Source organism: Pseudomyrmex gracilis, unplaced genomic scaffold (assembly GCF_002006095.1).
Source record: "Pseudomyrmex gracilis isolate BER0280 unplaced genomic scaffold, ASM200609v1 scaffold_58, whole genome shotgun sequence".
NCBI lineage: Eukaryota > Metazoa > Arthropoda > Insecta > Hymenoptera > Formicidae > Pseudomyrmex > Pseudomyrmex gracilis.
The window spans coordinates 1-202,069 of record NW_018020642.1 but is presented as its reverse complement, the minus strand read 5'-3'; the positions used below and the strand labels follow the sequence as shown (position 1 = coordinate 202,069).

The following is a 202,069-nucleotide window of genomic DNA, read 5'->3' as shown; positions in this document are numbered from 1 at the left end:
GTCGCGTGACTGCGGCGGGGTCACTGACCTCAGTCGCGTGACTGCGGCGGGGTCACTGACCTCGGCCGCGCGACCTTGGCGGGGTTATTGATCTCGGCCGTGCGATCTTGGCGGGGTCACGTGATTACGGTATATATATGTATATATGTGTGTGTGTATTATATAAATATAGAATATTATATATATATAATATATATAATATTTTCTTTTTTACTCTTTTACCTGTCACGACTTTAGTCACGTGTTGTTTTTCCATTCTCCCTTTTTTCTTTTATTTTTTGAGTTCGATTTTCATGCGTTATTTCTGACATCTCTTATATGTACATCATGTGTATTATATTGTTGGTAAGACGTATATATTAGCTGTCACTGCGGTGACAGATTAAGTTCACTGACACTACGCGTTAAAATAAAAGTAAGAATAGCGTGCGTGTAGCGCGCGCCTGTGTTGTGCTAGTTAAAAAAAAAACAAATGCAACTACATTCATCAAGTTTAATTCATCTTTTCGGTTTAAGGATTAAGGTAATATTCAATAATGTGCAGTCGTGGAATCAGCGATTCGCCTCTAGACATTAATGCAAAATAAATACACAGCCGCGTGGTTAAAACTCTTTTGCGCCAAAGCTCCGTATCTCGTACGGCAAATACGCATCGCACATTATTTTAATTACCTTTCGCTTTAAGTCTGTGTGGGAAGTAGATGATTTTTAGTGTCTGTACGAAATGAAAAGAGAGAGAGAGATGTTTTTAGAGATCTTACCGTTTCGGTAATATAATATTTAATAAATGAAATGAATGTTTCATGAGATCATTGCGTTGATTGTTTTTTCTTTTTTTTTTTTTTTTTCAAGTGATTGCTTCAGCGTGTTCGTGACAACTCTGGTGCAAGAACACACGAATGCAAGTGCACTTTTGCAAACTCAAATCTTCAAAACTGCTCTATCATTTTTCTATCTCTTGTGTTTAGAAAGAGAAAGAGAGAGAACGGGAAGGATTTTGTTGTTTTTTTTAATTCTCTTTGCAAATCGAAAATCATTTTTCCAATTTAGTTTTTTGTCGAACATTCGCGAAGAGACGATATGTCGAAAAAAAGCGCAACAATCCTGAGAATTTCCCGTTTCCTCTCTTCGCGTGTTTCATCTACAATTTTATTTCTTCACAAGAGTGTGTTTTCTATATGCGATTAGCTATTTACCGCGATGAGGAATGATCTCTATGAACCAATCGTCGTGCAAACAACGATGTTTTACTATAGCAAGCAACTATAGTCGCGAAGTTTCTCAACTATATTCGCATAAGAGACTCTGTTCTAAGAACGAACTTGTACAGATTACGCTAAGTCGAATGAGTATTACGACGCTATTCTTAAGAGGGCGACCAACGCTTTTTTATTACCGCGGCAATTCAATTATTTATACGTACGTTTTTCTTAGAAAAACACATAAAAGTGTTATCGTTGGAAAATCCATAATTTGCCCTTTTAAAAAATCGTGTCGCAAAGAAAAACTTTTTACAATCGAAGAGCGCCTCGAAGTGATAATCATCTTTGAGAACAAAACTACTTCATAAATCGACTGCGAGGACAAATTCGTTAAGAAAAAAACAAACTCAAAACAGTACTTGTATTTTTCTCTCTCTGATTCTGGACACATCGCTGTGCTGATGACGCGCCGCGATGTACAAATTGCGGCGCGCAATTGCGAGATTAACGCGACCGCGTGTGGTCTCAAAAACCACATTTTCTGGATTTCAATTAAAATAATTAAAGCCAACGTGTATTGTTCGATGATTCAGCGATGCGTCGTATGCGGGCGGGAGAGATAACGCGCGTCTCGATTTGATTAAACGGCACAACACTACCCTCTTTGGCAGGCGACAGTACATGCGTTAAAAGTTTGAAAGGATTTTGCATCAAGGACCGTAAAGAGAAAGAGAGAGAGAAAGAGATAAAGAGAGAGAGCTCTTCTATAAAATAGAATGTAGGTAAATAATCGCCCTTGCATATATATAGGATACAGTCGTGTATGTAACGTATGTACGTACAATACATACGCGAGCCCTTTGAAAATCGATGCACTTCAGGCCTGGTCTTTCAAACAAAATCCCAGTAGATGGAGTATGATGGATGCTCGTTACGATCTAATCAACTTACGCGACCACACGCGAGCATATTGCCGATAAGTGCGTTCAAAAAAAAACTTGCAATCTCTCAGTCTCCGATATTATAAGTCCATAAAAAATAACGACACGCAAATTGCTTGCGTGTTTTCACGGTATATGCGCCGCGACGACTAATTTGCAAAAAAACAAAAAAAAAACAACTAATCAAAGCACAAAATTTTATAGAACCGCAACATGTGATTTTTACGTAAACAATCTCACTGTTACGTAATATATCTAATTGTAACGTTGACAATTAAATATATTAATTAAATATATTAAATATATTAAATATATAAATTGGATACGTTTTAGATTGGAATTTACTCTTCGCAAATATTGCACAATATTTTGTAACAAAACCACATGTGGCGTGCTAAGATAAAGGGGTTACAACGAGTGCGAGCTCTCCAATGTAATCCTACGTACCGCGAGAGCGGCGTAATATGGGGATTAAATTCACACGGATCGGGCAAAAGCTCTGGGAGGTTCATCGATTTTCGCGTGACCGTTATCGGAAGTAAGTACATACGAGCAATTCGAAAACAGAAGATACAGAAGATACTCGCTTGCTGCTCTATTTGAGAACGGGACTTTAATAAACAAGTTGCTTGCTTAGTAAGTGAATGAAAAAAACCCGTACGGCTCACTCTGTGTTGTGAGTGGTGAGAGTGTTTCGCACCTTGCGAGGCGTTCGGCGAGTGGGCCCTCAAGGACGCCATCGAGGGCTGCCTCGACGGCACGCGTACGCTCGCCCTCGAGCCGCGTCTCTCCTGCGCGTGCAGCAGCTTGTTCTCCCTCAAAAGTGAGACGTTCATCAGCCTGGCGTTGGGCGTGTTAAAGATGGTGCGATTCTCCCGCCAGCGTGCCCTGCAAATTTCGACGCGCGTTCGCGCCGGATGAAAATGGATCCCGGGGGTTTAATTTTCCGCGAGTGCTCTCTTCTTTGCGCGAGTGCTCTTTCGTCGCGCCGATATTACTCGCAACAGTTCTACTTTGGCGACACGCGTGAGCTTTCACGGTGCGCGTAACTCTTACGGTTCTCGCGGTTGCAGCGCTTCTTTTTTTAGAATTTTACGAGGGGACGCACTCTTTAAAAAAAAAAAAAAAAAAAAAACATTTCCCGGGATTAAAAACTCCCTCGTGCACGGACAAATTCTCTATGTGTTGCGTGCGATTATATAAAACGTGAGACAATACATGTTGTCTCTCGATCTCATGAAATAATTTATACGTGCAATGTATTATTTTACTAGTACACGCGTTGTCAAACACAATTTACAACACGGATATCGAAAATTTGTTCGTACACGCGGGGAATTTGTTTTCTCCAATTTTGTGCGCATGAAACCATGATTGTGATTTTTTCACGTACATATTTGGGGAAAAAAAACCCGAGTGCAAGGGATTTTCCCCGAGAAAATACGATAGCGGCAGGATCCAGACAACAGTCGCGGTCATGCGTTTTTCGCGAAATCGAGGTCGAGCTGCAAATGCAGTCCGCGCGTAAAATCCGGTTTTGATAAATTGTCCGCGCCGCGAAATATAATAATAACACCGCGGAATATTTCCAGAGTAGAGATATTATATACGCGTATCGAACATGATAATAATAATCGCGATATTTTCAAAATTGTGTAACATCAAGCGATATACATTTTCGGTAAATAACAACAAGCGGTATATTGTGACGAAATATTATTTTGTCAATTTTGTTCTCTTTTGCACGACGACAGAACAAGTGAATTTCTCATCTATTTATGCGCGTTTGAATCCGTAATTATTGTATTCGAGTCCGTAATTGTTTATAATTTCCGAATAGTAAAAACAAAATTCGCTGAAATTCAACATGTCACACACACGCGTGTGTTTTTAAAATAAAAACTCGTTGATCTAACGCTAGGAACAACCGTGACGAAAATGACGGAAGATGCAATTTCCGTCTTTGCGAGAAAAAATGTCTTGTTGTTAATTAATTATTTATAAATATTGAAGAAATCAAAAATATAAAACAACGTTAAAACACGATAACACAATTTTTTCAAAACACATCAAATTGACAGACGCGATGAAATCAGATGTACGTTCACCTCTGGTTGTTCCAGCGTTAAATAAAATTAATTTTATTAGACTGATGTTCGCTCACTTGCTGAAGAGCCTGAGAACGACGCAGATGATGATGAACATCAGCGCCATGCCAACGAGAACGCCGATCATCGCCGGATCGATGTACTGGAGGCTGGGTTCCTCTTTCACCTCGGCTAGAAGCAAATTTGTTGGTTTGTGCACGAGAGACCGCGGGGCCGGAAGCTCATAAATTAAATCCCACACGCGGTATCCCAAAGGGGATTAAAAGCCAGCGCAAACAACGTTACCACACACTGGTGTACAAAGAAAACCAAAAAAAGAAAAAAAAATAAAGAAAAAAGCGAGCGTGTAAAATTAAAGAAAGAGGTTGCATTTGGATGAAAGCGGAATTCAGCGATTAACCGGAGCGGAATAATTAGCAAAGAAATGTAATAATCGCGAAAGAACATAAATGCGTGGCACGTTTGCACTTGAAATTAATGAATGGACGGTACACGTCCTCGATCATCTATCGATCAGTTCTATTCTAATGAACGAACAGACGAGCGTAAACAGCATTCTTTCACATTCTTATCCCCCGTTCTGATCTCTTTATGCTTTTCATGCAAGGAAAGATATTCTTGGCATGCAAATCATCGTCGGAATCGAACAAGTGGGAGCTTTTATTAATTCTCGTCGCTTTTCGAGATCACGTTCACGAGAATCGTGTCGAACGCATGAAGGCACGGACAGAATTTTCATTAAAAGCTCAAACCACGTGTGTCTGGTTCCGTTTTCTTGAAAATGTCCCTTACCGACGCAGATTATTACGCCGTCCGGCTGCGTCACCGGTATTTTCTCGAACAGACAGATGCATCGGCCGTCGCGACATTCCGTTTGTATCACCCGCGCCTCGCACTGCTCGTGAAAGAAGCAGGACTCGTTCACGTTCGCCGCTGAAAAAAAACAAAATTATCTCACATCTATCTCTGTTGTTTCGCAAACAATATAAATTTTCAAACACGTGCAAATATATTTTCGATTCTCCTCCGAAATAAATTTTCAGATATGATTTTTGAGAAAAACAAATGTCAATTTTATTTGTTTTTAAAATACAAAAACGTATATAGAAAATATACGGCATGTCCCTGATGTATAAAATATCAGGGCCTGTGTCTGTCTTCTCTTAAGTTAAGTGTCAATCTCGGTTTCTTGTTAATTTGCGCGTACGGTGAAATTAATTCCAATGTGTGTATATGCACACACGTTATTGCGTTCCAACACTTTGTAAATCCTTGATAACAGAGAAATCAGCGTAATCAGGGGGGAGGGGGTGACAACAGTAATCGGGTCAGTTACCGTGTGTGTTCGATCGTGAGAGATTATTCGCACGGTTTGCCACGGGAAGATATCATGGTACGAAATCGCGAGTTGGATACGGCCAGAAGTCGGCCAAGAAGGAAATGGAATTATTCTCGATCGAGATAGCATCGCCGGCCGCTTAGTCAATGAGGGCATTTGCGCGCATGTAAATTAATGGCGTTACAACCGCGCGCGCGTATATGCATGAGAGATCTCTCTCTCTCTCTCTCTCTCTCTCTTCTTCGCATGAAATTGCGATCTCGTTGCGCGAAATCGTTTGTTATGCTGTATATATATTGCGAAACCGGATTCTGGGTTGACTCGCGGAATATTGTGTAAATATTAATACCGACAAACAATGTTTCGCGCAACGCCGTCGGCGCATAAAACTTTCATGAAGGAGAAAAGGCCACTTAGATTTTTCCTCGCGCGGCGCGCGCGATTCCCTCGGGATCGTTGTATTATTACACGCGTACGATCGTAAGAAATATATACGATCTTTGAAACGCCAGACAGAATATCAAACTTACCGTGTCCGCATTTGTCGAGATGGTTCGTAGCCTCGTATTCCTCCTTGCAGTTGCACTTGTTCTTTTTCGGCTCGCAATAGGAGCCCCCGAAGCCGCAATCATTGTCCGTCTCGCAGGGATCGCCGAACTTCTGATCGCCCCTCCCGGATAGATCTGGAAGAGAAAACATTTATTTTTATTTTAGAATCGCGCGTCAACACACCGAAACAACCGGAGAGTTGTGAGATCCAGTGACGCTAAAATCGTCAATTTGATTTCGAAAAACGTTTTATTGTTTTTATTAATTTCGTTGATAATCAACTTGAGTGTAATTTAAACTAAAAAATCCGTCATTTTTGCGAAATTTTGATCGTTCGAGTGTTGAATTTTCGATGAAAAGTCAAACTGGCTTGCTGTCGAAACGACAGAAAATAAATATTTTTATTGCACTTACATTTCAGTGCCGACACAGAGATGTGTGTGTGTGTGTGTGTGTGTGTTTGCATGAAAGAGATGCGATAAATTTGGTAATATGACCGTAGAATGTCGGCGATACTTTGCGAAAAAGCTCTGAATGTCCTCTCTTTTTCGAGAGACGACAGAAAGAGAGACGTCTGATTGCCGCATTGTCGGCGGAATAATGGGCCGCCCACTTTCATCCTTTCGTGTTCAAAGAGACGCGGCCGAAGGATGCTTCTCTCGCTTCTCCGTGGATAATAATGCGCTCCGATTCGAAAAGACATCCACCCTTCTCTTCGCTCTATAATCATCGCGCGCGTCCGTTAAAAGGAAACAATTTATTATACGTTTCGCTGGAAGGCAAAAGCCTCTTCATTCCTCCCCTGAATAAGTCTCTCGGACTATAAATTTTCGCGATTGCTAAATTTGTTTTGCGTTTATCCCCCTCCTTCCCCATAAATGAATGCACAAATTAAACAAAGAGAAAGTAAAACTCGGGGATTGTCGGATCAAAATTGAGGAAACTTCGAAAAACTCGTCGCAACTTTTTAATTATTTTTCCAAGCGGCAGTTTCTGTGAAACAAAAAAAAAGGGTCTCGTTTAATTCTCTTCTGTTCTACAGATATTATCCCTCCCCCATTCCCTTTTACTTGCACGCGTGTTGGAAATTATCAGGAAAATACCTGCCGGGGTTAAACAGTTGCTCGCGGCGACCTGGAAAGACGGGAGAGATCAAGGGTGGCGACTATTTGACGGGCCGAAGTTAAAATGGCGCCAGGCGGGTCAATCTACGCGTCAAAAGTGGGTCAGTTCGCGCTGTGGCATGCTGCCAATGCTCTCACGTGCGAAACCTCCCACGTTTACCACCGTCGTCACCACCTACCCCATCGCGTCATCGACTACCCGTCGCTTTTTTTTTTCTCTCTCTTAAATTACTTTTTGATCCGCGCGTGTTATGTTCTACCCGAAAGCGTGCACACGTGCGTTTTATGTAATAAGTAAGTAGATCGAAAGGCGAAGAACACAGAAAGAACTGAGAAAAGTGTTTAAAAATGGCGGCCCAATTTTTCTTCCGAGCTTGAAGCGTATTCGAAAGGTTTCTCTCGTTAATTATTTTTTCGACGGGTAGGTTCTAACTAGATTTTTCTCTTCTCTCTCTCTCTCTCTCTCTCTCTCTTCCTCTTCTTTTCTGTCGGATGCACCGCTTAGTTTTGTTGCCGCAATCTCGCCCTCTTTATAGCACATTTGTGTAGATACTTTTTTTTCATTACTGCTGTATATAAATAGTTTTTTTTTCGTACGCGGGCTTGGAAAGAGATTAATTATGAGGATAATTAATTAATCCGCAGAACCCCACATAATTAATCTTGCTTCGTGCCGCTCTTACAACACTCATACATTTGACCGCGCACCGAAGTGTTATTTTTTTTCTCTTGAAAAAATAACTAATCAATTTATGTTGCAATTTTAAAAATACGAATAGTTTGTACCGAAATATTTGAAACACGGTGCTGTTTTTTTAACTTAACTAATACAACGCGTTATGAACTGTGATGAAACATTCACAGTCGAGCGCAGATAAGACGGCTGTCACTCTCAGGAAGAACTTCTTCTTTTCGAATAAAGTCACGTCTTTCCCTAAAAAAGAAAATTATGACAAGGCAACAATAAACTCCAAACAAAGTGAAATTTGAATATATCGCGGGTGGATATTATTCCGTCAAGACAAGATATGAAGAAGAGAATAACGTAACGAAAATGGAGGAACAGAGTTATCTTATTAGCGGGAGTTGAAGGTGTCGCATATCTTTTTTATTTGTATATTTTCTTTCATAAAAAAAATAAAAATAAAAACAGATTCTTTCTTCTTCAAAGAATAAAAATTGTTATTTGTCGTCGGTACGTCGACGAATAACAATATTGTTTTTCTCAATTTGATACCAAGTGTTCTGTAGACGGTGTCGGACACGATCAAACGGTAATTCCACTGACGCAACGGTCATTACACGAGCCTTCGTCACGTTACCGTTTGCAACCTGAGAAGGTCAATCGTCACAAGACGCGATTGAAGTAGTCCCGGAATATTGGATTCCGCGACAAGGGATGATGAAACACGTTCCGACGCTACGTGTACGAAATTCTCGTGAGAAACTGCGGAACGCGACGAGTATCGCCACTGCGCTTTGCACCTTCGTCGAGTTTTCCTGGAAGAAAATACGCGCAAAATTTGCAACACATTGCAGGAAGGCAATTAATATAACATTTCTCTCTCCGCTTCGCGTGATACATATGCGCTTTGTTTCGCGCGCGGCAACGAGAAGGAGGTTTTCGCGCACACTCGCAAACGGCGGAAAATATTTTTTTTCCGACGAGATTCGAAGATAGGGAGTGTGTCGAGTTTTTTATCTCGACGGACGACTCTCTCGTTACGATGAATCGGCACGCGAGCAGATATCGCATTGCTTTCGTTAGAATATCGATTTGTTTTCACGATAAACCATCAGGTTTGATTTCTACGTCTCTCGTGTAGGATTTCTTTTTTTTCTTTTTTTTCATCATCAAGACAGATTACGCTACGTTACACTTTATTCCGTACACACGGCGTCGTCTCCGGATGTTAGTTGTTAGTTTTAACGACGTGAAGTAACGTCGCTCTTTACTCGTCGCGTTAAGAGGTCACCGCGAAGTTTTTATTTTTCCGCGAACAATTTTCTAACTCCGTCGCAAGTCGCGTTTGTGCATCAACGTAATAAAAAATAAAAATTTTACAGGTATAATATATATGTGTAGATAATTTTTCTTTTTTCCTATTGCTCTCTATTTTCTCACTCTTTTGAGACTTTTCAGAGCAAACAAAACCGAGGTGAAAGTTTGGCGAAGTTTTTTCTCAACGCGCATTTTGCCAACCGGTTTCGCCCGCGAGTTACGATTCTCTGGAGATCGGAAGTTCCGCATAGACCGTTCGCGGTCGCTTGTATTTACGCGCGTTTCGTCTGATATACACGTATTAAGTCTACCGGCAAATAACCTACTAAAACGTCTCCCCAAAGACGGATTCTGTCGTCTTTGCAACGAGTTTCCGACCCCTTGCGCACAAAACATTCTTGACATCGTTTTACATATAATATCTCTCAATATTCACTCTCCCTTAGGGAACAAGAATATCACCCGCGAATAATTAAAACGAAGTAATTCTCTGATGAGAAAAGTTCAAATAATTATTTAACGCTTTACGAGTAAACTAAGATAATATTTCATATATATTTTATTAAAAATAATATATATACATTGTTATAAAAAATTAATTACATTCAATTATATGTTCGACTCGTATATTTCTCACATTGAGAACCTATTAAATATTACATGCAGAACATATGGAAATGCGGCGCATGCCGGTATGAGAGAAGGTGCAGTTATCCGAGAAAACGCCGGTCAATATTTAATACACGAACAGTGGCGCGATAGGAGCGTTTGTGTGTGGCCATAAAGAGAAAAGAGAGATCGATCGCGCGCGAATGAAAATAACGGGTGCTTGATTTAGCGACGTTGGTTTCTTAATCGCGCGAGTCGCGTAGGGTAGTCAAAGTAATATAATATCGCGTCCCTTCCGCGAGCGCGCGAAAACGTGATTTTTTTCAACGGACAAATTTCGCGTATCGCGCGTTTTATCCGTGTCGTCGCATCGGAATCGACACATTTTTTTCTCCCTTCCTCCTCCCCCTCCCTCCGCCCTTCCGGAAAGGCCGCATAATAACGTTAATTGCAAAGAGTGTGCAAGAGCGGGGCTCTGTGAACTTGCGTGCGCGCGCGTTAATATCGCGACATCGTCATCGCGTCACGACACGCAACTCTCTTCGGACTTTATAGATTACAACGTTTCTTTGCGCCACGTGAAAAGGTTTTGTAATAACGCGAAAATCTGAAATCTGCAAGAGGGAAACAGATTTTTTTCGCGTTCACCCAATTTTTTTTCCGAGTGCACAATTATTCGCATGTAAATAAACAGCGGTGTTCGCGAAACTGCAAAAACGTTGCGACTGACAACGTATATACTCGCGCGAGTTTTCTCTCTGTGTCGCACAGATTTGCGCTCCGAATTTAATTTTTTTTTTTAAGAGAAGCTGAGCAACGACACGGTCTCATGGATAAATTCATGCAATTCCCGTCCTTTCTTCCTTTTTTCATCTCTGGGCGGTTGATTGCGAGGCGAATTTTGAGAGAGTTGAGTGAAAAATGGGAGGAAAAAAAAAAAATTTCCCTCCGTTTCTCCCGGGATAGGGTATCGGTGGAATTGGGACACTCGGTTAATTGCTGGACGCGCATCGCGTACGTTTATTAATTGGACCGTTTTGCGAGTCATTTCAAAACTTCTGCCCTCGATAACGGTGTACATCACAATTTCCCTTCCAGGCTGATTACGGGCTTAAAGACGAGATAAAGCATGATGAGCTCGTGCGGAGGGTTTTAACGAGCTGGCACTTGGTCTCAGAAGGCATCTCGGATATCTTAATCCCCGCGTGGAGGGACACGCTTCTACCGTCGTCGATGGTAAAACCAGAAGCGTGTTTATCTTGTTATCGAAGATAGAACGCAAACAAATTGAATTCGCCTTAATTGCTCTGCAATTCTCTCAACTACAAGACAGTTGCATTTGAGTAAATTACACTCTGTGTTTGCTCTCACTCGCCATATTTTTCGAATCAATTTGAAAGTGCAATCAAGCCAATTATTTAAAACAAACGGATATACAGATACGCGAGATTAACAATGACCACATTAATTAATATGTATATTTAATATATATTATACGTATTATTGTATATATTATTTTATTCTGTTCCTCTCATTTGGATTACAATTTGTTTCATCGTATTTATTATTTTCATATTATTTCGAAAAATATTTTTATCTTTTATTTTAGACATCGAAAAAACTCAGAAATTAAATTTCAGATGTAATAAATTTGTTTTAATTTTTTTTTTTTTTTTATTGACGTCGCGTACATCCACGCTTGGTTCTAATTGGCTTGATGATATTTTTGAGATTGATTCAATATATCTGAGAATCTTTCTACACTATTCAGATTTTTACACTTTTCAATCGCCTTACTTTTTTCTGTTCGCGATGAAGTCTATAACGCGAAAAGCCGATACGCGTACTTCTCATCTCGCGTCGAAAAAGTTACGATATAATTCGAGAAAGTATTGCCCGCGCAACAGATAGCCAGATCTCGAATGGGTGGCGCGATATACTCGCAAGCATTCAAGTTTCTTCGAAATGTAGACGGCTTGATCGATCTTCTTCTCCTCGTGTAAACCCCCTCCCAATCCCCGGAGAATGCGGTTTTGCCGTGACATTCACGACGTTAGCGCAATGCTTAACTAACGTTTGACACGAAGAATTGAAACAATATTGTACAAGGTTCCAACGTCAACATCTTCCCGTTGTTTCGTTATTATTCCGCCTAATGAGAAGACTTTCCCGTGAGGGATTAATTACAGAATGTTATTCTCTCTCTTTCTCTCTCTCTTTATCTCAGATATGTCATTCATTTCTGTTTTCATCATGTCTACGTAGATAATTACGTTTGCGTGATGATCCGTTACGGGAACGTGTCGATGCTGAAAACACACTCATCCACAAGAAATGATGACTGAAATAATCCGCTGTTACGCTCGCCGATAACGCGAAAAAAAAAACAATACGATCGAGATACGTTCTTCGATCGTAGAAACGCCGTTCTTTTCTCGCGTGTTTTTTTTTGTAGTTAAAAAGACTTTAGCTTGACGAATAATTAGATCGAACTCGTCGATACGCGCGCGTGTATCGGAATAATTTGGAGATTAGACCGTTTTATATCTGAAATTGCTGTTTTTACACATTACCTGAAACAACCCGAGTTAAATATACAACTTTTGGTTTTATCGCATTCGTCAGACTGACGGGTGTTCAAAACAACGTTTTATTCACGTTATTATAATATTTTTATCTGCTTTAATATATATTAAATTTACATATGTGAATAATTAATGGACAAAAAAGCTCTTTTAGCCACAAAAAATTTATAACGACAATAATAATTAAAATTAAAAACTAATTTCTATAATTTGAAACAAATCATTTAGTCGTTACGAGTCTAATTGGTTTAGTGTCGAAGACGCGATCATATTCGAACGCGCAATAAAATCCAATCAATACGAACGCGCACTTAATTACCGCACGTGTCTAGTTGCGGAAACGCGCTAATTAACCAAAATCCTGCGGCAATTACTCGTCGTTACATTCCAGCAACAACGTTTCCATTATGATGTAAACACACTGGCGAGATAAGAGAATCGACGAATAAACGAAAAATAAAAGAAAATGACGTGTTCCATATTTGAACACGCGGCAACGATATGTTGAATGAATGATTCGCGCCTGCAATCCAATTTTCCAAACGTGCGCAATTGTGCATGTTATTATCGAAGAAAGTTGGGTGTGCACGTGAATCCGCAGTGCAGACTGCAGTAACCTTACGTTTGTTACAACTCGAAGGGTTCGTTCAACTCGTTGTTATGCGGAAAGATGAAGGGACGAAGATAATGCCGGAAAGTCAAATCGCAAACGACATCACGACACTTTAAAAATGCAATCTAAATTGCATTTTTGTTTCGCTCGGTTAATAAAATGCGCTTTATCGCGCGTCGTGGTGTTCCGCTTCCTCAATTAACACCGGAACAAGAACGTCAAAATGATTTCAGATTTCTTGTTTCAAATTACAGAAATTAAAGCGCTTTTGTCTAAACGTATGTTGAAAACAAAAATTGTCACAATCTTTGTTTTGATTATTTGTGTTTAAATATTAAAAGAAACAAAAAAATGTACGTTTCTTCGCAAATATCCGCCCGCATCCTTGACAAACGCGAACATGTTCAACTCCGTTTGTTCTCCCTCTTTCTTTCTCGTGTTAAAAGTTACGTTCGGTAAACCCACGTGTCACATCGTTAAGCGGGCGTGTAAGTAACCAGCGCCCACACCGAAGAATTGAAGTTTCTGCGCCGCAAAAAAACCTGCGATGTAAGAAAAATGACATGAGTATTTCGGAGGGAGCGGCAGCGCGCGTATTACCCTGAGGCGCGCGTGTGTTCTAATTACGTTGTAACCCCGGATAAAGAAGCAAAGAGAAAGAGTGAAAAAGAGAGAGAGAGAGAGAAAGAAAGACGGCACGTGTAGAACTCTCGGAAGTGGTACGCCCGTCGCGTAATTAAGTGCCGCGAAGCGCTGGTTGTACACGTAGCTGTGTGTATATATTATCTATCTCTTGCGCCGGCATCGGTCGACCGCGCCGCCGCGCTGCAAAAATAGACCTCTAGAAAATAGAAAAGCGCGAGAAACACGTTGGTACACATTGGCGATAACATCGGGGAGTTTTGTTTTTTTTTTTTTTTTTTGTATTTTTATTCGCACACATCCGCCTCCGCGGATCGAAAGAAGCGATTGAAAGAAGAGACGCCTCGCGAGGGAGGCGAAGACACGTGCTCGCTTAACTTCCGTGATCGCTAGCATTAGAAAGGAAGCGAAAGACTTCGATATATGTCTTTCGAGCGAAGTCGCGTGATGCTTGCGGAATATTGAGCGAGAGTAAAAATATCGACACTTCGTTAAATCTCTCCCCGCGCTTAAGCGCAACGTGATACAAAAAAACAGCAACCTACGCCTACGTTAGACGAAAGAAGACGCGTCGCTGTCTGTGTCGGGAGGGAAAAAAAAATAGAAGAAGAGAAGCGTTTCAACGATGCGATCGATGCTTGACAGTGATTAAAACTTGCGCCGGCGTTGTTTAAAATTTTTATGTCCTCTCCCCTCTTCACCCGGGAGTCGGAAAGAAAAGCCGCGGAGACTGGTTTGCTCGGTGAATAAAGCGTTGCATAATTTAGCAAGAAATAACACCGACCGGCATAAACCGCTCCGCGAATACGGATCATTATTTTTCATAAGACGAAGAGAACGAGAACCATTACGCGAACTAGCAACAATAATAATCAAACACGAAGGTACGTTTACGAGAAACACATATTGGATCAGGGAAAGCTCGCGAAGATAGTCGCTGCATTTTTTTAATATTAAAAGTGCATCTCTCGAAACAATACATAACAAGCGAGAAACTCTCGCGATAACGCAGTCGTAGCAAACAGAACAACTGATAACGTACGCAACACATACGCGAGCTACTGTTGCGAACAATTCCATATATCACAGTAGTTTCCATTTTGCGTTTTTTAATATACATCGAAAAAAGAGAGACGTTGCGAGAGATAAAGCACAATTTTTATCTCTTACAACCTTGAACAAAAAAAAGAAAAAAATAATAAATACCAAAAAATAAAATGAAAAAATAATATCAATTAAAACATTTATTCTTAATTTTATATTTTTCGTATTTATTTTTTTATTTAATTTCAGATCTAATCAAAACTCACCGGGAGAGTCGACCAAAAAACTAAATGCAATTTAGCTGATACGCAATAATACGTGTACGTTTTCCTTAAATGCGAACAAAATAACACATTTTAACTTCTCTCGACAGAGGTTTCTTTTACAAAGGTTTTTAAACTTTTAATTTCTTCCGGTCGATTCTTGATGTTATTGTGTCACGCATATGGTATCAAGTCGTCCCGGCGTTACAACTGTGACTTTAAACCAGTTAACATCGAAACCTTTTCAAATCAAAAGTGTAACAGCTATACATATTCGTCGCGAACAAGTGGGGCATATTTTACCCAATTATCTACGTGGCCTGTAATTTCAACGTAAAAAGTAAGTTTCTACGATTGAGCGACTGTTATATCAATTATCCAGAAATACATATGCTGTTTCTGGTTAGTTTCATTTTACTTGTGTAAGCACGAAGACTCGCCGCGCTAGATATTCTTTTCGAAAGAGAACACGATTGACTTTTCTCCACGTCTTCGGGCTCTCGCGACGAGAGAAAAAAAAACGGTTTTCTCTTTTAAAACGTTTCTTACGTAAAATCCACAAGCCGTACAGTTAGACCATTGTCTTTTTTTCTGGTTCGAGAGAGTTTTACAATTTATTCAAAATTTGCTCTCCCCCTGTCCTGCGTTACAATGCGATTTTCAACACAACGGAAGATACGACAAAAGAAGCTTGCGCGTTGCACCATTTCGCCTTTCCCGCCCTCCCCCCCTTTCCTATTGCGCATTGTAAAATGTTTGGATTAATTGCAGTTTAATAAAATAACGCGCGAGATAAAGTGAGACCGACAACAATAACTTGTAAATGTCCAAACGCAATGTAAATTTACAAACGTGAAAACGTAAACAACGTAACAAAACGTGTTCTAACGTTATAAATTCATGCGACACACGCGCGTGCTGTTATTTATATAAATTTTCAACGACTGCAAACGTATATTTACACGTTATAAAGTAAGAAGAGATAATATTTATTTTTTGTGTAGAAATTTATACACACTTTTATTTTACAGCGCACGCGAGATTATTCCGAGTCTGTCCGTGTGTGTTTGTCAACCGCGAGCGTTATATATATACGTCGCATAAGTGCGATGGTGCGACTACTGCAGTGCTTCGAGACTCGTAATATCTCTGATATCGATCATACCATTGCGTCTTGACCGCGCGAGCGGTCTTTCTTCGCTATACAAACGCGCGTCTTGACACACACGCACACACACAATAGCCGTTTATTTCCGATTAACTTTTTTCGTCCGACACGTTTCTCTTCTTAAGCTTATTATCAAGCTGTCCGACCGCTTGTAACGTCGCCGTGCAAATTTATGACGAAATGCAATTTTGTTGCACAAACTCGCGACACACAAGACTTTCAAGAGAGCCACGTGAATAAGAAAAAAAAAAATATAAAAAACGAGTCCTCTTAACGAACAAAATTTAACGAGAGCGTTTCAACGCCGGATAAGATGATTAGCCTACTCTCCTCGCGCTATTCGGTCTGAATAATATTTCATAATTATCTCTCGCTCGCTCATTACGTTCATTAGGTCACGCTCCTGGGATTAAAATTTTCCGGGCGCTTTGCGGAAAAGCGTCTTTTATATTGTTCTTCTTACGCGAAAGAGAACAGATTTCTCATCCGTCTTGAAGAAAGAACGCGACTACGTGCTTTCATGAATACACCAAAGGAATTTCCGCTCCGCTTGGATAAAATGTGAGCCAAACACGCGTTTCGAATATGCAAAATAAACGTCTCTCTCTCTCTCTCTCTCTCTTTCTCTCGTAAAAGAGGGGAAGGATGACTTCTTTGAAGATTTATTGTACGGACATCACAGTCGGCAGATTGACTGATGTAATAAAAATGTTTTAGACTGTTTACACAAACACACACAGTGCCGTGTAACAAACTGCGCGCGACGGAAAAGTTTGCATGACGTAAATAAATAACAGCTATATATACAGAGCCGCTATTATGCCGCTTATTGATCTATTTAACGTGCTTTTATACTTAAGCGCTCCGGCGCATCAGCTGCTTATATTAAAAAAAAAAAAAAAAAAGTCCGAACTATATCGCGAGCGAACTGATCAAAGCTCTGCTCCGGTCGCATTCTGCGGAAAGAAGTTTGAATATATCCCCAAGCGGTCACCTCGCGGTCGTTAAATACGTTATATAATCGAGTTCCAAGTCAATTAAGAATCTCGTTGCCCAGTGCTCGCGTTGTTTTTGTTATTTCAGTTCATTGGCTTTTGTTTAGAGTTGGACAATGAGCTCGCGGAGTTGGCTAACTAGTTTCGGCGCGACACAAACGTAACTTCGGCTCCACGACGCGAACAGTGAATTGATAACATATATATACACACACCGTGAAATATAACAGAATAAATACTCGAGTAGTATCTTGCCTCTTCCTTTGTAATAAACGTGACGTTAGCAAAATAAATTATTATGTTCAGTAGTTGAACAGACAATCGGAGCAAGCCGCCAATAATTTTTAATTTACAACTTCTCAGACCGAAGATGATCAAAGAAAAACGATCGAAAGGTGGAAAAAATTGTCGAGTCCTATTTGTTACTTTTTTTTTTTTTTACATCAGTGATTCGCTCCCCGATTGTCCATTTAGCTACAGTCTGTTTCAAATCTAAAAAGCATCTCTCGCAAAAAAAATTGAATTATATATATGTATTATGTACACGAGAAAAGATAGGAATCTCTTATTCATCTGTTTTATTTCCCCATATTGCTCGCGCGATTAATCGCGCGGGTAAGTCCGACTCGTCAGAATTTATATCCCTGCGTCACGCCTCGCGTAATTGTGAGTAACCGAGACGATAAATTGAGCGTGTAGGCAATACCTGCGAGTTAATCGCATTAAACGCTATGTTTTCCATGCATATGCAAGAAGACCCGAGTCTCGAGACTTGGCAAAATCGACCAACTCATCCATCCCCACCTCGCGCGGCCCTCTTCTCATCGCGCGATTATCTCGCGGGATATTGCGACTGCATACACACACACACACGCTACCTGATGCGCCGCGTGGGAAAGCAGTCGATACGAGCTTGTTTAAGATTGGCTTGGCACGATGCCATTGTTGAGGTCGACGCGATCCGATCGGGTACATAAGATATGCCGCATGAAGCTCCACCGACGACGTAAGAAAGTTCCACACAGCGCGAAGCAAAATTGCTTTTCTAAATCTTCTCCCCCTCCCCTCACGTAATTGCTATACTCTTGCGCGGATGACGATTTTTCGGATTACAAGGTTTGTGGTATTCATATAGCGCGATTTTATACTCGAGTTCGTTTTAAGTTCGGGTCTCGCGCGATTGTCTCATTGGCTACTGATCCGAGAAGACTGTGAGAGAGAACACCGGCATTAAAGGACTAAACCGAAAGTACACAAGCTTGTTTTTACAGAACACACTGTCCGTAATAGTATATTTATACACATAAAAAAAAAATATAATATAAAAAATATATATACTATGTATATAATATAAAAAATATATACAACATATATATTGTATTAATATAATACCACGTAAAATATTTTTTGCAACGAAAATACATTTTTCAATTTCAAAATGTGTGTAACGTTCAAAGTTGACGGACAGTTTTGTGACAAAAAAAAAATTTTTAGACCAAACGAACTATGAAGTATAAAATACACGTGCGAACGCACGGTCAATAAAGTAAACTACTGAATAAACGTCACGTGGTTATACAAGATTTTTTTTCAAAAAAAAAAAAAAAAAATCGTTCCATCTGCGTTGCTTCTCGGTAAAAAATTCCACGTGTATCTCGCACGCGAGATATATTTTACCGTCTTGATATTTATGTTGTAAGCGTTTTATGAACTAGGTACGGCTCGAGATCGAAATCGATAGTTCTGTAAAACCCTAGTGCGTCGTTATCGCCGTTGCATAGTGATTCGCGCGCAATTTGTGATTGTACGGTGCAAGCTCGGGGGGTTATAACCCGGCTACGTTCTCCGTACGTACACGGACGCTGACACACACGTTATGTCAGTTTCGCGCTCGTAAAACGCTATATACGATCGTTTGATTAAAAACTACTCCGGCGTTTATTAACTCGATCGCGAGAAAACCAATCTCTTTTCGCGCGTATCGACGCATAAGTAATCCTCCGAAATTTGTTCTCGGACGTTAAATTATAACTCGCGCGGACTCGCCGAGATCGCAACATTCGCTCGCGGCGCAAGCGGAAGAAAATAACGGTTCGCTCACATCAATAACGGAATTGACTGGAATAAGCTTCAATTTATTTTCCCCGAGTGCTGTTTATCACCAATTGCAATGACGTTTCTGCTTTATTACGGGAAAATAACCGGCGGAATAAAATGACGACGACGACGACGACATATTTTTGAGATTTGAGAAACGAGAATCGTTTTAGAAAGAATCGGGCTTTTGTATTCAACCGACCGAAAGTAAATAATTTATTCTTCTCGCGGGCATGCTGCGTTTTATGTTTTGCATGCTTCAGATTCTTGCTATTTGCATATTTGTTTCGGACAAGACGCTCTTATTCATGCGGACGAATGTATTTCCGCGATGTCACGCTGACTTGGCAACTAATTCGAGATAACGCGAGACGTGGTATAATATAAAGTACTAAGTAATCTTACGTAAAGTACATAATCTTACGTCGCAACTCTCGCTTAATTTCCCATTCCGAAATTTTTAACGAGAAAACTCGTCACAACGACCAATTTCCTTATTTAATCCTCTGAGTCAGGCGAAAACGCGCGCGCGATGATGTCAGTAAGCTCAAGGTTAAAAAGCCGCGCGTCACAAGCGTAACAAGCATCGAATCTTATAAGTTTAAGAATAAACTTCAAACAAGAGCGCCAAGTTCAAGACGGGAACTTTTGCAAAAGCAGTCGATTTAAATTTGGCTACGTCGCACAACAGATGTGAATAAAATCAAGACCGATGATATCTATGTGATGGGAATATTGTTTTCACACAAAAAACTATTTTCAAAAGTTCAGGTATGAAACACTTCACTTTTGAGACATTTTCGCAAATAGATCCGATGTTATTCTTTTTGTGCGCTTTGCACAAAACCATCGAAGGATCTTACGGAGGTATCGTATTTCTTCGGAAAAAAAGCGTCCCAATGACAAATGTATCATTGGCCGGACATTTAAAGAAAAATAATTATATGAATACAAATTATATTAAAAAAACTAATAATTTTGAGTATATCTTAAAAATATTCAAAACATTGTAAAGTGTTTACATATCTAATAATTATAAATAAATGTCCACTGATACCAATCGTCGAAGGATATTGTTTTTATTTGATTTTTTTTTTTTACAAAAGTTGAAGTTTTTTCTTATTTAGTTTTTTCCTTTTTTTTTTTTTATCTCAAACTCTTCCTCGCAATTGTTGTTGTTCACGAATGTCCATAACTCGGACATTTAACAGAGTGCTCTTCTCAATTAGCAGACACGGGACAAAGTTGATTTCGCTAATTAAGCTAGAAGTAGAAATGCAGATCGTTAGGTTTAATTTCATCAAGGCCATTAAAGATAGTGTGTAATCACACTTTCGCGACACGTAGGAATGAGCGATCACACATAAGCTCGCTTAACTCCAGATTAACGCTAATCCAACAAATCCATTGCGACACGAACGCGAGGATCGAACGCATTTCCTTGATTGATCCGGGCGCGACACGGCACGATGCGCGCGTCCAAATGAACCGGGAGTCAATCAGGGGCAATTAGAAGAGAGAGCGAGAGAGTATGTAACATACATACAATATATACGTGTCGCAATAAAACGTTTTATCATTACAACCCGATCTCGCTCGACACACATGTTGTGACTCAACTCGAGGATATTAAAAAAAGACACGTCTAAGTCTCAGGAGGATTGTGTGAGGACAATTTTTCAATTTTTCTTCTCACCGCAACAGGTTCTTTTTGCATCGTAAATATTTTTTACTTGTTGCACCGTGTTTTTTTTTTTTTACGATCATAGTCGTACAGGTGAGTGTCGGTTTTTTGTGTTTTATAAAAAAAAAGTTCCGTTCTCGTGAGAAAGAGAAAGAGAGACTTCGGTTTTATACTTTCCGGGCCGGCTATTTAACTTGAGCGAACTCGATATTGGGGTCTTTGATAAGTTGCCCGAAGTTTTATGAAAAAATTGAATATAATAAAATCGAGAAAAGTGCTCTCGAAATTGGCATCCGCGATATTAATGAAATGTCCTGTATTGTTTAATATACTTTTTACTAGCAAATATTCTCGCGCTTTTATTTTTATAATATTGAATATATAACAATTTAAAAACACTAACGAAGTTAACGTTCGTCCCGAGAGAACGTTCCGAGGAACTGATGTCACGCGCGACGTGAAGTCGCTTTAAATTTGAATAAAAGACCAATTTTTCCCATTGACATTTTCAATTTCTGAACGATCTCGATTGTCGCCGCGCCGCGGTATCGAGAAGAAACGCATTAGCGCGAATGAATAAGCGAATAAAGATTGAAACGACTTGAATGAGCGATGAAGACGGATCGTTAGCGAAGCGCTGAGCCAACAGATTTTTGAAGAAAGCGAGCACGTGTTCGTTCGCCTTCCTCGCGGAAGCTTTGCTGATCAAGATGAATAAAAGATGAAGAACTTCCGAAAAGCCGGAATAGGAATCTCGCAAAAGTGGCTCGTCTGCTGTTTAAAACAGTGTCGACGGCGGTGACTCTAAAATCATCAGCGTGCGGTTGTCTCTCGCGACGAACGATCCAAATGGCTTCGGGGGATGGAAAGCGAGCGAAAAAAATTATGGGTCACGGGGGATAAGCCGCGGAACGTAACTTTTCATACGCGAGCGAGGATCTTCACAAGTTCTCAAAAGAAAGATTATGCTAATTTCTTCTCGGAATCTTTCTTAAAACGCGTTTCCCTCGAGTTGAGACATCGTCGCGTGAAATATGCGTGTCTTGACCGCACAAAAAATTGTTTTATATATTCGCCTTCGATTTATGTACAAATAAACGAGTTTTTCTTTCCTTCGAGAGCAGGTGTAACTTCCCGCGGTTGCGAAGACGCGCAACCCCGCTTTTCGAAAATAATGAGATCATTTTTATTCTCACTGGGGAGACCTTTACGGGGGAGACGTCGATACAAGGGTGAAGAAGCACGCGAACATTCGAACCGGATAAATCGATAAGGGATGATTTTTGTATTTTTACGCGGCCGCAATCAATATCTGTTCATTTTGGCTGGCAAAAAAATAACTAAAAAAACAAACAAACCAATAAATGACGAGGTGTTTGGAAGTTTCATCAGATCGAATTCCCCCGTCTCCTTTCATCGATTCGCATCTATCCAGCGAGAAAACCGCAGCACACGACCGATGTAATATTTACCGCGACGTCAAAATAACAGTCAACAAACGCAGCGCGCGCGTGCATCTCCGTCGAGCGATTTGTGCGGTCTTTTGTGTTTTAATATCGCATCTTGTCAACCAGGCGCTCGTGTTTCGTACGCGAACTATGTTTACTCGCTACAGTAAATGTCCTTCGCGCAGCGCACGCGTTGTGCACAACGATTGCACGAAACCAGATAAGGAAAAACGGTGTGCGCCTCAATTCTCTCACGAATATCGTGACGAGAGAGAGAGAGAGAGACAGAGAGAGAGCAATTCGATTCTGTAAAAACAAAATGCAATTTTGCACGGAGCATTAATTTTAATTACACACGCGGAATTATATCGGATCGCCGTTAATTATCGGGTTTTTACCGAGCGCCAGCAAAACCTTGAATAATTTATTTCGTATATATATATATATTTTTCCGTATATTACATACAATTAATACACGGATAAATGTTTTTATAAATATTTCGTTTCTTTCTTTTCTAAAATACACAAGACGTGGTGTTTGTTTCCTTAATGAATTATTTGCGCTTACGTACCGTGTAACTTTGCGCAAAAATCCGGTATAAATAAAGATTCACACTCTAATGCGAACGATAAACATCGCCGATGAAACACAGACAGTTGATTTCGATTAAAAGTATCCGAAAACGTTTGTAGTGATATTTCCACAGGGGTTACAAGAGAAATGTCAAATATCTCGAAATAGTTACACACACACACACACACATACACACACACAGGCACACACGCCTCGCTCCCACGAGATACATCCGCGCATCATGCAAACGATGATGATTGATGATAACTTACCTTCAACAGTCGTCAGCTCCGAGGGATCCGGAAAAGCTGAGACCGGTTGCTCGAAGAGGAACCAGCAGGTGACGACGACGACGCAGAGCAGCCGCGCGGCGGTGCTGCTGCACCAGGGGGTGCAGGTTCCCGAGCACGTCGGCGACGGACAGGCCGTCGCGGCGACGCGCATCTCGACGACTGCTGGCCCCTGATTCCACGCGACACACCTGCGGCCCGCGGCCTACCACACACGCACCTAACTCACGCACGCACGCACGCACGCACGCACGCACGCAGCCACCCACCCGCGCGGCCGTAACACCGTACCTGCCGCACTCTCTCCCACGCAGGTCAACCCTGCCTGGCCTACTTCCGGTATCACATCTCCGGCCGATCGCGGTGGTGCGCGCGATCGATCACGCGCATAGTCGCCGCCGCGGATTCCGCGGAGACGCCGTAGAGCTCCTCTCCTTGCCGGCCCCTCTCTTGCTGCTCGCGTGGATCCCCCGCGCGTCCCTCACGATCTAGCGGTTGATCCCTCTTGTCGTTCGTTCGACACGACACGCCGCTGCGGCGTGCCGAAAACGATTACGTATGTGTATATATGTATGTATGTAAATATTTCTCTCTCTCTCTCTCTCTTCTTCGCTGCCGATCGCGAAGAAGAGCGAAGCGCACGCGATGCAATGCGACGTCGCGATGTGCGTGCGCGACCTTCCCGATCAAACGCGATTCGCAAAGTGCAGAAGCTAAGATAAAAAGGACGGCTGCGATCTCGCACGCGCGCGCGCGCGCGCTTGTTCTCGTCTCGGCGATAATACGGTACGTTCGCGCCGTCGCACGTACTCCGCGCGATTGTGCCGCGTAGCGCAGCGGAAAGGCGCGGGCACCACCAAGCAACGACCGGCCCGACTCGCCCCTCTCGCGCGGGGTCGTCGCGACGCCAGGGCGCCGGCGTTCTGCGCAATACGACCGAGTCACGTTTCCACCCCCTTTTGTGACCGATGTGTATATTGGTGGCGGTGTGTTGCTCCGATATTCATGCATCCATCCCTTCCCTCCGCGGAAACGCCGTGCGAGAACGCAGTGCCTCTGAGTCATTTCCTCGGACAAGACCCCGTCGTCGTCGTCGTCGTTGTCGCCGCCGCCGCGTAAATATGCACGAATGCCGCGGCGTCGTCGTCGTCGATGCGCGCCCCGCCGCAGTGTGGTGGTAATGGCGCAACGTGGGTCACGATCGCGTTGCTGCACACACCGGCGGCGCCGTTCTAAGGGATGCGCGCGACCGTCGGCACCGCGCCAACGTGTGCATGTGCCACTCTCACACGCTCCTGTTTTTCTCTCTCTTGAAATATTAACAACAAGCTCAGTACAATGCACGACGAGTCCCCTTGAATTATCCCCCGACGTTATTTACCCTCGATAAGAGAGAGAAAGAGAGGAGACTTCTTTGTTCGAAACAATCGATGTCTCACTATTTCGGGAGGTTTCTATCTTGAAAATTTTCTTACGTATGCACTTTTCGCGTTGTCGAGTGCGCTCTCGAAATATTGTTTCCCTAAAACAGCAAGTTCGCTTCATGTGCGCGACGAAGTTTCTCGAGGAATTGCCCCGAGAGACTTCTTTGTTCGAAACGATCGATCTTCATAATTCGAGAGGGTTTTCCTGTTTCTCTGAATTGTTTTTTTTTCTTGTCGCTTGTTCATCATAATTCGCTTTTTTCCTGATCGATTCGATTGACGAAACGAAACATCTCGCGCGGCAATGTTTATCGCACATTCGTTGATTGATATTTTACAAAAACGTGAGCGATTCAGGTTAATGCAATATTGTTACATTGGCGTGAGAAAAAAATACCTACGCGAGCGGTGAATAAAATATGCCGCAATATCGATTTGTGTGTTACAACGTACGTTAAAATTATTAAAATTGCGTATATATACTTCGCGCAAGCCGAGGATAAAAATAAAAAAAAGTAATCGATGTGATAAGTAATTTATGTGTTCGGATTTAATAGGAGAGGCTTTTTTTTTAGTAGTCCATCAGGAATCGTGCACACGAGGCAATTAATTGTTGGCGATAATTATCAGCGCACTGAATTACACAGTCATATGGGACGCGCGAGCGTGTGCGTGTGCGCGCGCTTATCTATATATACATATATAATTATATTATTAATAAAGTTATAAGTGTCGAGTCGCCTTTGATATTAAGTACGCATGCCATTGTAACGTCACTCGTATATATAGAAATTTTTTTTCTCGAAATACGCGCTCTCGCGCCCCACATTATAAATATAATCATTATATTAAGTTTTTATATATATACGTTCTCTCAAGATGTTTTAATGTGATTTTATATTACAGTTTATCGCGCGTGCGCGGTCTCTTTATATTTATTTACTAAATCTATTTTTACTTTAATTGAAATTTTATTTTCTCTCTTGCTCTTTCCTCTCTCTCTTTCTCTCTCTCTCTCTCTCTCTCTCTTACTCGCACATTAATCATCCGAGTAAAATTGAAATGTTCCGCACATAACGAGTTGACGAGCGATTGGACATTCGTGTCAACGTCTCGAGAATCCGCCCCGAGAGCAATATAAAACGTCCGGGCTCAATTTCTTCCGGCAGAGTCAAGAGAAAGAAAAAACCAAGATCTGTCGCGGATCTGCGCGATGCTAGTGTAGTGTGTCCCACTTTTACCCGACAGGTCGACTTACGTAACGCACTCTCCGATCCTTCTGCTCACGTAAAAAGCACGCTGAGTTCCATCCATTAATGGAATCCGATGAGGAAATGACCGAATCCTTGGGGAGGATGTGAGCGAGACGTGTGTGATCCAAGTGTGTATGAGGCTACCAATACATCGAGGAGGAGCTTTACTTACGAGAGCGAACTCTCAGATGCGCTCCGCTGAATGCCTAAATAAATGTCACAGTCGAGAAAGTCGGAGAAAAAAAAGTTGTCCCCTTTACGGATAAATTCTGTATCTCGATTTTGTAAATGTACACGCAATAATCGTGTATGTGAGATCGTGTTTCAGTTTCGTAATAACATAGAAATGATATACGTATCACGTGTAATTATTTATAACGAGATATCGAATTTGCTGCACATATATGCGGGACTTTTTTTCCTCCCCGAAGAGAAATGCCACAGAACTTAAATGCGAACAAATTTTAATAAATTGAAATTTTACATCTCAATTTTTTCACGTTACGCGGTTTTTTGTGACCCGAGCATTTCATTAAAAAAAAAGCGGCATTCTGTATAATGTGAAGATCTTTTTTTTGTTGACAGCGCTATTGCGTGTGTTTTGCCAATTGACTTCGCGCGCGAGCACACTCTTTTAAAAAGGCACTTCGAAGCGAAACGAGGTCTTCTAGTACGCCGCAAGAAATCAATTCGCATTCGATCGACCGATCGATCGACCGTTGCGCAAGTGCGTCTCCGACAGGTCGAGAACCTCTTTCACTCGAAACGCTTCTCACCGTTGTCAATTTTTTTTTTTTTTTTTTTCATTTCAAGGAACAAACAAACCGGTTGCGCGAGAGAAAACGAAATAAATGTCACCGCCGGCCGTCCCTGAATTATTATTTTCCGAGAAAGGAAGTAAAAATAACAATAGAAACATACTGCTAACAAGTAATGTGTTCATTCTTGCGATATTTTATTTTATTACCTGAAGCACTCGATCGTGCTCGTCTCTACGACAATGAAAAAATATAAAAACCTATAGATAAGACGTTGCGCATCACATTGCATATATATCAAGGTACGACTTTTGAATCTCTGCGTATATAAGATAAAAAAAAAACAAAATCTATCCTTTGGCGAAAGCGCTTCGTCGACGTCTAAGAACGCTGAGTAGCCTACGTTGCTGAAACTATTGTTGTTCCTGCGAAACAAGGTCCGACCAGTACGTCGCGTAGTCCTTCAGTATGGATCCTCTGCAAAAATATATCAAATACAACAAATAAATCAATTTATAAATATATAAAGTCACGTGACAGGGAAGAGAAAAAAATACACGTGCTGACTATAGTCACGTGACTAAATATATACATATATTACATATAAAATATATATTATATGTATATATATAATATATAATATAATATATATACTAATATTATATATAAAATATTATATAATATATATTATATATTTAATTATACCTTATATTGTATTATATGTATTTATACTACGGTAAGGTCACTGTCCTTGATCACGTGATTACGGTATATATATATATATATATATACCGGTATAATATATATAATATTATATGTAATATATATAATATTCTCTTTTTTACTTTTTTCCCTGTCACGTGACTTTACTTTCATCACGTTTTTAAAGACACGTTTTTTTCTGACATCTCCCATATGTGTGTTATATGATTTTTAAAGACGTATATAATAGCTGTCATCGCGGTGACAGATTTTCAACGTGTTATGTACACTGACAAAACACGTTAAAATAAAAATAACAATAACGTACGCGTAGCGCGCGCCTGTGTTGTGCTGGTAATATATAATTATTGTATTTGTCAAAATTTGAGAAAAATAAATATTTTCCAACGTATTGCCTCTCTCTCTTTCTGAAACTTTGCGGACTATAAAAGACGAGCTCCTGCCAAGCCACCGACTCGCAGCTAAATTTTCTGATCGTAAATCGCAAATTGAGATTCGCCGGATCGTGCGATTGCGGACGGCCGAGTGGCAAAAGCAATTATTTCCCATTGACCGATGTCACACAATTAGCCCCCTGGTCACATCGCAAACCGACCGCGCGCAAATTATCACACTGCGCAATTCCATTTTGCCGTTATTGCATTTGTCTATTCGTTCGAAATCGCAAAACACGCATCTCTGAATCCTTAATTCTCTCACTCCCATAATTAAAGAAATTGCCAAGCGCATGATATATACCTTTTTTTCCTCACTTCTCGACTGCAAGTCGACGCGAACTTGCGATGTAATAACGTCGCGTGTGCATTATCATCGGAAAAGTATCATTACCGTGTGCGCAAAAGGAATAGTTCGTAATTACATAGAAAACTATAGAGATTGCGACACGGTCTCGTCGTCCTTGGCGCGCGCGATCGCGCGGATTTCCTTCGCGAAATTGCCTCGCAAAGAAAAGTATTCGGGAAAAAAAAGTTCGTCTTGTGCGAACAAATTCTACATTTTATGTTCTTCGTTTACAACTTGGTGTTTGTTTGTTAACAAGATAACTAGCGTCGAAGAACAAAAACAAAATATGGCAATTAGAAAAAAATAATAATAACTTAAGAAAAACTTTTTTTTTCTCAGGAGAAAAGAAAGATCGCACACTCACGTGAAGTAAACGCGACCGCGCGAATTCGGCGGCGCGTTCCATATAAAAGTGGCCTGTTCTTTGTCGCGCGGATCCGCGTGTGTCACGGCACTGCACTCGGGATGCGTGTTCGTGTTTGGCGTTTGCGCCCAGGATCCGATCCACTCGTTCGTCCCGGCATCGCGCGCCTGCAGGAAAAATCCTTTGAACGGAACGTTGCCGCCTATGGTGACTGAAAAAAAACAATAAATAGAAGCGAGTTTTAATGAAAGACGGCCCGCGGGAGTAAAATTCGATTTCTCTTCCAATCTTTTCATGTGCAACACGCATATCCCGCGTTGTCGTGACACGTGCGAATTTCACGTGTCCGAAGCAATCGCGCGAGTCCGTCGATATGTATCCGGGTATAGAAGCGCGTATCAAAGTGATTTTTTTTTTACGTAAAAAGAATGGGGAGAATAACACCCGTAATGGAGGAAATTTTTACATTTCTGTCGCGTAGAATTGTCATGTAAAATGACACGTATGAAAAAAGTATACAAACGGCGCGGGATATACAAATAACACAGCGGATGTAAATAACGAGCAGAAGCGATTACGGAAGATAAATTTACCGAATGAAAACGAATGAACGCGCGGACGGGCATCATATTGTTCAAATCCGCTGCAAAACTCCATTTACATTTCGATAAATATTTAAACATATTTTATATGTGTTATGACATAATAAAAGAGTATGATGGAAAAATAAATTCACATCCCAATTAAAAGTGTATCTAGAAGTTATTTTTGAAATTCATGTTGTATTTTAAATTTATATTAAATTACAAGTATTATATATTTTTTATTTTAAATTTATATTTCATTTATCGCGAGAGCAAATAACATTCGAGACAACGCTTGCTTGCAAATCTATTCCAGGCGTTTGAGAACAAACAGAAGCACGGCGTCCACTTGTCAACCTAATTCGCTATTGTTCCATGAATCGACGAGACCAACGGCGGTTGTTGTTGACACGTTCGGTGCATTTTCACAATTGCATCTGATTGATCCGATTGTTCGGAAACGCGAGCTCTTTCTTGAGAAAAATGCGCATATTTGCGACGGAATAATGTTTTCGATATGAAAACATATTTTCGCAACAATGACGAACTTCGATTATTTCGTTGTTGCACAAAATTCTATTGAATAAAAAAAAAAAACATACGGATGTTAAAATCCACGAATGGATTTAAACATTCCGTGTCTCACCTACCTGTAATTTGAGAATTCGGTCCGTACTGCGACGACGAGGCAAGTATTTTGTAAGGACTCGTGTTCAAGGGCTGCGATCGCGCTTGGCCGTGATAGGGCTGATTCGGTCGTGGTTTCACGCAAGCGTCCACCGGTCCGCCGTCCGGAAATCCGCGAACGGAACAACAGAAGACGAGCGCGAACAAGATCGTAACGTAGGCAAAATGCATCTCTACTTCACTTCTTTCGGCAGGCAATTTTCGTACATGCAATAAAACGAAAAAATTTGATTAACATCGCGATTAACACTCGAACCAACTTGTTGAAATAATAAATTTAAAATTTTTTAATTTAATTATTGAACTTTAAAGCGCTTTTGTTCAATGTACGTGTTGAAAAAAAAAAAAAACAAATGTTGGTCAAATCTTTGTGAAATAATTTTTCAAATAATTGTCCATTGACGAATATAAAAACTATTCAACTCTGGTTGTTAAAGAGAACGAAGAGATACAAACGAGAAACAAACTTACTCGAGAAACAGATCCGCAAAACGAAAATCGCGCGAAAAAAAAAACAGCTCTTGAGAAGTTCGCACAATAGATCCGCACGTAAGTAACTAAGCGACCACCCGAGGTCTGCGTTGCCGGGATCCCGCTATAGAATCGCAAAGCTGTGCCGAGTTCGTTAATTGATCACTTTCACTCGATTCCTTCGTCGATCCTGCAACCGGTTCTTGTCTTGTGTGTGTTTAGGAGAATATCTACGAGTTTTATGTAATTTAAAAAAAAAAACCAGCAATTACATATTATATTACAACATAATGTAATACGTATCATTAAGTAATCTGTATCGTTAAACAAAACCTATTTTAAAAACGAGATATTTCTTCAAGCGTGAACATGTTAAGTAACAAAATATTATGTTCGTTAGAAATAACGCGTTCTCGAGTCTTTTTTTAAGTAAACTTTATCATGTTTACCTGCTGTCAAACGATTGTTTTTATCGGTGTTTTACGTTCTGCAATACGCATCTGTGAAAAACTGTGTTTTGTTTTTCACAAGAAAATGAATATCGAACACAAACATTTCGAGAATTTGGATAAGAAGGAAAAATCAAACATTTACATTTTTTTACTTTCTTCTCTCTGTAGTTCACCACATAAAAACGATATTACATACAAATATTTGTTTTAACGTGTGAGATAACGCCACGTGGTTCACAAAGCGCGCAACTCTTCGAGAGACGTTCGGTTTTTGCACAACATAAATCTTTGACATTTTGCGTTTTTTATCGATTCGTCGAATGGGTGAGCACATTCGCAACGAATCGAGTTTATTGCATATCGTACGCGCGATTACGCTCATTTCGCGAGTTTGTCTCACGCGCCTTTCACCGCACTGGATATTATATTGTAATGTCACACGTTACAAACCGCAATGACTTTTGCATGTCACACATGCGTATCGTTAACATTGACCTTTACCATAATGCTTTCTTTTGTTTTAATTATATTGTGCTATGACATTACATGTATATTTGGTCGAGGAGAAATACAATGAAGCATTGAAACGCTCGCGCAGCGAGCCCGATCACAATGCGCGCTCCGACACCTTGAGCGAGCGCGCATAATGCAGAAGCGTGCGCGTTGTTGCATATTCATACACGCGCGTATACATGCATATACATACATATGTGTATATATATATATATATTCTTTGACACGAATGTGAGTTCACTCGGCAATGTGATTTTTCATATTGTATTATCGATTCTCCGCTGCCCGTTTAAAGGCCGTGGAAATATTTCTTTTGAACACTCATATTTCCCGTAAAACAAACAAATGCTCTATTTGCTCCCACGCTTGTTTTCTTTTTTTTTTTTTTTCTTTGGTTTTAATTCGAGCAACGTTAAAAAAGGTACGTTTAAATTGGCACGTGTAATCGAGTTTCGTTTTACACCAAACGGAAAAATTTGTTGTGTTCTTCGTGTGTATAAATACACTTGGTTACATCGTGGAATATTTCGTTCAATTAAAAAAATGCACGTTTATATTCTATTTTGTGTGTTTTTTGTGCGCGCACATGTATAAAAAATTCTTACGTTAAACTGAAATATCATAACGGGAAGTGAATACATTAGACACACATTATACACGATATATGCATACTTCCTTATAATGCGTAATATATATAGATATGTGTATTTACATATGTACAGTGTCCCGAGTTTGTTTTTTTTTTTTTTTTTTTTTTTTTTTTTNTTTTTTTTTTTTTTTTTTTTTTTTTTGTTTTTACTTTCGCTATAACTTTTGAGTAAAGGTTCTCTCTAGACATCTGTTTATAGAATATGTTTTTCTTTTGTTTTCTGTTTTTACAGAACATACTGCACACACAGGATGTTTGTTTATTTAACCTGGAATAATGTCTGCGTGTCCGTGTAAGAAAACGTATAAAATATTAAAATATTTCTCGATCGTATAAATTGGACACACACACGCACACACATTTGTTGGATACTAAAAAAAAAGTATTCTAAATATCTTATCTGTAAATCGAGCGCAATGATCGTTAAAAAAAAATCATATATCGTATTCTGTGAAAAGAGAAAAAAAACCGAGTCGAAAAAAGTTCTTCGAAATCCGCGACAACCGGATATCGCGCTCTCGACGTTAAGCGATGAAGTTTCTCTCACTTTCCGTCACTTCTTATTTCTTCTTATCGTTCGCCGCGAAGGTTTTACGGAAGGATTACAATCTATGCGGCTGGCTAATCTATTTGTGTGATCTAAAAAAAACAAAAAGATTTGCCATTTGATTAATGTTGATTCACGTTTTTCATATCGAGTAAAGGTTATCAGGAAGCAAGCGTGAATACTTTAGATCGCCTTCGATCACTTCGATCGCGCAAGGTCGCGGAAACCATCCTCTTACGCGCTTCGATTGCGCGTTACCTTTCTGATCTTTCTCACCGAACAGCCAGTATCTGCGAAACAAATCAAAAGAGGTAAAAGCAACAATTTCTGAAAAAAAAACAACGCAATGCGAAAAACAATGTGTGATCGATCAACGTACTGCTTCCAACGCGTTACGGTCACGATGTCTCCCACGTCCAGCTTGATGTGAGGTTCGTCGGAGCAACGTGGATGACAAAACACGCCGAAACCGTGACCGATCGGACATCTCGCTCCCGACGCGGATTTGATGATTCTATAATTGCGCGCTCGTTTCCGTTTGTCCAATTTTTGTGCGAGCTGTTCCCTCTGCGAAGCGGAGCAATCAAGCGTTTCTATGTCTTTTTTTCGATACCGCGCGCATTTCTCAGTTTTTTTTCCCGATAACATTAAATTTACCGTTAACGTGTATTGATCGCATCCGTCGATAACGGGCCACGTAATTCCATCGCCTACGGGGGTGCAGTCCAGCGTAATAACTTGTTTGACATTGAAGAGCCATCCTTTCGAATACGGATGCACGTATTTGTTGTCTGTGTTTCCACGTCGATACCGGGCCTTCTCCAAAATCCAACCTTCAATTTCTGTTCGATTTCTTACAATGGCTAGTATCTATAAACAATAAAGAACAAAAAACGTAATAGAAGTAAAATTGACTCGTGCGATGCAGAGAATTGAAAATTATTGGACGTGTAATTGTTTCTACACGATCATTTTCACCTGGAAATACAGCAACATTCCCAGCGCGAGTTGAACGCCGATCGCCAGACCGATGCTAAACATCACTAGTATCAACGTAATGAGCGACGGCGGTGGGAACGGTAACGGCTTCACCGACAACACGGTCGCCGTCCAGGAGATCAATATAACACTGGAGAACCAGGAACCGGCAACCGCGGTGGCTAAGAACGTCGCGAAGTGACCGTGATTGCGATGTCCGACGCACGTGTTAATCCACGGACAGTGATGATCCATTTTCAACACGCAACGATTGCCTAAACCCGAATAAAGAAGTTAGAAACATAAAAGATTGAATCTACAAACCTGGTAGTCTGCAGCATGAAAAAAAAAAAAAAAACGTATATATATAAATCTCTTACATCTTCTGCAATGATGCGACCTTGGCGCTTTGTATCCCTGACAGACGATGCAATACTGCAGATATTGCACATCTATGGCCTTTTCCTAAAAATACACAATTGTTTCTATGCACCAAAGTGTTCCGTTGTTGAAAACAAAGAAAACAACAAAAACACACAACACAGTTAAATAAATAAACGAATATATTACTGGCATCCACTTCGGATCGAGATATCCGGGCCCTTCGATAATCGCGTTGAGGAAGTAATAAAGAGTGGTCAGACACAAGACAAAAAAGGACGTGGATATGGCGGTATCCAGATAAGACTCTCTCGGCAACTGTCTGCTGCAGTGTATCGTCATTATCGTGATGGTGTGTATGATACCTGAAAAACGCACATTAAAATAAATCATCACGATGAGACGACGTGACGAAGAAATTTCGCCATTTTTTTCTCTTTCATCGTCGAACGAGATTTGTATTTCGCGCCGATCCAAGCGACCGGCCGGGTCGCTTCGGATACGAACGACGCGCGTGGTAACTCCAAAGCCGGACTCCAATACGGATCGATAAATATGCATCGTCGAACAAAATGGGCGCAGACACGAATACATTTTTCATTAAAACGTAAAAAATTACGCAACGAACTCGAACGCAAATCGCGCGAGCGAGCGCTTTTGACATTCAAAAGCGCTACGCCGATATCAACAAAGTATAAAAAACGCGCACACGATTTTGCGCGAGTTTCCATTTTCGCGCGCTAACGAAAAACAAAACAATCGCGCGAGAGAAATTGTACTTTAACACTCGTTTAATAATTTGCATTTCTCCGTCGCAGTTTTTTTTCAACAACAATTTCGCTGAATCGCGGCGCAACACTCTGTGATTTTTTTTTTCTAATGGTCTCGTACTCTGTCACGTACCCAGAGCAGTAAGCGGTCCCCAGTGACATAACTTTTTCAGCCAACCAATGCACATGTTGTCACCATAAATCTGGTCCTCGTCCGCCGTGCGAATCTCATACGATCGGCCGATGCCGACCGCGTTTCTAATCTAGACTGCGATTTCTGGCAACAAAAAAAGGGAGCATATCTTCATCACGCTGTCACGCGGCCCAGGTGACAGCGACGCTTTCCCGAACAGCTGTGAGTTGGCACTAGTGAGCCGGTCGACACGTACGGGCGTTTTCACATGGAACGCCGCTTGAAAACAGCGGCTGATATATTGCGGCCCTCTTGTGGGACGGAGCCTGGGCTCTGCCGTCAGCTGTTGTCAATCTACACCTGCACCGAGTTAAAGGGCGTCCGAAGGCACCAGAAAGAAAAAGGTTTTTAAATACAGTTGATGAATACAAACACATAAACACATACCTCGGCGGCGAAGGTCGATCGGGTGACTTGGAATGAAATGAAAAGCAAAAGTGCGCGAAAATTTACTAGGTTTTTGACGTATGAGATCGTAGATATCCTAGTAAATTTGCTCACTTGTTTGTCTAATTTTTTTTTATCTTTCGTTTCAAGATGCACGTAATTAACCTTCACAGGGCACACGTGAAAAACGAACAAGGTATCGTTTCGTTCCGAGATGAGCTTTTGCTCCGCTGGCAAATCGTTGCGCGGCTTCGCGCGTCTCGAAACGACGAGTAGTTGTAATTTTTCTCCGAAAATTATGACGCACCCATAACCTCTATACCGAGCTTGTCATCATCACCTCTACGCGTAACAAACTGTATCAAAACAACCGTAACCTTTTGCGATCTCTTGCGTATTTATTTCTTCAAAAATTTCAAAAGATTGTTTATTTATTTACACACGCGCACGCGTTATCACTGAGAACTCATGCTACAATTCCGCACAACCAGTCTATATTACAGATACAGTGCAATCAGTTTAAAATGTACAAACCCGTTTCCCGTCCACCACTTGAATCTTACAAAAAACGTTCGTACTTGACGTTTAAATACAAAAACTGTTCAACCAAGGTGTATATATATATATGTATATATATTTATTGATATTCAACTAATATTAACAAGATTTATATAACTTTTGTTCTACACTGGAAGAAGTAACGTGTATGTAATTTGTTTTGCAGATGTATGAAGTTTCATCACAGACGTCTGACTACTTGCATACAAAAAACAAATCCTTGGACAAAAATTACAAATTTGGGCCAAGACAGAGAATAAATTTAAGGTTATCAGAAGACAAATCGTTATCCGGGAGTAATAGATTTCACACTTCTGATAGAAGCGCATCGTCAAGCGATAGTTGTAGTGAAATAGATGAAGATGATCAATCGTCCGATTTGCAAAAATATGGCAGAGCCACCTCTCCAGAAAGAACAGATAATTCTGTCAAAAAAAAGAAAAGTTCTAAGAACAAGGAGAAGGAAGAGAAGAAATCTTTCATAACGTTGCAAAGTAGTGTGATAATTGTTCTTCTTTTACTTGGTTTGTCTATTTATTGTATAAATAGAAATAAACAGAATAACAGATACTTAAATACAAATGAAAAACAATCGCAGAATGTATTTAAGATACTGGAAGCTATGGAAAAGGTTAAAAACAAATTTCGCAATCAAGAAACGGATATTTGGAATGAGATTTCGTCCGCGATAAATGAAATAATGTCGAGAACGCCCAAAGTGCCGTCCATTATTCTGCTGTTTGCAAACGAAACAACGACAATGAATTGTTTAGCCACCGAACTGGCAGATGTGAGCACTAGTCTCTTAAGTACGGACAAATCTCTGTACTTGAATCCGGAAGATTTTGGAGACGATGCTGGTAAGATTATAGTCAGATTGAATGACTTGGCTCCGAAGGTTGTGGTGAGTACAGGACATATAAAGTTACACGAATTTTTGTACTTCACGCGCGCTCAGTTACCCCCAAGCAAATCAAACTGTTGCAGGTAATTCATGACATTTTGAAAATTAACGCGCAAGCGATCAAAGCGTTGCATAATATTTGCGATAGAATAAATCCTCTAATTAACGAAGTTATTTACATTCTCACTATGCACACCAACAATTATCAGTTGTCACAAAAGAAGATGGCTTTTGTGGAAGAGCAAATTACGAGGAAACTGTCGAAAAACATCGACGAAGACATATTGAGCGCGCTCAGAACGCGAATCACAGACGGAGCAATTATACTGGTTAAACCTGAATTACATTTGGACAATTGCTAATGTGAAAAATATGCCGTCTTTCGAGCACGTATTTTGTGGAGGGATGTAATATAGTTTTGTAAGTGGTAAAGAATTAATGTTATTTAAAAAAAATATAAAATATATCGACAAAAGTTTTGACAGAGCGTTTGACAGATCTACTAAGTTTTTATTGTTGATCTAATGTTTTTCGATCTGGCGTGTCATTTGTTTTCAACAGATTTTGTTATTTAGAGTATATAGCAAGAAAAATCAATGTGATCTTTGTTTTGTCATAATTTTTCTTAACAACTCAAATAACATTATTTTGACCGGACGATAAACATTTGTACACACGTTAAAATATTTTGAATCAGATGCAAACATGATGGATTGCGTTTTTGCACTTTCTATTATTATATTTGCATATAATAATAAACGTATATATTTTTGTATTTATTTTTTTTTTCATATATACTTTATGTATATTTGCATATGATAATAAAAAACATATACACACACAAAATAAATAACTTTTGGCATGTATTATTTATTATACACAAATAGTTTCAGTAGTTTATTTCGAAAATATCTTTGTTTAAAAGAGAATACACAATGTGGATCTGTTAAATGTCATTTGTTTGTCACGTGATTTTTTTTCTCTTTAAGTGATGAGTCAATCACAATTTCATATTTCTCTATGTGTTCGAAAAATATAATCATATACCGATGTATCTAGCGATTTTTCAGGCGTATTTATACTTGTAGGAGATATACAACATCTTTTATTGCGACTCGTTTAGATAAAATAATTTGAGACAATTGTTTTTTTTTTTTTTTGTATATAATATACACAGCTTAATTCTATGATGTGATTTTGTGTGAATCGCGTGTGATTGTGTGTGACATGAAACAACATAATTCTTCAAAAAACCAAATATATTCGTTCAAAAGTTTCTTATTAACTCGCATCATATTTTTGTTGAAGTGTGGGGGAAATTGGAGATATTAAATTATCTAAATACCAAAAACTATATATTATGCGCATATAAAAAACTTAGTTGCATATATATATATATATATATATACTGTATAATATACTTTATAAAGTTTCTGCATGATTTGCGAGATTCGTGTGTTGGGAAATTTCCTATGTACAAGTTTCATTTACTTACACATATAAAGTTTATAAATATCAAGAGTTGAATTATTTACATTATTTACAGCGAAATACGAAGAACGCTTGGTCCTAGGCGTAGCGTTCGCAAGAGTTTTTTTTCACAATCTCGTCAATCGTTGTTTGTTAAAAAAATATTATCGATCAAAGGTAGTTTAGTTTAGTTCTTCCGTTTTTTTTTTTTTTGACGGACGCGAATCCATGAACTGTATAGAGACGTTTGGCTTAACGGCGCTTTGCACTTAGGGGACAGTTTTGAAGTGGCCATTACCATGTATTACGTGTCACTTGCTCTCGAAATTACGATCGTAGTCAGCTAATGCGACCGGACAGAAATGACACAGATCGATCGCCGCGACGCAAATATTTGAACAAGTAGAAACACATACTCCGGCACCGCCACAGGCAACTAATCGGATTTGAAAGTCCAGTACATAACGTTTGGATTTGCCAAACAAACGGTAGTAGTATGCAGAGTTCGCAGCTACGTTGTATATTTTTGGCCCCGTCGTCTCGATCGTGCCGCATCCACGTTACTTCGTCGTCTTTGGATGGGAGAGAGGACAAGCCTATGAGGTGAAATCCGTGTTGCTGTGCATTAACGTAAAGGGCAGCTTCAGAGAAACGTCACCGCCCATCGCTGAGATGAACAGTTTGACCTTTTGAGAAAAGTCAAAAGAAAATTAACATTTTAGTTTCTGACGCACGCGCACACTCTCTTTAGTCGCTTTTGTTTAAGTGAATCATTACGTAACGCAAGTATTTGGTTCAATTTTCGTTAAGCTTCTTTTTTTTTTTTTTTTTACGTACTCAGCATACCTTCACGTAATAAGATACGTAAATTGCGAAAACGTTTCTCTCCTCGGGATTGTTCTCGGAACAAACAACCGTCGACGCCAACGTCGCTCCGGTTGTCATGTAGCTGTCCTCCAGAGCGATCCAATTCTTCGTCGATCCCTTGGCGGGCGTCAGAGTGTAATTTTTCTGCATAGAACAGCCCGGACTCACAGGACAGCCTTCCCGCGACGCCACTAGTGCCACGACGTTCTTAAACGTACCGTTGCTGAACATACACACGTCTACGTGTTGCACGACGAACACCTGAGGGAGAACGTCACGTCACATCGTTATCGAATTTTTCTTCCCGCGTTTGCAAAATCTAGATTTTCAATATTTATACATTATGCAATCGTTTTATTTTCCTTAAATTTTTATTTCATTAGACTCTATTTTTTAACTACTCGTAATTCATATGAATACGTCCGCTTTTTTTTTACGTCTGTACGTATGTCACTCTTCTTGACTTTTCGGCTTCTGAAGGTTTAATGAAAAAAATAAATAGAAACAAAAATTTTATACATATATACACATATATAAAATGACTATAAAAAAAATAAAAAAAAAAATATATATATATACTATAAAAAATATATATAAAAAAATATATATATAAAATGACTATAAAAAATATATATGTATATATAAACTGTTGGATTGCATACTTTTATTTTTCTCACAGACTTGCTGCTGTTGTTGACAATACTGACGCTGACGGTGATCGCGTCCCCGTGAGCGTAAATCGCGCGATTGAGCCTCGCTTCTAATCCAATGCGTCCGTCGCTCAGCAAAAATTGCTTTTCCACGGCCGCGTGCGGTCCCACGTTATCTGCAAAAATTTCTACGTTTTACTTCTCGCGTTCGAAATCAGAATCAGTCAAGTTAGCGGATTCTCGCCGCTATTAGTTTACGAGATATATCATATAACGCTGATCGCAACCAACCGTCGTTCTGGATAATCTCGTTTTCGAACACTATCCTCGTTTTGCATGACTTAATTCTCGAGCCGATGAACGACATTTGCGACGGTAGCAGGCTGTACGTGTTGGTCGTTGCGGGTAACGAAGACGGTTTTGTATTACGCTGAATCACCCGGATGCCCATTCTGACGCAGGACTTGTAGCACAGCTTCTCGTCCGGCAGTTCCGCTGCAAAATTCGTCGCGCACACACGTAACACGTGACATTAACAATGCACGCGAAAATGCAATAAAGATGAAACACTTCGCTGTTAATCGGTCTGTTTGCGAATTCACATCTTTTTGTGGATAATTGAGCGAGTCTCTTCCGGAAGAGAAAGAGAGAGAGAGAGAGAGAGAGAGACTCGCGTCGTCGAGTTTGCGCTGAAAGGAGATGTCGCTGGGTTTTTTGATTCCTCTTAAAAAATTCAAGATATTTTCTTTTTGACTCTAACGCCGGAAAATCTAATGTAAAATTGAAATGAACAAAATTCAATTGCACTTTTTTAATGTACTCTCTCTCTCTCTCTCTTTCTCTCTCTTAAAACACATGTTACCGAAAACGCGCGAAATTGTTGTCAGATAAAAAATGTTCTTATTCTTTCTCTTGACTCTTCGAACTTTTCGCAAAAGACACAAGCGGGAAAATACGAGCTATAAAAGCTCGAGCGGATTCGATCGAATGACGTCTCGAGCTATCGACTCGTCATCAATTATTCAATAGGGGAATGTCAAGTTTAACTATAATCTGAAGTTTTTCCCAATTTCCTGTTCGTGAAACTTTCTCTGATACCTTCTATCGTGCGCTATTTTATTTCGTTCGATCAAATTGCGTTTAAGCGGAGTCGTAATAAAGTTGAAAAGGACACGTCCACTCACCGACGTAAACTCGAACGTCGTAGATGATTCCTATAGGTGCGCCAACGTATTCCTTCGCGGGTACGAGTTGCACGGACGGGGGGGCCAGCGGGGTAATCTTCAATGTGAATGCATGCGCATTGGGTCCTAATTTCTCGACAAGCGTTCTCTGAAAAAAAACAGAAAAAAGAGACCGCTCAAGTCTCAACACAATGCGAGTCACGAACGGGACGTATCTTCGGGAGAGAAAGAATGGTTCAATCACTCTTAATTCACTTGTAGCGCCGGTTCGTCTCGTCTCCATTTTTTTCGCTCTTTTCGCTAAATGACCAATTGTCCGTTAGTTGTCCTTGTAATAATTCTCGTGGCTCTTGTTCGACAAAAAAAACTGTTTCGACGATCGAAAGACAGAAGAGACTCTTTGATGATCAAATTGTTGTGTGTGTCTTTTATATAAAAATATATAGAATTAATATTTTTTTAATTAAAAATAAAAAACTTTCCGAAATTTATGTCAAATATTTATTGAGAAAAAAGATCGATTTATATCGAAACGAATTAAAGGGCGATCGTGAGGGAATTTACTTTGCCGAATGCAAATTTCAAAACTCGTCCTCTATGTTGCGCACGTACGCTCGTTCTCGCGTTAACCCTCTCTCGTTACGTTCCCTCATTGTGTGTGTATATGTAGAACATCTATATATATATATGCACGTTCAGAAATAATTCCGAGTGTTGCGTGCGGCCGTTATCTTTCGTCCCATCGGCTCAAGGATTTAAGACAGTGGGGTGTGTACGACGTGTGCGCAAACGCCCGTGAAAATGAAGGATGCTGCCTCCGCAGGGGGATGATTGCGGGCCAAGGTTATTTCCTGGAGGCGAGGTCGAATCAAGTTACGTCTCACTTCGTCTTGGTTTGCATCGAGGCGGAATCCTTTGTCGGAGGTAAAAAGGGTGCGCCTTGTGTGGCCGGTGAGAAAAAAAAAAAGAGTACGCAAAGGGAAGAAAAATTATGAATTTCGAACAATAAGCAAACAAAACGTAACACGACACGCAAAACGTACTAACGAGGGAGATGGGGAGGAGGGAAGAATAGAAGGGGTGAAAACTTTTACACGGTTTTATGCGACAGCTTCGTGTAATTAAAAAATATACAAAGAAGATAATAAAAAAAAAAAAAAAGGGATACACGCGGAAGAAAGGGGACAATGCGATAACAACCTATGTGCGTATATTTCTGTTGTTAGAATTAAAAAGAGCAGAAAAAAGAGAAAGAGACGGAAAATACGAATAATACACCGCTGCGCCAAGGGAATTCGCGGACTGCTAATGGCACATAATTGACGCGAGTTTTTTTCGGACGACAAAAAAAGACGTAATTGGCTACATCCTCACGTACGAGTTCCTCCGAGAGAGAACTCCTCCCGTTCGAAAGCCAATGTATACACACCTCAGCGCGCTCAAAACTCCCTTTTTTTGCCGGACGACAAAAAACGCAAACGTAATAGCTATCTACCTTCGCGTAGAATACCCTTGGCGCGGTGTGCACGATGTCGCGCGTTTTTGCAATAAAAAAAATGAATAAAAAACAAAAAGAAGAAGACACACGGAAAAGGACGATATACGGCCCGCGCGTGCGGAACGGCTTCAGCGATCCGAAAATTGTGAGCAACGTATGTTCGCGAGGGCAATTAAATGCGACATTGTCATTTTTTTTTTTTTTTTTTTTTATACACCGCCGGTCGCGCAAAGATTAGCATAGATATCTGTGTAGAATGCGAATAATTTGTGTAGAATGCGAATAAGCGTCGTAGGGCCCGTATGTACGTTTACGATATGTTGAATCTCTCTCTCGCTGCTTGGAGAAGGAGCGGAATTCGAGCCGCGCCTTATTGACAACGAGTATTGTACTTGATCGCGCATTTTCCAGTGATATCCGAAATTCCAGAGATCCTTTTACGTAACGACCCGCACTTCAGAACAGAATCTCTCTTGCGAGAGGAAGCGCGTATACGTGCAACGAGCGCGCACAATGCGTATCGATTCGAAGAAGACGCACGTTTTTCTTCGGCCTATATATAATCGCGAAACGTTTCCTCTCTCTCTTGCGAGAACCTTGAAAAAATTTTTTTTTTTTTCGCATAACGTTGTAATTTGAATAAAATACGATTACGAACTTCGGTAACGTTATTACAATTTTATGCGACGTCTCTTACACGCGGCGTCTTTTCTGGATGGATTATCTCCTGAGAAATAAATTGAAATTGTGTGCGCGCGTGACATAAAGCGCGTGTTTATATTTTTAGTCAAATATAGAAATAAATCGTATTATAATTTATATTTCGCATCGCGTCTCTCTTTCTCTTGTTTTCGGTGAGAAATAAATATTCATTATTTCGCGCCGCGCGGAGTTTCAAAAATGTATTCGTTAATGTTTTATCGTTATCTCGCGGTTAATTTGTAAAAACTTTTACCGCAGCGTTTCGCGAACCGAACAATAAGGACAAACACAACAAAAAATTCGTGTAAAACGGAGAGAAGAACATCGACGATATTTTGAAAATTTTTCGCACCGCGGACTATATAGGTATGTACATGCCGAGCGTGCAATTTATTCCCTTTAGTCAGGCCGCGACTGTCCGATGCGCATGCAATCATTATGGACTCCGATGTGCGACGTATAAACTGCCGCGAAACGTTGTTCGTTAAAATTCAATAATGAAATTGCCATTTACACGCGTCGACACGTCGATCGACGCATCGCGTCGAAATATTTCTCGCAACGCCGCGAATTCAATCCCGATAATCCTCCTACGGAGCGCGCGTCGGGGTTTTAAAATTCCGATCGAAAAACAAAAAAACCCTCATCCTCCGATATGCATGCAATATATTTACAGTTTTTGGTTTTTTTTTTGTTTTTTATCTGTTTGCAAAATATTTGCTCGTGGGCTCATCTCGCAAGCGCGGCCGCGAACATTTTCCACGCGCGCTGCGTTTATCCTCGGAAATCGACTTCGACGAGAGAATCCCGAGCTTACGTAATTCGCGTTTAATAGACACGTATACAGGCGCGGCGTGCACCGCTTGTTAAAATCGCGTTCGCTTTCAAACCGCGGACGGGAGGTTGGGAAGGACGTATCCAGGGGTTGACACGCGGGTAAAGAATTTTTCTAACAACCTGTGCAAGGTCTTTTGCCGAAGAGGAGGAGGTCACGGCCGCAAATTCTACGAAAACGCGTGCTCGAGGCTTCAATGAGGGTTTTGGATCTTCCCTGGTCACGACTTTGCCGAGGATTTCCGAGAGTTCCCTCCCGAGTGGATACGCGCGTTTCGTATATCTCTTCGAGAGTCCTTCACCGAATTGACATTGTATCGATATTATCGATCGCCGCGAACAAATGGTCACTTTGTCCCGAATTCACATTTTGTCGTCAATATATAACCGCGCGAATTTTTGCGAGGAAATATTTTCTGTAAAGATACATATAAATGTCTGTAACAAGCAAATATTTATGATTCACTATTTATTTCGAAAATATATTTAGTAAGCAAAGTATATATAATTTACACAGGTGATTTAACTATTAATAAAAAAAATTAAAAAATAATTTAAAATTAAAATAACGGCTCGACGAAATATCAAAAAGAAAGTAAAAAACAAAGTAAAAAAACCACAGAGCCACCACAGAGGAAGGAGGTGGACGTTCAGATTGACGTCAAAAAACGTGTAGTGTATTCAAGACGTTTTTCGATCATTTATTGTTGATCATCTTCAGCATTGTTTAATACAATAATAATAATATATAAATTAAAAACTCAAACCAAGTAAAATATATCCGTTAAAGAGGATGAACAAATATAAAATAAGTACATACGTACGCACCCCTAGTTCGACTACTAGTCAACACAAATTAAAACATCTTAATCTTATAAAACTACGTATATTAATTGTTTTTTTTCTAAAGACCATTGTTTCGACTAACATTCTGCAACATAACCCCATTGCTTATTCTATTTCTTTCTTTTTTTCTGCGTTAATTATTAGCAAACTGTACAAATCTAAACCACGTGTTTGCGCTTTATTCTCATTTTTTGATGGGTAGAAAACTTGTCTGCTCTTATATTCGCGTTTGAAACTATTTTCGAATTCTTCCTTCTCGTCTGCCGTCATTTCAGTTATTGGCGAGAATAAGGATATTATCGCATCTACAATTGATGAAAAATAAATTAGAAACAAATTTCTCGCAATATGAGCGAGATGAGTAAATTTGTATAAATTTCGCTCGAGTTTTCGCACACTTTTATACAAACACTTACTTATAAATTCGTCCGTAGAGAAGCCATACCTCTGCCGTACACTACAATGGCGAATCTCGAATCCTATATCTTTCAGCAAGAGTTTCGCCTTTTTCTGAGGATGTTCTACGTTATTGTAAGGAAACGTGTGTATCAGATGTTTCTGTGGAAAAATCACACGCTGGTTGGTTCGAAATTTTGTGATTTTTTGGAAGAGGCGTAAAAAATTTTACTTGCGCGAAGCGATTACTTTCAGATACGGTGCGAAGCGATTGTCCTTAGCTAATGTTTTAAAAATATCTATTACGGTATGAGACGCTACTAGAATTGTTAGCATAATGCCGCCAGGTCGAAGCATCCGATAAATATTTGTGAACGCTTGTCTGTCGATAAAGAAATATGTTTAAACTCTATCACATACATGTATATATATATATATATATAAAGACGTTCGAAAAGACGTGTCTACTTTAAAATAACTCTTGCCCCGCGATATCTTACATGTGTACTTACTCAATGTTAGTGCACCACTGTAACGCGTGAAACGAGAAGATGTAATCAAATTCGGAAACGTATTTTTCAGGCAAATCATTAGTTTGCACGTCCAGTACTTCGAATTTGAGCCTTTTTCCGTCGCCGTATTGTTTATTCGCAAAATCGACCATGGACTCGGAAATATCAGTACCTGGTATGCACAATATGCAGATTGAGATGCGATAACTATTTACACCACTTTGAATATTTCTCACAAACTAAGCGAAGACTAACGAGATTTCCGTTTTTCTTAGAAGTTGCAAAGGGGAACGCGTTTGAATGGAAAATACAATGTAACGCCCGAGTATGGGGGCGTGTGAAAAAGTGAAATAAAGGTCACTTGTGCAACTCGAGTCGCGAGACTTTTTGATTATTCCTCCTACTTACCAATCATTGCAGCGTTTGGATGAAGAGCCGGCAGGATTAAATTTCTCGTTGTGTATCCGGTACCGCAACCAACGTCCATGCATTTTCCAGACGCAACTTTCAAATTGTCCTCGTATTCTTCAAGTATTCGCAATATATTTTGTTCTACTCGATCGTCGCGTGAATGCATTAAATCGTAGACCGGCGGATTCATTTTGGATCTCTGTAGAATATGCTTCCAAAGGGGCAACGTGATTCTGTAAGATTCCGACTATTTTTTTCCCAAACGTCGCCTTTTATGCGCTAGCCAACTCACTCGTGATTGGCTGAACAAAAACATGCGACAGTCCATTCCAATTATTGTATCTTTATGGGCGGATTTTCCAATATTTGTTATCAGCATTCTTGGAACGCGCTATAATCTATCTCATAATATCTCAAAGATAATACTTAACCCATTTGCATCATAAGAGCATATATGTGCGCATCTTACTTAGGCATTTATCACCAAAGCGAATATTGTTTATACCAGGCCTGTCCAGCGGTGGGGCCCCTCACGCACTTTATTTCCCTTCTACGCTCTTAGACAGCTCTCTCTCTCTCCCCCCTTGTCTTATCTGTGTTGTTTTGGCGCTTGACGTGAGCTGACCTTTAAATACAGTAAAAAAAAATTTTGGTGAGAGAGATAAGAACGAATTTTTGACTTTTCTTTGTGATGCAAATGGGTTAAAAGGATTATCGTGATACAATACATCTCAAAACTGTAATACCGCGAGCTGCGCGCGCCTGGATTCATTACGTACTTTTTTCATTTTTCTTTCGAAGCCTAATTTTTGTAAGTGATGTTGAACACTGTCCACACAGTGTTTTGTATTGTGTATACACGCACCATAGATGTGATAACCTCCCTTAACACTATCTTTGATACAACATCACATGTATTTTGATTTAATTTGAAAATAATATGATGAAGTGCTTCTTCAGGTTCCAATGTGATAATTTCAATAATTAATAACTAATGTACTTCTAACTCTCTTTTGTAATAGTATCCACTGAAGAAGATTGAAAATATAACCGAAACGTTTGGGATCATTCAAAGTTTAATATTTCTTGCAAAACACCCCGCAACACGTTCTAACACGCCAGTACGTTAGTTATTAATTTAAAGATTTTGTGTGCATTATCTTGGAAAATAACACTTTGAATTAAAATATATTATCGTGATTATGATGTGTTTCTGCGCAATTCTACTCAAAGCGAATTTTGTTTCGCGTAATCGGCAAGCGTACGCTTACGACAGTTGTGATAACAATTTTCTGATAAGCAGATCTGGTGAATTTTGACGGTAGCTATCAATGTCCGGTTGTCACCGTCACACGCTTCTATCAGCGAGTGTATATGTGTATAAATAAATAAATGTGTATATATAATGTATACACAAATAAAATAAGTACATTTTTTTATCTTATTTAACAGACAAGCGTTTGGAAATACTTTTTGGATGCCTTGTGGAACTGTGCTAATACGCGGATGTTTCCATAACGTATAACTTCTTCTAAAAACAAAATCAAACTCTTTCTGAAAGTTATAGGATTTGAGATTTGCTATCGTAGTCTTCAGGCAGATGTGTTTCTTATTTTTTAATTTACTGTTTTTTCGATATTACACAAATGTGAAAAAACGTTTTGTTTATTTTCATCAGGCATTGTAAAACTATATGAAAAGCGACACACAGCGAAACCGCTCTGTTATCTTTTGCAAACAAAAAAGTATTAAAATGTCGTGCCAACTTCACTGACACATCCACAGTGACGAAATAGAAGAGCGAGTTTAAAACAATTGATTTAAAAAAACGCGCGCGCGTTTTGGTTATACATTTTCGGCCTTTGAGTGATGTTTCATTATTTCACCGAGACTGAGAAACGGCTAAAAATATATTAGTCAAAAACGTTTTTTAAAATATTGTTCTATTTTTTAACCTGCTCTTTCAATCTGATTCGCGCTTGTTTAAATTGAATTAGTTTTACTTTTCATACAATTCTATCTACAAAATGTAAAATGTGATCTCGTTTGACAAAGTTTTATTATTACTTCTCTTTTTTGTTCCGCGTTTTATTTCTCTTCACAGTCGGAAACGACCGAAAATCTTATTTCGATTGAAAGATTTTTGTCGATGTATTTATCAGAAAATACCAAACCCCGGGCAAAAATCTCGGAAATTGCCACCGATTCGAGCAAAGGAGGAAGAGAGGGTGAGAGTTGGGGAGACTTTTAAAATATGAGAATCGCAAAGAAGAGCGCAAAATAATTCCTTTGGGAATTCAGAAAAGAGAGGGTAGTTCGTCGTTTCCGGGCAACGCTTTAGCGTTGAAACGACATTCAAAGAGTCGGCAACGGCCCACAACGGAGACATAATTGGATCAGCGGTGAGGAATTCAGTCATTCTCATTTCAGGTCTCTCATCCGTCCTTTCTTGCGAATTATCGTCGGAGGATTATCGATATCTCACCGAGACATTCCTAGAGTCAATTACATTTTCTCCCGTCGTCGTTTCGTCGTTCGCAATACGAAGGGAGTCGTCGATTCTCGTAGATTTCGAAATCACGCGCTTTATTTTCTTAGCAAGAAACGGGAGGAGAGAACACTCCCGCTTCTCTGGCAGCATCGTAATGTCGTTAAGCCGAGATTCGCAACTAAAAGATATTAAGTTGCACAACCTCGCGCGCGATTCCCCGCGCGCGATGCACGGTTTAATCAAGGAAGACATAAATTCCACTTATATACAACCCAACCCAAATCCTTGAGGCGCACTATCGACTATTTTCACGCTATGAATATACGCACTCGAGTTTTAGCGTTCTCGCGTATGAATAGCACACGCTCCAAATCGCGTCGCAGCGCGCGCTGCGACTTTGCGAAATCGTTCTCTTCTCTAATCGTCGTCGTCGTCGTCGTCGTCGTTTTCGAAATTCGACTCTCGTAAACATTTTGCTCGCGTGTATAGTTTATGTCGAAAAGTCAAAGTTTTTGCAACAGTTTTTCACAGCAAATTAACAAGCAAACGCAATTAATTGTTAATTATTATTAATTATTATCGTTGTCGAAACGCGAATTAATTCGTTGGGAATAAATTGATACGCTCCAATTGCGATTCTATTGAAATGCATTCGTCGCGCGTACCTGCAACGGAATAATATCGTGATCAGCTTCTCGGTGAGGCGGATAAAGTTGGGACAGGCACAGAACCGCTTCGTTGCAAAATTTCAGACCCATCACCTCCTCGTCTTCTCGCCCGTAGCGGAAGGTCAGCGTCACCTGACCGTACACCTGCGCGCACAGTTACGAAATGCAATCTTTCATCAAATTTTTTTTTGTTTACAAGAAGCACAAACATCAATTTGCAATCTCATATTGCTCCTTACTTTTTTCTCCTTGTATTCGGGATGGACCAGAATAACACCCTGAAGTTTGTCAATTTGGCCTGGATCACAGACGACAAGGTCTCTGTTAACGAGATAAAGTGTCATCTTGTTGTTTGGCGAAGATTTCTTGTACACCCTGCTGAGCGAACAATATTTCATATTAGAAACTTTTTTTTTCTCAAGCACATTAGATCCGCGATCGCGCAAATCCGATAATACTCTTTTTTTTTTTTTTTTTTTTTTTTTTTTTTTTTTTTTTTTATCATCATCAAGTTGTCCGCAGATAAAGGTGCATCTGGTATAAATCAGGTCATGGATTTCTCTCTCGCGTGGGGAGTTTAATTATTTAGAGGTTTTTCTCCCTCCCCACCTTTTCTCTCACGCGTTGACCGTGATAATTTGCGTCGAACACAGTTTAAGTTTGCGCGGCGGTAAATTTTCTTCTATAAGTTTAAACTAAACTTTATTTTACACACAACAATAAACCGGAACGAAAATGATCGCGGTCTTAATGAAATTGTACGCTCGATGAAGCTTTGATCCAGTTTGCGTTTTCTCTTTTCCTCATTCAAAAACGAGGACTTGAGAATAAAAGTCGTTTGTTATCTTCTTTAACTTGCTTAACGATGAAAATAATATTATTTAGATAAATATTACCTCTGCTCTTTAAACGGAGATTCCGAAACGCGAACCGAGCTCGTGCTGTCCGCTTGTCTGAGAAAAAAAAGAGCAAGCAGAATTATTTATAATAATAAACAGATATCTCGTATACACAAACCGTTGAGCTGTTTCTTTATAAAGAGATACGTTTCAGAATGTAATCGGGTCAAGGATTTCTCAAACGAATTTTCATTCATTCATTCAGGTTTTTCATTTGCTTGATGATCGTAAACATAATGACTCGGTAATAACCGTTTTAAATTTTCGTCGCGCGTTAAACTTTTCCTCGTTAACTCGCTAATTTCGTTGAAGCTATCAACGGCGCAAATTGTCACAACGTGCTCTAATGAAATTTTACGCCATACATCTGGTCAGCTCGCGCAATTCTTCACATTTAAAATCAATACTTTGACTTTGAAATAAAAAAAAAATGTAGTTTATATCTTCTTAAACGCGTTTAACAGTTGAAGATTATAAGATTAATTTGATAAAAATATTTTTTTTTTTATTTTAAACATTACCTCTGATCTTTGCAAGGAGATTCCGACATGTGAATTGAACTTGTACTAGGTTGTCTGAAATACAAAAAATAATAGAACGGATTTTTTTAATGCAGGTTTTGATACATTATTTCTGTATTTTTTTTCATAAAAATGTTTCCCGTAAATAAATAAATTATAACTATAAACGCACACATAGTGGAATTGGATGAAATGTTGTTTAAGCTAAGTTAAAAAATTTTAACATGTATTAATTAATTAATTAATTAAAGTTACAAATGTTTTAATATATATATTAATATGTTTGTAAAGTAATTATTTACTTAATTAACGAGTATATATTAGAACTTTTTAACCCATATTAGAATTTTTTAACTCAAATCTTATTTTATTCTAGTATACGTTTGTTATAATATGTGCTGCAAATATTATTATTGCACGTACAATTACAAAAATCCTCAGCAATATATAATTACAAGATATACAGATAATATACTCTCGCGCGGTTTTAAGTTAATATTTCGCAAATTTCGAATCGGAATACCATATATACGCACGGCACAATTGCGTTCGCGCCCGTGTGCGTAATTGAGTTACCCGGTTGAGTTTCAACTTTCTCAATCGCACTTTCCGAAACTGAATGCAACTGGAACAATATCAACAATCGCGCGAAACGCAATCGTTCTCGCGTTTCTCTCGAATTTCCAGGTTTCGCAAATCGAGATTATTAGGAAGCGTCAGGTTCGCACTTTCCGACCTTTATCGGTCGACGTTTTGCGTGCGCGAGAGAGTTTCGCGAGATGAAATGCACAAACGCGAACACTTCGCGTGTGTCCGATACCGTACCACCTTTCGAAATCAAAGCGGACGGCGTCGCAAGTTTTTTAATTTTTTGTTTTTTTTTTTTATCGCCGTTGACGAAAACACGCGGTGCTCGTAATGCGCGCAGCAACCGTGCCAAGAAAGACCGGATGTGGCGGGCGATAACGCGACGCGATCGAATTCAACGCGAAAATAAATGTACCTTGGCCTTCGATCTTTTTCTGCCAGGAGAGTTTTCTTCGCGCGCGCGTGCATGTAAAGAAATAAAAATAAAATCCTCATTAACCTTTGCTTCTCGTCCCCCTCCCCCTCCCCGATAAGTTAATTGGATTCAATTCTACGGAGAGCTTCATTCGATTTCAAAGAGTATCTGCGTTAAAATATGTAATAATTAAGAGTGAAGTGTTATCCGTACAGCGTAGATAAAAATTCGAGCGAAATTTACGACAACTTTGCGACGAGAACACACACACATTGAAAAACGGGAGGGATTGAAACCGAGAGAGAGAGAGAGAGAGAGAGAGAGAGAGAGAGAAAGAGTCGACGGAATTAGAATTACAGTCGCACGCTCGGTGACCTTTCGATTTTTATCGGCGGATATAAACAATGCGGATAAAAATTCCGCCGCACACAAATGATACCTCGGCCGCATATATTTCTGATTTACGTACGTACCTACGACAAACAAGTACACGTTTAATATACCGTCACGTTAAAAAAATAAAAAATAAAAATACAGCAGCGGAGAACCGCATCGCCATTCGTGGAACGTTTTAGAAAGAGAGTACCGCTTTTTCATCACGCGAATTTCCAGAAATCTTTCGCAATTTACTGATCTCGCAAAAAAAAAAACAACAACTCACCGACGAACGAGCGCAAAAACCAACGACGGCGAGGCGCGAGAAACGTTGGCGGAGGCCAAGGTCCAAAAGCCGTGTTGCGAACTGTGTCGCGACCTGCGTGTGTGCAAATCGGGAAATAAAAAATGCATTTTGCACGCGGCCGAAAGTTCAAACGGAAAGAGTCAGTCGTTCGTTTCTCGCGATTCTGATATATCGAATAACGCAATCGAGCGACCGATGTTTTAACTTGTTATCGCATTTACTGCTGTACTCTTTGATGTATTTTGTTGATGCTCGACTGACTCTGGTATGTGTGTGTGTGTGTGTGTGCGTTCATTCAAACGACGATGAAATAACCGCGTTATATCGCGTCGCATTCAAGCTTCGAAACGAATAAAGTTTCCGGTTCAAGTGCCGCTCGTGATCCTCGGTCGTCGCCGATGCGAATCTTCAGACCCGAGACGCCGCTCTTGTGTGCTTTGTCACACCCCCGTGTAATGATAACGACTTCCCATCTCCCGTATCTCCCTTTGCTTATCACATTGAAAACATAATTTTCCGTTTTCATCCCGGGGATTTCCATTTCACGATCTTTTTAACAAATCTACTGTAACATTTCGTTATTTCGCGAACGACAGTTCTCGCGCGCAAACGCTCGCGAGAAGTTGCAATTCCGGGTGGCTATTATTGTAATTTTTTTTTTTTCAGAATCGATTCGAACAATTGAAATAATATCGCGTTTCAATTGTTCTTCCTATTGTGTGTGCGACAGCAAAGAACAGATGAGAAATTTTTGATCAAAAAAACGCGTAATAGCTACTCAGATTTTGTGAAACGCACACGAGCGGACGAGTTGGTTTTAATTTGTCGAATATAATCAATTAACGCACGTGAATAAACAAAATAAATAAAAGAGCTAATTAAAGTCCGAATCTCAGACGTTTCGTGAAAATTTCTTCTTTGGACTTTACTTTTCTTTGAAGAGAAAGACGTTTCGATCCTTCTAGAATCTTTTTCTTAACAAACATACACACACACGATATGCCTTAAATACAAACGTACAAACATGCAAAATCAATAAAATATTGTAGGTCAGATAATGTCGAGTCGATAAAATCGTGTCTTGAGGCGTCAAGAAGAATAAAGTTCACAATAACTCGCTACAAGACACGATGCAATTGTCAAGACATCGACACCGTCGTACTACTTGAGGAAATGGTCTTCCGCATTATATTGTCGACGTCTTTAGAATCTTATTGTTATTTCTTGACAATTGACGCCCTCGGGTTTACGATGAGTTCTTACGTGATTTTTACTTCTCCCGACGCCTATAAAGACATGGTTTTATCGACTCGGCATTATCCGACCTACAGATTTCTTTTTTTTTTTTTTATTGATTTTATATGTTTGATTATTGCATTTGTGATAAGGGAGATCATACGATTGCAAGATTGAAACGTCCATCTCTCCCTTTGTGAAAAATAAAGTTTAGAGAAAAAATAAAAAATAAAACTTGTCGCACAAGATTCAATAACGGTGGCTCGTGTGTTTAATTTATTTATTTTACTTATATTGAATAAAATATATTTACATAAAATAAAATATATACAATTATATACGATTTGAGTATATATATGTGTTTTTTACTTTTTTGTGTTTCACCTAAACAAGAAGATTTTCGAATTAAAGAAAGTGTGGGACGCGTTCGCGCGAGCGTTTGTGCGATCGTTAAAGCTCGATCGCTCCGCTGAGCTTTTCCTTCTTCTGTTTGATAGACTCAACGAACGCATAAAGTTATACGCGTCACATTTGTACAGTCACGTATAAGTTAACATTGTCGATACGCCGTCGCGCGGTGAGAATTCAACGTTCCACGTCGTCGAAATGACGTGCAATCGTAACGGGCGAATCGATAAACTCGGCGATGGGAACGCAACGGGAAGCTCTCTTTCTCGTTCCGTGAATCGAGAGTAATGCACGTTTTAAAATCGTCGAGATATATATGTATATATATATACATATATATATAGATAGATAGATACACACACACACACACGTATATATGTATGTGTCATCGATAATCTTGCTGCACACATTACGCACGGCGATATCACGGTGATATTTGTTCAGCTGACCGCACAATGATTTTCTGCCGTTTGCGAGCGTGTGTTATCTAATTTTCATTTCCTCTTCCGAACGAATCTCGGCTAATTGATCGATTTTCCGTCCTGATAAAAAAAAGCGTGCATCAAAGAGTTAATTTTTTTTTTTTTTTTTTTTTTAATTAATTTTTTCCAAACACTTAGCCGTAAGAAGATTTCGTTCAAAAACTCATTTGCACAAAAGATATTTTTACGACAGATGTAAAAACGTTATTATTATTACATTTCCGTAAACGAGAGAGATCCTGTTCTACAAAGCATAAGCGAACAAAAAAAAACAAAGGTGACATCTGTACAGTGGAATTCTTTAAAAAATAAAAAATAAAATAAAAACAATGGAAAATAAACTTGAGATTTATTTAAGAAAATAATAAAATAGTTTTATATCACCGTGCGACAGACGTTTTTACTTTCATCTTCTCTCGCTTTTCATTATGATAAAAATCAAACGATTGTTTACGGAATGTGTAAATAGTAATTTTGTTGTTTGATTTTAACTCGAATCGTTATCCTCGCGCGAATTATCGAATTACGGTTTGCCACGTGAAGCTCTCGGTCGCGATATAAATGTTCGAGACCTTAGACTACGATATTCTAACTGTAAATCACTTTACACACATATTATTCTCAAGGGATTTGCTCTTATCGAATCCTCTCTGCTTTATTAAAGTCTTTTTTCCGCGTAACAACAACGCGTTCTCTCCAGTAAAACACTAACTTGAAAGCACACCTGCTTTCATCAGTCTTTACCTCCCGGTTGATCCTTTAATCAGTTTAATCATGAGATCCTCTTTACATTCAAAGTCATAAAAGAGAGAAGAGAACCTCGATAAAATAATTAAAAAAAAACAGCTTCTCCAATTACGAGACTAATCATCGCGACTGTCTTTCTCTCTCGTGGAACGTGTTCGCTGACTTTTTTGGTAGAAATTTTGATGCGTGTAAAAGGGAATGAATTTCTGATTGCAATTAACTCTCTCTCTCTCTCTCTCTCTCTCTCTCTCTCTCTCTCTCTCTCTCTCTCTCTTTCGTTCTCGCAAGCAAACGGATTCCTCAAATATCACTGCCAAGAATTGAAGCGAAATGTTACGAGCGACTGATGAAAATCAATTTGAAATATCGCGGATGTGCCAATTACCGTTTTATGTGAAGGCTTTCCCGTACTCGAAAAGATTAGCGGCGCGGTCGCTTTTGCATTATTTAGGTTAATGAAGGCAACACGAGGCGGCTTTGAAAATTCATTAGCTCGGCGATAAAGGCGCCGCAAGAGCCCCAAGTTACCTAAAACTTGAGAGACTTTTATTCTGTCATTTTCCGCGTTTTATCGAACAACTTTAATTTCACGTAAATACATAAATACCCGCGGACATTGATTTTTTATTTATATTTACTTATTTACTTACTGGTCTTTATATATCCAGTTAATTTAATACGTACAATATTTACATTGAATCTTTTCATTCTATTTTGCTACTTTTACGTGAGAGGTGATGTTTGTGTGTAAATATTAAACTATTAATCGAGAAAAAATCGTTTGCAAAAAAATTTTTCTCAAACATTGTATATCACGCACATTCAGAGAACTTCAATCGTTAGCCGAAATTTAGTTTCAAATGATGAATCTTGGAATATTAGAGAATTTATCATCGCGCGTCAATCTCCGATGCGTTTCCGCGTGTTCCTTGACAATTTTTTCTGTTGCGATGTAACGACGCGCTATTTGTTTGTAATTTGCAACAAAACAGTGAGAACTAACTGAACGCTCGCGGGCGAACGCGCATCAAAGAAAATAAAGCGAACGTGGATAAACTCGCCGTAAAAGAAAGAGAGAGAGAGAGAGAGAGAGTTCTGGTAAAGTTCATTGCGGGAATGAAAGCGACGTGCTATCACTGGAGCGAAGAACTTAATGGAGACGTCGAAATTACGGGGTCGTTGAAAATTACCGATGTCGAAAGAATGAACGCGATACACAGAAGATATAGATTGAAAGGATAAAAAATAAATTGAGATTTTCCTCGCGTTATATTACAACACACACAGAAAAACTCGATATTTTTATACTCCAGATATTTTCGCCACTCAGAAATTGAATGTATCAAAAGTGCGCACCCACGCGTAAATTTCGCAACGATCACATCTTTCTGTATAACAAGGCAATAAACTCTTGTCTCAGTGATTGAGCATTTATTTAAAGAAATTTATTTGTGATAAAGTGTGACACATTTTATACGTGTGAAAAAATTACGTGGGAAATAATATATTGAAAAACATATCTTTGAAACTACTGGGAATTTTCTAATATTTACGTGTTTAAAAATTGGTTTCCCTCAAACAAATGCTCGGTCATTGGGGCATTTATTTATCTCACATATTTAAAAAGACCTCTAACTTTGATAAATTGTATAAATTTTACGGCAACGGTTTTTTACCGATTTTATATTCTGAGAAGAAACACAGAGGAACGTATGCGCAGAATTACATGATTGATGACATCGCTCTTGTGCACGAGAAATTCCAAATAGACGTAAAAACATTCATAAAAAATACATAAAAGAAGTATAAATACTTAAAAGAGGAAAAAGTAACAAGAGGACAGTAAAGATGAAAGAAGAAAAGCCCCCTTTCTCTCTCTCTCTCTCTCTTGAGGAAAGCTCTGATATAAAATGTATCCTATATTAACGAGAAGTGCGTGTTTGGAGTCGAATATATCGCACCTATTGTTGCCTCTTTTTCGCGTTGCCGATTGGTTAATTGGTTGATCGAGTCGAATCGAATCGGTAAGATCGAGAGAGTAAATAATGAAAAGCGATTTTGAGACAGTTCGTCGTATATGTAGAGAAAATTAAAAACGTAACTAAAGTCACGTGAAAATAACGTGACTGTAATTTATATTATATATAACATTAAATAATACATATTATACATATAATTTATTATATATTTATAATATTATACTTTATATTGTATTATATATATTATATACATACTACAGTAATGTCACTGACCTCCGCCGCGCGACTTTGGCGGGGTCACTGACCTCGGCCGCGCGGCCTTGGCGGGGCAGTGACCTCGGCCGCGCGGCCTTGGTGGGGGGGGGGTCACTGACCTCGGTCGCGTGACTGCGGTGAAGTCACTGACCTCGGCCGCGCGACCGCGGCGGTGTTACTGACTTCGGTCACGTGATTACGGTATATATATATATATACATATACATATATGCGTATGTGTGTGTATTATATATAGATATAGAATATTACATATAATATATATAATATTCTCTTTTTTTTTGAAAGCGTTAAACAATTTTGCGCGGTAAGTTTTATAATTAAGAACTGCACAGTTGTTTGGTTTTGTCAGAAAATCCTCAGTTTCGACGTCTGTTTTCTCGCTCAATTAGCAACGGTATTTATGCACGTACCTCTCCAAATCTCGAATTGAATTACGCGCGCGCATCTATAAATTTCCATACATTTTCGGCGCTCATCGTCACGCTAGATCGGCAACGCGTAAGATTAACGCGTCGGTTGCGTTCGACGCGCATTAACGAGAGGTGTAGGAGGAGGAAATGCTGAATAGATATCGCATTTATTGATGGCAACCTCCCCGATGACGTCGATAATACACATTCTACATCCGATACGAAATTGCGTCGATAGTTGTGTCGAGTTTGTCTCAATATATATGCGCCGCGATTCGACAATTAAACGCGCGTATCTATGTTTACGCGCATATCGTAATTCCGTTTATATACGCGATTTTGTCCCTACCACACACAGAGAATGCGATTGAATCGTCATTTGTTACATATCGAAGACTCGTGTTTTCGCGCGAAGCGCGTTATATCTCGTTAGGGTCGTTCTCTCGTCTCGGTATTATTTTCCCCAAAGTTCTGTCGTTAAACTGACGCCGGAAAAGTTCGCAACGCGAACGAGGCGCCGAGTGTTTTTCTTTTCGCCTTTTTTTTTTTTTTTTTGACGTCGCTTCAAGCGTTTCATCTCTCGGCCCGCTCTTAATTCCGCAGATAATATTATAAAGTTTCCAAAAAAACAGAGAAAAAGATAAATTTGTCATTCGATAATACGTCTCATTAAATTGTAAAACGTATTGCGTCGGACGGTGAACGTCGGTCGTTTACAATTTATCTCGAAGAGGATAACAAGACGAGGACAACAAGAAAAATGATCGCGTGCCTCACCCGTCAGCTTGCGTGCTGCTCAGCTGCAATCGGGATAACATCAGTTGTTGCTGGTCCACTTTGATCAAATTCTTGTTATAACGATCATATTCCTCATCCTCGTCCTCGTCCTCGTCGTCGTCCTCTTCCTCGTCCGCGTTCTCCTCCTCCTCCTTCTCCTCCTGCTTCCTCTCCTCTTTGGCCGTTGTCTTCCCGTCTCTCGCGTTGCATTCCGCCTGCGCAAGACAAAAAGAAAAAAAATAAGATTCGAGAAACGTCGTCGTCGAAATTGCACGTTTGCTGAAAGAAAATTGCTTCCCACGTATTAATTCAATTACACCGCGTGCACGAAAAAAAAAAGCTACAAATAAACGCGCGCGTCCGCGCGCGACGACGATCTTAATTACGTATTCGCATGAAGTTCCCTAATTGCGACGTAATAAATTTTTCTCCACGCTCGTGCAAAAAAGCGTCCCCGAATGTAATTTGCACTTTTTTTCTGCATAAGTTTCCGCGACACTTGCGTGAGAAACCGCGCGAAAATATTTGTTTATTTCTTATTTTTCCTCCTCCCCTCTCAGCGGTTTTTTTTCGTTTATTTTCGAGGAGAAGTTGCGGTGCGCCCTACCGTGTTGTGACACAATTCCTGTCGCAGCTCGTTGTCCTCAGGTTTCGCGGTACCTTCCGGTGCGATATGACTGCAGTTTGCCGCCGTCTCTTCTTCCCTTCTATCGCGGCCGCAAACGTTCAACAGGCGATACCACATCCCGCCCGATTTCGACATCGTCCACCGAAGAGGGAGTTCGGGGAAACGGAGAACGTTACCGATGATCTCGACGGGGGCGTTGCGGAGGCGGGAAACAAAAGTATCCGGGACTCTGCGGAAAGGCCACGTGTCAAAGGTTTCCACCTGGCAAAAGACGCGGGTGCGTCTTCGAATTCATTTGCGTAAATGTCGGCTAACGTCAGAGTTCGAGAAATGTGAAAAGAAATCGTTTTACTTAAGCAAAAAAAAAAAAAATAAAAATAAAATAAAAATACTAAAATAAAATGGCGCGACGTTACTTGAAACTTGACAAAAAAGTTGACAAAGAGCTTTCTCTCGGTTTTTAGGAAAGGTTAATGGAAGCTCTGTCTAGGTTTTTTTCGAACGAACCAACAAGTAACGAGACTTCTCTTCATACACACACATACATACGCACAGTGTCTCTCTTCCTCTTCCTCTCGCCCAATGATTTTCTCTCGTATTGAAATTAAATACTAATGGAGAAGAGAGAACGCGAAATTTGATATTTATACGATTCCGGATGGCGCTTTTTCTCTTTTCCACAAAAGTTTCGAATTACTTGCAAACAAATTGTCTCTCGAAGCAATCGCACAAATAACCTGCTCAGTTACAAATTCAATTTGCAATGTTATCCGTTCGACGATAAAAAAAAAAAAAAAAAAAAAATAAATTATTGAAAAATATGAAAAACGCGCAATGACAGTTCTCAAATGTATGTAAATGAAATCTCTCGCCGCGCACATGCAGTCGCTCCCATTATAATGACGTTGTTTAACAAGTTCAAAAACGGCTTTATGCGACTCGACCTACGGCCATGACAATAATTACAATAGTCATAATAATAATAGTAATAATAATCATAATAATAGCAATTCTTGTTCAAAAGTTTTCGCATAATAAGGCGAGAAAGAGAGTCTTCTCGATGCGAATCGACACGCTTGATTAAAGATCCTCGCGCGATTATGTGACAGCGTCTGAATACCGCGGTATTCAGATATCGAGAAGGATTCATTCGGTATCGCGAAGATAACGCGCGTGGCGACGACGACGACGACAACGACGATAATAAAACAACTGTCAATTCAAAAACGGAAAAAGACAATATCAGCGAATTGAACTGCACTAACTGTTGTTGTTTCGATAAACTCTTAAATCCCCGTGACTGTCCCTTTGTGACTTATCTCCACGTATTGATAGAAGCCCCGCGCGCTCGATAATATCCCGGTGATAAACGGTTTGCAATATGTCACCGGATTGCGGTTGGCAATTAAATTCGTGCAATATCACTTTTGAGCAGAGAGAAAGAGAGATGAGTTCGTTATATTAAGAAGCAATAGGAGAAAAAAACGAACAAACGAATTTTTAAATAAATCGATATTTAAACCACACACTCAAGCGACTCAAATGTGATTCATTACGTTTGTCGTAACGACGCGTTGAATATACATATATATTGAAAGTATTTTTCTCGTTCTCGCCAATGTCACGTGAGCGTTTATTGCATTGCCGTGAATGATGATTTACGAGCGCGAAAGAGAAAGGGTCTGCGTAGGGTTACGTAGTTGCTTTGTTCAGTTCGCGTCGTTGATCAAGCTTAAAAGATTAGGACGTCGCACACGCACTCGTCATTCTCATACACACACACACACACACACACATATAGACGAGAGTATTTTTATTCTAGTTTTGCGCTGTAATTCTGAATTTCGTACGGGTTTTTCGCACGCGCGCAACGAGGGATAGTCTTAATTTATTCCGAGACCATAAATATTACGCGCGTCACACCGCCGCAATATTTCACGAGACGTGTTTACCGGTGCGTAATCATCGGAGCACGAGAATTTCTCATTCGCAGTGCGAGATTTTCGTCATTTACTAATACATGTGTCACATCGTGGGGAACTCAAGCCGAGCCGTCGTGTCTCATTACCTTTTGCGAGCAATTCGCATAAATTGCCGCGCAACGTTAAAATTACTTTTTCAAATAACTTTGCTACTTTATATTATATAACTAAGTACTAATAAGTTTAATTTACTTTTATCTCCAATAAGCTGTTTTTTTACTTTGTGAATATTTTTCTATGTAAAACGACATTTTCGCGACACCGAGAAAGAGAGAGAAAGAGCGCGAGAAAGAACATTCTCTTTAAGCGTAAACTTCGTAAACTTCGTTTTATAATTACTTTTCACCGTATAACTTTTCGCGTACGTATGTGGGTGTATCATAAAACTGATATCGAAAAAAAAAACACGAATTTATCTAGATTTTGAGGTATTTTCTCATTTTTGTTTGTTTAATTTTGTGTTTACTTTTGTTTAGTTTGTTTTTTGCTGTTGCAATTTATCGCAGCAATCATCAAGTTTAAACATTAGTGTTTGCAACGCAAAAGGTTAGGTTTTCGCAATTAAAAAACCGGACGTTCCGGTTTTTGGTTGCAAACGAGGATCTCGTTTCAATTTCTGATATGAATTCGATATTTCGTAAATACGCAACCAACACCCTCGTGTAAGAAAAATTCTCGAAAGATCGAACAAAAGCGAACAATTCTACAATCCGATCCGGAAACCGTCGCGAGGTAACGTAAAGCGATTATGTGTGCAGCGTCTTTATGTAACAAGACGCCAGTTCTCTCGGGCTGACATCGGCGAAGTTTCATTAACATCTTGTTTTACATAAGTACCGTGGCACAAAACCGCGTAACGGAAACGCGTAACGGGGATCGATCGCGCGCATCTCCTTTCCTCGAGATGCACCAACGCGAGTGCATCATCACTCAATATGCAAATTTTACCTTGTAAACGTAATGCGATGTGATTTTCTCTGTATTTTCTTTCCCTCTTCATTACGTCCGAATTTCGAATCCGAACTCCCACGGTGTAACTGTCACAAATTTGTGAAGAACAAATGGAAACTCAATATTGCGCGCGCGCGAAACAGAAACCCGAGAAAATTTAAACAATTAATCGAAATAAGTCTTTCTCTCTCTCTCTCCCTCTCTCTGACAGTTTTCTCAACTCGAGAGAAATAACAACACAGACCCTTGAGAGCCGGGAGAGCAGAATGTACGGGGATATTTTTAAAATGTAAACTAAACTACTCGCGCATTAAATTTGCGAGTAATTTTAATCGAGTTGCGAACTAATATCCGACTATAGATTTTCGAATTACCATGTGCGCGTATTTACGCTTACTTAATAAAATATCTCACGTACATACATCCGATCTCTTGTTTTCTCTTAAATGAGAAATTTACTTTCAAAAATTGATTCTTGACGTTTAATTAAAATAATTATATGTATATATATATAAATGTCACGCAACCACTTTCGAGAACAGATCGCAGACGTAAAGAAAATGGGGACACGGGAGAGGGATTTGTGCAAACGCAATACCGATATCGCGCGTTTGCAACATCAAAGGGCGTCAAATGTCTAACTCTAATTTCACGAGAGAGGAGTCCACCTGATTCAATCGATCGGAGGGGAGATAATTGCCTTCCTATCCTGTCTAATGAGCGCCGTCTAATCCGGTAGAAGATTAATTTCCCTTTTAGCGATTTCTCCGAATGGAAATAAACGTCAATTAGATGAGCGCTCGTTCGACAAACCTGGGGGTTTTTCTCGTTCTCTCGAAATAGCCGGTGAGGATAGGCAACGAAAGTTCCTGCAGATCGTTACTCCTTGGAGAACGGATGTAATCAACAACGTTTTCGGAACCACTGTAACATAAGCTGCTATTACGTCAAGAGATATCAAGTTTCGAAGGAGCGGAGACAAAAAGATATCCTCGTCGCGTCTGTGTGTCTGTTTGCGTGTTGTGTGTCATCCACAAAATTCGTTCTCGCACATAATCCGTTTCGGTTAAACCTCGTTATTTTTTGTTTCTTTTTTTTCTGTGAACTATCGGCTTTAAGGTGGCGAGACGATAGCGACTTTATCCCGCTGCTCTCTTTTATCCGATAAACTCCGAGGGAGAGAGAGAGCGAGGGAAATAATGTTGCAAAAAATTTTAATTAAGTTTACGCAAGACGAAAACGTATGTTTCTCTTTTTTCTTTTTTTTTTGAAAAGAAAGAGGATTTTTTTAATTTGTACCGGTTCTTAAAAGGATTTTAATTTGCGTAACTGCCGTTTGAGGCAGCAACAAGTAAAGGACCAGCGCCACGAAAAAGTATATATAAGAGGAGAATAATAAAGACATGTTCTAATAACGCAGCTTTATCCTTCACCTAATTTACATTTCACATTTCCCCCCGGGGATGGTCTAATTGAACTTTTAATTAACAAAGTTTGCAAAAATACGACGTTACCGTCTCTCTCACACACGCGGTATTAAGCGCGAGAAAAAATTAATAAATAAACCGCGACCAACGTGATGAGTAAATAAATAAACAAACGTATGAACGCAACGGTTTTATGTAAATGTCGATTACAGATATACCTTATCAATAATTTGTGTTTTTTTTTTTCTCTCTCTCTCACTCTCTCTCTATTTTTTGTTTAAATTAAAATATGCGTATTATTTGAAGAGTGATAAATTTCATTTACTGAGAAAACAAGACCCGAGTAATTAAACATATGCACGCAGTGTCAATTATCTGATACGTTGCCGGCAATTTGCGCGCTTTGTTATTGTTTTACTTTAACCTATGCGTTTACATATTATTTGAAGAGGAACGATAATTCGAATTATTGAGAAAACGAGATCCGAGCAAAAATGTATACGTGTGTGCGAAGGACGTCCTTCCGAGGAGAGAACTTGATGACGGCGAGGACACGTGGCGAGTTGATACAACGCGCATTTGTCTGCGTTTTTATTGCATTTCGCGCACGTTTTTACGACGGTTTGTGGAAATCCACACCTCTCACACATTCCGAACGTTCCGTGTGTTTATTTATCCGCGAAAGTCTGTTTGTTTATGCAAGTATTTACGAAGGTATAATCCGTCCGGTAATTAAAAGAGAGTGTTTAACATAGCAATCAGCTTGTATACCGTTTGTTCGCGTCTATTAGACGTCAGCACCACATTCTCGACTTCGTCCAAATTCCAACCACTTAATCTGGTTACGCGTCGGTGTTTTCGCGCGTATTGTGTTTGTGAGCGAATTGTGGTTTTAAATACGATTGCGAGCTCGGAGCACTGATAGTGTGTTTAAAGCCCTATTCAGAATCGCGAAGCCTGGCACGTAATTAGATTTTCAATGTATCTGCAAAACTACTGCTATACATCAAATGAGCTCGTGTGTTCATTATGGTATTGATATCCTGATGTACTCGCGCGCGTACATATCGTGCGCGCCAGGCCACACATCTCATCCGAAATTTCCGGAGAGAAACCTATTAGCTTCGATATCAACCATTTGTGCACATCCCCTCCTCCTCTTTCCCTGGAAAAGGTCCTTCGTACATAAACAAATTTTCTGCAATGTATCTGGTTACACGTAATTACGTAAATACAAATTGTATGCGAGATAGATCGTCTCACGTGTTATTTATAAACCGGAAATCGAATCTGTCCGTCCATACACGCGGGGGACTTTTTTTTTTCTCCGCGCGGTTTGTTAGTTTGTTACTTTTGCAATTTTGTTTGAGCACAGCGCGTTTTATATCAACCTGTCTCCTTCCTCTCATCACGTCCCTCTTGGCGATACAATGAGCAACGTCAAATTTTTTTTCTAAAGAAAAAAAATATACGGTAAGATAAAAAATCAGGACAAAAGAAGCGCGTTTGTACGCGACGACGACGTCCAGAGATTTTATCCTTCTTGCAAGTACAAATACAAAGATAACGTCGTAAAATAAAAATTGTATCAACTTACTTCGGTCTCCCTTACTTTTTTTTTTTTGTTTTTCTATTTACAGAGACACATTTGTTACTTTTTTATTTCTGAAAGCAAGCGGAGCGGAGCGAGGACAAAAATTTTCCAGTTTTGTATACGTGCGTATTGGTACGTTCTGTAGTTACATTTCTGTACGTTACGTTTGAGATTTAATAAGAAAAACACACTCGAGGTAACTAAAAGCATATCAATGTTGTTTAATCTCGTTCGCAAATAAAGAAAAAAAAAGAACTCGAAGGTTTATAAAAAAAACACACGATTTTATTTAATTCCGTTGAATTAATTGCATATATAAAAAAAACCAAATTATTAATTCATATTATTATTTGTATCATACGGGAGGGAGAGAATGAAGATTAAATTATAATAATAACAACGGCTCTCGTGTGTGCGAGAGAAGAGCACCTGTGCGGCGGTATCGGTCGTGCACGGCCGTTTGATTTGAATGAAAACCCAATTCAATCGGGGAATGCGGGGAAGAGAAACAAAAATGGCGAATTAGCGAGGAAACACTCTCTCGCGGAACGCGATATATAAACGAGCGATGTATCAATTTTGATTAACCGCAGGCCTCTTTCTCGATAACGACGCTATTCATTCTCCCCGTAGTTTCGTTGTTTCGCTTTTGGCGATGCAACGTTGCGTCACACACGCGTTGTGTCGACGGTATCTACCACGACGCGTCAAACTCCACCACACGGCGGATCATCATTGTGTACCAAAGTCAAGGCTGTGTATATAAACGCCAAAACGCCGTTTTCATGTTGCATTGATCTTTTCCCCGCGGGAGACAGGGAGATCAGCTTCGCTGACGTATCGTGCAAACGTGTCACAATTCGCCAAATTGCTCCGGGGGGAAGTGACCTCGCTCGCTCGGGGGAGACTCAAATATTAATGGCCAATATCGAGTCCGCGCATCGACCGCATCTGAGATTTTGTCTCTTGAGCGATTACCTTTAACATTTTCGTTGATCAGACCGATGTCACTCTTGCGCGCGTGCTCATGTATAAAACATACAACACGTACACACACACACACACACACACATACACACACATGTTGTTGAGACTACCGTTGTGGTTTTTTTTTCTTTTTTGAAATTGTTTCGACGTTGCGCACGTACGTGCTAGAAATTACGAAAATCCGGATTGAGGTAAGAAGAAAAATCCCCCGGGGAAAAATTGGAATTTGCTTCATTTGCCTCGCGCGAGAGAGAGTTGGAAATGAAATCGAAACGTTTCAAAGCGACGAACAATACGACAGAGCCTAGTTTCGCGATTGTGAAGACTGAAGGCGATCCGTGCGTCGGAGAAAATAAAAAAAAAACACAGAGTAAAGAAAAATATGGGAAAAGATAAAAAATAAAAAAAATAAAAAAAAAAAACTGCCTGAGAGAAAGATAAAAACGCGAAACTCACCCTTTGCTCGGAATCTCCGATATCGTTTGATCCCGCGCGGATTTACACTGGTCCTACACGCTCGAGGGTAAAGCTCGAAGTGGTAAGACTCAACATTGCGCCTGACGTCTGTCGCGGAACACGGCTCGCTGACTACTGGCGCGCTCGATGCCTGGCATCGCAGTACACACGTACGTACAGACCAGCCAGAGCCCACCCGACGTCTAACGCCGTGCCTATATTCCCCGGGAATATGGCGATTGGCGGCTCTCTTGTGAAAAAAAAAAAAAAAAAAAAAACAGCGAACTTGTATCTCTGCTTGTTAAAAACATTTGCAAAACAAAAAAACGTTCGAACGTAAATTTTCCGCGCAATTCTATTTGTCGACTTTAGTTCTTTTCCCGATTGCGATCGCTTTCACTTTCGCTCTTGATCGGTGTGACTTGCGACAGAGAGACACGACGCGTCTCAGTTTCCCGGTGGCGGTGTGATTGAGAAAAAAAAAAAACGATATCGGCGCAAAGCGCCTTTTGTTCAGCTCGAGCGGCTGGAGTGAGCGTCGATTGTTACTTGAAATAATCTCCGCGCGTTTGTTTCAAAACGTTCTTCTCGCAAAAGTTCGTTCTTGCAAGAGTAAATATTAGTCACCGGAATGTTCAAACAAATGTTGATTTTTCCACGTGCGCTCGGCGAGGCGCGACGATAACATTCATAATTCTTTTGCATTCGGTCGAACATTATCGTTTTGAAATGTAATGTTATACGTTTTTGCGCGCGCGCGCACGCGAGAGAGAGTTCTCTTTTAAGCTCTCGACTTTCAAATCCGCAGTTTTCATTTTTCCAGCTTTTCATTTGCCAGCTGTCAGTTGTTAGTGCGTCGCATGATATACTTTACATTTTCTAAACCGTAAGTTCTGCGCGTAATTACATTTACATTTTTCATCATTACGTACATGTGAAATGTGTTTGAAATAACACCGTACCGAAGTTAACATTTTTGCGTTTAGTTTTTTTAATAAAAAAAAGATGATTTATAATTTATGTTTTGCATACGTCAAGAAGAATGAAACAGAGAGAGAAAAAGTATTTATACTGCGCCAAAGAAAAATCGCCAAAATGGGAGCATTTTCTCATTGTCTTTAAATTCTCACGCGAAATTCCGAAACTCATCTAAAACTGAGTAAAACTCACCTTTCTTTGCTGGGAAAAAAATGTTTTTTTTTTTTTTTATAGAATATATACAAAAAGCAAATTGGTCATCGGTCCTCCAATCGCACAGTTCCTCTTTGACGCCCGGTGATACGACGCTTGTTGTGTCGTGTAAATCTTCCTCCGTTTGTTCTCATCTCTACTCGCTACTTATTTTCCCCTCAACGTAAAGAGTCGCGTGTCTGGCGAGTTTCCATCTCGGTAACGAGTGGTGCGATTAATCTAAGAATATAAAGGAGAGAGAGGCGCGCTTAATCACAAGAGAAAAACAAAACCGCTTCGCTTGTTGTAGATCGCGCGCGCGCGTGTCTTCAGTGTCATCTTTTCTCATTTCTGATCCATTTCTCAACAACACCGCGACGGTTTCTTCGTTTCTCTCGTCGATCATATTTTTCTCTTCTCTTCGCGGCGCGTGTAAGCGAACTAAAAATACAAGCGCAATCGTTGTAATTATTTTTTTCTCTTCAATTGAACGCGCATCGACGATGTGTAATTGCTACAGAAACACGCCTGGCGTTTCATCTTCTCTCCTTTTTGTCGTCAAGCCCGTGAGAAGCACGTCAAGGCGCGAGTTTACAAAGTATAATAATTTCGCAATTCATTCAAAGGTCAATTTTTTTCGCATTTGACCGATCGCAATTAATTGCGAACGTTGTTGTAGCACCAAATTGGATATAACTTATTTATTTTACAATTAAAACCGTGTTGTTAATAATGGCGGATGCGATGTTTAATTCAAATACGAAATTTTACACGCGTGATGATGATTTTATAAAATTCTCGCTCCGTATCGGTGCGTGTGTGCACACACACAAATAAATTTGTTGTGAGAATCAAATTAAGTTGCAAAGAGCACAGAAAGAGAGAGAGAGAGAGAGAGGGAAGAAGAATATTTTAAGCGCAATCTTCGCCCGCCTCGCTCGAATTCTACTTTTCCGAAAATCAAAACGAGCCGTTAAATATTCACGTCGGCGCATATTTTATGCATCACGTTACCGGCGTGTCAATCGCTGTGCAAGCGCGCCGCTTTGCGGTCACAATCGTGTTGTGAAACTTGTACACACACACATACGTGCGATCACGTTCTAACTTTCCACCGGTCGAAAGTCACACAAACTGATTAACTTCTGCTTTCCTGTACCGGAAGCCTCACTCACCATCCTCTTCTCTCTCTCTCTCTTTCCTTTTCTTCGTTGCACCAACATCCACACACCACTATACTCATACCGTGTCATACTGTGTTTTGCACTTACTGCGTTACCAATCCGTGCTTTTAGTGCTCACCGAGGGGCACGTCATCAATTTCGATTAATTTCCAACACGACTTTCCCATTGTTGCTCCGACGAGCGGTTCGAATGCGATAATTTCTTTTTGTTTAATGTTCCGATAAACACACACGCCAGCAATTTTAATGCAAAGCCAAAGGATCGGCAGCAAATTGCTACGTAAATTGCCACCTCTTTGACGATCCAGAAACAAAAATAAAAAAAATTCTGTACGTATGAACAAATTCGCGCGCGCGCGCGAGTCTATTTACGGAACTATCAAAAACTAAATAAAAATAATTGCATATTACATGTGAGAATAAAATACGCGCGCGATCTCGCATTGCATATAAAATTTACATGTATGACCAGATGAAAAAATTTGTTCGTACGCGAAGGATTTTTTTTTTTCTCGGAAGCTGTTTCGACAGATTTTTTCCATTAGGGAATACAAATTACCTTGTTTTTACGCGAGTTTGCCGCGGAAGATCCACGGAGAGTAGTTTTTTTTTTTTTTTTTTTTCCTACTCTTTGCTACCTTCTCGAGGATGCTCTCGCGCTTTCCTTACTAGAGAAGAGAATCGTTTAGATGGAATTTATTTATGTATGGAACGTATCTTACATCAGCGTCCCCCCGTGTCTCCCCTCTAGAACGTAACAACAATATCGTTAATTCAGTTGAATGTCTGTTGTCTCTGTGTGTTGCGAAATATGTATACAATCGTGGAGTGTAACGAGAAACGCGGAGATTCTCAATTTGCTAAAGTACACAAATGAGAGAGTAAAGTTTCATTTGTGTTTGTGATATCCTCGTTACGAACGTTATTTCGTAACCGAAACCACCGCGCACGTAGCGCGTGAATTATTTACTTGTATTGTGGAGCACGTGCGCGTTCTCCAAAGATATTTGCGGAAAATGGAGCTTTTTTTTTTAAGAGCCCGCGGTTAAAAAGCAGCTTTCAGCTTCCCCTAAATGTTTACCTCTCTGCAATTTTAATCAACTCGAATTTTACGTTCTTCTCGTTAGTTTTTTTTTTTTACGTGACTCGGTTCGAATATTTTTTTTCTCTTTACGTGACACACATGTATGATTACATTCTTAGTAACTTCGGCACATTCGATATCTCGTCGGAATCTTTGAAGGAAAGAGACGATTTTGACGAACAATTATAAAATTGCATGTTCTCGCCCGGAAGACCCCCCGGGAAAAATATGCGCCGGTCTTCACGCGACGCGCAAACGTGTGAAGAGAAGAGACGTTCTTACAAAGTAAATATTTTATATCACACACATGTACATGTATGTAATGTCATACACATACACGTAAATAAAATTTTGGCACGCATCATCACACACACAGTTTAGTATTTTATTTCGAAAATAATATTTTAGTTACGAGTGAAAATTTAACTTTTGTTTTTTTTGACATGTAAGAGCAATATGAATTGTTTACAGTTTTGGTCGAGTTTCTTTTTCCTTGCAACAACAGCACGACACGGACATGGCTGCCACAGTCCGTGATCAAGTTTGTTGTTGACTTGCAATTTGTAGGAAATATATGATTTAGAATCTGTGTTAAATGTTACTTTATTTTCTTATGCCAATATTACAGGAATTGTTTTTTGTTTTTTGTTCGTTTTTTTTTTTTAGTGAACCTTAATCGCAATTTCTCATATTTCTATGTTCGAAAAATATAATGATACACTGATGTATCTAGCGATTTCACGCATATCTTCAAGTGGTATTTTCTTGTTTTTCAACTTCAAAATAAAATACATAAGAATTAATTTATGTATGTATATGATATTCGAGTTTTTTTGTTTTTCTTTTTTTTTACTTTAATAATACGTCAGAGTTAGCGGTCCGTGTGGTGATTTAAGTAAGTATAAATGTCGAGTATTGCGTTCTACTTATTGCCAATTTACAAGATCTCTCTCACTTGCAATTCTCATTAATAAAACATTTTGTCTGTTAAAATGTCTATTAGAATGTCTATTAAAATTTAGGTTTTTTTTTATATCTTCTTATTCGACAGAGTGAATTGGATATTTATTAAATGATCTATAAATACATATATTAAAGTATATATATCTATAGAAAACTCATTTTATATACACTTTACATCATACTTTATAAAGTGCGGACGATTTATATACAAGATTGTGTTGGATTCTTTTTACAGGCAATTTTCATTACTCACATATTAAAAGTTTGCAAATATCGAATTTATCACATAAAATATTCATCTCTCAATACAAAAACCAAATTGTAAAAACTCAATTATACACGTAATTAATTTTTTTAAATAAAAATAGAATCTTTTATCATCATCATTAGTTAGTGTAAAAATAAACTGTTTTGATTGAAGTATTGAGTCAGACCAAAATCGTCTCTTTAAATAATTAATTTATATATTAATTTATAACGGGGAGAGAAAGCAAATTTTGATCCGAAGGATGTCTCAGTATGTTGTACATTATTTGATAAGCACTTTATAAATTGGCAATAAGAACTTACAGTGTGTGTCTTGTTAAGTAACATATTGGCAAAAGGTCTCAACTAATGAGTCATGGTACAGTCGTTCTCCGTCGTAATCATTCAAATCGGTAACTAAAAGTAAATAGTGTATATATATATATATATATGTATATATATATATAGTTTGCGTAAACAATATGATATCATCAACTTAAATAATAAATACATTTTTATATATACATTCACAGACTTTTTATACAGAATGTCCAAAATGTCTATGATAACATGCTGTACAATCTCAATATCATTTCGTTTTTGTTTTCTTTTTTTTCCGTCACTTCTGTGTGTAAAGGGAGTTAAAAAAAAATATATCTGCAAATCTTATAAAAATTCAGTTTATAGAACTATAGATAAAAATCATTTATTTAATAGATCTGCAAATGTTTATAATTAAGAACAACTAGGAAATTGAACTTGTTACGATGCTAGATTAACAAAAACATGAATATAATAACTAGTCGCAATCTGTCACGATTATATCATAACGCAAAAGAATCGAAGCGTAAATTTTCTTACGTATCTCGAGATGCAAAATAAATGTGTTGTTTTTTCTTTTTACGGGTTTACAAAACTAACACATCTCAATCAATGTTTTCCGACTACAACTTGTTGTTTCGATAGCCATATACGACTATTGCTTCGCTTCTTAAGGGCACTCTGTATAGAATAGCCTTAAAATTACGAGATACGTATTTACAGTAAAAAAGTTTAATTGGTCATGTTTCTATCTAGTATATTAAGGAGATGAGTACCGCGTTGCGTAATGCTGTCCGTGTTGGCTACGTAGTCGCGTACTTCAGTCGTTCAGTTTTAGTCATCTTGCGAGTGACGCAAGTTAACTTTTTTTTTTTTTGTGTGTAATTCTGTGTCAGTCATACGTCAATTGAGGTATGATTCCGATCTTCGAAAAAGTATTTTAATCAATGTCTCCACTTCTAGTTAAGCCATTTAGACGTCGAATGTCTGATACATCAATCCCGTCCCGTAACTAAATACATGCGAGAGCACGGGAGTTTTGCAAATTGTTTTCTCAACGCAAAAATTGTTTCGACAATTTTGTCTTTGGTGGACAAAATTGCGTCGCAATTTTATGCAGGTTCAAAATCAAATTAGTTTTTTTTTTTTTTAAATTGGATTGTAACACATATATGCGTGTCCGTGTTGCCGTTGTGTGTTATGATTTATCTAAATTATCAAGAAAAAAAAAAAGAAAATAATCGTATAAAGATATCATTGCTTTTAATAATAATAATAATAATAATAATAATAATAATAATAATAATAATATGAAAACCGAACTTTGGGTCATTATTGTAGTATTTCTAATACAAACATAAAGACTCAAGTCGTACGGGCAAATATGTGAAACCATATTTCGTGTCGATATAAATTTTTTTTTTAGGGATACTGGAATCCCTTGTAAAACAAATCGTTAACATTTAACGAAACAAGTTGTATGCGGAGAAGTGTCGTAAAGACAGTTGATTAAAATTCAAAGCCTTGTACTGGTAGCTGGGAAGAATCTGACGGGGTAAATTGATATTCCTGCCCTTGCGAATCGATTGAGGGTACGAGTCTGGTATCTTCTTCCTCAGATCCAAAGAATCGTTCGATAATGTCGAAGGCCTTCTGATAGATATCCATGTTTTGATGAGATTGCAAAAACTCTATTTTATCTAGGCCTGTACAAACAAAACAAAATAAACAAATAGTAACGGAACAATTGAACTAATCTCTTTTTTAAAACGTTAAATTGATACTTTACCATAACATTGTTCGATAAGAACAGCATAAGGATTAAGACTATTGTGCATTGGTGCGTCTTGTTCTCCGAGACGTAAAATATTTTCTAAACCATTTAGAGCGACTTGAACGATCTTCGTATCCATGACCGTGAGTAAGTCACATAACGGAGGAATACATCCTTGCATCGCGAGATAACGTATTTGGTCGGGTGTTCCGCCGCTAGTTGCGTTTGTAATTGCCCATGCTGCTTCTTTGCGTGTTTTGAATTCAGCTTTACCCAAAATCTCGATTAAAACGGGGAATATGTTGGCATCAATCACCGCCTAAAGAAATTTCAAAGAGATATTTTAAGCATATACACGTTACATAAATTACTAGAAATTAATTACACAAATACATCCGTGCCACATTTAGCTATATGCTCGAAACTCACTTGTATTTGCTGTGGGTTGCCAGCGGTGATGTTAGATACTGTCCAACAGGCTTCTTTACGAACGCTATCTCGTGGCGAGCTTAAAAGATGTAAAAGACATGGTAATGCTGAGCAATTCAATACAACTTGAGTTTGCACATCATCACCGGTCACTATATTTCCTACAGCACGAAGAGCTGCGCTTACTACATTATTTTGCTCATGCCTGAAAAAAGTTTCAATTGAATTATGTGTCATAATATATGCAAGTGATACACTTTTTTTTAACGCAAGTCATATAAATTGTACATACATAAGAAGTTCTACAAGACGTCTACAGACACCAGCATCAATAACAGCTTGTATCTTATCATTTGGACCGTCGCTCAGATATGAAAGCGCCCAACAAGCATCAGCAAGCACATCGTAATCGGTATGATTAAGAAGATGGGCTAGCACCGGCAGACACGGAGCGACCTTCGCGAAAGCTGGTGCCGGATTTTTTCCTCGACAAAGATTTGACAATGCCCATACCGCATTACGGATCATAGAAAGTCTTGTAGCCTTTGATAATAATCTAAACAAAGAATCGTGTGCGATGCAGCAGTTGAAATAATAACAATCAAATCTTAAACAATAAACATCGAAGAGAAACGTACTGTAGAAGTGGAGTGAGAATACCGTTGGCTAAAACATGATCTCTGCATTCAGGACTATCTCCTGCAATATTGCCCAATGCCCAGACAGCTTGCTCCTGCACATCTTCATATTCAGAACTAAGTAAAGATATAAAAGTGGGGACAGCTCCTGCATCTATGACAATACGCGTTTGCTGAGATGTTCCACTTGCTATATTTGTCAGAGCCCAAGCGGCTTCAAACTAGCAAACAAAAAAGTAATTTGCACAAGTCGATTACACAAGATAAAGAATATCTTACGTTTATTGTCTCCGTACACTCACCTGCAAAGTACAGTTCGTATTATTTTTAAGAAATTCAACAAACTGGGGTACAATACCCGTTTGTATGACTTCATCTATAGGGGGATTTGGCTCTCTTGATAATAACTTTCTAAATTTCTGCGTTGCTGCCAACTGATCTTGTATATTTGGACTATACAATGCATCCACCATTTCGGACGTGATAATGCCAGGAGACTGCTGTAAAGTACAAAAATGTATGTTGTGTAAAAAGAAAGAAAAACATTTATACAAAATAAATTGTATGTGCAAACAGAAGGAATATGCAACAGTTATGTTACCATGCGACATTTATGTTACCGATTGTGCTGTGGGAAGTGAATAGTCATCCGTAGATGATGTAACATTATCCTCATCTCCGACAATGTTCGGAACATTGCGGCGTTTTGAAAATTGCTGCTCACGTTGCTGTTTTCTTAATTGAACTCCCTCCTCTTCTCTCCGTCTTCGCAATTCTTGTGAATCTAATCCTACATTTTTGTAACGGTGTTTGTGTGTGGGTCCAGTGGTTGACATCTAAAAATAAAAATGACAATGTGTACATTGATTATATTGTTTAATCTATTTTATACAATTTTACTTTATTATATTGTTGAATTATGATCATCTTCTCATTGTTACAACTATTTAAAAAATCTTACTATCAATATATCTAAGAATATCGTCATTTTATGCTGCTTTGAACTTAACAATTTTTTTTTAAGTAACAGATTTAAAAAAAAAAAAAGCGCTGTTGTGCAAATAATATTTCTAAAACGTTTATTTCTCAAAACAATACAACTATGACTATTGCGGTTGCAGCAAAATTGTTCAAACAAAAACAGGAAGATAAAACCTTCGCACTCTTCGTCGTTTAAAAATATCCTTAAACACGCGAGTGTGTTCACACACAGCAAACACTCGTGCGCGCACAGAGAAGCGCTAATCACACATCCGTGTCATGTAAATGTGCACAAGAAAATATAAAGGATAATAATTATTAAAAATCTGATGATCTCGACGACAAATTACATTTGCAACAGGGAAACAGCATTTCGAGAGACAAGAGGGAAAAAAAATCACGCTTTCTGCCACCGAGAGCGATCTATTGCTTCAATGCCATTTGCGGCTGCCGCGGAATCATCTGTGACAATGGATTCCGCGTGCGAAAGGTTAGGAGTTAATAGACGGCACGATTTTCGGATCTGAATGTTTCTCGAAGACGCGAAATTGTTGTTTAGAGGACGGAGATAGGCGTCAACGCGATTACGTTCGTCGATTTTCGCACGTTCGACTTGAATATTTTGGTACGCCGCGCGTTCTAACGTCGGCCCCTTGAACGCTCTCGATCCCCGCAACCCGTCACGCGCGTATCGCGCCGCACGCTCGGCCGTTCCAACGCAATCCGTATCCGCCGATGTGTGTAATATCGTCGCACTGGGCATTTTTTTTACTTACGACTGTGAAATCAAAATTCGAGCCGATGGGTCAGGTCGTCAGACGTAAAAGATCATAAGATTAATGGAGTAACCAGTGCACAAGCTCAGGCGCCGCCGCAAGTCTTTTCCTCACCGCGAACTATGTACTACGACAGCCGACAACCAGCCGATCGGAAAGTCTCGGCTGACGGCTAGTTATTATTTGCAAAGAATCATGGGAGAATTACGCTGTGGGTGGACCTTCCCAGAACTATGTAGAGTTGGTGGTTACTGGTGCTCTTGTGGCTCAGTGGACAGAACTATGTAGAGACAAATCCCGTATCAAACTAGAAATTAAAGACTGGAAAATACGAGAAGAAACTTGACCAGTAATAAGTGGTAATAAGCTAATTAAAGAAATTAACCAATCACAGACCGGCGTTCTTTTGAACTTACATTTGAGAGAAATATATGTGATTGGTTGATTTGTTTCATGTTTCTAGTGAATCAAGCTCGTGTCAGATTGCGAATTAGAATTGCGATTGAATTGGAAATTTGACCAATCAGAGCTAAGTTTACGGTAAAACCTTGAAAGTGGTTTTAAGGAACACTTTCTTTCTCCCCTAAAATAGAACTATCACAGGCTTCTCACTGTAGCAAATAAGGGCGTGGTCACATGTAGTCTAAAATAACGAAACGAAAAAATGTACGGTAGGAGGTCAACCAATCGCAAACAAACAAGCGATCCGTTGTCTGTTGTACACGGGCTTAAACAACTGCAATCAGCTGATATCGGACAACAATGAACAGAATGTCTTTTAGGAGTAACTGTACTGAATTAAAACACAGAAAATGGAAATGACGACTTTAGTTGTTCCAACGTCAAACCAAACCAAGTCGAAAGTATCAACTAACAATAATATCACGACTTTATGGTGTGTTGCAAAAAATTGCATGAAACGTTTTCTTGTAAAGAGACACTTCTTTCGGTTTCCAAAAGAACGTGAAAGGTATCATTTTAATTACTTTCTTGACACATTGTGTAATTTTACATTACAATATATTTCTGAATTTATAGATATGTATATAGTGTTTTTTTAATAATTTTACGTTAACAAATTGCTGTAACATGATAGATGGCTAGAGTGGATACATGCGTGTGAAAGATATGATCTTAAGCCACTGGGCCCGGAGTATGCTTATGACAAGTACAGACTATGTCATTTACATTTTGACAAAAAGTGGTATAAAATGAACAAGATTAGACCTCGTCTTCATAAAGATGCCATACCTACAATATTTTATGACATAAAGCAAGTTCTTTTGTAGACATTTGTTGTTTATCATTCTCAAATGATCTCTCACTAGAATCTATGTGACATCAAGTATATTTGATGTGTAAATATATTATTTATAGAAATGAGATTGCATCAGATGAGGAAATTATGCATCAAACAGAGGAAGAAAGTAAAATAGAAACAGATACAGAAGTTGAAAACATAACAAACATAAAGGTTGAAGATAACAATTCTGATTGTGAAAAACATAGCACACAAGAGGAAACAAATAGGTAGGATATCTTGTATAAATGTTTATTCTTGTTTAACAATATAGAATATTACACAGGCGTGTACATAGATATAATATTATTACGAAAATGTATGATACTTGAAATCAAACTTGACACATTTATATTTTAGTCTTCTCATATTATTTTTACCAAATTTCTTATCTTTCTTTTTAATACATGTATTAATATTTTGGTGTTTTTTTTTAGCATATTCAGCAGTACATATTCAACAACTGAACACAATACATGGAAGAAGAAAAAACGCAAACAATGTGTAGAAATAAAACAAGAAAAAGAAGTGCTACATGAAATGAAACGGGCATCTAGAGAAAATGATTTAAAACATGAACAGAAAAAAACCAGCTGTAACAAAACTCTACAAACACAAAATTCTCCATCAATTAAGTTGTACGTCTTAATAGGACCTCGTTAAATGACAATGTGTGATATAAAGCTTTTACAAATAATTGTCTTAAGACTATTGACTGATGGCTGCAAGTAGAAACTGAATTTTAAGTTTGTCATCTAAATTGACAAACTCTTCCGTCTCCTTTATCAATTGTATATTATCCACGATAAACTGGAAATACAATTTTTGCAGTTCCTACAAATTAATTATAATTAGTTATTAGCACCCGCACACATTAATGCTACTAGCATTATTGCAATTTATAATACATACCTCTATATTGTATTTAACTGCAGCATTATAAAGTGAAACAGCAGTTTCTAAAGTAACCTCCTCCTTAAGCATCTGAATACACTTATTTTTTAGTTTGGTCTCTAAGTATGAATCAGCTAAGGCACATAAATCTGTTTAAAAAATATTATTTTTAATCAGAAAACATAGTAATTACACATATAACATATGATATAATTAAATCTAATATATCTCTGATAAAGCTGAAAAATCACACTTGAAATGTACTTAAATTTATATACACGTGATTATATTATAATATATTTAAATTGAGAACTTACCCACTCTTTCTTTTAAAGACAGATCGATTTTTCCAGTATATAAATATTTCAGAAAACTCTTATATACATTGTAGGAAAACTGATCATGATTCATGACACTATCAAGAATCAAACATTGTGTAAAACAAAGTAATTTACGGAGCAAGTTGAAAAATGCTCATAAAATATACTTTTATAAATAAAAAAGAAGAGAATACTACTACTATTCTCTGTTTTGTAAATGCTTACTTTTGATTATTTTCCTTCCATGTATTTTGGAACATGGTTCTGAAATATAAACTACGAATATTCAGAATTGATTTATGAACATGAATAACTTGGCCCTCTATTTGTACAGCAAAATCGCTTGTCGACTGTATCAAAAGAGAAAAAATTATGAGTGGAAACCGCATGTAAAAAAACAAATTTTTTCAATGCTGCAAAATAAAAGTTTGTACAATTTTTCACATAAACAAATATTACTAAAGATGTATATATGATTAGTAAATAATATTTTTATATTTATAGTATTTCTATATTTTATTAATTTAAAAATGCAAAAGTTATAAAAAAAAATTACACATACAGGATCATCAAAAGCAGTTTCAAGGTCTTCCACTACATCTGATGCTTCATCAGTGCCTACATTATTCAAAGATAATGATGGTGATACACAAATAGTGTATGGTATATCATTCCAATCGAAAACGTCCCACATGTCTGAAACCTGTGCAATAATAGGATAATTTATACCAAATAATAGATTATTATTATCACCCAATACATAAACACATCCACTGCTGTTGACAGCGACGCCTATGTTTTTATGTGGCAAAGCTGCAATATCAACTATCCTTCCCATGTTGAATGTTGTATTTATCTAAATAAATAATTAGATAACTTTCTTTTAGTATAATAATTGTGAAAAGAAAACTAAGATTCACAATGTTATTAAGCTATTCTTTTAATAACACTATAATAATCTATCTAATAAAAATGCAATACCGGAGAATCTTTGTCCTGTTTACCGTAGCTGCCCCAATGAAATAAATCTCCATCATCTGTGAGTGCAATGACAAGAGAATAACCACAAGCTATCTTACCTAGAGAATAAATTGTAATTGTTTAGCAATACAGTGTATATTTTCTTCATTGTAATATTTATAGGTTTACATATGCAATCTACTTACCTATTTTTGTATGTGACACAATATCGACTTGTCTTACGTTTTCGTCGTAACATTTCCCGTAACAATAGTCGGTATAATTTCTACCCAGCTGTTTGGAATTATTGTTACCCCAACTATACACTTCACCAAAATGTGTCAAAACAATATTAAAGTTGGATGCACCACAACAGATTTGTTTGATCTTTTGTTCAATAAGATAAGTACCTATTTCTCTTGGTCCATCATATATGTTCTGTCCCCATGTGTATAACTGAATAAAATGTTTTATTTTTTTACTCATAAAATAAATTATGATTCTTCAGTTATAATTCAGTTGAAGTAAATTCTTACTTTTCCACTCTTAGTCAGAGCAAGGATATGATAAGTAGAGCTTACAATATCAATGACAATTTCACTGAACAAAGGTATTAATGGAATAGGTGTGTATACACTATAAGATGATTCTTTATTTCCCAACAGATAGTACTCTTTATTGTCACCCCATAAATAAATCTTTCAAAAAAGAGAATCATATAAAAGTATATGTATCTTATATGACATACATGTAAAACAATTTTTTGTAAGATTTTACATATACAATAGAAAGAATTTATCAGATATATAAATCCTGTGAATATTTTGTAAAATTTATTATCTTTTATCAATCTACTAAATCATCTTTTAATCATCAAACTAATTATCTTACATGTATCTTGTTATTTATCAGATTTTTTCAATTTTATTTTTGTAAAAACTTATTATTCAATAAACTCTTGCTGAATTTTAAAATCTTTCTTTTATTTACTCTGGGTACTAAGTTAATTTTGTTTTATCAATAAAAAACAAATATTATATATAATAAGCTATTATATGTTTTTATATACATATATTATATATAGTTATAAAAACATTATATAAAACATTACATAAAAATATCCAGAAAGTAGTAATACATAATAAAAACTAGTAACACATGTATAAAATATATCTGATGCATACCTTTCCTTCTTTAGTAAGTACAATACTAACAAAAGAATTATTTTTATTATCAGAGTTTTTCACAGTAAATGTGAAATAAATTATCTTTTTAATTTTTTGTGTAGATAAAAAATCTAGTTTATAAGGTGTATTAAAATTCTTATCCTTATGAAACTCTCCTAGTCCAAACTGATTTCTATTTTTTCCTATTGCATATATCTCATCTTTCGTAACGATAAAAGCACTTTGATAATTATCTGTAAAATTATTTTTATTTTGTTAAATCCAGAGAAACGAAAATATATAATTGCAAAACTGAAGATAACAAAAGAAGCACTAGAGAGAAAAAAAGATAAATACCACATATTTTGATCATATCAATTTTTGAAATAAAATCTCGGTCCATTGTTTGAAAAGCTGCATACGTCATTAAACAATTGGCGCACAATTTCTTCACATCTTTATTTGAACTCTTGACGAATTTGTTAAGTTCGTTTTCTTTTACACTTGTTGCTGAGTTTGCGTCATGAGTGTGGTCCATGGTTTCCATGTGAGAAAATCTTGTTCGAGTATAAAAGTTAAATTACTGGACACAATGTGATAATGGAACTTAAAAAGCAATAAATCTCTATATATTATTTTCAGTATTGACCAGGAACGAAAGACTGCGAAAAACGTACAAAACCAAGGAATCAAATATATACGTAGTGCTCTGGTGCAGGGCCTTAATTCTTGAAAAACTTTCGTATACGAAACTCTACTGTTAATGTTACATGTACTAGGCTGTGTTCAGTTAAGCAAGATGGAACAAACTAATGCAGGAAATGCAGGAAATACAGGAATTGGAACTAATGAATTCCTGTATTTCCTGCATTTCCTGCATTAGTTCGTTCCATCTTGCTTAACTGAACACAGCCCTAAAGACTCGTATACGCAATTGTTCAAAAATCGAGGTCCAGACCTCAACTTCAATGGCTATACCCGATGTTATCGCCAATTCAAACTTAAAACAACTTGAAACACTGTTTACAGTTACTGCGCATGCGCCGCCTTCTCCTTTCTCCTTTTCCACTTTCTCGACTTCCTTCAATAGCTGCGTTCCGTTTCACGCATATGCGCGCATTTATCTATACTATACGTAACGTGTACTATAGATACATGCTGGATGCATCTGGATGCACCCTCTGTTCAATGAGAGAATATCCTCAAAGCAGACGAAATTTGTTCGTTTCGCGCATATCCTCTATCAGAAGACCCCTCCACCTTACAACCATTGGCTGCCAGGGTGTATCCGGTGTATCTCGCGCGCAATGCTATCCCCACTTTGTCCGTTTTGCTTCTCCCATGCGCAGACCGAGGATATTCTTTCCTCGAACGGAGTGTGGTTATTTGACGTGTGCCGACCGCATCGATATGTTTAACGAAAGATAAAGAAAAGCGAAGATGTTGCTGTACACAATAATCGGCGGCTACATGCTGACTTCAATGATACTGTTCAAGTATCCTACCCTGCTGCACAAGAAAAAGAAAGTAAAATTTTACTGCCAGCACATTAGCCACCGAGGTGGTGAGTTGTCACACCTTTTGTTTACTAATCAGATTCCTCGTGACTCTTTTCACAAATGGGCGAGTTTTTTAACTCATCGATAAAATAATTAAAAAACTCGCCTAATACGGTCCATGCAACAAGAATAGTATAGTTATGTTTGTTTTATTTTTTGCAAGCAATCTAATTAACATTGTATACATTTGTTTTTAGGGGCAGGTGAAAGCTATGAGAATACAATGTCTGCGTTTAGACGGTTGGTTAAAATGCTTGTGTATTTATGTATTTGACTCATTTTTCCTATGATTGCAAAATTATATTGTTATTCATATCATTTTGTAATAGTCACATAATTACCAAATATGTAACAGCATCAAAGGATTGATACTTTGTGACAATTTCACACTTGTTTTGATGCAATACTAAGAATATTTTTCTTTTCTGTTAAGTTTATCTTTACTTGTGATTACAGAGCAATAGCCATTGGAACTCAAATGCTGGAATTAGATTGTCATCTTACAAAAGATGGCGAAGTGGTAGTTTCTCATGATCACAATCTTTTACGCAGTACTGGTGTAGATAAAAACATCTCTGAATTGAATTACAAAGATTTACCTCTGTTGAAGCAACGTTTGCCAATTGATTTTGACCCAGGTATTGATATTGTTTTTGTTATTTTACTGAGAAAATGATACGTTTGAATAAAATGATTTAGAAACTATAGTCCTGTATAGATGTGGAGTATGTTGGTTCTGCAAATGAAGAAGATCGACGATTCGCATTGCTGCAGGAAGTTTTCGAAGCATTTCCTCATATTCCTATAAATATTGACATTAAAATCAATGATGATCGACTTATAGCAAAGGTTTCTGACCTTATAAAAAAATACAACAGAGAGGAATATACAGTTTGGGGAAATTTCAGTGATGAAGTTACACAGAAATGTTACAAAATGGTATAACATAGATATCTTAGATGTCTATTGAAAACTAATTAGTTAGCTCTCTCAACAACTTTTAATCAGCTATTAAAAGCTAGTTTCATTAATTATGCTTAAGCAATTAAAGACAACTTTTTATAGATTGTTTTAAATTTATACGATCTTATATTTTACAGAATCCAAATGTAAACTTGTTATTTTCAATGCAACGTGTGACAATGTTGTTATTTCTTATGTATACCGGTTTGTTGCCATTTGTACCACTGAAGGAAACGCATCTTGAAATTTTTTTACCTTCTATCTATTTACGGTAAATAAAATAATAAAACATCTCAATTCCTTTTTACGATTAAATAACAATATTGTAAAAATGTGTTTATAAAATTCTTACATCTTTTGTGTATTCTAGACGTATGGGCGGACCGAGCCCAACATTTTTGCCATTGGAAAAATTGGTCGTACGTACAATTAATGTGTTGTTGATGAGGCCCTGCTTATTTAATCATTTAAGAGCACGTGGCATACATGTAAGTAAATTTCATATTATATTTACATAACAAGATCCAACTAAGACACTTCGTTACTTACATTCTTTTGGTTCACATTCCGCGTCTGTAGGTTTACTTTTGGGTTTTGAATAAGGATGAGGAATTTAAAAAAGCATTTGAATTAGGAGCAACTGGTGTAATGACAGATTACCCGTCGAGACTAAAATCATTTTTGAAGAATCACACAATGGAATGAAATACACCGATATGAGAGTACACATTTGAAACAGTACACATCAAACAACATTATCGATAAAATTCGCAAACTTATTTACATCCGAAGAAATATCTGCGTAACAAGCTAGATATATGTAAAGATACAAAATATGACGCAGGAAAGAACGAAGTGTAGTATATTTTTTATAAGCAAAACAAAAACAGAACATCTTGTTTACGTTCTGTGTGAAAATGCCAATTTTTCGACGTTTGCCACAATTCTGTGTGTGACAGCCTGTGTACAAAATCTATTAGCTAAATTGCATATACATTATTCTAGTTTGTCATGTTTTATAATTTTGTGAACTATACAGGCAGCCATATTAGTAGGGCAAGATTGTTGTTTTAAATCTGGCCTCTTAAGTCTATTTATTCCGTTTTAGTTATTTTTTTTCTGTTTTGTTAGAAGATCGTATGTCTAATGAGGCTCTTTATTATTCTGTTTAATTATAGCTATAATTAAACAAAACAATTAATATATTAATAGTCATTTTTGCTACACTGGAATCTACTTGTGATGTCGAGTTCCGAGTAGTGAAATATCTTTGTTTATGGGATAAGCATGCTTGGTTTTCTCTTGGTAATCTACAAACGCGATACTCTATGAGAATAATTTTTCTTCCTCAAAATGTACATACTTTTTTTAATTTATATCTCACATTGAAATTCACTTATGTGAGAAAACGTGTCATAAAACCTGCGTGCATATCCCAAGTTTTGGTACAAATTGTCTATTACTTATAATATACATATATATCTCTCTGGGGCCAGTATTAGCTTAGCATTCAGAGGCTTCAAGTAACACACAGTTTGATCTGATGATTTGTTAAATAAGTTTTAATATTTTCATAGATCTATACGTGAGAATATACATTTTACGCGAATAGAGGAAATCGAGCTATGCAGATCGTATAAATGTCTAGAAGATATATGAGTGTGATATAAGAGATTCCTTTTTTGTAAAATGAATGTGATAAAAAAACGTAGTCAGTGTTGGAAATAATAATTAAAAAAGAAAAAAAGAAACTGAAAAACCTATCATGACTAGTCTTAAATTAAAAAAACTATATTGTAAATTATTTTAACAATTGTTAAATGCATTTACACTGTTTATAATACAGTAGTGTCTTTCTATTTGCACAAAACTTTGGAACGAAGTTCATGTACAAATAACGAAGACGGAGTTATTTAGCTTTCCGAATCGCGTCTTCTGAGCATCGAAACGCGGAGAAGGCGCAAGAATGGAAAAATGGGCAAGAAAACGCGTTGAAAGATATGCGCGTAGTCACGGACACTACTGTAATTACAGTATAATAGTATTATAACACGTGATATAATTTTATACGTGAGATACATTTCGAAACTATTATTCTTTCAAATTTTTTGAATTTTTTATATTACGGCGTACAACATGTGTCACGGCACGTTTATATGTAATTTTGCGCTCGGATTATTTGAAGCTTTATAGAACGCAGCATGACTGTGAATATTCTTATATGTGTTAAACATACTATACTTCACTAATTTATTAAATACATTAGCGACAATTGAAGAATTGTCAGTACAATTAAAGAATTAAGCGAATATGTATACATATATATATATATATGTTGATATGAAACATATTTGCAGTTTTTACACATTAAAGCTAAACCAAAAACGTAACAATCTTTTTTAACTTACGCATATATGTATGTGCACACGTGTGAATTATTACATATAATTCTTACAATTACACTCTCTTTGTATGAACAATTTGTATGCATGTTTGTTGTATCTTCTTTGTTCTAGTTTTGTCTATATGTGTGTGCATATACATTTTTGTGTGTGTGTACATATATTCACACATACGGATAAGAATTATATATGTGTGAGCACATGAGAAAATACCGAATTTAGAAGATAAATACTATATTTATGGCTATATATATATATATGTCAAAGTATATAAGAAAAATTATATCACTGTATGTATGACTAAAAAGATTATACACTGTTGTCTTTATGAGATAGTTTGTGAGAAAACTTCATATAAATGTGTACATTCATACATTCTTTTATTTGTATCTTTAATTTACTGAAACTCTTCAGGTATCATCTTTAACACCATTTTACACTTACAAACTCAATATTACATGTGTTTATCACATAAATTGTAATAAGGACTTCATACGTGAATACAATATTGAAGATCATGTGAGTTTTGTTACAAATTTCTTATCAATTACATCAGGTCTACACAATGTATTTTACAAATGGATGTTAAAAAATATACAAAAATAAACACAGTATGTACAAATTTATGTACCTTTTGTGCTTGAGACTTTTGTGTGCATTTATAAGCTCAAAGTTTAATAATATAAATATTTTCTTTCTCTAACAAAATTATAAACAGTCATTTCTTCTTTTGTTTCACCCATAAAAATAAATATTAGTTTTTATGTGTGTCTGAGCATCATCTGTCATAAATACAAGTTACAAAATGTATACATATATATATAACATTGTAAAAAAAAGATATTTATCAATAGATATATAAAATTTCACTATATTTCTATATATCTCGTTATTGAAGAGAGAAATGCAAATAGAGAGACAATTCAGGATCTAATTGAACAATCACATTCTTTCGTTAGAGAGATTCTTAGAGAAATCTTGTGTACTTCGTACATTACAAAGCTACGCTAATGTTTTTTTTTCTTTTGACGCACCTTTTTTCGGTTTCTCTTTACGACTGCACTTGTGATATTCAAATTCATGCGATATTTCCCTCGCATTTACTTTCGTTATCGTTCTATACACAAAGATCTTGCCTTCGCAATCGTTACAGGATCTGTTTGATGGATGAGAACTGTTGAAATGGTTCTTTATAGCGTTTCTTATGTTGTGTCCCACGATAAAACTGTCACAATTGTCGCAACGAACAATCATCGGCTGAAGTCTCCCGTGAACGGCGTCCGTGCGATCGTTGATCACTCTCTCGCTATCAACCGCCACTTGGTCTCTGACATTTTCTCGATCGTCTGACATGGTTCAGCTCGTTCCTTCGCGCGTGCAATCGAAATAACGCACCTAAAATTTTAATCGCAATACGTGAAGATTCGTGTTAAAAAAAAAACTCACGCAATAAAAAACAATTATGCAAACTTGTCGAACAGAGTTGATCGATCTCGCGAAATTGCAGCAGAGGTTAGAAACGATTGTGACGCAAAAACACTTGAACAATACCAGAATGTGCACATGTAAGCAACAAACATATTGCGTTGTCACGAATGCAATAAAACGCGTCTCATTGTAAATCTTTTCTTGCAATTGCATTTGAAAATTTTACCTTTGTCTTGCGCACGTGCATATGTCACCGTGTTGAATGCGAGAAAGATCGATTGTTTTAGCGGGACCGTGTCCCTACACAAAGAGAACGGCTTTCTGATTTCTTTTAATACCATCATATTGTTCACAGAGAACAATGAACGGAACAGGTTATCCTTCTCTCTTATCTACTTGTTACATAGAACTTAAAAATAAAATAGAGACGCACACAAAGTATAAATATATGTAAATACTTTATTAAACAAGGCGGAATAATTACATTAATGTTTCAACACGCGGGAATTCAGGATTTATATAGGTTTGATTTTGAAGTGCAGTCCTATCAGCGAGAACACCAGGCATTTGAGATCCTGTACCAGGTAGTAGAAGCATCGCAAACCCTCCGGGTCCCGCGACTGATTGACGTCCAGAAGAGAACCGGTCTTGGACGTGGTGAACGATATGTGCTCGTCGCCGATCACGATTTCCAGTTCCTGGCGACCGACGCGATCCGGCTGGGGCCAAAGCGAGTCGTCCTCCTGCATGATCTCGGAGTCCTGGATGATGCGTTTCAGCTCCTCCATCACGCATTGATGCACGTACGCCTCTTTGCGGATCATAGTGTCGTTTTTGTAATTGGAGTTGTTGGCGTATCGCAGCTTGCCGTCGGGCCGAAATTCGAACTCGAGAAACTCGTGGCCGAACTTGCCCTTGTGGCCGACGTAATAGCGTATGTAGAAGTCCGTCGACATCCTGGTGCTCGTTTGTCAATAAATACAAGTCACAAAGTTGCGTGAAACACCGCGCTTTTAACAGCTTGTTGTGATATCCGCCATTTATATCAAACGTTAGGTTTGTATTGTATCTTTATGTGCAGTTTGCAATAATGAGCGCAAGTAAATTATGGCGGACGAGAAGTGACATTTCATTGGTGCGTCGGCAAATAGAGATCGCGCACGAATTCGACCAATCGGAACGAAGCGAGCAAGTTTAGTGAACTTCGTTCCGATTGGGTGGTCCGATGTGAGTTCGAAAGGCGAAAAATTTTATGAAAAAGATGATTTGATCAGCTGATCGGGCCATATTGTTGGCACCGATTTCGATGTGTCCGAGAGAAAACGTCAAAGAAATGTCAATTGTTGACATAAAAAACAGTATGTCTATTTCCATGCTTCTTTGTTGTACTGAATGTTGAAGAATAACGTTATAACGAGACAGAACAGATGTCCAACTAAAAAACGAAGAGAAAGAAAAAATCCCCATCATGCAAGAAAAATAATATTATCGTAGCACGCATTTCTCAACATCCGCGTTGCGATGATCCACGTTTATCGCTCGAGTTTGTAACGTACGTATATATATATATATATGTCAAAAACTAATAGATTAAAAAATTAATTCGCACGTGTTTAACAAAATTCTCGTTGCTGGTAGTAAAATTTCCCATTGAAACATGAATAAAAGCCACGCGAACAAGAGACTGAATCAGCTGCCGAGTTGGCTGTGGACCAATTCGACCACGTTGCCGCCGGTTTACAAGATGGTGTGGGAGGCGGTACGAGAGGATCGAGTCAGATCGAACGGTATGCAGAACGAGTTGCTCGTCGACACCAACAAGGTGTTTCCACTTTTACTCACCAGCCAACTGCCCACGGAAGTACTCGGTCACATATGGAATTTGGCTAATCAGAAATACGCGGGACAGCTGACTGAGCAGGAATTGTATATTGTACTGGCTCTTGTGGCTGCCGCTCAAACATCTTACACTTTCAACAGTCTCGATATATTGCATTTACTCCCTTTCCCACCGACACCGTATTTGAACATAGAGTGTTTGATGAATCTTCAACCTGCGCAAATGAATACGGCAAAACTTCAATATCATGCCAACGAAGAGTCCACTGTTGGCAATACGAGTATAGATGGAAAGTACATGCTTGATGTCAAAGGAAAACTTAAGAGAGTGCATGCAAGCACAATGGCTGATGCAAATGTGTTCTTCTCTAACAATACATCTGGAAAATCATCCAGTTTTGATGGCAAGATTCAGACTCCAGTTGGAAATAATCTCAATAACTTGTTCAAAGATGTGAAACAAACTTCCTCACGTGCCGAGCCGTCTGTATCATCCTTCGATGAGTCCTGTGATGAGTTTACGGAATTTCAGAGCGCTCCCATTCCCAATGTCTCTACTACTTCCAATATAGTACTGTGGGACAGCAAGCAAGGTTCTGCAATTGGCAGCAGACTTGCCAATCACAATCTAGGAGTGAAGAAAACAGTTGACAAGGTCAAAAAAGTTGCTTCCGTACCGAAATCCATGGAAGTTAACATGCAAGTTCACGCCAATGTGTCGTCATATCAGAGCAGAGATCATCAGTCCGCGTTAGAGCCCTCACTGGATTTGTTTCCCAAGTGTGCGGTAAAGAATCAGTCGAAAACAGTCATACTTAAAGATACCGTAATTCGCAATAATGACATACCCAAGGATTACAGTGACGCTAGTCTAGCAAGCGTGTCCGAGACACATGCTACCAATGACAAAGAAATATTACCTAAGGTAACACCAAAGGTAAGCGAACAATAACTTCTGTTATATTATTGATTATGACAGCGAACGTGTCTTTATTTTTGCACATGAGTTTAAAGTGGATATATATATTGTGTGTCTGATATGTATGAAATATCTTGTACATCTGTAGGCTGTTACGGTAGATACGTCTGATTCTGTTCAACAAGATTTAATGAGCTTGCAACAAATCGAGGATAAATACAGTGCATTACGCGCATTAGTTCAGGAAACCTCCACTGCGAATGATGCGAGTTCGAACGTAAATTTTAACAATCAATCGGCCGACGAATTCGGGGAATTTATGTCTGCGGAACAACCGTCTACCAATCCCTCGACATCAGATGCTTTGGATACCGAAAGCTTTAGCAATATACTCGCAGATTTTGATTTCAAAACACATCCTACTGTCGACAACAACAGTAACTTAACGAACATGAACCTGGTATCCGAAGTATCTGAGTCGTTTAGTAATCTAAAATTTGACGATGGCATTGAAATACAGTCTGTAGAATCAGGTTGGTGATTTCACACACACACACACATACACACACGTCGCTACATAGTTTATTTTCGCTTATGTTTCGTTCAAATCAAGTAGCATATTATTCTTAGGAAAGAATGTTCAGAAAGAGGATGCTATTTCGATAAATAGTGTAGAATTGATTAGTGGGCCGTCTGAAGCACTGCCACGATCTGGATCTGTGCCTAGTTTAGATCTTAAATCATTTTTGCCTTCGAACATAGAGGAAGATCAAGCTGTAGAAACGTCGCAGCAGGTACGTATGTCACTCAAGCATAAACAAGGACTTCGACATATAAACGTGTGCACATGTAAATAAAATATATATTTCTTTATGCAAAAAAATATCGAAAAAAAAAAAAACACTACTGTTGTAGACTATGTACTGGGAATGGAAGCAGTATATGGAAAGTTGTATTTTGCTGTTACAAGTAGCAGCCAATATATTCACTAGTATTACATCAGAGTTAGTCTTGAAAGAAGTCTTGAATTCGGCTCAAGGATACAACTTTCTTTGTCGTAAGTATCTTTCAAAAATACATTTATTTATGTAAAAGTGGGAGTAAAAAATATATAAAACGCATCTCGTTAGAATTGGCCGAGGTCGCGGCTGTTTGCAGACGCGTTAATTTTTCATACAAAGAGTTGGATATAAACATTGTTGGATTTGATGACCTTTTGATGGACATCGATCGGGTTTGGGCTGAAATGGAACCTTTTTACGCGAACATACCGGTGAGTGTCATCTCCGTGCGTGAAACTGTATTATTTTTGTAAATAAAAACACAAATATGAAACATCAGGTGACAATTTGTATGCAAGATTTTGTCGCGTTGTAAAATATATTCGCGCGTACTCATGAATTTCAGATCATCACCGAGTTACCAGTTTGGCCGTTGCACCAAGGAGAATGTATTACTTGTTCGCTGTGTCTGACGGTTATCACGAGCGGTCGAGTTATTTATAACGACAATAGCTATCACGCAACTTGCGCGAACCTGTGGCTTAATTGCGTGAATAACCAATTACCGGTGATGCGATATAATCATCTGCTTTATCAGTCGAATATATGTCCAGGAAGTCATATTTAAAGTATCAATTTGCACGTAACGCGTGTTTTTAAATTTAAATTAAATAAGAATACAAATTCTTCGCGAGAGAGATCTTATATAAATGTGTATAAGCTGATTATTATTAAGAGCGATCTCTTAAAATGTAGCTCCGACACATATAGTTTTCGTCAATATATCGAAAGTCAGCACTCATGCACAAGGCAAAGTTCTACTTAAAAAAAAAAAATAAATATATACACGTGTACTTAATTTATGCTCCTCGAGAATTCTTGGCAGTACACATCCGCGATGAGGCGGTCGCGTGTGTGAAGTATATACGACATATTTCAAAACGAACAACGTACGGATATATTTCAAATAATCGATCTAGATCGCAATGTAAAAGAAAAACATACTTAGTATTCCTATATAAAATTATATACAGATTTATTGTAATTAACGTTGACTGGTGTCGCGCGGCCTATACACTATTCCTCTGCTCTTCATTTCTCTGATGACACCAGCTGGCAATCGTCCCGATACAGATATGGCATAAACACCTTTGCAGAAGCGATCTGAAGAAAAAAAAAAACAGAATCTCTATTAATAACGTTAGATGTGAAACAAGTGTCTTGCGCAACTGGGAAATAGAATTTTATTTCTAGAAAAAAAAAAAAGAAAACTTTTTTATTTGTAAATTCTATTCCATGTTAAGAAAATTACACAAGTGTGTTCTCAGAAAAATACTGTTTGAAGGACATGTATAGAAAATTATATAAGTATGTTTAGAAAAAAAAAAAGTAAATTGATTTCTCTAATAAATATAAATTTATTGCGGTAACAATTTAAATATATAAGACTGTTATAAATAAATCAAACCTAGACTTACTTATTCTTTGCCACTTGCACACCCAGCTATCTTCTGGACTCATTGCAGCAATCATTCTGCAAAATCAAAAATGTAAACAGATAAAGTACAGACTTCAAGAAATGTTTTCAACATTGTTAACTGACATGTGTGTACACAATAATTTTAATTATGTATATATTGTTGTACATTACCCGTCAAAGTTGGAACTAGTGCAGTCAAAAACATTGTCCTTGTTATTTTTCATACGTAAAAACTCGTCACAGTTGTCACAACCGTCAAGCTCGAATTGCTCGAAAGTCTGAAGAAATAAATAAAGTTATTAACAAAGTGTATATAAACAACACACAAATGTTTTGCTGAAACATACCTTAACTAAAGAACACACCAAACACGCTCTCAACTGGCGCAAGTCTTTCGGCACCGTCTCCATAGACATGTTTACGTCGTTATCTTAGGTTAGGGTTAGGTTTTCGTTTCAGCCACAGTGCCCAATTATTTTACAAAAACACCGTTAACGTAATGTTCGCTTGATCAGGTCTTTGGTTTTTGTCACTTTTTAAATGTTACGTCGGACATGTGATGTAAAAACACGAAGTTTGTTCGTTTTTTCTGCCGCGCTAGAACGAGTGCAAACCACTCCAAACATCCAATCTGGATTCACGTTACGCATGCGCGTAACGTCATGCACGTTTTGCGAGTGAATCAGTGAACATAGAAGGAGTAACTCCTTTTGTGATATGATAATAGTTATGTGCAGAATAACAGAATTAAGCAAGCAAACTGTTAAATTAGCCAGATAGTGTCAAAAAGTCTGGATAGGCGGAGATTTAGACGCGGTAAGACGCGTTATAAAATATCACTCAAAGAAGCAAGCAATTATGGCACCAAACAAAGTACGTATAAAAAAACAATAATATATTTGTATTAAATTAGTATAAAGTTATAAATATAGAGTATATATATATATATACGTACTTGTGCGAATATAATTTTTTATATTGTGTATACCGAATTAATTACAATCAAATATATCTTATGTTGTTTAGAAAGACAAGGGAAGATATTTGAACATTGGAGACCGTGTAACGCTGTTGAACCGATTGGAAAAGGGAGAAAAAGCTTCCAATTTAGCCAGAGAATACAATATTACACCAGGGGCAATATCAAAGTTAAAGAAGGCCAAAGAACACATACAGCGACAGTATTCAATAATTCTTGAGAATCGAGGAAGCGCAAGCAAGATAAAGTTCACAGTTGAGAATAATCATCTCGAAAGATCTCTGTACGAATGGTTTATTGAAAAGAGAAACATGGGCGATACGGTAACGGGATCTATGTTGCAAAAGAAAGCAGTGGAACTGAACGCCAAGTTGAACGGTTCCAGCACGTTTAAAGCGTCTACGGGTTTTGTGGCTAGATTTAAAAAAAGACACAATATTAAGCACCTGGCTCATCAGGGTGAGAAACCGACTGTTGGCAAAAAGGCAAATCAGTTTTTTCAGAAAATAGCGAAATATATTACCGAAGCTGAAATACCGTTAGACAGAGTTTACAATGCCGACAAAACTGGTCTCTTTTGGAGGATGTTGCCAAATAGAATACCGACTCTCGACGATAGCCAGTCATCCGAAAGAAAAATCTACAAAGACAAGGTCACTTTAATGATGTGCACAAACGCTACAGGGAGTCACAAGCTCCCGCTTCTAGTTGTGGGAAAACACGATCAATCGGATTGTTTTAGCAACGTACACGCTTTGCCTGTTTTCTACAAAGGACAAAAAAATGCTTCTATAGACGGTGAATTGATGTTACAATGGTATCAGGACATTTTTCTTCGGGAAATAGAGCAGCATCACGGGTCAGATAGCAAACAGTGCCTTCTTTTACTCGAGAACGCTCCCTGTCAGATATCGATAGAACAGTTCAACTCAATTAGCAAACAATGTCAAGTAATATATTTACCTTCCAATGTGAAATCACTTGCACAGCCAGTGAATCAGGGAATAATTGCGAAATGTAAACAAATTTACAAAAGCAATCTTCTCCGACTGATACTTGCCGAAAATACATTCGAGGATGTGCAAAAACTTTTGCAATCGTTCGATCTGCTTCGTTGTTGTTATCTGATAAGCAACGCTTGGGATGCGATAACAGACGATTATATAAAAACTGTTTGGAAAAATATTGTTTCAATCGATAAAAATTTAGAGCCACGGTGCGTTCAAGACTCGCAGCTTGCGTCTTTCACGTTTGACAAAATTCCGAATTCTAAAGAAATTATCGCGTGGTTGCACGATAACGACGACGATGAGCCAGAAGATGAAACGTTAAATGATCAAGAACTATCGTCTCCGGAGAACAATGAAGAAACCGACGAAAATGAAACGGAACAAAACAGATGTCCGATCGAACGTGAAGTTGCGGAAGATGACATTGCGGCGAAAGATGCTGTTGTTGCAATAAATACAGTAATACAGTACACAAGAAAGGTCGAAGTCACTACCGAGGAATTTAATTTTTTGTTTAAACTCTGGCTACGAGCAATCAATGAGCTTCACGATACGTAAAACATTTTAGGTAGCCAAATGACAGCGGTGTGATCTGCGATCGGAACTTCGCAGATTTCACTCTGTTTTGTGTCAAATATGAAAAATTGTTCTAGACATACATATATAGCGACAACGGCACAAACGGTTTATAGTCAAGGTTCTTTAAATTATAGAAAAGTTTTAAAAAAAATTTCAATTTCAATTGTAAATATATTTATTATTTACGGTATATACATATGTAAAAATGCATTTATATAATATACAAATTATTTCTTACAGTACATTTGACTTTTTACTGACTCACAAGCCTCAGGTAGGTCCGTACCATTCTCTGATTTTTTACATTAGAAAATAGATTTAATTACAACAGATTTTAATCGACGTCAATTCAAATTTTACATTGAGCGAATTCAATTCTTGTATAAAAGTAATACAAGTGCATGAGTGTTTTATTTGGAATATTATAAAATTTTTTCTTCGCACTTGCAGGTCATCTTATGCGCGTTTTCGCGGTTAATTCGCGCCCTTTAATTCACGCACGTGAAAAAGTTTCTACTCCGATTGGTTACTCCCCCACCATATTGTTTCCGCTTGCGTTTTGATCATAGCTCGTTTCTCTGTCAATTATGTACCCTTGACTTGTGTCTCTAGGTATATTTGTGTCGTTAATGGTTCACTTCGAGGTCAAGTGTGTGTGTATGTGTGCGTGTGTATCTGACGTACGTCCAAAAATCTGAAGTCATTCTATAACATTTGTTCGATACATACTGTTCAACTCAAACTGGTGCGATTTGATACTCGTTTAAGTTAGTTTTGCAGGATTTTTCCCGTCGTGTAAAATGGAAGAGTTGGGCATTATTCTGCCCGATAAGGTAAGTTTAACTTCGATCTGTATAATTAACACGATCCGAAAACGCGCAGATAACCTTTTTATAAGTTCTCGTGAGTTTTTTGCCACAATTGCAGTTGATAATTTTAAATGCTTTTTTATGTGGCCTATGTAAATCGCGATTGTGTTTACAGGATGTGGGTGAAATTGACTGTAAGCCAGTTACCGGTCACTACACAGGAGCTGGGGATGAACTGGATGTCGAAGATCTTTATACTAAATATAAGGTAAGTACATTTGTCTAAAATATATAGATGGTGAAAATTTAAGAAGTATATACAGTCATCTCTCATAAGATTAAATTGTGCAATCTTGTGCTTAGAAATTGCAAAGGCTGCTGGAATTTCTTGAAGTGCAAGAAGAATACATCAAAGATGAACAACGCAATCTAAAGAAAGAATATTTGCACGCTCAAGAAGAAGTTAAACGTATCCAAAGTGTACCTTTGGTCATTGGACAGTTCTTAGAGGCTGTTGATCAGAACACTGGCATAGTGGGATCTACAACAGGCTCAAATTATTATGTACGGATTTTGTCTACCATAGACAGAGAACTTCTGAAGCCTTCCGCCAGTGTAGCACTTCACAAGCATAGCAATGCTTTGGTGGATGTGCTGCCACCAGAAGCTGATTCTAGTATTTCTATGTTACAAGCAGGTAACAAAATCTAGAAGCTATTTTTTTTTCTTTTTTAATGTTTGTTACAAATAAATAATTTTATTGATGTACATTTACAGATGAGAAACCTGATATTCAGTACAGCGATATAGGTGGAATGGACATGCAGAAACAAGAGATCAGAGAGGCAGTAGAGCTTCCTCTTACTCATTTCGAATTGTATAAACAGATCGGTATTGATCCGCCGCGAGGTGTACTCATGTATGGACCACCTGGTTGTGGAAAAACTATGTTGGCTAAGGCTGTTGCTAGACACACTACTGGTGCGAATCTAACGCATACTATTATGAAATATTTAAGTTAATTATACACAAAGGTTTTAATTCTCTATTTTTTATTTTTTCTAGCTGCTTTCATTCGCGTAGTTGGTTCTGAATTTGTGCAAAAATATTTGGGCGAGGGACCGAGAATGGTGCGTGACGTGTTTCGCTTGGCGAAGGAGAACTCGCCGGCTATAATATTTGTCGACGAAATAGACGCTATTGCTACAAAGAGATTTGACGCTCAGACTGGGGCGGATCGTGAGGTGCAACGTATTCTTTTAGAGTTACTCAATCAAATGGATGGTTTCGATCAGACAACCAACGTTAAAGTTATTATGGCCACGAATAGGTAAGGCAGCTTGTAGTTTTTGATTGTTTAATTTTATTATAGTCTGAAGATAAAATGACATATCTATCTTCTGCCTATCTCTGTATGTATTTATTCATATTTCTTTAGAGCGGACACGTTGGATCCTGCATTGCTTCGTCCTGGTAGATTGGATCGGAAGATTGAGTTTCCGCTACCCGATCGTCGACAGAAGCGCTTAATTTTTTCCACCATCACCGCGAAGATGAACTTGAGCGAAGAGGTGGATCTCGAGGATTACGTGGCACGGCCGGACAGAATATCCGGTGCCGATATCAACGCCATTTGTCAAGAGGCGGGGATGCACGCCGTCCGTGAAAATCGTTACATAGTTTTAGCCAAGGATTTTGAAAAGGGTTATAAAAACAATATTAAGAAAGATGAATCTGAACACGAATTCTATAAGTAAATTTAATATATTTGTGTGTGTCCTTTAATCATTATACATTTATTCATCACTTACGGTATACGTATGTAACTAACATATGCATATTATATACAAACATTACGAGATTAAACTGGTGACTAATTACACTAATGTGTTCTCTCTCTCTCTCTCTCTCTCTCTCTTCTGATTCTCTATGATATCCAGTCTCTTTGTTGTGTTATCTATGTATTTATAGCCTAATATAATCAAAGATTTTTATAGATATTTAATAATAGAGAGAGTTTTCTTTTTTCTTGAAAAATTGTTTTAATGATATTCACTTTTTTCTGTCTCTCTTGCAAAAATACACGTGCAAACTTGGTTATAATTTTTTAATTGCGGAACTTACATATATATGTGTATACAAACGAATAAGTTTTCATTATGTCGCATTCTTTAAATAATCACGACGACAATTGTTTTTACAAAACTCAACACGAAGAAGCTTCGAATTCGGACGAGCACGGAAGAAAGAAAGAATCAATCACACTGAAACTTTTGAAAACTATTTTTGAATTTACATTAAGAAAAATGGAATTAGCGGTAATCGATGATAAGTCATCACTGATGTGTATTTGATATTGTAATAAATTTACACACGATTGTATATTAGGTGGCTTTACCCTCTATTATATTAAACCCTGAATTATCCATGATACTAACAAAATGCGAGGTAGGTATGATAAAAGACATTTTTTTGTGCGATACTGAACATTGTTCGTCATGTTTATTGAAGTCAGGTAATAAATATTTAATATATAAATATGTTCTCGTACGTTTTTACGACTTTTCTACAATCAAATTCATATTTCAGAGTTTGAACAAAAGGAACATTCTTTAAGAAAGCGTGCAACGACGAAAACACATTGTCAGACAACTTGGACCATGTCCAGATTTGATCGTGCAGTCTACAGAGCACTACAAGTTGGCCCTTGCGATCATTTAAATCTAAAATAGTCAAACTTTCTTGTCGAATAGAAAATAGATATTTTAATTGGCAATTTCTTCAGATTTTGAACAAACACATCGATGTTCTGCATCCTCGCGACAAGTACATATCAATTCCGTCAGCTTTGTTTCTGCATCATCTTCGTTGCTTTTTGCAACATGCTCTGTGTAGATTGCACCTCACGCCGGACCAAGCGAGAAGCAAAGAACTGCATTACAGACAATTCTGGCGCGATCAGAAAAGATCTATCGAAGATAGTGACGGTAAAAAAAAATACATATATTTAATTTCGTTTACATATAACTAACACATTTGTTTTTTAAAATAAAAACAATTAATGTTCTTCCTTTTCACTTCTCGTGGAAATGCGTAGTATTCACGAGGGACTTGGAAAAGCAGCGAAGGAATCATGAAAAGCTACTCGAGAATGTAATCAAGCAATATAAAAAAAACTTGGCCGTTGTCGTTGACATTAACAAAAAGTGCAACGAGGACATGGCGAATATAACGTATATCTATTCAATTTGTACTTTACATACGATCGAAAAGAAAAAAAGAATTGTATTATTCACGAAGGTAATTTTTTTGCAGTGTCAAATATGAGAAAAAACAATTGATGTTACATAAAGTATGGGAAATAGAACAAAACGAAGTACAGCGAGCACTGAACAGTATCACGGATGATCTCGAATCCTTGAAAAATATAAATGCAAATGTAGAAGAAGCTGTTTACAACCGAAGGTGCACAAACATGTATATACAAAATTAATATTAAAAACAATATTTTCTATATATAGTTTTGCAATTAACAGATTAGCTGTCGAATCGAAATTATTGGCGGTGTTGACCAAATACGACACAGAAATTGGAAGCAGATATCGAACGTTGAAAGAACTCAGTCAAATTTATGAAAATGACAAACTAGAGAAACTCGCGCTTGAAGTAAGTCTATATAGTTGTAGTGAAATGAATGTATGTGTGACACAAAATTTATTAATTTGCTAGCAAGAACTGAAGGAACAAGAAGAAGAGTACGTTGCCCTATTGGGAGCGACCGATTTCTACGAACGTTTGGCTACGCTTCATCAAGAACGTTCCGCGACAAGTATTCAACGTTGGTGGCGCAGAATTTTGTTGGATAAAACCGCAGAGACAACTTGAAGAAGAAGAAAATCGAATAAACGACTCTCTCAAATCATTATCGTTGACTCATAAAAAATCGTAAAGAAAAAAAATAGATTTTGAAATGTATTATTAAATATATATATATATTGTATTTGCATGTGGTGAGAGTCAATCTAATTTATTTACATTTGTTGTACAACACGTGTCAGCTTTACAATTATTTTTTGCTTCTCTCAGAGTTTAAGTACAACATCTTCACTCCTTTTTTTGTAATAATTTTTTCAATTATATATATATGAACATATTTTTATATACTTTTTGGATATTTCGAATACAAGCAGCGTGTGCTATTTATAATAAAACATAATTACACATCTACGTTATGCGATTGTTATCGAAGACAGTGCCAAAATAGACAATTAATAAAAAAAAATAAAATAAAAAAAAACAAGTGTAAATAGATACATTTACCATATTTTAGCACTACATTTACGTATATATAAATACCATGCAATATAATTTTCACATGTCAATTAAAATTGTTGCAAAGACATTTCAAAATTCGTGAAATTTAAAGGTGGAAGAATCAAATATACTCATATCATATCAATGTAGCACACACAGTTTTGCACGTTATGATATATATATATATATAAATTGCACGTGTGATTAGATATATATCATTTACATCCTCTATATGTGTGTTTTACAACTTCTGGAAATAGGTTTTTTTTATGTTAACAGGTATTTGTCATTTATAATAACGACTATATTCGGACAATACAGACAAATATTTAGAATAAAAGAACTCTTATCTTACGTGTATATATATATATATATATGTATATTAGATATACGCGCGTAACATATTATACTTAATAATCGATGCAGCGTAAAATTGTTCGGATTAATAGTCATACAGTGATGTAGATAGACTTATATTTTTTATACACAAAAAGTGTCACGTCGGTTGAGACAAACTTTATATTTTTGTAATTTTGTTTCCTAAACAATATCGTAGTATACATATCTTTTTTTTCGACCGATCTAATAATATTATTATTATTGTACGTCTGCAAAATCGATGCAATATGTGATCGACTAACTATATGTAATACTGAAGAACACTGATTGTGAGGACAAAATTATTTCCAAAGTAACAATATTTTATATATATATATATATATATAAATATAATTTATATATGATAGCGATATATTATAATTAAGTACTGAATTATGGAAACGATTCAAATGGATTATTATATTTTCTGTACACGCATTTAGAAACAGTGATTGACATTTTCATGTTAAAATAATAAGTAATGTTACGTAGATGAAATATCTATGTATTTTTATAGAAATACGCGTTTCGTTTCGTTTAATCCAAAGCTATAGTGTATACATGTCGTTTTTTTTTTTTTTTTTTTTTTTTTTTAATATATATATTACTATTTCGAGTATTCTAATATTCGAACTTAAGAACTCGAAAGGGTAAATGTTCAGATTAATAAAAAATATCAATAACTATTCATGAACAGTGACCATATAAATATTTTGAATACACATAAAAAACAATTAGGTTTTGAACAACTAAGTGAGTAATAACAAGAGAGAACTCACATATTTGTTGTCAAGGCTCCGTCTTATTTCACTTTGCTTTTACATACACACACACACACACATGCACACATTGCTAAAACTCTTGTAAAACTTTTTTATTAAAAATAAAACTAAATAAACAAAGAAAAAGAACTATTTAACGCGTAAAGTTTAGAAACTATATAAAGTAAATATGTATACTTTTATTTTAGTGTACGAGAAAAACGCGAGATAATATGAATTTTTTAACGAAAAATCACACAGAATGATATATAATTATATCAAGACCGTAAAAGAAAACAATTGTCTGTAAAATAATAAAAATTGTATCTGCGCAAAAACAAAAAACAAATCTCATTGCATTACAATCCATTTTATCAATTACATATACACACACACATATATGTACATATAATTGATAAAATATACAAATATCAATTATATAAAATATTATATAAACTTATGATCTATGTCAATTGATTGTAGAGATTCCTAGCACTATAAATGTGAGTTCAATGTTCGCGATGGCTTTTCCATATCTTCAGTCTACCATCTGGTTGGTCCGGCATCGGTTGTAGCTGCGTTGGGTCCTATGAATGGATTTGTGGAAGCCGCTACATCGAAATAATTTAGTTAGTAATAAATAATAAAAGAGCGAAGTATTATTTATTGAACTATCGTCAGAGATATCGAGTACTGTTTTTCTACACAGATATAAAATGTTCATGTAACACAACTCATACACAAAATAATTTTGTATTTTATCTAAGTGCACATAAAAGATAACAAAAAGACGTAAGTTAATTTAGCGATAAGAAATACAAATTGTATGCAAAACAAACTGATGAGATGAGCAGAGTGATATCTACGTTATGAAATGTTAAAGTTCAATATGCAGCAATAACAATTGCACAATTGATTTCTGTATCTTGTAGTTTTTATAAAATTCTCAAACTATAATATTCAAATTTAAACTCACGTCAGATCTCAGATTTATCAAATTTGTCATTTATTTGATCTTTATCGTCAATATTATTATTACACGCAGCACATTTTAAATAAATAAAAGATGTTCAAAATTTTATTTGACACTTAAATGTAAAATAAAAAGCGTATAAGGTGATACTTGGAAGTAGCAATAAAAACATTGGCAAAGCATACACAATCACATGTAGAGTATATTTTGTTTTTTCATTTCACGATAAGAATGATAAGACCTATTTGATGTAAATTACAAAATCTGCAAGAAAATGTCTTAAAACAAATTGTAAAAGATAGCTGTAGAGAAACATATCACAAATCATAGAACATGAATATTAGAATATTCAAAATGTAAAAATAATCATAGAGATGAATACAAACAGAGCGTGTAAAAACACATTCTTCATAGTACATACATATTACTGACATGTGTTTATGTAACTAATGAAGAATATGTGGAATTGTATGTAAGAATCTTGTACGAGAGAGATATCATTTTTATTAAAAAAGATTTCTCTCTTTCTTCAATATGTATACGTACGTTACACATAGTAACATATACAATCATGTGATGTATAATAAATTACTACTTATATAGCACATATACATATATTATAATATATGTATATATAAATATTCATTTATACCGAGTGTTATACAAATTTCACTGAAATTCGCGACACCTCGAAAAAACGACAAAAGTCTTTCCAAAAATTGTGAAATATATATTTTACAGAAACATGGGAAAAAAATCGTGTTATTTATCTCACTCTTGATTGACGGTCTTATGTGGCATTAACAAAATTCAAATAGAAACAAACAGCAAGAATACCTTAATGATGATACAAAAGCTTAGATTTCAACTAAAAACAATAATACGGTTGTGGAAGTCAAGCGCAAATGTAATTGCATGATATTATCAAAGTGTAAAGTACACAGATTTAAAAAATTTCAGATAATAACTCAATACGCATATTGTTGATGTTCGTTGAAACAAGTTAAAATATAAACTTAAAAAGAGAGAATACTAGCTAGCTTATCTTTTTCCCTCTTCCTGTCTCCATCTATCTACTATCAGCGGAATATGTGGGAAAAAGAAAAAAAAAAAACAAATGTAGTTACAGCCTTTTATATACAGATTGACGCAGAGAGCATCTGTATGAATAAATCAAATTCAAATAATGATTCAACAATACTCAAATTGATTTAATTCACGTTGCAAGCAATCACATATGTCCAAAATGTTCTGATGTATATCGATTGTATTTACTCTTTGAAAAATTATATGTATTAAAAATAACAATTAAGTATCGCGAAACACAAGAAACAAAAGAGATAGAGCGAACGCTTGAGGGCGAGAAATGTGAGTTGAATGATCGATGACAATGTAAAAAAGATAACAACTCATAGTATGCTTTCTACACGTTCAAGAACTCGTAATACCAGTGGTATAAATCACGCGATCACCGCCGCTGTTTAGATTCGTGCTTTCGTTAACAGTTGATGCTGGTGCCGCTGATCCGGGTGCGGGCATGGCAAATATCGGTTGCTGTGCATTGGACGCGTTTTGCGCAGCGCCACTTTGAGGCTGAGATGTCACAGCTTCGTCATCGCTATCGTCTTCCTGCGAATGCACAGTTTTAATTGCGAAAATTGAAATACATTCGGATCATTCACTCTGAAAATAAATTATTTGGGACACATCTTACGCTTGTTGTATAGAAATAATATAGTGAAAATTTGTATTTTCATGTTATATCAATATATTCCCTCTGATTCGCTTCAGATTTTTCGATTTTTTCATACCAAGTCAACTTTTACAAGATTAATTTAGATGAATTTTGCAATTTTTTAAATATTTCTATCTGTTCAAATGAAAATATTTTCGCTGATATGCAAAGAGAGTTATAATAAAGAAGATGAATCTTATGATGACATGAAACATGAGAACCTGTCGAATAAAGCTGTAAATATTCATTCAAAGCTTTCATACCAGCAGAACCTGATTTTAAAATCGAAACGAGCAATATCAAAGAAGCGCAAGAAAAAGCAAACTTTTTGACTTTTCTAACTTAGATGCTTTATTATTTTGTTATCAAAAATTTCATAAAGAAACTAATATAGCTTTTCATATTACAAATTATTATGATAAGAGAATTATGTTCTAATTTGATATAAATTTCAAATTATATTCTTGATATAAAATGTTATTTCTTCACGTAAGAAGTTACAAGTTATGTTTTTATATTCTGCTATATGAAATTTAACAACAAATGAGATTCATTCAAAAAGCTGCCATTTTTAATATTTACAGGTACGTCATGCAGTTATGCTCACATTGGAATAATATTCTGGTCTTGTGCGGATATCGTAACAAAATATAAATTACAAAGAAACAAATCTCTACTGTTGTATTATTATATTTGTGTAAAAAATATATATACGTAAAATCATTCCAATATATAAATTTATATAACGAGAATAAAAAAAAAATAAGAAGCATGAATATTTACGAGACTGAATGAAGTTAAATGAAAAAATTGAAAAAATTGAAAAAGAAAATGAAAATTTCGAGCGTTATAAACACTTACCTTTCCGAACCCTCGTGGTTGATTTGTCACAACACCGTCTGGATTCTGGTTCCGCTATAATACAATAATAACATAAACAAAACCGCTAAACTATGTATACGCCTTTCTATGAAAGAAAACCATAATTTGGCATGTGTGAACAGAAGTTCATGCATTTCTAATTTGTGCTATCTCATGCAAAATTACAGATATAAACAAATATATGTACATATATATCGAAGAAGACATGTGTGTATGTTTAACAAAATATACTACAAGAAATATTTTTGCGAAAATATTTTTGCGAAAAGCGCTGATATATCGATATCTACGTATAAAGAGAAATCGCGATTTATAAAACTACAAGATATGTATGTGTGTGTGTATGTTTAAACGAGCGCGCGTATATTCAACTAACACCAAGAGAGCAGTGCCAATGCGATACAAAGCTAACTACTAACTGGTGCTTTATACAACAAATAATATTGAAAAGTTTCGATAAATACACACTTTTAAGTACGCGTTGATCTTATTTAAGTCGCATGAACTCCTTAAACCGTTTGTTATTAGATATCTATTAAGATCGTCTTTCCTTCCCGACACAATTTCCAACTATATACCGAAAAATTATATGTAATAAATATCCGATAATTCTCTAAATGTTCGTTTTAGCGTTATGTCTATTAAAAACTTTACTTGAATGTCAAAAAGTTACAAAAAAAATTGTGTTAATAAATATCATGCGGGATATATATACAATGCAAGAGCAGCAATTGTTTTTTTAATCTCTTTAAATCGAGCAAACAGAAATACTTGTTTGTCCATGGCACAAGTCATGCAGATATAGAAGAACACCATGTTACTCACTACACAAACTTCAAACTTCTTAAATATCACATCCAACATGCCATGTGTGAGTTTTAGTCAATTTAAAGATTAAATCTATTTTTACCATGGCAAGATATATATGTAAAAAAGAGAATATATTTCATTATATTTTTGTGTATTTTTCATTCTGCAGCAAAGCATAATAGCGAACATGTTGAAGATGTGTAAAAAATAGTAGTAGAATGCACATGAGTAAAAAACATGATGTAATCCACAACTCTTTGCACAGTGCGCGTTTAACTTTATCAAATAAATCTCTCACTTATATAAGAGAGAGAATATCAATGTGCAAAGCTATAGTCTCAAAACTCAGATATATACTTCTGTTGATATTAAATGGTTTCTTATATGTGTATTTTATTTGTGTTTAAGAATAATTTAAAATATTATATTCTACTAAAAAAATATTAAGATCGATGAAAAATACTAGAAAAGACATTAAAAATTAGGAGGCTAAGTGCTAGTAAAACCTTCACAGTCGGCTTGGTATGAGAATTTTCTTACAATACTAGATTTGTTATAATTGTTAATAACACATTCTTTTTTTGAGTCACATATTATAAGTTTGTCATTGTGTACATTCTGCTTTATCTACTTAATTCTCTAAAACTTCATTTAAAAAATAATAATAATGTAAGACTTGTACAAGTTTTTACCTGTAAATTATGGTATTCACCGCTATCCTCAGGTGGAGTGGGTTTGCATTTACCACAACAGAAATTGCAACAGCAGCAACAACAACAGCAACAATAACAAGCAGTAATTAGTCCACAAAACAGGAACAGTGCCTGAAAACAAACAGAAAAAATATTTTTAAGATACAAATGTTGTATATATGTCATCAATTATACATGTTTACATATTGCATTATAAAACAAAATTTATTTGTGTCACTTATAAAAAGGAGGATGTGACTCATTATTCTATCTCACGTTATCTCATATTTAGCAGCCACAGATGACTATGATATGCATGTAACATGATCCGTAGATAATGTGTGCATATAAACTACTTTGTTCAATTTAATCATTATCTCACAGTGACATCTTATATGATATGTGTTAGATATTACGTTATCCTTACCTTGCACCAACCAGAAGTAACAACAAAGTAAGCATTAACATTCTCTTCTCCAAATTGTTCTGCGACATATAGACCAAGAGATCCATAGTTATCATATATGTTACGTTTTGTTAAATCTGTCAGGATAGCATGTGCCCTATTTATTTCTTTGAACTACAAACATACGACACAAATTATAAGATATCGTTTTCTGTAAGAGAGAAAACACAAGACAAAAATTACACAAGTAAATCAGAATAACCTTCTCAGCAGCCTCTGGATTGTTGGGATTTTTGTCAGGATGATACTTGAGGGCCAGCTTTCTGTACGTCTTTTTAATTTCTTCTGAGGTAGCAGTTTTTGGGATTTCCAAAATCTGGTACAGGGAATCCCCTGCTGTACTGCGGTAGAAAAAAAATATAAAAAAACGAATCAATAAAATTATCTGTGATTAAAAACCGCAATAACTTATCACAAACACGCTACGAATTTATATACGAAAAGATCTTTTAATTTTCTAATCTTTCATTACCATTTCCATTATATTTGTAGAGATCTCAGATAAGTTTCGAGTCAAGGACACGCAAGGGCGTATCACATCGTATAATAATTTACATTTATATAAAATTCGTTTTTTTTTTTTTTACATATATACCATAACAACCGGTAAACATAGAAAAAACATAAAGTCATAGGGCCGTTTAAATGTCACGTTCACTGTCATGAATAGTTTAATAGTTATCAAAAGAAATCGGATGTAAAGAAAAGAAATCAACTGATAAGCATGCACAAGTAAACGTGGCGATAAGAAACGATAAGCTACACACAGGTGACAGAGCGCAGTTACAGCGTTGGGCGTCTTCAATGTCATGACGTATTTGTCATTCGTTACTTACGACATTTTTCTCCTGTCCATGGCGAGCGATGCACTGGATTCGTCGGTTTTAAATGTAAATTAGTCCGAGCAATAAACTTTCCTACAAATTGATTTTTTTTTTGAACGAAAAGATACTACGCAAACATTTCGCAAAACATTCTTTTTACAGAGGTGGTTGAGAGCACCATCAGAACGTACCACACGAAAGGCACGATTCAATATTTTAGTTCCGTCAGCCAACGCATATGCGCCAAAGTGGCGCTGAAAAAACTGTAAAGTTAGGTAGAGACCCTTGCGGTTAAGGTCGCCAAGTTACACCCTCCGCTTCAGCACCAAGGGTCGATTTTGTATCACGCAATGTAGTGAAAATTACAAAAATGAGCGAATTTACTATAAAATATCTACGATACTTATTGGTCAACAACTAATAAATTTGCTTACTTTTGTAATTTTCACTACATTGCATAAATACAGAAATAACCTTTAGAGCTCTATCAGCCATCGAACTAGACTTGAGATTTGATTGGAATTTAACCGATCAGAATCAGAAACAACCAACTTGAGTTTAGTAACTTTTGCTCTGATTGGTCGAACTCCAATCTAATCTCAATCTTAATTTGTCGTCTGCGATATGGACTTTAACAAGGTCGAAGTCACAGCTGCATCAAACCAAACCAAATAGGACATTGTTGAAAGATGACAAGGACAGAATTTATGAGAATTAGGTTGTGATAAGTGTCAAATACGTGACATTGAAAAATCGTCAAATAATCAGTAAACTCTTGTAAGAAAAATGTCCCAATCACGAAATGTGCTGTAAAGCACATCTTTGTAAAATTATATTTATATGAAAAAACAAAGTTTTTCTCTCAATAGATAAATGAGAAAATCTTAAGTTTCCGGGAGTTTTGTGCAAAATCTTTCTACATGTGACAAAAAACGATACTGTATATTTATGTAGAATAGATATCTACTTTGAGAAAATAATTTGTTTAATTTAGATTTTGTAATATTCACTGTAATTGTTGTTTGATACAAAATGCAGTGTAAAATTGATGACCTACCTGATGAATTATTAGAATACATTCTGAGCTTGATACCACCCTACAAAGATCTTCAGGAGTGCAAGCTTGTTTGTAAAAGATGGTACAGAGCAACCAAAAGTATGCAAATTCTCAATATATAAATATGTACAAATTTGTGTGTTTTAATATTTATTCATACATGTTTTGTTATCTAGATGTGACAGAATACAGTGAAGCACATTTTCAAAAATCTGTGGCTTGTGGATTATTAATATGGAAGTCATTGTCACTTACTTGCCCAATGTATCCTACTATTGCAAAGAGACATTCTCATTCAGCATGTATATATGATAATTCTATGTATATATTTGGTGGTTGCACAGCTACCTGGACAACTACATTTAATGATTTGTGGAGGCTGGATTTAGGAACAAGAACTTGGATCAGACCAGTCACCATGGGCAATTATCCATCACCTAAAGCTTGTGCCACTATGGTTTACTACAAGAAGAATTTTATTTTGTTTGGAGGATGGTCCCATCCATCACCTTATCCCTTGCATCAGGTAATTACTCATTAAAAATATGACTTAATTCTGATTTAAAATATTGTAATAATTATTAAAACTTTATATAATTGTTTTCAGCAATGGAAATTGTTTAATGAATTACATATGTATTCTATAGAATCCAATAAATGGACTGTTATAAATACATTAGAAACCCCACCACCAATTTCTGCACATTCTGCAACAATACATGGAAATATAATGGTTGTTTTTGGTGGAGCTAGTGGGAATGGATACAGGTACATTTCTTTAATAAAAATGCAAATATTGAATATTGATATTATTACTGCATCTGTAATTTCACACTTATACTTGTAATAGCTCTAATGATGTATGGTGTTTAAATCTGGATACATATAATTGGCATAAACAAACTACATCAAATGTAAAACCACAACCACGTTATGGTCAATCGCAAATTGTACTTGGGAAGAACCATCTACTTGTACTTGGTATAAGAGTTTAAGAAAAAAAGAGCTGAAGAGTAAATTACTGAATAGATAAGATTTTATAATCACACTTTTGAAATTACACAGGAGGTTTCACAGGACCAAATGCTGCTATGAACGATGCTTGGTTATTGACAATGGAAGGCACATCATGGACATGGAAGAAAGTTAACATGCTCAATGCAGAATGGGCGCCAACACGTATTTGGTGTCATCAAGCTTGTAAGGTAATATAAACATGTACTGTTTCCTAAATCAATGGTAATATGTTATTATTTTTTTTGTACAGGTAGGAAATTATGTTGTTGTATTAAGTGCAAGCAGACATCAAGTCAAGCCGAATGACATGAGTATTTCATTAAAAGTTGCTTCTCAAAGAAGCATCTCGCCACGTATGTGCGAATCAAATCATGCAAGGTCCTTATCCAGTATTCGTCATGTATTTAATATAGCGTCATGACGATTTACACGTTAACAATATCATTTGTTATTGATTAAACAGGCAAGGAAACTTGGCTAATGTAGATAGAGATGAAAATATAAACGGACGACACGGGGCGTTCTCCAGATCGCATATGCAATGTGCACATGCTTCATCACATGTACAAAAACCCATAAAACAACCGACAATTTTTAATAACGACAGTACTTCATACCTTGCTGCATTTAACGATCAAGTTGTGCGTAACAACTCCACTCATCGACAACGCTTAGAATTTTTAACAAGAATGGAAGAAAAATTTCGAAAACATCAAATGAAGAAAGTACTTAAAAAATCCGAAAACACATTATCTATATTTGTATTGGATATCACCAATGTTCTGTCCGACGACTGTAGTGCTTCGTGGATGCCATCTAAGGAAAATGATCATTCGGGACCTGATGAGAGAATTTTGTATTCACTTGTGGTGGGGAAAAGAGAATTGATAGTCTTCGGAGGTATCCGAAAAAACGAGCAAACAGTTATCGATACCTATAATACCGGTGATTCTATGGTATATAACGATCTTCATTTTATAAATCCACCTCAATATATTATTTAATGTTAATGAGCAATCAAAAATATATTTATGTTACACACGTAAATCAAATCAAAAATTTATTGATCATCTTCAGTTTCGAATTGCCCTAAAACTGTCACATACCTTCCACACACGATTTTTTCTTTACTATTTCCTTTAAGATCAGTAGGATCTTTTCAATTTCTTGATTTTTCGCACACTTCGTTAAACTACTTGTGGAAAAAAAAGAAATCCGCGTATAAACAATGGCAACTACTTTATTACATGTACTCGATGTAATTTCCAATAAATCCGTCATATTTCCAAAGAATGATAATTGATTATTTACATTATTCGAACTTTGTGCAGATATATTCATCATAGGGAAGGTGCCATGGTTTGGTGCAATATTGGCTCAGCGAACCGGTTAAAGCTAGTCCATACGCCATTCTACGATATCAGAGGGAAGACTGAGAGAGCAGCCAAGGCCACATAAAAAATTGTTCTAAGTAGTTTTTCCGCCCTGTAAGCCAGCGCTATTTTCCCGCTATTTCCTAATTTCGTATTTTGATATCTCGAGAATCGAACAATGTCGACTGAGAGCTTTGACAAAGTACCTGCATTAGGTAGTAAACCAAAAAATCTGGAACGTACAAGGTTAGAATTTTCTCTCTCTCTACCAACAACAAGTATCATTCGTGAACATGGCTACGTAGTTGCCAGTGTGCGCCACCCTTGGACATCGCGCTGGCTCACAAGGCGGAAAAGCGATTACACATTCCCTTAGGCCTTGTTTATGCGAGCAATAACCGTTAACTTATGCCGGAACTAGTAAAGTTCAACTATAGGATTTCGATGCTTCTGTTTGTACGCATTCGGCAATTTCGTATAAACAGAAGTATTGAAATCCTATAGTTGAACTTTACCAAGTTCTGGCACTTAAGTTAACAGTTATTGCACGCGTAAACAAGGCCTTATAGGCCTGACCGCTCTCAGTCTTTTCTCTGATGATAAAAATGAAAGAAAAAACAACATATCCTTCAACTACTCTAGTGATCAATAATCACAAAATTTCTCGCTATCGAACAGTATTTCGTTTCTATATTTAGATCGAGTAAAAATATATATTGAATTTTGCGAGATTATACGAGATAATTTGTTATTATAAATTATCATACGAAAAATGATGCGGCCGATAAGGACGTGACTTTTCCTATCTGTGCTGTGTTTTCGCAGGGTTTCGCGTAACGACAGATGGCAGAATGCTTCCGGTAACGTTGCACGTGTTACGTTGCCACGGTTTACCGAGGCTCATTGCACCGTCGCGATACATAGCAACCGGTACGTCGGTGTTCAATCGAGTCAGAGCGTCCGTGAGGAAGTATCGTCAAGACATGTCGTTCACAATCGTTGAAAGAGGTGCTCTCAACACCACGGACTACAGGATCTTTTTCAGTGAGTAAACTTGACATTTGATCTTGACTCTTCGCCGCTTTTCTTCAAGGAAAACTCAACGATACGTATTCCGCGTAAGGTCGCAAGGTCACGAACGCGCATCGCGCTATTACCAACATTTCTAGTCATCCGCTATTTAAGCCGATCATTAAATGATAGATCGAGTTCTTGAACAATGCGACGTTTCGTAACGACGACAGTTTGTTCTAATATTGAATAATTAAGAACTTTAAGAATTGACGTACGTGGCGTAACTGTCGGATTTCGATCCAAAGTTTTATTCTATATAACGCTCGTAATACAAGTAGTAATTTTGTTCAATGATATAGAATAGATTTGTATACTAATAAATATTGATAGCTTATTGTTAAATACATGACATTCACAATTTAGCTTAAGGGGAAGTGTTTGAAAGCGTTGGAAATAAGAAAATAATTTTGTCATTGTTGCACTTGTTTTTTTCTATATGCATGTGTATTACTCTTTATATTTATCAGTTGCATATGTTATCTTTTATATGTATTAAACGATTTTTAAAATATTAATAACTGCATAATAATTATTGTGTTTGTGTCAATATATATATATATTTTTTTTATATTTTAACAGAAAATTATGACTGACTTTATATATAACAGTATAATTTTTTCATATAGAAAATGATCAGGATGTTCCAATCTCACCCATGCATGACATTCCCCTGTACGCCGATGAGAGTACCAAGATAATGCACATGATTGTTGAAATACCAAGGTGGACAAATGCTAAAATGGAGATTTGTTTGAAAGAAACATTGAATCCTATAAAGCAGGATGTGAAAAAAGGCAAATTGAGATATGTTGCTAATTGTTTTCCCCATCACGGATATATTTGGAATTATGGAGCTTTGCCACAGGTGAAAAACTCAAGAAATTATACATATAACACATATAAGATCATATGTACAATTGTCACAGTATGATGTCATTCAATCTTATCTTAAGAAAAGGAAGTGTCTCTATTGAACACTTAACTATGTGTGTATCTGTATGCAATATCTTATCATGCTTGTATATTTGTGAACACATGTTGGTGTATAGTTCAAGGCTGTGTACTTATCTCGCTGTTTTCAATTACTTTTTTCTGTTGATTATCCTATTCACTAGTTTCTTAAAACTTTTATATCACAGTAAAATCTTTATATTAGAACTTTTTTTATTCGTTTTTTTTTAATGATATCTGTTTCAATAAAAATAGATGATGGTTTTAAATATGTTAAAAAGTGTTTAAATATTTTAATCTTTTTAATATTTTTTAGCGTTTATTCTCTCACTGCGATGTTTAATTTAAAAAAATTACGTATAATATATTTATGTAATTAATAGACATGGGAAAATCCTGACAATTTGGATGAAGCAACGGGCTACAAAGGTGACAATGATCCTATTGATGTGCTTGAGATCGGATACAGGGTAAGAAGTAGTTGTAATCATATTTTGTGTTTTTTAAATGAATATCTCATTAGTTACATATAATGAAAGAAAACCACTTTATTATATAATATTATATAAGAGTATTTTGTTTAGGTGGCAAAAAGAGGCGAAGTGTTAAAAGTAAAAGTACTTGGAACAGTGGCTCTTATTGACGAAGGTAAACAAAATTAATGTCTAACATAAAAATATACACATTATTAGAAATACCAAATAACACGTGTATACAGTAAAGAAAAATTTCTATTTTAGGTGAAACTGATTGGAAAATTATTGTAATTGATATTAACGATCCTTTGGCCGATAAAATGAACGGTATATATCAGAATGCATATTTTCTTACTTTATAGAAATGTAGACTTTTATATTTTTTATAATCTTTAATGAAAATTATTACAGACGTAAGCGATATCGAGAAACAGTGTCCTGGTTTGTTAAAGGCCACAATCGAATGGTTTAAGATATACAAAATTCCGGATGGGAAGCCGGAAAATCAATTTGCATTCAACGGTGAAGCAAAACCACGGGAATTTGCACTCCGCGTTGTTGAGGAAGTGCATCAACACTGGCGGAATTTAGTCAATCAGGAAGGTTCGACTGGAATAGTATGGTAAATAATATCGGAATCTTTCTAATCGCGAGAAACGGATAGATATGTTTATTGATTGCAAATAGATTTAATTATTGCGTGTTAAAGATCTTATAAGTAACATATATTATAGTTCAAATTTAACTGTGGAAGGAAGTCCTTTTAAAATTACTCCCGAAGCTGCCGAGGAGGCTTTAGAAAAAGCACCCGAATCAATGGAACCTCAGCCTGTAGAACCGATAGGTATGTTTTTGCAAGTAACGTCAAAATAATAAATAGAAAAACTCTTTATATGCAAATTGAAAAGAAAATGTTTATTTTAATTGTTTACTCTTTGATCATTGAGATTTTATATACGTGTATATATTGTGGTTTTACATAATATAATTCACTTTCAGTTGACAAATGCTACTTCATACATCCCAAACTGTAACAAAAATTGTTATAACGCGTAGAAGGATATTTAATTGATAATTGTTCGAAATTAAACGTATCGCTGATGTATGTGTACAGTGTTAGTGTAATTAAAGCTCCTGTTTATACTAAAGTGTTTTATGTAATTTGTGATTTCAGTCGATAAATGGCATTACATACAACTTAAATGAAGATGGATATCTTCGCTGAGTCATCGAAGTGTATCAAAGTCGGCACTACCCATTTCGTTGCTCTCACGGTTTTTTCCCCGTGAAGCTTTTTATTTATCATTTTTTTCATCATTTTTTTCACAATCTACACAATATAATTTACTTCGTTACATTTAATAATAATTATTTAAAAAGCATTTGCAAAAGATACACACGCGGAGCGCAATAGCGAGAAGTCCGTGGTTGCTTGTTTCACATAAATTTTTTATGGTTTTCTTTTTTAAATTTCAAGATAAATTCAACGTGAAAAATACGTGAATAATATATATATATTTTAATATAAATATATTAAATAAATTTATATTTTTACAAAGTTATTTATTTTCAAGCTTTTCTACTTATGCCCCGCGTATGTATCTCTCTCTTGTTATTCCATTGCATACAAGTAGCGGCGTGAATATCTTCCATGCACATTTTAACTGAATGGATTATAATCTCATTAGGTTGTGATAGTTTATACAATTGCTTTGAGCAGTTTTGTAGGTGAAGGACATTTGATTTTCTCTCCAGTATTTGTGAAAATGAACAAAAATAAACGAAAGTATATTACATTGTCAAATATGTATGTGTCATTCCCGCGAAATTCGTTCGTGTCTTCATATCGGCGTATTTCCACGTATTTTGTGTGTTTTTATTTATTAACATTTGTTTTTTTCGTTAGGTGCTACTCGAGCCTGTTTAATTGCGACGTTTTTTTCAAGTTTCTTCGCGAATGTACGGCGGTAAACGGCGGGAACGTTCGACCGCGAGAGAGCAGCTCGCCCAATTCGTATATATCGGTTTCTCCCCCCACCGCGCGGCCAATCGGAGCGCGTTGTTCGTCGCGAGCCGGCCAATGAGAGCGTGCGCGCGCGCGCCTGTGGCGACGCAACGTATCGGCGGCGTCGCCTCGCCTCGCGCACAGTCATCACAACTTGTTCGGCCATCGAGTTGTGCGTTTCCGTAACGTTTGTTTCCGAGTGTCGCGTTTCGAGTTTTGCGTGCGCGTAAACGTACCCTACTAGCGCGTCGTCGTCCGCAATCCCTCGGCGCTCGGTTTTTTTCCCCTCCCCTCATCCCCCGTTCGTCGCGGCGGTGTACTCGCGCGTGCTGATCTCTCGCATTTTTCCCGTCATCGAATTCCGGGAGCAAACAGGGACAGAGAAACAACGACAGGAGCTATGCGACTCTCGTGGGTGTTCGCAGCCGCGGTGCTGCTGGTCCTGGCCACGGGGGTGAGATGCAAGAGAAAATTCGACGGCGATTTCGAGTTCGCCGAAGAGGTCAGTACCAGACACATATCTCGATTACATCTAATTGTTTCATCCCTTTGCTTTTCTGGCATACTCGCTTCCTCCCCCTCCCCGTTTCTGTCTCTCTCTCTCTGGTTTCGGTTGTCTCGTTTTTGTTTTGCGTCGGATGACAGATCGCGACGCGAGTTTTGACACACCGGTCTTTTTTCGCCCCCTCCCCCGAACCGTGAGAGATACGCGCGATGACAGGTGCCCGGTTTAGCTTCTTGATTTCGGAAAAAAACCCGTCAGTTTTATCCGTCCGTTTGCTCGACGGAGGAATGGCGCGTTTGCGGAATATACAACATATATACATCAAAATAGCGGTATATCGTATAAAAAAGAAAACGCAACGCGCAACAATGACGTTTCCGCAGAAATGGCGCTTCGCCGTATGCGCAAATTGTTGCGAAATGTCCGTCTTCGTTTATTTTTCACGGTTTGCTCCGAAATCCTCTCGGAAAACGTCTCGAATTGTCGAAACGTAACTTCTTTTCTTTTTTTTCTTTTGTTTTTTAGAACATCGCGCGATTTCTCGCGTTGTTTCGGTAGATTGCAAAGGTTTATATTTTCTTAAGTCATTTTTGATATTACATTTCAAATGCGAGAGTAAAACACACACGTTCGGTCGACAAACGCGCTTCTTTGGCGATCGTGTTACCAACAACGTTGCAATTACAGTCGGCGATCGTTAAAACGGAGAGAAAGAAAGAGAGAGAGAGAGAGAAACGAATATCCCATGTAACTCTTACTTTCACGTAACTGGATCTTAGTTGAAATACAAGTTAGCGATGCAATTTTTCTCGTTGTTTTTCCGTGTGTTTATTTGTTCGGCCGGTTTTTGCACGCGGATCAAGTCAGAGTTCGCATTCCCTGCGTTGCTGTTACCGAAAACGTAAACATTCAAATTTCTTTTTTTTTCGGAAACCTCTTCCGATTTTACTCCATAAAATCGGAGTGACGTGTAATTTCTATGGCTTTTGAACGCCGGAACAGCTAGAGTTGAACGCGCCCTTACACACATCCGTCGATTTGACGGTATTTGCAGGAAATATTTTATTGTTTCTAAATTTCCTTAATGTTTAAATAATTAACAGAAATAAATTTTTAATAATTAACAGAAATAGATTTTTAATATTCCACTTGTTTTTTAATTGATGAAAAAAAACTATTTGGAACATTTTTTGCAAATAGATTGCATTTCTGCAATCCGTCATTTCAACGAGTTCGGTTGTTCTGATATTGACGCACTATATCCGGTAACAAAGCGACCGACTAAAAAAAAAAAAAAAAAAAAAACCTCGGTAACTTGCACACTCTCTCTCTCAAAAGATAAAAGCATTTTTAATGTCAACCGGTACAAAGAGTTGCTTCTACGTTAATTTATCCTTTGACCCCCCGTCCAGTAGTTTGAGTTTCGAGCTCGTCAGGAAACGTAAGTGTATTTTCTTAGCAGTTTCTCGTTGCGCCGAGAGAGCTACGAAACAGTAGTACTTTCAAGTTTGATGTATACGAAACAACGCGATCAATTTAAAATCAAGCTGGAAATTAGTTTGAAGAAAAACACAACGCGTAACTACGTGGACGACGAGAAAGATCTGACGCGGAAAATACACGCGGGAAGGAAAGGAAAGAAAAAGAGAGAAAGAGAGCAGATAAATGAGAGACTTTTCTCGAATTAATTAATATTCATTCGATCCATTAATGCAACAACCGAGTTAAACCGCAAAAAGTAAAAAGGTTGAAAAAAAAAAGCAATTAGACGAACTATTAACCGCCGCACTTTACGGCGGTTGAAGCTCCTTTCCGATTCTGTTTTCTTGAGAAGAACGAGAGTAATGTGAAGTCCATTTATGGTTCTAATGTCACCCCAGCGCGAGGTTTTTTTTTACACGCTAGTGAGAATTAATTAATTTCAACCTCGTCAATTTAGTTCCCGGACGGATTACGAGCGTGTGCGCTGATATCAGAATGAGAATCTTAAGCGCGTATTTACGTCTCGAATCTTTGGTCTCGTAGGTATCTCCTTTTCACATTTCGCATCGCGAATTTCGTCGAGTTTAATCTAATATAATTCGGGTAATAATTGACAAACGCGGACAAAAGAACAGCTGCTCTTCTCGGAATATTACGCGATATTTCTTCTCACGCGAAATGGAAATATCGCGAACTCGCGAAAGACACAGTTGTTGATCCCCTCATGCTTCTCTCTCTCTCTCTCTCTCTCTCTCACTCTGTAATTTTGCATAAGTATCTCGAGTCTCTTAGCGACTTGTCGCTATTTACCGGCGAGTCTGAATGCGCCATTGCCAAGAGAGGAGACACCGTGTAAAACTTGGAGTTCTTCTTCTTTTGTGTGCCGGGAGAAACGGAAGAGACGCAGTAAACGCTCGAGGAAAACGATAAGAATTGTCGGAGGAGTCTCTGAGTGCGAATAATACATCGCTTCTCTCTTTCTCTCTCTTTCTCTCTCTCTCTCGCTCTCTTTCTCCTCTCTTCGGAATTATTGCCGCTGTCATTATGCATCCCGCGATTTGTAGTTTCAATAATCGACTCCCGGCCCGTTATCGTACGCCGGTAGCAGACCCGGATCTTTACAGCTCAGGTAGCATAGCGTCGTAGTACGAATCGATTACCCGCGCACGTAATGCGAAAGAATTCGCCGTCTATCGATCCCCGGCGAACATTGTGTGTGACCCAGTGACTTCGAAGGTAAACGCCGAGATACGTATATATATATGTATATAATATATATACATATATATATAGGTGACTGTATACATGTATAGTTAACTATACAGTTGTCGCGTGTTGCTTCCTTATTGTTTACCGCGCATCCCTCCCGCCGCGATTTCATTACTCTCAATTCGCTTCAGACCGCGCGATCCGTCGCGATTTCGCAGTTCCGATTTGCACAGCATGAAAATTCCTCTTTTTTTTTTTTTTTGTTTTCTCTTCTCAGCGTAAATCACACACAGCTCCGGTGTGTTTAGCTCGCATGAATACGCGCGCGGCGAAAATACGGTCATTAGACGCGACGGCGGCGCGCATCGCGTTTAATTCACGCCGTTGCGCTTCTCACATCTCGTGTGTTCGTTTTGTTTTTTTTTGTTTTCCTTTTAATTCGCAAACCAGATGATAAAGGAAATTTCGCGTTTTTTCACACACTTTGTAATTCTCGCTTTTATGATTTTGACGTCTTTTCGTCGGCGCGCGCGCGTGTGTATTATTTGCACTTGATGATATAACGACGAATATAATTGTTGCATTCTTAATTCGACGTGCGTGCGATCTCTCTTTCCCTCTCTCTCTCTCTCTCTCTCTCTCTCTCTCTCTTTCGGATCGATAAGCGCTGGCTGGCTGCTGCTGAAACGTCGGATTAAATTAAATTTACATGGAAAGATATGACATCGCGATCTTTCATACCGCTCACGAACTGTGTTTGCGCGAGGAATTATATTTTAGAATACGGAATGTACATCGTATAAATCGTACAATCGCATAAATCACAGAGAAGGGAGAGGGAGAGGTGGTGTACATTGCCGTAGGTCTCGCACACCGAGAGCGCGTGTATACACGAGATCGATCGCGCGGCGCGTATCGATAGCACGACCGCATCCTCGGGATGACGGGTCGTGTTTGCGAGACAAAAGAATTTATTTTAACGAGAGGGAAGAGCGGGAGAGACACACTGTGTGTCGGAGATTTAAATGTTTTTTTTTTGTTTTTTCGTTTGTTTTATTTTTACATCATGGTGTCGATTTGTACATGGTACAAATGCGGTTGTTTGTAGCTTGCACTTTTCGCCGTTGCGTCGACAGTTTCTCTCCGCGATTAAACGCTGCGCCGGGACGACAAACGTTTGACGGGTGAGTTGTGATTTTGCGATTCTTCTCTCTTTTTCGAGTAACTTTTCTCTCTCTCTCTCTCTCTCTCTCTCTATTTCCCTCGTTTATTTTCGCGTCTCCGAAGAAACGAACATCGTGTAGACAGAAAGAAAGAACGCGAGCACATAGAATCCGATTTCTTTCGTCTCGCAAAGACGCTGCCGACAGTTAACGCCGCGATTGAAAATACCGATCGGCAGAAAATTCTTTTCGTTTTAACGCTGGAACCGACCGAACTCGTCAGAACGACGGAAATATTTTTGCAAGAAATAATCTGAGTATACTTTTGTTTAAAAAAAAAAATGAACGTGAAATCCTCCTATATTAAAAAAGGCCTGTGTACCAAGAAGTGCGTTTGGAGTCGATTATATCGCACCTATTGTTACCTCTTTTCCGCGTTGCCGATTGGTTGGATCGAGTCGAATCGAATCGGTAGGATCGAGAGAGTAAACAATGAAAAGCGATTTTGAGACAGTTCGTCGTATATGTAGAGAAAATTAAAAACGTAACTAAAGTCACATGACAGGATAGAGTAGAAAAACAACACGTGAAAATAACGTGACCGTAATTTATATTATATATAACGTTAAATAATACATATTATACATATAATTTATTATATATTTATAATAGTATACTTTATATTGTATTATATGTATTATATACATACTACAGTAATGTCACTGATCTCCGTCGCGCGACTTTGGCGGGGTCACTGACCTCGGCCGCGCGGCCTTGGCGGGTCACTGACCTCGGCCGCGCGGCCTTGGCGGGTCACTGACCTCGGCCGCGCGGCCTTGGTGGGGGGAGGTCACTGACCCGGTCGCGCGACCTTGGCGGGGTTACTGACCTCGGTCGCGCGACTTTGGCGGGGTCACTGACTTTGGTCACGTGATTACGGTGTGTGTGTGCGCGCGCGCGTGTGTGTGTGTGTATTATATATAGATATAGAATATTATATATGACATATATAATATTCTCGTTTTTACTCTTTTCCTTGTTACGTGACTTTAGTCATATGGTGTTTCTCTACTTCTCCTTGTTACGTGTTGTTTTTCCACTCTTCCCTTTTTTTAATTTTTGAGTTTGATTTTCATGTGTTATTTCTGATATCTCTCATTTGTACTTCATGGGTATTATATGGTTTGTAAGACGTATATATTAGCTGTCATCATATTTTATCGCGATGACAGGTTGTGTTTACTGACACAACACGTTAAAATAAAAATAACAACAGCGTGTGCTAGTATATTAGAAATCTTTTTTGCAGCTGAAAACTCGTCTTTGTCAATTGATTGTTTGCATGTAAGAGAAATTAAACATAATAGCGAATGTGAAGCGGTTTTTCAAAGACTTTCGTCACACTGACGGATGTGGTGAAAAACTAGATGTATTCGACTCTGGTTGTGTTCCAGTGTGTTAACAAAAAAAAAAATCGAGAGTGCACTTTATGGATTTTGAGGCGCTGAACTCGAACGCGCTTGTGAATTCATAAAAAACCCGAAATTGCTTCCTTCGAGGCTTTTTTTACTGTTCAATAACAAAAGAATATAGGGTGATAACAAAAAAAAAAGGTTTGTTTTATGAGGGAATGCGTTTTGCGATAACGAAACAGAAAGAATAGAATAAAAAACAATTAGTTTATTTACGGCAAACGAGAGACTATCCATTTCAAGAGTAAGCGAGCGAGTTGTTTTTGTGCCGAGCGGTGAAAATCATTGCAACGAAAACTCGTTTCCTACCTTGATGCGCGGAATATTTCGCGAAATCGTCTCGTAAAGGTTCTCTCCTTCCCCCCCTCTCTCTCTCTCTCTCGCTCTTTTATGTAATCGAGAAACTTGGCGATGTTATTTCAACAGTTTTCCAATCATTTGGTGTCCGGAGTTAACTGTGTTCGTTTCTCGTTTCGGGTTGAAGGTGGGAAGAAGTTTCATCTTTTTCGAGCGCGCGTAATACGGTATCTAATAATTTTCCAATTGAACGCATCGGGTTAATCTTGAGTCGAAATTCACTTAGAAGTCGAGTTTTTGCTCCGAAACTCCGGCTAACCTAAAGTTTCTCCGTACGAACAGCAGTTATACACGCGGCGTGGAAACTGCTCGCTCGAATTTTTCTCTCGTTTTTCCATCGATATTTATACCGAGGCGCAAGTTGGGGCGATAGAATATTTTCGACGTAAATGTAGCGGATGATGTATGCGATTACTCCGGCGATATAATCTCATTTTCATTCAGTAATAACAACACGCGCGCGATCTAAAAGCATCGGAGAGAATACGTCATCGTCGGAGGGCGTATTATTTGCGAAAAAAAAAAAAACAACATCGCGCAATCGCGGATTAATTAATTAGACAGTTGTTTTCTTCTTTCAAAAATTTTGTGGTTTTTCTTTTTTTTTTTCTCGCTAATGTCTCAATTTTCTTTTCGAACTCGCATCTTGTTGTTGGATCTGACATCGCGATTCACAGATTGCGGAATACCGTGTTGTTGCATTCTGGTGCATTGCAGCAAAGACAGGTGAGGCAAATCGCCGCGAACTACACGGCAGGTGGTAGGGAATGTCGGGAATGCCGACTGACACCTCTAGGCAACATTTGCCAACTCTCGCCCGTGTCACATCCATTTGCCTTACGATCACGCTCGGCGATACCTTCGCTTCGGTTTATTGTTTACGGCTGCAGACGGAGAAGCACGCCAGGTGTTGCAGTCTTAGACTCGGGGACGGGGATGCGCGCGGGACGTAATGGGATTTCGAAAGGTGAATTCCTTTCGTCACGTAATCTCGGTGATTTAATTGACCCATCGAGGATAATGTGAATTAACGTTTAAAACTCTTGAAGTGAAAAGATTATTATAGTGGATTTTTTTTTGTAAAACAAAACATTTGTAATTTTTATCGCCGATGTTCAAACGTTTCATTTGTTGTTATTTTTAATTTCCTTGATACTTATCAAAAAAGTCTTCGAAGATTTTGTAATTATCACAAACTAAGAAAATCAAACGGCACGGTAGTACCTCGCGCCAAGTTCACGCGCAACGAAGTCCATATAATACACATATGAGAGGTGTCAGAAATAACGCATGAAAATCAAACTCAAAAAATAGAGAGAGGCCACGTGGCTTTAGTCACGTGATGTTTTTCCACTTCTTCTTTTCTCTTTTTTTCGAGTTTGATTTTCACGCGGTATTTCTGAAACCTAGCATATGAGTAATATATGGTTTGTAAGTTAAACTCATTTTTTTGAAATTTTTTTATATAGTGTTCAATAGAAGCGCATCGCTGCGCGATCGACTCCGCAAGTAAAAAAATGTCTAATCGCGGGGAAAATTGTCTTCGCAAAGTGATTGGCCGTCTGTATACTATTTATATTACACATCCGCGCGTTTTGCGTGGCGCTTAAAATTTTCAAGCGTCAGGCGCCGTTCGGTTTTTATTCCGCCGTCGTTCTTCAGAGCGATCTGACAACCCCTAAATTGGCAAAGGCATTTCCGGAACCCAAGTTTCGTCGGCTCTTTGTCTTCGTAGTGATTCGCTCCGTCAGGCAACCGATAGTTTTCCAATTTTCCAAACGCGGCTCCTGTCTCTCGCGTAGACGACGACGACGACGACGACGACGACGACGACTACCACCACTCACGCCGAAAGAGAGAGAGAGAAAGAGAGGAGAGAGAGCGGAGAAGCCCATCGATCGCCGGGAATATCGATTACGGCTTAAGGGGTTAACTATATTGCCTGTTTGCACATCTATTTCGCGTTTCTCCGAGTTATACCCTACTTTTCTCGACAGCTCGACCTAGATGATTCGCGTCGTGTTGATTGAGCCGTTTATTTCGCGAGAAACGGAAGGGTGTGAGATGTAAGTCCGATAAAGTTCCGCCGAAAATTGACACGTTACAATTTTAGATATTTCTCACATAAAACTTGACGATCGCGGATATAAAAGTTATTTTTTGTACTTTTCGCTCTTTTGTTATCGCGCGACGTTTTGTCCGATGATGATTCTAATGAGATGATCGTTCGAGCGAATTTTAACCGCGCAACTGCGGAAGCGGACGTGTGAGCAATATCGCGAATGTTATTTTTTTTCTGAATGAAAAAAAGAGTAATTTTAAAGTTTTTCCGTATCTTCCGGTAACTTCTCGGGGAAAAATGTATTTCGATCGCGAGATAACTCCCGGACTCTCACGGCGGTGGTAAAATAACCGTCGTAACCGATTGTAAAATTAATCCCGAAGGCTACGCTCTGCGGCACGCCGTTATCATCCCCCGGGATCTACGTTGCAGAGGGTCTGATTTCGCGGTGCGATCGGGGGGAGGAAAAAGGAAACTCGCGGGGAAGTTTTGTCCTCGTCGTTGTAATCTCGCGCGCTTCCGGAATCAGCGCGCGGTTTCCTTGAAATTTTCCCTACGGGGAACAGAGAGAACGCTCTTCTTCCCTTTCTCTTTGGGAAAGAGGTGTGAGAGAGCAAAGATGACTTTTCGGAATTTCGAGAAGCGTGTGTCACACAATCGCATCGCGGCAAAATAAAGGGAGGAGAGAAGCGTGTTTGTGTCAAGAGATCGTGACTCGATTGACGCTAGTTGTTTAAGCGTTTCCTTTGCCGTATAATTGATTTTGTCGAACAAAGCTTTCAAAGTTATACGCGTGAATAAATTTTCGCAGACGTTCGCAAAGATTTTCTCGTTGAATCGCTCGCTCGCGCGCGCATGAATCTTATCTCGAGCCGCGGAAGTTGAAAAGCGTCGCGAAATTTCTGGTTTCACCGGCGTCGTCGTGACATTATCCGCGCGCTCTTAATTAACTGCCGTTAATTAACAATGACTGGCATACAAACTCGAATAACGAGGCACGCGGACCATTATGTATCATAAATCTTGTTATCTTGAGTTAACGTTCCACCCCTATTTTGGCTACTTTGATGTTTAACACACACACACACACACACACACACACATACGTATTGTGTACATATAGCTTGCGCTGAGGATTATAATATTTCAGGAATACAGCACGCTTCCTGCTTACAAGAAGCAATCGAGAGAGGAGAGTTGCGGTTAAACGTAATCGCGAACTTGTTTCATTTTCCATAAACAATCTTATAAATCTTCCCCGTCGCAATTACACGTAGAAACTCGGTTGCATCTCAGAGAAAATTACATAACTAGGTAGTGTGTACTTACGTATGTACGTACACACGTAAATACACGCGTTACACGTAAGCACACTTGCAAACGCGTGCCGATTTCGATTTCGATAAGAAATGTCTTGTTGCGTTCTTGTCGGAACAACGGATTGTTTTCGAGAGAATTTCTCCTCCCTCCTTTCTCGACTTATTGGAAATTGTTTGATAACTCACTTCGAATTCACAGTTTCGTAAGTTTCAATCGTTCGTGTTTATAACTTGGGAAATTGTTGATACGTCGATACTTTTTAGTCCGGAAGTTTTTCTTTAAAACATAAATTAATACATTGATGCGCAGATCTTTTCGTTCGAGTTTTCAAAAGTATCGTGAAATTTGTTTCTCCTCGTCAATATGCGAGAGAAGATTTTGTGTAAAAAGCTTTAATTTATTCGAATATTTGTGCAATTCTCAATCGCTTCTGCCAATCAAAAAGTTTTCAACACCGCGGGAACAAGCACAGAGTCGAGTACGCACTCACATTTTGCCACATCCGTCAATTTTTGATGGTTGAAAAAAAAAAAAAAAAACGTTTTATTATCTATAATGTCTCCAGTATTTGAATAATTAATTAACGCAAAGAGCTTCCGCAGATACAAGGATTAATATTTCGCACTTGTTGAAATCAAAAAAAAAAAAGAAAAAAAAAAAAACATTTCTCGCAAATAGATTTTGCGTTTCTGAAATCCGTCACTTTGACGGGTTTGGTTGCTCCGACGTTAAAGGCAACTACTGGCAACTTATAAAAATTGCCACTGTGTATTAAAACGGGTCAAGAGAGATACCGGTTCTCTTTTTGCGATAAAACGCCCGACAGTGATCTATAACAGCGTCGCTGCGCCATAGAAGAGAGCCCCGGAGCTCTATATAACGTTATCCGCGCGGTAAATAAAAGCTGCGCTCGATTTCGAGTTATCCCGGGACGGGAAATAATTTCAGGTGTAATGACGCGACGATGGCGTCGTAATTTTTGTAGACCGATATTTTATATCCGCGAAATCGAAACGTCCTCGAGTCGAGTATCGGAGAAATTTCGATCGCGCGCCGCGAGATAATACTTCGCCGAGAAGAAATCTATTTCTTCTCGTGTTTCCTCGTCGTCGCGTGAAACACATTTCTGGTGTTTCGAACCTTTTACTTCTCCCTCGTCTCATCGAGGGATTAAGATCGTGGCGCGAAGACGAAGGAAACTGCAAAAGTTTCCTCTCTTATCGCGGCGTTACTCGAATCATCTGGTTTCCCGGGATATTTGTGCACAAGCCAAAAAAGCTCGCGTAACGTATTCATCGACCGCGTATTCTCTCTCTCGCGCTCCGGAGGAACGCGAGTTTTCATCCCCCTTTGCTTTTCTTCTTCCCTCGCGAATTCTTTCCGCCCTTGCGTTTCCTTCATTTCCTTCTCTCCTCCTCTCGTTTCTCTCGCTTGTCCGGGGAAAAGAGGAGGAAGCGGCGGATTATGTTGGCGCAAGGGTGGGCAGCGTGATAGACTAGAGAAACCGGGCGGAACCGGGACTGGATAGTAAAATATTGGCCAGACTGGCGGGCGCCGCGAACAACTTTTTCATCGGCGGACGCTTTCGCTTCGACGGCGACTGACGACAACGAGGACGACCACTACCACCACCCACTTCTTTTACTACCACCACCGTTCTGGTTAGGTCTCTTCATTCTGTGTTCTGGCTTTCCTCCCTTTCTCTTTTCCTCCTCTTTTATCGCTCTCTCGTTCCTCTTCCCCATCCACCAGTCTAGCTCCCTAGAAGTCTTTTTCCTTCCTCGTTTGCGCGCGCGTTCCACCACGCTTCTTGTCGCCATCCCCCTTCAGACCGATGGCGACGGTACGTGCCTCCGAAACTTTCAACTTTTCCCCGCCGTTAGGCATTTCCTTTTCTCTTCCCCTCGTATACTTCTGTCGCGACGCTTCCTTGTGTATTTTTTATAGCATCTTTAAACAGCGTCGCGAAAAATAGAATTTGTCTTAAATGCCGTCGGGTGACGACACGACGACGCTGTTTCGTGACGAGTGCTTTTGTTTGACGAGAGGTGATTTTTGTTTTGTCGTAAACAACGGCAGTCCGAAAAAAAAAACTTTTTATCTTCGTCGCCTTCGCGTGAAGGGGGTTCGCGAAAATTCATAAAAAAAACAAAACAACAAAACAAAAAAAACTTTTGTCAGTATAAAAAAAACAAGTTTAATCTCGAGTATGTTGTTCGGGACTATAATGTCGGTTGTGCGGTGAATTATATATAACGCGCGTAACTGAAACCGGGAGAACATTTCGCGAAATGTGGCCTTGCTGTATGATGTTGCGTCTAATTAATTAATCAGATTACTCGGCCTATTCTATTTGCGCGACGCAAGAAATTGTGTTTCGCGCAGCTATTTGCTTGCAAATACGCCGCGCGCGTGCAAATGGTACCGGGATTATAATTTGGACACATCGTTGCCGGTAACATCTCGCGACGATGAAAACCTTTGTGTAAATATTTTCACCAAAATAACATTTAACCGCGAAACGTATCATCTCATTTTCTGTCTTTTTTTTCAACTTAAATATTTAAGAAATAAAATCTATTTTGCGTTGTAGAATGCAAAATTATTTTAATAGTAATTATTTCTCATTTCTGTAGACTAGAGTAAAAAACCTTTCGGTGCACAAAGCGCAAATAAAAAAAAATTGAAGGTAACATTTGTAGTAGAATCAGCAATAAAAAAAAAAAGTAATAGAATTATTGTGAGAAGGAATCTGTTTCTCTTGTGGAAAAAAAGAAAACAAAAACATTCGATAAAATCGCGATTGTTAAGTTCTGTTTTGTGTCAAGAATCTGTTGTTTTGACAATGGCTGTCTCTTTCGCCGCTCGCGATATTTTTCCGCGAAATCGTCATTCAGAGGTGGCGAGAGACTTTTTTTTTTTTTTTTTTTATTTTATTTTTAGCAATGGGAGCAAGAACTCCGCGGTGGTGGACCGGTGTTGCTGTTTGCATCGCTACAAGCGCGAAATAAATTCAAGAGATAAAATAAATACAAAAGAAAGAGTGAGAGAGAAAGAGAGAGAGAGAGAGACGGGGAACAGGGGACGCGCTATTCTTCGCACCTTTACAAGTACAAAAGAGACACACGAGAATGTAGGTCACGATGATACGATTTCTTTTCCGATGTCTATAACCCTTTCGCATTATTTTTATCTCACGAGTGCTTCGCACGGGTTACACCACGTGCCGGAATGACATTGCGCGAATCGAAATTGTTGTTGCTCGAAAAATTCTTACTCGTTCGCGGCCGGTGTTTTTAATCGTTTAAACAATGCACAAAACGACAGTGATTGATAATACCGTCGCGGCGACTATTTTCGCAAATGGTCGTATGATAAACGAGAGTATATTCGATATCCCTCCTTTATACAACGCTTCTTTATTAAGAGGTTTTTCCTCCCCCCGGTCTTATCCATCATCGTGAGAAAAATACATCTTTGTGAATGGATTAAATAAAAGATGATTGTGTGTGTATGTGTGTCACGTGTTTTGAAATTCGCGCGATAAGTTCTTGAGAAAATTACAGCGTGAAAAGAAAAACATGTGTGGTATTACGTTGCGGGAGGCTCATTACGTGTCTCGATCGAGCTACGCCCGTATATGTGCGAGAAGAGAAACACAAACGCGCAATTTACATCGCGCGATAAACAGCAATGTGTTGCTGGTAAAAAGACGGAACGTATATACACACAGCTCGGTTGCAATCTCGACATTCCGACACACACACACACACACTTTCGCTTGCCTGTTTGTCTCTTTTGTGACCAAAAAAAAAAAAAAAAGCGAACGCCGTTTACCCGTAATTCTTGCGCCACACATCGGGCCGTGTCAAGCATCTCCGCGCACGTTGAGCGCAGCGCAACTTGAACGCCACGAAATTCGCTCGGGACGACAAACGCCGCCACCGCCGCGTCGTATATCGCCGTATACCATTAATCGTCGTCTGCGCGCGTCTCTCGTGCTCACGTGGAAATTGTGCGTAATTGGCATTAATTATGAGCGATCGCGAGCGTACGACAACGTGCGTCGTAGAATTTTATCGCAATTAAATATACGTCACAGTGCGGTGCGCGTTTATTTAAAACAAAACAACAAAAAAACTATTGCGTAAAAGAGAAAACAAGATTGAACATTTTTTGTGGTGTTTGCACAATAAACATCGGGGGCGACGAGCAATATTGTTGCCTCGGTGCATTTTGTTTTTGCCGAGGCACGAGAGTCGCGTTTACATATTTCGATCCTCCTATTTATAGTCGTAATGGTTTTGAAGGTCGTCGTCGTCGTGATATTTCGCGTAATTCAACGTGAAAAAAAAAGCGACGTAGTTTTACGTTCACGGAGCATGTGTCAAAGAGGACGTTCTATATAGTTCGCGTCCGGATCAATAATGCATACGCTCCAAATCCGTGCAAACCTCGCTCCCCGTCCAATTGCGACCGAATTGCATCGAACTGAACGATCTCTCTTGTACGTCGTCTCTGTGTCAACGATTGTTATAAAAGGCGTTTCGCGGAGAGTTCGGATAATTAAATGAGCTGCAAATCGACGAGCAATATAACAAGACATTTGCGAGGCTTTATGCATAATTATGTCGAACGCGTTCATTTTCTACTTCTTTTTTATAATCGGATAAAATAAATGTTTAAAAAATATATTCAAGTTTTTTTTGATAATTTTGTATAAGTTGACTTTTACACGTATAACAATTGTTTATAGTATAATTTTTTTAATTGTTCGCTCTTTTTTTACAATTCGTAGCATATTTTTTTTGGAAAAAATCGCCGATATTTATTGGTGATTGAAACAAAGACAAAAATAGAACAGCGCAAAGATAAGGGAAGGTACAAGTGAAAAAAAAACGGAATATTCTCTTCTCTAACGAATTATAAAAACAAACTCGGAAGAAATCTCTCTTGCATTCGATACACGTTCGTATTCAGTTTACACGAGGGCTGCGCACTGTTATATCTTATTGGTGGCAGATTGCATTTAGTGCGGTCGCGTAAACGCGGACGTGTCGTCGCCGCCGCAGCCGCCGTCGCGCCGCGAGAGAAATTCCGACTCGTATTTTGCTAGGGAGTGGCATGAACATATCGATTTTGCGCTGCACATCGCGTAGAAGCAGTCCGCGTAAACAGAAAATACTGCCGCCACGCGCTGCGAAGAAATTAAAACGTATACACGTTTGCCATCATCCCCGCTCCTCATCGTCGACTTTTGTTTTTGCGCACTTTTCACTTTGTTTGAGTTCCGCTCGATGCCGCCGAATGTTCACCGAGGAAGAACACGAAAGAGGGTACGTATATATACACGTTCTTTGTAACGTTGAAAATGAAGATTCAGCGTGTCGATATAAAATTCAATAGACAAGAAACTCTCTCGGTAAAGTTTCGGAAAGTTGTGACTCGACTATCGTCGTGTGTCAGGATCACGGTATTACAAATTTTATTTTTATGATTTTTTTTGCAGCTGATTTTACATTGTGCGCCATGTTTGGTCGTCGATTCTAATTTTTATATTTGGACACATTTTTTATTTTTTTTTATTTTCTATATCTGTGTGATGGACAAAATTTTCTCTTATTATCTTTTCGATGTTGATGACGTTTCGAAGGCTATTGTTTATTTGCTTTTTGACTTACTCTCTCTTTCTCTTTCGCCACCTACGGCGTACTTTGCGTAATTGTCATTTTTGCTCCGTTTTATCTGCGGATTAAAATCACAGCGAATCCGAGGGAGCCTTCTTTTGGTTTAAAGACTTTTAAACTTTGTCATATCTTTTGGTCTCAAGCAGAGCATTTAGAGCGACGCATTAAATTATTACAGAGAGAAAAAGAGAAAGAGAAGTTAAAAGAGTCCGTTTTTGCTCTTTTGCGTCGTTGAAGCGGAATTGTTATTTCTTTCGTATGTTTTTTCGTTGCGCGCGAATGACACTGCGGAGTGCCAATGTTAATCCACTCCCGTCCTCATTCCACCGTGTCACCCACTAAAATTGTCACGGAATATTCGAAATAATATTTGTTCTTTCTCTCGCTAATTCTCTCACGGAGCGCTCTCTCCGCGTGATCGATTTTCGAAGGAAAACGCTCGCTCGCTCCCAATCGCACCCACTCGGCGGACGACAGGGGTTGTACGGATGAGTTTGAAACTGCTCTCGTAACGTCGCGCGACGACGTCGAACGAAGCGAGTTCGAGGACTGAAATTGAAACTTCGGCTCGCTCTTCTAGGAGTGTACGCGCGGTGTAACGAGGACCGGCTGGCTGTAGCGAGGCTATGTGTTACGCGTGCCGGATTCTAATTAGGAACTTGGTAGGGATTTCATTTCCCGCATTCTCGGCGCCGAGCCGTCAAATTGTCGAGGAGGGTCAGGGTTTCGACTGTTCTCATAATGTTGCGTTTATCCGATTTCGAGAAACGAAACGCGATGATGACACATCGTCGAGATTAAATCGATATCGAATTTAAAAATCTTGAATCAAGCAATTTTTGTGTTTTTATTGTGTTACGCGCCGTTTGTGTTTAAATTCGCGTCGTTCATTACCGCCTGCAAATACATTCCTCACAAAAGCGCGCTGAAGGATAAAATCCCTCGATCCGATACTTGACGCGAGCGCTCGTAGCCGGACGGAATTAAATTCCAGGGAAAAGTTGCACTTGCGGCCGTGCCGTTTGTACCAAAGTGAGTGCTCTCTCAGCCGCTGTCCCATTGTACAAGTTAGCAGCTGCAACTGGCATTAAAACTATTGAAACGTGCCGCGCTGACGAGATCTATTTCTACAACGGAATACATCCTCGTCACCGTTGTTACGCGAAAGTACAATGGATAAAAAAAAAGAGAATACAATGGATAAAAAAAAAGAAAAAAACAAAAAGACGTGCGCCGTGCAACTAATTTTTACTTCTGCTCGGTGTTAATCTTTACTTTTCTCTTCTCTTTCTTTCTTTCTTTCTTTTTTTCTTCCTTTCTTTCTTGAATAATGCTTTTGCTGTATTATTTACAATCAAGAAAGAGAGAAACGAGATAAATGCGCTAATGACAGTTTTTGGACAGTCGACGAGTTTATTTTAATGCTGATGAGAAAAAAGGGGGGAGAGACGAGATGGGCGTCGGTTACTCTCGCGATAGCCATCGACAAGATAAGATTTTCGGAACAACAGGGAGCAGAGAGAGGTCGTCGTAAATACATCAACGTGTCGGAAAGTTTATTTGCGCTGCTCGGTTCAAGTTGGGAATAATGGCCGCCGGTGGCGCATACAAATCTGTTTTGCGAACGCGCATCCACTTCTGCACTCGGGGAAGAATTCAGGACGCTAAAACCGGTAAGAGAGAGAGAGAGAGAGAGAGAGAGAGAGAGAGAGAGAGAAACACAGAGAGAAAACGGAGTTCCGAAACGGCTTAACGGGAGCTTAACGCCAGGGGTGAAAACGCTCGGGTGTGCGCGTATTGTGCCCAACCATATCGTTAGCAAACGGAGAGAGGAGAGTCAGAGCAGGCGCAGGGCAGATGGGAGCTGCGCTCTCATTGCGGTTTAGTTTACAATTGGCGGATCTGTAAACACATTAGCTCGGCGTCGAAAACAGGCGGGGGAGGGCAGGAGTAAGGTGGGTCGCCTTAGCACAACGACCGCGCCGCATTCTCTTCTCCTCTCGGACCGACCACGCTGGCGGAACGCGTCGCGGCGCACTGCGTTCTGGTGCATCCTCTATGCCCGGCACGTCCTGCACCGCCGCAGTTGCAATAGGACGCTACAACGTCGCCGAATTGTTGCGCAAAGTACCGACAACGTCATCATCGTCGTCGTTGTCATTGTACATACGCATCCCTCTCTCTCTCTCTCTCTCTTTCTCTCAACATGCTGTTCGAGATCCCGCTCGTGGACTTTCAGACGTTGTCGAAGCACGTCTGTTTGTCATTCATGAGACGTTTTATCGGTCGAACGTGTTAGTAACGTTTTCGTTCTGCGGTTTTTGCTCATTACGTAATCTCAATTCTAGGTCGATGATATAGAATCTAATCCAAAAATCTATAAAATTATTTTAGATCTAACGATTATATATATTTTTTAAGTAGACGTTATTGGGATGTTTATTTTTAGGTAAATAGAATAAGAGATTTATTTGTTTTTATTTTAATTCGAAGAATTGCGCTATCGGTAAAAGCCACTCGTCGAAATGCAAATTAGACAAATTCGTGGAAGATATCTTGCGCGTATGATTGTGATGTGAAAATAATTGTAACAAAGTCGCGGCCGATTTTTGTTTTTCTTTTTTTTTTTTTCTCCTTCTCACATATTCGGTCTGGACAACCTGATTAACTTGTGTTGATTTTCTGGGTTCTCTTGTATAAACACGGTCATCGTGTGTTGTACGTGTGCGGGTTTCTACCGCACCGAGCGGGCCGCGTGCTGTGCACATTACACGGTTCGAGAGTTACGATAGATAAAAGGCTTTTACATACCGCATTCGAGCTGGATTAAAGCAAACACCGATATTCCGGGTGAAACTGTTCGCTCGCCTCGCCCATAGAAGCGGATTCCGGGCGTAACCTACCTACGTAGGTGAGATATTATATCGCGTCTCTTGTTTCCTACGAAATCACAGATCCGGAGGATTTATTTTTCACTTCTCACACTCACCAGAGAGGCGCGGAACGGAGAGGTTGTTTTTCAACCTGAGCCGCGAGATTACGCATCTTAAAACGTGTGAGAAACGGCGCGGCTGAAAGAGAAGCATTGCTTCGAGAACACTATATAGAAGCGAGTTTATCTTTTCTTTTTTTTTTTTTCTGAACTGACTTTTCTTCATGTACTCTAGGAAGAAATATATTAAAACAAATAATAACAATAACAACAGGGGCTTGTAGAGGCGGCGAGTGCTTGTTGTTGACGATACGCGGTTTGAATATTGGCGCATTATCGGAATTCAATACATGAAGTTACATCAAGATGTTAGAATAATAATGTTAGATGTTAATATAATTCCGTATATTTTCATGATGTATCCATATTTAGATCGAGCGTTGTTTGCGGCCATTTTGCTCCTACAAGCTCTTGTTATTGTTATTATTATTTTAAATTGCATTTGAGAGCGTTTCTTTTGAATTATTCATTGTGATATTTATATTCCGAAATAATAAAAATTATCAAGAAAAAAGAAGAGATAAAACTATATAAGAGACAATTAGTCGAGTTGTTAATTGCGTGCGAATAATAATTGAGCGCATTTCTTTCGCGCGCGAGGAGAAAATTTATATTCGCGCATTTTGAATTGCGGCGCATGATAAATTGGATAGGCCCTCGAATTTAATGAGCAATGCGATCCGCTAATATCCGGATAGGATAGGTTAGTACTTCAGGAAGTACTAACGAGCATATCCCGGCTTCCTTTTCTCTCTCTCTCTCTCTCTCTCTCTCTCTCCCTCTTGCTCTCTCCTCACCGCAATATGTATGACGTAAGCTAGGATTCTGCATGTCGCTGGGGCTGTATCTCGAGAGACTGTCTGTCGGTCTGAAGATTATGCACTTTAATGAGAAGGCGCATCCTCGAGCCCTCTGCGCGAGAATGTGTGTCCAAAATCTACACGAGTTGTCTTCGGAGAGTTGAGATTATTTTGTGCGCGCGAGAGTTAAAATCCGATTTAAATATTTTGTTAATTTGCTTCGCGCTCGAAATTTCAGATTTTTTTCTGAAAAATTACGAACGAGATGGAACGTTCCAGTGGCAACACTGGTCGGACATTTGTTAAAGAAATAAACGATTATGTAAAAATATTTTGAAAAAATACTTCAAAACATTGAGAATTGTTGATATTTGATAATTAATAATTGCTTTTTAATGTTTGGTGTCATTTATTATTCTTACTTGACGTTTCTAACATTTTGGATCGCGTCAGAGAGAGAGAAAGAGAGAGAAAATTTGGTACAAGAAGACTAACGCGCGTGACGTGTAACATAGATCTTTACTTCTCGCGCATCTCCGTCTAGATTTAGACGATTTTCAACTTGCACGCAGCCAAAAGTTCGGCATATTCAGAGAGCGAGTGGAGTACGAGTTATATTTCTGCACGGCGCGCGCTCGCGGTTAATTAAAACTTCTTCCGCCGATTCCACCCTCTTGGCATGCGGTTAGTTTTAATAATATCCGAAATGCCTGCATTAGTCTAAGTCGCTGCAAAAGCCGCTTTTCGCTACAACTCGAACAATTGCGCAACTATATATAATTATAAGTTTCAAAGAGAGAGACAGAACACGAGCGATTTCTCTCTTTCTCTCCCGAATTTCTAAGCGTCATATGCAATTAATTTCTGCGTTCGAATTCGCATTGATGCACGTGCACCCCTCGTAGAACTTGCTCTGTAGACTCTTAAAAGCGAGGAAGGGAGAAAGAAAGAGAGAGAGAGAGCTGTCGATACGATTGACACAGAACGGGTCGTGAATTCGATTAAGTAACGATAATTGCAGCCATACGTGTACGCTTATACCGTGGAAGATAATCCTTTACGCTGCCAGAGTTCGATGGAAGGAAGCCTCTCTTTTGTTCTATTTACCGCCTACAGGCATTTACTTGCCTCGTACATGCAGTTAATAAGGTTGCTTCCATCGTACTCGTTTATTTGCCGGAACATCGAAAGGTTCAAAGTGTTTCCCCTCTCTCTCTCTCTCTATCTCGGCTTATCGATTAAATTACGCCGTCTCTCGAAAGTAGTTACAGAAACTGGCGCGCATGTATATCTATACCTACGGATAAGAAGATATTAAAATCTTTCATCATGATACAAGTTCCATGGTACGTGTACCCATTAAAACGGGCGAGCGTATTGTAACGAGAGGGTTGACATGTTTTGAAGGGTCGTTAATTGCGACTGATCATCATTGATGCATTTTGAAACGTTACACGCGCGAAAATTGAAACCGTGCAGGCGCGCGCCTCCTCCTCCTATTCTAATTGATATCACGTATCCTACGTACGTAGACGTGACGTAGACGAATGAAGCAAATTTCTCAATAACCAAGTTCATTTTCAATTGACGGTAACGTGCACGCGTTCGTTTATCATCGCTGTAAGATGAGCGGAAAGGAACACAGCGAGATTTCGACAATGCCGCGCGGATGGGTAACGAACGCGTTACGAGAGTTCGAAGTAATCATCTTTTTTTTTTCCCTCTTCTCCCTCTCCGAGACGGCGGGATCACCTCGTCGACCTTGGGCCGAACGTGTTTTCTCTTGCGTATCTCTTTTCGTATACCTGAATCTTTCTCTCTCTCTTTCTCTCTTCACCTGTCGACCTCTTGGATGTACGTGGACGGAGTGTTATTAGATACACAGTTTTTTAATTACGAACTTTTTCGACCAATCGAACGTTACACTTCTGCAAACTCGGACGAATCTATCGAGAAAAATGATGTTGAAATGTTATAGAAGAAAACTTGTTTTCATTTTTTTGACTAAAAAAACTCCGCAACTTTATATAAAAATACTTGTAATTTATAAATTATTTTCTTTAAAAATAAAAAAACGTTTTTGAATTATTTGTTCAATCGATGTGCGACACTTTTGTTACGTTATTTGAAAAATAACGAATTGCAGTTTTGTTGAAAACAAAACAATTGTGTAAAGTTACATTTTGAGGGAAAAAAAACGTGCACTACCGAGAGAACGCGTGTGGTTTCAGTGTCAGCCGGGAGCGACGTGGGGAATTCGCAGAGAAAGAGAGAGAGAGAGAGAGAAGAAAAATCTACGCGAGTGCTTTTTGAAATATTTTTGTATACACGCCGATCTAAAGTCACGTAGGCGCAAATGTTGACTTTTGACACGCAGCGTTTTGCATTCTTCATTCGTGTCTCATATATATACACGCTCGCTTCTTTCCTTCCTTCCTTCCGTACATCCTGCGCTATCGTGGCGTTTCATTTTGCTCCTCCGGAGTCTTCTCTCCTTCGGGTCCGGGTCGCCGTCATCGATCCGCGGAAAACCACCGCCTCCGAAAGCGCCGCCGCGCACTATCTTCCGTTTCTCGTTTCTCCAGCGCGCTCGCGCGACGGGGATACCAAAGTTTACTGGCGACCAGGGACACGAGACGCGTAAAGCTTCATGAACAATAAATAACGTTAGACTCGGAAACGCGATAAATTACACTTAACCTGTCTCTCGTTAATTCGTTGGTAGATAATTCGTTCGTTTTTAAATTTTTTTTCCTAGACGTTAATTTGTTATCAATTGTTACGTTGCTATTGGAATAATAATTTGCAAATCGGTCTCTAACAGTTTTTCTTTTCTCGAAAAGAAAAAATTTAAAGATACATAATACGTATTACGAACATGTAATATTTTATTTTTATTTACATGAGAAGTGTCATTGAGAAATCGGCAATCGCACAAAAATTGTTCTCGTAATTTTAGTTTACTATCTAATTCACATTGTGATTGGCGTATGAGCTTCTAAAGCGACAGGATTTAAATTAACGTTTGAAAATGGATAATTACTTGTTTTGTCAATTTCCAAAATTACACGTCAGTAAAATTTGCTGATTTTGCAAACGTGACGTGTATATAACGTACTCTCATATGTATATACTCCGCCATAGAAATTCAGAAAAATCCTGTCAGATTACGCGAGATACGAATCGAACTTGCCGCGCGGGAAATCGCGCACGTAATCGAGACGTTAGTCCGAATCGGGATCTCGACGACAGTGATGAAGATATCCTCGGAAGATGTCGGTTAAGTCGTTCCTCCCGTCCGAAAAAGAGTCGGATCATTGGTTTCGCGCGATTCTTCCGACACGTACGAAGGTAACGACATAGGAAGGCTCGACGTGCATGGCGTACAAGCTGTGCAGTTGCATGAAAATTCATTTCACGAAGCGCCGGAGCTCTATTTTTTGTCTCACGTAACGGATATTACATCGTAACGTAACTTCTCGATTGGCATGTGTGTGTGTGTGTGTGTGTATGCGCGTGCGTGCGTGTGTATGACGCGCGCGCAAAGCGCGTTTATTCGCGCGATCGCTCGTCGAAGCGTAAAACTGAATGATTGATCAGAACCGAGGGTATTATTTTACTTTTTTGTTTTTCTTTTTTTTTGTATTTCACGCGCATATGTGCATAGAGAGAAGCTGAAGCTGCAATGTTTGCGCTTGCAGAAAATTTATCGCGTATCAATTGCGTAGCTTTTATATATTTCACGAGAAAGCGCCTTTCCGAGATAGTGAATAGCGCGCGGCTGGCGAACACCCAAGTTTCTTTCGCATTGAAAAGGCCACTTTAGTTCTCGCACCCTTCCCAGGGTGTCTCTTTTATCCTCGCACAACGAGCCACTGCGATCAAGTCACTAGTCTGAGGTCTTTATCCGACGCGAACGAAGGGCCTCCCGCTCAGCCTCCTTGAAAGAATCAATCTCCGCTTTTTCTTTTCTTTTCTCTTAAGCTTCGCCGGCTAACGAGAAACGACTTGCGAGCCGTGTCCCGAGAACCATTGGTTCCGTTCCAGCGCGGTGTATCGGTTTGTGCGCGAGCACCGACCGGTCTTATACACACGAAATTCCAAACATCTGACCGGATCTAATCGAATCTAATTAGCGGAACATGCGCCGCGTTCTATATCGCTTTCGTGTGTTTTTTCTGTTGTAAATAATTACGGCGCGGCTAATCGTCTCGATCTCTCGTCGACTTGTTGCACGCGACTTAATTGTCTCGTAAACATATTTTTAGATGACAATAAAACAGGAGAAAAAACGACAATAATAATACTTTTGCATTTACATTCGTAATTTTTGTACAAGTGATTATTTAAAAAATCGAACAGTTATTGCAAGAATATTTTAAAAGAGCGGCTCGGCTAAAACACGTTCGTTATAATCAAACGAACTGGGATGTGTCGCACGTAATGTTTACGCGTTCTGAATGCGCACGCAACCGCACACTGTCTCTGTGTTCTTCAAACAAAACGTCTCGTCCCGTTACGCGCTCGTAATCGCGCCGGCTATCCTCAACAGAGCGAGATGGTAAAGGCGAGTCGAGCCATGCAAAATTAATCACAGTTTCATTTCCTTTATATAATCCGCGGAGTACGGTCTCCGCATCGATACCGAGGAATCTTTGATTGTTCGACGTGGTCGACAGTCTCCGCGCCGACGTTCGATATCGATGCTTATCCTTTATTCATCAGCCGGGCTGCGAAAGGTTAAAGACAGTCGCACTTTCAGGTACACTACATTAGCATTTTTAGCGCGTCCGTATTTTAATATTAATCCATCTCCCGCGCGATCTTTCTCTAAAAAAAAAAAGAGAGAGAGAGAAGAATATATTCTCTCACTGTATATAACGTTTTTCTGCAGATTCTTTTTAATTTAACATTTTTGAGAAAAGTTTTTATCCCGCTTCGAAGAGAGATATATTTCACGCACGGTCTTGACGTGGTTTTTATATATTTCGCGGTTTTTATGTATTTTCGTATATTCGGATATGCCGTCATTAAATGTTCATTAACGCCGCGCGCTTTAATTACGGATAGTGTATAGCGTGCGCGCGCACTGCGAACTCGCGCAATTATAAGACACGTCAAACTACAATCCGACTACGGAATTCGCCGGCATATAAACTTTCCGACTGAGATTCGGCGCGCGAGAGCATATACACATACATCAGTCCAAACTTCAAACTAACATTCTAATTCGCCTCTAATACCTCGAATGCGCATCACTTATGAGAGACGTATTATTCCTTGTTATTGCCGGCACCCGGTAGCTTTGCTCATCGCTAGACTAGAGCGGCGCGGTGATATACGACATTGCTCGGTTGAATACGTTCTCGATCGGTCTTGCTTCGGTTTCCGATGCTCACGAGTTTAACAAGTGCCGTTACGGCTTTATTAACGATCTCTGCGCTCATCAATACGAGGATTTGCTCGGTACAAGATTATTATATCTCATCTCGAAGGTTGTTCTCTCCGCTCCGATCCGCTCCCATAACTTTTTTCCGCAATTAACACGCACCAATTGTGGGAGAGAAAAACTTTTTTCGAAATTGCGACGTTATATACATCTGCTATAGACGAGAGTGTCCTTTGTGAACGCGATCTCATAACGGCTGATCCTTGATAATAAGCACGTTTTATGATATTCTGTCTATCCCATAATGGCGACGTTGTTGAAAAGCCATCCTGAATTCGGGATCATGTCGATGACGTTGATCGATTATCCCTCGTCATTCTCAGTTTGTCAATACCCGTTTTCCCTTTCCTCTCGTCACCCTCCGAGATCATATTCCTGTCGCCGAAAAGTGGAAAGATTCACGTTCGTTAATTGCATGCGGCGCCGTGTTTCGGTTACACGCGCGAGGGGCTTTGCGTTTGAGGGAAAGCGCGCGCGTCGGATGAAAGCGAAAAAAAATATACATATTGGAAAAGATATTGTGACAAAATAGCGCGATATTTTTTGTCTGCATATCGTTTTTCGATACAGGGAAGTGTTTGTGAGAGAGGGCAGGTGTGTATTTCGATATGAGCGACACGATGAGAAGACGATGAAAGGGAGATCGGATCGCGCGATTGTGTGAAGTTGATCACGCCGGGTTTTTTTTTTTGGTTATTCCTCTTATCGCGGTTGCGGCAAGATATCGCGGCGAGAGAAGCAGCTTCGCGGACGATTTTTCGATCGAGCGATTCGCACAATGCTCTTTGCCGCGAGAAATACACGCGCGCACACACACACACACACACACGTTCGATTGTTGGACCGTGGAAAATGGGTGAAACCCGCGGATTAGGAGGATGAAAGAGGGTGACAAGGAGGAGGAGGAGGAGGAGGAAGAGGAGGAGGAGGAGGAGGAGGAAAGGAAAGCCGAACGAAATTTTATTCCATCCACTTGCTTGGTGGCGGATAATACAGGCGTGCAAATATACGACTGACGTAAAAATGATAGCTCGAGGCTTATGCGTCCCGCATAAAACGCGCGCCTGTCGCGAGCGCGCAATCACGGGGAGATGTATTACGGCCATTGCGGTATCGTTATTGGTTACGCTTATAACTGAGCACTCGACGAGATTGCGCGCGCGCTCATGTCGCCGTAAGACGCGCGCGACTTGGGAAGGAACGGGACATTAGTCCGGAGATACGGCGAAATTGGTTCTAAAAATATTGATATATAATTTATAGATATGTAATTTTCACAATATGGCACACAATCCGAGGAAATTCGAAAAGTTGAGATAGCTGTTTTGTCGCACATTTTGTTACTTTAAAATAATAGAAACCGTCTTCGGATCGCGTTAGGTTACTACTTTTATTAAGACTTTCAACAACAGACCTTTTGTTGAGAATTCTGCGCGCGCTTAGATAAAAATTTTATACGATAAGAAAAATTAGAAAATTGTACAAAAAAACTCTACAGTCTGTAAAGATCTCTTTGAGGTCTTTAAAAAATTCGAAGGCAATTCGCGCGTCGATATTCTCCGACTCCCGTTATTGGCTTTCTCTCGGTTGTTTTCTCTTTTACACCGATCGTGTTTCATGCTGATTTTTCGGAAGATTAGATTTTGCGCGCACGCGGGAAAGATCGCGTTACAACACGGCACGCGCGAAATTAGTTTTTCGACCGAGACACACGACGTGATTGATCGCGATAAAGCGCGTTTTCGTTTCGCGGTTCTCGATAGAGAGAACGTAATCTCTACCGAAGAGAGAAAGAGAGAGAGAGAGTATATACCGATCCTTGATCGAAAAAGCACGCTTACTCTCTCCCGATCGCGCGCGCGTACAGGAAAAGCAGAATAAAATCGTTGCACACGAGAGAGACAGAGAAAAGAGAGGAAAAGAGAAAGAGAGACAGAGAGAGAAACGCTTCCGACTTTGTGCCGATAGGAAACTGCGCGAACGAAAATGCTCTCTAACCGGGCGTACACCGAGGATGTCCAATTTGGTCTGCAAAATCAACTTCGAGGTTATCCGCCGATGTTAGTAAAAACGTTCCGAGGAGAATTTTCCCGGAGGTCAATGGTCGCTCGCGAGTGAGTTCCGACCGTAAAGGTATACACAGTGTATTCTTTGTTGCATGATGTTTTAAAGTGAATACCCAACCCTTTTTTTTTTCAGCTATAGCAATGAAAAAAAAAAGGAGGGGAAGAAGAACATCGTAAAACGGGATAGTACAACGTGTATTTTGCGATGAGAAAACGCGCGCTTAATTAATTTTTCAGTACGAAACTTAAAAAAAAGTACAGTATTTTAATACGAAGATTAAGTCGATAAAAAAAAAAAACTCTTAAGTGCGCGTTTCTCGTAAAAAATCGTGTGCCATTTACGAGTTGCGCGAGATGCACGACGGAGAAAGAGAGAAGGGTACGTTCTATAATAAGATCGCAAAAGTAGCGTAGCCGTCCGTGATAATCGATAAAGCTAATTTAAGCCGCAAGAAAAACTCAAGGTAAAATCGTCAATGAATCGTACTTCTCGTGCTTCGTAAATGTCATTTTATAAATTTTATATCATAAAAGTCGTTTTACTATTCGCGCGTATGCGGCGTTACTATTTTATGCGCAAAATGCAGCGTAGCGGAGACGGAATTTTCGGCATATACGTTTGATTACGAATTGATGTAAACGCGTTTTTGGCACACGACCTATTTCGCTGATAATCGATCCAGGTGTGCTCCGCTTTGTCTCATTTCGCAGAACGGAATTCGACTTTTATATATAAATAAGTCGAAATAGCAATAGTATTGAGTTTTTGACATCGTTTTGCGTGACTATTTTGGGTTTTTTTTTTTCGAGCAATCGCTCGTTTATAACTCGATTATTTTATTTACACGCGCCAGCGACTTTCGCCGATACGACTGTTCGTGCGATTGTTTCAGAAATCATTTGTTACAAACTTATTCGCTTTATAATTGACATAAATATAATTATAATACATTTTAATATACGTGTCTTTGATGGAAAAATTGTATTTTTCCACTGGAAAAGTGCGCGGTATCGGAAAATTGTACGGATATAATGTACTTCGGTACTCGGATATAGTCACGCGCTGGATGTGAGCGCGCTCGTAAATGCGAGAGATCACACGGAAGGGGAAGGTAAAACGGCGATCGAGAAATTGCTGAAAGAATATCAGACCTATTAGTAATTTATGGCCGCGCCAGGATGGTTTAAGCGGTACGGTAGTAGCTGTATCATATAGCGTGCGAGAAATATTATTAGCTGCAAAATTCGTGGACTCTCCGCACGGACGTTTGCACGTGCACCGAATATTGCACGAGAAGCGCTCTTCTCTCTTTCTCTCTCTCTCTCTCTCTCTTTTACGAAACGGCGACCTTATTTTAAACATCAGATATTCCTTTCTTTTATTCTTTAACAAATTCCTAGCGCGTTGAAGTACACTTTTTTACATAACTGCGAGGTATTATCAGAGATATATATCGTGATATGTACAATATCGAAGAAATGTGCATAGTGAATATGTACGTGAGGGGAGGAAAAGGGCTCTCAGGTGAAAAGTGTGAAAGAATTCGATTAATATCGGGATGTTTCGCGTGTCGCGCGCGTGATATAACGCGATATTCGCACATAATAAAGACATACTTGTCTCTGTTGTGTACATACATGTTTGATATGTTTAGCGTGTGTGATGGAAATATAATGTATGTATAACTTTCGTGCAAAATATTAAATTCTCTCTCTCTCTCTCTCTCTCTCTCTCTCTCTCTCTCTCTCTCTCTCTCTTATCGTTATTGTGCGTACGATCACAAATTTTGTAACTTCTTTACGCTGTTTTGTGTGTGCGATCACATCCTCTTCACACGAACACACACACATACAAGCATATAATTTAATGTAGCGTAATTACAACTTGATGAATATTGCAATGTCTTGCATGCTCGCGATATAAACTTATAATGTTGTATAATATGTTAATATTATGCATTCTATATTACATATACTCTAAATTATATTTACTAGAGAGGGAGAGAGAGAGAGAGAGAGAGAGAGAGAGAGAGAGAGAGAGAGGACGAACACATACACACAGAGAGTCGCGCCGCGAATACAAGCATATAATTTAATGTAGCGTAATTACAACTTGATGAATATTGCAATGTCTTGCATGCTCGCGATAATAATGTTGTATAATATGTTAATATTATGCATTCTATATTACATATACTCTAAATTATATTTACTAGAGAGAGAGAGAGAGAGAGAGAGAGAGAGAGAGAGAGAGAGAGAGANAATATTGCAATGTCTTGCATGCTCGCGATATAAACTTATAATGTTGTATAATATGTTAATATTATGCATTCTATATTACATATACTCTAAATTATTAGAAAGAGAGAGAGAGAGAGAGAGAGAGAGAGAGAGAGAGAGAGAGAGAGAGAGAGAGAGGAGAAACACACACACACATACACGCACACACGTGTTGTCTCGGGATTGTCCAATAATTTTTTATTCTTAGGAAAATTGAATCTGAAACCCAGAAGATTGTTAGACAATAATTCTTGAAGCATTTCGAAAAAATGCTTCAATACAACGCTTCAATATATGATTTGTGTTTTTATTTAGCGACGATGTTTTTCATTTGGCTGCTGCGCGCCGACGATAAAAATTCACGAGAAATTACGTGCAAGCAATCGAGCATTAAAAAAATAAAAAAAACGGCTAACAACAAAATTATATACACGATAAAATACCGAGAATCATCAGCACCCCGACGGCACCTTTTTTTTTTTTTCATATTTAGTCCGCTCGAATGAGAGAGATAAAACGGCCGTGACTGACGAGATGTATAAATGGTGCGCGAGTACTTTGCGAGTTTAATCTCGTTAATGCAAATTTGCGCGCAGCTCGCGCGCATCATCGTTTCGTTAATTTCTGAACTTTCAATCGCCCTATCGAGCGCGCCTCTCTCGTTGCGTCGCCGTACGCGCATGCATATGCAATAAATGCGAGAGTGCAGTTGCTCAATACCGCAAAGTGGGTACGGTATCTCCGTTAATTCGTTTTGATTCGCATAATCTGCGCACGTAAGAAACGTAACGCGATATCATCATCATACACTCGCGATAAAATCCGATCGGGATTTGCAAATAAAGTCAAACGCTCAACTCGAAATCTCACAAATTATTTATATATTTTTTTTTATGGTTTTGTTTTCTAAATAAAATCGCGAATCGCGCGATTCTCTGCATTCATCGACATCGTCTGCGATCGCATACTCGTTATATAATATTTATTACATCGTTGGCGCGAAGACGCGAAAATCTCTCGGTCGGAGGAAGCGGCGGAGCGAGAGATTGAAGAGAGTGGCCTTTTCAGGTATTTAAAGGCGACCACGTTGCCTGTTCTCTCCGCGCAGCAAACGAACATCGATTTTCCGTTTCCCGCCGAACTGTGAGAGCACTCGTATTTTCCAAGTAGCGCGGAGAGTCTGATTGTACGTTAATGGAGTAGTAACCCGATTGCTCGGTTGACTTTCGGTCGCGCGATGTCATGCTGTAATTGCAATTTACAGGGTAGGCCTTATATTGTCCTTCATCTAATTACGATACCGTGTTTCGTTCTTTTTTTTTTTCGAGAAGTTTGTTCGCAAAATTTCGAATAAATACTCTTTTTTTTCGTTCAAAATTATTTTCCGATCGATTTATCATTCGAAATTGTGTTATAAATTTTTGTAGTAAAAATCGCAGAGCTCACATATTGGCCAGTCCGTCAATTATTGAATAAATAGAACTGAATTGATATCAGAGATCGAAGAAAAGCCAACTTGGAGTTGCTAAATTGACAGACGTTGGGAAATTCGATTCTGGGCAAATGTCCCAATATTGACCAAGGTACAATAATTATAATAAAGTATTCGTATATGTGAAGTTAAGAATTTTAAAAAACATAAACATCGAAAATTGTCACGTTTAATATTTATTAACAATTTTTTCTTTAATAAATGTTCAACCATCGGTATGTATTCGGTCGTGGAAACGTTTCCAACGCGGTTGGTCGCGGAATATGTTTAGATTTATTTCGTCTCGGTGGGTTTTTATCTGGGAAATGAGATATGAGCGGAAAGAAGAGTCGATTGGGTGGGACGGCGTCGGAAGAAGTTTGGGCGGACGTGTGTCTCGCGCATCCTATGAAAAGTAGAACAAGACAAGAAGAAAGGAGGAAGTATACCGTGTGTGCTGCGCGCGCGTGTGGGGCTGGCGCGAATAGCGCGATTATTTGCGAGCTTCCGCTCTGTTCTCCCGTCCCCCGTGAGAGATCCTCATGTCTAAATTGTAGTCCCAGGGGCGGTCTACACACACCGGGAGGTCTATATCACTCCTCGTTTATAATTGAGCGTATTCCTCTCTCCGCCCAAGTTATTCTCTTACATACGTAAACTCGCGCGCGCCTCCTGTTCCTCTCCCTTTACCTCTTGTCTCGTCGTTTTGCGACGTGAACATATGGTGGATGTCTATGGTTGACATTGAGAAGCTGTCACAGGCACAGCGAGAACAGCCTCTCTCGGATGCATAGTAGGTACGTGTTATAGTTTGACATGCCTTAGTTACTCCGCAATAAACCTCGTCGCGTGATGTTTTCATCCGCGCGCGCGCGCGCGCAATATGTGTGTGTGTGTGTGTGTTGTATCGTGTTTTCGACAATAATATTATCAACAATACAATTGCTTTTCAAAGTTACATAATTGTCGAGGCACAACACAACTGTGAAAACGTCATTCCGAGCACTTCATTTCCGCGCATCAAACTAATTAAATTAAATTTTCTAGTTTTGTTTCATTATATTCAATGTGTGTGTTTCTCTTTCTTGAAACAAAAATACCGATATGAAAATATCTCTCGAGTGTTCGTGACAACAAACCGGGGCGGCTGTGTCGGACGCGAGTTATTGAACGCGATTGCACTCGAGAAGAATATTTCTGCGTTCACCCGCGTTTCGGTGTGTGTACGTGTTTGTCATTTTTCAATTGGCGCGGATCCAAGCGAGAGAGCGAGCGACGACGTTATTTTATAATCGAGTTGAAACACGTACACGCGTAACGAGAGAGAGCGCGCGCGGGACGAGATGGAAAAGTTTTCAAATGGAAGTTTTCAACCTGAACTTTCGCCGCGAAACTCGGTCGTTCGTTGTCATGCCACGATGTTTCTTATCTCATCGTCGAAAATTCTCCCGTTCCCGAAAGCTTCGCTGCTCTCCCAAAAAGCGGCGCGTTACCGACCCCTTTAATAACGTTACATAACGGGGAAATGCCGCATCGCGCGAGCAGATTGCGGCAATGCGCAGTCGCGGATCTCGCTCGTTTTACACATCACAAATGCAGCATGCGCGACTCTTTTGGTGTTTAATTAAAAGACAAATTTTTCAACGGGACTCGGATAAAAAAAAAAAAAAAAAAAACATGCTCGAAAACAAACTTGTTTTTTTTCAGCTTTTGAAAACAAGCTATTGAGCCAAATACGGTGGTGGATGTGTGTAGGTATCTAATATTTAATGTGCCTGTGATATTTTGGTTTTTTTCAATAGCAACACAACACTTTTTATATGGATAACATTGTTATATTGAAATTGAGAATAAAAAATTATAAAAAATGTTGTCAGAGTAAATATTAGACACGCATTTCTGGTGTAGCTCGATGATCTATTTTTTGGATATTATTTGTTTATTTTTAGTTGACACAGTGTGAGTTCAATTATTTTATTTATCCGATTTGTTAAAATGTATATTTAATATTATTACCATTGTTACGTACATATTTTATTTCGTATCTCCAATTGTGCTTGGTAAAATCCGTTACTATTATTATCCTACGTACACTCTTGTACGTACATCGTGTTTTTGTTATTTAAGCAACTGATATCGGAGTAGTCGTTGGACTAATCTTTCACGATAGGTGGGGAATCTCTTGCATAATCACACAGCGGAATGCTTTTATCTTTACACACTCTCCAATTATTGCACTTTGCAACATGCATGCCGACGAGAGTCAGCGTAATGGGTTACACGGATAAGACCGAAAGCAGTTGCTTTCAGTAAAAGGTACGAGCAGCGTAAAGAGCATAAAGTAGAAGCGCGTGTACAGTACGAGATGTGTGTGTGTGTGTGTGTGCATGAATACATCTGTTGTTATTAAATATACAATGTGTTATATATCGCGAAGCTTTTCTCTACGTTTCTTCTATATATATATATACATATGTGTCTGTGTGTGTAAACAAATAATAACGTTTGTCACAAAACAACTTCTTTAATGTCTTTATTCATATCTCTTTTGGGATATATCATTGATATTAACCGAAATGTGAATTCTCTTTGATTACACTTTACCGATGTAATAGAGTAATGCAATTTTCACAGTTCATCGTCTCTCTCTCTCTCTCTCTACATATTTGCCGAAATAATTAAAAGTAAAATTAAAAAAAAACAAAAAAAAAAAACAAAAAAAACAGATGCTCCAAAAAAAAGATTAAATTTCTATAACTCCATGCAGCGCGTGGGCTGCGTATATTATAATTGATATAAAAATATACACACACAAGCTCGTGCCGAGCTTTAGAAGTTGAATGTTCATCTAGTTTCACCGCATTCGTTTCAATTTGACGGATATTTGAAAAAAAAAAAAAGAAAACAAAACAAAAACGTTTTTATTTTATAAAATTTGTTTTAATATTCAAATAATTAATGCACAAAAAAAGCTTTCAGCTACGAGAATTTCTAATATTTTTTTGCGCACTTCAATTTTTATTCTCATCTCGTTACAATAAAACTACGTGTCAACCGCTTATCCGGAACGAATTTGTTGCAACAAATAGATTGCGTCTCTGAAATCCGTCATTTTGACGGATTTGTGCTTGTTCCTGGTGTTGAAGTCCTCGGGAGAGGAAAATTTCAAGCGCAATACTCTTCGTCGGTATATATTTTTCTTATCTCACGACGCGCTGCTTAGAGGCAATCCCATTTGTTCGAGTAATGCCGCTCGGACGTGGCGGAATAATACCTCGCTTGCCCTAATTGTACGTGACTGACCAGCTCGAGAAGCATTTTTGTCCGGATGTTTTACTCCGCCCTGACGCGCATTCGCGCACGTGCGTGTATATATGTGTGTGTGTGTGTGTGTGTGTATTTGTGCTAAGGTAAAAGACCGGACTAATTCCTTGTGATGCGGAGAATCCGCAACAGCAGCGGTGTAATGACGTGGTGCGCACCGCGCGCAGGGCATTTGCGTAAAGCGCATAAAAACTACCGGATTACTCGGGGACCCGGCCGGTATTCCGAATTACGAATTCGACAAGCGGTTTTGCGGCGTTTAGAGATTTAACGCGGGAATAGTAATTACCGCCGGACCGTAGTAATTAGTCGGCGCGAACGGTTGAAATAAAGCATGCGAATTATACGGAATTTAGAGCGAAGACGCGTCAGTCAGAGTGCAAAAACGAAATTCACGTAGTTTAAAATCTCTAAATTTACTGTTTCGGACGTTTATAATATTCTGACTGTGCGTTACTGACTTTTGTGTTTGCGAAAGTAAATAACAATCGAGAAAAATCGAGAAAATCCGAGAGCACGTACGATTTTGTTTGTTGATCAGAACGACAACAAATTTAAACGAATTTTTAGAATCGCAATCTATTCGCAAGAAATGTTCCGAATAGCTCAGCAAGAAAAAAAAAACAAGTGTGAAATGTTAAAAATTCTGAAAGCTAATTGCATTTCAATATTTAGAAAATTAAACTTTAAAAAACAGTTTTTTTTTTTCATTACCCGAAGAAAACATATTTTCGGTGTAACAGAGTTGATTTTTAGTTGAAAATTTACGGGATGTAGAAAAGACGGCGGATTGCGAATGACCGTCGCGTCGCGCTTCGGAGTAGCCTGCGATGCGGAACTCGCGGATTGCGTTACGTGAGAGCCAAGCGGATTCGCACGGCTTCTGATTGCCAAGCCGGTCGACAGGCCGGTCGCGGCGAGCGGCCTGGTTTTCCGGAATAATCGGGAAAACAATTTGCTGGCGATCCGCGCTCGAACGCGCATCTATCTGCGAGATTCGCTACAACTATTTACTCGCGTGTGTGTGTGTGTGTGTGTGTTGCGAAATTTAAATCCGATAATAAAGCGTTTCGATGCCAGTCGTCGCCGGACACACACGTCTCACGCTTGTTCAGTTCGAACTGGCGCGGAAGTCTGAGTAATGCCAGTTACACGAACAAAAGCGAAGAAGAGAAGAGGAAAATGTTTCAATTTTCTCTCTTTTCGCACGCCGTGCGTGTGCAAAGAAACGTTAAAACGCAAGATATTTTTCAACTATTGGTTTTTCCTTCTACTTGCGCATACACACCCAGTATTTCACATGTATTTCTATTTACAAATTTCCTCAACGCCGTTCCGATTTTATTTGTGCTTCGACGTTAATTATTATAGTAATATTTTAATGGTTTCATTATCGATGTTTTTCGATCGAGCAATGTCGCAAATAATTGATATGTTTATTCGTTCGATAAATATAAATGATCGCACGCTCGCGCAGATGTATGTATTTTATTATAATTAATTAACTGAAGGTATACACAGAAGCGAGAGAAAGAGAGAGAGAGAGAGAGGGAGAGAGAGAATAACGTTAAAACGTTAATTAAGCGTTTTGAAAAATATTTGCATTACGTTTTCGCGTATTAATCATATACTTTTGAATTTTTCGCGTCTCGCTGCGTACTTTTTTACGCCAACGCCGTGGTTCATTACACAGCTAATAGTTGATCGTCGTTACAATTGTAATCGCGGAATATTGCAATCGCTCGCTCTTTGCGCGCGATTCGCTCGAGGTGAAGCGTACGGTATAATTTCCTTTTTTAGCAATTCCTCTTCCCTTCCGGGAGTCTCTCTCAATTTATCACACCTTTGTTCACCTCCTATCTTTCTTATCGGCAATACGCTCTTTCAGCTCTCCCTGTTATCGAACGCCGACCAAGCGGAACGCGATCGGGAGACAACCTTCGCCTCCGCTTCCGGCACTCGAGATCACAGTGCCCGCAGAACCGTCACAGTTTAGATCGTCGCCGCAACTGCACTATGTTGCATCCGCTTTATCCGCGGTCTTGCCTTTCATTCATCCCTCTCGTCTCGGTTTCCTCCACCGAGTCGGCGCGGACTCGGTGAAATTGCAGAGAAATCGCGCGATATATAGTTCTTCGATCAGCGGGTTACTCGGTGAAAATCGATGAACCAACCCACCCAGTTTGTGGTCCGGCTTCTTTTTTTATTGGATAACTTTGGGTAACTGTGTCATTGTTTTTTACGTTAACAATGTATTCGCAATAAAATATTCGAAGCAACAAACATCGCGCGAGAAGGAAATTCGATATTTCGAACAACCGTGCGTGTAATTTTCATTATTTTTTTGCCGCGTAGATTTATTTTGTTTTTGCAAAAGATTACAAACGTAGCTACACAATTGAGGGGGTCAAAATCCGTAGATCAGAACTGGGACTCCGAGTTCGGCGCGGGAGGATTGATCGCGTTTACGAACTTTTATCGTGGAACGAAGTTGTAATTTATACTATATATACATTTTCAATCTCTTCAATACGAAGTAAACACTGTTATTGCTTACTTTGGTAATCCCCGCTCCGGAGAGAGCGAGCCATTATCTCGGTTACATTAGCCCGGAGTTTTCGAACAGCAGTTCTCGACTTCGAGGAGGAGAGGCGCCGCCGTTTGACCCCGTCGATCGCGGAGGAACAACAAACTCGGCCGATGCGCGCGATAGTGGTGGTAAATTTCAGCCGCCGCTTCCTGCCGTTTCGCAATTTCGTCCTGGCAAATCCATTTATGTCGCTTCTCTCTTCCCTCCGGTCTCGAGTTGCATCGGTCGGGGGAAGGGTTTGTTTGTCCCGCCCTGCGAGAGAACCAAACGGCTTCCTGAGAATTCAGGCGGATATACTTGTCTCTGACATCGTCATCTATTCGAATTTCGCCCTCTGTTTGCTTTCTCCGCGTCGTCGTCGTCGTCGTTTCGCTAAAACGTCTCGACCTGCGTACGTATTAAATCTCTTAAGTGGACGCGCGGGAATCAAACTGATCCGAACGCATCTATATAAGGTAAACATCCTCTTGATGAGAGTCACCGACCGGACACTCGTTGAAGAAATAATTTATAACAAAGGAATTGGTAATTGAAAATATATTTTACGAATATTTAAAACGTTGAGAATATTTTGTTACGATTAATATTTTAAATAATTATTTTCAATAATTAATTCTTTACAAATTCCCAACCAGTGGCGCTCGCCCGGTTATTGGGACATTTATCTTGTTATCGCACCGACTTGAAAACAAATGTCAATATTGCGTGAAAAACTTTTTTATAAATACAGACTTTTGTAACAAAGGACTTTTCTTTATTCACAGAGATAAAGTCTCGTTTTCCCATTCTGAGCGGGAACGAAATTTTTTTCACAATATAAAAGCTGAATTTTTGATGGAATTGATCAAACGTTCTCCATCGGAAAAGTCAATACAGGTGAAATATTCAATACAGATCTCGGTGACATTTCGGTGCTGAAACGCACAATAAATCTATCTCGGTGTCGTTTCGTGCAAACAAGAAATATATTGTGGAATATGAGGAAATTTAATCTGCCGCGCGTACAACGCCGCACCGTTTGCCGCGGATTTGACTGATTCGGCCATTTCCTGATACAATTTCCGGAGGATTAGGGGCGTGTTTTCTAGGACGTTTTTATGAAAAAAGACACAAACACACACACACACAAGCTGTTGGTTGTCGCGCGTCTCTCCCGGAGAGACAGAACCGCCGCGCAGACAGGATCAACGCTTCGGAGCCAATAAAGCGTAGATCCCTCCTTTGTATACGGGGAAGGATGAGAGAATTGCTTTCGGTCTTTGAAATTCTTGCGCGCGGAATAGTGTATAGCCCGCGCGGAGTAAAACCGCGCTCATCCTCGTTCTTTTTCTTTTTCGCGCGCGCGTGTGTGTATGCGTGCCGCGCCTTTAGATTGGTTATCTCTGACTTTATCGCGCGTTTTCTCGGAAACGGAGTAAACCCCCGGTTACAGAAGCAATTTCGAAACTCATCGGTCAGTCGATTTTTGGAGCTTTATATATACGGTGTCAAGATGGATCGATCGTCGTCGTTGTTGTTGCGCGAACTTCGAGCCCGTTAGATTGCGAGAACCAAAATGAGACGATTATTCATTTTCTTCGATATATATATATATATATATCCACGCCGTGATTTAATTTCGTTTTGTATTGTTTTCCGACATAGATTCGTGTTTTATTTGTAAAAATATAATCAGCTTTGGCAATTCGATTTGCTTCAGTCCTTTTTTTTTGTGTCAAAAGCTACTTTTCGAATTCTGCATTCGCGAAACGTATTCGCATATATTTCTCTTCACATGTACACAATTTTCAACTCGACCGAAAAGGTTCCATCAAAAATTCGATCTTAAATGTGTACGTACAGACGTGCGCAGGTCGTTTCTGCGGTCTCGCGCGCGGAGAGTGCTGACCTTCCGCAAGAATAGGGTATGATAAAAATAGAGGTGCGCGCCACGGGGATAGATATTTCTATTTGCAATCGCCACGGGAGAGAAGCGACGAGAGAGAAAGAGAGAGAGAGATAGTCGAAGGTATTCCATTTCTGAAAGAGTGTTGTATTCGGCGCTTGTCGTCAAGAATTTATTTGTTGTTGTTGTAGAAAGTGCATACATCGATACATCATCCCTACTCGACCCACTGGTTATTCCGAGTGGTATTGAGTTTTCGTCGGATGCGCCTGGTTTATTACGGTTTTATCATCTCACTTCGGTCCAGATTGAAAAAATCAATCTTTGTATATATATTTTCTCTGTCTCTCACCTCTCGCGTCTTGTCAATATTTGATTAAAAAGCTCTTGAACATTCTTCCGAGATCGATCTTCAAACTTTTGTACAAATTTCGTTTGTGCGTTTCTTTCTTTCCCTTCGTTTGTCCGACCGAAAAAAAAAAAAAATCTTTCGCGCACGGGAAGCCTCAGCGAGTGTAAATTGATTCCGTGTATGAGAGACTCTGTGTATTACTTTCATTTGAGTGGGAACACGGAACTTGAAGCGCACTAGAACGCAACTTCGAACGTCGATTCGGGGGAGAAACGACAAAATGGATCTTGTGCCACCGGCAAAGTTGCGTAAAAAGTTGGAGAGTTTCATAAAATGGTGTGTGTGTGTGCGCGCGCTTGTTTGTATTTGCTAACGAGAGGGAAATAAGGAAACGGAATAATTAAATGCAAAAATAACGAAGTGCTTGAAACTCGGTGTGAAACCACTTTTTATTTGGTATATTACACGTTGTGTATATATGGTACGTGTGAAGAGGAACGAAAGAATTTGTGAAAAATAATGTTTGCTTGAGGAGACTCGGAGGGTTTGTACGATCCGAATTTCATGTGAATTTTACGAGTCAATTTAAAGGAAGGAAATAAACCAACCTTCCCTCTTTAAATTTTATTTATACCCGAGAAGCGGAGAATTTCTTTAACATTATAACAACCCCCGAGTCGAGAATGTACACCTAGTTTTATCACATCCGTCAATTTTATAGATATTTGAAAAAATAAACGTTTTTTTTATTATTATTATTTAATATTAAAAAAATTAATTAACATAAGAGACTCTCAGCTATCAAGATTTGACAAACATTGGTTTTTGCGACTTAATTATTTCTGTAATTTACAGTAAAAAAATGTCAAATCTGCCATTTTGACAAATTCTAGTGTGTTCTAGTGTTAAATTATCAAAAGTAAAGAAGCTTTTCCTCTTCTAGTGGTCACGTAATAATTGCATTCTTGCTTGTATATCTTCTGAAAGCCGGAGACACAGAGAGACAGAGAGAGAGAGAGAGAGATACACGAGGAAAACACGGATCGCGGATACGACCGCTCGTGACGATGGATCGATGCCATCGTCGTCTCTCGACGTCATCTGCGTGTGCATGCAGTTTATGTTTTATGCATGTCGTTTCGGCGCGACGCGCACCTCGGACTCGCGTGCACGCGCGTGTGTGTATTAAACGGATTAGGGCACGTAGAGCGTCCGCTATACAGCTAACGTCGGACGCGTCGTGACATTACAGCGAATTTGCGGCTGTCAAACTCTCTGCCTCGGTGAATGCGCAACGTGAACGCGCAGTTTCGCAGAGAGAAATGCTCTTCCTCCGTTCCTCATTCTGTTATAAAAGATAAATGTCCCAATGACCGGAACGAGTACCCTCCGGCCTAACGCGCGTTTGTTAAATTAGTTACAACAAAGTATGTAAAAAAATATTTACAATCTAATAATTAAAAATATATTTGAAAAAATACTCGTCAATACTTGCTCAAATTGAAAATTGTTTTGTTTGTAATCGATAATATATTGAATAATTACTTCGAACATTTATTTTTTTAATAAATGTTAGTTATTATTTCTTTAATAAATTGACAATAATTTATCTCTGATTTGCGTTCTGACGACGAATGTTTTTTCAACGACGTCATTTCGCGATAACGTAAGACTTTATTTATACGAACCTTTCGATTCTCTCGCGCGATTGTTATTCTCTCGTGATTGAATCGCGCTTCTCGAGCCCCACACCGACGACACTTGGATATCGCGCAGAGGAGTAGAGAGAGAGAGAGATAGAGAGATAGAGAGAATATTCTTAGACGCTTTCATAGGTTTTCCTTCACAAGTGCGCGGTGGCTTCTATTCGCAATATTTCAAAACGCGAAATCGCGGTGACGTAACATCGCGTAGTAGTGCTTGCAAAACATATTTTTCGCGTTTCCTTCCACCGACACGCGCGCGTCTCGTTGTGTACCACGCCGCCACACGACCCGATGAGAATGCATGCAATAACAGGGGACGGGGAAGCATCTCTTGTAATATTAACCCTCCGCGACCCACCTTTCCGCGCGCGCGTCTTTCCACTTCCGTGCGCGATGCAAATCATCCGCGTGCACAGAGTCGCACGTTCATTTCTTTTTTTTTTTTTTCTCGCGACAACGGTTGCGTTACGCAAGTGGTAAAATAAGATGCGTTATACGCGTGCGAATAGCCCGACGCGACTGTGTACTTTTTTTTTATGCGCACGCGTGTATGTGCGTGTGTGTGTGTGCGCGCACATACGAGGAATATTTTCATACGCGTGAGTGACCTCTCACGATATTACGCGTGACGCATTTCTTTCGAGAGAATTCTTTACAGTCGGATAATAAGTTATTTTTATTCTCTGTTTTAAAAGTGGATTTTCCAAGAGTATAGTTTTTTTTTTTAATTAACAGCAACGGTTATTAACGTGTAACTCACTGTAACTCCACGCTATTTTCGCCCCTACGCGAGAAGAGGACGATGAAAACGCTAAGAAATTAGAAATTATTCTTGATTATTATACACATTGTGTTATTTTAAATCTATTTACACAAGTTTTATCTCTCAAGCAACGAAATGGGTTAAACATTCCGGGATTAAATTAAAATAGCGGGGAAAAAGAATATCGGAAAACCGTGAGAGAAGCGGTATTTTCAAATATAAAACTCTCTCGAACTTTGCTATTCGTATTTTCGCGATAGTTGGGCGTATTGTTTGAAATAAATTTATATTAACAATCTAATTTAGCGCGCACATAAAAACGCGCGAAATACGGAGAAACAGAGAGTCGTCTCTCCGAGGAATTTCAACGCGTCCGAGTTATATGCAAAGATTATTTTCTTTGCGCTTTATAAATGGAGTTATACCTAGACTGCAATTTCCTCGTTTTGCGAGCGAGAGATGAGGCGCGAGGAGGCGCGCATATGTGCAGACCTCGACGCGATATATATATATATATATGTATATATGTATGTACGGAAAGTTTCGCCGTCATAATGATTTTCGGGAAAACGGACGTTCTATCGGAGGGGGGGAAGAGAAATATCTTTATCGGCGAACGATCTTCCGTGATTCGTTCGGTTTTCGAAAGAACGAATCGTGGAAACGCTATCCGTTCCGCTCGTTACGACGTAATGTGCGGACTCGTTCCGTACCGATTTCCAAGATCTCCCGCGGATTAACGCGCGCCGCCGTCTCCTCTCGATCTTAATTGGTAATCCGATTGACTTCGCGAAGATCTCGCCTCTCTCCTGGTTGCTCAGAGATTACGCCTTCGAGTTTCCTCATTATTCCGAGCGCGTAATGATAAATTCCATCGCGAGGCTCGCGCAACACGCGTATAATAGCAATTTTCTTAATGTCACGCACTTTCACGCGCGCGCGCGCGCGCGCGATGCTGCAAGAAAAACCGGTAAATCGCGAGGAACGCGTCAATTTCGCAATCACGCTCGGAAGGATCGCTGTGTGATTTTCTTGTCTATCGAGTCTTGTAACAACAATTGGCAGATTTGCCGTGCGCGCGGGGGCGAACTCATTTGCAACGCGCCTCATTCCAACATACACACGCACACACACACAGATTGTACGTATCGGCGAAACTATAAATAACTCTGATCTCTCGAGGCGCGGCGGGCTGAAAATTATATCGAACCGTTTACATCACCGCGTAGCTCTCTCTCTCTCTCTCCCTCTTTCTCTCGCGCGGTAAAACGCGCGGTAGGCGTGTGTGAATTATGGTTAATGCACATCCACTATATTAACTCACCCTTGTCGTAATTAACTTCTCGAGTGGAGACCCCACATAGACTCTTGTTCGAGCAACACGCGTCATTCTCTCTCTTTCTCTCTCTCTTCGAATCTTTTATTAATTTATTTCCCACTTGTTAATTCTTTCTCCTCGAATTACGTTGCTCGCACGAGTGTTTTCTTTTGTTTCGTGTCGTCTGTTTCTCATCTCACAAGAGCAACCGGCAATTTTTCTCTCGTTTATTTCTTACACTTTATACGTATCCGGATCATATTTCAACGAACTATCCTCTAACACAACAAAGAAGAGCGCGTACACTGTTTTTGTTTTTGTTTCTTTACTTTTTTTTTTTTTTTTTTTTTTTTTTTTTTTTTTTTTTTTTTTAATGCGGGACCAGTTTTACTTCCGTGGCGTTACGGGGCGGAATAAATTTGTGGGTCACATATTACTCACGTATATAACACACATACCAGGATACTTTATTGCCTAAACGTGCGCACCGTAAGAAGCTATAAAGTAAAATACGCGGCAATCGAGATATACGTGTTTACAATGGCAAGCGGATAGTTTTTTATTGTTGCTTTGAACATTGCGAACAGACGCGTTATGCGCCGCGATGTGGTTTGGCAAAACAACACCGGACAGATGAATACTGGGCGGGTTGCGATTCACACACGTATCTTTGGAAATTTCTGAAAGGACGCAGTCCCCCGGAAAATAGGATTCGTCGTCATTATATTTCGCGGATCTCTGATTATATGTACATTTCATTTCATCAATTTAGAGCGGAGACACACACGAGCGTAGAGAGAAATCGGAACGATTCGGTTCCGCAAATGCAATAATAGAATTACTATTTCTGGGGGTTACAGCGGAAGCCGAACAAAGCTCGACTCTATTCGGGAGTCTACGTATGTAACATACGGATTTTAACGCGCTTGGACGATTTCACGTAGCCCCGATGTGGTGCGCGGTTTGTCGTGTGAAGAGTGACGCAACAAACCGATTTTTCCTGCATAGGGAATAAAGAGCGACAAAGAAAACACGTAAAGAGAACGCGCGCTCGATAGAGAGAGAAAAAGACAGAGTTTTATAGGACAAGGGAATAGCGGGGTGAGGTTGTGCGCGGCGGGACTCTGTGGTATCGATAAGCTGATTTACGATCGACTGCGCGCGATATAGAACGTTTGCTAGCAAGGAATATAGCCGGTCTCGCAGCGCGATGGCGGACGTGTCCCGGAGGTAATGCATTTTATAGTGGACTCTGCGACATTCCAGCGCAATTCGGTCCGCGAAGAGAGAGAGAGAGAGAGAGAGAGGAAGAGAGACTCACCCCCGAGATGACCTCTCTCTTCCAGTATTCTCGGTTCAAGTCGCGTTGCAGGGGTTTTGGCCTCGGATCATCGTCTTCCGAGAATGCGAGTTCGCGAACTTTCCTTTCTCGTCAATAACAGAACAATGTCGATCGATGTATCGTTGTATAATTTATGTTTCGTGTTTATCGTCGGGAAGGGAAGTGTTGCGGAAGGAGGGAGAGAGAGGCATTCGTGCGAAACACACATTTCGCCGGAATGCGCGCGGACATAGTGAACGAATGCGATTTCATTTTTCAGCATTTCGTGACGGCCTGTAAGCGCAAGTATCGCGTACAAAAATATCCTCCTTGTAAAAAATGTAACGAGCGATACCGCAACCGTAATTGATACTATTTCATTCCCATTGCATGTTTTTTGATGCTGCCACGTCACATATGCATATGTGTGACGTTTCTCTCTCTTTTGATGAATTAAAAATAATAGAATCACCGTCGCACAGGGGCGATTTTTATACACACATCCGTCCGCGAAGACGTAAGATTTATATGAAATATCAGTGCACAAAAATAAAACAGCGACTCTCTCCCCCGATAGTACGGTAAAGAGCAATTACGATTCTGTCAGGGTGTCGCGGAATAATGTAACGTTGTGTATTGCGCGCCGCATAACAATGTAAATTAAAAACGCCGGTAGCTAGGACAGTTCGTTAAAACAATGAAACGATACGCAAAGCAGCAACGTTGTGGAAAAAATTGCAAATGTTTAAACCATTATGATTTGCGAAAGAAGGATTTTTCTGTTCGCGGACACGGAAATGGCGGCACAAAGCGAGAAAGAGGTGATTTTTCGTGCGAGCGTGAGTCAAAAAAAAAAAAATGCAGGATAAAATTGAACTTAATTATCAGCTCCTATAATTGCAGCTTAATGAAACGAAGAAAAATCCACGTTCTTCTTTATCAATTTAGAAAATCAATTATTTTTACGCAAGACTGAAAACACGTTGTTAAATGCGGTAAACATTCTATATATCGTATTTTTTTTTACGTTCGTACGCGTCACGATTGCGAACGATGTACAGATTGTGGAAATAATATTTATACGGTTTCGCACAATCCGCGAAATCTCGCAACGGAGCAAACCAGGGGATTCGCGTCGCGCTGCCAAGTACGAGTCAATTCGCGCAGCCTTTGAAAAGACTTAAGCGGTTGTCGCGGTAATCGGATAGAAAAGTTTCTTGCTCCGCCGAACGACAACGACGACGACAACGAAGCGTCCGGAGCTAACGATCGATCGAACGAACGAACAATCGATCGATCGATCATTTGATCATTTGATCGATCGATCGAACAAACGAACAAACGAGTGATCGATCGAACGAACGAACGAACGAACGAACGATTCTCGAGACTCTTGGCTGCGTTTCAAAGCCGTTTCGTGGCTCTTGAGGCCGTTGCAGTCGAGGACCAGCAGCCGATTAACCTAAATCTTTGCCATCCTTTTTGCAATTCACACGAGCCGCGATGGGAAAGCGAGATTCGCGCCCGATCGAAGGAAACTGATAATGGGCGTGGCACAGGGAACTTATTCTTTTATCTTGGAATAATCGGCTTACGGAGCGCGAAGTTTCTTGCGTCCGCTAATAATGCAGGTGTGTTCTTTTTTTTTTATTAATATTAAAATTAATAAAACAGCTTATATGCGATCGAAACTCAAAAATAAAATTGAAAGAACTGTAAGAGCCGACCGTCGAAATGACGTACTTCACATTTTAAATTACTCTCTCATTTTAAATTGCAGAAATGTTCCGAGTGGTTTTTTAATGAGGAAAACTACATGTGAAGTATCGAAAATCTTCGCAACTGTAAACATTTTTCGTTACTTAATTATTTCAAACTTAAAGAAGTTAAAAATAACGACTAAAACGATTTTTTAAAAATATATCCGCTATTAAATTGACGGATGTGGCAAAAACCAGATATACATTCAGCTCCGATGTCAAACAATTGTCGCGCGATTTTCACCGAGGATATTTCTCGCTCGGGAGAGGCGAACTGTCGCGTCTTTGCGCGCGACATAATTCACAACGGAGAAAAGAAGCGCGGCGCGCGAGTGTATGAGAGCGGCTAATTGCTAAAGTTTCACGATCGATTCCGCAAGTTGTTCTTTTCTCGTTGTAGCTGTCTTTTGCGTAACATTTTTTCTCCCGAGGGGTTCTCGAGATGTGGGACGCGTGAAGAAAAAAACAATCAAGAATTGTTCTCGTTCGGGATCGAATGGAAAAGTTCTCGCTCTCTCAACTTTTCCCCGCGTATTTTTAAAACAGATTAACTCGATCGAGCGAATTGAGCGACAGCGAGAGTTAGAAGAACGTCGATGACACGGCGCGGGGGTTGATACAAAGACGGATCTCTTTGAGTAATTTTTATGTCAACTGTGTGTGGAGTCAGTTTAACATAATTGCGCGGGACACAGAGAAGAAGTCTCTGTGAAATTGCGCGGGAGTGTATGCTCGCGAAAGAGAGACAGCCGCCAAGCCAGCTGTGATCAATGCGGCGAAATCTCGAGTTGACATCGCGCGGAAAAGCTCGTTTGGGAATTGATTCAATTCTCCCGTTCTTTCGCGCGCGCGCGCGCGCGCTGCAGAAAAGCCGCGCGAAATTCCTCGCATCCCGCAAACTTCAAAAGCCGGCCGACCGCGTTAATTCATATACGTGGCCACGCGCGAGGAAAAGTGGAAAATTATTCCGGTCGTGAATATAACGCGGAATTATATACAAAGCGAACAAGCGAGGGCCCCCGTTATGCGTTCGAGGGAGCAAACAAACGCGGCGCGCAAATGCATGCACGCGCGACCGTGGTCGCCGAGACGTAACGTCAGCTACTGGACGCCCACATTTTGTTAATGAATTCGAGCGAAGCCGGCCTTGTTGGACGCGAGCTGCTTCCCACGGATATTTAATTTCCCGCATACGATAGTCGCGCAACGTCTATGTCGTGTTCTCTTACTGGATATCAAGAGGCACGGTAGTGTGCCTCCCGCCAAGTTCACGCGCAACGAAGTCGCGCTCGAACTCGTGTTGTTTTTCCACGTCTCCCTGTCACGTGACTTTAGTCACGTGTTGTTTCTCCGCTCCTCCGTGTCAAGTGACTTTACTTTTGTCACGTTTTTGAAGACGCGTGACTAATGCAAAGTAAATATTTTACGTTGTAATTATTTCTGTAATAATTGTCCGACCAACAGGTATTTTTAAAAAACGTTTTTTACCTTGTGTTTTGAAATGCGCAAAATGTGTCGGAATTTTGCCAAAAGATTATTATGACTTGTAAATTTTCTCCGTGTGACATTCTCTGAGGGTTAACATGATGCGTCGCGAAATTGTTGTGCGATAGCGCGATCAAACGTGGAGGATGGAGTGTGCTTGCTTTTTTTTTTTTTTTTTTTTTATTTTCTACGCGAGCACAGTAAGGCAACTTTTCGGACTGTGCGCGCGCGCCTGCCCGCCTCTTTCCCTCGCTTTTTTTCGACATTTTCCGCTCGTTTTTCAGCTTTATCCGGCGACTCGATAAATTTCACAACGGTAAAAGCCGGAATTCGCCGCAGTTTCCCCATTTGTTGGCAAATTTGCTCGGTCTCTGCAACCGGACGCAATGTGTGTGTGTGTATCTATATATATATGTATATATATATTTTATTTACCAGGTGGATTCTACAGCTTACTCTCTTATCGTAGCTAAAATTAGACAATAAAATATTCGTTACACCGTGAGAGATGAGGTTAATATTGCCGTGCGAAAAGTCGCGCGAAAAGTCAAAATATATTTGTTATCAAAACTGAAATTGCAAAATAGAAGATAATGAAACACTTTGTGCGATCAAACGTACAATTTTTTATTTACTCCATACCGGCGCGATTTTTTTTTTTTTTTTGCCGTAAAAGCGCGTCTCTGGTATAAAGTTCAATAAATCAGCAAAGCAGCGTCGAGAAACCGGGCGAAAGCCTCGTAAAACAGTGGGGTTATTTGTCAGACGCGCGTTCCGCGGGGATAAAATGGGACGTTAGATCGTACGTCAGACCGGGAGAAACGTACATTGCGATCTGAGAGCCGTTCCTGACGGCCGTTGAAAATTCTGAAAAATTATGTCGCCCGATCGCGAAATCTTTACGAAACTCCGATTTTCGCGCCTTCTCGCGAAGATTCTCCCGAACGCGCGCGAGAGACCGCCGGTTCTCCTCCATTTTTCAAAACACTCCCGCGAAACGTCATCTCTTCTGTGTGCGAGGGCACTCAGGCCGCCCGTATAAAACATCACGGGAACAGCCGATACTCGACGATTCTATTTTTTTTTTTTTTTTTACAGAGCTCGTAATTTTATAACGACACCGCGCACAATATACACGCACCGGTTTTATTTTTCCACGACTTTTTCATCGGGCTCTCGTCTCTCCATATTTTCCGCGCGATCATTTTTGCCGGTTTGCAAAATAACGGTTGGTACGCCCACTTATGTGTACACGCGTGTATGCGTGTTTTCATTTGTCGTCGCTGACGTCACCTCGAAAGTTGTATGACTGTTTACAGCAACTATTTATTCAGGGTAACATTCTCTCTCTCTCTCTCTTTTTTTTTCTCTCTGTCGACATTACACGTGTCGTTTATTTTCACGAAATGGCCACACCTCTGTCGCAGTTCCATTTCCGTAATTTCACAAAAGAGAATTGTCACCGTGCAATTAGAGGGAAGTAATATCTCGCGATAGGGGAAGATATGTGTGTGTATCTCTCGGAAGCGACGAGACGCGAATTTAGGATCGTTATTTCGTCGGGTTTTTAAAGTCTCGCCTCAATCTCTTCGGCTTTAGCGAGTAAAATAAAATGCTTAATTATCTTTTTTTTTTCCTGCAAACGTACAGAGAAAGCAGCTTTTCTCGTTTTTCGGGAACTGGAGAGTTTATTTTGAAAATATCCTCGCTGGCTTCTTTAAAAGAGGAGGCGGTTTTTTTAAACTGCAGTTTTATTTATGATATGAAACATATATAGTGTGAAACATACATGCGCAACTACGTATGCATGCGCGCGCGCGCGCGCGCTTGTGTGTGTGCGTGTAAAATATTTGAAAAAGTTAATTTTCCTCTCAAAGAATCAAGAGAGACTAGCTGGAAAAAAAAAAAAAATATTTATGTTAACGTGTAACACGGAGCTCTTTTTGCCTCTCTCTGTCTCTCTCTTTTCTCGAATATAAAACACATGCGAATCGTAAGATTTGATTGTTTGATTAATTTACTTTCTCTCACGAGAGCGGTAAGCTCGCGTCTCGGTTCAATTTGAAATTAAAATGAAAAATTGCAACTCGTCGTGATGAAACTAAGTGGCGCCGTAAATAACGATAACAGGAACGTTTCTTCCGTGGGGTAACTCGTTATTGTATACACGTATCGGATAATAGAATTGCAGACTAAACGCAACATAAAATATTCTTTCGCCAACTTGGCTCTCGCGCGCGCGCGTGCTATTTTATCTGGCCTCCGTAACTTACGGCGGAGCGTGGTCAGCAACCTACATTTCAACCCGGTTTCCCATCGACGGTATTTTAGATATTATCCACGAATTGTTGCAAACTGGCACGTGAACTATCACGCGAGCTCACGTTTCCTCTTCTTCGTCCTTCTCCACTCCCGATATTTTTCCTTCGACAACACACACACACACACACACCCTTCCACTCCCCCGTCTTCTTCTTCTTCTTCTTCTTTATCGCTGACCTCGGCCTGAACTTCGAACGCGGAGATTACGCGTTCTTATTTTATACCCGCGCAACCCTGAATTTTCATGCACGTGATGAACGATCGTTCGTCATATTTCCCCGCTCACGTGCGCGTATTCTAACCTCGCGGCTCTCGTACCGCATCAATCGACATTGCATTTTGGCGCAAAACCTTGATTCCGTGACGGTGCGAAAATACGACCTTCGAACTAGACTTCGTGAGCGCGCGTGCGTTATGTCGAAAAATACATAATTTAAGTGTTCCCTCTCCCATCCATTGTGTATCTGCGGCGAATAAATTGACTTTTTCTCTAACTCGATTTTTTTTTCTGTATTTCAGGATGATACCCGCATAATGAAAGTCGGCGATAAGAAGCGTTGGATACACGATCCGAATAGTAAGTAGCGTGATATATGGAATGTAAGCGCGCGTAGTTTTTTTTGTAAAAAACATATAAATGGCGCATGTTTGTAAATTCGAGAGAATCTCTTTTCGTTCTTGAATTATTTAACAGCTGCAAAAAAAAAAAAATAAAGTTTTCTATTATTACACGGTCAAGACTTATTTCGAGATTAATCAGCAGCAGACGCGCGAATCAGATTTCGCTTCGCGTGTTTGAATCTCAAATGGCGATTGGTCAAAATATTTGACTCGGCATATAATTGTATCTCATTGTGGCGATGTTTGCGGCGCATAGCCGGCACGTTGACATTGCGACCGATTCATTCCGAATTGCGTTATCAATGCATCAAGTGAATTTCGAACACACACAACACATATATATATATATGTACAGAGAGAGTAGCGTGTATTCTCCCTCGGGAAACCGTCGCGCGCGATGACACCGCGTCCGCCTTTCCGAATGCCTTGCGATTTTTCACTCCCGCGCGCGGTGCCACGTTTTTCGCCAACTTTTCGCGCCGCGGGAGGATCGTAAAGCCGGATATACGTACGACCCGTATGAATTCGAATGGAATCTCTCTGGCTGTCGGCTGGTTCGCTCGGCGAAATGTGATATTTATCGCGAACGTTGCCGCTAAATTCTCCAGAAAATTCCAAATATTATATATAGTTCGCGCGCGCGAGCACGGGAATATATATCGGAGCGGAATACCGAGTAAATGTTGGAACGATAGACGCGGTTGTGTTGTTGAAAATGACGCGCGAACATCGTCGACGACGCAGCGAATATCGCGCGCGAAATGTACGCGACGTGCGCTTAAAAATAAATATTATTCTTTTTCTCACGGCCGCGTTGCAAAATTTCATAAGAGAACTTTTGGAAAAGGGATATGTTTTGACGCGAAAGAAAAAAAAACTTGTTATCTCCAACATCAAGTGTCGATTGAAATGCAACATTCAAACACGTCAGGTATTTACTCTGCAAATTTTTTACGATCAAACGATATAATGTTTAAAATATAATTTTTATTGGTGGAAAAACAAGATATCTCGCAGTGCGACTGCGAAAGTTAACAAAACAAATTGAGGTCGCCAGAAAACGAGGTAAAAAATAAACAACGTATCTTTTCACAAATTCTGAAAATGGTTTGTAACAAGTTGCGATTAGCCTTCATTTTTCGTACATATTGTGCGCTGCAATGATCTGTCAGTTTGATGTTGAGAATACGTGCTCGGAAAGTGTATCTGCGAGGAGATGTAATAAAGAATTCAATTCGGCGTTGTTTGCGCTCGATCGACAATCGCGAGTAAAAATCAGTTACTAATTTGCACGCGGATGTACTGTATGTACATTGAGAATTATTGTTTAAAATCGGAAGAGAGGATTTTATGAAACGAATTTTTAATAATACTGATTAAAACCAAAAAAAAAAAAAAAAAAATCACACAAATGTGCCAGCTGTGTCTGTTCGTCAATCGTTTCCGATTTGAACAGCAGCCCCCATTGTTTAAAACACACAGTTGGATTAACTTCGTCAAAGATCTGTTATGTGCGAAGCGTTGTTGTACGCGGCGCGTCGTTAGCAGGACGGATTTATTAATGAAAAATATAATCCTCTTGTGAAAAAAAAAAAAAAAACATACATACATACACATGGTTATGGCGCGGGAAGAGCACAGGATAAAGTCACGCATAGATCGGATGCGGAGTTGGATACATTTATCCCATGTGTTTTTTTTTTATTTTTATTATTTTGCTGCAACATTACTTTTGTGTTGTATTTGGTTTTCTCTCTCGACTCTTTTCAACTCGGCTTTGACGCGCGCGCGTTTTGTGTGTCACTCGGACGCGCGCGCGCAAGCAATTCTTTTTAATTCCCGTACAAATGTCATTTTCTTTTTGCGTGTTCATTTCTATTATTACACACACCGATATACATAACGCGTGCATTTATAAATACGCGCGGCTATTTGTTGTACGTTTAACCGTAATTGCATAAAGCAACAACACACAACATGTGCGCGCTTTTCAGAAAGCTGCGAACTAATTGCTGGTTTTTTTTTTGTTTTTTTTTGTTTTTTTTACAATATCAGGTTTTACGTATTGTTCAAATATAAACGAACGTTGCGTTGAATTAATGTATACGTAATTATAATCGATTCGCAAATTACGTTACACGTTTACGTTTATATACAAAATGCGCGCGCGCGTAACGTGTGCGTAACGCGTGTCATGAAAGTTTATTGATATAATCGCAAGTGCTTGTTATAATTAAGTGAATAATTTCATATATCGTGGTAATTATTAATCAGATGAACGTAACGCATATATAAATTATATTTCCAAAACATGAATATCACATTGCAATCTAGTCATGGAAATTGCCCTTACGAAAGAAGTGTGTATTTTATCGCGCAGGAAATTCACGAGAGAGAAACTTTGTAAATATAATTTATCTTGTATATTGCAAGATATTTTGTTTCTTCTTTTGTGAGGAAAATGTAGAAATTTCCATTTACTTGTGTGTGTAAAAGTGGATACAAACGTACGAAGTGCGGGAAAGTCGACGATGAGGTCGACGATGTTTACCATCGACACCTTGAAAGCAAGACAACCTCGATCATTTTTAATGAAACCGCTTTGCAACAGCCAGATGAGAATTTTTTACGATACAGTTAGGTGCGACGCGCGCGCGAGAGAGAGAGAGATGAGAATATGTTAAATTCCACACATACAAACACGCCCGCCATTTCTTCCAATTTTCTTCGCGGAAGTTACTGCGTGTTACGGCAAATTCTTAAGTAAAGTCGTGCCATGAAGGTCGGCGGTAACTATACGATAGGTTCCATTTCACGCCTCTTAACGCGAAATAGTTTAAGAGTCGGCGAGGAAGCCCCGGGAACGTAGGAAAGGATGTTACGATGAGTCGAGTCACGTATTTAATACCTCTTTCCACGAAACCCCGATCTCGCGCGCACTCGATTTTGCGATGTTATCCGGCGCTGATCGTCGTCGTCCGGGCGACGACGCCTCATCCGTAGTGTACACGATGCATCCTTAATTCTTCAACGGAGTCGATAGCCGTTTATCGATCGAGCGCTTCCTCTCTCGAAGCAACAACGCGAGTTATCGCGAGTTATCAAAATTTTCCTCTCGGAAATACGTAGAAAAAAAAAAAAACTTGTAAGATAAATAATTATCATGTCGGTGATAACATTGGGACTGTAACGTGCTTGTTGTGTGAAACTGTGATCTCTAAAATTTTGACTGAGAAAAAAAACTTGACTGTATCTTGCTTTGTAGCTGAAATAGCCTGTTATAGAATAATTTATTTATAATTACCAGAATTTACCTCATTTTCTTTTTACTTATATAATTTTTTCACATTTGTGCAACAGCGATTTGATTGAATTCAAGTTTTCCTTGAAGCGCGTCACGCGTGTGCCGCTCGGTCAAACCATGTATCATTTATAGGTACCGCCTGAACGCTAATCACCGGAGTGCATGAACGGAGTGTGCGTGTTTCACACGTGTGCATCGCCGCGTCAAGATGACAACGCAACGCGCGTCTGAATCCGCGCGTTATTATCGTCGCGTCGGCGTTATATCGGGGGCGTCTCGTTGTTCTCTCCGCGCGCCCATTGGCCCATATATCGGCTCTCTATATTAACGTCGTCGATCATTCCATCTTCGCCCGCGCAACGCCAGAATCGATCGCTCATCCCGAGACGCGCCTAATTCGAGATGCAGTTTCCGCGCGCGCATTGTGTCGCGTAATCGCTCCAGTATTGTAATATACATCGCCGTGTAATCCATATTGTAATATCGTCGAGTCGTGCCGCTCGAAACCCTCTCTTCCCCTTGCGCGATACACGGAGACGATGGGGGCGATTTATGGTATCCGCGGGATCCCTCGTGGCGACGTGGTGTTTCGGTAATGAATGGCGAGAGGATCAGCCGTCGAGCTATCGACCGCTCTCTCGTAAATCGTTGGCGCAATCCAGAAAGAACACTCCCTGCGGTGGTCTCGGAGTAATTTAAGAGATCCGAGGAATTTCGCTATTCGAAAGGTAAACTCCCGTAGTACTAGCTTTTCTTCTCGCTCCGTACCCGAAATTAATAACTGTATCAGCGATTACAATACGTTAATAGCGAAAGTTAGCCGTTAACGTGACAATGCCGGCTGCCATGGCAAAGTGAATTTTCAACCATCCTTTATGAACTTTGAAACAAAAATTGGGCCACCGGCGACGAGGAGAACAGGAGAAGGGAGAGAGAAATAGTTCCAAGTAAATTAGCGCGTTCGTCGAGCGAGCGAGCGAGCCGCGAAGTCTCGAGATCCGGTCCTTTCTGCAATTATAATATATTCCGTTCTCGTGCCACCCCCGTCGTCTTCATCCTCCTCCTTTTCCTTCTTCTGACGTTCGTCATACTCCGCTGACTTGGAAGTCCTTTTCTTTCCCGCCCACACCCATCCCTCTCTCTCTCTCTCTTTTTTCGCTCTTTCTCGCTTTACCGTATAATCAACGCGCCGCGGTCTGGAGAACAAGAAGCATCTTTGTCCCACGCGACTTCTGTTGCGCGTCCGACGCCGTTGTTCTCTCTTGCTCGAAACAATCCTTGATTATGTTTCACGGTTTTCCGCAGCTGCGACAACTTTTTCTGACCGTTCGAGAACTTTGTCATTTTGCGGAGCGCAGCTCGAAGAAAGATAACGCGGAATTGTATTACTTCTTCAACGTTTTTTTTTCTTTTTCACTTTTACGTACAGCTGTTCGTAACACACTCAAATGTCGAGTGCTCCTTTTATGGACCATAAGGAAATTTTTAGTCTCTTTCGAATGACGGTTTCGCGAGAACTCCAATTGAGATTCAGAACATTAAAAAAAATAATAATATAATTGGGTTCTTAGGACTGATAAGAGCAATGTTATACTGCTAATTAAAAAAAAAAAACTCCCCTAATTATATATTTACCTCTAAGAGTCGTAAAATGTTTTCCTCCGAAAGAGTTGTCAACCACGGAACTTTGAAAAATTATTCAAACACTTTTTTATTAACTTTGTTTTTTTTCAGAGAAAAACTTGAAAGTTCTCTGCCTGATTAAGGTAATTTTCCTAATGGCCAGACATTAAAGAAATAATTATCGCAGATGTGTATAAATATTACTCGTAACACAATTCTCAATGTTTTAAATATTTTTTAAATATATTTCTAATGAACTAAAACTTATTATTTTTTCAATCTATTTTTTATTATTGGTTTTTTTTGTTATAATTTTTGTTATTTTTTTGTTAAATGTGCGCGGTATTTGTTCTCCATTTACTGGTACATTTACATTGTTAATTTTCGCATTCTTTTTTTCTTTTTTTCTTTTTTTTTTTTTTTTTTTAATAACGCAAACATTTGCGCGCTTCATGATCGGCGGCGTTTGAGTCAACGTTTGCATAAATTTTTACGAAGACTTTTCGCGCAATCTCTTAGCGGAGAACCCTTCACCTCGCCCTCGGAATACTTCAAATATTTTTTTTTCCCACCCGGAGCTGGAAAGCCGCTCGCGCGCTGCTGGGCTACGAAACTCCTGACTTTACTGCCGCGAAATCCGGAGAGTTACTCTCGGTCGGATTGGTTCGATCCGACTGGCAGAACCGCTCAAATATAGCCGCGCGAATGCTTATGCAACGTTGAATATATTTTTCCATCTCTTTCTCTCTTTCCGTCTTTCTTTCTTTCTTTTTGACCCCGACGCGTTCGATTCCGCGAGACGTATATCTACGTTCCCCGCGGATTCTCACGCGCGGAAACTGCCGAATCGCGTTATCCTCTTTCTCATCAATGCTTCTCTCGCGCGAGAAAACCGTAATGGCGCGATGCTCGCTCCATTAAACGGGATCCGTCGTGATATATCCCGTGGCGCGTGTGAGAGATCCTATCGCGCGCGCGAGGAGAGGATCGTTCGTTTCGTGGCTGCAAGTGACGTGCGCGCGTTCCGCACGGGAAAAGTTTTTAGAGAGCGAGAGCGCGCCGCCGACGAGCGTGACGGACGGAGCTTAACTTATATAGCCCCGCACTCTTCTTCTTCTGTCCCGCGCTCGTCTAATCCTGCGAAATTAAGCCGTCAGGAAAGTCTCGGCCAGGTCTTCTTAATTCATGTACGCGGTTGACTCTAATTCCGACCTAACGATGTCTCCCGGTTTTGTGCGATATTACTTCCGTCCGGAGACACGAAGAGAAGCTTCTCCCGTGTCTCGTAGGAAGAAACTTTTAATTGGATATTATTTTGATATCTCTCGCGTTTTTTTTTCTGGTTTCCGCACGGGAAGCGAGGCGCGACGCCGGAAAACTCTCTCCTCACACATTGACCTAACGAAAAGGGCGGCGACGTTCTTCGCGTTTCGTCTTCCGGTTGCAACCTGACGACGAGGTACATACATTGAGCGATTTCGCGCGACATCCGTCAAGTGTTTACAGATGCTTATGACTGTTGCGCGAACTATTAAACTCGAATTTTAATGAGCTTACGGCAATTACGAGTTGTTACTGCATCACATAAAAAAAAATTCAACTGCAAGTGTAGTACGAATTTTTTTTGCATAAACACTTTTTCCGACGTGAATAAAATAAACGAGTGTTAAACAGAACTCTTTCGAAACCATTAAGGAAAAGATAAAAGACGCAATGACATTTATTAACGAAATAATTTACAACTAAGTTCGTAAAGTTATAGAAAATAATAACATTTAAAAGCATCATCTTGCAAAATACTTAAAACACCGAGAATTGTTGCTTACATGTCTGATATTTGTTTCTTTAATAAATGTCCGATCATTGAAAAGGTTACGTCGCTTTGTAGCTGTCACTTGAAACATTGAAAACAAACGATCTCGACGCGAGTTACATTAACATTTCTCCAAATTTATTTTGATCTCCTATTCACGCGAAAGTAATATAGAGAGAGCAAGAAACTTTTAAATAATCCTTTAAAGAGCCCCCCGCAAAGTCCGCGTATAAATGAACTGTCATGCGGAAGCGAACATTGCGAGCGAACTTTCGCGAGTTCAGTAATAGTATTCGTAATACAGTTTGTCACAGTAATGCGAGTAATGTAATAATAAGCTCTCGAGTAAACTTGCAATTAATTGCATATTCTATAAAAGCAGAGCGAGAGACAAAAGTCAAAGTTATATATTTGTGCCTCTTTGTGTGTTCGAGATGCAACTCTTTATATTAATAATTTTACTGTGTCTACTATTACACGTGTGTGTGTGTGTTTGTGTGTGTATGTGTGCAATTCCGCGCAATATTGTATTACATTAACTCTTAAAAAACGGTCGGCAACTTTAGCTGCTGGACATTAGCCAGTTTTTATGCTTCGCGCGCAAAACCTCGCTCTCTGTCGTCAGATGCTCATTTGTTTCTTGTTCTCCCATCGTCGTACATTTCCCAAATTGCGATGACTTTCTTGCGCGTTCGTAAAAACGAAAACGAGCGACACGCGCATTTAAATGCCGCGTTTGGTAAAAACGAAAGAAAGAGAGGTAAAAAAACAAAAGAAAAAAGATCGAAACTGTTGGCGCAATTTTCGGTGTCAATAAAAAAAAAAAAAGAAAAAAATAAAAAAAAAAAAAGAACAGAATTCTAACGCACTGTCGACCGAGTAATTGCTAGCTCTTATTGGTCGTCATCCTTTACAGTCCGATCGGATTGTTTTTTGGTGACTTTTGCAGTTTTTTAACTGCAACTTTTTTCGCGCGCGTCGAACGGTGGATCGATAAAAAGTAGCAAATTGTCAATGGCTTTCCGAGGATTAATTTATTTAAAATTTACTTTATTTGAATTCTCCAAAAAAAAAACAAATTACTTAACTGCGCGTTAAATTATTCGCTAATAAAATTTTTGAGGAATTTGAACGTTCGAGAAGCAGGGCAACGTGTGCGTTATCAGATAACCGGTACCGCTCCGGTACATGTGGTTGTGCAAGCTGTGACTTGCGTTAGCATATTCCCTTTTCTTTTTTTTTTTTTTCTGGCCGCCGCATGCTGAACAGCCGGCCGCGTGGGGAAGAGCGTGGAGGGTTCCGTTTTATTGATTGCGCGCGAGGACAGCGAGCGAGCGCGGCGACGAGAAGACGGTCCCCGGGGTTAATGGAGAAGAGAGATCCCATTCGACGGCGGGATAGCACGCTCCTCTCTCGTACACACACGACCAATATCGCTTGTCGGCGATTTCCAGGCGAATGGAAATGCTCAGTGCGCGCGCTCGGCTGCGGATGCTGCGTCGCGGATCTCTCTCACACACACACACACACACACACGTACACACATGCACGTGCGCGAGCACGGCGAATTCGTTTCGCTATCGCGAATAGAAAATCTATCCGGATTGACAGCGCAATCGGTCTCATCGCAATCATCGCGGTTCTCTCGTTTCGCTGCGATGATCCGTCGCTCGTTTCCGTTTGCACGAATTATTGTCGCTCGCTTAGTTCGGGGGATGAGAGAACGTGGAAGAGGGAGGAATTACGAGGGGGACGCGTCGGTGATTAACCTTAACGTGTAAGGCGTTATTTGTAGTAGTTGTTGTTGTTTTTACGATAAGAGGATATATAAGATCGATTTTCTCGTATATATTGATAATAACAATAATGCGTTCATTGGTCATGAGCAACAGATATGATGAGAAACGGATAAACTGTGTGAAGGTGGGATGAGATCGAATCCTTGTTTTTCTCGTTTCAGGCGAGCTCTGTCGCCCACTCAACTGCAAGAAGAAGGAACTCTGCCTCTTGGAGGACACCTTCACGGCCGTCTGCGTCTCGAAGAAGGAGCTTCACAAATCAGGGTGAGTATCTTTTGTTTTTTCTCCCGCACAATATATTGTTTTGCAGAAAAAAAGTACATTATACATTGTACAACATTACGTTGCACTCTCAGACTCGGTTAATTAATTTTTTTGATTTTGAGAAGGAGACCGAGAACACACGGTCAAAATGTTCTTTCATATATTTTATATGTTTTTTCAACATCAATATTCACCGTGTATGGTTTCGTCATACACGGTTCGTAAAATTGTTTTTTTTATCTTTTTATGACTGATTGGACATCGGAGGACTCTGTATTTATTTCAAAGAAAAACTGTATATTTTTATATTTTGCATCAGAATTTCTCGAGTCGATAAAATCATCTAGAGAAAGAAAAAAGGAATAAAAATACATGGATATTGTATTTATGCGGAATATATGAACCAAGAGGTAGAGGAAGTCTCGCGGGCGCAGTTTCTTCTTGCAACATGTAAATAAAAACACACAGCAACGGCTATACCGAATATACCGCTAATAGCGTATTCAACATAATCCACCCACTATACGGTCTCGCAAAGCTCGCGTTAAGCGCGCGCGCGCGCGTCCGCGCATGCCGTTCGGTCGGAAACATTTGTGCACCGAGCGCCATTGCGTCTGTTATCTAAATCTTCGGTGTTTATTCCGGATTATAGAACAATATTAGCTGCGACAACGCAATGAGGAGGATATACGTTTTGTGAACGCGCGCGTTGTGCGATTTGAATGATATTTAGACGCGATGGGTGAATGCGCGCCGTTCAAACCGGCCAATTTCTTCGTAAATGATCACCGCATTATCGATCTCTCGCAACGGACCAATTTCGGATCGGGTCGAATAGCCGGAATTCTCAGCGCGTTGTAAGCGGCCGTTCGACGTTGGCATTTAAGCAGCACCGATATTAATGACGATATCGTATCGCCGCAAAACAGCATTAAACCGCGAGCTACCGAATCCGTCCCGGTGATCATTGATTTCCCCTCGCGGTGCTTATTGCCAATTAACTGTAATTGAACGTTTCCAACGGCGATATATGCGCGCGCATACATAACCGAAACCTCCCGAATATCTCGATCACCGGTATTCATCTTGAAGCACCCGCGTACGACATTAAATGACCTTAATGCGTCATTAACGACTAAGCAGCCCGATGGCTCGCCCCCTCGATAAATCGATGCCGCTATTGAAGATTAATTGCGCTGGACGCGCACGCGATTATATCGTCGTTCGGCGCGCGTTTCACTTTCACGTAGGTAGTGTGTATCGATTGCGCGTTCGATTGGATACCTATATGCGTTTTACATCTGAAATTACGTTTGCTAGTTTATTATTCATAGAGATGGGAGGATGTATAAATATATGTAGAAAAATATTAATTATTTTTCATTGAGATAAATATATCACAGCGTGCGGACAAATACTCGGGTCAAATATATTATGTTAATATTTACACATCCAATACTTGTTTTCTTTAATAAATGTTTGATCATCGGGCATCTTATCTTACGTAAACACAATGTAAAAATGTAAGTAGATATCTCACAACTTTAATATTTTATAAACATAGCTTTAAGCACGTACACTAAATAGTTAATTTAACAAAAGTAAAGCTTTTGATGAAAATTATGTTGAAAGATCAAATCTCGAGTACCTTTCTAGCTCTCTCGAGAGAGAGAGAAAGAGAGAAAGAGAAAGGGATTGCGAAAGACAGTACATTGCCGGTTTATATTTTATTTGATTGCGTTAAAGTGGCTACGCCGGCGTGTAATAAATGTCGAGAAACCCGGAAATTTAGAACGCGCGCTAGTTAAACACCGGGAGTTTTAGTTCGGTAAAACGTAATTCGAGTAATGGTCGTTTAATTTTTGTCCCGTATATAAAGCTAATTCGCACTTTGCGCCTGCAATTCCTAGGGCGCCACCTTCAAGAGTACCACCACCACTACCACCACCACCGGTGGTTCCCGGACAGAGTTGTAGGATACGAAACTTCATAACGACCATTAATTCATCGAATAAAGTAGGTTCTATGCAAATCGCGCGCGTTGAATTGCTCAAAGTTTCTCCTCGTACCTGAGATAGAAACTATTATAATATGAAGTGGAAACAACGCGAGTTTGCATTTTATTTGTGGTGGGAAAAAAAAAACAAACCGCCTTATTGCTCTTGCTAATTAGTGCGAAAAACTACTGTTGACGTTGTAGCGAGAGAGAAAAAACCGGACGATTTATTGTATTACAATTATGAAAAAAAAACTTTTCTCTGAAAAGCTCCTTTCTCTCTCTCTCTCTCTCTCTCTCTCTCTCTCTCTCTCTCTCTCTCTTTCGAGTTTATCGTTTTCAACTTATCGCCGTTTAAATCCGTCACTTTTTTTTTAGTATTTCTCTTCTATATTCTTCGTGACATTTTTTTTGTAAATAAATAAATAATTGCGTTTTTTTTTTCAGTGACATAGTAATTCCGAAATCTCGCGCGGTTCAACAGCGACGGATGAGAACCGAGACCTCGGTCGATTCCGAGGACGACGACGCCTTCTTCGATTCCGAGGACGACGACGAGGATCAGGACGAGTCGAAGTAAGTGACAACGAATTCCATTTATCCCGTTTAATCCGCCGCACGGATTATTCGCTCTGGACTATCTGATTAAAACGTGAAAAGTTTTCGAAGCACAACCGCCGCGCTTCTCTTCTCTCGCAGTTATCCGCGCGCGCGGCGAATTTCCCGCTTGAAATTCCATCCGAGAAATCCTATTTTCTTACGATATTCTCTCCCGTTGCGCGCGATATAGCCCGAGGTTATTAATATTAGCGCGACTAAAGAATAAGACGTGATCTTTATGCGGACGGTCTCTGCGAATAGTTTCGAAAACTTCATTTGAAAAAGCCACATCGCTTTGAAACACGACGGTGAAGTTTTCGCGAGAAAATTAGTTGGGTTGCGCGTGATAACGCGCGGCGACGTGTTTATTTTTCGCGAGCCACGTTCAAACGACGCATTATCAGGCGGCTGCGAACTTTAAACGCGGTTTTTTTTTCTCCCTCGCGGAAAAGAGAAGAAAATTTTTCCCGAGAACAGAATTGAAAAATTTCATTTTCGCGCCGTGTAATCTCTTTATCGATACATGTATAGGTGTACGAGCAAAGGAGAAATTTCCTGTAGATCACGTCTTTTACGCGATAGAATTGTAATACGGCGGGGGATTATCGTATCGAGCAATTTTCGCGGTGAAACTCGAGAGATCCTCTATTTGGATTTGCGCGGATTTCGAGGAGGAAGGAATCGCTGATGAAACGGCGAAGTGCGTAACTTCTCATTTCGAAAATTTCGCTCTTCCCTCTCTGGGAAGAGGGAGAAGATGTCGTTTGATTTTCTCGAGATTAACGACGATAACATCTTGAATACAAATCTGGAATAAAAACCTCGCTCTTGTTACGAGAACGTTAATAATGCGAACGTCGCTTTGACACGAAGAGAAAAAAACGCCAATGATACGAGTTCTGTGTTATATATGTGATTAATTTCACATTGAAGAGAGAGAGAGAGGGAAAAAAACCTTTTGTCAAACGGCGCGCGTCAAATGGACCTCGCAGACTCCGCTTTTGAAAGAGCGCGGGATCGAACACCTTTCCCTCGGGAGAATAAAGTCTCTCGAGCGCGAAATTGAAAACACCGTTCGCCGTTTCATCGGGCTTTCAGATAGAAAGAGAGAGAGAGAGAGAGAGAGAGAGAGAGAGAGAGAGAGAGAGAGAGAGAGAGAGNAGAGAGAGAGAGAGAGAGAGAGAGAGAGAGAGAGAGAGAGAGAGAGAGAGAGAGAGACGCGTGTCTCGCGCTCTCAGACAGCCGCGTTATTAAAACGTGCTTAATTCGACATTAAGCTCAGGAATTACGAGCGTAAATCTGTTTTGACGGTGTGGCGCGCATATACATCATTAAATTGCCATCTGCGTCTTGTCGTGAAACAAATTACCCGCTAATTGTCATTTACTGATGGATATATAAACGATATGCGTATTCAAGTCGCACATATAATACAAATGTTGCAACGACACCGGACGCGCGTACCGATGGCTGAAATGAACATTTATGAAAGAGATCATTATTAGACGTGCAATCATCGCACAAAATAATTTTCAACGCTTTAAACAAAACACGTTATTAAATAACAATTTCTAATGTTTTGCATATAAAATAATATAAATAACACACAGGTAAATATTTTGTTACGACTAGACTTCTTTTCATCAATGCCCGACCAGTGCCACTTGTTTGACAATCAGAACCAGTTCATTTTATTTTTGTTTGTGAGAGTTTCACAATTCGACGTGTACTTTGGCAAAAGATTTTATTCTAATAACAATGTTTCCTTACGAAGCCGTAGTGTTTGCTCTTTGCTTCCGACACGTCAAACAGGAGTTAACGGCACGTAGTAAGAACCGCGGACGTCTAATACTTCCCTCCGGGGAATAAGACGAAAGAATAAATCGAAGAAAGAGAGGAGGAGGAGCGGAAGGATAACGGTAGAAGGTTTTCTTACTACTTAAATTTGCACGAGCGAGCAGAGCAAAGACGTCTCTCTCTCTCTCTCAAACTTCTTTTCTTTTTTTTTTTTTTTAGGCTCTTGCGTCTCCTTCGGAAATTCGTCGCGCACGATAAAATATTAAAGTACTCGCGGCACACGCAGAACGACGCGAGATATTACGCAGTTTCGCAAAATTACTGTCACGTCCTCGGCGCGATCCTCGTCGCCCGATATCTTCCCCAGCGCGTTCCGCGCGCGCAGTTTTTCTTATATCGCATTTACATTTTCTTGTATTATAAGTCCCCATTTTGTGTATTATTCTTTCTGTTACTCTCACGATAGTCGCGCGTACGTGTGTGTGGTACAACACGTAGGATAATAGAATAGAATAAGATAGTGGAACGATGTATTTTAAATTTTAAGATCAAAGAGTTCTCTTCCGAGAGAGAGAGAGGGAGAATGTACCGAAGTATTCCGCGAGCACACTTTATAACCGATGTCCGTCCGCGGTATATATTTATTCGCGGCAATTCGTTTGCATATTCAAGAGAATACATCACACGTGTCCGGAAGAAATAAAACCTCCAAAAAAATTATATTTATAGAAAAACAAGTGTGTTTCGAAAAGCAATTTTTTTCTCGATAAAGAAATTTAGTAATATTTTTTTAATACGTGTAACAACGCGTGTGTGTGTATTGTTTTTTTTTTGTTTTTTTTATACAAACGCGGTTTGCACGCGCAAACTTTTATCGGAGGTTTTTTTCGGAGAGTGAAACAACAAGTAGGTTTTTGCACTCGGTGTAATTTCGATAATTTTGAAACGTTGCCAGAACTCGGTCGGAAAATTGATTTGTCGAAACAAAACACGCGGAAACGTCGTATTCGACATTTTTGACAAACTTCTCGCGAACTGCAAAATTTTGTCATTTTCCATTATCTAAAATTACTTTGGTAGCTCCGGAAGACGCGCCGCTCGCTTTGCATTTTAGGTCACGGCGAGTATAGTATTCCCGAAATAGTATCAACATTAATGTTTCCCGAAATTATGTCTTCGCATAATATTTACATACTGTTACGGGAAACGCACAGTCTTAGTGATATTGTGCGCTGCGCTCTGGAGCTCGCATTTTAAAGAGTTTCCGGTAATTCTCGTGCACATTCTCGCTCTATTTAGTTCGCTCGCGCGTCCTCGCGAAGATACCACCAGGTATTTATCGCGTTATCGCACCCATTCAGACACGCGGCGCTTTTCGGAATCAAAATTTATATCGCGCGAATCGCGAAGCGAGAGTCGTCTTTTCGCGCGAATTTCGCGCGTTTAACTTTGCGACCAACTTGCCGAGTGCAACTTCCCCAGGAAATCGCGTCAAACTAACACACTGCGACGACAAGAAACCGTCATTAACCTTCTCTAATGAACTTTTCTGCATCATCGTGTCGCAATTATGTTGCCGCATTTACGATTTGATTCTATCTCTTGCGTTGGTCTCTTTTTCTTCTCTCTCTCTCTCTCTCTCTCTCTCTCTCTCTCTCTCTCTCTCTCTCTCATCCGATTTTCTCCTCCGATTTTCGGAGCGTGAAAAGCGGACACAGAACGAGAGAGAGAGAGAGAGAGAGAAAGACTGTTGACTTTCGAGGAGAATGTTTTGTAAATAAATTAAATGCACGGAAAATTTTCTATGTGTGAGTTTTTTTTCTTTTTCTGGCCCGCGACCTCAATAAGTCAAAATTTCCACCTCGCAAAACTCGCAATCATCCTCGGTTTACGAGACGCGTGTTTTACACGTCACACTAAAATAACCAAAATGGCAGATTTCAGAAATGCAATTTATTTGCGAGAAGTGTCTTAATTCTATTTTAAAACTAGAGTGTGTTTGAAATATTAATAATCTTTGCATTTAAAAAGTAGGCAATTAATTTTTGGTGATTGATATTATCTAAGTACGAAAGAAATAAAAAAAATAATAAAACACGTGTCTTTCAAATAACAAATAAAATCTTTTTTTCTGCTTACTCATCTGTCAAATTGACGGATCCGACAAAACTGCAACGAACAATGTTCCAATTTTGATTGTCTGGTGGATAATTGAATCTAAAACATATAAATTGCATTCTATTTTTTCATCCTCTAATACATACATTCGACCCTAATAAGTCGAGCATCTGTCAGTTGTAAAAAAAAAAAAAGCTTGTCGTTTCAATTGAGGGCTTTCGGACGCTACTTGTTTAACACCGCGAGGTTGAATTCAGCCCGAAGATTCACGAGATTGCGCCGAGATGAGGAGAGTCGCGTATTTTTTTTCTTCCTCACGGCGAGAGAAACGCGCGACTTGACGACTACAATTTGCAGCGCGCGCATTCAAAGGCGGCTACTTGTCCTATTTGCGACGAGCGTCTGTCGCTTGTGCCACTCGTCCTCGTCGTCGTCGTCGTCGTCATCGTCGCTACCTCTCGCATTTGCCTTTATCGTAATTGGCGAGGCGAGAAAGCGGACTCTTCGGGTGCTGCTGCCGATCGGCGCGAAGCTTGTTAACGAACTATAATTATCGCTCGCGCTGATCGTCTTTTTTTTTTCTTTTTTTTTCTTTTTTTGCTTTGCGCGCGCGTCGCAATAAAGCGATCGAGATAATTCAATTTCGTAGCCGAGAGTCTCCGGGAATTATCGTCTTCTCGCATCATCACGACGAGCAAGCAGATCGCTATTCAAAGCGCGGGGCACGTATTCGTCCGCGCTTTCAGCGCGAAAAACTCCCCGGAGCAAGTCGTCAGCAGTTCGAGACGTCGATTCTCGAAGTCTGCATAAGCCGTCACCGATCGCCGTTATGGAATCGGGTTTTGGCCTGAGATCCGCAAGTCGGGAGCGGAATTTTTATACGATGAGACCGGGAAAACGCGTGCCATTTACTCGGAACGTTCCGCTGTATTTCCCCGTTTCCGTTACTTTGACTGCCGCTTTCTCATGTTTAATTCAGGATTTGGACGTTGGTCGCGTCGATATAGACGGGAGTGTACTTTGGCGATTCCCGTCTCGTGTGAGTTCGCGTCTCCTTGTCTCTCCCGTTCCTCATTCTCGTTTCCGCGTGTCTTCGTAATGGAGTTTTACCATCGAGCTTTATGTGCACACACACACACACGTCCACCGAAAACGAGAATCTCGCATTAGTTTGTAGATAAAAATCGGTTAATTCTGCGAAAATTTCATTGCCGTCACTTCTTTCTCTCTCTCTCTCTTTCTATCAGACGCGGGAATCTCCAATAATTGAAAAATAGATTCCTCCGCGCACGCGCTCCCGGAGGATTCGCGTGTAGTGTCAAGAACTGATTACACGGTTGAGAACGAGGTTGTCGGAAAGAGGAGGAAGAAAGATAGAGGAAATCGGGGAAAGTGGTGGATGGGGAGGGGGCGGGAGGATCCGCAGAAGAGGGCAAAAAGTAGACGAGAGAGACAGAAAGAGAGAGGGGGCGAAAGATATGACAGTGGAAGTTTTGATTCGTAAAGTGCTCCGGCGTATCGTTAATTATAAGCAAACAGTGCCGAGTTCGGCCTCGCAATTAAAACGGAAATGCCCGATAGATCCTATGAGTGCCTTCGTCGTAGTCGTCGACGAGACGACGACGACGACTACGACTACGACATCGACATCAATTTCGTTCATTACGAGCTTCAATCCCCGATGTGACCCGCGACGCTCGGGTCCGATCGTTTTAATAGCGCGAACTCCTCCCGCGTCGGTCGTCGAGAAAAATCATCGCGCGTTGACAAAGACAGCGCTTGAGTGCCTGTCGGGGAGATTCTTTTTGCGAGTTCAGCTTTCTACGTCGTTCCCCTCCCGCCCGAGTCGACGACGCTTTGTCTCCGTCAAAGAGGTCCGTCCCCGGTCCTTGTCTTCGAGAGCTTCGATATACAGAGCACGTTTAAACTCAGCTCTCGGGAGTTCGATGTGTTTCTTCTCGATTACGACGGGCTCATTGGTCAATTTACAGTCGATATTTCCTCGACGGAAAACCGATCTCGGGAATCACCGAGACGCGGTTTTTCCACAATCTCTCTTTTACACAGAGCGACGGCGCGGCGGTGTAAAAGGTTATTTCAAAAAGGTTATTTCGTTGCTTCGTTTGATTTTTTTTTTTTTATTTTTATTTTTATTTTTGTTTTTTCCTCGTTGAGATCTCCGCGGACGAGTATAAAAGTAGAATAAAAACGCAAACGAAACGTTACGTTAGTCGCAATGTAAGCGTTACATTTCTCGATCGAGAGACACAAGGTTCTCTTTGAAGAGAGAGAGAAGCGCGTTTCGAAGATGTCAGTTGCAATTTTTCAAACTGGCGCGTTACACAACCGATCGACAGGATTCGCACAGGAGAAACAGATGTACAAAAACACACAGACAGACAGACACACACACACACACAAGCACAAAAACAAAACAAATAGTCAGTCAGTGTCAAACAATTTTTAGCGAAGCGGATATAAAAATGGCTTTGAGTCACATAAAGCACGTGACAGGAAGCTTATTGTACAACAATACTGTTATGCAATCGCTATCACTGCGCACGCAGGCAGTTTAACAGAGGCGCCGTTTTTGTGTTTTTCCTTCTTTGTGTCGTCGTTTCGCGAGTTTTATTGACGAAATAATGCACGGCATCCAATGCAGGTATCAATTATTCTTTATGCAAGAGGAGTTTCAAAAAACTAATCTGCGATCGATAATTTTAATTTAAACCAAAAGAATTAAGCCCCGATTAACGGCTCGGACGGATGTCGATAATAACGAAAAAAAAAAGGCAAATTGTTTATCGCACTCTCGTTAATTATTAAATACCTCGTTACGCGTTGGCTTATTTTGCCTTTTTAATTAATTATTAATTTCAGTTTCTTTCGGACAGACTGTTGGCGTCGGTTGATGTTCCATTTTGTAGCAATTTCCTTGGATTTTCCGCAAGACGGAAGGACTCCGACGGGGATCCTCATTTCGCCATGCGCTTCCCGGCCGCCTCTCTCTCTCTCTCTCTCTCTCTCCAAATAAATCGCCCATCCCTTCCGCCGAAAATATATTTCCTGTAGGCAGCTGCCGCCGTTTGTTACTTGTAGGGCACGATTGAAACGCAAAGTTTCACATTGGATGAGGAGTGGTGATATGGCCCCGAGGTAACTGGCCGGGAAAAAGAGGTATGAAGAGAGGGGAGTGTAGGGAGGATTACATTTCGCATTCATGGAATTCCATCGAGGCCGCGTAAATCAAAAGTTCGAGAGCGTATATATATAAGCGAGAGAGCGCGCGAAGAGCGAAACGTAGCGAAAACGCGGAACCGGGAGAGATCACCGAGGAGGAAGCGGCGGAATGGAAGGGTCGTGTGTTCAATGCGTAAATATACACGTTTCGCGTGTGTTTCCCCTCTCCGCGTTGCTTACGCATCATTGCGCCATCCGTGCTTGTTTTCTCTGCATTGCGCGCGGCAATATCGTCGTGACAATCGAAGCGCGCGAAGGAGAATGTCTCTCTCTCTCTCTCTCTATCTCTCTCTTTTTTGCGAATGGCGACAATAGCGTCATAATAGAGGAAGATGAACACGCTCTTACGTGTGTGTGTGTGTGTGTGTGTGTGTGTGTGTGTGTGTCAGCGACGAATATACTTCACCCATGGAACAAATAAGAGATTTTTTATTTATACTTTTTTTCTGAATTTGTATCCTCCTAATTTGTCAATACCGCGTGTTACAATATTATGCGATATTCATACATTTGTTTATACGTTTAATAATACATCAAAAGAGATTTTACATATTTATGACTACGGATCGAGTTAGTTTTTTATTAAATGCCGGAGATATCTATAACGAAAAAATAATATTAGCACAACAGAGGAGAGAATTTATTGAATGATAAAAGCTAACTAAAAAATGCATTTCCAAACAAATTTTACAAGATTGATTTTTTACCGTCCGACTAGTTTATTTATTGTCGCTGAAACAACACATCGCGTATTATTGCGTATATTTTTTAATGTCCTACATTGTTGTCGCGTATCCATTTATGTAGCGTTTTTAACGGATTATACGATTTAATGGATTTAATTTGCGTGTGTAATTTCGTTGCAATTACACGCAGAAAACGACAAACAGTGCGCGGTTTTTAAAAGCATTGTTTGAAAGAAATAAAAAAAAAAATAAAAAAAAAATAAAAAAAAACAATCCTCCCCGGCGGGGAATCGAACCCCGGTCTCCCGCGTGACAGGCGGGGATACTAACCACTATACTACCGAGGACCGCTCGGTAGTCAAGCTCACTTTGCGAGTAACTACTTGAAGCAATAGAATTTTTTAATCAAAGTTGCAATTTTCACAATAAATGTTTTATGTTTGTGTCAGTTGCCTGATTGGAGAATCAATCTAACTATTGAACCGTGGATTAACAAAAAAAAAGTCTGCCGGAAATCGGGTTAATGTTTACACACGTTCGAGTTAATTATGTAAACGAAATTCCGCTCCTTTAATATTTAAGTTTTATTAGGAACACCCGTTTCTCTCTTCAAAAGAACTTTTTTACGCCGCTTGTTGAAGCTCGACGATCTTGTTTCAACTGCTGGATTTAGGGGGTTCGGTGGAAAGTATCGCCGGGAAAGAGAAAGAGAGAAAGAGAGAGAGTAATGGTTTATCCTGGACATCCAAAGTAGACACGATAAAGTTCAAGTGCCACCTGACGAAAGTTTCGGGCTTCTCACAGGCGCTTCGCTCGATATACAGACGAGGGAGAGATTAAAGGCGGATTGGCATGTGCATTACCTACCTACTTGCGCCACGCCTTCCGCCACTTCTCTCCGGTTACACAATTTGTTCGGTGAATATATTTCGCCGCGAGAGATCGCGAGAACGGGATAGGGGGAGGAAGAGATCATCGACGTCTCGCTGATTCGAGAGCGCGCACTCGAGAACGCCGACTGGAAAACAAACTTCCCCCTCGGGAAACGATATCCGCTTCCCCTCCACTCGGTAAACAGCGGTCTGCCAATTAACTCGAGCACCGGACGTGATTAGAACACATTGGATGAAGAAAAAGTAGCGGATAAAAGAAAAATTTCACGGTTTTATGATTCTCCTTTTTTTTTGTTTTTTTTTTGTTTTGTCGTTACATAAATTTCTTGATTTCCGATTTGTTCTACCGAACATACGTCGCGGATGTTGCGCCGCGTCGCTGTACATAATATTTTATGCAAAACGTGACATTTAAACACAGGTACCCCGATAACTGCACGCTTTGATACACGCGCGTAAACCTCACAATTAATTTGATATGAACTGAATTTCCGTTTCCGCAAAACTCGGCCAGCCGACAATCGCGCTGCGGTCGCGCGCGACACATCGTGTCGAAAATTTCGCTCGTTGAATTATAGAACAATTAATATACATACATATAGACACACACAATATCGATATCGCGCGCGCATAATGTATGTAGCGCGGATTATAATAACGCGGAAGTCACTTCCCTCCCGGCGAAGATTCCGCAAGGCGCTTCTCTCTTGCTCGCTTTCGGTGCGCGGCGGATTCGACCACAATAGCGGCGCGGTATATACGTTCTGCTTCGAGAATTTGCGGTCGCGCGCAAACGCGTAATTAGTTTAAACCGAGTAACGTGGTAATTAAGCCGGTTTAACTCCTTTATCACGAGGCGAAGCGCGGACCCTCTCTTCTTCCTCTCTCCTCGTAGAGCGTGTCTACGTTAGCTCGCATCGTATCTCGGTTGTGTCTCTGTGGCTTCCCAGTTTATTCGCTTCCGCCGTATTACGCGTTTCCGATTTACAAGCTCCGCTTCTCGAAAAATTCCCATTGGCCGCGCGCGTTCGCTTCTTCGGGAGCGGGACCATCGGCTTTGCATCGAGGACGGAAAAAGTAGCACAGCCGGCGAATTAATTATAATTTCGTTTAAAAAACTGTACGTTTAAAAAAGCCGCACAAAGGAAAAATTTCGCGTGAGCCGCTTTTAAATTCCCGTCTCCCGATCGAGAGATTCGTCGCGTAATCGCAATATCCGTCTGTGTCGCGCGTATAAAAATGTTTCTTACGAATATAGGAATCACATCCGCGAAAACTCTGCTCGAAATATTATCGTACGAACACGGTCTCTTGTTGCTTGGGAAATTCTTGGAGAGAATAAAACGTTTCATTTTCTACAACTTCGAGAAATTCACCAACACCGAGATATCCACCTGTACACGGTGAGATTTCGCCGGGGTCGAGAAATTCTCTCGCCCGGGTATCGGAATTAGCAGGGAACAAAGGCAAGGCGAGCGCACGCGGCCGTGAAACGTCAGTCGATGTGAGAGAGAGGAAGAGAGAGAGAGAGCACGGCCAGAATAATACGTACAATAGCGCGCTTAGACGGCAGGCAAGCAATTCTGGAGATTAAACCCGGCCATATCTGTAATTGACTCCCCGGCACATCCTTGGCTTTTCATTATTCAGCTACACGAGCCCCGAGACTTTTCCAGCCTCGAGACTATCTTGAGCGAGAGGAAAAGGGGAGAGGAAAAGCAGCGCCGCCTCATCCTGTCGATTAGTACTCGTCTGAAAACGCCTTTGATCTCGATCTTCTAACGGACTCGGCGATAATACCTTCTCAGACTTTCATCGTCTGTTAATCGCGGTGTAAGTGAATTCCGTTCATCCCTTCTTTCCTCCCTTTCTCCCTCCGGATATCCGTTCGCGGGCTTTTTCACTCAGACAGTCGGCATTTTTTCAAAAGGACACTTGGAGTCGTATGCACGTGACTGATGTTACCGACACAAAAGACGTCAAACGTCGTTAGCGATACAAAGACAAATATAAAAAAAAAAAAAAAGAGAGATTGTCAGATCTCAATAAACGCGTTTAAATCTTTTTTGTCTATTGTGCGAAAATAAATTCTGAAACTACTAATTGCTCGCGGGTAACAGCAGACAGGTCCAGTACCTTTTCAACGACGCGTATCATTGGGAAACGCACGCGCGACGTCGCGCTGCAAAAGCCAGCAATCGCGGCCGGATGCATCCCCGAAGCGACGCGACGAGTTTGCATGGTTCGCGCCCGAGAGAGTTCATAAATTTTTACGAGAAATTTTATGAGCCTTATATTGAGGTACACGACGAGCTCTACGGCTCGGTTCTCCGTCGTCCTCGATATATCTAGTGACACGTCGTTTAACAAAATTCACAAGCGGCGCGCGCACACACACAAACACGCATACACACACACAGGGTATTTTACGGGACGAGGCATCGAATTTCGATATTACCTCGGAACACTCTCGACAAGACCCGTCCTTTGTCTCACTTTTACTATGCACCTGGTGTACACCTCGAAGAGACACGCGCGCGTCGACGACAGCCGTCGGGCGTTTTTTTTAAACCGCGCGGTTTTGTTTTGTTTTCTGTGTTACAGGTGCCAGGAGTGTCCCGTGGTGAAGCCTACGTTCCTCTGCGGAAACGACAATCGCACGTACAGCTCGCCGTGTCGTCTCGAATACCACAACTGCATTCACCATACCTCCGTCCACATTGCCTGCAAGGGTTTTTGTCCGTGCAAAGGTAAGAGAGAGAGATAGAGAGAGAGAGAGACAGAATAATACGTTTGTCTCGCGCGCGAGTTTAAACCGAGATCACTCGGTTTAATCTCGGATGCGCTGTTTACAGGAGAACCACACCGAGTTTCAAACTATTTCAATAAGTTGCACACAGTGTTGATGCTATCACTCTTCCGCCGCAAGCGTCTTTGCGCGATTCACTTCTTCTGTGTGTTTCGCAGCCTTTGTATCGTTCCGTTTGAGAAAAAAAAAAAAAAAAGAAAAAAACGATTCGATATTCAAGTTTTAATACGCGTACATTTGTACGAAAGTTTTCCTTTGGCGCGATGATCGTTCTTTTTTTGCGCGCGTGTCTTCTGTGAAAAAGTTTTTTAAATCCGGAACCGGAGAATTTTGTTTGATAAAAGCTGCTTTTAATATCATTCAATTATATATAAATATATATCAATTTTGAAAGTTTTTGCTTTTTTTTTTCAATAAAGGGCTTTTCATAAAATTAATATCTCTTGATCAAAAAATTTCTCTGTATTTTTAATCAACTTTTCAAGCTTTCTCTCTCTTTATATACATATATATGTGTGTGTGTTTGTGTATATATATATATATATATTTGACGTCAACGTCAAAAATAAATGCAAAAAAATATTATTCTGCGAAAAATAGTGTTTGAGGAAAAAATATGTTTACACCACGCGCGTGTATGTGTGTGTGTACGTACGCGTTTATTACACAACTTCGAAAATGTCGATAAAATATAAAAGATAGATAAGCAACGGGGGAAAGTTTGCGTGTAATAACAGAAGTTTAATTATGTTTTGAATTTTTGAGCTCTCGCGCAGAAACAGTCTATTTGTTACAGAGTTCTCTCTCTTTCGACAATATCAAATAAACAAAGCTCTGTAATATCAATTTTTTCGACAACTAACCTCGACATATCGATACTTTTAAATATTACATAAACGTTAATAAAAGATGTAGATCAAATTTGCAATGCTATTTACACCAAATCCGATTAATTTCCGTGCGTTATTGTATATGTAACGATACAACAGAGTATAGTCGGAAATGCGGTTTATGCACATTCTCTAAAATTCACATAGAACCGATGAGCGTTATTTTACAGAAGAGGAAGTTAATATTCAAACCGTGATCGCTCGCGGGTAGCGGATTAAAACGACCGAATAAAATCTAGAAATCACGGAAGAGGATTCTCTGACGCGGGGAATTACAGAGATTTTTGTTATCGCGAGAATTTTTTTACGACGAGACGCGCGTATGTGCACCGGAAAATCTCTATCTGGACTGTGTAGCGCGCGCTGCACGTCGATCGCGCGTTGAAAGGTAAAATAAAACGTAAAACAAAACAAAACAAAAAAAAATAAACCGTCGATGACGACTTGCAAAACGGGTTTGTGACTTAACGCGGCGAGATCAATTTATAAGCATATTCATGTTCGGATGTGTTGTTGTGTGAGTTTCATACAATGGCGGGCGGCGTTTGCTCTCCGCCTCGACGACACGCGGACCTTCCATGAATATTCATAATTGGTGGTTAGAACAATAATGCCGCTGTTGGGCATACAACGCGATGCACTTCGGCAAACGTTAAGTCGAATCGCGTGAATCATCGTTGAATTGGAAGAATAAACAAGATCAGAAGCAATTGTATTTGCGAAATTGCGATTTGCCATTTATTCTTGACGCGCGCGCTTACCTTCATATTATGATTTTCATGTAAGATAACGACTGTCCCAGTGTGACCAAATATTTCTTAATTGAAAATAACGTAACAAAACTCTCTTTTATATAAAGTTAGAAATTATTAATTAAAAATATATCCTATGTTAAAAAATTGAAATAATTGAGACACCGAAATTGTTACAATTGATATATTTAACAATTACTTTTTTATTAAACGTGATCATTGGGACACTTATCTCAGAAGTTTAGAAAGGATGGAAATATCATCAGAGAGGAACGTGAAATGTGTGTATTTTCACTTTGTAGCTCGACGCGTGGTTTACTTTCATGGAAAATTTGTTATGCTGTTAATTCGAGGAGAAAGTGAGCGTTGCAAATTTTACTTAATGCTTTTCGATGCTAATGGAAAAATTCACGAGCGAGATTTCAATCATTCAAAATTACTAGCTTGTTGGTTGAAGAGGAGGCGATAATGAAACTTTATGGAATAATCTCGATAGAGTCATTTGTGTATTTTGTTGTCGAAATTTTACAACAGCGGTGTATTATATGCAACAGAACGACGGAATTAATTTTGGATAGGTTTTCTTTTCGTCGTGGCTTTGATTGATTCGCACAAAATCAGATTTGATTTCGAGGATGATATAATTATATTATATTTGTTCGTCGCTCGCGCGCGCGATTCGCGTTTTAAATCTCATGATGTGGGACACAATGAGATATTATCGCTTTCACGATCTAACAGTTCGCACAACATGTTCGTGGCGAATATCGATGCAATTATCTAGATATATGCCGTTGAAGTCTATCGCGTTTGCAGTTGAACAGGTTCTCTGCGAAAAAATTCCGCAAAAAAAACGACGCGAAAAAAAATGCTTTGTAGTCATTCGTAAAGATTTTAGTTAAATTACGTGTTTCTGACGCGATGATAATTTACAAATGACACAAAAAAGAGATAACGCGACCGGATTTATTAGAGAAATAATTTATAGGTATGTAAATATTAAAGAAGTCAGAAATTATTAGATGCGTGTCATATTCTTTTCTTTTGTCAAGATTGAAAGTTTTGTATTATTTGTTTGAAAACGCGTGACGAAATAAGTGTTTTGTATCCTCGCTCGCTGTTTTCAGCCGTTAAAAAAAAAAAAAAAAGATTTCGAGAGCTTGTTATCCGAACTTTGTTCGATTCGTAGCTTTTCTCGACATAATCGGGTTGTGTAACAATTTGCCTGTTTTCCCGACGGAAGAGAATCGACGACGGGATCGGAAACTCGCGTCGTCATCCTCGTGCCGCGTTCGAGGAGAAAACTTGGCGTGTGTGCAAGCCTCGCGGAAAAATCCCACTCGGTGCGGATGGGAAGGGAAGTGGCGTCTCGCCGTCGAAAACTGCAGTTGGCTTTTCGATTTCTGACGTGCAATTTGTCGGCAGTCGCGCTCGAGTTGATTCGGGCTAACGAACCAAGTATTTTCGACGCTGCATCGTCGCCGGGTGCGAGGGGAAAGAGCAGGAGACGAAATGTAATTTCGCCCGCGACTTGCAATCAGTGTGTGTATGTGTGTGTGTGTGTGTATATGTCTGAGTGTGCGCGGAGAGGAGGAAAAAGTATATTAATCAGGCATAAATTTCATTTAATTTTTTTTTTTTTTTTGCTCGCAGTCACCGACCTGCGAATGTATTCGAAGAAGATGCAGATGCAGAGAAAGAAGACGCTCATGGACAAAATGGGCCGCAACCATGACATCACTCTCACGCCTCGCGACTTCAATTACGACAATCATCACTACCAGTACCTCAAGTACACAAAGCGCGGCAAGGTGAGGTTTTATCTTCGTCTTCTCGAGCTCGCGTGCGCACCGGAGAAAACGACACGGCGAGAATATTTTTACATTTATCGTGCTCTCGAATGGAAATGTATATATTTCCTTGTGCCAGACGATACATCTTATCGGATGTACATGTGCATTACATATCGTGACGCGCGAACTACATAGCGATATATACATATGTATATAAGTGATTTGTATCTGTCGCGTGTTCTCTGACGCGCGTGTCATACGTAATTGTTCTTGATTTTTGAATATTTCTCTCTTCAACGAGCGAAACTGATGGCATCGTCTTACTAGTGTCGAGAAATATTTAGACGACACGAGAAATATCGCGTAGAAGTCGCGGCGTTGTGATTTATTTGTAACATTCCAATTTTCGACGAGAGAGAAAGAAAGAAACGGGGCATTTTCTTCGCCGTAGATTTCCATAAAAATGAATCATAGCACGTACGCGCGATTTAAAGGAGGAACATGAGTTCGTATTTTATAGCCTTTGTTATCTTTAACTCTTTTACACACAGATATATATATATATATATATATATATTCGTGTATAAAATGGTATATGCTCGAACGGCTCTTTTTAAATCTATTTTCAAAAAACTCGATATTGATTATTTTACCAGTAACTTGTTTTTCAGAATCATCTATACGGTCTCTTGTCAGAAAATATCAAACAAAATTTGTTGAAGGGTCCGAATTAAGGATCGTCAAAAATGTTGCAATTTTTTTATTGGTCGTGGAATCTGCTGTTTTTGAGGAAAATCGATGTTACATCGCTTCAAACATGTTTTATTAGCTCGTTTTCACAGAATGTTTCATTCGAAATAAATCAGAAAGACGTTCAAGTTGGAAATTGTTGATTAAATTTACAGGCTTCTGAAATTTACGGCCGACAGTTCTGGATAAGTGCGCAATTAATCGCCAAAGAATTTCGGTCGAGCGCGAGTTGTTTCCGGAGTGTGCAAAGCAGAGGATGCACAGACAGTGTATTTTTCTTACGAGTATAAAGAGTCTACATATCACGTTTACGATACTAACAATAAAGTGAGACCTATCCTTCGTGTAAATCGCACGGCGCTCTCTCTCTCTCTCTCCTCTCTCTTTCTTCTCTCCCTTTTCCCTTGAGTCGTTCTATCCGCCGATACGTTTTCTCTCCCTTATCGTTCGTCGGCGATTATCGATTCGCCGACCTGAAGAAAACACTGCTTTCGGCGTGGAAAATCGCAAGATCACACAGATAATGGGCTAGTTCAGCGAAACCTTTTTCTCGTTAGCAAGCAGCATTTTTTTTTAGAAAAAAATTACTCGCGCGATTTTTTCGAATTGTTTATCACAATCGGTCGAAATGACAGATTTCTGATTTCTTATTTTAACTGCAGAAATATTAAAACACTTAATTTTGTCCAGATGTAAAAAATCTTTGTCAAATTCTTGTGGCTGAAAATCGGTTTTTGTTGAATATTGAAATATATTAAGAAAAATAATAACAAGGAAAATTTTTTTCCTCGGTTGGCAGTAGCGATTAAACGTCTCGCATTCAACCAAATAAATTAGCTGCGCGATGTAAAATAAAAAATTTCAAATTGTTCCGGATATTAATGAATTAATTCAGCGGAGTGCGAGAGCGCACAAGACAGAGAAAGCACGTTGCTCTGTGAGAAGAGACATTGCTCATTATCGTATCGCAAGACGAGAGATAAAAAAAAAAAAAAAAAAAAAAACAATTTCATTCTTTGCTTAAAGCTTTGTAACGTAAGCGAGAGTTGCAGCAAAAAAACACTTGAATTCTTCAACTCGCGTCGTGCGTGAAATTAACATGGTTTTTTTTTTTCGAAACATACGTATTCAGACAATTCTGAAAGAAAACGCGCAAAAGGTTTTCTTTTGAATAATATTTGTTTTTTCATCTCTTCATGTTACATGAAAATGTTAACGTCACACGAGAGAGGGAGAGAGAGAGAGAGAGAGAAGCTGAAATTTTTATACGCGCTTTGCAAACTTGTTTTGCAAAAAAAAAAAGAGCATACGTTGCATTATCCTGACTTAATTTCGATTTTCCCTTTATACACTTTGTGTGCCGTGTGTGTTACACACTTTTCGCCGTTGCACAAAAGAACGCCCGCCGGTCCGCCGGCAATATCGTTGCCCCCCATCCTCCCCCTAAAGTGATACGCTTCATTCACGGTTTTTCGGTTCATTGCGCTTTTATTGATACCTACCTACACACGTACATATATATATAAAACGCAGTTTTCGAGACGCGTCGCTGGTGCACGCGTACATACATTTGGAAAAAATATTTTCTGATTTTTGTTACTCTCGTTTTTTTTTGTTTTTTTTTTTTTTGTGACACAGTCAGAACATATGTACATAGATGTATTTATTTTAATCGTAGATACACCTGTGCACAGAGAATAAGCATTCTCGCTCATTGTCAGCCCCGAAGCACTTACGCGTGTCGCGTCGAGTATTATTCACCTTCTTTGTAGTGCGCTTCTCCCATTCTCGCGATCTTATGATCTCCCCGAGGGAATTTATGAACGTAGCCGCTTGTGCTAAAAAGCAACGTCCAATATTGTAGCAACCATCGCCTGCAGCTCCCGCTATATCCTTCATCCTGTTATCCCGTGCATTACCTCTCCCCATCCCTCCTTCCCCCCGCGCTCGTCGATAAATATAGAATATAATATACCGTAAACGTGAATTTAGCCGAGCTGTGTTTGCGCGCGCAACATTCTAATATCGCTATATTTACAAGTATCGCGCGAGTACAATTTTTGTGATTTTTGTTTCATAGAGATGTTCGTATCAAGATAACGTATCGCGCATCAGTCGGGCGTCTTTTGTGCAATTGCAAAACTCTTTAAATTAATTCAATCTTTAAATTGCATTCATTTATTTATTACACAAGAGAAAACAAATAATTCTATATTAAAAAAGGACCGACAAGTGCGCGTTTGGAGTCGAATTCATCGCACCTATTGTTGCCTCTTTTCCGCGTTGCCGATTGGTTGGTTGGTTGATCGAGTCGAATCGAATCGGTAAGATCGAGAGAGTAAATAATGAAAGCGATTTTGAGACAGTTCGTCGTATATGTAGAGAAAATTAAAAACGTAACTAAAGTCACATGACAGGATAGAGTAGAAAAACAACACGTGAAAATAACGTGACTGTAATTTATATTATATATAACATTAAATAATACATATTATACATATAATTTATTATAATTATATATTAATAATATTATACTTTATATGTATTATATACATACTACAGTAATGTCACTGACCTCGGCCGCGCGGCCTTGGCGGGGTCATTGACCTCGGCCGCGCGGCCTTGGCGGGGTCACTGACCTCGGCCGCGCGGCCTTGGCAGGGCACTGACCTCGGTCGCGCGACCGTGGTGGGGAGGGATCACTGACCTCGGCCGCGCGATCGCGGCAGGGTCACTGACTGTAGTCACGTGATTACGATATGTGTGTGTGTATTATATATTGATATAGAATATTGTATAATATATATAATATTCTCTTTTTTACTCTTTTCTCTATCACATGACTTTAGTTACGTGTTGGTTTTCCATTCTCTCCTTTTCCTTTTATTTTTTGAGTTTGATTTTCATGCGTTATTTCTGACATCTCTCATATGTACATCATGTGTATTATATGGTTTGTAAGACTTATATACTAGCTGTCATCGCGGTGACAGGTTAAGTTTATTGGCACAACACGTTAAAATAAAAACAACAGCGTAGCGCTGTGTTGTGCTAGTAGATTAAAAAAATGTAACAAAAACAATAAAACTAAGGTAACAAGAATTGAATTGTAAGAAGGAAACAAAATACAAGCAAAAGTTTCTACGTGAAGTTAAGGACATGTGAGAGAAATATTTTTATGCGATTTCGATGAATCACAATAGGAGGAGATATCGAGCGACGTCGCGGGCGATTAATATTAACCGACAGACGCGACAGTTCCTGAAACAGTTCTCGTGTTCCGTCTAAACTACTTGCGCGCGTAAAAATAGAATTGCATTGTGATGCGCGCACACACACTGGGAGGGAAAGAGAGGAGATGGATGAGAAATTTTGCGAGAAAACTCGCAGTGACAAATCGATCGGATCGAACGCGGTCGATTGACCGGCATTATTTTAATAGCGATCCGCCACGTTACAGCCGATACGAGAGGCCGTACTAAAGCGGTCTAATTTATTTGGTTCGCGCGTCGCGCCGTGCGCCCAATTATTGGTACACGCCGATGCAAATGCACGCCGGCCGATATACGAATCGAACGCGCGTACGTGTGTGTATGTGTACGTGTACACACACATATATATATATCTATACACACATATATCCGTTTGGCGATCTCGTGAATTAAATTTCGGGTAGCCGTTAACCTCGACCATTTACTCCGGCCGCGGAAACGCAATTTTAAACTCGCGTTTGCAAATAAACATGGCATCGCGACGGACGTTTTTGCCCTGCGAAAATAAATTCTTCCCTTCTGTGGATTTACGCGCGGCGACGCGTACGGACTCGAAAAAAGAGTTATTTATGCGTAACCTTTGGCAAATCGCGTCCCTTCGGTCGCGTTTTCAATTTGTCATAGGAATCTTCCGGAAATTTTTGCGCGCAGCGCGTATACGCCACGTATATATATATACTCTCTGTGTGTGCGTGCGTTTGTGTGTGCGCGCACACACTCGAGATGAAACTTTCGCAGAATTTGACCGGAATATAATACAGTTTGAAATCTAATTTTGCCTGGTACTCTCCCCCAATCGAAGCGGATAACTTTTGCCGCGAGTTCAATGAATTTGCCGCTCCCCGGAGGGAGATTCGTCCCCGCGATATTAATGGGCACGGAATGTATTCGCCGGACCTTTTTCTCTCTTTTTTTTTTTTTTTTTGTGCATCGAGAAGACGGACGCGCGATAGCCAGCCGTACGTACATGAGGCTACACGAAAGATGTGTGTATGTGTGTGCGCGCACATCTCGATGAAAAGCGACGAGAAAACATCCATTGGTGCAAATAGCAGCGAAAACACCGAGCAAGAGAAATCGCTTTTAATGGAAGAAAAATACGAGACGCCAAAAGGGAGAGACCGTAAATCTGCCTCGCTTCAATAGCCGCCGGCTAATGGAAATCGCGAATTAACTCGTTCCCCCCGTTAGGTTTCTCTTAATTAATTGCGATTACTTATGTGTGTGCGTGCGTGCGTGCGTATGTGCGTGTGTGTCTCGCGCGCGCGACACACAATCTTATTTACTTTGAACTATATCCTGTATGTATATATATATACTGTATATAGTTTTACTGCGCTTTATGTACACCGCAGTGTGTACATGCGCCCGTGGAAACGCTTCGGATAATGCATCTCGAGCGTCATCCCCCATTTCGGAAGTTTCGTCGATGGTAAAAGTTAAAGAGTCTGACGCTAAATAAAATATCCTCCGTTCCGAGAAGAGAGAACGAGGGAGGACGAGGGTGTTAGAAAAATTCTTTGGTAGTCTGTGTCTCCTCACATCGACAAAGATCTCTCTTCCCCCTTCGAATTATCAAGCCGAGTAAGTCTAAATATTTGGACACTGTTTTTTTTTTTGCTCTCTCTTACGACGAGCACGCGTCGTAAAAATATTATTCCGCTCTTAGATGTCTTTCCTTCTCCTCCCCCTCTCGCGTGTGCCACTTTCGCCGATCTCGATAAAAGCGTCGCGACGCGCCTTGTCGTCGTGACGACGCTTATCTCGATTCGCGGTGCGTGCTAATCGAAATTCCGATGTTGACGATAACGATCGCATATTCATCATTTCGTGTGTTACATTGTCGTGACAGCGCAATCGTGTCTCACTGTACGTGTATTAAAGCTGTGGATCGATAGATGGATAGACAAAAAAGATATGTATTTAGTGTATTATTAAATACATATTACAATATCTTTTGGTATGACATTAATGTCGTACGACATATACTGTGCAATAACATATTTTACTTTTTTTTTTTTATCAATATTACATTTGTAGAAAATATCGAAAAAGTAAGTACGTCAGGCCTGTGCACTTTTTTCCCGTCGTAATAATTTCATATCAATTTTTTGTTTCCGTCGCCTTTCGGGTTATAAAGCAGATTTAATCTGCGCTTTCAATGACCATCGAAAATATTACGCCGCGTGATAATATTATTATCTCTCCGCGTTCCGAGACATCATTTTAATATAAAATAGCTCTCTCTCTCTCTCTCTCTCTCTCTCTCTCTCTCTTGTCAATATACTTCAATATGCCATCGGAATAATCGCTCGGAACAAATACGCGGATTATATGTACTGTAGATTGTATACGAATATTATCAGCATATCGAAATTTTATATTATTATTATTATTATTGCGTAATAGTATATTTAATGAAATATATGAATGTGCACTATCTCTTATACACGTACATTCGTTACGTTTTGTTATTGCATTCCGCAAATTCATTCGGCAAATTAGCAACATTTTAACGATATTTGTAATAATTCGATTGGTTGTACATTATTTTCCTATTTCAAAAACCGCGTCGGTACGAAAACACCCGTTTGATTTGACTCTCAGTTCGATCGTTGCGATAAGAAGAGAAAGGTGTTTGTGATTCGCTCTCCGATTTGAATTCATTCAAATTTCACGCAAGTCGATCGAAACCGAGCAGAACGCGAACGGCAGAAATTTCGGCTAGATTGCGATTAGCGAAGCCGCGGCTGTTATCGAAACGCGTGTTAATTATCGCGCTTGTATTCCGGATTAGTCGTTCGTCCCATGCGGACGTTTAAAATTGCGCACGCAAGACGGGAAAGGTCATTAGCAACGGACGATCCGCAGCTGCGGACGATCCGGGGTCGGGAGTTAATAGACTCGGGAACTTAGAGTTTCGAGATTAGCGTTACGTAAAAAACTCGCTGCATAAAAGTCCCGTTTCTTCTGCCTGCTCGGGTGACAAAAATCGAGCGAGACGATAAGAGCACGACGAGCTCAAGCTTGTTGTTGCGCGCGTGAGCGCTAAATGCGTCCCGTTGTGCCTGCTTCTGACCCGGCGAGAATTGATTTCGCAAGTTGTGCGAGAGATATATTTCAGCCGCAGTCTCCGCGCGATAGTCAGTTACATCATCATCTCTTCCGCGCGCTTTGTAACATTTGCTCGGGCGTGAATATCGAGAGTTGAAGCCTCACTGCTCCGTGTCAATGTTGAATTAACTTATTACGCGCGCATTGCACGTAAGCGATCTTAGTTCTCGCGTTGTTATCGTCTATGTAATTTACATGGCACTCGCGCGTTTGCATATTGAATTTCAAGCGCGCGAGTTACCGCTCTTGATAAAATCTCGTCCTTTGACGAACGCGTGCGCGAGAAGGTACGTCGTCCCCCCTTCCTGTCGCGAGAAATTCCCGTGAAACCTCTATTTTGCAAAAATCTTCAACGCGCTGTTTTCCGATTGTGCAGGAATTCCCCCGTCAGGATATGTGTTTTATTAATTGGTGTGAAATATTCTTCAGGGCCACACAGATATTTCCCATCGATCAAACATTAAGAGAAAAGTTCATACACGCAACGTGCAATTTATAGGATTCGAATGTTACATCGTTGCGCGTGAACTCGGCAAAATGTAATTTGTCCGATCCCTGACTATCGTTGGACCGGATTGAGTTAACCGCGTGGAGAGTACCACGTCGATACATGACGACGAGACGAGACGTGTCACTCGAGCGTAGCGAAGAGAGTCTTGGCGCGGCGTGTTCGCGCAAGGTAACATTATTATACAGTTCCTCGTCTGGCGACGCGCTTTACCCCTCGATCGATGGAAAGACGCTTCGTCTGGGGCTGCTCGAAAACGAGAAAGGGGAAGAGAGAGAGAGAGAGAGAGAGAGAGAGAGAGAGAGAGAGAGAGAGAGAGAGAGAGCGCCATGGGGGTAAAGGTCGACCAAAGAAACGGCGAGCCGCGGCGCTCGAGGGATACTCGTCTACGTCGTAAAGAACCCGACATTCGGATTTCTCCATTTCTTTTATATAGTGCGAAAATGAAAGGAAAAGAGAGACGAGAGAGGAGAGGATCAATCTTTATTTTGAACCCTCTCTAGATTACGGCTTAATAAGAAATGCATATATAGACCGGGGATTACTTCGGGATCCTCAGGAATAAAAACTGCTTCCGGTCGTCGTAAATTTTTTTTTTTTTTTTTTTTTTTTTCGATTTCGAGAACGAACTTTTTTTTCGCGAGGATTGAATATGATTTTCCGCGAGCACGTGACATCGCGAGACGAAACCAATAAAGATCCGATCTGTTCCGCTGGCTTTTGTCTCATTGGCCTAGTCTCGTGACAGGACGAACACACAATTTGAACTTCGTTCTAATCCCCCTTCGAAAATTTCAAAAAAATTCGATCAAAATGTCCGTTACTCGATTGCGAAACGTGTTTAAAATCGTTATTTACTTTTTACGTTTTTCTACTTAAAGTACTTTCGACAAACGCGCGCGCACACACGCGACGAGTTTCAAATACACCGACAGTATTTGATTTGTTTCGTTGTTCGGGAGGACAATAAGAAACGCGCTGCGCTTTGTGACGCAAACTGCACAAAGAAGAGACGAGAATGCAACTTTGCGAGAGAATATAGAAATTTGTTTTTATACTTTTTTCTCACGACGCGCACGCGTCGTATACCAACTTAAAAATGAAATTCCGGGGAAATCCCGGCACAAGCTGTTACCTAATTATTAATTGCACTCGGACACCGGCTCCCTTGTGAACAAGTTGACGCGAAATTTCAAGCCAGGCGTCGTAAAATTAAATCTCGCGACTCGATAAAATTGAATTTTCGAATTAGCAAAACGATTGTGTTATGCCGCGGTTACAAAAACTGTGATCGACATATCGATTGAATGTTTTTTTTTTTTTTTTTTTTTTTTCAAAGCTACGCGAAATATCAATTGCAAATCATTTGTACGTACATCGCGCGTCAATGTCAGTCTGGCTATAATTAATCGGACCTAGCTATTGAGGTTTAATGCGCGTGTGAGCGAGTGAGAGGCCGACGATATGATTAAACGAACTGGCAATCGAGAGATCATTCAACGGCTCCCGCCGTCAGTAAGCACGACCGAACGGCAATGACAGTAGAGAGCGTTGATTAACGAACTGATTGCAGCTAACGCAATTAATTATTACCTATCCGCACACGCGCTAGTCTGCGCATCGCTAGAAATTCTACGTACAATCAAACGCCACGCACGTGCGTTCGCTCATTTTTTTTTTTTTTTTTTTTTTTTTAACTTATTTAGCGAACCTTAGTTGAAATTCACGTATTGCTTCGAAGAGAAATAGATTTTACACGGATGGAATTGCCGATGCACGATGGCGGACATCACGTAAATATAGACCGACTCTGAATAAAAAGTTGCTGAATTCTTGTTAAACTCGCAAAAAAGGAATCAAATCTACGAGAGAGAGTTGCATACAAAAATATGTATATACGTGTATGTATACGTGTATGTTATATAGGATATCTGTGAAATTTTCAATTATAACAGAAAATTCGTGTATAATTTTGCAAAATTTTCAATAGTCACTAAGATATTAATTTCAATTAATACGAGCCCCCCACACTGTGTCAAAAAATCTCATTCTGACTGTAATAATTGATTTTAACTCTGTTAATTTCTTTAATTAATTCTTTGTATGTAAAGCGATACGCATAAAAATACTTGTTTGTATTTACACACATGTACCACCAGGGTCTTGCTGTCGCGAACAGATACGACGACAAGCATTTGATGAGCAATGAAGTCACGGACAAGACCCAGTCGCCGTTGAAGGCGCTGTACAACGCGCAGTCATCGTCCAGAAACGCCGATTGCCCGCCGTCGTCCAAGCCCGCAATGGCTAATCGCCTTTTGGATTGGTTTTCCGTCGTGAGGACGGAATCCAAGCATCGCCGTCAGCATCCTAAACCCAATCCCGCGAGAGGGAGAGTCGGACAGTGTAAGTTTCAGTTTTCTTTTATTTTTTCTTTCGACAAAAATCGTTCGGTAAACGTCAGCCGCACATATTTGTGTAAATATTTTCTCTTTTCAACTGGTTTCTTTTCAAGAAACTGTTGTGCTACATTGTCACAACGAGTTCTTTTGGACAGGAGATGTGCAGGAACAGGGGGAAGAGTCCACTTGATTCAGACTTAACAAGTCTTTATTTCAATCTTTTACAATTCTTCTTAGCAGTACGACGTCTTGTGAACTAATTCCGACGCTGTCTTCTCGCAGCGTCTTTTTA

At 39.3% G+C, this 202,069-nt stretch overlaps 20 protein-coding genes, 1 long non-coding RNA gene and 1 other non-coding gene across 32 annotated transcripts in view; 10 read left to right on the top strand and 12 right to left on the bottom strand.

Annotated features, from left to right (window-relative positions):
* LOC109853981 overlaps positions 1-23,431 on the bottom strand; it is a 26,040-nt gene extending 2,609 nt beyond the window's left edge. The window contains exons 1-5 of the mRNA XM_020426618.1: positions 23,260-23,431; positions 6,121-6,273; positions 5,044-5,184; positions 4,308-4,422; positions 2,844-3,031 (exon numbers count right to left, since the gene is read on the bottom strand). Of these exons, the coding sequence (XP_020282207.1) occupies positions 2,844-3,031; positions 4,308-4,422; positions 5,044-5,184; positions 6,121-6,273; positions 23,260-23,431 (769 nt within the window). The remainder of the gene's footprint in view (positions 1-2,843; positions 3,032-4,307; positions 4,423-5,043; positions 5,185-6,120; positions 6,274-23,259) is intronic.
* A 3,454-nt stretch (positions 23,432-26,885) lies between these two features.
* Positions 26,886-32,045, bottom strand: LOC109854010 (putative defense protein 3). Of its 2 annotated transcripts, XM_020426681.1 has the most exons (6): positions 30,919-32,045; positions 30,774-30,834; positions 30,325-30,554; positions 29,817-30,037; positions 28,583-28,793; positions 26,886-27,189 (listed from the first exon to the last, which is right to left on the bottom strand). In XM_020426681.1, exons 4-6 carry the CDS (start codon positions 30,022-30,024, stop codon positions 27,126-27,128), a joined length of 483 nt encoding a protein of 160 aa, XP_020282270.1. In that variant the 5' UTR covers positions 30,025-30,037; positions 30,325-30,554; positions 30,774-30,834; positions 30,919-32,045; the 3' UTR covers positions 26,886-27,125. The 2 variants fall into 2 exon arrangements, with proteins under 2 accessions (XP_020282270.1, XP_020282269.1); XM_020426680.1 differs by having other exon boundaries at positions 30,774-32,045.
* Positions 32,046-32,056: 11 nt separating this feature from the next.
* LOC109854007 (palmitoyltransferase ZDHHC6-like) lies at positions 32,057-34,828 on the bottom strand. The gene is made up of 8 exons (XM_020426672.1): positions 34,748-34,828; positions 34,034-34,209; positions 33,844-33,928; positions 33,464-33,738; positions 33,143-33,355; positions 32,865-33,052; positions 32,668-32,775; positions 32,057-32,577 (listed from the first exon to the last, which is right to left on the bottom strand). The coding sequence occupies exons 1-8, from the start codon at positions 34,800-34,802 to the stop codon at positions 32,565-32,567; spliced, it is 1,113 nt and encodes a 370-aa protein (XP_020282261.1). The 5' UTR covers positions 34,803-34,828; the 3' UTR covers positions 32,057-32,564.
* Positions 34,829-35,062: 234 nt separating this feature from the next.
* LOC109854008 lies at positions 35,063-37,436 on the top strand. 5 transcript variants are annotated; one of them, XM_020426676.1, is made up of 5 exons: positions 35,188-35,244; positions 35,345-35,390; positions 35,698-35,805; positions 35,919-36,656; positions 36,740-37,436. In XM_020426676.1, exons 3-5 carry the CDS (start codon positions 35,719-35,721, stop codon positions 37,016-37,018), a joined length of 1,104 nt encoding a protein of 367 aa, XP_020282265.1. In that variant the 5' UTR covers positions 35,188-35,244; positions 35,345-35,390; positions 35,698-35,718; the 3' UTR covers positions 37,019-37,436. The 5 variants fall into 5 exon arrangements, with proteins under 5 accessions (XP_020282266.1, XP_020282265.1, XP_020282267.1 ...); XM_020426678.1 differs by lacking the exon at positions 35,698-35,805 and having other exon boundaries at positions 35,190-35,244; XM_020426675.1 differs by lacking the exon at positions 35,188-35,244 and having other exon boundaries at positions 35,304-35,390.
* Positions 37,437-37,801: 365 nt separating this feature from the next.
* LOC109854026 (arrestin homolog) lies at positions 37,802-66,748 on the bottom strand. The gene is given in 13 exon segments (XM_020426705.1): positions 37,802-38,734; positions 38,737-38,812; positions 38,973-39,254; positions 39,656-39,819; positions 39,935-40,138; positions 40,828-40,975; positions 49,183-49,329; positions 49,425-49,563; positions 50,082-50,138; positions 50,606-50,659; positions 58,606-58,820; positions 59,213-59,462; positions 66,631-66,748. Coding segments are annotated over 12 exon segments (1,911 nt in total). The 5' UTR covers positions 59,369-59,462; positions 66,631-66,748; the 3' UTR covers positions 37,802-38,465.
* Positions 44,603-46,525, bottom strand: LOC109854027 (juvenile hormone acid O-methyltransferase-like). The gene is made up of 5 exons (XM_020426706.1): positions 46,024-46,525; positions 45,616-45,787; positions 45,353-45,485; positions 45,124-45,265; positions 44,603-45,012 (listed from the first exon to the last, which is right to left on the bottom strand). The coding sequence occupies exons 1-5, from the start codon at positions 46,214-46,216 to the stop codon at positions 44,813-44,815; spliced, it is 840 nt and encodes a 279-aa protein (XP_020282295.1). The 5' UTR covers positions 46,217-46,525; the 3' UTR covers positions 44,603-44,812.
* A 3,972-nt stretch (positions 66,749-70,720) lies between the features above and the next one.
* LOC109854033 (importin subunit alpha-7) lies at positions 70,721-76,416 on the bottom strand. Its single transcript, XM_020426716.1, has 8 exons — positions 76,197-76,416; positions 75,060-75,275; positions 74,742-74,939; positions 74,440-74,660; positions 74,094-74,357; positions 73,802-74,006; positions 73,388-73,691; positions 70,721-73,304 (listed from the first exon to the last, which is right to left on the bottom strand). The coding sequence occupies exons 2-8, from the start codon at positions 75,273-75,275 to the stop codon at positions 73,108-73,110; spliced, it is 1,605 nt and encodes a 534-aa protein (XP_020282305.1). The 5' UTR covers positions 76,197-76,416; the 3' UTR covers positions 70,721-73,107.
* Positions 76,417-76,837: 421 nt separating this feature from the next.
* On the top strand, positions 76,838-78,175 carry LOC109854001 (52 kDa repressor of the inhibitor of the protein kinase-like). The gene is made up of 4 exons (XM_020426658.1): positions 76,838-77,166; positions 77,293-77,469; positions 77,574-77,726; positions 77,934-78,175. Exons 1-4 carry the CDS (start codon positions 77,009-77,011, stop codon positions 78,157-78,159), a joined length of 714 nt encoding a protein of 237 aa, XP_020282247.1. The 5' UTR covers positions 76,838-77,008; the 3' UTR covers positions 78,160-78,175.
* A 5-nt stretch (positions 78,176-78,180) lies between these two features.
* On the bottom strand, positions 78,181-81,689 carry LOC109853980 (RCC1 and BTB domain-containing protein 1-like). The gene is made up of 10 exons (XM_020426617.1): positions 81,194-81,689; positions 80,855-81,090; positions 80,207-80,368; positions 79,877-80,126; positions 79,692-79,789; positions 79,273-79,413; positions 78,936-79,060; positions 78,708-78,805; positions 78,409-78,539; positions 78,181-78,330 (listed from the first exon to the last, which is right to left on the bottom strand). Exons 1-10 carry the CDS (start codon positions 81,381-81,383, stop codon positions 78,205-78,207), a joined length of 1,557 nt encoding a protein of 518 aa, XP_020282206.1. The 5' UTR covers positions 81,384-81,689; the 3' UTR covers positions 78,181-78,204.
* A 482-nt stretch (positions 81,690-82,171) lies between these two features.
* LOC109854024 (glycerophosphodiester phosphodiesterase domain-containing protein 1-like) lies at positions 82,172-86,372 on the top strand. The gene is made up of 7 exons (XM_020426703.1): positions 82,172-82,400; positions 82,593-82,635; positions 82,852-83,033; positions 83,114-83,334; positions 83,496-83,629; positions 83,729-83,846; positions 83,938-86,372. Exons 1-7 carry the CDS (start codon positions 82,277-82,279, stop codon positions 84,061-84,063), a joined length of 948 nt encoding a protein of 315 aa, XP_020282292.1. The 5' UTR covers positions 82,172-82,276; the 3' UTR covers positions 84,064-86,372.
* LOC109854025 lies at positions 84,158-87,562 on the bottom strand. 2 transcript variants are annotated; one of them, XR_002250175.1, is made up of 3 exons: positions 87,415-87,562; positions 87,231-87,299; positions 84,158-87,155 (listed from the first exon to the last, which is right to left on the bottom strand). It is a non-coding gene; the product is annotated as an uncharacterized LOC109854025 (long non-coding RNA). The 2 variants fall into 2 exon arrangements; XR_002250174.1 differs by lacking the exon at positions 87,231-87,299.
* A 65-nt stretch (positions 87,563-87,627) lies between these two features.
* On the bottom strand, positions 87,628-88,245 carry LOC109854018 (protein mago nashi homolog). Its single transcript, XM_020426691.1, has one exon. It carries the CDS (start codon positions 88,142-88,144, stop codon positions 87,704-87,706), a length of 441 nt encoding a protein of 146 aa, XP_020282280.1. The 5' UTR covers positions 88,145-88,245; the 3' UTR covers positions 87,628-87,703.
* Positions 88,246-88,452: 207 nt separating this feature from the next.
* Positions 88,453-91,792, top strand: LOC109854013 (synergin gamma-like). The gene is made up of 7 exons (XM_020426687.1): positions 88,453-88,740; positions 88,827-89,964; positions 90,095-90,479; positions 90,577-90,740; positions 90,862-91,003; positions 91,077-91,219; positions 91,354-91,792. Exons 2-7 carry the CDS (start codon positions 88,846-88,848, stop codon positions 91,573-91,575), a joined length of 2,175 nt encoding a protein of 724 aa, XP_020282276.1. The 5' UTR covers positions 88,453-88,740; positions 88,827-88,845; the 3' UTR covers positions 91,576-91,792.
* Positions 91,793-91,879: 87 nt separating this feature from the next.
* On the bottom strand, positions 91,880-92,867 carry LOC109854016 (transcription elongation factor SPT4). The gene is made up of 4 exons (XM_020426689.1): positions 92,775-92,867; positions 92,599-92,705; positions 92,426-92,481; positions 91,880-92,111 (listed from the first exon to the last, which is right to left on the bottom strand). The coding sequence occupies exons 1-4, from the start codon at positions 92,841-92,843 to the stop codon at positions 91,993-91,995; spliced, it is 351 nt and encodes a 116-aa protein (XP_020282278.1). The 5' UTR covers positions 92,844-92,867; the 3' UTR covers positions 91,880-91,992.
* A 154-nt stretch (positions 92,868-93,021) lies between these two features.
* Positions 93,022-95,000, top strand: LOC109854014 (jerky protein homolog-like). Its single transcript, XM_020426688.1, has 2 exons — positions 93,022-93,300; positions 93,454-95,000. The coding sequence occupies exons 1-2, from the start codon at positions 93,286-93,288 to the stop codon at positions 94,972-94,974; spliced, it is 1,536 nt and encodes a 511-aa protein (XP_020282277.1). The 5' UTR covers positions 93,022-93,285; the 3' UTR covers positions 94,975-95,000.
* Positions 95,001-95,639: 639 nt separating this feature from the next.
* Positions 95,640-98,186, top strand: LOC109854034 (26S protease regulatory subunit 6B). The gene is made up of 6 exons (XM_020426717.1): positions 95,640-95,828; positions 95,980-96,072; positions 96,168-96,501; positions 96,582-96,785; positions 96,870-97,134; positions 97,243-98,186. Exons 1-6 carry the CDS (start codon positions 95,796-95,798, stop codon positions 97,559-97,561), a joined length of 1,248 nt encoding a protein of 415 aa, XP_020282306.1. The 5' UTR covers positions 95,640-95,795; the 3' UTR covers positions 97,562-98,186.
* LOC109854035 lies at positions 97,938-99,809 on the top strand. 3 transcript variants are annotated; one of them, XM_020426718.1, is made up of 8 exons: positions 97,938-98,122; positions 98,193-98,319; positions 98,394-98,503; positions 98,590-98,791; positions 98,902-99,037; positions 99,120-99,269; positions 99,341-99,470; positions 99,534-99,809. In XM_020426718.1, the coding sequence occupies exons 1-8, from the start codon at positions 97,964-97,966 to the stop codon at positions 99,687-99,689; spliced, it is 1,170 nt and encodes a 389-aa protein (XP_020282307.1). In that variant the 5' UTR covers positions 97,938-97,963; the 3' UTR covers positions 99,690-99,809. The 3 variants fall into 3 exon arrangements, with proteins under 3 accessions (XP_020282307.1, XP_020282309.1, XP_020282310.1); XM_020426721.1 differs by having other exon boundaries at positions 98,039-98,122; positions 98,193-98,252; XM_020426720.1 differs by having other exon boundaries at positions 99,120-99,243; positions 99,341-99,610.
* A 1,740-nt stretch (positions 99,810-101,549) lies between these two features.
* Positions 101,550-107,966, bottom strand: LOC109853988 (dnaJ homolog subfamily C member 5-like). Of its 2 annotated transcripts, XM_020426634.1 has the most exons (7): positions 107,652-107,962; positions 107,018-107,156; positions 106,777-106,929; positions 106,350-106,481; positions 104,827-104,880; positions 103,679-103,859; positions 101,552-101,868 (listed from the first exon to the last, which is right to left on the bottom strand). In XM_020426634.1, exons 1-7 carry the CDS (start codon positions 107,669-107,671, stop codon positions 101,801-101,803), a joined length of 747 nt encoding a protein of 248 aa, XP_020282223.1. In that variant the 5' UTR covers positions 107,672-107,962; the 3' UTR covers positions 101,552-101,800. The 2 variants fall into 2 exon arrangements, with proteins under 2 accessions (XP_020282224.1, XP_020282223.1); XM_020426635.1 differs by lacking the exon at positions 104,827-104,880 and having other exon boundaries at positions 101,550-101,868; positions 107,652-107,966.
* Positions 107,967-108,124: 158 nt separating this feature from the next.
* LOC109853986 (F-box only protein 42-like) lies at positions 108,125-111,160 on the top strand. The gene is made up of 7 exons (XM_020426631.1): positions 108,125-108,795; positions 108,873-109,222; positions 109,304-109,464; positions 109,547-109,677; positions 109,762-109,901; positions 109,964-110,091; positions 110,177-111,160. The coding sequence occupies exons 1-7, from the start codon at positions 108,672-108,674 to the stop codon at positions 110,715-110,717; spliced, it is 1,575 nt and encodes a 524-aa protein (XP_020282220.1). The 5' UTR covers positions 108,125-108,671; the 3' UTR covers positions 110,718-111,160.
* Positions 111,161-111,897: 737 nt separating this feature from the next.
* On the top strand, positions 111,898-115,391 carry LOC109853987 (inorganic pyrophosphatase). 2 transcript variants are annotated; one of them, XM_020426632.1, is made up of 8 exons: positions 111,898-112,130; positions 112,787-113,025; positions 113,495-113,581; positions 113,696-113,759; positions 113,852-113,914; positions 113,999-114,209; positions 114,322-114,431; positions 114,587-114,727. In XM_020426632.1, the coding sequence occupies exons 1-8, from the start codon at positions 111,938-111,940 to the stop codon at positions 114,619-114,621; spliced, it is 1,002 nt and encodes a 333-aa protein (XP_020282221.1). In that variant the 5' UTR covers positions 111,898-111,937; the 3' UTR covers positions 114,622-114,727. The 2 variants fall into 2 exon arrangements, with proteins under 2 accessions (XP_020282221.1, XP_020282222.1); XM_020426633.1 differs by lacking the exon at positions 114,587-114,727 and adding an exon at positions 114,762-115,391 and having other exon boundaries at positions 111,903-112,130.
* Positions 115,392-115,734: 343 nt separating this feature from the next.
* Positions 115,735-201,828, top strand: LOC109854044 (proteoglycan Cow-like; the record flags this gene model as incomplete). Its single annotated transcript, XM_020426737.1, has 7 exons — positions 115,735-116,094; positions 165,253-165,310; positions 174,055-174,157; positions 176,601-176,729; positions 188,092-188,237; positions 191,592-191,749; positions 201,535-201,828. Coding segments are annotated over exons 1-7 (990 nt in total), but the record flags the coding sequence as incomplete, so codon positions are not given.
* On the bottom strand, positions 184,870-184,941 carry Trnad-guc. Its single transcript has one exon. It is a non-coding gene; the product is annotated as a tRNA-Asp (tRNA).
* Positions 201,829-202,069: the final 241 nt, after the last annotated feature.

Coding starts and splice junctions, on each gene's coding strand:
- LOC109854027 (XM_020426706.1), bottom strand. CDS start 46,216: ATGAATCCGCCGGTCTACGATTTAATGCATTCACGCGACGATCGAGTA. Junction 45,788..46,023: donor TCCAAACGCTGCAATGATTG/GTAAGTAGGAGG, acceptor TGTGCATACCAG/GTACTGATATTTCCGAGTCC. Junction 45,486..45,615: donor CAGTGGTGCACTAACATTGA/GTAAGTACACAT, acceptor CTTTATCGACAG/ACAAGCGTTCACAAATATTT.
- LOC109853980 (XM_020426617.1), bottom strand. CDS start 81,383: ATGGAAACCATGGACCACACTCATGACGCAAACTCAGCAACAAGTGTA. Junction 79,414..79,691: donor AACAGGACAAAGATTCTCCG/GTATTGCATTTT, acceptor ATTATTGCACAG/GTTTCAGACATGTGGGACGT. Junction 78,540..78,707: donor GTCTTTAAAAGAAAGAGTGG/GTAAGTTCTCAA, acceptor TTTTTTAAACAG/ATTTATGTGCCTTAGCTGAT.
- LOC109854018 (XM_020426691.1), bottom strand. CDS start 88,144: ATGTCGACGGACTTCTACATACGCTATTACGTCGGCCACAAGGGCAAG.
- LOC109854033 (XM_020426716.1), bottom strand. CDS start 75,275: ATGTCAACCACTGGACCCACACACAAACACCGTTACAAAAATGTAGGA. Junction 74,940..75,059: donor CACTTCCCACAGCACAATCG/GTAACATAAATG, acceptor TGTACTTTACAG/CAGTCTCCTGGCATTATCAC. Junction 73,692..73,801: donor GCAACCCACAGCAAATACAA/GTGAGTTTCGAG, acceptor AAATTTCTTTAG/GCGGTGATTGATGCCAACAT.
- LOC109854001 (XM_020426658.1), top strand. CDS start 77,009: ATGGAAATGACGACTTTAGTTGTTCCAACGTCAAACCAAACCAAGTCG. Junction 77,470..77,573: donor ACAATATTTTATGACATAAA/GCAAGTTCTTTT, acceptor TATTATTTATAG/AAATGAGATTGCATCAGATG. Junction 77,727..77,933: donor ACACAAGAGGAAACAAATAG/GTAGGATATCTT, acceptor GTTTTTTTTTAG/CATATTCAGCAGTACATATT.
- LOC109854024 (XM_020426703.1), top strand. CDS start 82,277: ATGTTGCTGTACACAATAATCGGCGGCTACATGCTGACTTCAATGATA. Junction 82,401..82,592: donor GCACATTAGCCACCGAGGTG/GTGAGTTGTCAC, acceptor ATTTGTTTTTAG/GGGCAGGTGAAAGCTATGAG. Junction 82,636..82,851: donor ACAATGTCTGCGTTTAGACG/GTTGGTTAAAAT, acceptor TTGTGATTACAG/AGCAATAGCCATTGGAACTC.
- LOC109854013 (XM_020426687.1), top strand. CDS start 88,846: ATGAATAAAAGCCACGCGAACAAGAGACTGAATCAGCTGCCGAGTTGG. Junction 89,965..90,094: donor TACCTAAGGTAACACCAAAG/GTAAGCGAACAA, acceptor GTACATCTGTAG/GCTGTTACGGTAGATACGTC. Junction 90,480..90,576: donor AATACAGTCTGTAGAATCAG/GTTGGTGATTTC, acceptor TATTATTCTTAG/GAAAGAATGTTCAGAAAGAG.
- LOC109854008 (XM_020426676.1), top strand. CDS start 35,719: ATGTACAAACCCGTTTCCCGTCCACCACTTGAATCTTACAAAAAACGT. Junction 35,806..35,918: donor ACAAAAACTGTTCAACCAAG/GTGTATATATAT, acceptor TTTGTTTTGCAG/ATGTATGAAGTTTCATCACA. Junction 36,657..36,739: donor ACTTGGCTCCGAAGGTTGTG/GTGAGTACAGGA, acceptor AAACTGTTGCAG/GTAATTCATGACATTTTGAA.
- LOC109854034 (XM_020426717.1), top strand. CDS start 95,796: ATGGAAGAGTTGGGCATTATTCTGCCCGATAAG. Junction 96,073..96,167: donor ATCTTTATACTAAATATAAG/GTAAGTACATTT, acceptor TCTTGTGCTTAG/AAATTGCAAAGGCTGCTGGA. Junction 96,502..96,581: donor TATTTCTATGTTACAAGCAG/GTAACAAAATCT, acceptor GTACATTTACAG/ATGAGAAACCTGATATTCAG.
- LOC109854007 (XM_020426672.1), bottom strand. CDS start 34,802: ATGTGCATTGGTTGGCTGAAAAAGTTATGTCACTGGGGACCGCTTACT. Junction 33,739..33,843: donor GTCGCATCATTGCAGAAGAT/GTAAGAGATTTA, acceptor ATTCGGGTTTAG/GCAATCGTTGCGTGTTGAAA. Junction 33,356..33,463: donor GAATGTTGCTGTATTTCCAG/GTGAAAATGATC, acceptor TATTGTTTATAG/ATACTAGCCATTGTAAGAAA.
- LOC109853988 (XM_020426634.1), bottom strand. CDS start 107,671: ATGGACAGGAGAAAAATGTC. Junction 103,860..104,826: donor AACCACGAGGGTTCGGAAAG/GTAAGTGTTTAT, acceptor GTGCATTCGCAG/GAAGACGATAGCGATGACGA. Junction 101,869..103,678: donor TCGCGTGATTTATACCACTG/GTATTACGAGTT, acceptor ATTTCGATGTAG/CGGCTTCCACAAATCCATTC.
- LOC109854035 (XM_020426718.1), top strand. CDS start 97,964: ATGTCGCATTCTTTAAATAATCACGACGACAATTGTTTTTACAAAACT. Junction 98,792..98,901: donor ATCTATCGAAGATAGTGACG/GTAAAAAAAAAT, acceptor GGAAATGCGTAG/TATTCACGAGGGACTTGGAA. Junction 99,038..99,119: donor GAGGACATGGCGAATATAAC/GTATATCTATTC, acceptor ATTTTTTTGCAG/TGTCAAATATGAGAAAAAAC.
- LOC109853986 (XM_020426631.1), top strand. CDS start 108,672: ATGCAGTGTAAAATTGATGACCTACCTGATGAATTATTAGAATACATT. Junction 109,678..109,761: donor GAACCATCTACTTGTACTTG/GTATAAGAGTTT, acceptor GAAATTACACAG/GAGGTTTCACAGGACCAAAT. Junction 109,902..109,963: donor GGTGTCATCAAGCTTGTAAG/GTAATATAAACA, acceptor TTTTTTGTACAG/GTAGGAAATTATGTTGTTGT.
- LOC109853987 (XM_020426632.1), top strand. CDS start 111,938: ATGCTTCCGGTAACGTTGCACGTGTTACGTTGCCACGGTTTACCGAGG. Junction 113,582..113,695: donor TGCTTGAGATCGGATACAGG/GTAAGAAGTAGT, acceptor TATTTTGTTTAG/GTGGCAAAAAGAGGCGAAGT. Junction 114,210..114,321: donor GGTTCGACTGGAATAGTATG/GTAAATAATATC, acceptor CATATATTATAG/TTCAAATTTAACTGTGGAAG.
- LOC109854010 (XM_020426680.1), bottom strand. CDS start 30,024: ATGCATTTTGCCTACGTTACGATCTTGTTCGCGCTCGTCTTCTGTTGT. Junction 28,794..29,816: donor ACCGAATTCTCAAATTACAG/GTAGGTGAGACA, acceptor GTTTTTTTTCAG/TCACCATAGGCGGCAACGTT. Junction 27,190..28,582: donor CGCGGTCGCGTTTACTTCAC/GTGAGTGTGCGA, acceptor ATATTTTTGCAG/AGGATCCATACTGAAGGACT.
- LOC109854016 (XM_020426689.1), bottom strand. CDS start 92,843: ATGTCTATGGAGACGGTGCCGAAAGACTTGCGCCAGTTGAGAGCGTGT. Junction 92,706..92,774: donor TGGTGTGTTCTTTAGTTAAG/GTATGTTTCAGC, acceptor TTATTTCTTCAG/ACTTTCGAGCAATTCGAGCT. Junction 92,112..92,425: donor GTGCAAGTGGCAAAGAATAA/GTAAGTCTAGGT, acceptor TTTTTTCTTCAG/ATCGCTTCTGCAAAGGTGTT.